The following is a 210662-nucleotide window of genomic DNA, read 5'->3' on the forward strand; positions in this document are numbered from 1 at the left end:
CTATAACGTTTTCGCTACAAAGTTTTAGAAGCTAAAAAAAAAACCCATTTGAGACGGAATCGGTCTAAACCTCGGGTCCGAATTTCAAATCTTGTCTCGCTACATTTTTGGAGATTTGATCTGAGGAAGTTATGGTTTTTGCAAGCTCCAAAATTCAATCTCAAACAGATCATCTTGGAATTTGCGCTATGATTTGTTTTCTTTGACGTTTCAAAAGCTAAACAAAAAAACCCGTTTCAGCATAAAGCCTTCTAAACCTTGGGTCCGAATTGCAGATATTGGTGCGCTATATTTTCGTAGATACAATCCAAGACTTTTAGGGTTTTGGTAGGCTCTCGAATTACATCCCAAATAGGTGACTTGGGGAAAATCGTCATAACTTTCTCTCTGAGCATCAGATTGAAATTGCGTAAGAAGTTACAGAAAGAGGACAGACTGCAGTTTTCTATGTATATTTTTCAGATTCGAAGGTTGAAACAGTGACACGTGGCACTTTGTACAAGTTCACTCTTTTCAAAAGGTATATAATCAGGTAATCTTGGGAGATTATGTTGGAAATATTGAGAGGGGGGTGAATCAATATTCCTTTTTCCGACTATTGTTTTACCTGGTAAAACATTTATATTCAGAACACAAGATGAACAACAAGAATAAATGCTTTTATTAATATAATCTTTGTAGTAAAATAGATAAAATATATAAGTGGTTGCAATCAGTTACCAAACACCAACTTGGACTTTTGTGAGGATCCAAACTCCAGAGCACCAACTCTATTTCGCCAAGGCACCAATCATGGACTTAGGAGCACCAACTCGCAAGGACTTTAATCCTTCCAGTTCCTGAGATACCAGTCCCAAGGAAACCTATCCTTCCTACCTCTGAGGCACCAATCCTAAGAACTCCAATCCTTCTTACTTCTGAGGCATCAGCCCCAAGGACTCCAATCCTTCTCACTTCTGAGGCACCAACCCCAAGGGTTCCAACCCAATATTGTAAAGGCATGTTTGATAGTAATGTTTTGCTCTCAGAACTCTTCTTTACTGAGTTCTGTCTGTTTATAGCTTCACTATAGTCTCCATGCTACAACATTAATGACAACTAGTCTTCTTATGAGGGAGTTTTTACAACTCTTCATACTATCCACATAGAGTCTCCAATAGCCTTCATGGCCTCTGATAATGTCTCCACATAGCTTTAGTGAGTCTATTATTAGCTGCACTAAGCTTTGCATAAGAACCAGCTTTCTGTTCAAGCATATGTTCTTACTGTCACAGTGAATGCTTCATCATGATTGCTTATCTACTGACTACTTCTCCCCTTCGACTGTCTCCTATCCTGTTGGTCCTTCAGCCCTGTTTCTGTTCTGCTGGACCCTCTGGCTGCCTCTGTTTCCTCCTGCTTATTTCAATAATATTCAACTTTGCTTGTTCTCTGTTTTTGTATCTTCCTGATCCCTCTAACCATTGGTTTCCTCTTTCTGCTGGCTTACCCTCCGACTTCCTAGCTTTTCGGTCACTGTAGCTTCCTCTGTCTCTCCAGATTAACCACTGCTTCACGGACATGTTAATACAGAGGAGCAGACCATATTACAAAGAAAATGATGCTTATTAACCGATATCAGAGAGAACCCTTTTTTTCAATGATAATAGGCATACATAGGACTTTTATTATTTAACGGACATGCCACGTCCCAATCGCAATCGCGCTCGGCTTTCATTCAGGCCTCCTGAACTATCGGAACTGTTATTTATGTATTTTTGGCCTTAAAACCCCGGGCAACACAAATACTGAAATACACAGGAAATATATGAAAATCTGACCGAAACTCTAAAGGGTGGACTTCAAATTTATTATTCCCGCATTTATAACTGCATCGGGTCCGCTGTGTAATCACAATCAGTATTCGCAGCTTTCGAAAGTCCTGTATAAGTCCGATGGCCGATGGACGATTCTCCTGTGGATGCGATATAGCATTAAGTAAAATTGTAATGTTGCATCGAGTCCACAACATATATCGCAATCGGCGCTTTCAGGAGTGACAACCCTTTGTATATTGTGATATGTGAGTACCGATAGGCAGATGTGATATATCAATAGACCATTGCATAATGTCGCAGCGGGTCCGCATGCTTTATTGTGGCAAGGCTTAGAGCCCGAATATATTAAATACACTAAAAAACCATCTTTGAAGCACTTACCTGGACTTCACCTGTTTATACACCCAGACATATATGTCGTCGGGTCCGCACATATATATCGCAATCGGGGGTTTTGCGGTGATGGCATATAACCGAACCGCCAATTATCATATCACTGATATATATACCCCGCCTCCGATAGTGTATATAGCCTATATATATGTGTTTGTGCCTCAAATAGTGTATTTTTTGGCATTCTTTGCCATACTTTGCTTCGATAGTGTATTTGCATATACATATATTATATACAGCTCCACTCCTTTTAACTCTTCTGCTCTTCTTTATGCTCCGCTCTTTTAACTCTTCCACATATATATGTATGTAGTCCGCTATGCTTTGGCTCTTTGGCATATATTCCCCGATCAGACTCCTCCTGAGCTTTAATAGCTCTGTCTGCTCTTTGCTCCTCCATTTGCTCTATTTGCTCCTCCGATATGTTCTTCTTTGGCATATATATATATATATATGAAATATATATATTGCTCCTCTTGCTTGGCAATGTCTTTCAAAGACCTCCTCTGATACCTTCATACCTTGATGGCTTCCGCCTTTTCCGATATGCCTCTCTTGCTCTGATATTCTACAATATGCTTTGATATGCCTCCTTTGTTAACTCCTCTGTTAACAGACTCTTGCTTATGGCTTGGCTATCCTGATGGCCTTGCTCCTGTCTCTTCATGGATCTACTCTACTTGCCCTTGGCTTCATATCATCATCTAGTATCTAGAATATTGCCATATTGACATCAATGACAACCTAGGTCAACAGATTGTGGATAACTCTTCGCTGCAGAATCCAATCTTGATCAGAATTTTGGGGTTAGAAAGAGGACTAACAGGGCTACTACAAAATGAGATTTTAGAACTTGGAGATCTGAAATTAAAGAGTTACAATCATTTCACAATTGAGCTCCTAAAACCAAGAAAAAGTGATATGAGTAAGTTTGATGGCAAGGATCTGGTAAATTGGATACTACATATGGAGCAATATTTTGATCTACATGAGGTGCAACTGTTACAAAAGGTATGTATCGAATCTTCATATTTATAACTGGATCAATTTTTATGGTATAAAAGCTTTGTTCTCGTAAACCACTTGTTACGTGGTCAATTTTCATGGAGGAAATGTTAGCACATTATGAGGATACAAAGAGCAACACCTTCTTTAGCAAATTGATCAATCTCAAACAAAAGTGCTCAATTAAAGAGCACATTGAGGACTTCCAAAAATTGAATATAAGGGTAAATGATATTCTAGAGAAGCAAAGGATTGATGTCTTCATAGGGACTTTAAAGGATAACATTCAACATGAGGTTTGTCTTTGGGATTCTGATTCATTGGAGAAGGCATTCAGGTTGGCAAGAAAAATTGAAAGTGGAATTATGGAAATAAGGAATCCCACCACTCAAAACTATAAATATGGAAATGTTTTTTCTCCTAGCCTTCTACAACCTACAAGGTTTACACAACGAAAATTGGAAGAAAAAAGAGAAAAAGGGTTTTGTTACATTTGTGATAGAAAATACATTAAAGGTCATAAGTGTGCTGAGAAGAAATTATTTTACATAGATTGTGAAGAGTAGGAAGAAAAAGGTTCAAGAAGTGAAAGATCACATCGAGAAATAAGAAATGAATTCGACCATATCTTGTAATGCATTGGCTAGAATTACCACTCCTCAAACTATCAATATAGAAGGACATATCAAGAAGTGAAAGATCACATGAAGCATCAAGAAATGAATCCGAGCATATCTTGTAATGCATTGGAAGAAATTACCACTCCTCAAACTATCAAGATAGAATGACATTCAAGAAGAAAAAGGTAATAGTGTTGATTGATTCAGGTAGTACCCATAATTTATTCATTGTAAGATAGCCAAGGAATTGAATTGCTTCCTATATCCAGCACCAGAGTTTCAAGTGATGGTTGCAAGTGGAGGAACCATAAATTGTTCTGGAAAGTGCCATAATATCAAGCTATACATGGGAGAATATGTATTGAATAGCCCAATTCTTTCCATTCTAATGGGTGGTGTTGATGTTTTACTAGGAGTCCAATGGCTACAATCTTTGGGTATGATAGCTTTTAATTTTCAAGAACTTTTCTTGAATTTTTTTTGGGAAGTAAAGGAAGTTGAATTGAGGGGTATCGAAGGGAAACCGTGAAAGATAATCAACTCAACATCATGACAAAGATTCTAAATATAGAACAACAGGGCGTAATTGCACAATTTTGTTCATTAAAGGATCCCACATCGAAATCATGTATTTCTCCAGATCTACAAAATGTTTTGGACAATCATTCCAAGGTATTTGAGACTCCCAAAGGCCTCCCACCTATTCGTGATCAATGTCATTCTATTCATTTGATTCCAGGAAGTGTTCCTCCAAACATCAGGCCTTACAGATATCCATATGCCCAAAGGAGTGCGAACTCATACAAAAGTTGCAGAAGATCCCAGTTCAAATAGTATTGTGAGAATTTGACAAGGAAGGATAAATCATATTGGAACCTGAAGCAGTCACAGAACCGAGAAATCGACAACTACGGAATAGATCAATTTCAAAGTATCTCATCAAATGGAAGAACTTACCCGCTGAAGATTACACATGGGAGGACAAGAATTAATTCAAAAGCATCAAGAACTACTCAAGGCCTGAGGACAACACTTTTTTAAGGAGAGGGGCATGTTAGGTCCCTATACTACTAGTGTAACCCTTTATTGTTATTAGTACAATCCCCTTATTATATTGTTGTGCTCATGTAGTCCCCATATTGTTATTATTGTGCCCCATAGAAGCCCACTATTGTTATTATTATGCCCTTACATTATTATTGTTATGTCGGCTCTGATTATATTATGACGCCTTAGACTCCTATATATAGAAAGGAGGTCTTGTCATTTGTATCATCGAAGAATTGTTCATTTGTGTAATGTAAAGGAGGTTGCCCCCTCGAAGAGGCTGAATTCTAAGGCGTTTATCTCTCTTTTCTATCCTTTTTTGAGCTGGTTTCATAATAGTATGGGTTAGATTTGCTGTGGATGACATGGAGTTGTGTGAGATCATATCGTGCGGCCATGTTTGTCCCAGGAGGTTTAAATCCACCCCAGCGGATGATATCCTTCCACCAGTCCTCATCTACCTCATAATTCGGTTCATACTACTCAGAAAGGAGCCAAATAATGGGAAATTTGAACCTTAGCCTATCCACCAGACTCCATAATGTCATATGCAGGTGATATAACGTGGAATTCTCTTCAATTCCCTGGAAAAATTCGGGGACCCAAAAGTTTCTCGCCTCCGAACTGCTGATGATGAAAACATCCAACGCTTTTGACAAGTGTCCTTGGCTTCCTCCTGACAGGTATAGATTTGCCTCATACACATGTCAACACACCATCCTTGTGTCTTCAACATCTGGTCTTTTCGTCCTTCCAGCTGAAGGAACCCTTGATGATGTCTGTTATAAATATCCATAGATTGACAGTGTTCCATTATGATCACAAGTGGTCAATTTGCTTGATTTTCTTTGAACATGTCGAAAGCCTTCTTCCACTTAACTTGATTAATTGTGAAGGATGTGAACACTCTCAGCTGAATGTCTCCCACATATGGTACTGGATTGAACGACTGATCATTTTCCAGGATGTAATTATGCATGTAGATTTCACACAACAAATGCTGGTTTAAGTGATTGTGAGTCCTCAAAATCCTCAGGAACTGCATGGAGTCTTCTATATCATGGCTTATCTCCTGGTGGGTGCTTTCCAGACATAAAAATAGATATTTTTCATGGAGGAACATGGCATAGAAATTAGCAAGGGGTCTACATGCCATTATCTGCTACGTCAGGGCAAACATCTAGTCCTTGTCTGTCTTTAATAACTAGACCTTCCCCTGCAATTCTTCAATATTCTTCTGTAGCTTTTCCTGTTGTTGCTTGGCCTTTTCCACCTAGATGATATGATCAACCACCACTATTGTTGATTGCTCCTGGATTTCCTTCACTCCCTTCTGGTGATCTTCTATGGGAATTGATCCTCGTTAAAGACTGGAAGTAGTGGCCTTCCATTTTTGAATCTCTGCCGTCAATAGGAACTCCCAAGCCTCTACCAAATGAATAAGTGACTCGATCTACGTAGATATTGAAGTCGTCTGGTTATCCTCTATTTACACTGTCACCAAAGTTGTTTTGTCGGTTCCGGGAGTTACGGTATCTTGAACAACATTTTTTTTATGTTTTATTTCCAGTCTTCACAACTGTATTACCCGTTTTTTTAATTTAGTAATTTCCATTTTCAACTAAATGTTTTCTTTGAACAACAATCAATACCGGCTCTGGATGGGGTCTTTCCTTTTCGCTCGCTCCTCGACAAATTCTTGTTTTATGACAACCTCCTCCATTTGTCTTGCGACCGATATCGAATTTGGTGGATTAGCTTCAACAAATTCGTCGACCGGTTCCTGCTTTACTATCACTTCCTCCACTTGTTTGACTATTGGTATTCATGGAGCGGCCTCAGCACCCCCTTCTTCATATTCTGGTATCGTCGGATTTCTTTCTGGTGACTAAAGAGCCAATATTTATTCCTGGAGAGTAGTACCATCAATATTTCCCTCCTATAGTTGTTATGCGGCCATAATTTCTTCTCCTACTTGCTCGGGAATTGATGTTGATTCCTGTAGGTCAGTATCAATGACCAATTCTCTTTCCCTTTGCTCAATGGTTGACACTAGTTCTTGTGGAACAATGTCAACAATAACTCTTTCTTTTATTTGTTCAACGGTTGACACTAATTCTTGTGGGACAGTGTCAACAACAATTTATCCTTCTATCTATTCAGAATTTGACTCTGGTTCTCGTGGAACAGTGTCAAGGGTGGCTTCTACCTCCATTTGTTCGACAATTGACACTAATTCTTGTGGGACAGTGCCAACAACAATTTCTCCTTCTATCTGCTCAGAATTTGACACTGGTTCTTATGGAACAGTGTCAAGGGTGGCTTCTACCTCCATTTGTTCAACAATTGACATTAGTTCTTGTGGAACAATGTCAAGGATGACTTCTACCTCCATTTGTTCAACAATTGACATTGGTTCTTGTGGGACAGTGTCAACAATAGTTTCTCCTTCTATTTGCTCAGAATTTGACACTGGTTCTTGTGGGACAGTGTCAAGGATGACTTCTTCCTCCATTTGTTCAACAAATGACACTGGTTCTTGTGGGACAGTGTCAAGGGTGGCCCTTTCCTCTGTAATTACTCCGACAAACCTCAATTCTGGAGGAAATATCTTTTCTTTTTTTGCTCGGGTAGGAGAACAAAATTTCCTTGCCCCTCTCAGTAGGGAGGCCAGGAGTGGAGAGTGAGGAGTAACATCCTCAATTTCCATTCTACTAACACCCTCTGCTGCAGTTCCCTCATCTCCACCTCCATTCCCCGAATCATCCAGCTGGTTTGTCATCTCTTCATCCCCCTCTTCTTCTGCTCCCTTCGATACTTGTCCCATCACTTCCTCCTCCAGTAATTATTCTTCGGCCCTTACTGGCATCATAGCTTCAACATCTTATTCTGCTAGCTCAACCAATTGTTTCTAGGTCATAGGGGTTTGTAACAAGGCATGTATCACCAATAGCCTGACAAATCCATGATTTGTGAGGACTACCAATGCTTGGCGCAATTGGCGCACAGACCATGCCATCAGTTGGAGATTGTTCCAAAGGAAGAACAAAATATCTAGGGGATGCACTTGATGAAATCTGAGACATGCTAAAATCTTAAAATGATACTTAAAAAGGGTAGGGAGCTGACCTTCAAAGGTGATGTACCACATTACGAGTTATGAAACCTTGGCCCATGGCTGTGATAGTGACTTTCAATCATATCCTTTCCCCTTTTGTACCACATTCTCCCTTGCCTACAGGAATAATTCTGGAAATTCTGGCATGGGTGTTTTCCGGGCAAACCACTTCTTCCCTCCTTGCTTAAATCCGCTGATTATTGAAATAACTTTTGATACCTGAATTTCCAATCTGCAGACTATGTAACGATTCCCTTCCAAATTCAATGCGAACTAAATTGTCACCCCTTCATTGAACCCCTGTAACCTTTCAAAGTAAATGTGCCATACTGCATCCTAAAAGATCTTCCATACATCTGTTTTATGTCGAACCTGCTTTGTGTTTTCTGGATCGTGTCTAATGGCTTGGCCACCAATTTTGTCAGTTGTTCTTTAATAGCACTCAGAGTAGCAACAAGTCGTTGAGGATGACTGTGAATTTAGCCAAAGTTTATGGCGAAATCGATGGTAAATATAGAATAGTTATAGTAATTATTCCAATGCATTGGAAAATACCACATTTTAATGTCGACCTACATATTCGTACATAATACAATTTCCAACGCGTGTGGATATATGTGAAGGGTACCGTGAGAATATAAAAAGATAGTGGAAATAATGAGCAGCTAAAGCAAGGTTTAATAATAATGATGAAATGGAATCATTATTATTAAATACGAGATCTCTCCCCAACTAGGGTATGGCTGTCCTTAGTCATGGTTGGTCATGTCATAAATGAAATATCAATCAAATCCACAAAGTTGTTCGAGAATGTACCTGGTGAGTTACCTTAGCGGAGTATCAACATCGGTGGAGTAACAACACCAGTGGAGTATCAACACCTGCAAGAAAAATAAAAGAGCATTATTGATGGAGTAACAACATAATTTTAACTTTATTTTGTATATATATATATATATATATATATATATATATATATATATATATATATATATATATATAATTCAATATGAGGTGCAGAGGAAGTATTTTCTGCACAAATGATTTCAAAACCAAAATTATCATAAATATGCTTAAAAAAGGATTCCCTAGAGGTCGGGCGGTGCTATAATCTTAGGCGATGTTTTTTTACAAATAAAGGAGTATGTGCCTCACCTATTGTTGTAAATTTAATAGTCCCATTGTCAAATATTGTGTCAACCTCATATGGTCCCACCCATCTAGTGCATGGCTTTCCCTTAAAGTCCTTGAATCGAGAGTCATAGAGCGTTATGAAACCAGCTCAAGAAAAGATAGAAAAGATAGATCAACACCTTAGAATTCAGCCTCTTCAAGGGGGCAACCTCCTTTACATTACATAAATGAACAATTTTTGGATGATACAAATGAAAGAACTCCTTTCTATATATAGAAGTCTAAGGGGTCATAACATAATCAGAGCTGACATAACAATAATAATGTAAGGGCACAATAATAACAATAGTGGGCTTCTATGGGGCACAATAGTAACAATATGGGCACTACATGGGTACATCGATATAGTAAGTGGGTTGTAATAATAAAAATAAGGGGTTACACTAGTAGTATAGGGGCCTAACATGCCCCTCTCCTTCAAAAAGCGTTGTCCTCAACGCTTGAGTAGTTCTTGATGCTTCTGTATAAAATTCTTGTCCTCCCATGTGGAATCTTCAGCGGGTAAGTTCTTCCACTTGATGAGATACTCTGAAATTGATCGATTTCGTAGCTGTTGGGTTCTTGTTTATGTGACTGCTCCAGGTTCCAATATGATTTTCCTTCCTCTTCAATTTCTGGCAATATTGTTTGAATTGGGATCTTTTGCAACTTTTGAATAAGTGGCCATACTTCTTCGTCCTTCTTCCATTCATCCCTTGCTTCATTTATCCAATCTCGTTGGATAATAGAAATAGTACAAAACAATGCTTCCACATCCTCATCCTTGAAGAGTCTTCCCATTCGGTAAGGTCGCCATTTTTAAGTGCATGTAGTATTGCCAACATTTATTTCTCATAAATAGCTTTCTTGAAATGTAGCAGTAAAAATACCCAATCACCTACATCAAAACATTTTTTACTACGATGTTGATCTACCTGTTGTTTCGTTTGATTTGGCATCGAAGTGGCATTATCCTTTAAAAGTTGGAGAACTTGTTATTGATGCTTGATGTGATCTTTCACTGCTTGAACCTTTTTCTTCTTGATATGTCCTTCTATCTCTAGAGTTTGAGGAGTGGAAATTTCTTCCAATCCTTTACAATATATGGTCGGATTCATTTCTTGATGCTCGATGTGATCTTTCACTTCTTGAACATTTTTCTTCTTGATATGTCCTTCTATCTTGATAGTTTGAGGAGTGGTAATTTCGACCAATGAATTACAAGATATGGTTGGATTTATTTCCTCTTTCTCGATGTGATCTTTCACTTATTGCACCTTTTTCTTCTTGATATGTCCTTCTATCTTGAGAGTTTGAGGAATGGCAATTCTTGCCAATGCCTTACAAGATATGGTTTGATTCATTTCTTCTTTCTCTGGGGTGGGGTCCTGGCGTATATCCTCTTCTTTTAATGTTTCTTGATCCTTTTCTTCCTCCTCTTCATATTCTATGTAAAATAATTTCTTCTCAGCACACTTATGACCTTTAGTGCATTTGCTATCACAATTGTAACAAAGCCCTTTTTCTCTTTTTTCTTCCAATTGTTGTGGTGTAACCCTTGTAGGTTGTGGAAGGCTAGGACAAACAACACTTCCATCTTTATAGTTGTGAGGGGTATGCTTCCTGGTTTCCATAATTTTGCTTTCCACTATGTCACAAAGCCCTTTTACTATTTCCAATTGTTGTGGTGTTGCTCTAAAGAAGGTGTTTCTCTTTGTATCCTCATAATGTGCTACCATTTCCTCCGTGAAAATTGACCACGTAACAAGTTGTTTACGAGAACAAAGCCCTTCATACCATAAAAATTGATCCGGTTCTAAATATGAAGATGCAATACATACCTTTTGTAACAGTGGTACACCATGTAGATCAAAATATTGCTCCATCTGAAGTATCCAATTTACCGGATCCTTGCCATCAAACTTCCTCATCTTTCTTTTTCTTGATTTTAGGAGCTCGATCATGAAACGACTGTAACTCTGTACTTTCAGATTTTTAAGTTCTAAAATTGTGATCTGCAGTATCCCTTTGTGTCCTCTTTCCAATGCCACCAGTCTGACCCAAATTGGATTCTCCAAGGAAGAGTTATTTGAAATCTCCCACAGTGACTTGATTATAGACTATTTCAGTAGAGCGAACTTTTACGACGTGCCATGAGTCACTGTTTCGACCTTTGGCTCTGAAAAATATCTACAAGAAACTACAGTCCGTCCTCTTTCTGTAACTTCTTACGAAATTTCAATCCAATGCTCAGAGAGAAAGTTATGAAGATTTTCCCCAGGTCACCTGTTTGGAATGTTATTCAGGAGTCTGCAAAAGGACCAACTTCCTCAGATCATATCTCCGCAAATATAGCGCAAAAAGTTCTGAAATTCGGACCCGAGGTTCAATACACTGTCTTCTCAAATGGGTTTTGTTTTTAGCTTCTGAAACATCGCAGAAAAAAAGTTATAGCGAAAATTCCATGATGACCTATTTGGAGCAACGAAACCCTAGAATCCAAAGCTCTGATACCAAATGTTATGAAACCAGCTCAAGAAAAGATAGAAAAGATAGATCAACACCTTAGAATTCAGGCTCTTCGAGGGGGAAACCTTCTTTACATTACATAAATGAACAATTTTTGGATGATACAAATGAAAAGACCTCCTTTCTATCTATTGAAGTCTAAGGGGTCATAACATAATCAGAGCCAACATAAAAATAATAATGTAAGGGCACAATAATAACAATAGTGGGCTTCTATGGGGTACAATAGTAACAATATGGGCACTACATGGGTACATCAATATAATAAGTGGGTTGTACTAATAACAATAAGGGGTTACACTAGTAGTATAGGGGCCTAACATAGAATAGCGCCCAATCACCTTTTTGAAACACCTTTTTCTTGATGAATTTGTCAGGCCACTTGGTTTGCTGCTGCTAGACTACAGCAGTATTCTGTACAACTATCAAACGAATTTCATCTAATTCATTGAGTTGTTCCAGCCGATGTTTCTGGGATGCAATAAGATCCAGGCATACTTCAAGAGATATCCTAAGCGTCTTAATTTTTAATTCCACCAGAAAAAAAAGGGGATTTTCCATACGCAAGCTCATATGGTGAAAACCCTGTTGTATTCCACCATGTAGTTCTATACGCCAGAAGTGCTTCAGGAAGTTTTACAACCCAATTTCAGTGATGGTTAGCTATGGTAGAAGGTTTTCCAATACCTTATTTGTGCTCTCTACTTAACCATTTTCCTGAGGATGATATGGAGATGTCACCCTATGTTTGATTCCATATTTTTCCATAAGCACTGCTATTAAATGTTATGTAAATTGTGCCCCTCCATCTGAAACTATTTCTTTAGGAGCCCCATACCGAGTGAGAATTTCTTCAAATAAAATTTCTGAGACAAATTGTTCAATGGCCTTTTTGACGGCTTTGGATTCTACCCCTTTTGTCACGTAATATGTGCATACGAGAATATGGAATTTTTGATGAGAAGGAGGATTAAACGACCCGACAAAATCGATAACCCACTTTTCAAAGGGCTCAAGGACTAATTGAGGTTGTAGTGGAATTTCATTTGATCGACCAGGTTGACCCATCCGTTGGCAACTGTCACACCCCCAGACATATTTCCTAGCATCACAGAAAATAGAGGGCCAATAGTATCCCATCTGCAACACCTTATGACCAGTTCGCTTGTCTGCAAAATGCCCTCCACAAGGGCCGTCATGGGTGGCTTTCAAAATATCACAAACCTTGTCATCCCCTACACAACACCGAATTTGCTGATCTGGTTTGGTGTAGAAGAGATATCCCTGTATCCATGTATAGAGGGAACTTTGCTAGATGACTTCCTTGTTCCCTGTATGACAAAAGATGAGGTACCTTTCATGTAGCAAGATAGTTAGCAATATTTGCATACCAAGGGGTGTGAGTAGCAATTGCAAAAATATGCTTTTCAAGAAAACTATCCTCTATAGGTGCATCTTCATCACTAATATTCAACATAAATAGGAAATATGCTACCACATTATCTTTTCCTAGTTTATCTACAATAGTAATATCAAATTCTTGTATCAATAAAAACCATCTTGTAATTCAACCTGAAGTTTTAGGTTTGTTCATTAGATACATGATGGCTGAATGGTTTGTGTGCACGAAAGTGGGGTACCCTGTAATATAATGATGAAATTTATTAATATCATAAATGACAGCCAAAAATTCTTTTTCAGTTACTGTATAATTGAGTTTAGCACGAGTTAAATTCTTACTGACATAGTAAATCACATACGGCTCCTTGTCCTCCTATTGTCCCAAAACCGCCCCTACTACTGTATGAGAAACATCCATGGAGATATGAAATGGGCGTTTCCAACCAAGGTTGCGTAATATTGGAGCTTTACAAACTAGTTTCTTGATTTCTGAAAAAGCTGCTTCACATGCATCAGTCCACACAAATTTTGCATCTTTAGGTAGTAATTGGAAAAGTGGAAATGCTATTTTATAATTTTTTTCTATAAAGCGTCAATAATACCCAGCATAACCAATAAAGCTATGTACTGCCATTGGTGTCTTTGGTGTAGGAAAATTTAAGATTACCTCAACCTTAGCAAGATCAACCCATATTCCTGCAGCTGAAAGTAAATGCCCTAGAACTATCCCTTCTTCCATCATCATATGACATTTTACTGTACTAAGAGAAACATGAGTCTGTTTACATCATTTAAGTACTTTTTCTAAATTCTCCAGACCTTCTTCGAAAGAATCTCCATATGGGGTAAAATCATCCATATAAATTTCAACACTGTCATTAACTAGATCAGAAAAAATTCCCAATATCGCCCGTTGGAAGGTAGCAGGTGCATTACAGAGGCCAAAAGGAAGGACTCGATATGTAAAAGTTCCCCAAGGGAAAGTAAAAATAGTTTTATCCTGATCTTCAGGAGCTATCTGGATCTAGTTATATCCACTAAATCCGTCCAAAAAAGAGAAGAACTTCTTCCCGGCTAGTCTGTCGAGGACCTTATCAATAAAAGGTAAGGGAAAGTGGTCTTATGGGGTTGCTTTATTCAATTCCATGTAATCAACAAAGATCCTCCACTTGCCATTTTTCTTTGGAACAATGACTAATGGGGATACCCATTGACTGTTCGAAATTGGATAAATAAACCCGACATCCAATAGCTTCTGCAATTCTTCCTTGACAATGTTTTTCAAAGCAAGATTCATCCTTCTTTGCGGTTGTTGAACAGGTCGACATTATTCTCTTATATATATATGATGGGTACATAGATCAACAGGGATTCCTTTCATATCTATATATTCCCAAGCAAAGGCTTCCTTATGATCCTGAAGAACTTTCAACAATTGTTTAGCCTGGGAAGGTGAAAGATTGGGATTAACGTTCAACATTTTCCTTGGATCGATTTCTACTGGAATACTGTTATGGGGTGCAGTGACATGAATATTTTCAATTTTTTTTCTAGTTCAATAGTTTCCTGAGTAGTGTAGCTCATAACAGACTCTAATAGTTGTCGGGTCGAACTAGAAACATAATTGGGACTACTAATAAATGTGCTAATAACATCATCTTTTGTTTCATCCTTAAAATAGAGAGCTTCACCAATGGTAAGAATTGGTCTAACATCTTCATTTCCAAGTTTAGGCTCATCCGTGGGTGGAGACTTTTGTGCTAAAGTAAATCTTGGTTTGACCGACGGACTTGGTTCTGCAGGTGGGTAAAGAAAAAGGTTCTTTGTGATTTCTCCATTGGATATTACCATATATCCTGATCGACACCCAATGTAAGCATCTGCGATAATAAACCAAGGCCTACCTAGAATCAAAGGATTCCCCCTCGGCTGGAGATTGAGTGTGCATTGCCAAAATATCAATAGGGTATTGCCGGGAATCTACATAGATGGTCACGTCTTCCAACTTCCCTACTGGTCTCACAATGGATCGGTCTGCAAGTTCTAGGACTGTAGGGGTTGGTTTAAGGTTGAGTAGGCCCAGCGTACATATGGTTGCCAATGTTATGAAATTAATTGCAACTCCCAGGTCTACCAGCACATTTGGGATATCAACTCCATTAATTTGCACCGTAAGAATAAGGTTTCCTGGATCACCATATTTGACGGGTGCTTTTTTTCCCAACATTATGTCTGATAATTTTTCCATGACATGAATAATGGGTGAATATTTCGGTTTTCTTCCAGGATTTTTAGAGAAAAAAACATTAATCGTTTTAGCATAGATTGGCACATCATTCATATCTTGAAGTAATGGGATTTTGACAAATAAGTTCTATAATTCCCTCAGAATGTCAAATTCAGGCTGAGGAATTTGTTTTCTCAAGGATAGCCTCTCAGGGTAAGGTGGGTCAGCGTGACATCCTCGAGTGACAAATTTTTTAGTGGGGGACTATTGTTCCATGGTAATCCGTATCAAATCACCCCTGGTCTTTCTAGAGGGGTTTCTAGGTTCTGGTTCTGAGACTTCATCATCAGTATGTTCAACAATTATCGGTGAATTCTTAGTATTTACCACTCGTCCGGATCGAAGATTCAATTCATTACATTCCACGGTAGCAATACTATATGCAGGAAGGTTGAGTGTCTCAACCTGTTGGGATCCACTATTATTTGGTTCTGGTTGGATTGAACAGGCAGTTGTGGATGAAGAGGAGGATTACTGGTGGAGGTATTAGATGGAAGCTGTAACTGTTGTGGTGGCATAGGCTGGGAAAATTGATTTGTAGGAAGAGGAGGTCCACGCCAGCTCTGGGACCACGAAGGGGTTGGACCAGGTTGGGGGGACCATGACTGCCAGGGCATTGGATACTGATAGTATTGCAACCACGAAGGTGGGAATGGTACAGGCTGAGACCCAAAATTCAAACTATTAAAATACTGAGAAGGATCTTGAGACATACCTTGATTCATATTCTGTGGCCACGGTTTCCATGGCTTCTTTGATCCCATGAAGTAAAGTTGATCTACTTCTTCATTTTCTTCTTGAAAGACTGCCTTTAGCCTAGGAAGAGATGGACACATGCTAGTAGAATGATTCTGGTGTTGATTGGACATTCCTTCAGCAGGTGGTTCTCCCTACATTGAGGGAAGAAAATGGCCATCTGCTTCTCGACTTCCATCTATTTCTGTGTTTCTTGTAGACCGTCAAGCTATGAGGACAATGTGCTTAGAATATCAGTCCTCAACTTATCCAGCAAGTTCCTAATTTCTTCTTTTATAACCCCACTACTGGATGTCTTGAGAGCTCGTATTCCTTTCTTATGCCTTGCAGCTCCACGTGAACATTTGATACACAACTCATAGATGGTGTCAAATTATTCCTTTGAGATATCTCCTTTTCCTACCACGTTCAAGAGTTCTAGGGATTCTTCCCTTAGTGCTCGAAGAAAGATTATCTTTAAAATATCCTTATCTAAGTCAGTATGGCCTGATATTTGTAGATTGTATTTAAGAATTCCACATAGTACTTCATGTTCTCATCCTCTTTCTGCATAATCTTAAAGATTTCCTCCTTAATGTCTCGAGACTTGCAATAGTCCTGATATTTTTCAAGGGAAATTTTCTTCATGTCATCCCATGTTGTAATAGATTTTCCCCCTAAACCCATAAACCATCTCAGAGTTGTTCCTTTTAGAGTAGCAGGGAATATCTTCAATTTTTGAGCATTAGAAATATAATTGTATCCTCGACAGACAACATCGAATTTGAAGAGGAATGTGTCTAGATCTTCGAAAGAGAGACCATGGAAATCAGGTAATGTTGTTAAAGGAATAGGCTTCATAGGTGCATCACTTCTCATATCTCCAATTGGAAACCTGATCGTAGAAGTTGTATTGGCCATGAATATATTCCAATATTCACTTGGGATCTCATCATGTTCTAGTTGTTCTATAATGTGTGGTTGAGTTTTTCTAACAACACTCCCTTGATCGAATGGAAGAGTTAATTCCCTTGAGTCTCCTTCCTCTTCTTCTGAACTTGCAATGTTGAATTCCTTAGATCCTCTGCTTCCTATTTCTTCTTCCCTGATTTTTTATTCTATTATTGGGGGAGGCTTTGGTTGTGAAATTGACTGTCCTCCAAATCTCGTATGAGATATAACCCTAACAACAGCTCGTGATGATTCTCTTGACTCAACTCTCGAAATGATCTCTTGGATATAGGTAATTCTGCCTTGATCTTTCTTCCCTCTTTTTGGGATCTTCCTCTGCCCCTTTTGTTTGTTTCTCTTTTCATACAATCTAAAAGTGAAGGAAAAACATCCAAGCAAATCTAAGGCTCAGGTCTTGGAACAAGGTAAAGAAAACTTGTCTGACCAGGACGACAGGATGACCCCTATAATTGACTGGAAAATAAACAATCCAACCTTGAGAAGAAATAAGTGAAAGAACAAGGAAAACTTAATCCATCTTTTCAATAAGGACAAAAGTTTCTAAGTAATCAATACATTCAACTTGTCCAAAACCTTTGGCAACATGGCTAGATTAGCTTATCCATGCTTCTATATGCTCAAAACTTGGCCATATAGACCCACTTGGAATGAACAATATTGTGGCCTTTAGGAAGAGGAACAAGATCCCAATTGTTCTTTGCAATAAGGAGCTCATTTATTCTGGTATAGCTTCCTCTTGTTCAATTAGACCACTTACTTTTTTAATAAGTCCCAATATATTTTGTTCAAATGTGCTAGGTCACAAGAGCTAAACCAACAACAAGGGAAAAAGTTTCTAAGTAATCAATACATTCAACTCGTGAGAGAAATTTTGGCTACATGGCTAGATGAACTTATCCATGCTTCGACATGCTGAAAACTTGGCCATATAGACCCACTTGGAATGAACAACCTTGTGTCCTTTAGGAATAGGAACAAGATCCCAACTGTTATTTGTGATAAGGAGTTCATTTCGTCTTGCATAGCTTCCTCTTGTTCAAGTAGACCACTTACATTTTTAAACCACTTAAATTTTTAATAAGTCCTAAGATCTTTTGTTCCAATGTGCTAGGTCATAAGAGCTAAACCAAAAATAAAAAACTAAGAGTTTGTATTGCAAAGATCTATTCGATCACTAATTAAAGTACTAGTAGATTCCCTTGTTTTTAGAACCCACTTCAAAAGTGTAGTAGTTGGAGGTGTAGGATCTACAAACTAAATTGTAGGAGGAGGTATTGAAATATTTCATTCATGCTTATTGTGTAAAGAAGAAGAATATGTATTTAAAAAAGATACAATTCCTATAAAAGTAGAAGAAAAGACAAGATAAGTAGAAAAGAAGAGAATGTAGGCACACATGCCACATAGAGTTTATCAAATTCAACATCTCAAACTACTCAAACAAATATCTCAAATGTCCCAAGTTTCCATTTCTCTTTCCCATTGCTCAATTTGTTTTCCCAAAGAATTTTTCCCGTTTTAACCATGCTTATTGCAGTGTGTTAAAGGATTAAATATGGAATTTTAGGTCTTATGAGATCAACATGCCAATAAGACCTCTTCCTTCATCATTATGACTTAACCATATTGCATGTCTCTTAGAAGCTCAATAGTTATTTGATATAGACCTTTACTCCTAAGTATATTTTTTATGTATGATTTTTGAAAATAATAATTTGAGCTAGTCTTAATGTGTAGCCATATTGCAAAATAAAAAAAAAAGCATAATGCAAAACTAAATAAAATAAGTTATACCATTTTGTAGATATCAAAAATTTATCTATATAAAAAAGAACAAGACTTAGAATCGAGTCCATATGAGGAAATATTCCATTGAAAAATTGCAAAAGAAAGGATGAAATTTGGCCAAGCAAAGGTAAGATATGCTAAAATAAAGACTACTGCTTTCATGTACTTAGATCTGGTCCTTGTGGATGATCTAATATAGCTTTAGGGATAATGATTAAGTTATGAAATTTAAGGCTACCATCTTTTGCCAAAGAAATTTGGCATTTAGTTCTTCATTCATTGAAACCATGATCACATGTTTTTGAGGTTCTACCATGTCTTTTTGTTCTTCTTTCCTTGATTTTTGAAATTTAGGGTCTGGTTCATGAGTAAAGGTATTTCCTATCTTTCATCTTCATATTTTCTTAACTCATTGTCTATGATAGGCCAAATATGCACATTTGTTACAATTTCCATGACCTACTCATTGTCTATGATAGGCCAAATATGCACATTTGTTACAATTTCCATGACCTTAGCTTTACATTTGACAATAGAGCATCCAACATCCATAGAAAAAGTTCTTTGATTTAAATCAAAGGATGAAAATAAGGAATACCACTAGATTTGATTGAGACTTTCCATTTTCAATCTTGGCTTTAACAATGGTTCTACAATCTAGGTTGGAGTTTAAATCTAACGAACATTTTATCCTCTACTTATGATGTCTTCATTTTTACCTTCTCTATTGGGAATATAGTCATTTTGATTTCTTTTTTAAATCTCCCCATGATCATCTTTATCATGAGTAGGTTCCAATTCAATGCATTCCTTTATTTATTAACTCATGGGTATAATCAATGAATTGGTTACTTAAGTCACCAAGAATGGTGGTTATAAATCTTGAATATGTATCAATGACATATCCACAAAATGGTGGTGGTCATGTTGACAATTTTAGTGTACAATGGTTTGACTCGAATTTTTTACTAGGTTGGATAATTAATAAATAAATAAATTTCTTAGGTCTAGTAAAAACATTTTACTTAGCCAAGTAAAAAGAAAATTTATACGAAGTCTAGTAAAAAGACATTATCGAGTCAGTAAATTTTTTTTACCAATCTAGTAAAAGAACCTTACTAAGTTGCCTAAAAAATTTCACTAGGTCTAGTAAATATATTTTTTGGGGTTTGGTATTTTTTTATGAAGTAGCACTATTACAAATGGAGTGTATAATGACCATTCTAGATAATTTCTTCTAACAATTCTGCTATACATATATAACGAATAAATAACCATTTACATTTGAAAGGGCTCTGACTATAAATAAAACCCAAAATAACAAACATTGTACAAAAATAACGAATAAATAACCATTTACATTTGAAAGGGCCCTGACTATATATATAACCTAAAATAACAAACATTGTACAAAAATATGGTATCAACAAGCCTAAAGAAATTGGTAACACTTGATCAACAAGAACTTTTGTATATTGTTAATTGGTCATTTAACTAACCGCCACTATTTACATCATAACCCATGAAGTTTCATGAGAATGGTGAACTATCTTAGAATTTATTGCACATTGATCTTATGCCACATGCTCTTTTAATACGTTAAACCACAAAAAAGTCTAATTTGGTTGAGAATTTTCATATTATGTTGTTTTAATACATTAAACCACAACCAAGTCTACCTCACTTGGGAATCATTCAAAGAGATCAAAAGAATCAAGTTGCCATTTGTTGGCTGCATGGGGCCTGGCCCAAGTTCAACGTTCGATATCCAAACAAATCCCTACACCACTGGCCCTTTCAGCATCAACCCGCAGAGTGCAGACCGAAGTCTCACCTGAAGCAGTATGGGGGGATGCTCGAACCAAGTTTCCACACCCTGAGATGGTCATGATGTCGGCTTATAACCTTTGTTCCTGCTTTCGCATAGGTCACTAAGTCTTTTAGTCTATCCCTTTACTCCGCCGTTCAATACCTCCGCGAAGGAGTACGATTGACCTTCGCGCAGCCCTAACCTGTGATTCAAGTACTTTCGCATTGCTATGACAACGTTTTGAACAGTTTTCCAAGTTATCTTGAGTGCTTTACTTATCTTATTAAACAATCACAGTTAGCGCCGTGTAATCTAATATTCTTATTTGCGTTCATTTACCCAAGATAATCACATACATTCGCGCATTACATAAACATTGTAAATTAAACCCAAAACACAATATAACTAGATGCATTAACAAGAAATAAATATACAGAATTTGTAGAATACTTCTCTTTATTGATATCTTCAGATGATTACAGACTCTATCCACCCTGCGCACACAGCTGCACGGGTCCATGCACTCAGCTGCAGACTTCCACCCTAGGCCTCTGCACACTCAGCTGCAGAGCCTCTACCAAAAACTTATCCTTTTCAAAAACTACTTAGAGCTTACTTACTTAGCTTTTTTATACACTCCCATGGTCCGTGGACCATGGGTAGATATTTATAATCGACTTTACACTTTACAAAATAAGGGTGGACAACCCTTTATGACTTATGACACCTTCACGCTCCACGACCATAAAATGCGGAGACTTTACAACTTTATTACAAAATTTGATCCAAACCATGGAATTTTAGCCCCAAAACTATCCTTGGGGGATCCCGTTCCCAACAGGCCCCCAACACAAACATCGTGACTCACCCTCAAGTCACTCTGTGGGTGCAGATATCTTAGCGCGAAGACCTCCCAACTCAACCTATATGATCGCAACCTTGACAATGCATTGTGCGGCCACCTACTTTGCTTCTTTGACCATCTGCTCGGTCATTGCTCCTGAACTGTTGGCCTGAAGCTTTTTATGAGTTGATTACAAAGTTGCAAGTTTTACTTCGATAGAGGCCGTAACCGCATAAGCCTCATCCAACTAGGGCTTCAGTGGCGCCTTCAACACTGCCTCCTTGTGCAGCGCTGCATCTACCTGGTCTTTCAACTGCTTGGCCTCCTTCTGCTTTTCCAGTCTCTGTGTGAGCGCGATGGTTCACGTTGTGCCTTTGACCTCGTCATAGCGTTGTTGTAGTTCTCGTGCTTCTGTCTCCAGTCATTGTACATTAGGGTCCTCCTGCAAGTTTGTCAGGACCTCGAATGACTGCTCAAAAAGTTGTGTGCAGTCTGCTACTGCGCTATCAACCACTGTTATTGCCTCTGTGACAGCAGTTGCACACTGCTTCGTTACTTCTAGCGGAGTTGAAGGCTGGGCCTTCAACAGTAATTTGGTGACCTGCAAGTTCAACTCTAGCTAAACCCTCGCCATATTCGTGCTAGCGTCGCGCACCCCTATAGCCAGCTTGCAGAGGCGTACCTTGACTGGTTCTTCCTCAGGAATGGCCAACTCCAGGACCATTCGGCATGCCTCCTCCATGACCTGAATTATTCTCTTGTTTTACGTGGTTACCTCGGTCACGGTGGTGATGGAAGAGTTCCACTGTAGGGCCATATGCTCATTATTAATCCTCTGCTTGTTGATCACCTGTAGGTCACGATGCTCACGGGCCCTCAGCTCTACAATCACTCCATCCTGTAATAGGTGGAGCGCCTCGCTAGGGAGCACTGCTAGATTCAATCCTACTCCCTTGAGGGCGCTGACAGTGGGCCTGTCAGCTTCATTTATCATGGTCAGTACTCCATCAGGCAGCACTATCGTGTTGGAGACCTTCGCGCGTAGCATCTCAGCAGCTTTTAAAGTGCCGATAGCGAGGCTGGTGGACATCATGCCAGCCTGTGATGCGTGGGTCTGCAGCTCCTGTAAACTTGTTAGGATGGCCCCCAATATTAGTTGTTGCTACTACTCAAACTATTGTAGGGCCTCCACAGTGACATCTCGCACTGTGTCCCCAATGTAATGCAAATCGCCCTCTATGAGGGTGATTGGGTCCAACGACGTCTTAGTGGCTTTGGCTTTCTTCCTCGACCCTCCTTTCTCTTGTTCCCTTGGATGCTTGATGTGGGCAGACATAGCCTGCAGGTCCACGTCGTGCTACTCTATTTATTCGTCCGTCTCTTCCTCTGTCTCGGGCGAAGGCGACCTCGCGCCTTTGTTAGATCCCTGCTCTATTCCACCTGTTTGCTTCTCCGTCTTCTAAGCGGCATCACATTCCACCTGGGCCTTGTCAGTGGCCTCCTTCTTTCTCTTTTCGGCCAACTGCGTCATCTTGAGATTGGCCTCCTCCTTCATGCACTGCGTGGTGGACTTGCTCGCTCCCACCGCCAAGTCTGCTGTAGTACGCCTTTTTATCGGCCAACGATCAAGCACTAAATCAATTGCATCATTTGTTGCTAAGTAAGGCAAGTCATACCATGTCTGCATAGGGTCCTTCCACACCCTGATGGACACATGGTGAAAATATTCTTTAAACTCTGCATATCCCTCCAGGTTGGCAAACACCGTAGGCGACAATCGCAATTTGCGATTGATGGCCATGTGGATGTTCATCTTCATCAAGATCCAGGAAATCTTATTGTCCTTGATGCGTTGCGCATCCTTGGTTGCCCACAACAAAGCATACTTCGCTGCTTCTGGTAGCTCTAGCGCGACCGAGGGGAATTGACTGTCCTCTGGAAGCTCCCATGCTACCAGCACAATCGACAACAAGAGCCACACGTAGTGGAAGATCTAGCTGAGCTCCTGTGCCTTGCGGTAGTTCACAAGGAACTCACTGCAGAGATAGTGCGCCCAATTGAACTGGACTCCTTTGGCGCACTAGGCTGCTAGCACGACGACAGGCGCCGACACCTCATCGGCGCGACACTTCCTCATCACCTTTCTGGCCAAAATCTGCATGGCCACCTTGATTGCAGGGTCACTGATACTTGATATGGCATATCCGCACGACTTCTTTACAAGCTTATATTTCCCCTTCATGGCCTCTGCAAGGGCCTGCTTGCCACATTTTCTGCCAAACATCATGGCCGGATTTTCTCCTATGATGGGTATTGGCTCATCCAGCCACAAACACCCATCATGCACTAAGCATAACAGTTGCTTGATGACCAAAACTGTAATCGGGGTGCGGTTGTAGTGCGACACCCATAGCAAGTTGAGCAGACCTGCCTTGTATACTCCTTTGATCCACTTCCGCGGGTACAATGCAGTTATCCCAGTGGTTGTATCAATAATGCGGTGTATTAGCTGCTCAGTCGCAAAGTGTGGGAACTTCTAATGGTCAGCTAAGTCCCAGTCTTCAAGCTTTAACAGAGGAATCCGCCCTAAGCGCAGTCCTTAAAAGATAATCTCATTCGATAGCAGAGGGGTTTGCAAGGAGACCTTGCTCTCATCGATATCTTTTGGCACCTTAGTCTTGCCCTTGCGCAGAGGGACGTACTCAGGCAACCAAGTAATAGGGTCATCACCCTAGACTTCCACTTCCTCCACATCTATCCCCAAGTCCTCATCATCCATCGGGATGTCTTCGATTTCTTCCTCCTCCGACTCCAGATTGATGGATTTTCCCTTTTCTTGTGTGGGGGGCTTGTCCTTCGGTGGATTTTTTCTTGGCAATGTGCGCACCGATATCGCAAGCTGCTTGCCCTTTTTATCCTTCGCGATCTCCTTGGTTGGGGTCGGCTTTGGTCTCAGCATCCGTGGTGATTTGGGGACTTTCGCTAATACTTCAGCAACCTCTGGAGAAGCTTCTTCTGATAATACTCCAGCACAGACTCCTCGGCTGTCACTGCTTCGTTGTCCATAGCTATTGCAGGTGTCAACATGACGCTATTCAATAGTACTCGTGTCGTCTCTGGTAATTTCTCAAACGCCAAACTCGCTATCAGAGCCTCAAAGAATTATCGGTTCATGTGCGCCTGAGAGCTCAACAAATCAATTCTCAAAATGCCAAGAGTTTTTTGTTGGGCAACCACCTGTAATTTATAGGGAATTTTGAATTCAAATCTGACCGTTCTCCCCACGCTCGGTTCATTAATGTCGGATTGGCTGCAGATTTTCAAGGATTTGATCCATAATTCTGTCTTAAATGTCGTCCGCCTGCTCCATTTGTCCACATTTCTACCGTCAAATCATGAACAGTGACTCTGACGATCACTTTCCATCTAACCTGCGTGATTTCTCCCTGAGTAGCACAACTCCCTACGCATTGTTGCGAACCCTGTGGCACTTCCTTGCTTGGAAAAATCCTCTGATCGCGCAGCTCCCCAACCTGGGCAGTGTAGTTTATTGTCCCACGCCTCCTTTCAACTACTTGGAGCGCTAATATTGTGCTACCCTCATATAGTCACATGGCCGAACCACCGATGTATGGCTTCAATGTGCTGCCATTCACCTTTCTTGGGAAGGGATCTCCATTCAACTTAACCAACTAAACTACTCCATTGTTGGTAATCTCCTTAATGACATAGAGCCCTAACTAGTGCATTCTAAACTTCCCTGGAAATTTATCAAACTTACTGTCATATAACAACACCAAATCATTTACCTTAAAGGTGTGAAACTTAATGTGCCGATCATGCCATTATTTTTCGTGCTGCTTTTGGACCTATTTGTGGAATCCAACTAGAAATCTCTCTTCCTCAAGCTCAGCTAGTTGTGTGAGCCTCTCTTCCAGGGCTCTACGATCCGTCATACCCATGAGTGTCGCTATGCGTAGACTAGGCACAATGTATTCCATGGGCATCACTACTTCAACACCATATACAAGCCTAAAGGGTGTCTGTCCAGTCAACTTTTTGCACGTTGTCCGATAGGCCCATAGTACTTCGGGTATGTGTAGGTCCCAATCACTTCACTGAGCGTTGCAAACCTTGGTCAGTGCGTTCTCCAGTACTTTATTGAATGCTTCCACCGTCCCATTAGCTTATGGGTGATAAGGTGTGCTGTTCTGGTGATATACCTAAAATTCTTCTGTTAGCGCGTTGATCGTTTCATTCAGAAAGTGCAAACCATGATCGCTCATCAGAATCTTTGGGCACCCAAATCGCTTCAGTACATACTCAAAGAGGAACTTCGTAGCATTCGCGCTTGTGCAATCTTTCACAGGCTGTGCCTCCGCCCATCGAGTCAAATACTCTGTCGCGGTGATAATGTACCGCGCTCCCATCTTCTTCCCTTGGGGCTGAATGGGTCCCACAAAATCTATCGCCCATTTCTCAAAGGGTTGTAACGTCATCTATGGATTCAGAGGCAGCTCATCCCTTCACGATGGCCTGCCCATCCTTTGACACACATCACATGCTTTGCAGTAAGCTTTTTAATCTTGACGGAGGGTTGGCCACCACAAACCTGCGTATAGAATCTTCTGCGCTGTCGCTCTCCCTGCATAATTGCCTCCCGCGGCGCACCCATGAGCCTCCGCGAGGATACTGCTCCTTTCAAACTCAGGTACATATCGTTGCAATATTTCATCAGACCCCATTTTGTACAGATGCCCAGCAATGACATAAAAGTTTTTCGCACACACCACCAACTCCTTCTTCCACAGGACATTGTAACCTTCCGGGGCAGTTCCTATCATTAGGAAGTGTATGATATCTTCAAATGATCATCCGCGATGCGCACTGCAAATTGCTGTGTGTCAAGCAATCCCTCCTCCAAATTGGTGGGCTCTTCCCTTGTTTTGATGCGCAACAGATGGTTTGGTCTGGTCCCACGTTCAGTCGTCCAGGCTTCACAATAACCTCAAAATAATACTCCTGGAACAATAACAACCATCTACAAATTATCCCCCCCAACACAGGCTTATTGACCAGGTATTTCAATGTGGAATGATCCTTATACATCTTAAAATGTCCACCCAGCAAATAGTGTCTAAACTTCTGGAGCACGTATACCATGGCTAACCGTTCGCACTTGGTGGTGGAATAGTTCTTCTCAGCCTTGGATAACCTTCTTCTTGCGAACACTATCGGATGGTCTAACTCTCCTCCGCCAGCCTCTGTCAGTACTGTTCCCAACGCTATACATGATGCGTCGACATGTACATGAAAATCCTTCTTCCAATCTGGGAAGACTAAAATCAACGCGGTGAGCATCTTTTGTTTCAACAAATCCAAGCTTTTCTTACATTCCTCGTTCCAACGGAACGTGACATCCTTTTTCAACAACTTTTCCATAGGCGCGGTGATCTGGGCATAACCCTTGATAAGTTTCCTGTAATACCCAATATGTCCTAAGGTTGCGCGCAACTGTTTCACACTCCTCGGTGCTTCCAAGTTAAGTATCACCACGATCTTCGCAGGATCTACCATCAGTCCCTGTCTGCAAACCACATGACCCAACAGGGTCCCAAGAGGAACACAAAACATGCACTTCTTTAGATTGAGCACGATCTGTTACCTTCGATGGTATCTAGAATCAAGTGCAAACTTGCGACATGGTGTTTCACCAACCCAAACATAGTCCAGTCATCAAAGTACACTTCTAGAAACTTATGAATAAATTCCTTGAATGCAGCAATGACTACCCGCAAAAAATTCACAGGCGCATTCTTCAATCCAAAAGGCATTATAGTGTACTGAAAACATCCCCACTCAGTCGCGAAGGTCGTCTTGCTTCTATCCTCTGGCGTGATTTTGATCTGATGGTACCCAAAGAACCCATCAGTGAAGGAATACGCTTCCTGGCCACCTACATTATCCAATACCTCATCAGTGAACGGAGTTGAGAAAGGATCATGTATGCAAGCGTCATTCAACTTCCTGAGATCTACGCATATTCTTATTTCATCCTTCTACTTCTTTTCCTGTACCACCATTGCACTTACCCAATCAGCTTCTTCTACAGGCTCAATGATACCTGCCGCGAACATCTTGTCTAGCTCTAAGCGGACCTTCTCCTTATACTTCGGATTGAGGTAGTAAGGTCTTTGCTTAACTGGCTTCGCATCGGGTTTTAACGTGATCTTCATAACACCCAAGTCTCCTATTATCCCTTTTAGCTCTGTAAACTTGGTAGGGAACAAATCCTGGTATTCACGGAGCAATTCAGTGACCTTATCCACCGTCGCGTCATCCTAGTAATCTCCAATCTTTGTGAATTTGGGCTCCGCCTCTGTACAAATATTTACCTGTTTCGTTTTTAGTGGCGTAGTTATATCAGGATTCTCAATCTGTGGTCCCTCAACCTTGCGATGACCCTCTGTTTCAGGGATGTTAATCTTTCGCGGATCCTCATCCTTTTCTTCAGTAGTCATGTTGTAGCATTCCAGCGCGTGGCTCAGCTGAGTAGTCCAATCGGGTTGAATCAGATCTAAAGGATCCTGCGGTATCCTAAAGATTGTTGCTTTCACTTCTTGTAGCACTTAGTCAATACAGTCAAACCCGTCCTCAAAACTGAATGTCATTATGAATCCTTCGTGCAGAATATCCCATTCCCCTATACAATGGTGGAGCTTTGTTTCCAAGCACCAGTTCATCTGCATGACATCCAAGGTATGATAGAACAAGTGCACCCACTCTGGTTGGGGCTTTGCTCCATAAGCCTGCGCCCATACTTGTCTATCATTCATACCTTCGGCTTCTGAGGCATGTTCTCATCATCCTCCTACAGTCGCACCAATCATCAAAGCTACCCTTGTGCATACCCCACCAACTTGCGGGCGTAGCGTGCAGTGCCTAGTCCAAAGCCTGGAAGCGCTGCTTCTCTTGTACCTCCCTCTCAAATGCATCCAAAAATATATCTACATCATTCATGCCATCATAGGTGGGCAGATTTCTTACCTTCGATGACATACAGCGCAACGACTGGGTCATCATGTTACAGCTCAATGTGGTTGCTTCATGTAATCGATTTTGTCAGCGCTCTAATTCTTCATCAGAGTCCGAGGTGCAGGAACTCTCGTGATCCCAGGTAATTCGTCCATCCACTGTTGGATTCACTCAATCTTGGTCTCGCATTGTTATCTTATATATACAGTGAAAATCGTCATCGCTCTCATAATCGCGGACTGGTTCAGTATAGCGCGATCCTTCAGCAGGATCTAGGGGTACTATTACGTGGAGCGATTTCTTCTCAAATATCATCTTTCGCTTCTTTAGGTTGATTACCCCGTTCATGTCAGTAGCCCAATCAATGCCCAGGAGCGCAAGGTAGGGGTTGCTGTCATCCACAATTTCTATTACTTCAAAATCATCCAACACGCTTGTGCCTTCAATAGCTACAATCACCCCTTGCACTCGCCCCATGGGGATGATCTTCTGCTGATTTTCCATCCTTAACTGAATCGGAGACCACTGCAGCGCGGGTCTTCCCATCCGCTCCCAAGTCTGCTTTGGTATAACGTTTGCGTCTAACCTCAGATCCAAAATAACCTGATCCATTTCATACTCTCATATCTGTGCAGTTAGTCTCATCTCTTGTCATGTCCTTGTTTTATGCTTACTATTTTTTCGTACCACGCGCAGTTCACCCGAAGTGATTCTGACGCATCTATTTATAAGTTCCCGTAAGCCCTTCACAGCCTTGCTATCGCGCATCAACTTCATGTAGGTCTCTAGAAAGGTTGTAAGCATAGAGGGGTCCATTTCCTGATCAGGCTTATCCTTGCTCCTTGAGGTAGAGGCCTCAACGAAGCTCTTCTTTGCTTCCATGAATGTTTCACATGCGTGCTCCAAATCAAATTCAACCTCTTTCACTGGGGCTTTGCGAACCCATGCGCTGTCTTCGGGCTATTTCCCCTTATCATCCCCTATTGCAATTCCACTTCGGAGCACTATATTCACATTCATATCCTCTTCGCGATGCTCAGACTTCTTCATCTGCAGGTTCTAAGTCAGCTAAGGTGGTAGTGCCCCTTTATCGCGTATCCTTGCTATCAACATAGGATAGTCCTCTGTTTCATGATCAAATAGAGTGCAATATTTGCATGAAGGACGCGTTGGGTTAGTGAAATTGCGGGCATAGTGTCCCGGTCCTCCATAATTGTAGCAGATTAGTTCTCCCTGACCTCTGCTAGGTCCTCAGCCTCGTCTGCGCCAATGAAAGATTTTTCACGCCATCCCTGTGCTCTGGTCAGGGGGCCACGTTTCTGCTTAAACCCTATAGCAGGACCCATGTGCTGTCTTCGGGTTGTTTCCCCTTATCATCCCCTATTGAAATTCCACTTTGGAGCACTATATTCACATTCGGATCCTCTTCGCGAGGCGCAGACCTCATCATCTATAGGTTCTGAGTTGGCTGAGGCGGTAGTGCCCCTTTATCGTGTATCCTCGCTATCAGCGTAGGCTAGTCCCCCGTTTCATGATCAAACAGAGTGCAATATTTGCACGATGGACATGTTGGGTTAGTGAAATCGCAGGCATAGTGTCCTAGTCCTTCACAATTGTAGCAGATTGGCCATCCCCGACTTCTACTAGGTCCTCCTCCACCTCAACCCCATCCGCGCCCCTGAAAGCTTGTTCGCGCCATCCCTGCGCTCTGGTCAAGGGGCCACGATTCTGCCTAAACCCTATAGGCGGGAGTTTTGTCCATCGTCAATTCATAACTTCTGCAGTTGCGCTCATCATGCCCTACCGACCTACAGAAGTTGCAGAACAGTTGTTGTGGTGTTTGTAAAAACTTCTGCAGCAAATGAAAGTTATCCATCGTATGTTTTCCTGCTGCCTGACATATAACGCACCACAATGCAGGCCCCGCGCTTGGTCCTGCTTGAGCTTCCAGCCTCAAAGGCATCAGTCCTCCTCTTGCAAGACAGCTCGCAAAGACTGGGCAATGGTCTTTTTCATGCCCTTGACCTTTACATTTCAAGTACCATACCTCTTCGCGCACCTCTGGTCGAACTGTTCTATCACGCGTCAAACTTTTCATTTCAAGGCAAAGATTTTGCAACTGCGCATGGATCTGCTAAAACCCATATTCGGATCTTGCATTGGTGTTTCATGCAATCTCATTGTAATCTCCAAGGCCTCTTCCTGAGTCGTAATCTTTTGCTGTGATAGCGCAACCCTTAGGTGTGGCAGGAGCGAAGCCACGAACCACTCGCAATGTTGTCCATTTGTTAAATTCATATTAGCTTCGCGGATTTTACACTTCAACCTCTGACCCAATTCCCAAGGTGTCTCTATTGGTTTCATCACGATTTCCATGAACCCCACAATCAACTGTGCCTCAGATTTAGGCCTACTGAACTATTTATTCAGCATGGTCTGGATGTCTACCACCCCAGCGTTTGGGTCATCATTAGAGTACTTAATGTACCAGGTTAGTGCGCGATCCTATAGAGCACTAACCAGTGTTTCCTTCTTCATGTGATCATCTGTGACGCCCTAAGCTTCCCATACAGCTTTCACAACGAAACAAAACTAGTTCGGGTCCTCGTTCCCCAGGCCTTCAAACAAAGGCAGCTTTACTGAATTTTCCATACTGAACCACGATGGAAGTGGTGGTGGTATGGGTGAAGTCACAGGTGATGGTGGTGAAGTTAGGGGTGGTGTGGGTGGAGGTGGCAGTCGCGGGAATCCTTGTCTTATCAATTGAATTACACTTCGCGGAGAAGCCTGCGCTACTCCCCCTTCGTCGCCCAATGGAGGTGAAATTAATGGACTATATTTAGGGCCCTTTCTTCCTTCATTCCTGTAAGTCTTTCCACTTCGTGTAGCTCCGAACATCAAGGTAGCCACATAACCCGTTTTTTCACAATAACATCTTAATCCAGGTATTCAAAGACTTCAAGTACTTACCTCGCGAACCTTTGAAAAAGCGTCACTCCACGCCCCTGTAGCTAATTGATATATCGACCGTGAATTCAGTCACAAATCCTCCTATGATGCGGTCTAGCCAATGATTGACAACATGGGCGATCTTATCCTCAGAGGCTTCCAGTCTTTGTACCAGCTTCGGGGTCCAGACGATAGGACTGTCAAGTTTCCACCTTCCTTGGCTATCCGCTAGCTTCGTGATCCACTCGTATAACTCTACTGGAAAGGAACGGAAAAAGATCTCCTGGATTTCTGTATATAAGTACCTGTTCAACCACTGTTCTTTTGTCAGTCATAGGATTTTGTTCTCCTACGCCACGAATTCGTGGATTTTCCTATCCAACCAGTCTTCAATTTCTTTCTTAGTTGGATTCCAATGATACGACATCACACATCTCTTATGCAAATTCTGGTCCCAGCAACGGAACAATTTGTTGGCTGCGTGGGGCCTGACCCAGGTTCAACGTTAGATAGCCAAACAAATCCCTACACTATTGGCCCTTTCGACATCAGCCCGTGGAGTGTGGACCAAAGTCTCACCCGAAGCAGTATGGGGGGATGCAGGAACCAAGTTTCCGCACCCTGAGATGGTCGTGATGTCGTTTATAACCTTTGTTCCTGCTTTCGCGTAGGTCACTAAGTCTTAGGGCTTTGTTACTCTAGCCCTTTACTCTGCCCTTCAGTACCTCCGCAAAGGAGTACGATTGACCTTCGCGCAGCCGTAACTTGCGGTTCAGGGACTTTCGCGCTGCTATGACAATGTTTTGAATAGGTTTCCAAGTTCTCTTGAGTGCTTTACTTATCTTATTAAACAATCACAGATAGCGTCACGTAATCTGATATTCTTATTTGTGTTCATTTACCCACGATAATCACATACATTCGCACATTACATAAACATTGTAAATTAAACCCAAAACACAATATAACCAGATGCATTAACAAGAAATAAATACATAGAATTTGCAGAATACTTCTCTTTATTGATATCTTTAGATGATTACAGACTCTATCTGCCCTACGCACACAGCTGTAAGGGTCTGTGCACTCTGTTGCGGACTTCCACCCTAGGCCTCTGCGCACTCAGCTACAAAGCCTCTACCTATGCTAAGACCCGAAACTTAGACTTCTCTACCAAGTCTCCCAACCTTATCTTCTCTACCAAAAACTTATCCTTTTCAAAAACTACTTAGATCTTACTTAGCTTTTTTTATACACTCCCATGGTCCGTAGACCATGGGTAGATCTTTACAGCGGACTTTACACTTTACAAAATAAGGGCGAACAATCTTTTATGACTTATGACACCTTCGCGTTCCGCGACCATAATATGCGGAGACTTTAAAACTTTATTACAAAATTTGACCCAAACCATGGGCTTTTAGCCCCAAAACTGCCCTTGGGGGATCCCGTTCCCAACACCATTGCTCTTGCTCATGCCTTACCTGACAACATTCAACAAGCCTCAAGATAGAAGTGGATTCCTCTAGGAATGTTATAAACACAATTTTGAGGCAACACTAAGGAACCATCACATAGATTTCTAAGACTTTATTAAACATTGTTCTAATTATCCAATTTATGATAGAAAGATATATACGTTGGTTCAAGTAATGAATTGTTTTCATCAACCATTCACAATGATTATAAACCTCTTTAGTTTCTCCATAGAAAATAAGATCAAGAATTCACACCACATGAAATCAATTACAAGTTTGCAACAATTTAGTATTGCGATTAATTATTAAAAAGGAAACCCAAAAAAAGTACATATCTACGATCATGATGGAAAAAAATGGATTGGCAATGTTTGTGCAATTTCAACTATTTTGGTTTCATATTTCCATAAAACCTTACATGTAATGTCTAAAATGTTAATGTTTTTGTAGTCCAAAAAAACTAAGTGATGGCAATGGTGGGATGAGTTCTTTAACGACTACCATGAATGTCGTATGTTGATATCTAACAATTACTTGTGTACAAGATTCTTGAGGATGAAGGGACAAAGTTAGGAATATGACATGTTATAATTCTTTGGTTCCTATGTGAAAATATGCTTAATTGTTCATCCACACTAGAGGTATGGCTAAGATGTATAATGGAAAAGTTAATAAAAATCCATCCCCTTAGTGTTATTGTTATTAATAAGATCACTAATATTGAGTGCATTTAAGATTGTTATATGTGAACTAATCCCTTAAGCTTGGAAGACCTATAATCTACTTTGTGTTTTTTCAACTCATCTAGAGTTATTGTGAGATATCACTAAGATGATTAGATTTCAAAGAATATAATATAGGTTGTGTCTCTATAAGTCTACATAACCCCCTCGTGCCACATGCTCTTTTAATACGTTAAATCACAACAAAGTATATTTTGGTGGAGAATTTTCATATTATGTTGTTTTAATGCATTAAACCACAACCAAGTCTACTTCACTTGGGAATCATTCAAAGAGATCAAAAGAATCAAGTTGCTATTGCTCTTGCTCATGCCTTACTTGACAACATTCAGCAAGCCTCAAGATAGAAGTGGATTCCTTTAGGAATGTTATAAACACAATTTTGATGCAGCACTAAAGAACCATCACATAGATTTCTAAGACTTTATTAGACATTGTTCTAATTATCCAATGTATGATTGAAAGATACATACATTGGTTCAACTAATGAATTGTTTTCATCAACCATTCACAATGATTATAAACCTCTTTAGTTTCTCCATAGAAAATAAGAACAAGAATTCACACCACATGAAATCAATTACAAGTTCACAACAATTTAGTATTGCAATTAATTATTAAAAAGGAAACCCAAAGAAAGTACATATTTACGATCATGATGGAAAAAATGGATTGGAAATGTTTGTGCAATTTCAACTATTTTGGTTTCATATTTCTATAGAAGCTTACATGCAATGTCTAAAATAATTTTTTTGTAGTCCAAAAAAACTAAGTGATGGCAATGGTGGGATGAGTTCTTTAATGACTACCATGAATTTCGTATGTTGATATCTTACAATTACATGTGTACAAGATTCTTGAGGACGAAGAGACAAAGTTAGGAATATGACATGTTATAATTCTTCGGTTTCTATGTGAAAATATGCTTAATTGTTCATCCACACTAGAGGTATGGCTAAGATGTATAATGGAAAAGTTAATAAAAATCCATCCCCTTAGTAAGGGTTATTGTTATTAATAAGATCACTAATATTGAGTGCATTTAAGATTGTTATATGTGAACTAATCCCTTAAGCTTGGAAGACGTATAATCTACTGTGTTTTTTCAACTCATCTAGAGTTATTATGAGATATCACTAAGATGATTAGATTTCAAAGAATATAATATAGGTTGTGTCTCTAGAAGTCTACATAACCCCCTCTCTAAAAAATCTTCCAAATGGCTGACGAATGCTTAGGAATTTTTAACATTATCAATGTCGCTTAAGTTTGGTTTGAATAACTTGAGCTCTTTCAATTGCATGCCTACCAATGAGGGTTATGAAAATTTGCTTACTGAACAATCCCCCACTTTGAGCTAATTAATGCAAGCTCAAAATTATGCTTCTTTAGCTCTCTTTTCACCTTCAATATTAGTTGTTTGCTTTAACTTTTTGCATTTCTTAATAGATTTTCATTAAAAGGGTAGCTTTTGTGTCACTACTTGGTAACCTCGAATACTTTGTAATTGTTACTTTTACATCTCTAACTTCTTATTCATCATAAAATCTCAAGAACAAATCCATTTAAAAAATAAATCCGTTCCACTGCCCATCTATCCAAATCTACTTGTTGGGAGATTAACATCCAAAATTTAATTTAAATTCACAAAAAACACAGGCTTTGAAATGTAAGACAAATTACACATGAAACTTGCTTTAGTCAACCAAAAGTGATCTCTCCCTAGATAATACCAAAATCAATTTGATGATGCTTAAAAGTTGTAGCCTCCCTAGTATCTTCACAAGACTATAAATCAAATATTGGTTGAAAACAAAAAAAATTGAGTAAGTGTGTCATCAAATCTAATAACTTTGGAAAGTAATCATGTTTTGTTTTAGAGTTAAATCAACCGAATAATTCTTTGTGCCACTAGTTTCTTCAATGAGTTGACTTATTATAGCTTTGTCCAAGATTTTAGATGGTAATGCGATTCGTTTCTCCCAATATACTAGTACATTGGAAAAAGCCTCTTTATTTCAAATGCTCAATAGCATTTATATATCAACAAACTGGCCAATAAGCATTAAGAAGGTTATTTTCCATTAAAAACCAAAGCTCTAAATTTTAAGCTTTGTTAGCAGCATAAATGTTGAATGGAATGCATAGTTCAAACTACAATATGAACTCCATTAGTACTAGGGTGGTCATCCTTCCTTACAACGCGTAGCTTCTAATGCTTTGAGGGAAGCTTCGATGATTTGTATCTCATGCACTGCATAATATTTAAATTATTTTTTAATAGTCTATTTTTTAATATTTCGTGATTTTTTATTTTTTTGTCTGTATGCTACAATAATATTTGTTGTTTTGTGATTTCCCTTGGAGATTAACCTTCAAACCTTTGGCACAGTAGTGGTCTTTACAATAATATTTGTTCTGCGATTTTCCTTGGGGATTAACCTTCAAACCTTTGGCATAGTAGTCGTCCTTGATACTCAAATGATTCAGGCAAGTGAAACAGGTCCATGGTAAAGGATTTGATCCCACACTTTCCAGACAAAAAAGACCGTGATGGGCATTTAACTCAAGCACGCACCATAAATATATATGAGAACTACATATCACATAAGAACAATATAATTTTGTAGGATATTGCCAAAAATTAGTTTTTTTGTTTTTGTTTTTGTTTTTGTTTTTTTTACACTGGAATCAACAACAGGGGCAGCCTCGCGACTCGCGTTACATGGGGTCGATTCTGACCGCTACCTCTATAACTACTGGGAGCTGCCCTCACCCCTCTATATAGCTCCAGGGTAAGTTCGGGGGATTTGAACTCGTGACCTTCAATACAGAGCCCGCCTTTCTAACGAACTTCACTGCATTGTGATTACCAACTTGCCTACCCCGTGGGGCTGCAAAAATTAAAATTTAAAAAAATAGATGAAAGATTGAATTAGAATTCCAAGGCCAAAAAATACAAGTCTAAAGTGACAAGAGAATTCAAGAAGATTCTTTTTCTTACTTCTATACTTATTAATTGTTAGAGATGTGAATAACAAGCATCATTCCTCCATTCTAGTGCGCTGTTTGATTGATTTGGTGGTGCATTCATAACTACTTTCATAAAAAACAAATCTTGATATGTCACACTTTTACGAAAACTTGCCACGTGGGTTACTACATCTACCAAAGGTATTTTTGGAAGGATATAAGAAACAAGGGATGCCCCAAATATGGAATAAGCTGTCAAACATATAAAAGATGAAAAGGAAACAATCATATGAATCCAAGTGTACCACAATTATTACATTTCAAAACAGAAGTGGAAATGGATATCAATGAACTCAGCAGTGTGCACTGGTTGTGCACCACCAGCCGAACCAATCTGAATCGGTTACGAACCAGCTGGTTGGTACTGAACTGGCCTCTCGGTGTGATTCAGTGTCTCATTAGGGGGCTGAGGGGTCTGGACTGGTCTCGACCAACCGGCCCTGATAACATAGGAGAGACATGTACCTTGTGATTTCATGGTCCATGGATTTCCTCATCAAAGGTGCTCCAAAGGCATTCCATATTTTATGTTTGACAAAAAATTCAGCACACATTTCCTAGTCCAGGAAGATCTTATAACACTCAATGAAAGAAACAACTTTTGAACTTGAAAGCTCCGTAAATACTGAAGAAATGATTAAATTCCAACTAAATCACAGATAAGATAATACAATCTCTCTAATTAAGCTTTTAAAGATAACACAACCTTTGCTCAACCAAAAAATTAGAGTTTTTCCATCTCATATTCTATTGGATAAGAATGGATGCATGAAACATATGTCGTATCACAAGTTATTCAATGAGAATTTTTTCTCCGTTTGCATCCATGTTTGTGTTAAGTGTCATTTTGATTCACATATCGTTATATGATATCTCATATTCTCATTGAAGAGTTGAGGACAAAACTGATTTTTCCCAAGTTGATTGCATAGAAACGAGTGTTTGAATATACAAACGAAAGCTGTGTGTTGACTCACAAAAGTTCTTTAGTTCACCTGTTTTTCCTTGCAACATATCCTTTCCAATGCTGCAGGGTGATATTAATAATAAAATAAGCAGCAATTGGGAGCTTATGTTTGTGTCAAAGCCAATGTCAGGTCATGATCCCCCTTCAAGGATTATGGACTACTTATGCCTTTTTTGATCTTTTAATGGTGGAGATTTCAAAGTCGTCGTCATCTTTGGTTTCATCTAGGTCTTCTGACTCATTATCACTACTAGATACACACACAAAAGCTCTCTTGGTTATCACTCTTTTCCCATCTCCAGCATTGTTACGATTCTTCTCATTCCCAGTCTGTTTTTGTTTTTTCGGTGAAACCCATTGTCCTGATGTGCTTTGAGGGCCCTGGGATATATACCGTTGAATACAATCGAGGATTTCCTTTCCATACTGCTCCGCTTTTCTTTTCCCTAGCACTTTCTCCACCTGCAGAGAAAATTAAATACGTCTCGTTCCTTCAAAAAAATAGCCTGCTATATCATAGGTGATTAAATTCAAATAACATCACTTATGAGGCAATAATTTACAACATACATACCTCTTCCATTGAGGTTGGTTGTTGAATACATAACATAGTAATATGTTGCGAGGACAACACAGCATGAGGGAATATGCCACCATGCTTTTGAGAAAGTTCCTTGCGGAGCTCATCAAGAATAAGTGCCAAGCCAGAATGCATATTCTTATTATCAAGAAATGCTCCCTTCTTAGCAGTTTGACTGTCAACCTTCGGTCCTTGAATCATCTCCAACTTCACCACCCTTTGTCCTGCAGGGAATCTAAATCAGATATGCACTACAATAAAGAAAAATTATTACAATATTTGGCAAAATTGACTTTTAAAAATCAAATCTCACAAAGTCAGTAGGACTCTGGTTTCATTCAATTGTATGTGTAGAAACTCTTTTAGTCTGAATTTACACAGTAAACCCCTACAATCCATTAAGAAACATCCCTACAGATGTGGCCATGTATGATGTAACTTGGTCTTGCAGAGCACAGCTTAGAAACATGCAAGCCATTATTTATTTTAACTTTTTAACAATAATAATACAAGTTTATCATTTTTTTATTTTTTTTTAATCTTTTTTCACATTGTGCAATTATCATGGTTAGGAGTATTATCTTTAATAAATATTTCAAGCAGTCCCTCATTGGTTGTGTATCCAACAAGCCTAGTTGTTTCAGCCCCACAGACTGTTTTTGGTCAATTGACCACTGTTACTGCAAAATCTAGCAGGCCTAGCGCAAACCCTGAAAAGGCAACCTAGGTCTTGTGGCAACAAGAGATCAGCCATCACTATCATCTCAGTGGCTACCCTGCAGTTGTTTAGTGGTCAAAATTAATCCCAAAAGGGAGGCTTCCGTATAGAAGATCACCAAAAGGTATTTCAATAAAGGAGCGCTCAATGATGATGCAAGTCTAATGATTGAAGGAAAGGTAACAAAAGAGCCTTGAAAAGGCTAAGATAATAGTTGCCTAAAGCAGTGCTCTAGGGGGATGCATCTCCCAGGGTGAGGTGCTCGCACCTCACACCCCACGCACCATGCGCAAGGGGACATTTAGGGAAACATTTCTCCAGGTCACCCTTTTGGGGGGGCGCAAGGGGGGCGTTTTCCTAGTGTGGGGGACGTGACTCCTCAAAAAGTGTGTTTTGGGCATCCACTCTTAGAAAGGGCTAGGCATCCCCCCTTAATTTTGCTTGAAAACAATAATTTATGGGTGAAAAAGCTTAATATTCAACCTTAGGGCCTACTAATGCTATGTAATTAATGGTAAAGTTAAATTCTTAAAGTAAAAATGGCATTCTCTATTTTTCATTTTCATCCTTTTATTTAAAATTTTAACATTACCATGAAATGACAAGATGTTTGAGAGTGGCTCCAACCTCATCAGACTTCATGTGGAGAAAATAGAATCTCATATTCCATTCAAAATTCAGTGGACTTAACAGTTTTCAGGATTTCAGGATTGGGGGAAAAGCAACGTTTCCATTGGATTCTAGTACGAGGGTTTGGAACTAGCATTCAATCAAGAACACCAAGCCCAAAGTCACCCCTTTCAAGGGGGAACATGTCCCCTTCAATTTTGTCTAATAACCCTTGAAATTTAAAAAACAACATAAAAAATTAAAATTAAAACTAAAAAGAAAAATACATATCCCTAACTCACTCATTCACTTACCAAACTTACCTTTGCTTGGTTAACCATGCAACGATCCCTGACTTACCAGTTAATTGTTGCCTCTCTTCCCCCATGACACTCCAATGGTCATCGTCCATTTTTAATTTTCAGTTTTAACTTTTGAGTCTTGATTCTAGATATTGATGACTTTAGACCGATTCTTTGACTTGTCACACTTTACTATTTTCGAGTTTGAGTTATATCAATTTACTATTCTAGTCTTCAGATTTCAGTATCTACTACATTCTATTTTGCTTATTACTCAATAGATTCTAGAGTTATGAATGATGAATTTAAATTTAAAATCAATTTAGAATCTAGAATGATGAATGAAGAATTTACTTTTTAAATCAATGTAGATTCTAGAATGATCAATATGGATCAATGTATTTCATTATTGAATTTGTTAATTTTAGTTAACAATGGCATGTTCTATTCTTGCAACAATTACTTCAATGTCTTTTAGATAGCCCAATGACAATTTCCAATTTAATTTTCAATAGCAATCACATTAATCATCACATTGACAATAACTGTAGATAGAACATGAATAATAAAAGCAGAAGACAAGCCAAGACAAGAGAACACCAGAATTTGGTGAATCCCAGGGAAAAACCCCAAGATGGGGAAAACCCTTTGATCAATTCTTCTTATTATTATATCAAATGTTCAGCAAAGAGAGAGTACAAAAAAGTAAAAATAGACTTGCCAGTAGATGATCAAAACCACAGTCCACAACAACCCTGTCAAATCTGCAATTCTGCCCTCAATCAATAGTACTCAAATCAACCCTAACTAGTAAGTCAACAACAGTCAAAGTCTAGTCAAACTTCCCCAAAACAACTCAGTCAAAGGAGAGAGGAACTTGGCCTCTCTTGCTGGTCAAAATCATCCCAAAACAGTCAACAAATATGCAATCAAATTCGGTCAACCTGAAGTCAACCCTGCAATCAAACAAGCATGTGGTCAATGCAGGTCAAAGTGCCCAGATCACCTAGATTTTTGTCCCAATAAATGCGGCTTGCTGTGTCAGAGATTTTCCTAGAAAAATTGAAGTCAAAAGCTGCCTAGAATTCAAAGTCAATGCTGGTCAAACTGCAAAAAAAAATCAAATCTTCAGCCCTGTAATTTTCTTCCTCCCTTTTGCCACGCGTCTGAGAAAAAACAGCTGCCTAATAGTTTACGAACCAATCAGATGAGGAGAAAGAAGGATGTGTGAGTTGATGAGGTGCCAAATGAGGTTTGAGGTCATCCTTATTTAAACAAGTCGTTGAGGGTCAAAAGACATGTTGCTTCGGTTTCATGAGCCTACATGATGATGTGGCCAACCTTGACAAATTACACGTGTGGGCTTGACTTCAAAAACACATTTCTCCTTGTTCGATTTGGGTGATCTTTAGGTCGATTTTGGTCCTCTCAAAAAGAGGAATTCAATGCAATAATTATCTCCATCAAATGAGTTGTCCAAAGTGGAATTTGGCCTTAGTTGCCATTTTTAACACTCCCTCTTAACTAGGGAGAATTCCACCTGCCAATATCAAACCATCGATCATCATGCCATCCTGTCATCATGTACCATCTCTGCATCTCGTCTCAACTTTGTTGAACACTGATATAGATAATGAAGAAGAATTGATCGAGAGTGAGTCACAAGACCTTGCCACTCTCCACTGACAAAAGTCAGTCCACATAACCAGGGGTAGAACCCTAATTGGACTTGATCCCAAATCAAGTTGTTGAACACCATGCATCCTAGACATAGGGAGTATGACAATACATGATGTGTCCATCTATAGTGCTATGGTCCCTATCCTCTTTTCCCAACTCATTGGCCAAATGAGAGGTACTTCCCAAGAGTCCCAGACTACATGGGTAGGATGTATGCTAGGGCATCCGCAGGAGAAAGTGAACCACTCATCCTGCTCATATGTCATAAGAGAAGGTGAACCACTCATCCTATGCATATATCATAAGCTATAGGGGAAGGTGAACCACTCACCCTTTTCTCTCATATATCAACATGGGGCATCATAGCGGAAGCTGAACCACTCACCCTGTAAACAATGTACCTATAGGGGAAGGTGAACCACTCACCCTATGCTCGCACATAGCTCCATGAGGTACCCTAAGCCCCTAGGAGCTCCTAGAGATCAATGTCCAACTCAAGCAGGACCCTCATGGTAGGGTCCTTCCACAATTCCAAGTCTCTCTTGGAAGGTTAAGAATTTGACCTTCCCCAAGGGCTTCATGAGGATGTCAGCAACCTGCTCATAAGTCCTGATGTGTTGGAGCCTTATTGCTCCCTGTTGTACCATATCTTGGATAAAGCGGTACATAATATCAATATGCTTGGCATGGTCGTGGAACACAGAATTCTCTGAAAGGCGAATCCCACTCTGTTTATCGTAATAGATCATGGTGGTATGTAGCATGTCCTCAAATAGCTCACTGAAGGGCTTCCTCAACAAAATAGCTTCACAGCAGGCTATACTAGCTGCAATGTATTCGACCTTAGCAGTGCTTAGAGCAACCAATTTCTACTCCCTGCTCGTCCAAGAAATTGAAGCAGATTCCAATGAGAAGCAACATCCTGACGTGCTCTTTCTATCCAGCACACTGCCAGCCTAGTTAGCATCAGAATATCCATGTAGCCTCAAATTATCGGTAGTAGCTAATAGTTGATTGTGCCATGGAGATATCTCAAGAGATTCTTAGCAGCAATCCAATGTATGTGATGAGGCTCAACCATAAATTGACCCAAAGTATTTACAGCGAAGCATATTTCTAGTTCTAAGTTTACCAAGAACATCAAGGTCCCCACAAGTTTTCTATATTCAGAAGGGTTTGCCAATTCGGGCCCAACAAAACTTCCACATAGCTTCTTGAAGTTGAGTTCCATCGAAGTAGACACAGACTTGCATTCCACCATCCCACATCTCTCTAGTAGCTTCACAATGTATTTTCCTTGAGAAAGGAAAATCTCGCCTGGCTTTTGCCAGACATCTTGGCCTAGGAAATAATGCATCAATGCTAGGTCCTTCATCTCGAAAACTCAAAAGTTAACTCCCTCTCAATGTTGCACGAAGCGGGGTCAAAGCGGAAGTGTTTTTTGGAAGCGGGGACGCGGAAACGTCATTTTCCAAAAATCTAGGAAGCGAAGCGTCTGCGGAAGTGTCTGCTATATATATATATATTTATATTTTTTTACATTTATACTCAAAACAAACATCCCAAATAGCAAATTAATTGTAGAAGACATGAAAACATGCATAGTTTTGCATAAATCAAGATAGATATAGCATCCATTGTACATTAATGATTAATTATTCGAGCATCAACCATTTAGATGCACCAACCATCTAGAATCTAGATTCTTCTCCTCTTGTCTAGCCTTTGTCTCTACCTCGATTGTCTAGGGATATTAGTCAACATTGCCCAATTTTGATCAAACTACCTAATTCAAGACTTAAAATATGGTAGAAAAAGCTTAACATGCTTGATCGATGATTTTGACTTGATTGAAAGGTAATTTTTTGCTAAGGGCGTGCCGCATGACAAAGGAGTTCAACAATTAACACCACCAACACTAGCGTACATATAGGGCTTGGTGCTCTTGATTAAATGCTAATCGCATACCTTCATATTTGATATAATCTAATGAAATGCCACAATCCCATTGATCCTGAATTCCTGAAAACTGTTAAGTCTGCTGAATTTTGAATAGGATATGAAATTCTATTTTCTCCATATGAAGTCCAATGAGGCTGGAACCACTCTCAAACATCCTGAGTCATTTCATGGTAATGTTAAAAATTTAAGTAAAAGGATGAAAATGAAAAATAAAGGAGAATGTCACTTTTACTTTAAGAATTTAACATTACCATGAGGGAGCATCTGCTATATTTATATTTTTTTTCCTTCATTCATCACCCTAACCCAAGGTGGACCCACCCCCAACAAGCAAACTCACTTAAAATTAAAAAAAAAAAATTTGAAAAAAAAAACGATTTTCTAAACGCTTTTCTGGAAGCGTACGCTTCCTCCTCTGAAGCGCCACGCTTCTGACGCCCGAAGCGCCATACGAAGCGTGCTTCGGCGCTTCCGTACCACGCTTCCGAATTTCCAGGAAGCGGCAAAAAAATCGGAAGCGCAATTCCGGCCAAGCTTCCTAGGCGCTTCAATACAGGACGCGCTTCGGGGCTTGGAACCGTGGGGAGGGGGAAGGGGGGGGCGCTGCGTGCAACATTTCTCCCTCTTGCATTTATAAATGAGGAGGCCTGCACCTGTCAGAAAGAGATCATCAACATAAAGGACATGTTACACACCATTTTGTGTGTCATATCGCTAGGACAAAATTTTTCTCCAAGATGGTCCTCAGTCGACAGCTAACAGCCCCTTGCAGCCACGAACTAGCTCGTTATGCCATTTCTCCGCCACCTGAGCCAGCCATGTGGTCCTCACCCATCTATCATGATTGTGTGTTTGAAGGTGGGCCTCCCGAACCCAAAGGGATACCTTGTCATTTGGTAATTGAGTGTTGTAATTTTCTTATTATGGATACTTTTGGGCATGGATTAATGGGGAGATTCGGCGGAAAGAGTGGACTAGGTCTATGCTCTTGTCCCTTGGACCTCTTTTCGATGTTAACCTTGGACCCTAGTTCAGTGGGATCTCTTTACTGACCTTTGGGCTTTAGGGATGGTACTGCATGGGAAATCTTGATTTTGGTTGCATGGTCCCGCTCCCTCATCCACATATATCACTCCCCTTCCACTCATTATAACCCATTTGTCATTTCTCCCACTTGGGTCCACATTCCTCCATTGGGTCCACATAGGGTTAGCCTTCCCCCTCCTCTTGCCCACACCTTGGGTCAGGCCTGGAATGATGCAGTTGAAAAGAAAAGTAAAAGCATAATTGGCCACATTCAACAGGAAAATGTACCACAAAATGCAAAAGATGGTCGGGACAAACACATTTAGCACGTGGGCAAAAGCCAGTACATGAGCTTTACCCCATCATCATGGCCATCACCCTGGTTCCTATAAGCCCTATATGAGCCTCCTTTATCATTCAAGAACCTATGATTTTCCCAGCCCTTGGTAGGCAATGAACCACCCTACCTTAAAGGGGGTATCCACTGCTATATCTTACACATCATGCTCTTATCTCTTGAGCTCCGAGCAGTTAATTAAATAAAAATCATAAAAGAAAAAAAACATATAAAGGGGTAGAAAAATCAAGGTTGGGGCACCTCATGTACCACAATTGCTCCCTCCTATACATTATATACCCAATTGTGGGCTTCCCTTTTACTAGCTACCCTTGTACCCCAACATGTGGCCCAGGGCTTCCCCTTTCACTCCCTACTCCATTCATCCCTTTATCACATCCCACCACCCTTTAAAGGATGTACCTTGGACATATTATCCCCTTTAAAAGTAGAAACCACCCAATAGGATACTTGCTTAACCCCATTTGTAGTTTAGAGACATTAGCACATACCAAAGCCCACAATGGAAGGGCATGCCATTATGAAGTGCCCACCTGTTGTCCATGGTTTGTAAGCTCTTTTACTCGATTTCCTTTGATGACTTTTTGTACTAGAAGGTTAGGACACGCATTAGATCTTATGCAGGATTGCAGATGGTCTTCATTTTGGCCTATACGGGGTCCTAACCCTCCAGAGGACTACATTGGCACATGTAAGGTGTGTGTTGATAGTCATGGGCCTCCACAGCAGTAGACAACACTCCATGGATCCCCAGAGATGTTCAGAGATTGCTCGAGATTCACCTATTGGACGAGAAAAATGCACCTGGTTCACCATGCCTAGCTAGCCCCACAGTTGTACCATGGCACCATGCACTTGACAGATGACCCAGGACTTGTATGCTGATGTGGCATCACTTCCACCGTCATCTGAGCCCTTATAGATGGTTTACAAGCATCTTTGACCTGCTTGGAGACCCATGAGGTTACTTGTGTGCCCTCACACCCATTGGAAGCACCACAGGTTTATTATTTGGAGAATAAGGGGCCAACCCCTTGTCCACTACTTTTGGGAGTCTTATTCATCATTGTGGCACTCATGGACTTCATAAAGCTCCTTAGAAGGCCCAACGACATCTATTGTTGATCATTCAACCTCTTGAGAGGCTTGTTCTTTTGTTTATAAGCTAGTTTGGAGGGCTTGTCACCAAAAGTTAGTTATTTTGCACATTATTTTATTTCAAGGGCTAATATAGGCCCAAATAGCTAAATCGAACTCATTAGAAGTGTATAAATAGAAGTGATGAGGATTCATTTTAGCATCATCACTTAGTTTGGACTTGTATCTCTTGTGAGAACATCACTATCCTTCTTGGAGGACGAAATTTTGGAGCATGGAATGATTTTTGATGTTTGGATCATTTTCTCTTGTCTTGAACTTCTTGATTGGCAAAATTTTGATGGTTGGATATACTCTAATACATGTAAGTGCAATTTTAATGCTATTCTTTTTCTATTTTTGTTACATACATTGTTGCTGGGATTTCGCTATACTAGGGCTAATTTGTTGCATCCATTATTGCGAAGTTGTGGGAATTTTGTTTCTAGATAGTGATGCTTCATGTATGGGCCATGTATGATGAGTGAATGTTCCTAGTTATGTTTTATTGTTGAAATTTATCTTGTGTAATGTCCCCATTTGTATTTTCCTCCATGATACAACCAGAGTGGATTTCCAGGGCAGGTGGTTGTCAAGTCAGGGGAGCAGGTTTATGTCATCAGGGGTCCCGATGGCATTTTGAGGAGTTTTTATGGGGTCCAATGGCATTTGCTTGGCATATTCATCATCATGCGCAGTTCCACACACCTTGTTTTTGGTTATGTGACTTTCTGATAATTCCTGTAAAATGCGGTTATTATTGGCATAACTTAATTAATTATGCTCGAGGTGGCATTCCGGGGATATAATTGATGGAGCACCTCAATGTAATAGCTCATTGGAACCGAAACGAGAAAATCTACAGGATGGGATGTTGAGAAGTGACTTCTAGTGGCCGAAGAGAGTATGGTGGGTGATTTACCATTTTCCTTAGGTAAAAATGACTTTAATTAAGGAAAAATAATTAACTAGAGAAAAAGGGGCCAAAAGTGACGTGAAATAAAATAAAATTAAAAGGTCATTTGATAATGTCAATGAAGGAGCTTCTAGAATAATAATAAAATAATAAAATAAGATGCTTCTAGAGGCTTGGAGGAGAAGGTCATTTGGAGACATCTTGGATCTTGGATTTGTGTTTATTTCTTGTGGAGAGGTTTGAGAACTCGGTTCTCTACTTCACCAGTAGCCCCATGACAAAAATCCTCGGGTGATTTAGTGAGAGTGGGCGAGCACCCATCTCTTGCCTTGGTGAATCCATTAAGAGTTCATAGGTTGCAGTGTATTGTATTTCAGTTCGTTTTGGAGGCCAATTTACGATATTATTGTAGATCTATTTGAGGCTCGTTTATCTGAGCTAAATGGGTTGTATGTGCATGTAAACCCCAGTTTATCTAATATAATAAAGCTGAGGATTTCTTGTTTAGTGTGTTATGGGATTGCATTGTTCTATTGGCTTAAATTTTACATGGAAATCTTCGGTTTATGAATAGAATTTTTATCTGAAGAAATTTTGAGTTAAAATTTGAAGAAATTTTTTTGCTTGTTCTAAATTTATTTAATTTGGGACATTACAGTGGTATTAGAGCATTAATCTTGGCTCAACCTTCGGGTTTTCAGTCTTTTAATTGCATATTATTCGAGGGTTTATATTGGAGGTGCTGAAAGAAAATTATTTTGAGATGAGGCAAGATTAAATTCTTCTATTGGTTGGAGCTGTAATTTTTGCCGCAGTAAAATATATTTTGCTGGGCCAAATTTATCTTGCAGGGCCAAAATTATTCTACTGTGTTGAATTTCTCTTGATGGGCCGAAATTATTTGTTGGGCTGAGTTTATCCGTTGGAGCCCAATTTATTTTCTTAATCCTAGTTTATTTTCCAGAGCCAAATTTATCTATTGGGGTTGAGTTTATTTGTTGGGCCCAAATTATCTGTCATAGTGCAGTTTATTTACCAAAGTTTTTTTGCGGGAGATTTCTCTCATTTGAGCTGATGATTATTGAGTGAATTTGCAGGATTGAGGAGTTGGAGCATTGTGATATTAATTTATAGCAGTGTGCAGCGCTGGGAAGACTGGGAAACTCCCACTAAATTGGGGCTTTTATAGATCAGTAACAAATATTTAGATTTATAATGAAGGGCATTTTATAATATGTGCCTTCGACCATATTTAAATATTTCACCTTTGCTTTAATTTTTATTTTGACAGTGGAGCTTGATCTTTAAACATTTAGTCAGCATTAGGTCAACTAATGAAATAATTTTTATTATTCTTGTACATTTGTCACATTTAATGTGATGAAGTAAAAAATAAATAATAAATGTTATTTAACTAGGATTTAACAATTTCTTATTTATAATTTTAATTATGCACTTTTAATCAATTAAATAATTATCTTAAAACAGATTACTTTAAACGTCAAGAATACCTGAGGTCTAGGCTACTATTAATAGTGTCCTCTTTCTTGACATAACTTAGGATAATTTGAAAATTGAATTACATTCACGTTTTGATTATGAAAACATTACTAATGTTATTGTAGTGTTTTATATAGGGCATGCATACCTATGGGTTAATTATAAAGGTGTTACTTATCAATTTTTTAGTTTTAAAGGTATTTGTATATACTATATCATTATGTTCAACATACTATGAGAAGAATTGATTTGAATGAAGAATTATTCTTGTTCAATTCATTAGTTTTTATATAGTTTTCTAATAATATTTTATGACATAGTTATGCATATCCTAGCTTTTATATATATATATATATATATATATATATATATATATATATTCATTGTTACACCGTACTTTCATCAGTTTTAAAATGCCTTAATGACTTTTGGTAATTAGACCTCTGGGAAAAATAAAATAATAAAAGGTCAATAATCCCTCCACAACCGCATTTAGGATTATAAAATGCTAGGCAAGTATTATGAAATAATACTATGGTCTACGAAGACCCATGCATTTGGCTAAGAATTATTACACATCAATATAAAACACCATGATTTAGGACAAGGAGGTGATGATACCACCCTCCTTGACCTCAATCCCAGTAAGACTTGCCTGCATGCAATAATAGCAAAAAAAAACTATACTTGTTTGCGAGCTTGAATTACAAAATTATATATATTAAATCTAAAAGTGTACCTCATATTTTCATAATTTTATTATATGTCCAGAAAAAGTTGTGATGGTAAATACATATCAACGATGACGCCGTCGAGTAGCATTGCCATCGTTAACGCCATCACCAGTGTCATCACCATCACCATCACCACCACCAAGACCATCATTAGTGCCAACCGCTTCAACACATGAGTTAACTGTTATAATGCACTCAATAGAAGCCATCTTGGAAACATTAAAAGCGCTGCCAATAGCTAATACCAAGGAAGAGCAACCTCAACTTGAGGAAAGAAACCCAAGGGAGCCCAAGGATTTTGATTATAAACAACCTAAGGAAGATATTTCTAGGGGGCTGCAAAAGATCAAACTCTCAAAATTTCCAGCGGGACGAGCTGGAGAACGTGCCAAAGCATGGCTAGAAGGAATGACTAGATGTTTTGCGAGAAGAGAATACTTTTCCATCTCCAAGACAAAGATTGCCATCTTTCAGTTAAGGGAAAGTGCCTTGATTTGGTGGAGAAAACTGGAAAAACAATTACACCTCACAGCGAATAATGATTCCTGGGAGTTGTTCGAGGAAAGATTCCGGTGTTATCCGAATTTCCGGATGTTTTTCCAAAGGAACTACCAGGATTACCTCTTGAAAGAGAGCTGGATCTCACAATAGAATTGAAACCTGGTACAAAACCAATCTCTAAAACACCTTACAGAATGACAGCTCCAGAACTTCAAGAATTACAAATTCAGTTGAAGGAACTATTGGATATAGGACACATTCAACCCAGTATTTCACCTTGGGGTGCTCCTGTAATTTTTGTCAAGAAGAAAGATGGTTCCTTGCAGTTATGCATAGACTACCGAGACTTAAATCGAGTTACAGTAAAGAATCAGTATCCAATGCCTTGAATTGATGACCTCTTCGACCAAATGAAAGGAGCTTCTATCTTTTCAAAAATTGATCTATGATTAGGCTATCATCAATTAAGAATTAAGGAAAGTGATATCTCTAAGACTACATTCCGAACATGCTTCAGGCATTATGAGTTCACTGTGGTACCATTTGGGTTGACCAATGCACTAACAATATTCATGAACCTTATGAACAATGTTTTTCGCAAATATCTCGATCAATTTGTATAAGTCTTCTTAGATGATATTCTCATCTACTACAAAAATAAGAAAGATCATGAAGAACATTTGTGGATAGTATTATTTTGCCTTAGAGAACACTAGTTATATGGAAAGTTATCCAAGTGTTCCTTCTTTCAGAAGAAGATTCATTACTTGGCTCATATCATATCTTGTGAAGGAATCTCAGTAGATCCTGAGAAGGTAAAGGCAATCATGGAATGGCCAATACCGAAAAATGCACATGAAGTGAAAAGCTTTATGGATTTAGCTGGCTACTATTGAAGGTTTGTAGAAGGATTCTCCAAAATTGCAAATCCTATCACAACTCTCCAGCGTAAAGGAGTTGGGTATGAATGGACTGAAGAATGTCATAGAGCATTCTCTGAACTTAAAATATTGTTGACTAGTACACCAATCTTGTGAGCACTTGATATGGACAAAGATTTCACTGTGTGTATAGATGCATTCAAACAAGGATTAGGTGCAGTATTAATGCAGGACAGAGGAGTAATAGCATGTGCCTCAAGGAAGTTAAAGTCTCATGAAGAACTCTACCCCACACACGATTTAGAGTTAGCCGCTGTAGTGCTAGCTTTAGATATATGGAGGCACTATCTAATAGGGAGAAGCTTTATGCTCAAAAGCGACCATCAAAGTCTACAATATTTGTTTACTCAAAGAGACTTGAATGCTAAGCAAAGACGATGGAGTGAATTCCTAAGTGAGTATGACTTTGGAATTTCATACATTAAAGGAAAAGATAATGTGGTAACAGATGCTTTAAGTAGAAGACCACAAATATTTTTTCTCATACCTATTAAGGCAGATTTGAGAAAGCAAGTACTAGAACATCTCTTGAGAAACAGTTAGTATTTAAAGGTAAGATCCGGGCTTGATAGTAAAAATCCAAAAGAACCTAAGATTGAGAGATATGAATTAGAAGATGATGGAATTTTGTGATTCCATGGAAGGATGTACATACCTGATAGTGGGGATCTCCAAAACACCATCCTTAAGGAAGCTCATAAAGCATTGTATTGTGCACATCCTGGTGTAAAGAAAATGTATGTTGATACAAAGAAACTCTTCTTTTGGGCAAGCATGAAACGTGATATTGTCCAATTCGTTGCAAAATGTCTTGAATGTCAGCAAGTGAAGGCTGACCATTGTCATCCAGCAAGTCTCCTACAACCTCACGACATTCCTATGACCAAATGGGAGATAATTTCTATGGATTTTATCGTCGAGTTACCTCTTACTCCACAAAGGCATAATGTCATTCTGGTTGTGGTGGATAAATTAACGAAAAGCGCCGATTTCATCCACGTAAGAGACACTTATGAAGTTGCTGATGTAGCTTGGGTATTTATAAATGAAATTATCAGCTTTCATGGAGTGCCTAAGAAAATCATATCAGATAGAGATTCACAATTTAATTCAAGATTATGGATTTGTATTCAGTGAGCCTTAGGATCTCAACTAAATTTAAGTACAACTTATCATCCTGAGACTGATGGACAAACAGAAAGGGTGAACCAAGTACTAAACGATATGCTGAGGATGTATGTTATGGACTAGCAGACAAACTGGCAAATGTACTTACCCTTAGTTGACTTTGCATACAATAAAAGTTACCACAGTTCAATCGGGATGCCTCCATTTGAAGCATTGCACAACAGACCTTGCAGGACACCGTTAAGTTGGGACAGGTTAGAAGATTAGGTGATAGTGGGGCCAAAATTAATTCAAGAGATGGAGGAACAGGTAAAACAAATTAGACAATGATTGAAAGAGGCACAAGATAGACAAAAAAATTATGTTGATGCTCACAAGACAGATAGGAATTATGAAGTAAGAGATCAAGTTTTCATTCGCATCAGACCCAACAAAAGCACCATCCGGTTTGGAAAAGGAACAAAGTTATCACCCCGATTTATTGGGCCATTCAAAGTTCTAGAAAAATGTTGGACCCGTCCCCTATCGTCTTGCACTGCCACCCCACTTGCATAAAGTTCATAATGTATTTCATGTATCTATACTAAGACATTACATCACTAACAAATCCCATAACTTTCAATGGAAGGAACCACAAATATTAGACGAGGGAACCATTTCGGTTGAACCATCACGTATACTGGAACGTAGGGTTTGACAGCTGAGGAATCGCCTGGTAGACCAAGTTAAAGTCTAGTGGGACAAGTATAGCCTGGATCGGCTACCTGGGAAGATACAAAGATCATATGTCAAAAATACCCCAACTTGTGTTGACTATGAGGAATTTAAAACCTTATTTTGTATATATTTACTTTATTTTTAAGTTGGATACTTAAGACTGTTATTTTGGATTACCACATAAAAATGAATTTTTATTTTGTTGGTACATGGTATATGTTATTTGCTTAACTCTGTTGATACATGGATACTAATAAGAAATATGTAATTCAATTAACATCGATGGAATATAGATACCAATATAGTATTTGATTAACCTTAATATGAAATCTAAATTATGAATTATGTTATGGATCAGATATCTATAATTTTATTTTATTCTTGCATATCAACATGATTGATGAGGTAGAAATAAATGAATGACTACATTTTAACATGAAAGCTAACTTACTGATATATGGACTGGACATGGCCAAGTATGTTATATCATAGACAACAACATATATGAATTATACAAAAATTGGTATTTAAATATAAATTGTTTTGAATATATTGATGCATATGTTATAATGTATTTACATTATAACAATGCAGATAGCATCATTACCAAATGACCACGTAATGACAAAAGCTCCAAGAACAATTAAAGCTCAATAAGATTCTATGATAGGGTGTTGACTCTGGTCCTGAAGGAGGGGTGGAGGTATTTTTCATCGTTTATCATCCAAAACCTAGAGTCATGGGAGGACTGTGCGAGTCACGCTCCCGTAGATGTGTGATGATGACTGCCAGATGCCTACTGGGAAATCAGGTCGATATAGTCGATGATGTCACCCTTAGAACTTATGAATCGTTAGATCAGTATCGCTGACACGATGGCATACTCCAGTAGAGGATAGATAGGATGGGATCAGAAGAGATTAGGAAAGATAGGGTGATTCTAAAATGGCTTGGGAACCCGATAGAGACAAGGTATGACTATTAAGCTTGTAAAACTATAAATGTTCAAAATTCAAATTTTAAGTACCTTCACATTAACAAAAAAATTCAATTATAAAACAAAATTCTTCCGTGATTAACCATTATACTAATCACTAAATAATTACACTTTGATATACTATATAAACCTTAACTTCAGGACAAAATTTTCTGAGTGGGGGTGTATGTAATGACCCACCTACAATTTACAAACAGAATGTGAAAATTATCATACATACGACACATGCATAAAATAACTACTTATGCATGTATCATATGTATTGCATTAGTGTATGTGCTAACCATTTATGAAAAGTCCAATGAATTAATTATTGACATACTAAGTAAATACCTAGACTCACCAGAATATAATAAGCATATTAAGGTGGATGACTTGCTATATATATACCACCATAATTAACATATTATTGAGAATAAAAGTAAATTCAGAGTATTTTACAAAATAAAAGGGTAACTATAATATTATTAATTATGTTAACTAAATATTGTATTAATTATTGATATTATTAATTATATTAATGAAATTTTATATTAAATAAAATTCAAAGGAATTAAAAGAAATAATTATTAATTAAAAGATAATAAAACATAAAAGGACCCTATGCAAACTTTACCAAAACCATATTATGAACACAATATAAGGCATGTAACATATATGGTCTATAAATATTATGAGAGTTTAAAAGAGAATGTTGTCAACCATAGACGCAGGTGGCGGATGCCTGTTCAACAGTAAGCCCAAGCTTATCATTTAACCCTTCGCTGGAGGAATTGGGAACAAAAAAATCACCGCCCTGAAACAGATGAGGGTCCTATATAAGAAAAGGGAGTTTGCTTTCGAAGGGGAGGTTGGCCTGGAGAACGCAATGCAGGAAGGAATAACTTACAGTGAAGAACTATAGTTAGAGCAACCTTAATTGTCCTTGAAGCTTTTGGGCACAAAGGCCAAATTACTTCATATTTGAAGTATTTTGGAGCTAGGTACTGCGATTTTGCCCACTTTGGCAGGGAGGTGTTGGTCTTTCGTAACAAGAGCGAATTTGGAGTGGCAACAGCCCAAAATTGACCTCAACAGCAAAAACAATTTCCAAATATTCTTCTGGAACATTTAAAATTCTAAACCCAATTACTGTATGCTTAAGAATTCCACAGTTAGGGTATTACAGGCATGTAGGGATGACGTGCCATCATCTAGGGCAAGCATTGGCAACAATATTGTTGAAATCCCGATGTACTATGCTATAACAATCACTTATTACAAACTTCTTTATGCTACAATATTAGATAAGCAATTGTAGATAGAACATAAATCAAATGCACAATAGAAGACAACCAAGAACAAAATGAGACACAAAGAATTTAAGTCTAATGACCAAGGCAAAAACCACAAGGGAAAAACCTAACCAAATTCTTCTTCTATTAGAAATCAATTGTTCAGCAGAGATACAATACAATGAAATATCAAGAGAATGAGTAAGCTCACCCAAATTTGAATAAGTTGTAGGTTGTACCATGAAGATCGCTAGTAGTGACAACAAATGCACACTGAAGCAACCTTCCCTTCAATTGAATCAACAATAAAACATTGAAGCACTAAATATACCTTAGCTCATCAAGTTCTGCTCTTACTCTCCAAGTCTCCCTCTCACAATCTTCTTCAACTCTCTCCATCTCTCTCTCAAGTTCGAATTCTTCTTTCACAATGCAAAAGTAGTAAGAAGAGAGGATGAGAGGCACACACACACATATAGGAGGAGCAAGGAGTTTGAATCATAAAGGAGTAACTCACATGCCTTGAGGGAGAGTTACATATGCCAATTAGGGAGTGTAACTCATGCCATTAAAGAGAGAAATGCATGCCTTAGTAACTTATGCCATAAAGGTGAGAATGTAACATATGCATTAAAGAGTGTGTAAGAGGAATCTTTTATGACAAGCTTTTATTGAGTGTAAGAGAGTGTAAAGGCATTACTGAGAGTGTAAGAGGACTACGTCATTCCAATAATGAGAGTGTGACAAAACATTATTGAGAGCCATGATTGAGTGACTTGAATTTCTTTTTAATAATAATATAATAGTATCATAATAATAATAATAATATTAATGATAATATTGATGATTAAGTCGAAATTAAACTATTAGGATTGATTGATGATTAGGAGGGATTTTCCATAAACAATACTTCATTACCAATTAAAGCAAGGTGATTTACTATTTTTGGAAAGTCATACTTGAGACTTTCTATTTTTAGAAATTCAACTCTGAGTTGCCAAATTTTCAACACCCCCTCTCAACAAGGGAGGAATTTCTTTCTACAACAAAAGATCTCTTCTTCCTTTGCTCATCTCTTCTTTGTATCATCGGGAACAATGATGTCTCACTCTAATGAAGAAGAATCATCATAGGGGAGCACTACCATCCTATATCCACAAACAATAGGGGAGATTAATCTACCGCCCTAAATATATTTCCTGTTGTCGCTCGAATTGTACACCCAATGCTACAACTCTTAGGGCAGGGGCTGTCACTTTGATACCTACCCTCTTTGTTCTAACTATCTCCTAGGCAAGCATAGGGGGTTAGTCCCTAGAGGAGAGAGATGAAGGGGAAACTTGTTGGGAGTCAACAAGTTCTAAGAGATGCATCCAATTATATTAATAAACTTGATTATAATTATTTAGCAAGTTTGAATAATAAGCATAGATTAGATTGGATTATTTCAGACACTTAAGATTAAATAGTGAGACCAGTGCCTTGCAACAATGCCCAATAAAATTATGAACTTGCACAACAAATGGAGATCATTCAAGTCATAAGATAACCAGTGTTGCAAGGGAATGTTAGTAAGATACAATGCACTTCTAAATCTGAGATGAAGTTGCAGATAATGATTAACTTGCTTCAATGAGATCCAATTACAGTTTCAATGCCCCATGATGAACATGTGAAAATTCTATTATTGCAACCACTGATTTATTTTACCTACTTATTTCCCGATAAGTTATTTATGAAGTTAAATTTTGCTGCAGATATCACATCATAATATAGAAACAAACACATGCACAAGAATTAACACATCGACACAAATATTTTGGACAATCAGTCCTTGGAAAAACCCAATGTAGGAAAACCAGTGCAACAGAGGAGGATTTATTATTCAACAATTCTTTAGTACAACTGGGTGCCAAACTGGCTTACCCAACAGAGAGAAAAATTCTTCAGCACTTCCCACAGTCTCAACGTCAGCCTGGCTGACCTCTGTGTAGCTCCCAGACCCTCTGCGCCAGCCCCTGCCTCTCTACATGAGCAATGGGCCTCTCTACGTCACCCACGTAGGCCCTCCAATGACTACACAGTCTGCAGCGTCTGCGTTTGCCTCTCCAAACTCTACATTGTTCCCCTGGTGATGTTCCCGACACTCTGTTACATACTTGCTGCTCTCTAGGCTACTAGTTCGAATTTCTCAACTAACCCAGCTCCAGAAATCGAACTTATTGGTCTCTCTCAGTGTGTTCTCTAACTGACCCTTAAGCCTTTTCTTATACTTTTCCTGTTGGTCCTTCAACGACCAAGATTAAATTTCTAATCAACAACTAAGATTAGATTTGGCTTGATCCATGACTTTTGGAACCTTCTAACCCAGTTTTATATTACTACCCATTAATATTTTATTTTTCCTAAGTTTAGACTTAGGAACTCCATTAAAAATATTAATTATTTTAATATCTCCCAAACCGGTTAGAATCTACCCAAACCATTTCTGAGTCTTGGAGATCTCATGTGCTTTAGCCTCTCCACCAAGTTTCCTGGCTAGAACACATCCGACACTACCCCAAATCAACAGAACAATTAAATCACTTGCAAATGAGATATCCAATATGTTACTAGAAGCTCAAAGAAACAATTTTTACAGTTAAGATGATTCAATGTGCTTATTTGAGTTCTCTTTTATACTTGTGATATGCAGCAACTAAGAATCAAGAGAGACCTCAACACTTCCAAGCACAATAAGGTTGCTAATAGCGATATGTAATGCAACAAATGCAACTAACTAACAATGAGAATGTAAGAGATGCAATGGTGCAAGGATGTAAGCAATTGTTGATTTGGGATAGCATCGGATGTGTTCTAGCCACGAAAATTGGTGGAGAGGCTAAGGCACATGAGATCTCCAATACCCAGAAAGGGTTTGGGCAGATTCTAAACAGTTGGGGAGATATTAAAATAATTAATATTTTTGATGGAGTCCCTAAGTCTAAGCTTAGGGAAATTAAAATATTAATGTGAATTAATATAAAACTGTGTTAGAATGGTCCAAAAGTCATGGATCAAGCGATACCTAATCTTAGCCGTTGATAAGGGACTTAATCTCGGTCGCTGATCTGTCAACGAGAAAAGTATAAGAGGAGGCTTGAGGGTCACTTGGAGAATACACCAAGAAATCAAGATTTCGACAGGGGCTGGGTTTGCTGAGAAAGTTGAGAGAGTGATCTGGAGTTGTCGCTGAGGGGCAATGAATACAGAAGTAGAGAGGCAGAGATAGTGCCGAGAGGATCAGCGCAACAACCAAGAACTGTCGGGAAAGTTGGCGCAGAGGGCAGAAGCCGGAACTGCTAGAACTGTTGGGAAAGCCGACGTAGAGGGCAGAAGCTGGGACTGTCGGGAACAACCGGAACTGCCGGAAAAGCTAATGCAGAGGGCAGAAGCCGGAACTGTCGGGAAAGCTGATGCAAAGGGCAGAAGAGGCTAGAGGCTGACGTTGGGATTTTTCGTGGGGCAGATTCGAGCTGAAGAGTTGTCGGAGTGTTTATCCGGGGTTTCAGCCGAAGCATCTATTTCTGAAGGAGAGGTACTACTGCCGAGATTTTTCTCTGTTGGGTGAGCCGGATTATGGCACCCATATTGTATTCTGAAACTGTTTAATAAATCAAACCCTCAGATAGCTGCACCGATTTTCCCACATTGGGTTTTTCCGGGGACATTAGTCCAAAAACAACAGTGTCACTTGTGTGCTTGTTTCTATTTCCTTCAGTTGATGATTTGTAATGTGTTGAGCATGTACTTGTATTTATTTCCAGTGTTTACATGGTAAATAATTTGTTAATTAACAGAACAAGTAGGTAGGAATAAATTAGTAAAGTACATAAAGGGTTTCTAACGTGTCAGACTTAGAAATTCCAATAGCAATGGGTATGCACAAAGAGAGAAACCAATGCACCAATGCTTTGATCATTCAATGAGCACTAAGAAGATGCGCCAGACTTCAATACTATTTGTGCCAATCAGATCAGCCCATTGCTGCTATGAAAACAATCCCAAAAAATCACTTAGAAGAATAATGATTAAGCACTTCATATTCTTTAATCTATTAGGCTTAGATAGATTAGTTTCAAGACTTCTTTGAAGATGATTACGATATAATTATATGACTACCAACAAATGATCAAATTGTTGTAGCCTATAGAAAAGCCATTGAAACTTCTAAATTAGATCTCAGAAATATATATCAGACCTCTGAATATTTATATCAGCCAATTGTTAACAGAGAGAGCAAGTTTATGACAAGATCTATTTACCCAAATGCATGAAAACAAAGCCAAAACACTTACAAATTTCTTCATATTAATGTGTGATGCTTTTATAGTATTTTGGGGCTTGTTTCTCTTTAAATTAGGGTCTGCAATAAAATGTTCAGACCTGATTTTTATAACAGTCTGGATTAAAGAGATGATGAGGAAAGAGCAAACCCTTTAGGCCTAGTGGCCTTGCTTCAGTGCCAAGTGTGCAACCTCGAGACACCAAAGATGGGTGATTTGGTAATAATTTAACTTTTAAACACCAATGTGGCTTCTCCAACACCTTCAACCACAACTTGTTAGCTCAAAGACTATGAATAGGCCTCCAAATGCTAGTGGCTAGGGTTTAGAGGCCCTCCAGGCCTAGCGTCTAGGGCTAAAAGCTTGGATAAGCCCACAAAATTACCTCAAAATTGTTGAAGAATCTAGGGCAATAAGAGTTAATGAGATTCTTCTTAGCATGATAATTATTTGTGAGATGTTTTAACTTTTTCTTCTTAGTACAATTTTTCCTTATTATTAGAGTGTGTCTGCTTAGTTCATCAAATAGTTACCAAAAAAAAAGAGACAAGAACACAAGATGTTGGCATTCTGCCAGGGCCAAAACCTCTCACTCTTTGAGAGGAAAACCTGCACAAATTCTTCTTATAGAGATTCCAATTGACAAATACCAAGACCATGACCCTTGACCTATTTAGCCACTCCAAGACTAAGACACCAATCCTCTTCTTTGTCACTGCTTGAGATCATCATCTTTGTTGCACCACTGAGGTCATCACTACTGCACCACCAAGATCTTCATTACTGTTGCAATACCATTGCTGCACCTTCACCGAGGTCTCATATACATGAATGAGAGTTGTACTGAGATCACTGTTGCATCATTGCTACACCACTGATATCTTCATTGGAACACCATCGAGACCATGATTGCATCTATGTTGGGATCATGACTGTGTCTAGAATGTAAGCTGAGATAGAGTGTATCATTGTGTGATTACAGAGATCCTTATCATCACAAATATACCAAGACTGTAACCAAGTTTAGTATGCTGAGACAGTTGTGACTGCGTTTATAATATATGCTGAGACAATGAGTGTTTACCGAGATCCTTCTTGAGACTATGACTGCGTCTTAGTATGCCGAGATAGTGAGTATTTAAGACAATGAGGAGACAGAGACATTACCTCTGTAATACCCATTCTAAAACACAAAGATCCTTCCTTATCCGAGAACCTGAACTCTTGTACTTCAACCGAAATTCCTGCACCACTGTACTTGCATGCGAAGATCTCACTGTACCTATCCAAAGTCCTGAAACACTGTAATTTCATCCGAAAATCTCAGATGAATTCGAGTTTTGTACACATCTTCTATGTAGACCTTAGCTGGGTATTTATAGTGGTTTCGTCTCCATAATAAGCTGACACGTGTTAGTGAATTGTTGCGTTTTCATTCCAAGCCATCGTGACAAAGAGGATGGTGCTTGTCATTTTGGAGGGCTTCTTCATGTATAACATGACTTTATAATTATTACAATGACTCTTATCCATTATGATAAATCCTAAAGACATTAAGAAGAAGTCTTTCACCTATGAATAATACTTCTTGCTCATGAAACCCATGATGCAAGGCAAAAATAATTTTATTCTTTTTATTTCATCGTTTACAAAGATCATTACATTATGAAGATCGAACCTAGTTACACTTCCTTAAACACAAATGAGTGTTAGACCTGCAAAACAAATGATTAGCCCTTAAAGTAACAATTTCAATGCCTCTATGGATCAAATATTTGCAAATAACACACTTTCAATGAGGAAAACCACTTCAAAACCTTAGCAAGAATTATTTTGATCCTACAAACACAAAGTATTAGTGCCAAAACTCATTAAGAGGTCCTTAATCTTCCTCTCAACCCCTGCGGCTAGGGTCTAAGGTCTCCTAAGCCTTGCGGCTGGGGAAAATTAGACCTTAAACCTTTGTGGCCAAGCTAGAAAAATCCTCAAGGGCCTATGGCTAAGCCTCACTGGCTCAAAAACCCCTGTGGCTACCCTTAAACAAACAAAAACAATCAATTTAAGCTACAAAAATTTGCTTGCAAAACGCTCAAAAGATAGATCTCTGTCAAAGTCCTAGTTTTGCAGCAAAATTAGCCCTCTAGGGCTAGTGACCTCCTTAATGCTTGCAATATTAGTCCCAAACACTAGCCTTTTATGCTGGGTGAGGGCTAGGGCCTTCGGAAAATCGATTTCTCCCTCGATTTGAAAATAACCACCTGCAAAAGTGGGCTCAGAACCTTATAGAAGTCTAGGGTTTTAAAGCCTCCAAATCTGAAGCTATCCTCTTGCAAATCCCAAAAAAAACTCTAGACATTTTGCATCTAAAATTTAATCTGTAAAACCCAAATGATTAGTATATACAAAAGGAAAACCAAAATATAAATACAAGGGTTAGCAGAAATAATTTACAAAATCATTTACGATATTTACAAATTTAAATTACAAGCTCTAATCAACGAATAAATTCGCTTTAGCCCAAATAAAAATTTGAGAATAAATGATGGAAATAATTTTTAATTCATATACTGGCCAAACCTTGCACCACAAATCGTTAGATAAGCTCAAAGACCAAACAAGATGTGATCACCCCAAAGTCCATGTACTTGGGGGTTGCCCAAGCACCGAGTCATCTGAAGATCTCTACACACTTCAAAAGATATATTATTAGTCTCAAAGGGGTTCGATTCACACAAATAAACCCCAAGATCTAGAGATACCTACCAAATATGTTGAAAATATCAATATTTCTTAACAATTGGTACTTAATTAATCTTTTCAGAGCATTAGTTAATCTTCAGCAGTATTACAATTATACAGTAAAGCAGTAAACAATAATCCAGAAAGATAGAGATAGTAGGCACAAGATTTTTAGGTGGAAAACCCCCTCCAGCTCAACAACCACCTAATGCTTTTCTAATAAATTCTTTAATCTTCAATGCCTACTAAAAGGAAAGCTACAACTTCCTAGAATTCTAGAAAATCATTCTTCTCCAGCACCCACAGAAAGGACGCCCCAACGCCCTGGGTTTATTAGCAGTCAGCTAGAAGGATGCCCCAACACCCAAGCGAGCCACAACTCGCCCTAGCACCACCCTACCATACTGAAGTGTTTAAAGGCCCCAACTTGAAGGTGAGTTCATTCACTTGCCTAGCACCACCCTATAAAGAAAAAAATTAAACACAAAGGTGTGGACTCCCGTACTAGGGACAATGATATTACGATTATTTTCTTTAACTAACTAACATACTAGGACCTAAACCCTTGTCCCGACAACCTAAGAACCCTTTTCCCAAAAACAAACCAAAATCCCTTTTCCAAAACAAATTTGCCTTCTTCAACTTGAGGAAATGGCACAACCTTTCTACATTTATAATGATGTACACAGGTTGACTCTAATTGACAAAAGGACTCTAGAACAAACTCTTTACAATGCTTACAAGACTTGATAACTACTGTTCAAACTATCCTTGTTGTTGATGGTGAACTTTGTTGTAGATGATGGACGATACTGTCTGCTTATTCTTGATGTTGCTCACTTGATATTCTGTTCTTTCTGCTTCAGTGTTTTTCCCTTAAAGATCTGCAATTCTGGAGTTGAACCAAGAGAAGCTTTACCTTTTGTTGTCCTACTTGATGTCACTACTTCCTGCCTTCTATTGCTCTTTTTCTCTTGATCCCTTTGCTCTGTTCCTTGAATGTAGTTCCTTGACTTGCTCTTCCTAAGGGTCTGTTGTCACTTTGGATATTTTGAGCCAATTGTACCAATACCCGAAAAAAAATATAAAGCATATAACCCCTCAACCACTTACCTTTGCTTGCAAAGAGGGTTAGTCAATAATAAAGTTGATTATATGATGTTGGAGTATAAACATACCATAGATCTTCTTACCACAATAAGAGACATACAAAGACTTCGATTCAACAATAAGAGAAGCACAATGATACTTGGATTTTGAATGATGCTACTAAGATTTTAATAGTGCACAAGACTTATCTTAGACCATGCTCTTCAGGGAATGATTCTCATCCTTTGTTGTCTATTCAACTTAATAATTATGCTAATTAATCCTGTGGTTGTTCCTTCAACTAATCTCCTTCACCTTTATCACATTCAAACCTTCGTTGGATGCCTTCCAATCCTTTAGTCATTTAGATGTCATCATAAAACTGATCTTCAGGAGATGATGTTATTATTATTATCCATGCATTGGCGGCTCTTCTAATCTCTGCACTAACCTTTTCTAGGGCTAAAAACTCATGTCATCATTTAGGATCATACCTGAACTTAATTCTTAAAACAAAGGTCTTCATAGCACTTGAATGAGAGCAATGTTTTAAGAATTTGCTCCGCCAAAATCAGACTTACACTCACTTCTTTCTGCAACACGAGCCCATCCAAAATCAATTAAACCCTAACCCTAAGATATCTGTGTTATCTCCATGAAATGGACTAAGCCGCAAAGAAAAGATTGGTCTGAGGAGAGACAAAATGCAAATATGGATGATATGTGCAACAATGAACAAGTTTCTTCATTCATCTTTGGGTTTCTTCTTGCAATTAGATAGAACGAACCCAAAATTTCACTCAAAATAACCCTCTCGTCTAATCTCACATGTTATCACAGGGTTGAAGATAATTCTAAGATTGATTAGTCAAAAGATCATCGTTTTGTGCTACCTTTGAGGAGGATAATAGGTCTTTATTTATAATCACGAATTTGAGCTATAAGGGTTTCAAAGGTTGAACGTTGGAGAGAACTAAGGAACTGAAAATTGTGTGTGTGTATGTCTTGTCATCCAAGCAAGGAACTGCAACATCCTTTTGGTGAAAGAATTTGACGTTTTGATGGATAATTTAACCATGATGCAAATATACTAATGATGCCCTACTTTAGGATGATCGTTGAAGAACATAGAAGGAGCTCCAATAATAACATTGGAGGCCTTAAAAATTGGAACATAATTTATTAAATTGTTACCTCAAACCTTAAGCAAGGATATCGTTGGCCATATGGAGAAGAAAATTGACTTTTAAAAGTGTGATTTCTTAAATACTAACAATACCATTTCTAAACATAAAGACAAGAAACCCTTATGCAAATGTTTAATGCCTAATACCCAATGAAGATATGCCAAAACATCACCCCTTGGGGTTTTAGTCCACTAACTGGGGTTTCTAAATTCAAATGTGAATAACTCTAAATATGTGAAGAACTATGTGGCGTGTCACATACCACGAGAAACATCTCGATGAGGAGAGTTCATCTAGGGCTATATGGAGGCGAGAATCAATGAATTGACATGTCATATTGGGCAACAAAATTCGGGGAAAAACCTGGTGCTACTTGGGTTGACATTAACAACAATTGGCGTTGCTTGGGTTGACATCAATGACAACCACCTATCAACAATCTCCCCCTTTGGCATTGATGGCAACACAAGTACTGCCCCTGCGATCATAATTCCCCTTGCAAACATGCTTCTAAGTTTCCTATCGCTTGCTCTCCCCTTTGACATGAATGGAAAAGGGTAACTCCCCCTGACAATCACCTCTCTTGTGGACCTATAGCCTGCGTCAACTACCCCTATCTACTAGACAAGATAAAAGAATAGTCAAATGAGAACCTGGGAGAATCCCAAGTAATGGCAAAGATACTCAAATGTCTCAGGCAATAGAGGTTTGGTAAAGACGTCAATGATTTGTTCTTTTGTTCCTGTTACCCACCATTTTGTGGGTAATATCCCTAGGAGAATTTATTTTCTCCAAGATGGTCCTCAGCCGGTAGCCAGCAGGCCTTTACAGCCCCCAACTAGCTTATTGTGCCATTTTCTCCGCCACTTGAGCTAGCCATGTGGTCCCTCGCCCATTGACCATGATCGTAAGTTTGAAGGTGGGCCTCCTGAATCTAAAGGTATGCCTTGTCATTTGGAAATTGAGTATTGTAGTTTGCTTATCATGGACACTTCTGAGCATGGATTAATGGAGAGATTCGGCGAAAAGAATCGGCTGGGCCTGTGCTTTTGTCCCCTAGACCCCTCTTAGGAATTAACCTTGGATTTTAGTTCAGTGCGATCTCTTTTACTGACCATTTGGTTCTAGGGATGGTATTTCATGGAGAACCCCGATTTTGGTTGTGTGGTCCCACTCCTTTATCTACTTATATTACCCTTGTTCCATTCATTATTACCCCATTCATCATTTCTCCCACTTGGGTCCACATTCCTCCATTAGGTCCACATAGGGTTAGCTTGCCCCTTCCCCTTGCCCACACATTGGGTCATGGCCAGGAATGAAGCCCGAAGGTTGATGCAGCTGAAAAGAAAGATAAAAGCATATATGTCCACATTCAACAAGAAAATGTACCACAAAATGCAAAAGATGGTCGAGAGAAATACATTTAGCACATGGGAAAAGGCCAATACATGAGCTCTACCCCATCATGGCCATCACCCTGGTTCCTACAGGTTCTATGAGCCTTCTTCACCATATAGGAACCCATGATTGTCCCAACCCCTAGTGGGCGATGAACCACCCCATCTTAAAAGGGGGAGTTGACTACTATATCTTATACATCATGCTCTAAACCCTCGAGCCTCGAGAAATTAATCAAATAAAATCATAAAAAGGAAAAAGGCATAAAAAGAAGGGCGGAAAAATCAAGGCTAGGGCACCTCATGTACCACAATTTCTCCCTCCTACATATTATGAATCTAAATGTGGGCTTCCCTCTTATTGACTACCCTTGTACCCCAGCATGTGACCCAGGGCTGCCCATTCTCATTCCCTACATCATTCACCTATCTGTCACATACCACCACATTTTAAAGGATGTACCTTGACTATATTATCCCCTTTAGAAGTAGAAACCACCTAATAGGATTATTGGTTAACCCCATTTGGAGTTTAGGAGACATTGGCACATCTCGAAGCCCATTATGGAAGGGCAAGCCATTATGAAGTGCCCACCTATGGTCCATGATTAGGTAAGCTCATTTAGTCGATTTCTCTAATGACTTACTGTATGGAAGGCTAGGGGACACATTAGATCTTATGCAGGATTCCAGATGGTTTACATCTTGGGTTTGGTCTCCCTATATGGGGTCCTAATCCTCTAGAAGGCTACATTGACACATGTAGGGTGAACGTTGAAAGCCATGGGCCTCCACAGCAGCAGATTGAACTCCATGGATCCCCATAGTCGTTTAGAGATTGCTCATGGTTCACTCATTGGACAAGGAGGATGCACATGATCCATCATGCCCAGCTTGCCCCAGATCTACACCAAACACTTGGCAAATGATCCAGGACTTGCACGATGATGTGGCATCACCTACACCATCATCCTAGCCCTTGTGGGAAATCTACAGGCATCTTCGATTTGTTTGGAGACCCATGAGGACACTTGTGTGCCCCCACATGTCATTTGGAGCACCACAGGTTATTACAAGGGCCAACCCCTTGTCCACTGCTTTTGAGGGTCCTATTCTTCATTGTGGCACCCATGGACCTCATTAGGCCTCTTAGAGGGCCCTACGACATGCATAGATTATTATTTGACCTCTTGGGAGACTTAATTTTTCATTTATGAGCTAGTTTGGTGGACTTGTTACCAAAAGTTGAATTACTAGAATATTATTTTATTTTTGGGGCTTATGTAGGCCAAGGAGGCTAATTCGAATTCCTAAGTTGTGTATAAATACAAGTGAGATGAGCTCATTTGTTCATCATCACTTAGGATTGGATCTCTTCTCTCTCTTGAGAATTTCACACTTTTTCTTAGTGGATGAGTTGGAGCTTTATGGATGAATTTTGATGTGTGGATATTGGTCTATCTTCTTTTGGAGCTTCTCTCTTGTCAATTGTGAATGGTTGAATATACTCTGTTACATGTAAGTACATGCTTTTTGATGTTATTCTTGTTTACTTTTGTCATATACATTGGACTGGGATTTTCATTAATCTAGGGCTAATTGCTGCATGCATTTATTCCTTAAATTTGTGGAATTTATCTCTATTATAGCTCTCTCAATGTGTGTGCCATGTAATATGAGCGAAATCTCCTAAGGGCAATTCTATCAAAGAATTTGACCCTAATAAGCCATTTCCTTTGCACATTGAAGTATAAAAGCTACAAGGTTGCTTCTTCTTGACCTAGAAGGCTAGTGAAGTGATCTTGAAGCCTCCTTGATTTGGAACCAAGAAATCCTACTCATATTCATCATAGACTCCATTCTCCCAAAGATTAAGGCACTGATCTACCAAGGGTGGTCACTAAAAATCATACTCTTTCGCCTCCTTCAAGGTCTAGCCAAGTTGGGGTGCCAAGGGCATCAATTTCCCAATAAGGTAGCCATAAAAAAAATCGATCTCCTAAGGTCTCCTGCATTGGCTTTTCCTCTAGCTCTCCTCCAATTTTGAAGCCATTTCGGCGGTGTAGTTGGGAGAAAAGCCAAGCTTTAGATCCAGGATCAAACTTGTTTTGCTATCCCCGAGGCTAGTACCTCGTAGGGTCAAAACAATATCTTCAAGTAAAATTCTTTCTTTTATCCTCTCCCCACCTTGTGTAGGGTATGAATATCATTGGTTGCTACATACCTTCCTCATAAACTAGACTGGGTCCACTTGGCCCCGTGTGGCCCTGCTCCTTTGAAAGATCATTCTCCAAGAACCATCAGGGATACCAATTACTATAAGGATTTTAGGGATTGGAAAGTTCCTGCATAAGTCATATCCCATAAACCTAACCCTTAAATCCTCCCTTCCTTTTCCTAGAAGATATTGTACCTTGCTTAGAAAGCAAGAAAGCCTTATCCTTCTAATTCTTCCAGGAAACGGATTATTAGGGACCAGGGTCACTCCACATCATTTCATTGACTTATCCTTCATCAGTGACTCCATAATATACCGAGTCTCCTCCCATCGGTGAAAGTTTGTAAATAGAAGGGAGCCTTACCTGAGGTGACAATGGGCTAAGTCTACATTTGTTGCCCTTGGCCTAACATTTGCCCTTTAGGTCCCCTCCTAGTTTGAGCGATAACAGTTCCAATGTACTCAACTTTGATAATCTTCTCTGCAACTTGTTCTCTAATGAAATGATACTTGATCAGGATTTGTTTCATTTTTGAATGCATCACAGGATTCTTGGAGATACTAATGGTGTTGGTATTATCACAGAAGATTGGAATGGGCTCATCAAACTTCACTTGAAGATCTTGCAAGGTTCGTTTCATCCAGAGGACTTACGTACAATGAGCTGCTACTGCGATGTATTTTTCTTCCGCTTTGGATAAGGAGATTGAAGATTGCTTCTTGCTCAACCATGAAACAAGACAACCACCTAGATAGAAGGTTGCTCCACTAGTGCTTTTGTGATCATCAATACTTCTTGCCCTATCAACATTTGTATAACTTGCAATGTTTAGCTCATTTCCTTTAGGATACGATAATCCATATTATGTTTTTCCCTTGAGATATCGAAAGATCCTTTTCATGGAAACAACATGGGATTCTTTTGGTGTTGCTTGGAATCGTGCTCCCTGTCCAACTGCACGCATCACATCTAGCCTGGAAGTTGTTACATACACAAGACTATCAATCATAGATCTATACATCCTTTGATCCACATCTTTAGATGAATCATCGATGCTTAACTTGCAACCTATCACCATTAGGGTGATAACTGGGTTGCGATCTTCCATCTGAAATCTCTTCAACATTTTTTTGATATATTTAGGTTGATAGATAAATATCCCTTTGTCTTGTTGAGATATTTGAAGTCACAAAAAGTATGTTAATTCACTAAGTAACAACATCTCGAACTCACTTAACATATCTTCTGCAAACTTTTTACTTAACCCATCGTCATCGCTTCCAAAGATTATATCATCCAAAATTACTTCAATAATTGTCAAGCTATCGTGTTCAACCCTTACATAAAGGTTGCTATCAACACTTCCTTTCTTGAATCCTTGTTTGTTGCAAGTACCTGTCAAGACATGCATGCCAAACTCTGGGTGCCTGTTTGAGACCATACAACGCCTTCTTTAACCTGCAAACATAATCTTTCTTGTCAGTGAGCAAAAATCCCTCATGTTTTTCTATGTATACTTCTAATTCTCCATTTAGAAATGTTGATTTTACATCCATTTGATAAACTTTGATCTTTCTTGAACATGCATAAGCCAAGAACATCTTGATAGCTTCCATTCTGGCAATGGGAGCAAATATCTCTTTGAAATCGATTCCTTCAACCTATACATATCTTTTGCAAACCAAACTTTCCTTATTCCTGGTAGCCTGCCCATTCTCATTCAGCGTGTTCCTGAAAACCCATTTTGTGCCATTGACATTTTTATCCTTTGGTCGTGGAACCAATTCCCAAGTATCATTCCTTTCAATGTGATCAAGTTCTTCGTTCATTACAACTACCTAATGTTCATCTTGACTGGCTTCTTCAAAGTTGTTTGGCTCAAATGTAGCTATGAAAGCAAGATGGGATTGTTGTGGTACACGAAGTTGTAGGTTTCTTCTAGTTCCTATGCCTTCATTAAGATCCCCAATGATTTGATTTGAAGGATGATTCTTTTGATACCATTATTTTGGGGTCTTTGAGGGTGCTTGTTGTTCAACTTACTATTCCTCTCTTGTCTCTTACTGGTTGGTAGTGATTTCGTTATTCGATTGTGCTTGTTGCAGGACTTCTTCTTTGATCCTTTTTTATTTTGTCTCTTGTATCTCAGATTTCTTTGTAGAAGACCTTCCTTGTTCAATTTTTGGGCCATAATCTTCATTGAATGTTACATTGATACTTTCAACTGATCGGTTAAGCCTTTGATTATAACATCTATAGGCTTTTATTTTGCGAGAATATCCAACAAAAATGCATTCAACAACCCGAGAATCAAATATTCATGTTTGATGATCTTCCCTTTTAATGTAGCCTTTGCTTCCAAATACCCTAAAATGTTTGACATTTGTTGGTCTACCTCTCTATAGTTCGTATGGAGTCATATCACAATTGCTTCTAAGAAAACCTCTGTTCAAAATATATATTGTTGTATCAACTGCCTGAACCCAAAATTTGTCATTTAATTTTGAGTCATTCAACATTGTTCTGGCCATTTCTTGTGCAGTCCTATTCTTTGTTTCGATGACTCCATTTTGTTGTGGTGTCCTGGCTGTTGAGAATTGTCCTTTTACTCCGTGTTCTTCACAGAAATGTTGAAACGTTTTGGAAGTAAATTCTCCATTGTTGTCGAATCTTAAGCATTTAATCTTCAAAGCTATTTCATTCCCAACCATTTCCTTGTAGATCTTGAAACATTTGAATGTTTCGGACTTTTTCTTGGAGAAGCTAATTGTCATCATCCTGGTAGAATCATCAATCATTAACAAAAAATACAATTCGCCATTCAGTGTTTAGTCTTCATTAGTCCACATAGATCAATATGTATCAATTCCAATGGTTTTGATGTGGAGTGTTCTTTCGTCTTGAATTCAACTTTTGTCTGTTTTCCATGCCTACAGTGTTCACATATAGTGCTGGTTGGTTTTGAAATCAGTGGCATTTCTTTCACAACTTCCTTTTTGTTGATTCTAACAAGGTTTTCAAAGTTATATGTCTCACTCATCTATGCCAGAGCCAACTCTCATCTTCTTTTGCCAAGAAACATCCTTTAACAACCTCATCCAAAGTGTATATGTCGTTTGGACTTCTAGTTGCAATAGCCACCAATTGGCTGGATTTTTCTCTTCTTATTTCACATTTCTTTGAGTCAAATAACATTGTATGTCCTTGGTCACACAGCTCAGTAGACTGTGATTCATATTTTCAACAAGAAGCACATCCTTGCTTCCAAGCTTGACAATGCTTGTTCCTATAACATTTCCAGATCCGTCATTTCCAAAAGATATTGTTCCATCTTTTCCTTCTTTCAAAGGTATAAATTATTTCTATCTCCTGTCATATGTGTTGAGCAACCACTATCGACATACCAAACATCCCTTTTGCTTTAAGCTTGTTACCCACCACGTATGGGTAGTGTACATAGGAGAAAATATTTCTCCTAGATGGTCCTCAGCTGGAAGCCAACAGCCCCTTACAGCCACTAGATAGCTCGATGTGCCATTATCTCTGGCACCTGAGCCAGCCATGTGGTCCCCCACCCACTTATTATGATTGTATGTTTGAACATGGATCTCCCGACCCCAAAGGTATGGCTTTTCATTGGTATAGTTGAGTAATTTTCCTTACTTGTCATGGGCACTTTTGGGCATGGATTGGTGGGGGGATTCAGCGGAAAGAGTTGGCTAAGTATGTACTCTCGTCTCCACTACTCGATTTCATGGTTAGCCTTGTATCCTAGTCCCATGGGATCTCCTTTATTGGATATTAGCTTTAGGGTTGGCACTGCATGGGAAATCCCAAATTTGGTTACGTGGTCCCATTTCCCGACACCATATACATCACTCCCTTCCACTCATTTTGGCCCCATTCATCTCTTTTCCCATCCAGGTCCACATATGTCCACTAGGTCCATATAGGGTTAGCCTACTCGTCCCCTTGTCCACACCTTCGGTCGGGGCTAGAACGATGCCCGAAGGTTGATGCAACTAAAAAGAAAAGAAAAAGCATAGTTTGGCCACTCTCAACAGGAAATGTACCACAAAATGCAAAAGATGGTCGGGACATACAAGTTTAGCATGTGGGGAGATCCACACATGAGCTCTACCCTTATCCATGGCCATCACCCTAGTTCCTATGGACCCTAGATGAGCCCCCTCCATCATTAAGGAACCCATGATTGTCCCAACCACTGGTGGGCAATGAACCGCCCCACCTTAAGGGGGCTAACCACTATTATATATTGTACAACATGCTCTCATTCCCTAGAGCCCCGATTAGTTATGAAGAAAAATCAATCAAAGGCAAAAGGCATATGAAGAAGGATGGAAAAACAAAGGTCACGGTAACTCATGTACCACGATTTGCTCCCTCCTACACTCATATACTCAGGTGTGGGCTTCCCTTATTATAGCTACCCTTGTACAATAACATGTGGTCTGGATTATTCCCTTGATCCCTGCTCCGTTCCATTAATTTATCATTTGACACCTACCACTTGAGGGATGTACCATGGTCATGTCACCCCCCTTTAAAGGATGAAACCACCTAATAGGATCCTTATTAACCCCCTTATTGAGCTTGGAGACACTTTTACATGCCAAATCCCGCTATGGAAGGGCATGCCACCATGAATTGACCCATTGATTCCATGACTTGTAAGCTTTTTTACTTGATTATTCTAATGATTTTTTGTATTGGAGGGCAAGGGGACGCATTGGATCTTATGCACAATTGCAGGTGGGTCTCCATTTGGGGCTTAGTTTCCCTATACGGGGTCCTAACCCTCCAAAGGGCCACATTGGCACTTGTAGGGTGAGCGTTGAGAGCCATGGGCCTCCACCATAGCAGAGAGTACTTCATGGATCCCCAGTACCACTCATTGATTGCTCGTGTTCCACCTTTGGGATGAGGATGATGCACCTGGTTCACCATGCCCAACTGGCTCCACACATGCACCACACACTTGGCAGATGATCCAGGGTCCAGATGAGGGCTTATGTCATTATCCGAGCCCTTACAGATGGTTTACAGGCACTTTCGATCCACTTGGAGACCCATGAGGATGTCCTTGTGCCCTCCACACCCACTTGGGGGCACCACAGGGATTTGCTTGGATAACAAGGGGCCAACCCCTTGTCCACTATGTTTGAGGTCCATTCTCACATCATGGCACACTCTAGACTTCATTAGGCCTCCTCAAAGGCCCAACGACTCACTTTATTGATCATTCGACCCTCTTGAGAGGCTTATTATTGTGTTATTGAGCTATCTTGGTGGGCTTGTCACCAAGGGATGTTGTTATTGCACATTATTTTATTATATGGGGTTCAATTAGGCCAAATTAGGCAAATCGAACTCCTTAGGCATTGTATAAATAGAAGTGAGATGACTCATTATGATCATCATCACTTGCATTGGATTAGTATCTCTTATGAGATTTTCGCACTTTTTTCTCGAATGAATTTTTGGAGCTCTTCTTGATGCATTATGATGTTTGGATTTCGCTATTGTCTTTGGAGCTTCTCTAATGCGAAGATGATAAATGGATATACTCTCTCTCATGTAAGTCTAAATTTTGATGCTATTTCTGTTATCTTACTAGTTAACTGCATGTATGTTGTTATCTTTATTCTTGTATGGTTAAATGTAACGCAAAATTCTTTTGGGACCCTAAATAAGTGATTAAATGCATGGGTTGACCTCTGAGGGATTCGGCAAATGTTCCTAGAGGCACCTCTTAGGTTAAAGACCTCAAAACTTTGTATCCTTCGCAAATTTGAAGTATAAATATCTATTGATCTAGTTGCTTCCCTTGGAGAGGCTAACAAAGATCAATTAGGGCTCCTTAGCTCATGAAATTTCATGATCTATGTGTACCTTGACTCCATTAAGCCCAAGCAATAAGGCATTGATCCTCGTATCCCTTTGGTGGTCAAAATAACATTTCTTTTATTCATTTCTTCCAATTTTAGGCCTAATCCCAAAACGTCTCCTAGGGCATCACATGAAATCATTTGTAGCCATCCAAAACCCTTGAAAATTGGTCCACTACTGTGTTGTAGTTTGCTTGAGGTCCTCCAAATTTCAAGCAATTCCGACGGTGGAATCCCAAGATATAGCAAGCCCTAGCCACAAGACCATTTCTTGCCCTAAGTTGATTTTTGGTTAGTGACCTCATTAGGATCATTGCATCCAAATCTTAAAAAGAAAACTTGTCCTTTGATCCTCTTCTCTTCCCTAATTAGGACAAGTCCCTCCTTGGTTGATCAATTCCATAACCTTGACGTAATTTTGGGTCCACTTGGTCCCATGTGGTCCCAGAACTTTACAACTCCAACTCCGCAAAGATCACATAAAGACCAAGTCTCCATAAGGATTTCTAGGCATAGGAATCATCTTTACAAGATACATTCCCAAACCCTAGCCTCGAGAATCCTCTTATCCCTTCCTAGAGAACCTATCACCTTGCTTTCCAAGCAAGAAAGCCACACAATTGCGTCTCTCTTGCGAATAGGCCTTGGGAATCACTCTTCATCCTCTCATTCACAGATCCATTATTATGATTCATTTTATGTCTCCTCCCATCAATGAAAGTCTGTAAAGAGCAAGGAGCTTTGGTTGAGGTGACAGTGGGCTATCGTTCCATTGTTGCCCTTGATCTAGTAGTTGCCCGATAGGATCCCCACCTAGGACCCCTGTTAGTTTGAGCAGTAATGGAGCTTTTAGGGTACAAGCACATCTTATAATTTTCTTCTCTCATACTTGATTATTTTGATTATGCTTTGGTTCTCTTAGGGGAGCAATAAACTTGCAATCTTTAGCCGAATGACCAAAATTGTTGCATTTATAGCATTCTACTTCATCTCTTAAATAATCAAATCTGTTGTAATTTTTCCTAAAAGTTTCTTGAGAAATTTTGGGATAACCATTCAAAGTTGCTTCCGTTCCAACCATAAGTATCACAATTTATATCTTTATGTCCAAGCTTTCCACATGAGTAACAAAAGCCATAAAAGGCGGGTTGATACCTAGGAGGGAACCTTCTTCGTGGAACCATTCTCCAAGGGCCTTCTTGCATATCTTGATTTTTTGGTTCTACTGGGAAGCTTCCTTGCTTGATAGGTCCTTTAACAGTTTCTGCATAGGTTTTTTGTCCATTTACCTTTTTTGTCATGGAGGAGCTTGAACCCTTTTCAAATGTTTCTTTATAGCCTAGACCAGTCTTATCACTATATGGCCTTTGATTGCTAATGAGCTCATCCAAGGTTCTAGAGCTATTTGCAAAATTCTGCAGAACATTTCCCCTTTTTGCTTCTTTTCGTAGAGAAACTATTTCGGCTTCTAGTTCTTCCCTTGCCTTGTCGCTTTCCTTTAACTCATTTCAAAGTGATTCTTCAATTCTTTTGGCTTCGTCTAACTGTACTCTGAGGCTGATGATTTCTTCTTCATTCCTTATGTTGAGGTTCTTGGCATGTTCTTTTACTTCCGTCAATTCGGCTTCAGGAGAATTGACATTTTTCCTTTCTGCTTTTAGTTTTTTTATAACTATGATAACTTCCTTTTGAAATTTGATTTCAGTCATTTCTTCTTCTTCTTCTTCATCAGGTGCTTCCTTCTTGTTATGCTCGGCCATAAATAATACTCTTTCTTTGTTTTCTTCATCACTGTCACTCTCTTCTTCAGATGAGGAGTTATCTTCCTTAAAGAATTATTTTTTCTTAAACCCTTTCTTCTTACCTTCTTTGTTGAAATTTCTTTAACACGTCTTTCCTTTCGCAAATGCTTCATTCTTATGAGGGCACTTGGCTGCAAAGTGACCAATCTCACCACAGTCGAAAAATACTAACAAAAGTTTTCCTTTGTACTTACTTGTTCCTCTTTTCATCTTCCTTGTAGTGTAGGCAAATTCTTCATTTGAAAGTTCTTCTTCTTCCTCTTCTTTGTAGCTACTAGATCTTGGTTTAGATGCTCGTTTGCTTTTCTCGGTCTTCTCGGATGTTGTGAATGCAGTATCTATATTAGATAAACCATTTTCTTCATCAATCCTCATTTCATAAGCAGTAAGTATCCCATGTAGCTCATCCATACTAAGGTGGCTGAAATCAAATCTATTTCTAAGACAAAAACCTTAGGATTAAATCTTGCTGGAAGAGTTTTGAGAACCTTTCAAACTATGACTTTCTGATCTACTGGTTCTCCTAATCCTTCCAAGGCATTTGTTACTTCATCTACACGTTGAAAGTAAGTTGTAATGTTCTCGTCTTCGTTCATCCTTAGTTGTTCAAATAGAGCTCTGCAAATTTGAAGATTTGCTTCCTTGCCCTTTGAGTCTCCTTCATATATGTTTTGAAGCTTGACCCATAGTTCCTTCGTAGTTTTACAACCCAATACCTTAACGTAGACAGATTGAATGAGTCCACTTATAATAAGATCCTTGGCTTTGGCATCATATATGACATTTTTCTTACCTTGTTCATTTGTTGTTGTTGTACAACCTTGTTCAAATATTTCCCAAACTTCATATCCTTGTGCAAGTAAATGAACCTCCATCCTTCCTCTCCATAGTGCATAGTGCTCTCCATTAAACAAAGGAACTCTATCCTTGGTGTACTCCATGATCTCCTTCTAGTTGTTAAACTGCTAGTGAAGGAATTTGGTTTGATACCAATTGTTGGAAATACTGAGAGAGGAGGTGGATCAATATTTCTTAGCAATTAGTACTTGATTAATCTTTTCAAAACATTAGTTATTCTTCAGAAGTGTTACAATTATTCAGTAAACTAGTAAACAACAATGTAGAAAGATAGAGATAGTAGGCACAAGATTTTTAGGTGGCAAACCCCCTCTGGGTCCAAAACCACCAAACGCTTTTCTAATAAATTCTTTAATCGTTAGCCACAAATGAAAAGAAAGCTACAACTTCCTACAATTCTAGAAAAATATTCTTCTGCAACTCCCATTGGAAGGACACCCAGAGGCCCTGGTTTTATCAGCAGTCAGTGAAAAGGATACCCCAACACCCTAGCGAGCCACAACTCGCCCTAGCACCACCCTACCACCAGAAGTGATTACAAGCCCCAACTTGAAGGTGACTTCATTCACCTGCCTAGCACCACCCTACCACCCTATAAAGACAAAAATTAAATACAAAGGTGTGGACTCCCGTACCAGGGACACTAATCCATGCTACAATGATTTTCTTTAACTAACTGACACACTAAGACCTAAACTCTTGTCTCGACAAACTAAGAACCCTTGTCCCAACAACAACCAAAGTCCTTTTCCCAAAACAAATTTGCCTTCTTCAACTCGAGGCAATGATACAACCCTTTTATAATTACAATGATGTACACAATTTGACTTCAATTGACAAAAAGGACTCTAGAACAAACTCTTTACAATGCTTACAAGACTTGAAAACTATTGTTCAAACTATCCTTGTTGCTGATGGTGAACTTTGTTGTAGAGGATGGACTGTACTGCCTACTTATTCTTGATGTTGCTCACTTGATATTATGCCCTTACTGCTTTAATGTTCTTCCCTTAAACATTTGCAATTCTGGAGTTGAACCAAGAGAAGCTTTACCTTGTCGTACTTGATGTCCTAATGCTCTTTTGCTCTGATCCCTTTACTTTGTTCCTTGATTGTAGTTCCTTGACTTGCTCTTCCTAAGGGTCTGCTGTCACTTTGGATGTCTTGGTCCAATTGTACGTGCAAGGAGGAGTAGTGCCAAGACAAATCCCAATATCCAAAAAAATATACTTACCTTTGCCTGCAAATGTTAGAGCCAAGATGCACATCAATAAAAAAACATATACACAACAAATAAATTGTGCACAGGAAACACAGAGGTTTAACGTGGTTCACCCAACCAATCTGGGCTACGTCCACCAAACATAGGCATCGACAATCTTTATTAATCAAACAAGAGATTACATAATTAATCAAATCCTCACAAACTCTCACCACTCTCAAACCATCTGTATGGATACCTGTTTTATAGCAAGGAGAATCTAACTGCCTCATAAATCCTCTCACATCAAATTTAGGATGCATTAACTCTCTCACAACAACCTGGAGCTAATCTAGCAACAAATTCCTATTGTTGTCACACACTGAGATTTTTGCCTATTTTATTTAAGACAGAAAATCTCAACAATCTCCACCTTGACAACAATTAGCCTGATGCCCTATTTGTTTATTATTTTATCTTTTCTGCAAGCCAAGAGAAGCCAAACACTAGCATAGCTTCTCTAACAAAACTGGTTTCGTGAACATGTTTGCACAATTCTCCTTTGTATGCACCTTTTCAAGAGAGACTCCCCTTTCAGTGATAACCTGTCTTACAAAATGGTACTTGATCGGTATATGCTTTGATTTACTATGATAGGCCGGATTCTTAGCCAAATTTATTGCACTTTGACTGTCACAAAATAACTTGATGTTGTCCCGCAACCTACCAAATTCACCTAACAAACCTTTCAACCAAATCGCTTCTTTGCAAGCATGAGAAGCAGCAATGTATTCTGCTTCAGTAGTGGATAAAGCAACAATGTTCTGCAACTTTGACATCCAACTAATTGCTCCACCTGCAAGAGTAAAGACATACCCTGATGTTGACCTTCTCTTATCCAAATCACCTACAAAATCAGAATCAACATACCCGCAAACAAATTCACTACTCTTATTGTAAGTGATACAATAACTACTTGTGCCTCTCAAATACCGAACTACCCATTTCACTGTTGACCAGTGTTCTTTACCCGGATTTGCCATATACCTGCTGACAACCCCAACTGCATGTGAAATATCTGGTCGCGTACACACCATCGCATACATTAAACACCCTACTACATTAGCATATGGAATTCGAGACATAAATTCCTTTTCTTCATCTGAATTAGGACATAAACTCAAAGAAAGCTTGAAATGGGAAGCGAGAGGGACTGACACAGGCTTCACGTTATTCATACCAAACCTCAAAAGTATTTTCTCAATATACTTCTGTTGTGATAGCCATAGCTTACCATTGCTCTTGTCTCTGAAAATCTCCATGCCCAAAATCTGTCTTGCTGCTCCTAGATCTTTCATATCAAATGTCCTTGCCATCTGAGCCTTCAACCTGTTGATTTCTTCTATGCTTTTGCTTGCTAAAAGCATATCGTCAACATACAATACTAAGATAATGAATATGCCATTTTTAAATTGCTTAAAATAAACACAATGATCATATTCACTTCTAACATATTTCTGACTCAACATGAAAGAATCAAACTTCTTATATCACTGCCGAGGCGACTGCTTCAGGCCATATAATGACTTCTTGAGCCTACAGACAAATTTCTCATTGCGATGCTGAACAAACCCTTCCGGTTGTTCCATATAAATTTCCTCATCTAAGTCTCCATGTAGAAATGCAGTCTTAACATCTAATTGTTGCAACTCTAAATCAAGCAAAGCCACTAATGCTAACACAATTCTAATTGAAACTATTTTAACCACTGGTGAAAAAATCTCATGAAAGTCAATGCCGGCTTTCTGAGAAAACCCTTTTGCAACCAGCCTTGCTTTGTACCTGTCTTCCGTATCATTCACACCCCGTTTCAGCTTGAAAACCCATTTACACCCCACAGTTTTCCTGTCTTTCGGAAGCTCAACCAGATCCCATGTGCCATTCTTACCTAAGGCCATCATTTCATCCTTCATGGTTGCTTTCCACTTGTCACTTTCCGAACCTTCTATTGCTTCCTGATAGCACAGAGGTTCATCGTCATTAGCAGTAAATGCAACAGAAGTGACATAATCATCATACCTTCTCGGTGGCCGTTTGATTCTTGTCGACCTCCTTAAGGATGTTTCTGGCGCTTCCTCGATTGGCTGACTACCATCTGTAGGAACTTATTTATGATCAGTATCTGAGACCTGTTCATGATCTATACCTAAACCCTGTTCATGTTCTGATTCTGAAACCTGTTCATGACTAGTATCTGAACTATGGTCATCATGACTATCATTAGAAATGCTATCAAACTAAAAGTGCTGAAAGTCAGATACATCATCCTGTTTCAATCTACTATCTACATCTAACTGTACAAGAGAGGATTCATTAAACTTTACATCTCCGTTGATGATGATTTTGCAGGTAGTAGGATCCCACAATCTATATCCCTTTGTTCCAACACCATACCCAACAAAGATATACCTTTTAGACTTTGGATCTAATTTAGTTCGCTGATGTTTAGGCACTAGAGCATATGCATCACAACCAAACACTCTGAGTTTAGAATAGTCACAAGGGTGTCCTTTCCATACCTCTTGCGGAATCTTGCAGCCTATCGTCGTCGATGGAGATCGGTTTATCACATAACAAGCTGTTGCCACCGCTTCCGTCCACAACTCCTTTTGCAACCCGGCGTTACTCAGCATACTCCTTGCTCTCTCTAGAAGAGTCCTATTCATGCGTTCAGCAACTCCATTTTGCTGAGGAGTATAAACCGTGGTCTTATGTCTCTCGATCCCTGCATCCTTGCAATAGCTGTCAAACTCCTTGGAAGTAAACTCACCACCATTGTCAGTTCTTAAACATTTTATTGTTCTACCAGTGCTGTTTTCTACCAATGCTCTAAACTGCTTGAAAACTGAAAAAACATCAGACTTCCTTTTCAACATGTAGACCCACACTTTCCTAGAAAAGTCATCAATAAATGATACAAAATAAGACGAGCCACCATATGAGGTTGTAGGGGCTGGTCCCCAAACATCTGAATGGATATAATCAAGTATGTCTTTACTAGTATGTTTGCTTGTTTTAAATTTTTTCTTACTTTGTTTTCCAAACAGACAATGCTTACAGAAATCTAACTTTCCAGACTTTAGATTTGGAAGTAACTTGCGATCAACCAAAATTTTTAACCCTCTTTCACTCATATGCCCCAATATTTGATGCCATAAGTGAATGGAACTATTGTCATGTTCAGACACCGTAGACACATAATCTGACCTTGTACTTCCTTCTAACTGAAATAGATTTCCTACCTTCTTAGCTTTCATAACTAGTAAAATACCTTTGTAAATTTTCATTACTCCACCTTGAACTACAGTTTTATATCCATTTGAATCAAGTGCTCCTAATGAAATCAAATTTTTCCTTAAATTTGGTACATGCCTCACATCAGTTAACATTTTAGTTGTCCCATCAAACATTTGCAGTTGTATACTCCCTATTCCCACAATATTACATGTTAGATCATTACCCATGTACACAACACCATCATCAATTGATTTATATGTCTTAAACCAGTCTTTATGAATACACATGTGGTTTGATGCACCGGAATCTAACAACCAATGTTTCCCATGATTTGACACATTAACTGATAATACTTCATCACTCATACCTGAACCAGATGTCGAACCTGTATCTGTCGTATTTGCCTCCTTCTTCTCTGTTGAAGAATCTGCTTTAGAAGTTTGTTGTTGTCGCTTCCAGCAGTCCTTCTTTAAATGCCCTGATTTGCCACAAAACCAACACTTTAGCTTACTCTTCTTCCCTTTCGACTTTGAACGTGAGTCGCTGGAGCGTCTTTCTTTCGAACGACCTCTAACCATCATAGCTTCTGATGTAGAGGTTTCTGAATGCGACCGTCTCCTTGTTTCTTCCAATAATAAGGATGCAACTACATCATCAAACTCAATAGTTTCTGATGAACTAAGACTTATAGAAGTAACAAAATGATCCCATGACTCGGGCAACGAGCACAATAAAGTAATAGCTTTATCCTCGGATTGAATTTTCTCTTTTATACTTTGTAATTGCACAAGAAGAGTATTAAAAGCATTTAAATGATCAGCAATCGATGTACCTTCCTTCATTCGCAAATTGTACAACTGTCGCTTCAGGAGAATCCTATTGGTTAAGGATTTAGTCATGTACAGTTTCTCCAGTTTCGTCCACAAACCAGCAGCTGTTGTCTCCGACACGATATTAAACAGGACATCATCAGCTAGACACAGTCGAATAGCACTGATTGCTCTTTCATCCATCTCGGCCCACTCATTATCTGTGATGTTGTAAGGCTGTTTGGATTTGCCCAACAACGCCTTTGCCACACCATGTTGGACAAGAAAATCGTACATCTTTACCTTCCAGATCTCAAAATTATTTTTGCCATTAAACTTCTCAATTTCAAACCGGGCACTCTGAGTTTTCGCCATCTTATATCAACCAAAAAATACAATAATCTCCAAAATCCAACTTTTAAAGATCAGAAATTAAAAAAACAGTGTATATCTTAATTTTAAGCAATACTCCAAAGTCGTGCTCCAACTGAACAATTTATCTCTGATCTTTAAATCACAGAAATTAATCTCAAAAAAAAAGAATGCCTATGCCAAACAAACAATTTTCATTTGCTGTTTGAATTGGAAATTACAATAAAAAACCGCGTAGCAAATGTTACCAATAAAATTGGCGCACTGCGTATTTGATCAAGCCTTATCTGCGCCTTGCAAATTGTCGGCGCCGCTGTATTCCAAATCCCGCGCCAAACCCAGAACACAAAATACGCACCAGGTATATATACTGGCCGAATCCTCTCGTCTCATGATCATATAAACTGTTTGCTAAAATGGCAAGCATATTGGGCTGTTGTCATGGATTTCTACCGCCCAATTCCCAGCACCTTGCTGCGCAAATCAGTTTACAGATACCCAATAGATATTCGATGCAGGAATTTCCGACTGCTTAACCTGCCTCATCATTCCAACCAGTTTAACGGGAAATTGCAGGCCTGGACCAAGAGTTCTGAGAACAATTTTCTTGCATACACGAGAATGTCTTCGCCAATTTCAGCAGCTGCCACGTCCGGCACAGACACTGTTGGAGGAGTAGAGGTTCCAGGTATATATATCACATACGCTACCGCCACTGACAATCAACTGCGCACCAGCAGGTAAGGGAGTATGCGCTCCACGCAGCAGTGTTTACCACGCACCAATGTACAGGCCTCCACGCAACAATGTACAGGCACCGCAAGCACCCTCACGTATTAACACGCAGGTATATAGCGTCTCGTGGCATCATTCAACCAGATACACACCTCCAGGCATGCTCATACAACGCCTTTAACATGCTCTAATACCACTTGTTAGAGCCAAGATGCACAGCAATAAAAAACATATACACAGCAAATAAATTATGCACAGGAAACACAGAGGTTTAACGTGGTTCACCCAACCAATCTAGGCTACGTCCACCAAACATAGGCATCGGCAATCTTTATTAATCAAACAGGAGATTACATAATTAATCAAATCCTCACAAACTCTCACCACTCTCAAACCATCCGTATGGATACCTGTTTTATAGCAAGGAGAATCTAACTGCCTCATAAATCCTCTCACATCAAATTTAGGATGCATTAACTCTCTCCCAACAACCTGGAGCTAATCTAGCAACAAATTTCTATTGTTGTCACACACTGAGATTTTTGCCTATTTTATTTAAAACAGAAAATCTCAACAGCAAAGAGGGTTAGTCAATAATAAAGTTGACTACATGAAGTTGCAATATAAACATACCAGAAATCTTTTTGACAGCAATAAAAGACATACAAAACTTGGATTCAACAATAAGAGAAGCACAATGATACTTGGATTTTGATTGATGCCACTGAGATTTTAATATTGCACAGGACTTATCTCAGACCATGCTCTTCAGGGACTAATTCTCATCTCTGTCCCTTTTTTTTGAGAAGTGTTTTCCTGGCCAAGTTTTCTTATGTTCTGAGGAAGAGGATCAAAGCCCAAGAACAAGGCCAAAGGCCTCAACCCAAAGTTGCAGGAAGGCTGAAAGGCCTCAAGCTAGTTGCAGGAAGGTCGAAAGGCCTCAAGATGAGAGCAGGAAGACTGAGAGGCCTCAAGATGGGAGCAGAGGAGACCAAAAAGCCTCAATTCAGTCGGTAGAAAAGGCTGAAGTGCCTCAGGCCTATGGAGGACCAACGAGGCAGTGAACAAGGTTGTTGTTCTATGTAAGAGGTCTGTTGAGTTCATATTTTGAAGTCAAGTTGATAAAAGAGGTCTGAACAGCATAGAGTTGACTGAAGGGAAGTATACACAATAAGCAGCTGATTATATAGGGTCTTGAAAGAAACCATTCCATGTAAGTTAAGGAGGCAAAGGTTTGACTGGTGTCTTTGACCTGATTTTGGTACAGATTCCTAGAATTATTTTAGTATTGTAATTATTGCTGAAGAACAATTTCTCCTAAGAAGAAAAGTTAAGAGGGTTTTTTCCCAAGGTTGGGTTTTCCCAGGGTAAATTTGTGTCTCTTTTGTGCTTGTTGTCTCTTTATGATCCTATTGTTATCATTGCACTACTATTGAGACTTTCTATGTAAAATTGCTTAATGATATATGTGACATAAGATCACTTCATTGGAAATCATTGGAAAATTAATTATCAGATTAGAAGATTAGTTTCTATAAGTTACAGAAAAATTCAACAACCAGTTGTCCTCTGCAGCCAACTGTTAATCTCCAATACCCTTCTTGTCCCTGTTGTAGCTCTTGTCCTTGGGCTGCTACAATCTTCCTTTTGTTCACAGTATGCTCCTTTAGACTTCTATTCAGCTTCCCTGTAGCCTAGACCAGCTCCCTTAGGCCTATGGCTACCTTGTAGGCTTTTGCCAATTCTTTTGCTCCTTGATCAACTATGAGAATTTTTGTTGTCACCTGTTGTAGGTCTCAACCTATGCTAGCAACCCTCATCTGACTTCTCTTGGACATGGCCTGCTACAGCAACCTCTATTCAACCACTGTCCAACACAGATCTGTGCATGACCTACTTTATTAGTCTTGCCCAACCCCCATGAAGTCCTTATCATGCCCTTGATCAGGTTGTGCTAGGTTGCAACCTGTCCTAGGCCTCCTTCACACCTACATCCAGACCCTCAGTTCCCTTTTTTAGCCATGCAGTCCTTATAAAACAACTGCAGTCAGCTCCTTTGGACTCTTGGCCTCCTCTGTTCTAGTATATAGCAACCCTAACTTACAGTAGATCCCTTGCTTAAAGTTACTTCCTGTTCCAGCAGATTGTAGCCTCCTCTCAGACTCAGCCCTCTGTACATAGCCTTTTCAACAGATCCTGAGGCCCTCGACCTGCTTCTCCTAGCCCTTCGCCCTTAGATCTAGGGCTCAACTCACTGTCACAGTAAACCCTTGGCTACAGATTCTAACCAGAACATAAATTTGGCCTCTTCCTTCCAGAAAAGCTTGACCCTCCTTCATGGATAGACCCTCATCCTCTTTGAAAAAAACTCAGCCTCCTCAAAAAACCATACATCTGCTCCTGGCTAGGCTCCTTGCTTCAGCTAACCTCCAAGGTCTAATATTCTTCACAAATGAAGTCCCATCGCACTTGTGCTCATAGCCAATGCTTTGGCCCATACTTATAGCACTTGTCTAAGTGTCTTGGGGGCCTTCTGTGTCCTTCATGAAATCCCACTTCACCACTCAATAACAAATTAGAATATAATATTAATCATCTTGGGTTCCAAGCCCACTCTTTTAGGTCAAAACCCTAAATTAGGGTACTTTGCCCACAAACTCACTTTTTGTGGGTTTTTTTCTCTCAAAAATACCTTCTGAGCTACCCAAATTTCAATTAATTTTTAATTTATTACAATGATTTGTGGGGACATGAATCCTCTGTAAGCACCAACTTACAAAAATTGCAAGCTACAACTTGTCAAGAAGATGAGGACACCAATCCTCACTAACGACCAAAATTGAAAATTGGCAGGCTCCAACCTATCAAGAGGATAAGGACACCAATACTCAGTGAGCTCCAACTCACAGCTTGCTCACTTATTCAAGAGTTACTCCTTATTCAAAGAAAGTTTGCCCTCCTTGCAACTATCCCTCTATCCTTCACATGAGAACACTGTTTTCTCAACAGATCCTGAACCCAACCTTCTTAGCAAAAGAACTTGAGATCAACACATGGGCCTAAACTCAGTCACCTTAAGAACATATCTTGAGCTCTTGAACTCGTCTTCCTTAGGAGTAGATCTTGACTAGAACAAGCCTCAAACCAAAATTAAAACAAACCTTTACAGCAGCAGAACTTGACATTGTAAATTGGCTCCTACAGGGCCATAACTTCGACCTTAAAGGAAGACTAAAAGACTCGGCCTTAAACCAAGACTTGGTCACCTCACTACTGTATCAAAACTTGGCCTCTAGGTCAGAATTCGACTTATGCCAGATCTCAGCCTCAACGGGTGTAAACTCGCCCTTAAGCAACCTTAACTCAACCTTCAAAGACATGCCTGAAATTGGCCCCTTAATGTACCATAACTTAGCCTCCATTGCCTCAATATTAGCTCTCAAACATGCATAAATTTGGTCCAGCAATTCCTCACCAGCATTCGGCATACACAAACTTCAAGGACACCTAAAACCAGCACCCAAACCTCCACCACTCTACTCTTAAACTGGACCTCAAAAACAAACTAGAACCCTTAAAAAATGTGGCAAAACCCTTCCCCAGAAAGTCTCTCCAAATCGGCTCTTCACTTATGGTTCATGAGGTATGAACCTCAAAACCCCCTCTTTTCCTTGCTTGCTTAGATAGATCTATGTTGGCTTGAGCAAATGCCTAAGTGTCTCCTCCTCATGCCTCTATAAAGTGTGATTGATCTCCACAAGCAGGGCGTACTTTCCCATGACTGTGCTGACTTGTGTTTGGCAAGGTAATAATATCAAAAACTCATATCTCCTCAACCATGAGTTAGAGGGTGTGCCATATATCATCAAAAAGGTCTTAGAATTTACTATTTGGCTATGTAACCTTCTCCTACATCGGACAACCTTTGACAACAATAACAACCATTTTCAACATGGGACTCAGCGCTGTAGACGGTCGATGATAGAGTAGTTGTTGTCAAATAGAGTTGGAGCTATGTAGGAAAGACAAGGGACATCCACGCAACACACAAGAGTAGTTCCAACCACGTGAGCAGTTGGAGTTGTTAGTAGTCGGCCCAAGGAAGAGTCGAACAGTAGCTGCCCAACTCAGCCGAGTCAACATGGACTGTGTTTCTAGTTAGAGCAATAGTCGTCGGTCAAGTGGTTGCAAAGAACAACCAACTCATCAACACCTAGTTGATAGACCATAGACCATTAAGGCCACTAGAATTGCTTGCAAATCACCAAACTGCAACAGTCGTTTGCAAATGTCACTCCTCAGAGGGAGAGACGAAAACCATACCAATCATATTTTTTCAGTTGATTTTGCAATTTCGATATGGCAACAATCGATCTAAGGTTCGAGGATAGGTTGAATGGCGCCTACAACTTCAGTCCATGGAAGAGAGGATAGTGTTGGTTCTGATGGAGAACGACCTATACGATTTTGTAAACACATAGGTTACAACTCCATATGCTACAGCTCTCGCCGCCCATAAATTAAATGATGTGAAAGCTCGACGTATCATCATGGATGGTGAGAAGGATCAAGTGATCCCTCATATGTCAAGAAAGAATAGTGACCATGAGATGTGAACCGCTCTGATAAACCCATAAAAGAGTGATATTCAAGAACTGAAAATTGGCGTTAAGAGAGAAGCTCAAGAACACCACGATGACTGAATCAAACATAGTGTCATCATACCTCACTAGGATTCAACAAGTTCGAGATGAACTTGGAGTTGTTGGGGAAGTTGTGCAAGAGGATGAGCTTGTAAGGACAGCCCTTAGCGAGTTCTCAAAACCTTGCGCTAGCTTTGTGATAGGCATTCTAGTACAAGAAAAGCTACCGGATTGGAACAAACAGTGGGATGACTTCACTCAAAAGGAGATCTAAGAGAAATCATTGTTTGAAGGACAACAAAAGAATGGAGATGATGAGAGTCTTGCTCTTGCTAGTCAAACAACGAGGACCAAAGGTACGAGTAGCAGGGGTGAGAAGTCCACTTCACCAACCAAAAAGGACTTGACTAAGGTCAAGTGCCTTTCATGTCATAAGATAGAACACTATGTTTCACAATGTCCAAAGATGAAGAAAGGGGGAAAGGCACGCAGTCAACTATAGCTATGTCAAAAGACGTTCAGGAGGTGTTTTCAAAGAAGTTTGAAATCAAGATCTCACACATTTCCTACCTTACCTTAGGCACATTACTAGTGGGTGCATGGTTGCGGGGGAGTGCCCCCCCTCGCCTTCGAATCGCTCTCCGAGCATGCTCCGAGTGAGAGAGAATCAGGAGCAACTTTGGAGCACACTCCCGCAAAAACAAAATCGCTCCCTAGTTTTTTCACAAAAAAATTGTCACAAAGATGTTCCAAACGGAAAAAATAAAAAAGTAAAATTCAAAGAAATAAGAGTTTTTGAGTAGTGCAGCCTAATATTCGAGCTTATGGCCCTGGTCTTGATATGCAATTCATGGTAATGTTAAATTCTTAAAATAAAAGTAACATTCTCCTTTAACTTTCATTTTCATCATTTTACTTAAATGTTTAACACTACCATGAAATGACTCAGGATGTTTGAGAGTGGTTTCCACATCATTGGATTTCATATGGAGAAAGTAGAATTTTAGATCTCACTCAAAATCCAGCAAACTTATCAGTTTTTCAAGGTTCCAAGATTGGGGGGATTTCAATGTTTCCATCGGATTTTGTCATGTGCTAGGGTATGGGACTCGTATTTAATCAAGAGCACCAAGCCCTCTATGTACCTTGATGTTAGTGACATCGGTTGTCAAACTTTTCTACTAAAAATGTACCCATCACTCAAACAAAATCTTTACTTGACATGCTACATTTTTTCTATCTTATGTTAATTGCTTAGAGGGTGATATTAATGACAAAGATCCCAAGATAGGCAATGATTTTGATGATATGTAGCTATTTGTTGTAGCATGATTTTTTTGGATGCTAAAGGCCATCTAGAGCCTATTTGTTGATGTATTTTCGATCCAAAGATGGATCACGCTCAATGCTATTTTGGTTATGTGCACCATTACATGCTATATAAATGAGAACTTGTAACTTGTGGATGTGGTTGATGAAGATAATAACTTCTAGATGATTGATGTTATATGGTTTAATCTATGTTTTGATGTTTTTTATATCTAATTCAGCATTCTACATGCTTTTGTTGACATATATAAATCAAAATATATAGAAATATATATTATATAAAAATTTGCTTTTGATTCGCTCCCTACCCAAGAGCTTTTGAAAATGTCGCTCCTTGCTCCTGCTCACAAGTAACCTTGGTTGCTAGACAATGGAGCCACACAACATATAATCGGGGCATGTGATTTCTTTGAGAATTTCATCAAGTAGGACTCAAAACTGCATGTAGAGTTTGGAGTTTGTTCCAAACATGCAGTGAAGGGGATTGGAACAGTGACATTCTAGCTTGAGTTAGGGGCAAGGTTTATTGGAAGCAGGAGAGGAAGCGGGAAGCGGGAGAGGAAGCGAGATCGGGGAGCGAAAAATTTTAGAAGCTTCTAGGTCGGGAACAAATTTATATCATATATATTTTGATGAATATATGTCAACAAAAGCATTTAGGATGATGAATTAGTTATAAAAAGCATAAAAGCATGGATTAAACAATATAATGTCAATCATCTAGTAGTTATAATCTTCATCAACAACAAGTCCACAAGTTACAACATCTCGATTCTCATCATGTTGGGTGTGGAGCCTGATTATCTTCTTGATTCAGACGCCAAAGGTCTTATTTCGGTTGTGTTTGGATCCCAATCCCTAACAAGGTGTGGAGGGGGCTTTTGTGAAGAAAAGAAAAGAAATATGCTTCTAACTCTTCTAAATGTATGGCTCCATCCTCCGAATTATCCTCTGCTAGAATGTTGTCCCAAGTGATATATGCTCTATCAAATCAAGCCTACTCACGATAATGTGTCAACAAATTCAAGTTGTAGTGTACATAAACCATGCTTTCTGTCTGATATTCACTGAGGTGGTTTCTTTTAACATTGTGGATGAAGCCATAGGTGCTCCAACACTAAGATGGGAGCGAATCTTTTTTGGCGACAGCACGTTCCCTAGGTCGCTCCCTAAGCGCTTCTGTTCGAAGCACGATTCGAGAGCAGTTGTAGGGGGGCACCCCCGCAACCCTGGTCAAGGGCTAAGCTAGAAGTAAAGGGCATGTTGTGGGTGCCAGAGCTCAGGTGGAGTTTGATCTCAATCTCTATGATGGAGAAAATGGGTTCTCTATAGCATTCCAAGATGGAAAAGAACTGATAAGACCCACAAGATCTAGCGACTTGTGGTGATAGTGATATTAATTTCCTTACCTTGGGTATTCCCTTTTAATATAATTAATCTACAATCTGCAATTGGAATACTTTTATAGGAAAATTTTGCTTCCTTTCCTTTTGAATTAGACTCCATTTGCCTTTTCCGAGATGAAATTAGGGTTTTTGAAGATAACCCCTTCTTAATCTCTGTAATAAAATATTATTAAATTCTTCTTTTATAATCTTGTACCATATGTACACATAATGATCAATTGTCACTCGTAAATCATTAGTTTCATATTCTTTTTTGCCAAAAATATTTGTTCTTTCTCCTATGTTTGACTCTGGAATTAATAGTTGAATTATCAGATTAACATTGATGTAATTTTCCTCGTGACTTGTGTTGATAGTGATATTAATCTCCTTACTTTGGGTATTCCCTTTTAATGTCATTAATCTACAATCTGCAATTGAAATACTTTTATCGGAAAATTTTGCTTCCTTTCCTTTTGAATTAGACTCCATTTGCCTTTTTCAAGATGAAATTAGGGTTTCTGAAGATAACCCTTCTTAATCTCTATAGTAAAATATTATTCTTTTCTCCTTTTATAATCTTGTACCATAGTACTCTTTTTCTTGGAGGAACCATTTTTTTATTATTATTGGTAATAAACCTTCAAACTTATTATTCCTTAAAACGTTAGCATTGAATCCTTAACAATTTCCCCTTTATCTTTCTTTAGTAAAATGTATAAACTTTATAACCCCTTATATATTATTTTCCTTGTATAATCTTTTATTTCTCTTATAAAAATATCCTTCTTGATTTATAAAATATATATATTTTTTCCCACTTTTAAAAAAATTAATATAACTCCACTATTTAAATAAACTGCTCCTTATATTTATTATAATGTTTTTAAAAAGTACCCTTCCTTTGTTATAACTTGTTATCCTCATGTCTCTTTATAGTGCTAGATTTAACCCTTTATCTACTTTAATATATGGATCTTTTAAGTAACGTTCTATAATAATACCTGCCTTTTACTTATATATATTTTCAATAATTTTATGACTTGAACTTTTCTTTAAAATACCCCTTTATAATATAAAACTTCTCTTTATATATCTTTTATTTATAATCTTTTCTTTTTCTTTCTGAAAAAGTTACAAACCTATTGAAATGTAGCTATTCATCTTTTTGGGGTATAATATAAAATATATGTCCACTTATGTTCCTTTGCCTTGGTTAATTTTCTCCACGTAAAAATAAAACTTACCATTCACATAGAGAGATTTTGTATTCCTTTTGTTCTTCTTTTACCTTGAAAATACCATGGGCAATTACCACGGGTTGCTAATACCACGAGCTTGTAAAACACTTAATGAAGAATCAAGATAATATTATCTACGCTTTCTCTTCTTACGTATAGTTTTAAAGATATTTGGAAAGATTCCCTTTTGACTTTATCATGCATTTTTTATCAATAATGTAGAACCTTTTTTTATATATATGAATGTTCTCCTTCAAAATTTACATCAAACTATGTTTGTTGTTTTTCTAATAATTTTTTTTTTTTTACTTTATATGTCAAATTTTGATTTTTTTTATTCTTTATTTCTTTTTGCTCTTTTTTTCTTTTATCAAATGGCCAAAGGCCTAAATGGCGATATGGAAAAACATCAAATTCTAGTAGCGAAATGCTTCAATGACAACGATGTTGACACATTTCGATGGCCAAGGACCTGGATTGAAAAGCGTGGCTTTGTGCAACGGTGAAAATGCTAGAGGATCGAACTGCTCTGATACCAAATGAAGCGAACAAAGTTCGTTCTTCTTGTTAAATACCCCATAAGACTTGGAATATAAAGATCTCCATTGAGGTACAAGAATATATATTAAAATGTATGAATGAGAATGATAATACAATTGAGAGTGAGAGGCTTGCTTATATACCAGCAAGTGTCCCTTTATGAATGGCCATGTCTCCTTAGACATGCCCCTTTGTTTAACTAATTATTACTTATTTACATATTATTATGTTTATTATTTATTATCTATATGTATTACTTTTTACATAATTATATTCGTAACAGTGATACTCTAGTCTGTTGAGTCCAAGGAAGTGTAGAAGGGGAACTTGGAGATCTAGATCAACCGAAAGGATCGATAACTGATCTAGGGATTGATTTGCTGGATCAAATCCAAGGTATATTGTAATCTATATTTCTTAGTTGGGCAATTATCCCAAGAAGAGAACACAAACAACATCTGAGTTTTTAATTAAGAGATGTTCATTGGGCAGACTTTGTGTCATTAAGATTGAGATTGGCTAATTTGAATTTTTGCTTCTACTAATTAAGAACTTAGTTGTGCTTTCATTCAGTAGATCTGTAATCTACTAGTTCAATGAATTTTCAGGTGCTAAGTTCATTGGATAATTAACATAGGGTGCCAATCACAATGACCAATGACAATCATCCCAAAGAATCGAGATGAATAATAGGGAAAAATGATTAAGTATGGATTACTAATGGACACACTATATGAATCAGCTCCCCCTAATAGTTCCATTCCTAAACCATAAGGATTTAGAGGAGGTCCCATTGAACTAGATTCAGAGGCTAACATCCAAAGTGAAGTGTGGAAACAAGGATACAATTAGGAGCAGTCAATCATCTAGTTTTCCCTGTGATTCATATTAATATGGCCTTAACATCAAATAAAAGCACATGATTGTTAGAATGGTTAGAGTACATGTTGATAGATGACCCACCTTCCCTCAATAAGAACGCTACATGGGCGAGAGCACTAACCAGAGCAATAGGCAGAGAACCATGGTATAAAGCTCTTTAAAGACCATCATGGGGATGCTGGCTGGCTGTCTGTCAAATGAGGTGAAAAAAATTCTCCCATGGGTCACCCACTTTTGGTGAGTAACAAGCACAGTAATAAATTTTCAATTTCTAGTCATAGAGCCATACAAGCAGCACCTAAACAGCTTAGAATATTGTTAATCATCCAAGTGAACATCTATAAGATAACATTGAAAAATCAAGTTTATATGGCATGAAAAGAAGTGCCATGTTTATATCTATTACACAAAATCCTTAATGATTATAAAATGTAATAGAGAGAAAATAAAACATCATCAATTCTTTTATATGGACAAACGTAACAGTAACAGTAACTTGCCTTGTAGCAACCCCTTTGATAATGGTCCACGTACAATGTATGCATTTGTGGCATATGCTGTATGTTGGAACTCTTCTTCCTACACATAGGAATGGATTAAAGTATCATTGTGTTCACATAAAGAAACAAAGTGCCAAATAATCAAATTCTATCAACTGAATATTTCAAGATTAAAAACGAAAAAGGTAAATGCTGAATAAGGGTTGATATGTCAAGATTTCTGAACTAACAGTCAAGTCCTTGCCGTAAAAAGAAGTTGGCACTTAATGAAACATTGCACAATAAGAAAGCTATTTTTCAGTATTTTCAGCCTCAGTAGATACTGAAAATTATTCAATTACCCAGCTAACCAGTACTTAGATTTCCAATCAGTTTAGAAGAACAAAACCCTATTGCTTATTTAAACAAGATGTATTATAGATGCAAGAACAGAGAGGTCACTGGAGGTGAAAACAAAGTTAATAAGCAAGGTTTATAACAGAATAAATAAATCAACAAAGTTATGATACACGATAACAATTGAGAAGTCACTACAGTGGAGTACAAGGCTAACAACAGGGCATATAATTGGCAATCAAATTGAGATCATGACCAAATGTTAAGGCACAATGGTATAGAAATTCAAGGAAGCATGTGAATAAGAAAACATCTTTGGAGAAAAATATTTCAAACATGCACGGGGATTAGGAAATGAATGTTAATTTGCTGCAGCAAGTCCCAACAATATCAAAAGTTTAACTATTGTCATAACAAGCATTTGTTATTTACCACTTCACTTAACAGAAATCCAATTTATATGTTAATGACTACATTATCAATTTGTAATGTGCAGAAACGCCCTTCATCACTTCTACGAAATGTTGCACTCAGCTATCTATATTACATCCGGAGAAATTATTTTGCAACAAACTCTGTAGAAATGCCAGATTCCCAGAAACAACCCAAGATTCCATGTTTAACAACCTGGCACGAGAGAAACCCAAAATGGGTATAAAAATATGTTGCATGAGTTTCTAGAATAGGAAAAACCAGGGATATGGGGATGGCTGGACAATCGCCAACATGTCTAGGGAACAATAAAAGAATATTTCTCAAAAAATATCCAAGATATACTCAAAACTCCCAATAAAAAAATTTACCTAGGAATTTCAGAAAGTAAGCATCATACAAAATAAATGCATTGTTGAAATTTGGGGCAGATATGGGATGAATTTCCCATGAGAAACCCATCTACCCCAAAAGAAGCCCATGTTGCTCCAAAGATGAATTCAAATTGGACAAAAGAAATATTATTATTATTGATGTGTTTGGCTATCCTCTTATTATTATTTGATGTGACAACTTTACTTGGGCAAGCCATCATCAAGATATTTGAAGATTATTAAGTGTAAATTGAAAAGTTTTTCTTCATGTCGGCTTCACTTAAGGGAGGGTCATTAGAGACCACTTGTCACCTCCAACACTTATATAAATAGACCAACTTGAAGCTCATTCAAATACACATTAACACATCTCATTCTCTTCTAATCTAAGGTTCGTATGATCTCAGGTAGTCACAGGCCTTCTATGCCCTAGGCGAGTTGGAGGAGTCTTGTATTGGTCTTCTTTTGTCATTTTGATCTGGATAGACTCAAGGAACAGATGTCCGAGTTTATGGGTTTTGTATTAATGCATATCTCCATGTTATCTTGACCACAGGAGGAGGGTCTCTTTGGAAAGGGCCAAGCCCCATTACTATTAACCAGAGAGGGCCGTATGGCATATTTTAGAGGGCTGAAATTTCAGGACTATCACTGGGTTAAGGTCGCATCTCTAGAGGAACAAATGCAAAGGTATTAAGGAAGATTGTCAGTTTGTGTACTATATTTAGAGGTCATTTCCACTGCTCAATACAGTCATATATATGGCAATGTCCTTGTGTGACAGTACCCTTATGATAGTGACATATGATTGTCTACTGCAGAGCTCAATCTAGCCCTAAAAATTAGCATGGTATCAGAGTTGGGTTGAAGAAAAGTCATTGAGATCACCCCTCCCATGTAGACACCTACAATGGATTTCTTGATCAAGCAGAGTGTAAGACAAGAAGATGTTGGAGACCTAAAAGAATATTAGGGTTTGAAGGAAACCCTAAGGAACACTTGTTCTTACAAATAGTTAAGGTTTGAGAGAAAACCCACAGAGTGGCCTTGGATACTCAAAAGGGCCTAGGTTCTATAGCACTAGAACCCTAGTGTGATTCAAAATGCCTTTATGATATGATATGATTAGTGAGAAGCCATTGAGTTACTTAAGTACATGTGATAGATTCAGAGCAACCCTAGATGTGCCTATCTCCCTAGAGGTGCTGGTGTGATGCAGGTCAAGTGGTCATTTTGTACATTGTTAGTTGGGCTTGGATGTCGATGAAGAAGACTAAGCATATAGATGGTGTTCAAGAGGAAGCATTACTTCTTTTTCAAATGACATCAACATATCGTCGATGGAGAGTGGTGCCTCATGGCTAAGGAGACAAGATCAAGAGGCAGTTGATAGGTTCCTATAATCCTCGTTGAAGGGAAAGCAAATCCATCTTATGGATCATCAAGATGCAAAGTAATGCAGAAAGAGTTAGCAACAAGTGGGAGTTGGCGTAGAAAAATGAATGAGCCACTTTCATATCTAGAGAAGAAAAACAATCCTACCCCATCATCAAGTACATTTTCATTATGTTTATATACTTCGCTATTAATGCTCTTGCTCTTGTTCTGGGGTCAACAGGGAAATCTGGTTAATGTGAGGACCAAGTCCTCTATATCAAGATTCAGGAGGATGTAGGGCCACCCCATGATTAGAATAGCAATGGACAAGAGCCCAGACCTTAGAGGAAGGACTACAGTCTCCCGAGTTGATGACAATCACTAAAAGAGGCTTCCCATTCGGAGGGGGTAGGTTATCATGTAATAGCAAATGAGATGTTCCGAAGATGTTGTGAGCAATATGTCCTTCATGCAACGGCCATTCTAGATGACAAAGATGTAGCAGTGTCAGTGAATTCAATAATGATATGCTCTCTGGGAAAGAAGACTATGATGAGATCCTAGCCCCTGTTGCCAGATGCACTATTATTAGATGTATGTGAAGTTTGCTTCCTCCATAATGTACTTACGGAAGAAGCATACTTGGAACTACCTTAGAGCTTCGAGGTGCATAAGAAAGAAACTCATGATTTCAAAATGAAGAAAGTCCCATATAGTCCTCTGGACTTGGCATGCTTGGATTGATGGAAACTTAATGTGGACTCCAACCTCTCTCCAGGGTTGAAGGTATGTCTTTGATATTTCGTTTCATATATGTTGACGATTTATTTCTGACAAGATCAAATTGTTGAAGAATGTACCTAGTGTCTGTCTTCATAATTGTACTTAAGTCATGATGTAATACATTTGTAAAAAGAAAGAAAAAGAAATTTATTATTAAAGAAATTGACTTATTAAAGCATGGGTTTCATGCTTGGGTCAATTGATTTTAGGCAATGTTGCACACATCGCGATCGGGATTTAATCGGCGCCGGGAAAAAATCGGAAAAATCGTTAAAATCGGGAAAAAATCGGGAAAAAATCGGAAAAAATCGTTTGGCACAAAAATATTCATTTTTTTTCATTTTTTTTCAATTTTTTTAATATCTAAACCATCTACAACATAAAATAAATACATTGACACATAAATATGATAAAAAAACTAATATATAAGATGTTCAATATCATTTCTAGCGCTAAAATCACACATAACATTGAATCATGTCCTGAATAGTAAGTCCTGAGTCCCAAGTCCAACTCAGCCTCAAAATATCAACAAAAAATATGATAATGTATCTCATCATGTCATAATGTCATATACAATAAAATGAAAGTCTAATCCTATTGATTTCCTCTGCCCCTCTTGCGAGAATATGGCACAGCTTTCTCTTTCCCTCTAGATGTAGAAGCTGGTGCCTGTGGTGGTGGAAATGGCAGTGGAGTCTGACGTGCTCTAGAAGCTGAAGAACTAGTAGTAGCAGCTACAAGAGGCTGAGGTGGACGGAGACCACGTCCTCTACTGGTGGTAGTGGTAGCCCGGGTAGCCCGGGTAGGCGGTGTCACCTCCTCCTCCTGCTCCTCCAACTCCTCCTCCTCCTGCTCCTGCTCCTGCTCCTCCTCCTCCTCCTCCTCCTCCTCCTCCCCCTCCTCCTCCCCCTCATCCTGCACTAACCAATCCTCAGTGGGATCCATGAGAGGCCTCTCGGTCTCAACCCTCCATTCAGCAGTGGTGTCAATCCCATCCAATGAGATGGCTTCCGTATCAGGTGTCTTCTCTAGTTGTTTCACCCACAATCGAAGATTGTAGTAGACATAGACCATGTCATTAAGTCTATGGGACTCCAACCTGTACAAAGTTCATGAAATAATAAATTAATAATTAATATTATAAAAAAAATATTGTTTAAAACTTTAATGAATTCAAAAATTTATTTGGAAATTTGCAATATTTTAAATGTTTAAGTGTTAACCTATTGCGCTTCTTGTTGTGTATTTTTTCAAATACACTCCAATTGCGCTCACATCCCGAGGAGCTGCATGTTTGGCTGAGGATGCGCACGGCAAGATTTTGCAAAAGGGGTACTCTGCCACCATACATCTTCCACCATGCGTCTACAACAAAATTACAAAGAAAATTTTAAATAAACATAAGAAAAAAATGGAATTTGAAGAAACAATGAAATTTGAAACAAAGTTACAAAGTACATACTACAAACTAAAAAATACCTGGGATTTTAACCGTCCTATCATTGATAGCCATCTCAAAGCCAAATGTGCCACCTGACAACTTATATTGCTCAATTTGTCTAGAGACCTCCATACGTTCTTCTGGAGTTTTCACCATCTTCTGGACACAGGTTAATAATCCTTCCACGACCTCAACATCAAAATTAAACCCACATGCATAAGAAAATGCAGGGTTCAGGAAAAGGCCAGCAGCATGAATGGGACGATGGAGTGTGTTGTTCCATCGCTCATCAATGACCTTCCATAGAAGGAGTTGTCTCTGGAACCCATCATCTCCCTTGTCATCATAGTAGGACCGAATGGCTTCTTTGGCCCTATCCATGGCTTCATACAAATAGCCCATTGCGGGCTTCTCACCATCTACCAACCGAAGAACCTTTACCAAAGGTTCTGTGACAGCGCACACCTCCTGCACTCCCGCCCAGAAGTCTTCTTGGTATGAAACAAGTCTGCAGACGGCCTCTCCTTCTGGTTTGCGGCTCATTGGCGAAGAACGCCACTCCTCTGAAACAAACATTCTCTTCAAATCCCACATAGAATTCAAGAGGGATTGAAGAGATATGAAACTCGTCGCAAACCGTGTAATGGCGGGGCGCACCAACTCTTTGTTGTTGGTGCATTTTCTCATCAAGCTAAGCACAGATGTGTGATTGTAAATAAATTTTGTGATGGTTTTTGATGAGTCAACAGCCTCTTTGACAAAGGGAATTTTCCCTATGTCCTCTAACATCAAATCAATACAATGGGCAGCACAAGGTGTCCAAAATAAAGTAGGATGCCTGTCCATAAGCAATCTACCAGCAGCAACATAATTTGCAGCGTTGTCCGTTATGACTTGGACAACATTTTCTGCACCCACCTCCAAAATAAACACATCCAGCAAATCACATAAATTTTTTGCATCTTTGATTTGATGAGTTGCATCAACAGATTTGATAAACATAGTCCCCAAGGGACAACTAACCAAGAAGTTTATAAGGGTTCTCCCCTTTTGGTCAGTCCAACCATCTGACATAACAGTGCATCCTGTTTGTGCCCATGATGCCCTAAAATCCTCCAATCTTTGGGTGCAGTCACGCTTTTCATCTTGAAGAAGCCGGCCTCTGAAATCATGAAGAGAAGGGAGTTTGTACCCCGGGCCAACACTGGCAACAGCATCAAGAGTAGGTTGGAAAAATGGATTATTCCTTATAATGCTGAAAGGAATATCACTCCAGAGGAGAAATTTTGTCATCAACTTGTCAGCTTTTTCTTTTTCAGTTCTTTTCATCATTGAACCGATAGTTGGTTGTGAACCAGGTGTGGTTCGAGGAACAAAATATGATGATGCAGCAAACGGATTGACTGACGCTGCAGTAGAACCTGTGCCACTTGGCCCACTTCCTTCAACTGACCTTCTTAGTTGCCTTTTGAGTTCTTCTTTGGCGTCTCTAGTGTGCTCTAATTCTCCCAATGCTCTCATGGCTTTTTGGATAATTTCAGCATTTGTCTTTAGACAGGGCCCCACATCACGTCCAGGGATTTGTGCAAGGTGGAACTTCAACCTGTACACCCCCCCGAATATTTCCTTTCCACACAACTTGCAAATCAAGTTTTGTCTATCATTCGGAGTTTTAGGGTCACCATATTCCCAGAAAGGATCCAATTTCCTTGGCATGTTTGTTTTTGAATTTTGAATTTGCAAACCTATGGAAAAATAAGGATTAGGAAATAGGAATTTAGGATTACATAAATGATAATAGTAAATACAAATTACAATTTAGCATTTGCAAAATTACAAGCTAATTATTTCCAAAATCCCAATTTCTAAACCCAAAAAACAATGAAAAATAAAAAAAAATAAACAATGTTTAAAGAAAATGAGAAAATAAAAAACAAAAATTGGTTCTCATAGTCATAACAAATAACCCATCCCAAATCAATGAAAAATTTCCAAAAATTCTTTAAAAACAATGAAAAACAAAGTTTTTAGAGAACCAAAACAAAAAAAAATTAATCTACATACCTGGTTTATGGACAAATTCGCGATCTTGGCTTGGATTCCTCCTAAAATCGGCTCCCACAAGCGACGGCAACCCTCTCCCTCCCTTCTTCTCCTTCTCCTCCTTCTCCTCCGCGGCGGACTGCTGAATGAATAAAATAAAAATCGAATTTCCATATAAAACGCCCGCTGCCCCCGTGCCCGGCGATTTTTTCCTTAAAAATCGCGATTTTTTCGAAAAAATCGCGATTTTTTAAAAAATCGCGATTTTTTCGATAAAAATCGTTAAAAAAAATTTCCGCCGATTTTTTGGATAAAAATCGCGATTCGAATCGTCATTTTGAAAAAATCGCGATTTTCCGATTTTATCGCGATTTAATCGCGATGTGTGCAACACTGATTTTAGGTCAAAGTCTCCATTGAAGACTTCTAAGGTTTATGTCAAGTGTCGTTGTCCATGTCACAATGTACGGAACCCTTCTTGGAAATTATTTGTCAAGAAAGAAAATTATTGTAATGTAAATTAGGTCAATTACACCTCATCCACCAAGTCGGCCTCAAGGGAAGAATTTGATCACCTAGAAAGATTATTTATAAGTAGGAACTCAACTCAGTTGAAGAAGAAGACGCACAAGTTCAAATTGCAGTAGTTGGAAGCAGTAAAAGTGTGAAATTCAAGAAGGAAGAAGGAAAGGGCTAGCAAAGGAGAAGGAGGTCGTTATTTTGCTAAGGAAGTCAAAATTCTCCCTCTCTTGTCTCACACGTGCGAAGGAATTGAAGTTGTTGGAGGGCTGAAATTGCAGTCTTTAAGTTGGGCCAAAATTTTGATGCAATAGGGTCTAAAATTCTATCCTTGATGCAGTATTGAAGCAGGGTTGATGCAGTATCGTTGCAATTGATCTTTGAAGGTTGGAAGAACAATTTAAGCGCTGACTTGGTGGAGGAGGAAGGTCAGTTGGTCTACGGTTTTGGTCTCGCTAATTTGAATTACTGAACGAAGAGTTCTTGACTAGGTTTTCCCCTATATAGGGTTTATCCCTGGCTATGCGCCTACATCTGCTGTCCTTGATCTTCGTGTTTTGGTTTTGGTAATTGCTTGATGAATTAAGATACAAGAAGAACAAAAGAAATCTAATAATAACTCAAGGAAATCACAAGTAATTATCAACAAGAGAAAATATTTCTTCCTTTTTGATTTTCGAACATGGTATCGGAGCTAAGGTGAAGAAGGAAGAAAAAGGCAGTCTGAAGATCTATTGAAGATAACGAGATTGAAGGAAGGTTATTAAAAGGAATCATATAAGGAGATAAGCCTACTATCCATAGTTACTATGTCAAAGTCAATGAAGGGAGAAAACAAATTAGAAGGAGCCTCCAACTATAGAGCCTAGAAAAAGAGAATAGATCTCATCCTCGAAAAGAACAAAGTTTTGGATCTAGTTCTAGGAAAAGTCAAGAAGCCTACAGATGAAGTAGAGAAAGCAAAGTTAAGAGAAACCGAAAGATTGGCCATGAACCTAATAGTGGAATGAGTAAAGGACAACCTGTTAAGATTAGGTATGTTCTATGCTTAGAACAATTTACTTATTTTTCTTATTATAATCCACAGATTTGCAATCACATGTACATTAACTAAAGTGTAGATAGAACATTAAATGATCGACAGAAAACAAGCCAAGACAAGAGACACAAGATGTGGCGGCTAGCCAGGGACAAACCCCAATTTGGGGAAACCCTTTGATCAACAAATCTTCTTTTATCTTCAATAATTCAGCAGAGAGAAATAGTACAAAAATCTGATTTACATAAGCAGCAGCAAACCCAAGATCAGCCCTAAACTAGGGCAGTCGATATCTGTCAAATCAGTGGTCGGATCACCTTGATTCCTTCACCAAAAAATGCGGCCTTCCAAGGAGTGTCAGTTTCACCTACTGCACAGTCCAGAGACAGAATGATGGTCAACATTGGTCAAAGTTCCAATCTGTAGTTGCAGCCCTAAAATCTGCGTCCTTCCTTCCATGTGTGAGAGAAGAGTCTTTTCTGCGGAGGAGAGAGAAGAGACTCTTTTCTGCGCAGGAGAGAGAGAGATCTGATGAGAAGTGAAGTGTCCTAATGAGGAGGAGACATCCTGTATTTATAGGCAAACGTTGGTGATGAATAGATGTGTCTGTTGGGCTTCTGAGCCTACATAAGTTGTTGGTCGACTTTCACAATTAGTCCATAATCAAAATAAATTCATATCTCAATAAATACTTATCGGAATCGGATGATCTTTAGATCAATCCTACACCTCTCGACGAGAGGGATCTAGATAAAATATTATCAGCCATGAATAGGGTGATCCTCATGGAGTTTGGCCCTAGTTGCCAATTTTAACACTCCCTCTCAACTAGGGAGAACTCCATCTGCAATTCGTCTGACCGTCACTACTATTCATCCATCAAATGCACTACCCTATACAGCTTAACCCCTGCTCTGCTCTGCCTTGCTATGCTCTGCTCTGCTTTGTTCTGCTCTGCTCGAATTATGAAGAAGAAGAAGAAGAAGTGATCAAGGATGTATCATACCATCCTCCACTGACCCGAAGTCAGTCTCAAAGTGTGTACCACTGGTCCCAGACCAGTCCTCTACTGACCCGAAGTCAGTGTCATAGTGGGTACCACTCTCACTGGTCCCAAACCAGTATCATTGATCCCAGATCAATGAAGGTCATCCTAGCATAGGGAGTACGATAGATACAATGATGCGTCCATCGGTACTACTATGGTCCCTATCCTGATTTCCCTGCTCATTGATCAAATGAGAGGTACTTCCCATGAGTCCCAGACTGCATGGGTAGGATCCCTCAACAGGAGAACTAATCATCTTGTCCACAAGAGAGCGAATCATCCTATCCAGTGGATGTCACGAAGAACTAATCATCCTGGCCTACAGGAGAACGAATCATCCTGTTCCACAACCGCCATGGAGAACACATCATCCAGGCCCACAGGAGAACTAATCATCCTGTTCCATAGATGCCACAGAGAACAAATCATCCTAGCCCACAGGAGAACTAATCATCTTGTTCCATAGTCGCCATGGGGTGTCACAGGGGAAGGTTGAACCTTTTACCCTGTACAAAGTGCACCAACAGGGGATAGTGAGTCACCCTATGGTCATATGTCACTCCAAGAAGTACCCCGCGCCCCCTGGAGCTCCCAAATATTAGTACATCATACTTGACCCTGATTAGAGGGTCTTTGAATGACACCAAGTCATTCTCGGAAAGTCAGGAATTTGACCTTTCCTAGGGGCTTTGTCAAAATGTCAGAGACCTATTCATCTATACCGGTATGTTGGAGCCTTATAGCTCCCCGCTGCACTATATCTCGAATATAGTGGTACTTGATATCGATATGCTTGGAGCAATCATGAAATATGGGATTCTTTGATAAACGAATCCCACTCTGGTTGTCACACAGGATCATGGTGGTATCCAATGTAAATCCAAACGTCTCACTGAAGAGCTTTCGGAACCGGACTGCCTCACAGGTGGCCATGCTAGTAGCAATGTACTCTGCCTCAGCGGTGCTCAAAGCCACCGACTTCTGCTTCCTGATCATCCCGGATATCGAAGCAGATCCCAAGGAGAAACAACACCCGGAAGTGCTCTTACGGTCGACCACATTGTCTGCCCAATTAGCATCAGTATATCCAAGTAGTCTCACATCTCTAGCAGTGTAGCTTAACCCATGAGTGATTGTGCCACGAAGGTATCTCAACAGATTCTTGGCACCAATCCAATGTATGTGGTGAGGTTCAACCATATGTTGACTTAACGTGTTGACTGCAAAGCATATATCTGGACAGGAATTCACTAAGAACATCAATGCTCCGACGAGTTGACGATACTCGGTGGCATTTCATAAGACAGGTCCAGTAGCACTACCACTTAACTTCTTGAAGTCAAGCTCCATTGGGGTAGTTACGGGCTTGTAGTCCACCATACCGAAACTTTCCAATATCTTCACCACATATTTTCCTTGAGATAGGAAAATTTCTCCTGGCTTCTGCCACACTTCAAGTCCTAGGAAATAGTGCATTAGTCCTGACTCCTAGGTCCTTCATTTCAAATTCAGAAGCCAACTCCCTCTTACATTTGTGAATGAGAGGGTCTACACCTATTAGAAAGAGGTCGCCAACATACAACACCAGCATGAGAGGTTTGTCATCTACAACCTTAAAGTAGAGGTTAGGGTTGGCTTCACTCCTAGTGAATCCTAGCTTCATCAAGTAGCTATCGATCCTTTCATACCATGCTCGGGGTGCTTGCTTCAGCCCATAAAGGGCCTTCGTTAACCTGCACACATGAGATTTTCAATCATAAATCTCAAATCCTTTGGGTTGTTCCACCTAGACTTCTTCTTTAATTGAACCATGCAAGAATGCGATCTTAACATCCATCTGATGTAGGTTCCATCCTTGTGTAGCAGCAAGGGCTATGATGGAGCGGATGGTGCTATATCAGGCAACAGGTGCAAATATCTCGTCATAGTCTATACCTTCCATCAGCTACATGATTTATCTTGTAAAGCCATTTAGAAGTGACAATTGTTTTGTCCTAGGGTCTGGGGACCACATCCCAGACATCGTTCTTCATTATAGACTCATATTCTTCGGTCATAGCATCCTTCCATACTTGATGCTTGACGGCATCTGTGAATGATGACGGCTCATTTTGGATGATCGTGCTCATGATGGTCAGGTATCCCTGATATCTATTCGGCTTCTTACTTTCACGGAAGGTTCCTCGGGGTGTGGTGTGTCATTCAGCATCATCAAGTGTCCCCCTAAGCCATGAAGGCCTATTCCTAGAAGAGGAAGGCTCAGGCGAAGGAGGATCAATAGGATCCATGGGTTCTTCCACATCGGGCATTGTCTCATCTTCCCTTTCTTTCAGTACCCTAGTGTCAACTTCTTGAGAGCTTCTTAAAGTAGGAAGATTGTCTACCTTGCTAAGGGCCATATCTTCGTCAAAGGTGACATCATGACTAATCACGACTTCCCTTTGACCGGCTACATAGATTTTATAGCCCTTAGTATTTTCACTATAACCCACGAAGATTCCTTTCTTTCCAGATGCACCCAATTTATTCCTTTTCTCTTTCGGCACATGAAAATATACAGGGCTTCCAAAAATTCTAAAATGAGAGACATCAGGTTTCTTACCGGTGAACATTTCTTCAGGAGTCTTGGAACCCAATGCTTGATGAGGGCATCGGTTTTGTACATATACGACGATGTTTGCAACTTCGGCCCATAGAAACTTCGGAAGTATTTGATCATGAAGCATAACACGAACAGCTTCCATGATCGTATAGTTCTTCCTTTCCACCACACCATTCTTCTCAGGAGTATATGGTGTAGTAGTCTCCCTCTTAATGCCAGCCTCTTTACAAAAAATATGAAACTCATTAGATTCATATTCAGTCCCATTATCAGTCCTTAAGATCTTGATCTTCTTTTCGGTTTGATTCTCGATCAAGGCTTTGAAGTGTCGAAACCAGGAGAATACGTCATAATTCTTTTTCAAGAAGTATATCCAAGTCTTGCGAGAATAGTCATCTGTAAAAGTGAGGTAATATGAATATCCTCCCAAGGAGTTCACAGGCATCATACCAGATATTTCTGAGTGAACCAACTGTAATATATCGGAGGTCTTGCTTTCGCTAGAGGGGAATAGTCCCCTTTTGAGCTTTCCTTTGGCACATCCCGGACATACACCTTCTTTCTCTACTCGGAATTCGGGCATCCCTGTCACCATTTGTCTTACATCGGGTAGAGCTTTATAATGAAGATGAGCAAACCTCTGATGCCATAGTTCGGACTGAAGAGATGTGTCACAAGACATGACACCTAGCGGACTTCCTCCGACCTGATATAATGAATCAACTCGAAACCCAAGAGTGAAGGCATCTTTAATATTGTTTTTCCATACACGTACCTTGCCATCGCTGAAGGTCACCTTGTAGCCTTTGTCTTCCATAGCCGAAATGGACACCAAGTTCTTTTTAAGATCAGGTACATATAATACATCCTGTAGGTGGATTGTATTACCTTGATTCAATTTAAGAGAGACATTTCCTACACCTTTCACGGGATATTTCATATTATCTCCAAGAACAATTTCCAGGTTGGTTTCTTTCTCTATCAAATTCTAAAGAACTTCTTTGTAACCAGTGAAGTGCCTTGAGGCACCACTATCAATAAGCCAATTTCCCAGCGAGTCTGGAGGAGCAGAGGTAGATAGAGCAACTGGTAGATAATATTCATCTTGCTTATTGTTAACGGTGTTAGATTCATACCTGGAATTTCTTGCCCTTTTGAATGGTTGTCCTCTTCCTTGATTTTCGGCACTTCTCTTGCCTTTGCTATTAGACCTGCCATTCCTTTGATTGCCATGAGAGGGATTTTGATCATCGTCCCGATGTGAGTCCTTCTATCAGGGCACTCCCTTGCGTAGTGACCTGCTTTATTGCATATATAACATCGTCCTTTCTTTCCACCCTTGGGTCTGGCCCAATGTTGCACGAAGCGGGAGCGAAGCGGAAGCGCGAAGCGCGGAAGCGTCATTTTCCAAAAATCTAGGGAGCGAAGCGTCCGCGGAAGCGTCTGCTATATATATATATATTTTTATATATTTTTTTGCATTTATACTCAAAACAAACATCCCAAATACCAAATTAATTGTAGAAGACATGAAAACATGCATATTTTTGCATAAATCAAGATAGATATGGCATCCATGATTCCATTGTAGTTACTAGTATGTACAACAATCATCTATATTCTAGCTATTACAAACATACATCAAATTTTTAAGCATATTATAAAACATAAAACATTTAAGCATATTATAAAACATAAAACATAGAGCATATTATGATTTATCTAGCAAGTGAGCAACTGTCAACATTTGTCATGTCCAAAATTCAAATAATAATGTTTACAAAATATGTCACTTGGTCACCGCCAAGCCAAAAAGGTTCAAAATTCAAATTCACAAGTCTACAAGTCTAATGAGTAATCTATAGACTATGACAAAAAGAAGTAGATTGTGAATATATCTACTAATCTCTCCTCCTTCCACCACGAATAGAACGTGATGGCGTGCCTCCACGTGGTGGCAATGAAGAAGATGGTCCCTGTGTAAGTCGTGGCACTGGAACTGATGAAGAAGAACCCCCTGCTGTTGGTGTTGAACCATGGAACCTAGGACCAGATGGGGGTGGGGGTGGTGGCATATCAACACGGTCATCATCATCCTAGAATCGCTCAAAAAATTCATGCAAAAAAAAAAAAACACTAGTTAACAAAAAAATTAAAAACATGAATTAGAGAAATGCTTTATAAGGGAAAATTGGAAAATTCATACCACAATGGACATACCAGGAGAGCATCCTCTAATTGCTCTAGTTGCAACACTCCATCCTCCAAATTGGGCTCCTCTGGATGCTTGTCCCAAGTCAACAAGTCTTTATTAGACTTTGCATCTTCACAGTAATGGGACAACAATCGCAAGTTGTAATGAACATAAACCAAGCTCTCTGCCCGGTCTAAACTCAACCTGTTCCTTTTAACACTGTGGATGAAAGAATAAGAGCTCCAACACCTCTCTGCAGAAGAAGTGTTTACCACCTGTGATAGCACCCGCAATGCCAAACTCTGTAGAAGTGGAGTAGGCCCTCCATGCATGTTCCACCACTCAAGAGCAGAAAAATGCTCTCGATCTTCAATTGAATGCATGCTCCCAAATGGACCAGTGTTGAGCGTATAGTTGCTCACCTGTCTCCGTACCAATGCAGCCTCCTCATTATCAGGGATTAATCTACTCAATGCAGCCATATATTTTTCGTGAACCTCTTTATCTTGGTGTGGTTTTTTCCTGCTTCCCCCCCCAGGTGCTGGTTTTGAAAGCCATGATGGATGATAGTACCTAGGTGTCAAAACATATGCTAATGCATGCAATGGAACATTTAGCATATCCCATCGCTTTTCCACCTCTTCACGAATATAATTGTACAAGGTGGTATCTCTAGGCTCAACAATGTCTTTAATCTGCCCCAACATGCTATCCATTTGCTCATACACCTCCCCAATTACTGGTCGATCTGAATCTGCAAACTTGATCATGTAATAAATTGGTTTGGTGAATTGCAAAACATATTTAACCTGTGACCAAAAGTAAGTGTCAAGAACAGTGTCCTTGACTACATTAGCAGTAGCACCATCTGTACACTGGTTAATTTCATCCCATGTTTCAGCACACACCAGATTAGTTAAAGCTTGTCTCACCTTCACTAGCCGCCTAAAGGTGAGGTAATAACTAGCAAATCTTGTCTTTGCAATTTTAAGCAATTGCAACTTGGAGTAAGTGCCATAGAAGTAGTTTACCCTTGTATGCCCTGTGATGAATTTAATGAGCTGCTTCCCTTTCCTGTAAACCTCAACAATCCACCCACATTCTTTGTGTTTCACAATATCATGCATCAAAAGGTTCAATGTGTGAACCAGGCACCCAGACCAAAAGATGTGTGGATGAGTACGCTCAATAATTTTTCCTGCTGCCTTACAATTTGCTGCATTATCTGTGATCACTTGAACCACATTATTCGGACCAACATCTTTGATTGATTTCAATAGGAGATCTGCAATGTTTTGTGCAGTTGCACTGATGGAGGAGGAGTCATGACATGCAATAAATACTGCACCCTTAGAAGAAACACCAAGAACATTTATCAAATGTTGGTTTCTAATATTTGTCCACCCATCTGATACAATGGATACCCCATAATCCACCCACTCATGTGTAAAACGTGTCAAAGCTCTTTGAACCTTAGCTTTTTCTCTTTCTAATAACACTGTTCTAGCTTTCTCATAGTTGGGGGCCTTGTATCCTTTTGGGGCTTCATTGATGGCCTTTACCATGTCATGCCAATAGGGAGAGCGAAGCACATTGAATGGTACACCGCAAGCACAAAGAAAACGGACTACCTTTCCATCCACATCATCCCTCCCAGTAACATTAAGGAAATCCCCTATTGTTTTTCTACCTCCAGAGGTTGCAGAAGTACCATAAGGAGATGGGCAACTACCAAATTTAGAGGTTGCACTTGATTCTGAATGAGTTTTTTGTTTCTTGTTTTTTTGTTGTGCAGCCATCTCTATTTTGATGTATTTTTGTCTTTGTTCACTTGAAATTTTTGGGCAAATGGCTACCCCCACAGAACCCTTTTTTTCATCACTCTCTAGCACCCCACAAAGATGCCTCCTCAGACGGGTATATGAACCCGTATATGGTTTTCCTCCATGACAATCATGAGGGCACATCCATTTGTAAGATCCACCACCCTTTCCCCCTTCAAGTTTGGTCACATAGTTCCACAAGGGATTTGATGTACCTTTCCCATCTTGTGCTTCAGTGTCCTCTTCAAGTTCATCCCCTTCCTCTTCAAACCCTTCCTCCTCATCATACATTGGGTCACTACTATTAGGACCAAGTTCATCCCCTTCCTCTTCCCCTCTATTCCTCACCCTTGCCATCATTAAAACCAAGAGTGGAATGATACATAGAAGCCAAAAGAACACCATCTTGGAATATGGATATAGGTGGTGGACAACCTGTAAATAAAGGAGCAAGTAGAAACAATGGGAAAGAGTAGGAGAGGGAGGAGAAAAATACAATTTTTTTTTCAAAAAAACAAGGGAGTTTGGGGTTTGAACTTACCTCTTTAGCTCTTGTAGATGAAGTCCTCCAAGCTCTTGCTCCAAGCTCCTCCTCCTTCTCCTAGCTCCTCCTTCTTCACTCCTCCAAGCTCTCCTCTCTTCTCCTCTCTTCTCCTCTCCTTTCCTCTCTTCTCTTCTCCTCTCCTCTCTTCTCTTCTCCAACTCTCATAAACTCAAAGTGAGAAAATGAGAAGAGAATGGGGGCTTTATTCTTTTCTAAACTCACCCTAAAGTGACCCTAACCCACCCCTAACCCACCCCCTCATGCTTAGTTAAGTTAGATTTTAAATGAAATTAAAAAAAAAAATTGATATGCGCGGGTTGCGTGCGGGTTGCGCCCGGGTGGCGTGCGCTTCCGGGCAGGTTGCGTGGCGCCACCCCATGCCCGAACCGCATGCCGAAGCGCGATTCCGGGGTGGCGCAACCTCATTTGGCAGGAATCGTGTTAAAATTGCGGAATCGCGCAACCTTAAAAACGGAATCACGATTCCTCTATGGATTCCGGAACGCTTCCGCACGGGTCGCGGTTCCGGGTTAGGATCCGAGGGGGGGGGGGCGATTCCTGCAACCCTGGTCTGGCCTTTCCTTTGAATTTAGCCCCGAAATTATTTCTTTTCTTAGCATGAGAAGAAAAGGCAACGAGAGGACCTTTAGGTATGGGCATTTCTTGCTCTTCCATCCTTGTTTCTTCTTGAATGCATCTTGCCATTAATTCCTCAAATCCAGGAATTACGTTATTGTTGAGAAGAGTAGTCCTGAACACGTACCATTCAGATGGTAATCCTCCAAGAGTTGTGAGTGCCATTTCCCTATCAGGAATTATTTCCCCAATAGATAGGAGATCGTTCTTGATCTCGGTGATCCTTAAGAAATATGCTTGCATACTTTCATCTTTGCCCTTCTTAATTTCCTTCAGCTTATTTCTAAGGAACAAAACTTGATTTGCATCATTAACTTTAAATAAACTCACCAGTCTATCGTAGATTTCCTTGGAGGTGTTCAGGTTGGAGATGTAGGCCACCAAATGTTTGTCGATAGAGTCCTGGATGATATTCTTAGCTTTTACTTCCCCCTTGGTCCATTTGTTCCTAGCAGTAACAGATGCATTTGATGGAGGTTCAACAATTCTGCCTCTCACATGGTCCAACACTTCCTGTTCTTCTAATGTTAGATCGAGAGACATCTTCCATCCGTGGTAGTCAAACTTCTCTCGGAGTTTGTCTTTAGCAAGGAAGTGTGTTGAGGACCCCATAGTTCTTTTAGGATAGCCTTGCCAATCTTCTCTTCGATGATTGCTCTTGCTCTTGCTCGGGCTTTGTCTTCACCTCGGCTCTGATACCATGTTAAGATTATGTATGTTCTATGCTTAGAGCAGTTTACTTAATTTTCTTATTATAATCCACAGATTTGCAATCACATGTACATTAAGTAAAGTGCAGATAGAACATTAAACGATCGACAGAAAACAAGCCAAGACAAGAGACACAAGATGTGGCAGCTAGCCAGGGACAAACCCCAATATGGGGAAACCCTTTGATCAAATCTTCTTTTATCTTCAATAATTCAGCAGAGAGAAATAGTACAAAAAATTGATTTTCATCAGCAGCAGCAAACCCTAGATCAGCCCTAAACTAGGTCAGTCAATATCTATCAAACTGGTGGTCGGATCACCTTGATTCCTTCACCAAAAAATGCGGCCTTCCAAGGAGAGTCAGTTTCACCTACTACGCAGTCCAGAGAGAGAATGATGGTCAACGCTGGTCAAAGTTCCGATCTGCAGTTGCAGCCCTAAAATCTGCGTCTTTTCTTCCACACGTGTGAGAGAAGAGTCTTTTCTGCGCAAGAGAGAGAGATGTGATAAGAAGTGAAGTGAAGTGTCCAAATGAGGAGGAGACATTCTGTATTTATATGCAAACGTTAGTGATGAATAGATGTGTCTGTTGGGCTTCTGAACCTACATAAGTTGCTGGTCAACTTTGACAATTAGTCCATAATGAAAATAAATTCATATCTCCATAAATACTTCTCGGAATCGGATGATCTTTAGATCAATCCTACACCTCTCGACGAGAGGAATCTAGATAAAATAGTATTAGCCATGAATAAGGTGATCCTCATGGAGTTTGGCCCTAGTTGCCAATTTTAAAACAATCGCATTCCATACATATCCAAAATAGATCCCACTCAAGAAATGCATGACGCTCTATCCAAATTATTCACAATCAAGAACATTGGTCACTTTGCAAGCCTCGAGAATGAATTAAGAACTACTAAGATGACCAAGGACGGTATTGTAACATTCTTCTTTATAAGGGATATCTAGAATCAGAGATGAACTTTAAGCAATAAATGAAATTGTACCAGAAAAAGAGCTCGTGATTATTACCCTTCTAGGACTACCAAAATTTTGGAGTGGCTTTGCATCAGGAATCAACAGTTGGAAGGATACTCCAACATTCGAACAAATGTGGAATGCATGCAGTCAAGAAGAAGCCAAAATATTGTTAGTAAGCAACAAGGAGGAGGATGAAGAGGAGAACATCTCAAATGCCTATTCTGCTCATCACAAGAAAAGGGAACCTTCAAGAAGTACAAAGGACCAAAGAAGAAAGTAGACCTATCAAAGATTGAATGTTACAATTGTCACAAGATGGGTCACTACAAAATTCATTGTCCAAAGAATCCAAGGAATAAGAAGAGAGAAAGAGAACATGCAAATGTTGTTGATGAAAGTCCACCAAAGAAGAACAAGACAGAGGAAAGACAGAGGAATTTGAAGTCATACACTTATTTGCTAGAGACTCTTGGGGACACTATCCCTTACATATCCTTCTACTTTAAGTTTTGCAATGTTCTTCTTTATGCTTTAATTTCTAGAATTTGTAGGTCTAACATGTCGTGTTAAGAACATTTTCGAATTATTTTGATAAGTTGTAGGTTGTTGATTTCTAGTAGCATCAGATGTGCTCTACGTCTGAAATTTTGGTGGGAGGCTTAGGCACATTTATTCCAAAGAATCCATAAAGCAATTTGGGAAATTCCACCTAGAAACATTTTTATTAAAATAATTCATTATTTTTAATGGGACCCTAAGTCTAAACTTAGGAAAATAAAATAATTAATGGGTATTAATCTAAGTTCTAACTGTGAGTGTAACTTCGAGAAGAAGACGAGGATCAAACAAAAATGATCTTAGCCATTGATTAGCTTCTAATCTGGAACATTGAATATCAACAAGGAAATTATTTAAGGAGACTTGAGGGTCATTTGGAAAGACACACAGAGAGTTAAGAAATTTGACTTTTTGAAGCAAAGCAGCTTGTTGATTGCTACGTGTCAACGACCCATAGCAATATGTTGAAGTTTCTAAGTCTAACAGTTAGAAACCCTCCATGTACTTTTTGATTTGTTCCTTCCTACTTGTTCTGATTAATTAACAAGTTATATACCATGTAAACACTAAAAATAAACACAAGTACATGTTCAACACATTATAGATCATCAACTAAAGCAAACAGAAGCAGCCACACAAATGACACCGTTATTTTTGGACTAATGTCCCCGGAAAAACCCAATTCGGGAAAAACAGTGTAGCTATTTGAGGGTTTGATTTATTAAGCAATTTCAGAATACAACTTGGGTGCGAAATCCGGCTCACCCATCAGAGAAAAATCTCGCCAGTAGTACCTCTCCTTCGGAGACAGATGCTCCGGCTGAAACCCCAGATAAACACTCTGGAAATTCCTCAGCGAATTTCTGCCCCACACAAAACCCCAACGTCAGCCTCTAGGTATTACGTTAGCCTCTTTTGCCCTCTGCGTCAGCTTTCTTGGCAGTTCCCAGTAGTTTCAGTTGTTCCCAACAGTTCTGGCTTCTGCCCTCTATGTCAGCTTTCCTAGCAGTTCCGACAGTTCTGGTTATTCCCGACAGTTCCAGCTATTCTCGGCAGTTCCGGCTTCTGCCCTCTGCATCAACTTTCTTGGCAGTTCCCGGCAGTTCCGACTTTTGCCCTCTGCGTCAACTTTCCCGGCTGTGCTGATCCTCATGGCACTATCTTTGCCTCTCTACTTCTGTATTCACTGCCCCTCAGCTACAACTCCAGATCACTCTCTCAACTTTCTCAGCAAACCCAGCCCCAGAAAGTCGAAATCTTGATCTCTTGGTGTATTCTCCAAGTGACCCTCAAGCTTCCTCTTATACTTTCTCATTGACAAATCAACGGCCGAGATTAAGTCCCTAATCAACGGCTAAAATTAGATCTGGCTTGATCCATGACTTTTGGACCATTCTAACACAGTTTTATATTAATTCACATTAATATTTTAATTTCTCTAAGTTTAGACTTAGGGACTCCATTAAAAATATTAATTATTTTAATATCTCCCAAACTGTTTAGAATCTACCCAAACCCTTTCTGGATATTAGAGATCTCATGTGCCTTAGCCTCTCCACCAAATTTCTTGGCTAGAGCACATCCGATGCTACCCCAAATCAACACTCCCTCTTAGCGAGGACTGTGCTCTAGCAATACTCCTTACTGAGTATTACTTTGATCATCCGACATCGGTCCCTGATGCTCGACCTGCTGCCCATCATCTGTACTGTTGCATCTCGTATTGTCACCCATGGCTTTGTCACTGGCACTGTTGCATCTGTACGACAGCTCACTCTGCATCCGTGCTACTGCCCATGGCCCTGCCACTGCCACTATTGCGTCTTCACTGCATCCCCTCTCATCATGCTGCATCGTGTTGCCCATAGCACTGCCACTGCTAACTGTTGCACTGCAACTCAATTACTGAGAAGTAAGTAACTGATCTCCCAACTCTGACATCTCTGTCAGGCTAGAGACACTCCTTATGCTGAAGCTCCCTATGTCGCTAACTAGTGCTCCCTCTCCGACCTCTGTGCTGCTGCAACAACTCCCTGCATCTATCACCGTTGCACACCTCTTTGTGCCATCCTGCACTGGTGCAACACTCTCGTGCCTCTCGCATAGTTGCAGCCTGCTAGCCTCGCTTTGTCCTGAGAATCCTGCACTGTAGCTCTCTCTTCCGCTCCATCCTCATCCGTCTCTACCGACATCCGCCAGTCCTGCTACTCCTCTTCGAGACTCCCGTAGCCAGGTATAATCCAAGAGGTTGGGTACCTCGAGGATCTTGCCCCTCATCTTCTATAGTCCTCTTGACTACAGCTCGATATCTCCCCACTTTCGCTGAAGTGGTGTGTGTGCACTCATGGCACAGCCATTGTCTGCCTCCACTTCCTTCTCTGCCCTTGCTGGCATTGCCTTAGTCTCGGAAGCCTCTCCCTTGCTCTTCTTCCTCGGACACTAGGTCGCATAATGACCCAACTCCCCACAATGGAAGCATTTGACCTTGGAGAGGTCCTTTTTCTTCTACTTTTCTTGCTTACCCTCAAATGTTAGGGCAGCATCCACCTCCTCCTCCTTCTTGATTCTAATCCCCTTGTTGCTGCTTCTTGTCTTGGTCACCCTCATGATCTCTTCTTGGCGAAGAGCCGCCCACATTTCCTCCCAATCTGGAAGGGTCACCCTGCCCAGTATGCTCTGGACAAACACCTCCCAGTCTTCTAAGACTGCATTCAGGGCTTTTCTCACCATCAACTTTGGATCTGGTGTGGCCCCTATAAAAGTCAGTTGATCTCGGATCTTCTTCAATCGACCGAGGAAGGTGTCGATCTATTCTCCCTTCTGCATGTGGTATGACTGCAGCTGATTTTCTAGGAGCATCTTCCTCTGCACGGAAGTATGCTGATATAACTTGGTCAGGGCCTCCCACATCTCCCATGTCGTATTCTTCTCAGCAATATGTAGTACTATATGATCCTTGACCCCGTCAAGAATGATACTCTTAGCACTCGCCATTGCTTCCTCATACCTGTCATTGTCAGCTGGGTCAACTGGGACCGATATCGTCTTCAAGGCGAAGTGCTTGACACGATTTCTGTCAAGTACGGATAAGATTCTGGCCTTCCAGACTATGAAGTTTGAGGCTTCGTCCAGTATGTCCTGGTCTCTTACTCCGTGTAGTGCCATTCCACTGCTCTTCTACTTCCCTCCTGGAAGTTCTCGATGTGACTCCCTCTAAGCCTCGATTTCCCTCCTAGAAATCCTTCTGCCAATGTCAAGATGCCCCCTACTCTGATCATTTGTGCAACCGCACCACTGATCCGGATTTCTCGGCTAGAAACCCTCGGTAGCAACTCCCTCCTCCTTGGCCTTGCCCTGTTAGGCACTGTTTTGACAACAATACCCCACCAGCTCCACTCTGCAACTTATCCATAGCCTCCTAAACTCCAACAACATGCAGGTGAGAGCTCCTAGGCTTTGCGCAGTCCCAGCACCAGAAAACTAGCTCCCTAAGCCAACTGCGTCAGCCCTCCTGGCCTTTGTGTGGCTCTGCGTGAGCCTGTCTTTGCCTCCCTCGACCTCTGCACAGCCTCTTCTTGGCCCGAACTTGATGACGCAGGCATTGCGTCACCCCTTTCTTGCTGTTTTGTTGCTAGGAACAACTTCTATCACTCGAGACAATTGTTTTCTGTTGCTGCTACTTTGCTTAGCTGATGTCCTCAGTTCTCCTGTGATCTGCAACCATGCTCTGATACCATGTTGAAGTTTCTAAGTCTAACAGTCAGAAACCCTCCATGTACTTTCTGATTTATTCCTTCCTACTTGTTCTAATTAATTAACAAGTTATTTACCATGTAAATACTGAAAATAAACACAAGTACATGCTCAACACATTACAAATCATCAACTGAAGGAAACGAAAACAACCACACAAATGATCCGGATTTAAACAGGAATGCAATAAAATACAGAGATAACCATAAAGACAGATATGCAGCAGAAATAATACTTCATTTCATTACTGTAAAATAATGAAATATGCTTACAAACAGAAATGGAAATAAACCAGCTAGGGTGATGGTAGCTTATCTCTGAGAAGAGATGTGGCGGCTACATGCCTCTGAACTGTTCTGAACTGTGTTACAATGAGGCTCGAAGGCCTATTTATTATTGAGAAACAATGGAAAACCCTTCACATCCCAAACCTAACCCTAGAAGATGAAACGCCAACTTGTGGGCCCCGTTTTGGGGTGAGTTGGACAGCCAACTTCCCGGAGTCGCGAATTGGTCGTATTATCTCCGTTTGACGCGCATGATAGCCCGTTGGAAAGATCTCTCCGAGGACTACGACGGAAAAGACTATTTTTGACAAAAAATTCATTGGCGGTAGATTTCCCAAAAAACGTCGTTTAGGGCCTCAAAACGGCTCCAGAAGTTTAGGACCCGAAAAATTGCTAAAAATAGTAAACTGTGCTACAATTTAGGAAACTGAAAAACTGAAAGAGACAGTTGTGAGGGTCCAAATGGGATAGGTGGGTGGCCACCAACATCCACCTGGATCAACAAATGACACTATTATTTTTGGACTAATGTCCCCGGAAAAAACCCAATGCAGGAAAACCGATGCAACTATCTGAGGGTTTGATTTATTAAGCAATTTCAAAATACAATCTAGGTGCCAAATCTGGCTCACCCAACAGAAAAAAATCTCGGCAGTAGTACCTATCCTTCGGAGACAGATGCTCTAGCTGAAACCTCGGATAAACACTGTGGAAACTCCTCAGCTTTAATCTACCCCACGAAAAACCCCAACGCCAGCCTCTAGGGACTGCGTCAACCTTTTCTGCCCTCTACGTCAACTTTCCTGGCAGTTCCAACAGTTCCTGGCAATTCCGGTTGTTCTCGGTAGTTCCAGCCTCTGCCCTCTGCGTCAGCTTTCTCGGCAGTTCCGGCTATTCCCGACAGTTCTGGCTTCTGCCCTCTGCGTCAGCTTTCCCGGCAGTTCCCGGCAGTTCCGACTGTTCCCAGTGGTTCAGACTTCTCCCCTCTATTTCAACTTTCCTCGCTGCTACGTTGATCCTCCTGGCACTATCTCTGCCTCTGCTTCTATATTCACTACCCTTCAGCTGCAACTCCAAATCACTCTCTCAACTTTCTCAGCAAACCCAGTGCCAAAAAATCAAAATCTTGATCTCTTCGTGTATTCTCCAAGTGACCCTCAAGCCTCTTCTTATACTTTTTCTAATGACATCTCAACAGCGGAGATTAAGTCCCTAATCAACGGCTAAGATTAGATCTGGCTTGATCCATGACTTTTGGACCATTCTAACACAGTTTTATATTAATTCATATTAATATTAATTTCCCTAAGTTTAGACTTAGGGACTCCATTAAAAATATTAATTATTTTAATATCTCCCAAACCCTTTCTGGGTATTGGAGATCTCATGTGCCTTAGCCTCTCCACCAAATTTCGTGGCTAGAGCACATTCGATGCTACCCCAAATCAACACAATACACCCCATTTTCTCGCAAAAGGGATAGCGCCTGATCGATGTGTCTGTGTCGTCCAGCTATCATCATCAACCTGACTTCCAAGATGTTATGTAAACGCATTATGCATGTGCATAATGTAAATAATCTCAACAGACCCGTGTCATGTATGTAATGACTTACGTAAACCTACCTTTCTAGTGACGGTCTCCATTTTAGGAGATATTTTCGCCTCACCAATTCATTTTCGAATAACCAACAAAGTTTTTCCCTCCAGTCTTACCCCAAAGCTGGAATGGATTTTGTCGCTAGGATCTTAGGTGAGTCCTAGTGTTCTAGATCGCGTCTATGTAAAAGTAATTTATGAATAATCCTAACTATTTGGTTAGATTATTTTATTACAAATTACTTGGTCTGCTAGATTATACTTGTGTTGCAGAAATGGGTAATTTGTGAGGGTTTCTTACAAATGGATTTTCCCCCTTATGATGTAAAAAATATGAAAATCATGATGTAAAGGGTCTTGAGGGTTGGAAAAATAATTTATCCCTTCGTAGGTTAATTAATTAAATTTTCTGGCCCAAATTTAATTAAAATCCTACGCCAAAAATTTAATTAATTCTAGGTCCTTGGTAAATTCAAATTCTCCAAAGGCAAAATTTATCAATCTCAAAAAATTAAATTTTAAGAGGTCCGGGGACTAAGGTAAATTAATTATTTTGATAAATTTTAAGCCTTTGATCCCTAGGGTTAAGTCAAAGTCAATTTTTTTGGGAAATTAACTCAAAAATTTAATTTTTAAGTTAATTAACATGCATTTAAATGAAAATTTCGAATTTCCTCAAAAACTAAATAATTTGACAGATGAGATTAAAATAAATCTATGTTGCGGGGGAGCGCCCCCACCCCCCGCTCTCGCTCCCAATCCGCGCTCCGAGCGGGAGCGACTCAGGAGCGGGTCGGGAGCGCGCTCCCTAAAAAAAATTTCGCTCCCTGCCTTTTCGGGAGCGTTTTGCCTTTCTTGCATTTTTTTTTTTTGTAGTAATGTTCGAAATGCAATTTTTTTTTAAAGAAACAAATAGTTTTTGAGCGGGGCAGCTTAATGATCAAGTCTAGGCCCTAGTATTGATATGCTATTCATGGTAATGTTAAATTCTTAAACTAAAAGGATGAAAATGAAGATTAAGGAGAATGTCACTTTTACTTAAATTTTTAACATTACCATGAAATGACTCAGGATGTTTGAGAGTGGTTTCGTCCTCATTGGGTTTCATATGGAGAAAGTAGAATTTTAGATTTCATTCAAAATCCAGCAGACTTATCACTTTTTCAGGATTTCAGGATTGGGGGATTGCAATGTTTCCATTGAATTTTGTCATGTATTAGGGTATGGAACTCATATTTAATCAAGAGCACCAATCCCTCTATGTACCTTGATGCTAGTGACATTGGTTGTCGAACTCCTCTATCATGACCCTCCTAAAAATGTACGCATCACTCAAACAAAATCTTGACTTGACATGCTATGCTTTTTCTATCTTATGTTAATGCTTAGAGGGTGATATTAATGACAAAGATCCCTATACAGATACAAAGGTAATGACAAAGATACCTCTGGATATTAATGCTTGGAGGGTGATATTAATGACAAAGATCCTGATTTTGCAACGACTAAAAAATTAGACATTTCTCGTGGTCGCAAGAGGCCCAAGCATAAGAAATAGATAATAGATTTACTTCTCTTTTCTAGTTTCTAGTAGCTTTTATAACTATTGACTCTTTCATATTTATTATGATATTTATTTAGACAATATATGACAATTTAAGTTTGAAGTTGGCAATTATAACTCATTAGTAATGAATTATGAATATGATGCTTCATGAAAGTTGAAAGTTGTTTCATTTAATTTCATTTTATAACATTTCATTTCATGTTAGATATTATTTGTTGTAATGGTTACACTTAGCTTACAAGTACAACTTTGGTGATCAATGATGATAAATGTTATATATTGAATTTTGAAAGCTTGAAACTTTAAGATTGATGAATCATGAAACTCAATATGTTGTATGTTACTATGTTACTAACTTGCGGACGTGGTTGATGAAGATTATAACTTCTAGATGATTGTCGTTATATGGTTCAATCTATTTTTTTTTATGTTTTTTATATCTAATTCATCATTCTACATGTTTTTGTTGACATATATGTATCAAAAATTAAAAAATATAAATATATATATCTATATCTATATATATATATATATATATATATATATATATATATATATTTAAAAAATCGCTCCGGGATTCGCTCCCAAACCGGGAGCTATTGAAAATGGTCGCTCCCGCTCTCGCTCCCAAGTAACATAGAAAGAAATTTTGATCTTCATCAATGGTCGAGATTAATTTGACGAGGATCACTCGATCTAGCCATTGGAGGATTTATCTTTAACTAAGAGGTCATTTGTCAGTCGATCCATCCGATATCGAAGTCGTGTGCTTAGCAAGAAACTCTGATGTAATATTTTTTCTAGATAATAAAGAAAGACATTGGGGTTAAGTTCTATTGGTGTTACTCTTCATGGGAATACTGTAAGATATTTTATTTCATGCATAATTTTTTCTAAAGCCATTGATGATAGCTTCTGAAAAGTGATTTGAATACAGTTATCTTGCTCAGTCACTGAGGTTTGAATAATAATTTAACTTTTGAACGTAATAGAAGGTATATCTATTTGTCTAAGTTTTATTATTATTTTCTTGCTCTATTCTTAATGGTTGGATCGAGTTTTGAAGGGAAATCTTGATTTAGAACATCAAGCGTTAGGGGAAGTTTTCAGTTGGACCAACTAACTCCCTATCTGTGTTTCCTGAAGAACCCAACTAAATTAGCTCCGAACTTATCATAAGATTTTCGTTTTGTGATGCATGAGGGTTTCAAGCTAGCACCTTCTTTGAAATTTAAAAAAAATAATTTATATGCAGCATAATAATAAATATGGCTTATTAGAGCCTTCAATTTGTAATTATTGTAATTATTTAACTGGCTTGTTAGGTTTTTTTTTTAATTTCATCATTGTATATATCGTTTGGGTGTTTTCTTTTTGCAGTTGCAGTTATGAAGGAGAATTTTTGTTTGAAGCCAGATCTAGGCCCTGTAGGGTAATATCCGGCCTCAATATCTCTTTGCAGGGATATTATTCAAAAAATTTAGAGTCCAAGGGTTTTAAAAATTTAGATCTAGGTTTTTCATATAAAATTTTTATTAAATTAATAAATTTTTGGGTAAAAATTTATGAATCAATTTTTTTTTAAATCTAAGGGACTAACCCCTTCTGAGGCCTCCAGCTTTTGTTTTCTGCGTTTTTTCCTTCTTTCCTCTCTGCCTTTGTTTTCTACTCCCTCCACGGCTCCCATTTTTTTGTGTTATTTCCTAAACCTCCTTTCCTAATGAGCTCCCCATTACCGTTACCCATCTACGTCCCTCAGCCCTGCGTCCTAGCCTCCTTCACTGCCTGTGCGCTGCTTCCATCTCTCCACGGCTCCTTCATTTCTCCTTCATTACCATCGGTCTCCCTCTACCCATGGCTCTCAATTTCTGTGCGCCCTTCTCCTTTCATTTCACTGCCCAAACTTGCTGCCATATCCATCCCTCCATCGACCTGCAACTCCCCTTGCTCGAAATCCTCCGTCATCACTGCCGCCAATCCAACCTACACACATACAAACAACAAGAAGTCGATTTCATTTTTTCTCCTTTGTTTTGTTCTAAGTTAGGGTTAGTTTTTTTTGTTTATTTCGATTTCTTTTTTTTAAATTTTGATTAAGTGTTTGGAGTTTAACTAACAAATTTGATTTTTTTTGTTTGCTTGCCTTTTTGATTTGTTTTATTTTTCAAATTTTTGTTTTGATTTTCTTTTTTTTACTTAAACTTAAAATATCTAAAAAAAATAAAATTTGTTTTCTTATGACTGATATTTTTTTCCTTCTTTATTTTGATTTTGTTTTAAAAGACATTTTAAAAACTAAAAAATTATAAAAATAAAAGTTTTCTAATTTTTTGTGACTTTGAAATTGCAAGTAAATTAAATCAAAGGACCTACGCTTTCACATTTAACGAATTAAATTTTTATGTGGCCTATGGCCCATTAAAAATTTTAATTTATTAAAGCCTTTTGATTTTTATTTTTTGTCACATTAAAAATTGAAGTTAAGCATTTACTGCATTAAAGTTTTTCATGAGCTTAACACATTAAAATATCACCTAAGGAATAATTAAATTGTTAACCTAAAATTCCTTCTTGGTATCTTTTCATATTAAAGTGTTTTGACATTGAAAATTAAAAAGGGGGAAAACTTTTGTGGTATTGATTCCTTTATTGTCAAGCGCGATTAATGTCTTAAAATCATATTTAAAGATTGACTATAGGAGAAAGATAATTTTTTTAGATCTAGGTCATTAAAGAGAATCATTTTAACTCTAGGATCGTATTGTTGATTAGGGGTAACATTGGATGTGCTCTAGCCATGAAAATTGGTGAAGAGGCTAAGGCACATGAGATCTCCAAGACCCATAAATCGTTTTGGAAAATTCCATCCGAGTGAGGAGTTATTAAAATAATTAACAGTTTTAATGAGTTCCTAAATCTAAACTTAGGAAAATAAAAATATTAATGGGTATTAATAAAGATAAGGATGTGAAGCTTCTAAGAGATAAGGATCAGGTCTATTTTAATCTTAGTCGTTGATTAGGGACTTAATCTCGGCCATTGATTCATAAACAAGAAAAGTATAAGAGAGGGTTTGAGGGTCAGTGGGAGACACACCAAGGGGAGACCAGCTAGTTCGATTTCTGGAGCGGGGTTTGTAAGAAATTCGAAATAGTGGTTTGGATTGCATTGAGAGGCAGCGAGTACATAGTAGAGAGGTAGAGATAGTGCCTAAGGACCAGCGCAAAGATCAGAGAGGCAGACGCAGAGGCAGTTGGATTGTTCAGTTACTGGAGGGTTTGCGTGTGTGACACAGAGAGGCCAAGTGGTGATGCAGTGAGGCAAACTACTAACACAGAGGGTCTGGGAGCTGCACAGAGGCAAGTTGGACTAACGTTGAGCCTAGGGGAAGCGCCAAAGGACTTTTGTGGTATTATTGTCGTGTGGTTATCTTTGTAGGGTAAGCCAATTTTCCACCCTAGCTGTACTCAAGAAAGTTGATTGATAAAATCATCCTCCATTGCACTAGTTTTCCCGCATTGGGTTTTTTCGGGGACAATTGTCCAAAAATAACTGTGTTGATGTGTTTGATTCTTGTGCATGTATTTGTTTCTGTATCATGGTGTGATATCCGCAGTAGAATTTATTATAATATTTACTTAAGGGATTTCGCAAATAACTTATTCGAAAATAAGTAGGTAAAATTAATCAGTTGTTGCAATAATAGAATTTCTGTATGGAAATTTTCACATGCTATCAGAGCAAAGAATCAGAGACAGGGAGGGAAAATCAATTATGGGTCAAGATTGTGAGAGAGGTATCTACATCAGGAGACTCATGCAAATTTTCAAAAAATTGCACAAGAGAGAAATATCGATTTCTCTATGCTAGCTTCTAGATTGGAAGAAGAAGTTGCTTGCGTAGCAAGCTCTGCATCATCAGGGGTATGCTATATAGACAGCGGAGTCTCCTGGCATATGACAAGAATCTGAGAATGTTTCTCAGATTATCAAGAGGAAAGAATGAATTTTCATATCACCATGGGGAATAAGGCAAGTGTGCTCTAGTAGGGAAGCGTACCATACCTTTTCAAACAGAAACAGGAGAGCGGTTCCGAGTTACCAATGTGCTGCATTTGCCAGGACTAGGGATGAACTTACTTTTCGTATCACAACTTCAAAGCAAGGGCTATGACGTTTTCTTCATTAAGGAGAAAGTATACGTCAAACAACCGAGTTGGAAAAATAAGTACAGATCAGAATCAGAAGTAACAGGTTGTACAGGTTGCAGCTAGAATCACCAATGGCATTGATAGGCAGTAATGGAGACAAGGATTTGAATGAATTATGGCACAGAAGGATGGGACATTTGCACCATGGCGCTTTGAGAATTCTCAGGAAAACTGTGACAAGAGTTCCAGATCTTAGTACAGAACAAGATGATGTATGCAGAGGATGTGCCCTGGGCAAGTATGCCAAAGAAGCGTTTCCTAGAAGTAAAAACAGGGCCAAGAGTGTACTAGGATTGATACACTCATATATCTGCGGACCAATGTCCACAAAAGCTCTTAGTGGTGCCAAATACTTCATCACCTTCAATGATGACCATTCCAGGAAAACTTGGATTTATTTTCTGAAAACCAAGGACGAGGATTTCTGTCGATTCAAAGAGTTCAAGGCTCTAGAGAAGAATTTGACAAGGAAGAAAATAAAAGTATTGCACTCAAACAATGGAGGAGAATATGTCGACAAGGAATTCACCGACTTTTGCGTTAGGGAGGGCATTAGAAGAGAGTGGACAACTCTTTACAATCCAAAGTAGAATGGAATAGCAGAAAGGAAGAATAGGACTATCGTGGAAGCAACTAGGGCTATGCTATATGATCAGGATATGCCAAAATTCATGTGGGCAAAAGCATGCAGCATGATAGTGTATGTCCAGAATAGAACTCCTAACTGGGCATTGGGCGAGATTACTCCATAGAAAGTCTTCACTAGGAAGACACCTGAAGTTAGTCATTTTAGGACATTTAGGAGTTTAGCATATTATTGTACACCGAGGAGAAGAGGAAGAAGTTAGATCAAACTGCAGAGAAAGGATATCTAGTGGAATATAGCGAGAACGCTAAGGCATATAGAATCTATCTTCCAAGAAGCAGGAAGGCAGTAGTTCGACGAGATGTGAAGTTCATGGAAGATAGGGCCTTTCGAAAATCTCGAGAAATGCCTTCCGAGCAGCAGTCAAAAGATGAGCCATTGGTCAAACCACTTCAACCAGCGGAAGCCAATACCAAGAATTCTCCTTCAAAGCAGGAGGAATCACAAGAAGAGGAAGAGCTAATAGATGCACCTACTAGCAGCGGAAGAACGAGCCAGGAACTCCGATAGATTCTACAGGATGTAGAAGATTCTGTCGATGCACCTAGGAACAATAAAAGGTAGCGAAGACAGTCAGATAGATATCAGGCCTTAGTAGCTTAGGATGGGGAACCTTCTAGTTTTTAGGAGGCAACTCAACATCAGGTTTGGATGGATGCGATGGTAGAGGAATACAACTCTATAATGGTGAATGATGTCTAGGAAGTAGTGCCTAGGCCTCAACACAGATCAATGGTAGGTTCGAGATGGATCTACAAGATTAAATACGTTGCAGATAGGAGTGTGGAAAAATACAAAGCCAAGTTTGTGGCTAAGGGGTATGCTCAAAAGGAAGGAATAGACTACGAAGAGACCTTCGCCCCATTAGCCAGGTATACATCTATTAGAACCATGATATCTCTTGCAGCACAGATGGGATGGGAGATTCATCAGATGGATGTCAAAACAACATTCTTGAACAGGGTGATAGAAGAGGAAGTATACATTGAACAACCAGAAGGCTTTGAGACATATGAGAAGAAATCTCATGATGCAGATTAAAGAAAGCCTTTTATGGGCTCAAACACGCCCCTAGAGCATGGTATGGTCAAATTGATGGCTACTTGCAGAAGATGGGGTTCATCAAGAATGATGCAAATCCCAATCTCTACTATCTGGTTGAAGATAATGAACCTCTAGTCCTAGTATTATATGTGGATGATCTCTTTTTGACAGGATCATCCAGGCTCATCGAGGACTGCAAGAAGAATCTAGCCACAAAGTTTGACATGAAGGATTTGGGACAGATGCATTATTTCCTGGGGTTGGAAGTTTGGCAACAGAAGGGTAAAATCTTCCTTGGACAAGGGAGATATGCTACAAAGATCCTGAAGAGATTCAGGATGCAGGACTGTAGGCCAATGGCTACTCCAATGATCACCAACTAGAAGAAAATTGATGCATCAGAAGACAAAGATGTTGATCCCACCTTATAGAAGCAGCTCATAGGGTCCCTGATGTATTTGGTCAATACAAAACCATACATTTGTTACGATGTCAACACCCTCGATCAGTTCATGGTGGAACCGAAGAGGGCTCATTGGGAAACAGCCAAACATGTTCTCAGATATATATAGGGAACAGTCGAGTATGGACTCTTGTACAAAGTTTTTTTGTCCTTGGTCCTCTCAATCTCTTCTCATCATTTGATCCTTTCATCTTCACCCATTCATCTTCATCTCATTTTCATCATATCATCTTCTGTGTCTAAGTTAGATTTATGTCCAGGTGGCGACTCCACTTCCTTCATCTTCTACAGGGGCGTGTACTAGGAGGAACCCAAGCAGCTTGGCTAATCCTGCTTTGGATCCTGAAAGGGCTCTCAGAGCTAGATTACACAAGCTCTCTTCTCGTACACTCCTTGACAATCTCGGCCAGGAAGCTCTCTGTGACATCCATTCACTCTTCTTGAATCCTCTCGTTCCAGACATCATGGATATCTATGAGCCTCTTAACTTTGCTAACATTCAGGGTTACCCCAATAACCTTCGTAATATTGGTATAGACAAGTTGCCCGCTTTCCAAGGAAATAATGCAATCACTATTAAAAACCATTTATATGATTTTCAGACTTGGTGGGCTAAATTCGCTAACGCTCATAATTACGAGGATGTGCAAATGAAATGCTTCGTCTTGACCCTTGAGCAGGATGTTATGGATTGGTTTAGGGATAGGCCTGATCATAACATTGATTCATTTGATTCCCTCCTTGATGCTTTTAGAGAGAAATTTGGAGATAAGAAAGAAGATCGATTTTTAGCAAAAGCCATTAACGTCATTAAAAAGAAAGAATATGAGACATGTGAAGAATTTAATAAAAGGTTTAATGGTATGCTTAAAGAGATATCTACTAATTACAAACCAACTAAGAAAATATTTCTAGAATATTATCTTGATGCTTTCAATCCTGACACTTTTTATGAGCTAAGAAGGTCCAAGCATGTTGACTACAAGGTTTGTCAACTCACAGCTCTGGAGCTGGAAAAAGATAAGAAGGCTTTTGGCAAATCTGAAATTCCTTGGTTTGATAGATATGTTGTTAAATTAAAAGAACCTAAAGGAAAATAAAAGGAATCTGAAGAAGAACTTACGCAAAAACTACTTAAGAAGTTGGAAATTATGGAGTTAAATCAAGCTAGGATGATTGTTGATCATGCTAAGAAAATAACTATATTATAGTCGAGGTTGATTCAAATCGAAAGAGCTCAATTGCAAAATCATCCACCTAGGGGTCAGAATAATAATAATAATCGAAATAATTGGCAAAAGAAAGGTTAGTCTAGTGAGTAGATGCCTCCTCACCCTCTTGAAACGAATAATCTTGTGGAGGAGACCCCGCCTTATTGTAGAGCATGTGATGAGCTTCATGAAGAAGCCACTTGTCCTATTATCAAGAGAATCATACATCATGGGATGCTTGGGACAAGTAATCAGATAAATGTGGTTGGTAAAGAATATCATCTATCGCAAGAGAATTAGGAAGAGGTCAAGGAACTGATGTCTTCGTTAAACATTTCAGTGAGGAGCCTCCACCTAAAAGAGTTCAGGAAATTGCTAAGGACAAGGGGCTAACCTATCAGAGAAGAAGTCAAAATGATAATCAAGTTAGTTCTCGACGTCTTAACCACGGGTCAGCTTCTGGGATGAATATTAATTTAGGAGGTTAGTTTAATGACTCTAAAGTTTTGGTTCCTGTCACCGAAATAGTGAAGATCCCCTCCCAAAAGGCCAAGTTACTAAGTGCTATTGGCAGTGCCCAGGTGAATGCAACTCAAGAGGAAACTCATGAGGCTTTCTACCAGGATGCTCCCGTGTATTTGCAAAGTATGGAATCCAATAACAAAGGGCATTCTCCTTTTTTCATTACTTTGCTTGTTAATAATTATCAATTATATAACTGCATGCTTGACTTCGATGCTTCTGCTTGTGTGATGACTAAGAGAGTCATGGAACAACTTAATTTAAGGATATCTAGGCCTTACTACAACATATGTGCCATGGATTCGAAGAAAATTGAAGTTCATGGGTTAATTAAGGACTTACAAGTCCATCTATCTGTGTACCCCGATATCATGATTGTCATGGACATAGTTGTGGTTGATGTGCCTGATGCTTGGGGTATGTTGTTGTCTAGGAAATGGGCCTCTGATTTAGGAGGAAGCATACAAATGAATTGGTCATATGCTACGATTCCTTCCCCTAATGGTCAAGGATTTCTTAAATTAAACAGAGAGCCCAAAAGGAGATTCCATGTCGAAGATCCTAAAAGTCCCCATAATGAGATAATATGTGAACAACCAGACCCTGGGAATCATGCTATTTTATCTAATTCAATCATTCTCGTAGAGGTCAAGGTTGATAAAAAAGAGGGTGACTTAAAAAATAAAGTTTGGCATTTGTACTTTGATGGTGCAGCATCTAGGCATGGTAAAGGTGCGGGAATTGTCTTGAAATCTCCCCTTGGTCATATTTTCAAATTTGCATATCGATTAGAATTTGAAGCAACCAACAATGTGGCTAAATATGAAGCCCTGTTGTGGGGTATTGAAATGGCAAAAACTTTGAAAGCTATGTTGCAGGAAACGTGGCATAGAGGTCCGTTTCCGTACGGAAACGGGTACGAAACGCGGAAACGCGTTTGGTACGGCCGTGAAACGCGTTTCCGGCCGTACTGCCACGTTTCCCGAAACGGAAACGTGGCCAGTACGGCCGTGAAACGCGTTTCCGGCCGTACTACCACGTTTCCCGAAACGGAAACGTGGCCAGTACGGCCGGAAACGCGTTTCAGGGCCGTACGACCCACGTTTCCTCATTAACTTGTGTTTTTTTAATTTTTTTTTTTAATTTACTTTTAGGGTATGTTAGTGATTTCTAGATGTGTGTCTAAAGTTATAAAAGTGAATTGCAGTTCATTAGGAAGTTTGAGGCATATGCAGTTCATGGTAATGTTAAATTCTTAAAGTAAAAGTGATATTCTCCTTTATTTTCCATTTTCATCCTTTTACTTAAATTTTTAACATTACCATGAAATGACTCAGGATGTTTGAGAGTGGTTTCGCCCTCATTGGATTTCATATGGAGAAAGTAGAATTTTAGATCTCACTCAAAATCCAGCAGACTTATTTGTTTTTCAGGATTTCATGATTGGGGGGATTGCAATGTTTCCATTGGATTTTATCATGTACTAAGGTATGGAACTTGTATTTAATCAAGAGAATCAAGCCCTCTATGCAGGGGAAACTCCCAATAATCAAGATCATGTAGGGTACTAGGGTATGAAACGTGTATTTAATCAAGAGCACTAAGGTCATTCTACTATGTAGGAGGAGACTCCCAATACAACAGTGGTTCTTCTAAAGAATGGGATGTGGATGCAGAAAATCCTAATTTGGATCTCTCTCTTGCAGCGTTATAGTCTTTATTGTACTTGCAGCCTCATATATTAATATAAATAAAGGCTGATTTTGAGATTTGGATATATAATAAACGTTGCTTTTGGATATTCCGATATTTTTATTTTCATTATGTGATCATTCATGAGTAAATGTGATGTAAATTAAATCTTAATGTTTAAGTGTAATAAATTATAATGTATCATTTATGCTTTATGATTGCACACACATATATATATATATCTATCTATATATATATATATATATTCGCATTTCCCCGTTTCCAAAATTTGGGGAGGTCGCGTTTCGTATCGCTTCCCATTTCGGAAACTCATACCCGTGTCCCCGTTTCGTGCAACTTAGTTTGAAAGTCAAATTGTTGAGTATCAAGGGTGATTCAGATTTAGTTATCATGCAAATAAAAAAAAATTACATGTAAAAATCAAAGATTAAGAAATTATAAAAATGTTGTGTGGGATACCATGGAGTATTTTGATGCCATCAATCTTGAAGCTATCCCAAGAGAGCAAAATTGCTTAGCTAATGACTTAGTTGTTGCTGCTTCTACCATGTAATTGTTTGATAAATTAATTGAAGAGTAAAACTAAGACGAATATCATTTTTAAACCTTCTATGCCAGATAAATCTGAAAATGGGCAGGCCTTTGATAATGAAACACATGTTATTCACTTTTTAAATAATTTGGATAAGTTTTACGGTTTTCGGGTAAATTATGCGGAAGACGGATCCAAACGGCTTAATTTTCAGAGAGGGAAGAGTCCTACCATATGCACGATTGAACATGGCACATCTGAAAACAAGCCTACAGATTTCCCTGAAAGCAGGCAAATGCACAGCATGCACTACATTGAACGTATCTGATGCTACGGGGGATCCTTTGTATTGTATTCCTAACTCTACACCCTTTTATTTCAGTATTTTATTTTGTAGATAGATTTATATTTTTCATGTTATTAGGATAGTTAATAAACGAGGAGCTTATATCTTTCCTATGCTTAATATTATATGATGATTTTTAGATGGAAGCTACTTATGTTATCTTGTGTGTTACGTGGATGCAGATTTTGGATTTCCACATTCCTCCTGTGTAGCAATGTGTCCCAAGTAGAGCCAGATGTTGACCACTATGTGTCAACGACCCATAGCAGTACAACCCATTTTTTGGCAAAACGGATAGCGCCTGATCGATGTGTCTATGTCATCCAACTATCATCAACAGCCTGACTTCCAAGATGTTATGTAAACCCATTATGCATGTGTATAATGTAAATAATCTCAACAAACCCGTGTCACGTATGTAACGCCTGGGTAAACCTATCTTTCTAGTGACAATCTCCATTCTAGGAGGTGTTTTCATCTCACCGATTCATTTTCGAATAATCGGCAGCGTTTTTCCCTCCAGTCTTAACCCCAAAGCTGGAATGGATTTTGTCGTTAGGATCTTCGGCTAGTCCTAGTGTTCTAGATTGAGTCCATGTAAAAAGTAATTTGGGAATAATCCTAACTATTTGGTTAGATTATTTTATTACAAATTACTTGGTCCGTTGGATTATATTTGTGTCGCAAAAATGGGTAATTTGTGAAGGTCTATTACAAATGGGTTTTCCTCCTTTTGATTTAAAAAATATGAAAATCATGATGTAAAGTGTCTTGAGGGTTGGAAAAATAATTTATCCTCACATAGGTTAATTAAATTTTCTAGCCCAAAATTAATTAAAATCCTAAGCCAAAAATTTAATTAATTCTAGGTCTTAGGTAAATTTAAATTCTCCAAAGGCAAAATTCGTCGGTCCTAAAAAATTAAATTTTAAGAGGTCCAGGGACTAAGGTAAATTAATTATTTTGATAAATTTTAAACCTTTGATCCCTAGGGTTAAGTCAAAGTCAAATTTTTTTGGGAAATTAACTCAAAAATTTAATTTTTGAGTTAATTAAAATGCATTTAAATGAAAATTTCGAATTTCCTCAAAAATTAAATATTTCGACGGATGAGATTAAAAGAAATTTTGATCTTCATCAACGGTCGAGATTACTTTGACGAGGATCACTCGAACTAGCCGTTGGAGGATTTATCTTTAAATAAGAGGTCATTTGTCAGTCGATCCATCTGATCTCTAAGTCGTGTGCTTAGCAAGAAGCTCTGATGTAATCTTTTTTCTAGATAATAAAAAAAGACTTTGGGGTTAAATTTTGTTGGTGTTACTCTTCATGGGAATACTGTAAGATATTTTATTTCATGCATAATTTTTTCTAAAGCCATTGATGATAGCTTCTGAAGAGTGATTTGAGTACAGGTATCTTGCTCAGTCGCTGGGGTTTGAAGAATAATTTAAATTTTGAACATAAAGGCGGTATCTTTATTTTTCTAAGTTTTATTATTATTTTCTCGCTCTATTTTTAACGGATTGATCGAGTTTTGCTGGGAAATCTTGATTTAGATCATCGGGCATTAGAGGAAGTTTTCAGTTGGACCACTACCTCTCGATCTGCGTTTTCTGAAGAGCCCAGCTAAATTAGCTTCGGGCTTATCATAAAATTTCCGTTTTGTGATGCATGAGGGTTTCAAGCTAACACTTCCTTTGAAATTTAAAAAAATTTAATTTATGTGCAGCATAATGATAGATCTGGCTTATTAGAGCCTTCAATTTGTAATTATTGTAATTATCTAACTGGGTTTTTGGGTTTTTATTTTTATTTTTATTACATCATTGTATATATCATGTGGGCGTTTTCTTTTTGCAGCTACGGATCTGAAGGAGATTTTTCGTTTGAAGCCAAATCTAGGCCCTAGAGGGTAAGATCTGGCCTCGATATCACTTTGCAAGGATATTATTCAAAAAAATTACAGTCCAAGGGTTTTAAAAATTTAAATCTGGGTTCCTCATATAAATTTTCTATTGAATCAAGAAATTTTTGGGTAAAAATTTCTAATTAATATTTTTTTAAATCTAAGGGACTAACCCCTTCTGAGGCCTCCAGCTTCTGCTGCATTTTTGTTTTTCACCTTTTGTTTTCTGCGTTTTATCCTCCTTTCCTCTTTGCTTTCCTTTCATGCTCCCTCCACGGCTCCCATTTTTCAGTGTTATTTCTTAGAACCCCTTTCCTAACAAGCTCCCCATTAACACTGCCCATTTGCGTCCCTCAGCCCTGCATCCTAGCTTCCTTTGTTGCCCATGTGTTGCTGCCATCTCTCCATGACTCCCTCATTTCTCCTTCACTGTCATCGGTCTCCCTCTGCCTATGGCCCCCAGTTTCAGTGTGCCCTTCTCGCTTCATTTCACTACCCAAATTCGCTGCCATATCCATCCCTCCATCAACCTACAACTCCCCTCACTCGAAATCCTCTACCATCGTTGCCACCAGTGCAACATACACACATACAAACAACAAGAAGTCGATTTCAATTTTTCTCCTTTGTTTTGTTCTGAGTTAGGGTTAATTTTTTTTGTTTAATTCGATTTCATTTTTTTTTAACTTTGATTAAGGGTTTGGTGTTTTACCAACAAATTCGATTTTTTTTGTTCTGCTTGCCTTTTCGGTTTGTTTTATTTTTCATATTTTTGTTTAAAATAAATTTTGTTTTCTTATGACTTTGATTTCTTTTTTTTTCATGTTTTGATTTCCTTTTTTATTTTGATTTTGTTTTAAAAAACATTTTAAAAACTAAAAAATTATAAAATAAAATTTTTCAAATTTTTTGTGACTTTGAAATTGCGAGTAAATTAAATCAAAGGACCTATGCTTTCACATTTAAAGAATTAAATTTTTATGTGGCCTATGGCCCATTAAAATTTTTAATTTATTAAAGTCTTTTGATTTTTATTTTTTGTCACATTAAAAATTGAAATTAAACATTTACTGCATTAAATTTTCTCATGAGCTTAACACATTAAAAGATCACCTAAGGAATAATTAAATTGTTAACCTAAAATTCCTTCTTGGTATCTTTTCGTATTAAAGTGTTTTGACTTTGAAAATTAAAAAAGGGGAAAATTTTGTGGTATTGATTTCTCTATTGTCAAGCGCGATTAATGTCTTAAAATCATATTTAAAGATTGACTGTAGGAGAAAGATAATTTTTTCTAGATCTGGGTCATTAAAGAGAATCATTTTAACTCTAGGATCGTATATTGTTTGGCATTTAAGTTTCATAGTTCTTCATGGTATTTAATTGCTAGAATATCTTTCATGTTAAAGTTTTGAGCATTTACATTTAATCGTTCATGATCGTCACTTTCATCACATTTATAAATTGCTCTGGATAACTTGTTTTCACTTGCTTTATGGTTAACTGAATATTAAGGCATTGGTCTAAAATCCATTTTATCTTGTGGTTGTATTTGTCTTAATTGTTAGATCTATCCATCTCGGTTAAGCTGGACTTGTTTTATATTCATCAAGTTGTTCATCCTTAAGTTCCCTAGAGCTTGTGTTCCACATGTTTCTCTCATTCATTCACCCTAGGGACTACCCCCCTTGACTTGTCTAGGAGAGTGTCTAAACAGAGTGAGTAAGGATTAGAGTGATAACCCTTACTCTGAGTGTTGTCGTGGAGCCTGGACACTTCGTGCGATAACACAGCTGTCGGGAGAATTTCGATAGTGAGTAGTTGCAATGAGGGGCAGGGATAGTATCTGAAGGGAAGTCTTTCCCGGTCAGAGGATACTCAGCAAGGAAGGCGAAGGGAGATCCAATAGTGGCAGCGCTGAGCTAGAAGGGTTGACGAAGAGCCAAGCAGAGGCAGCACAGAAGCCAAGAGGGAGTCCTAAATTTGTAGAGGGAATTCATGTTTCATAAGCCGGGAGCCGAGGTGTGAGACCAGGAGGCAGAAATCGAATCACTTGGGCAACAAATTGACTAGCCAGAGGATTGACACTGTCCCCAGTGAGCTTGACACTGGGCTGACACAGACACTATGCAGAGGAGGCCAGAAAAGTCGGGGACAATCTTTCTGCGGCTAGATCAGTCAGGATTCTTCTCTGTAATTGGATTGTTGGGAAGGCTTCCAGAGATGTATTCATATTTTACTACTGCATAATAATAAAACCCTTAGATTTGTTGCACCGGTTTTCCCGCATTGGGTTTTTCTAAGGATGTTTGTCCAGAAACAATTGTGTCACTTGTGATCTTTCTCTATTGTTCTATTTTTGTTTTGGGCAAATTAATTACTTAAGTGAAGGCTGCAGTTGTATTAGCTTCGATATTTGTTGTAGGAAGTAGTAAATAATTTGTTTTAGTAATTAACAAACAAGAATTAGTTGCTGCAGTGTTAGATTTGGGTGGGATTCTCGAAATTTCATATAGGTATCCCTCAAGGTTGGATTAAGACGGAGCCTCCACCAATTTACCAAAAGATAAGTATTTTGTTCTTTGTTGTTCATAGTTTCATGTTTTGGTTTCCTTCTCACATCAAGATTTTGTTTGTATTATGTGCTAATGACCTTTATATTTTCCTTGATTGGGAAAGCTTGCTAAATACTCTAAGATTATGGAGGAGACTTCAAAGGATAAACTTTTGGTTGCAAAGGAAGCCCTTCAAGAATTAATGTTCTACAAGGTTTGTAAGGAACAACTCAAGGTATGTCTTAGACTATAAGCTTTGTTCTCTTCATAATAAAGGTATGTTCATTCTCTTTTAAAATTTTCTTTACATTACTAACATCATTATGTCTAGGGTTTTGAATCACAAACATTCTTGTTAGGGTGATTAATCATTAGATTGAATCTACCCTCATTATATTATCATTCTTGTGGAACCCTAAAAGGTTCACTATAAAACCCAAACCGAAGAGTATATCAATATTTATGAAACCCTAGTCTACTTAGGGTTATTGATGAAGTCTAGAAATCTTATTATTTTTATGTTTAAGGTTTTGGTATTGTTATGATGCAAACCCTAGTCCTTTAGGGCTTGCGGGTAATGTCTATGTTATGTATTGAATCCCTAGACCTTAAGGTTTGATGAATTAGGGTTTATGAGCAAAACCCTTATAATATATATAGTAAGCTCCAAGGAATGAAACCCTAAGTGTATGTTCGATCGAAAGCATAGCCTAGAGAAAATTCATTGTATTTCTAACGTTGATGTTTGTGTCTCGTGTTTATTGATAGAAATGTTAATGCATGAAATCCTAGATATATATATGTGACTCGTGAGTATGCTAACCTAATTGTTGATGCTCAAAGTTTGTGAATTATAGGATTTGTAACAAAGCCCTAGTACAAGATTGATATTCTAGGATGTGATGATATTATTTTTGATATGATGATAAAATCTCGGGTTTGCAACAAACCCTGGTAGAATCTAACATGTATAGTAGAATTGTTATTTGATTAAATTACTGATATCTAAGGCTTTGGGACTCGAAGTTGGAATCTAGGGTTTGGAATAAATCATAGTAGAGTTTGTCATATCTCTAAAAGTAATATTGAGGTTCTAGATAGAATGAGATTGATTTCTTGATTAAGTTGCTTTAAGTCTTGATGATGTGATCTAGGGTTTAAGAATATATCCCTAGAAAGAAGTTGAAGTCTAAATGTGTCTTATATTGATTATGAACCTAACTAGGTTTAGTTGTTTGATGTCTAAAGTCTAATGCTTTTATTATTGTATCGACATGATTTTGATATAGTTAACTTCAGGTTTGTATTTGGTTGTACTTTCTATTAAAGTTTTGCAGGTACATAATCTTCAAGATGTTGGAGATATTTGTAATTGAAAAATAATGATGAGCATGATGAAGAAAGCTATAAGGATGAGGATGATCAAGATGACCTTGATGGAATTGTGAAGGTTGAAGCTTCTCCAATGTTATAGAAAAAGAAAATTGTTGATCTCTCTAAGATAAGAAGAAACATGGTTAGAAGAAAAGAGTACATCTCCCCAGTTAAGAGGGAGGGCATATTATGATTGTCATGATGGATATCTTGAAGAAATCGGAGAATGAATGAATGCACTACAATGTATTGAGGATGTCTTGGTGTTGCTGAAGAAATGAAAGAAGAAAAGCTTCCAACTAGTAGCATATGAATAACTTGATATAAGTGGCATCAGGATGATTAAGGACCCTGAAGGTTTGTGTTTACTTATATGTATTTGAAAGTTTATTACTAATTGGGGTTATGTTTGAACATCTAAATCTCTCCATAAAGAAGGACAAACACTTGGGAAGCATGCTTAGACAAATGGATATATCTAGTTTATTAGGGAGAGATGAAGCATCTAATGGTAGATGCTTGCGAAGACATCTGGCCAGCCTATCTATTGATGTCTAGATTCCAAAGGGGGAGGGTGGCATTGGTCTTGGAGCTTTGACCATGGATATGCACCTAGATCCCTAGGTTGATGGTTAGTTAGTGAGCTTAATGGTACCTAGACTGACTGAAAACTTTAGTCCATCTTTGTCCCACCTGGATAGATTACCCCAGTCAAGAATCTAGTTTGTAGCATTGAGTGTGCTAAACTCTTCGTAGTTCACTTTGAGATCTTCCATGTACCTCTATAGATATAGGTAATTATGAATACCTCCCTAGTTAAGAGGGAGTGTTGAAGAATGTAACTAGTGTCAGTCTTCATAATTGTATTTAAGTCATGATGTAATACATTTGTAAAAAGAAAGAAAAAGAAAATGACTTATTAAAGCATGGGTTTCATGCTTCGGTCAATTGTTTTTAGGTCAAAGTCTCCATTGAAGACTTCTAGGGTTTATGTCAAGTGTCCTTGTACATGTCACAACGCAAAGAACACTTTTTGGGAATTATTTGTCAAGAAAGAAAATTATTTTAATGTAAATTAGGTAAATTACGCCTCCTCCACCAAGTCAGACTCAAGGAAGGACAAGTCGGCCTCAAGGGAAGAATTCGATCACCTAGAAGGATTGTATATAAACATCAACTCGACTCATTTGAAGAAGAAGACACACAAGTTCGAATTGCAGTAGCTGGAAGTAGTAAAAGTGCAAAGGAGAAGGAAGTCATTATTTCATTAAGTCGAAATTCTCCCTCTCTTATCTCACAGGTGCGAAGGAATTGAAGCTGCTGGAGGACCGAAATTTTAGTCTTGAAGCTGAGCCGAAATTCAAGGGTCAAAAATTCTATCCTTGGTGTAGTATTGAAGCAGGATTGATGAAGTATTGAAGCAGGGTTGATGCAGTATCGTTGCAATTGATCTTTGAAGGTGGAACGAACAGTTTAAGGGCGGACTTGGTCGAGGAGGAAGGTTTGTTGGTCTAAGTTCTTGGTCTATCTAATTTGAATTACTAAAGGAACATTTCTTGACTAGGTTTTCCCCTGTATAGGCGTTTTGCCCTGGCTATGCGCATACATCTGGTGTCCTTGTTTTTTTTCGTTTTGGTAATTGCTTGATGCACTAAGATAAAAGAAGAACATAAAAAAGATAATAATAACTCAGAGAAATCACAATTAATTATCAACAAGCGAAAATCTTTCTTCCTTTCCGATTTTCCAACACAAATCATCTCAAAGTTCAGTGTCAAAAGGAGTTCACCTCTGAGCCCAGGTGATCAACATCTTGAGATTAGAAGTGTAACAAAGAGACGATGAGGAATTCCTTGTTAAGGAAAGTATGTTGTCAAAGACTTGGCATGATGGATTACACTGAAGCAGTTGAGAGAGACTCCTCTTCAGATTCAGTGTTGATGGATCCCATGATGAGCAGGAAACCAGATGGATCCTTGCTTTGCAGTGTGTTCCCTGAGCCAGATAGAGCCTGAACATGTATACTGGAAGTTGCAAAGCTAGTATTGTTATGAAACCAGTTCACAAAAATATAGAAAAGATAGATAAACGCCTTAGAAATAAGCCTCTTCGAGGGGGAAACCTCCTTTACATTACACAAATGAACAATTCTTGGATGATACAAATGACAATACCTCCTTTCTATATATAGAAGTCTAAGGTGTCATAATATAATCAGAGCTGACATAATAATAATAATGTAAGGGCACAATAATAACAATAGTGGGCTTCTATGGGGCACAATAATAACAATATGGGGACTACATGGGCACAACAATATAATAAGGGGGTTGTACTAATAACAATAAGGGGTTACACTAGTAGTATAGGGACCTAACATGCCCCTCTCCTTCAAAAAGCGTTGTCCTCAACGTTTGAGTAGTACTTGATGCTTCTATATAAAATTCTTGTCCTCCCATGCCAAATATTCAATGGGTAAGTTCTTCCACTTGATGACATACTCTAAAATTGATCAATTTCGTAGCTGTCGGGTTCTTGTTTCTGTGACTGCTCCAGGTTCTAATATGATTTTTCCTTCCTCGTCAAGTTCTGGCAATATTGTTTGAACTGGGATCTTCTGCAACTTTTGAATGAGTGGCCACACTTCTTCGTCCTTCTTCCATTCATCCCTTGCTTCGTTTATCTAATCTGGTTGGATAATAGAAATAGCACAAAACAATTCTGTTAGAAAATTATATATTACGGAGCAATGGAACACATAAAATATTGCAGAAATATAAAACACAGAAAACACATAAAACAAAAGAGACACAGATATACGCGGTTCACCCAGTTTGCGCTACATCCATGGAGAAACAACCAGTCCTTCCTTTTATATTATCCAACAAACTAAAGAGATACAACCTACAACAGATCTGTTGTAACACCCTCTTTGGTCTCAATCTCCTCTCTCTTCCTCACTCAGAATACAAAATCTACATAGATGCAATACAATTCCCTCATATATAGTGAGGGGTTGCCTTCTAGGGCAAAAAACCCTAAACTAAACATAACTTCTACCATCAGATCATCCGCCTAATGAACGGCCCAGATTGACTAGAAATTACTAGATTTTTACAAGGCAATTTTAAATCTATTTTTAGCTTCGGGGGCGCTACCCCTGAACCCCCACCGGGGGAACGCTGGCCCCTAGACCCCCCAGCTGGAAGGGATTAGTCCCCTCACACCCCCGGGGGGGGAGCAAGTCCCCCCCGTGTGGAGGGGTGTACAGTCTTCCTGGGGTATACATCTGGCTAAAACCTTTGAATACAGAAGATAATTAAGCTCCACACCCAACACTCTCCCACTTGGTAACTAATTATAGCAACTCCACCACTGCTTCATTTGCTAGACAATAAATCAACTTTGGACCTAGTTGTTTCTCATCTTCTTCATCATACTTGAAGACTAATTGAAACTGAGCAAATTCCCAGTTTCTCCCTAGTTACAACTTTTGTTAACATATCTGCAGGATTCTGGCTAGTGTATCTTTTCCAGCTTCAACTGTCCATCTTCCAATGCTGACCGTATGAAATGGTACTTGAGCTGTATATGTTTAGTCTTGGAATGAAATGCAGAGTTCTTTGCAAGATGTATGGCACTCTGGTTGTCACTATATAACATGCCCAACTCCTGCTTCTTGCCCTATTCATCCAGAAACCTTTGTAACCAAATCATTTATTTACTAGCCTCTGCAGCAGCAACATACTCTGCTTTTGTTGTTGAAAGTGCAACAACACTTTGGATTTTTGAAACCTAACTGACAGCTGTTCCACCTACAGTAAACACATACCATGTTGTGCTCCTCCTGTTATCTCTATCACCTGCCATATCTGCATCAACATATCCCTGTAGAGCAATGTTTGAACCACCAAAGCATAATGTTTGATTTGTGGTACCTCTCAAATACCTAAGAATCCACTTCACCGCCATCCAATGTTCTTTTCCTGGATTGTTCATGTACCTGCTTACAACTCCCACTACATGTGCAATATCAGTCCTTGTGCAGACCATTGCATACATTAAGCTTCCAACTGCTGCTGCATATGGAACTTTAGACATATGAGCCATTTCTTCTTGAGTCTTGGGACACACCTCTTTACTTAATTTGAAATGACTAGCCAAAGGTATACTAACTAGTTTTGCATTCTGCATATTAAACCTTTTCAACACCTTTTCTATGTACTCACTTTGAAACAATGTTAATTTGCGATTCTTCCTGTCTCTAGTTATTCTCATACCAAGGATTTGTTTTGCAGCACCTAAATCCTTCATTGCAAATGAGTTTGCCAATTTCCTTTTGTGCACATTTATTTCCTGCATGTTAGAACCTGCAACAAGCATGTCATCTACATACAATAACAATATAATATAGCTGCCATCATTTTTCCTTCTGAGATAAACACAATGATCAAAGTGACATCTAGTATAACCTTGTTTAGACATAAACCTGTCAAATTTTAGATACCACTGCCTTGGAGCCTGTTTTAAGCCATACAAGTTCTTCTTCAACCTGCACACTAGTTTCTCCTCCCCTTTTACCTCATATCCTTGTGGTTGCTGCATATATATCTCTCCCTCCAATTCCCCATGGAGAAAGGCTGCCTTTACATCTAATTGCTCAAGATGCAAACCTTCAGTTGCTACTAGACATAAAATAGTTCTGATTGAAGTCATTTTAACAACAAGATAAAATATTTTATCAAAATCAATACCTTTCTTCTGTGCAAACCCCTTCACCACAAGTCTAGCTTTGTACCTTTGTTTTCCTCCTTCTTCTTCCTTCAGCCTGTAAACCCATTTATTCTGCAATGTTGTTTTACCTGCAGGCAACCTGAGTAAGTCCCAAGTCTGGTTATGCGCTAAGAAGTCCATCTCTTCTTTCATGGCTTGCTCCCACTTCTTCCTGGTTTCTACCTACACTGCTTCTTCATAACATTCTGGTTCCCCAGAATCAATCAACAATACATAATATAATGAAGGAGAGTATCGGTCAAGGGGTTTACTTATCATGGTAGATCTTCTAACACCACTTTCAGGTGTTTGAAGTGCTTATTGCTGTTGTGGTTGTTGTTTTGGCTGTTGATCATTATGATTTTCAGGCACCATCACTTTTCCGGTGATATCGTCAAGCACTGTGTATTCTCTGTTTTCTTTTTCTTGTTTCTTTTCCTGCAACTGATTCTTATACAAGACCTTTTCATTGAATATTACATCTCTGCTCCTAAAGATTTTGTGATTTTCATAATTATATAAGTGATAACCAAAATCATTAACACCATATCCAATAAAGGTACATTTCTTTGATTTTGCCTCAAGCTTTGTTCTAGTTTCTTTGTTAATGTGGACAAAAGCTTCACAACCAAAAGTCTTTAAAAATGAGAAGTTTAACTTTTTACCTGTCCATGCCTTCTCTGGATACCACCATCCAAAGAACTTGAAGGCCCTCTGTTTATTAGATAAACAACAATATCTACAGCATCTGCCCAAAATTGTAAAGGCAATCCTGCATGCAATCTCATGCACCTTGCACGCTCCATGATTGTCCTGTTCATCCTTTCTGACACCATTTTCTTGTGGTGTTCCTAGAACTATCTTCTCTCTGCGAATTCCATTCTCTGAACAGTACCTATTAAACTCTTTGCTGCAATATTCACCTCCATTATCTGATCTGAGACACTTCAACCATTTCCTTGACTCATTTTCAACCAAAGTTTTCCATTTCTTAAAAGTATCAAATACATCAGTTTTATTTCGAACACAATAAATCCAAGTTTTTCTGGTTGCATCATCAATAAAAGTAACATAATAATGAAAGCCACCAAGAGATGATACCTGAGCAGGTCCCCATACATCTATATGCACAAGCTCTAATTTTTTTCTTTTCTTTTCTTTCCCAACTCTAAGGAATCTGACTCTCTTCTGTTTTCCATAAACACAATTCTCACAGAATTTTAAATCAACATGCTTCAAACCTAGTAACAAATTTCTTGAGTGAAGAATCTGCATCCACTTCTCACTCATGTGCCCGAGGCTATGATGCCACAATGCTGTATCTTCTCCTATAGAGGTTAAAGCATTAACAGAGTTAGAAATACCATTGCATAAATACAATGTACCAAACTTTTCTCCTTTCGCTATTACTAGGGATCCTTTAGTGACCTTCCAAGTTTTATCTGTGAAAGTAGTTGCGCAACCTTCACCTCCCAACTGCCCTATTGAAATCAGATTTTTCTTCAGATCTGGAACATGCCTTACCTTCTTCAATAGCCACTGATTTCCATTTTGTTGTTTTATGAAAACTGTACCCATTCTAACGATTTTACAGGGTTTATCATCACCCAATCGAACTTGTCCATAATCTCCTTGAACATAATCATGAAAATGTTTCTTATCAGGTGTGGCATGGAATGAGGCCCCTGAATCTATCACCCAGGCATCAATAATCTTTTCTAATGAAAGAATCAAAGCATCTTGCAACACATCACTTGTTACATTCGCTTCATGATTAGTTTCTTGTTGCACATCTCCTTCTTTTCCCTTCCAAGACTTGCAATCTTTCTTCAAGTGTCCTTTCTTCCCACATTTTCAGCACACTATCCCCGATCTAGACTTGGATCTGCCTTTTCTTGACTTAATGCGATATCCAGGGCTCTTTCCTCTTTCCCTTTTTCTTCCCCTAGTCTCTGCAGTCAAAGAATTACCTGATGTCTCACCAAAGCTTTTCCGTCGCATTTCCTCGCTAAGGATTGCACCAACAATATCATCAAACTTTAAAGTACTAGATCCAAAGACAGAGTTACTAACGGCCATAACTAAACCATTCCAACTTTCTGGCAATGAGCACAGAAATAATAAAGCCCTAACTTCATCATCAAAATTTACCCCTACAGAACTTAACTGACTTGTAACTATATTAAAAGCATTTAAATGATTTGCAACAAATCCATCTTCTGACATCTTCATATTAAATAAACGCTTCATAAGAAATACCTTATTTGAGGCCGAGGGTTTTTCATACAGTTTGGCCAATGCCGACATTAAACCCTATGTTTCATTTCCTTTGAAATATTAAATGCTACCGACACCACTAGGCATAGTGATATTGTTCCAAGTGCCTTTCTATCCAAAATATCCCATTCTGTGTCTGTCATACTCGTCAGCTTCTTTGTCTTTCCACTCAATGGTAGGTACAGATCTCTCTGATACAGATAATCTTCCATCTGTATCTTCCACAGCTGGTAGTTTTGGCCGTTGAATTTTTCGACCCTAAACCTACCATCTTTCGCCATTGCTCCCACTCGAACTAGGAACCCTTCTCTCCTGCGAGTTTATCAACCAAATAGACCTTTGGCTCTGATACCAGTTGTTAGAAAATTATATATTACAAAGCAATAGAACACATAAAATTTTGCAGAAATATAAACACAGAAAACGCATAAAACAAGAGAGACACAGATATACGTGGTTCACCCAGTTTGGGCTACATCCATGGAGAAACAACCAGTCTTTCCTTTTATATTATCCAGCAAACTGAAGAAATACAATTTACAACAGATCCGCTATAACACCCTCTTTGCTCTCAATCTCCTCTCTCTTCCTCACTCAGAATACAGATCTACATAGATGCAATACAATTCCCTCATATATAGTGAGGGGTTTCCTTCTAAGGCAAAAAACCCTAAACTAAACATAACTTCTACCGTTAGATCATCCACCCAATGAACGGCCCAAATTGACTAGAAATTACTAGACTTTTACAAGGCAATTTTACATCTATTTTTAGCTTCGCGGGTGTTGTCCCCAAACCCCCACCGGGGGACCGTTGGCCCCCGTACCCCCTAGCCGGGGGGGATTAGCCCCCCCGGACCCCCGCGAGGGGGACAAGTCCCCCCCGCACCCCCCCGCGTGGAGGGGTGTACAGTCTTCCTAGGGTATACATCCTGCTGAAACCTTTGAATACAGCAGATAATCAGGCTCCGCACCCAACAAATGCTTCCACATCCTCATCCTTTCTTGAGAGTGCATCTGCAACAAATGTTGCTTCCCTTTTTTGTAGATGATTTCAAAGTCATAACCCAACATATTTGTGACCCATTTTTTTTGTTCTTCTAAAGATAATCTTTGTTCTAAAAAGTATTTAAGGCTATCATGATCCATTTTTACCTTGAAGTGTCTTCCCATTAGGTAAGTTCGCCATTTCTTAAGTGCATGTAGTATTGCCAACTTTTCCTTCTCATAAATAGCTTGCTTGAGATATAGCTGTAAAAATACCCAATTGCCTACATCAAAACTTCTTTCACTACGATGTTGATATGCCTGTTGTTTCCTTCGATTCTGCACCAAAGTGGCATTATCCTTTAAAAGTTGGAGAACTTGTTGTTGATGTTCGATGAGATCTTTCACTGCTTGAATCTTTTTCTTCTTGATATGTCCTTCTATCTTGAGAGTTTGAGGAGTGGTAATTCCTTCCAATGCATTACAAGATATGGTCGGATTCATTTCTTGATGCTCGATGTGATCTTTCATTTCTTGAACATTCTTCTTCTTGATATGTCCTTCTATTTTGATAGTTTGAGGAGTGGTAATTCCGGCCAATGCATTACAAGATATGGTCGGATTCATTTATTCTTTCTCGATGTGATCTTTCACTTCTTGAACCTTTTTATTCTTGATATGTCCTTCTATCTTGAGAGTTTAAGGAGTGGTAATTCTTGCAAATGCTTTACAAGATATGGTCGGATTCATTTCTTCTTTATCTAGCGTTGGTTCCTAGTGTATATCCTCTTCTTTTGTTGTTTTTTGATCATTTTCTTCCTCCTTTTCATAATCTATGTAAAATAATTTCTTCTCAACACACTTATGACCTTTAGTGTATTTTCTATCACAATTGTAACAAAGCCCTTTTTCTCTTTTTTCTTCCAATTGTTGTGTTGTAAACCTTGTAGGTTGTGGAAGGCTAAGAGAAAAACACTTCCATAATTATAGTCGTGAGTGGTGGGATTCCTTGTTTCCATAATTTCACTTTCAACTTTTCTTGCCAACCTGAATGTCTTCTCCAATGAATCAGGTTCCCAAAGACGAACCTCATGTTGAATGTTATCCTTTAAACTCCCTATGAAGACATCAATCATTTTCTTCTCTGGAATATCATTTACCCTTATATTCAATTTTTGAAAGTCCTCAATGTGCTCTGCCATTGAACACTTTTGTTTGTGATTTATCAATTGGTTAAAGAAGGTGTTTCTCTTTGTATCCTCATAATGTGTTATCATTTCCTCCGTGAAAATTGAGCATGTAACAAGTGGTTTACGAGAACAAAGCCCTTCATACCATAAAAATTGATTCGGTTCTAAATATAAAGATGCAATACGTACCTTTTGTAATAGTTGCACCTCATGTAGATCAAAATGTTGCTCAATCTGTAGTATCATATTTAACGGATCCTTGCCATCAAACTTCTTCATATCGCCTTTTCTTGATTTTAGGAGCTCGATCTTGAAACGACTATAACTCTGTAATTTCAGATCTCCAAGTTCTAAAATTTCAACCTGCAGTAGCCCTCTGAGTCCTCTTTCTAACCCCGCAAGTCTGATCAGAATTTGATTGTCCAAGAAAGAGTTATGCCCAATCTCCTAAGATGACCTGATAATATAATGTTTCAGTGTAGCAAACTTGTACGACGTGCCACGTGTCACTATTTCGACCTTCAGATCTGAAAAATATACACAGAAAACTACAGTGTGTCCTATTTCTGTAACTTGTGAAATTTAAATTTGTTGCTCAGAAAGAAAGTTATGATGATTTTCCCAAGGTCACCTGTTTAGAATGTAATTCGGGAGTCTGCAAAAACCCTAACTTCCTCAGATTATATCTCCGAAAATATAGCGAGAAAATATCTGAGATTCGGACCCGAGCTTCACCAAGATTTCAGCTCAAATGGGTTTTAATTTCAGAGTCTAAACCTTTGTAGAAACAATATTATAGCGAAAATTCCACGATGACCTGTTTGAGATGAAATTCTGGAGCTTGTAAAAACCCTAACTTCCTCAGATCATATCTCCGAAAATATAGTGAGACAAGATCTGAAATTCGGACCTGAAGTTCAGACCGATCTCTTCTCAAATGGGTTTTTTTTAGCTTCTGAAACTTCGTAGAGAAAACGTTATAGCGAAAATTCCACGATGACCCATTTGGAGCAGCGAAACCCTAGAATCCAAAGCTCTGATGCCAAACATTATGAAACTAGCGCACAAAAAGATAGAAAATATAGATAAACACCTTAAAAATAAGCCTCTTCGAGGGGGAAACCTCCTTTACATTACACAAATGAACAATTCTTGGATGATACAAATGACAATACCTCCTTTCTATATATAAGAGTCTAAGGGATCATAATATAATCAGAGTTGACATAACAATAATAATGCAAGGGCACAATAATAGCAATAGTGGGCTTCTATGGGGCACAATATTAACAATATGGGGACTACATGAGCACAACAATATAATAAGGGGGTTCTACTAATAACAATAAGGGATTACACTAGTAGTATAGAGACCTAAAAGGTATTGACAAGGATTGAGACAATATTGTGAACGAAAAGAAATGCCAATGCTGACTGTGCTAGAAATGTTGTCGAAAAGAGCACATCTAGGTACTTCTTTAGCTTGGGTTTTGCAATGATTTCCTAGATGAGTCAGAAGCAGAGGTTTGTTGCTTTGAGTACAGCAAAGGCAGAGTACATCACTGCTAGTATGGCTAGCTGAGAGGTAGTGTAGTTGAGAAAGATCTTTGGAGATTTGTTTGAGCATGTGTTGGACACGACTGTGATATATTATGATAATAAAAGTAGGATCTGTATTAAAGCACATTGAGATTAGATATCACTATATAGGGGATATAGTGTAAAAGCGGAGCAGTGAAGCTCCAACACATCTTGATTGATGAGTAGGCTACTGACATTCTCTCCAAGCCAATCATATTCTTCAGAGAGCAGCTTGGATTGGTGGATGTGACCCTTCTGAACAACTACACTCAGCTATGCTCTTCGTCCCTGTCTTTTGACTTCCATTAATTTGGAGAGGGGGGTAGGGGAGGGGAGAGGAGGGGGGAGAGGAGGGGGGCGGGGAGGGGGAATGGAGTCGAGGAGCTCCTAGGGTTGAGGGTGCTCCTTGCGAGTCATGGACAATAGGATGTGTCTAGACTCTGAACCTTTTTAGGAATGGTAAGTGGTATCTCCTCTATTGTCAAGGTAGGAAGTGTCTGATCCTTAACAAGAATGGTAAGCGGTATCTCCCTTACTATTGAATATTACACTAGTATGCATCCTACCCACAATTCGGCTTTGCTGGGATTGCCACCCATTTGGCCAATGAGCGAGGAGACTTAGGACGTGTCTAATCCCTACCACTTGTGGTAAGAGGTATCTCCCCCAAGTTATTGGATGCAGGTGGGTTAGTTTTTGTAGCATCGGGCAAGTGTTCTAGTCTTGATTTGTGTCAAAGAGGCAAAGAACACGAGATCTTCAAAACCCAGAAAAGGTTTTGCGAGATAAGCTTGTGAAACATCTTAATTAAATTAATTAGCCATCATTTAAAATTTTCTTAAGTCTAACTTAGGAAAACTGGTTAATTAATAGCAATTGATTTAAGAAAAGGTGAGAAAGCACTAGAAACTCACACGAATTGAGTTTAAGATGATCTTTGCCATTCATGGGAATCTAATCATGGTTGTTGGTGTTAAGTTATGGTATGTTCTATGCTTATAACAGTTTACTTCTTTTCCTTATTATATTCCACAAATTAGCAATCACATGTACATAAAGTAAAGTGCAGATAGAACATTAAACGATCAACAGAAAACAAGCCAAGACAAGAGACACAAGATGTGGTGGCTAGCCAGGGACAAACCGCACAATGTGTGGGGAAACCCTTTGATCAAATCTTCTTTTATCTTCAATAATTCAGCAGAGAGAAATAGTACAATAAATCTGATTCATATCAGCAGTAGAAAACCCTAGATCAGCATCATCAACATTAGCGGCTTCATTATAAAACTAGGGAAAACGATATCTCACAAACCGACTGTCGGATCGGCTTGATTCCACCACCAAAAGTTGCAGCTTTAAGAGGAGGTTCAGATGAACCTACAGCGCAGTTCAGATGAGGAGATTTTCTAGTCCACGCAGGTTAATCTTTACTTCTGCAGTTGCAGCTTCAGTTTCAGCAATTTCTGGCTTCAAACTAGGGTAGTCGATATCTTGCAGACCGTTCGTCGGATTGACTTCATTCCACCACCAAAAGTTGTGTCTTTCAAAGGAGATCCAAATGGACCTACAGCGCAGTTCTAAAGAGGAAATCTTCTAGGCGACGCAAGTCAATCTTTACTTCTGCAGTTGCAGCTTCAGTTTCAGCAGTTTCCGGCTTCACATGTGTCAGAGAGAGACCTTTTTCTGCGCAGTAGATAGAGAGATGTGTGATGAGATGAGTGAGTTCAAATGAGGAAAAGTCCTCTTATATTTATACACAACGTTGGTGGGTGAATAGATGTGATTGTTGGGCTTCTGAGCCTACATGAGTTGTAGGTCGGCTTGCTAATAATTCCATAATCAAAATAAATTCATATCTCCATGAATACTTATCGGAATCGGATGATCTTTATATCAATCGTACATCTCTCGACGAGAGGAATCTAATAAAAATATTATCAGCCATGAATAAGATGACCCACATGAAGTTTTGCCCTGGTTGCCAATTTTAACACTCCCTCTCAACCAAGGAGAACTTCATCTGCAATCTGTTTATCGGTCATTACTATTCATCCATCAAATGTACTGCCCTGTACAGCCTCACCCTTGCCCTGCTCTGCTCTATTCTGCCTGTTCTGCTTTGTCTTGTTCTACCCTGTACTGATCGGTATTACTTTGCTCTGTTCAGCTCTGCTCTTGCATTGTTCTTGTTCTGCTCTGCTTTTGTCCGAATTATGAAGCATAGTTTTTAAAACCGGAACCGGTGACCGAACCGGTCCACCTAATGAACCGGTTTACTGACCGAAACCGGTCTAACTGAGACTGGTTTGGTCTAAACGAACCGGTTTTAGAAAAATACATTAAATAATTATTTTTTAATGAAAAAAACGATTTTTAAGATTTAAAACCATGATTCCAAGCCAATAGAGACAAAATATGCAAAGATTGCTCATTTATATACCATGCAAAGGTGAATATATCAAAATGGCACCGAGTGCAATACATATCATCGACAAAATACATAAGCAATGAGGCTCTAAATGGCCTCTAGAGTGCAAAAACAAAGCCTACAAACTATGGGGCCAGTGGCCTACTACAAGACCCCAGTCTATACTCTACATAAATGATAATAGTAATACTATAATAGTGATCAACATTATCACTTGAAGTTGAAACTTCTCATGAGTCTCAGTCATCATGATCAAACTCAGTTGGTTGAGTCTTGACTCCCAAACTTTGCAGTCACAAACTTCTCTATTGGTTCAGTGACTTGAGTCTCAAACTTTTGAAGGTATTCTGCCCTAATATGCCCTATTATTTCATTTGGTGCTTCACATGGCTTTACACGACCTCCTATCCCAGCCAAGTGTTGCTTGAACCTGTTAATACCCCCTCCTTGAATGGATTTTTGGCAATATTTGCAGATCATTTTGCCATCAATCATATCACAATGAGCCCAGGTAGTATCTCTGGCTTTTGGAGGCATGATGACTACCTGGATGGTAGATCATAGAAGTGAGAAGTTTATAACACATAAAAAAAATTAATTCATGGACAACAGTCAAATGAGGAATTTTTTAGTGCAAATCCTTACCTGGAAATGCAAACTAGCTTCCTTAGCCTCCTCTTGAAGATGGCAACTCCACTGATAGCTACAAACTATCTCCAAAATAGCTCAAACTCCAACTCCAAGATGACTACTTCAGCAAAAACTCAACACTCTCCAAGCTCACAAACACTCACAAATACTCCAAAACAGTTGTGTGAGACAAATGAGAGTGAGAGGGGCCTCTTAAAGGCTTGGAGAGGGTGTTTTTGGAGGGAAAACACCCTTAGTTTCCCCCCAAAACCCCTAAAACACAGTCCGCATTACACTTTTTGCATTACACGGTGAGTGTGCCTCTAACTGGCCGGTTTGATACAAAACCGGCCGGTTCCGTCCTAAACCGGTCGGTTTGATACAAAACCGGCCGGTTAGCACCAGTTTAGGGCAAATTTTGGCGAAATGGACGATTGAACCGGGTTTTTTGGCCAATTTAGACCGGCGGCCTTGCTAACCGATCGGTTAGACCGGTAACCGGTTTTTAAAAACGGTTTTAAAAACTATGTTATGAAGAAGAAGAAATGATCGAAGATGTATCATACTAACTCAAAAGTTAGTCTCAGAGTATGTACCACTGGTCCCAGACCAGTCTCAACCAACCCGAAGTCAGCGTCATAGTGAGTACAACTCCACTGGTCCTAGACCAGTATCATCCTCCATTGACTCAAAATCAGTCTCAGAGTGCGTACCACTGGTCCCAGACCAGTCTCAGCCGACCCGAAGTCAGCTTCATAGTAAGTACCACTCCTACCACTGGTCCCGGACCAGTATCGCAGTCTCAGAGAGTGTACCACTGGTCCCAGACCAGTCTCAACTGATTCGAAGTCAGCGTCATAGTATGTACCACTCTCACTGGTCCCAGACCAGTACTGCACTGACACGAAGTCAGTCTCGGAGTATGTACCACTGGTCCCACACCAGTCTCAACTGACCCGAAGTTAGCGTCATAGTATGGTACAACTCCTACCACTGGTCCCAGACCAGTATCGTTGATCCCAAATCAATGGAGGTCATCCTAGCGTAGGGAGTACGGTAGATACAACGATGCGTCCATCGATACTACTATGGTCCCTAACTTCATTTCCCTGCTCATTGATCAGATGAGAGGTACTTCCCATGAGTCCCAAACTGCATGGGTAGGATGCCTCGACAGGAGAACTAATCAATCCTGTCCTCACAGGAGAACACATCAATCCTGCTACAATCGCCATGGAGAACACATCAATCCAGGCCGCTATGGAGAACACATCAATCCAGGCCTCACAGGAGAACTAATCATCCTGCTACACAGGAGTGCGAATCATCCTGTTCCACAAGAGAGCGAATCATCCTGTTCCACAAGAGAGCGAATCATCTTGTTCCAGTGCGCACCACCAGGGGAGGGTGAGTCACCCTGTGGTCATATGTTGCTCCAATAATAACCGCAAGCCCTCAGAGCTCCCAGAGCTCAATGTAGGACCCTTGTGTTAGTGTCAGTCTTTCCAGCCTTCCTCCAGTGATCAAATATGCTCTTACAAAGTGATTTTGAAGTGTCAAGGTCAAATTTTGTCATTTCAAAGAGTTTTCAAGCAAAATTTGGTCACTAGGCATTAGGTCTAGGGTTTGCTTTAACTCCTTCTAAAGTTGTCCAAATGTCGGTCCGTGTCACCATTCAGCTGAGTCTATCATCATTCATAGGGTTGTCATTATCATCTCAGTGTCTAATGAGTCATTTTACACTTTGTCCATGCTTCAGTTGCGCCTAGGCAGGGTCATTTCCCACTCCTAGGGTTTTGAAAGCTAATTTCTCTTGGATGGTCAAATCACTAGCAAAACTTGTATCCAGATGTTCATACACCTTCCCCTATCTTTCATGTACCTTATCCAACACTTCCCATCACTGAGATCCCCCAAATTCCTCATTTTTGCACAAACCCTAGTTTCTAGCTACAACCTGGCAATTTTCTAGGTTTGGCCTGTGTTTTGCCCTTTTGGACCCCTTCCCCTCGCTCAATCTATGAAATTCCACTTTCCCCTGCTTCCTTACATCCCTCCCCACTCCCAAAAATTTCCCCAAGAATTTAGAAGCCCCCTATCCTCTTCATTTCACTCCATTTCGACAAAATTCCTTGTTTCACACATCGGGGCAAGTCGCACTCAAATGATGTTCCAGAGCAATAAAAGATGAATTTTGGAAAACTGAGAGAGGTTTTTGTCCATAACATGCCAAAGAAGAAAAACCTCCTTCACTTTTTGCACAGGTGTCATGGTTTTAGAGAAATGTCAAAATTGCAATCGCCAGATCCAAGGAGGTTGGCCAAGGCACAAAAAAGGAGAAAAAGGCCCGATCCCCTCCACATCTTGGCCGAGGCTTCCTTGAAGGACCAAGGCACTAAATAGCCTAGCCACAACACAAATCCCAAGAAATTTTGAGCATTTTGGGTAAATTTTGGTTTTTTTCAGGCAATTTACAGGTTTTCTCCATTAACGGGTCTCACCCCCCGCGCGACCCTTCATCTTGGCAACTCCATTTTGCAAAAACTCAGCATTTCCAGATTTGTCATGAGAAGTTACATATGCTCATCCATGGACAAGAGATTTTATGAAGTTTTGGGCCTCCAGAAAGTCAAAAAACAAGCAAAAAATGACTTTCTGCCACATTTTTGAGACACAGAAAGCAGTCTTGGGAGATTGCACTTTTGGAGGGGCAAATGACCACCAAATTCAGAAATTCCAGTTGGGTTGGAAAGTAGACTCACAGACCTTTCCAACAAGCCTACTCTTGCTCAATTTGGACACCTGGAAGTGCCCCAAAAGTGGTCCCAAAGGCGCGCGACCCGTCAGGCAAATTTCTCCAAATTTCAGTGTACAGCTCAGAAAAACGCAGTTTGACCCTGTTTGACTTTTTGGGGTAGATTATTATGCTCTTTGATGTAATTAATGTACTTTTATGACACTTTTACACTTATGTACCTCTTCTAGAAGATTCATTCATGAAAAAGGTGAAAATTAAATGAATGAATTGGTTTCCTAGCTTATAGAGGCAAGTTGTTTTGACTGCCTAGTTTTCAGTGCTTAGTTTAGAAGTGGTTGAAACAACTCCTAGGATAGTGAGCTCGACCCATGGAGGCAGGGAAAGAGGTTAGATGATCTATATTATGTACTTTCTTGCTCATTTTCATGGTTGGACTCTTGAGGGAGAAGCTATCATTGTATTATTCACCTGCAATTTTTGACAAAGGAAGACCAGGGTTTTGCAGTCCTTTTTGGGATTCTTGTGGTTACATGTATTGATGGTGTGTTTCTCTATGTACTTGTAAGTGTGTTATGTGAATCATTTCCATTCTTTTCCTTCTGCACATTAAACAAATGAAGTGTTAAAGTAGAATTCATGACTGTCATGCTCTGCTTTTAAGTTTGTTTAATTTCAATGTTTTCTACTGTTTAAGGAGAATTCAAAGTTATTGTTTGCTCTCCTTAGCTCCTCACCTGTCTTTCTCATCCATTCACCTCAATCTAAGGCATCAATATTGTATCCTATCTCGCCCCAAAGAACCCCCTGCAGAAACTGTGTCCTATCCCCGCACCCAAAATTGCTACTCCTCAATTTGCCACCAAAAACCCTAAAAATCCCAAATCAACCCTTTTGATCAGTTTACTAGCCTAAAATCAGTGTTACGCTATTGGTTATCTCGCCCATTGAAGATCTTTATCGAGATAGACCGGAGAGAGCCCTCTCCCGCCCCGTAGGGCTAGCTACGAGGTTAAGTGGTTTGATGTTGCCTTGAGGTTTACCTTTCTCAGCCTGAGGTGAAATTTCAAGCGCTAACACCTTGTACAAGGGTTTCTTGACTACTCCAAATCGTTTGGGAAAATCACAGATTAGATCTTTCCTCGGGGCGTTGACAAGGTGTATCGACCTGTACATCATCTTAATGCGATGGAGCCTCCTTGCTCATCGACTTACCATATCCCAGATGATGTCTATCTGCTATAGCAATCGACGAATACGGGATTCCTCAATAATCAAATCCCACCTCTGGTTGTTACAGAGAATCACAGTGGTATCCAATGTAAATCCAAACAGCTCACTGAAGAGCTTTCGCAACCAGACTGCCTCACACGAGGTCATGCTAGCAGCAATATATTCTGCTTCGGTGGTGCTCAAAGCCACCGACTTCTGCTTCCTGCTCATCCAGGATATCGAAGCAAATCCCAAGGTGAAACAGCACCCGGAAGTGCTCTTACGGTCCATCACACTGCCTGCCCAATCATCATCAGTATATCCAAGTAGTCTTATATCTCCGGTAGTGTATCTTAACCCATTGTACCACGAAGATTTCTCAGAAGATTCTTGGCATCAATCCAGTGAGGCTCAACCAAATATGAGCTCACAATGCTAACTGCAAAACACATGTTCGGATGGAGGTTCACCAAGAACATCAATGCGAATGAGTTTATGAAACTCAGAGGCATTTCCCAAATCTGGTCCGACATCACTACCATATAACTTCTAGCAGTTAAGATCCTCGAGGTAGTCACAGGCTTGCAGTCCATCATACCAAATCTTTCCAATATCTTTACCACATATTTTCCTTGAGATAGGAAAATTTCCCTTGGCTTCTGCCACACTTCAAGTCCTTGGTCCTTCATTTCAAATTCAGAAGCAAACTCCCTCTTAAATTTTTGAATGAGAGGGTGTGCACCTGTTAGAAAGAGGTCATCCACATACAACACCAGTATGAGAGGTTTATCATCTTCAACCTTAAAGTAAAGGTTAGGATCGGCTTCACTCCTAGTGAATCCCAGCTTCATCAAGTAGCTATCGATCCTCTCATACCATGCTCGGGGTGCTTACTTCAGCCCATGGAGAGCCTTCTTCAACTTGCATACATGATATTTTCAATCATAAATCTCAAATCCCTCGGGTTGCTCCACATAGACCTCTTCTTTCATCGAACCATGCAAGACACGGTCTTGACATCCATCTGATGTAGGTTCCATCCTGGTGAAGCGGCAAGGGCTATGATCAAGCAGATGGTCGTATATCTGGCAACAGGTGCAAATATCACATCACAGTCTATACCTTCCTTCTGGGAGAAACCACAAGCAACAAAACGATCCTTATACTTTTCCGTACTTCCATCTGCTGCATGCTTTATCTTCTAAAGCCATTCGGAAGTAACAACTGTCTTGTCGTGGGGTCTGGGAACTACTTCCCAAACATCATTCTTCATGATAGACTCATATTCTTCGGTCATAGCATCCTTCCATACTTGATGCTTGACGGCATCTAAGAATGACGAACGCTCATTTTGTATGATCGTGCTCATGATGGTCAGGTATCCCTGATACCTATTAGGTTTCTTACTTTCACGAAAGGTTCCTCGGGGTGCAGCATGTCCTTCAGCATCATCAAGTAGCTCCCTAAGCCATGAAGGCCTCTTCCTAGAAGAGGAAGGTTCATGTGGAGGAGGATCAATCAGATCCATGGGTTCTTCTACATCAGGCATTGATTCATCATCCGTTTCTTTCGATTCCCTGGTGTCAGCTTCTTGAGAGCTCCTCAAAGTCGGAAGATTGTTCACCTTGCTGAGAGCCATATCTTCGTCAAAGGTGACATCATTACTAATTACGACTTCCCTTTGACCGGCTACATAGATTCTATAGCCTTTAGTATTTTCACCATAGCCCACAAAAATTCCCTTCTTTCCAGATGCACCCAATTTATTTCTTTTCTCTTTCGACACATGAAAATATACAGGGCTTCCAAAAATTCTAAAATGAGAAACATCAGGTTTCTTAGCGGTGAACTTTTCTTCAGGAGTCTTGGAACCCAATGCTTGATGAGGACATCGATTTTGTACATATACGGCAGTGTTTGTAGTTTCAGCCCATAGAAACTTCGAAAGTCTTTGATCATGTAGCAGGACCCGGACAGCTTCCACAATCGTGCGGTTCTTGCCAAACCATTCTGCTCAGGAGCATGTGGTGTAGTAGTCTCCCTCTTAATGCCAGCCTCAGATATGCCTGAGTGAACCAACTGTAATATATCGGAGGTCTTGCTTTGGCTTGAAGGGAATGGTCCATTTTTGAGCTTTCCTTCGGCACATCCCGAACATACACCTTCATTCTCTTCTTGGAATTTGGGCATCCCTGTTACCATCTGTCTTACATCGGGTAGAGCTTTGTAATGAAAGTGGGCAAACCTCCGATGCCAAAGTTCGGACTGAAGAGATGTGTCATAAGACATGACACCTAGCGAACTTCCATCGACCTGATATAATGAATCAACACTAAACCCAAGAGTAAAGGCATCTTTAACATTATTTTTCCATATACGTACCTTGCCATCGCTGAAGGTTACCTTGTAGCCTTTGTTTTCCATTGCCGAGATGGACGCTAGGTTCTTTTTGAGGTCAGGTGCATTTAATACATCCTGGACTTTCTAGCCTTCTTGAATGGTTGTCCTCTTCCTCGATTCCCAGCTCTCCTCTTATCTTTGCTATTGAATTTTCCATCCCTTTGATTACCATGAGAGGGATTTTGATCATCGTCCCGGTGTGAGTCCTTCTTATCAGGGCACTCCCTTGCATAGTAGCCTTCTTTATCGCAGATGTAACATCATCATTTTCTTCCAGCGTTAGGTCCAGCCTTTCCTTTTGATTTAGTCCCGGAATTATTTCTTTTCTTAGCATGAGAAGAAAAGGCAGCAAGAGGACCTTTAGGCATGGGCATTTCTTGCTCTTCTTCCCTTGTTTCTTCTTGAATGCATCTAGCCATTAATTCCTCGAAACCAGGAATTACATTATAGTTCAGAAGAGTAGTCCTGAACACGTACCATTCGGATGGTAATCCTCCAAGAGTCGTGAGTGCCATTTCCCAGTCTATCGTAGATTTCCTTGGAGGTGTCCAGTTCAGAGATGTAGGACACCAAGTGCTTGTCGATAGAGTCCCGGATGATCTTCTATTTTGACTTCTTCGATTTTCCATTTGTTCCATGCAGCAGCGGATGCATTTGATGGAGGCTCAACAATATTTCCTCTTACATGGTCCAGCACTCCTTGATCTTCTAGGGTTAGATCGATAGACATCTTCCATGCATGATAGTCATCTTTCTCACGGAGCTTGTCCTCAGCAGGAAAGAGTGTTGAGGACCCCATAGTTCTTTTAGGATATCCTTGCCAATGTTTTCTTCGGTGATTGCTATTGCTCTTGCTTGGGCTTTGTCTTCACCTCAGCTCTGATACCATGTTAAGTTATGGTATGTTCTATGCTTATAATAGTTTACTTCTTTTCCTTATTATATTCCACAGATTAGCAATCACATGTACATAAAGTAAAGTGCAGATAGAACATTAAACGATCGACAAAAAACAAGCCAAAACAAGAGACACAAGATGTGGCAGCTTGCCACGGACAAACCCCACAATGTGTGGGAAAACCCTTTGATCAAATCTTCTTTTATCTTCAATAATTCAGCAGAGAGAAATAGTACAATAAATCTGATTCATATCAGCAGTAGCAAACCCTAGATCAGCAGCATCAACATTAGCGGCTTCATTATCACACTAGGGCAAACGATATCTCACAAACCGACTGTCGGATCGGCGCTATTCTACCACCAAATGTTGCAGCTTCAAGACGAGGTTCAGATGAACCTACAGCGTAGTTCAGATGAGGAGATCTTCTAGTCCACACAGGTCAATCTTTACTTCTACAGTTGCAGCTTCAGTTTCAGCAGTTTCCAGCTTCAAACTAGGGCAGTCGATATCTTGCAAACCGTTCGTCGGATTGACTTCATTCCACCACCAAAAGTTGCGTCTTTCAGAGGAGATCCAGATGGACCTACAACGCAGTTCTAAAGAGGAGATCTTCTAGGCCACGCAAGTCAATCTTTACTTCTGCAGTTGCAGCTTCAGTTCCAACAGTTTCCGGCTTCACATGTGTCAGAGAGAGACCTTTTTCTGCGCAGTAGAGAAGAGACTCATTTCTGCGCAGTAGATAGAGAGAGATGTGATGAGATGAGTGAGTTCAAATGAGGAAAAGTCCTCTAATATTTATACACAATGTTGGTGGGTGAATAGATGCGACTGTTGGGCTTCTGAGCCTACATGAGTTGTAGGTCGGCTTGATAATAATTCCACAATCAAAATAAATTCATATCTCCATGAATACTTATTGGAATCGGATGATCTTTATATCAATCCTACACCTCTCGACGAGAGGAATCTAATAAAAATATTATCAGCCATCAATAAGATGACCCACATGAAGTTTTGCCCTGGTTGCCAATTTTAACAATTGGTGAGCCAATGGATGAGAGCAAGATGATGGGGATGGAGATAGACACATTGAGTGAAAAGGAGAGTGAGTTTTTCTTGAAGAAAGTGTAACTAGGTTCAGTCTTCATAATGACATGATCTTTGTAGATGATGTAATAAAAGAGAATAAATTATTTTTGTATGCCTTGCTACATGGGTTTCAGGAGCAAGAAGTGTCATCGGTCAAAAAAATTCTCCTTGATGTCTTTAGGATTTATTAATATGTCAAAGAATCATGTCATGTAAAAAGAAGCTCTTCATGAGCTTATGTAAATGTATACAAGTCCACAAAAGTGTGTAGCAGCCCTCCAAAGACCAAGATCAATCCTCCATTAGCAAGCCCAAGAAGTCTGCAAGCAAATCGATAAGGAATTCATCATGTCGGCTTCAATATTGAATTAAATATATATTCAAATGTCATGTCGGCTCAAATAATAGACATGTTGGTTCATGTATTCAAGTCGGCTCAATATAGGAGGCACAAACCACTATAAATACCCGTCTAGGGTATCCGCAAATGGAAGACACAGAACTCACATTCTCCTCTGAAATTTCGATGGGTATGAGGTGCAGGCAGGACAGATTTTGGATGGGTACAATAGGGCGTAAGAAGTTGGATTCTTCTCTGCTATTTCAAATGGTACAGCAAGGACAAATTCTCGGATTCCTTTGAGTCTTCGGATGGCACAATGAGCAACAGTCATGGTTACAATGACAGTGAAGCCCTCGCACATATCTCTGCAGTCTCGACATGGTTACAACAAGTTAAGTCTCAAAGGATATCACTATAAAGGGTTTGGATGTATCTCTAGTAACCTCTGCATACTATCTAAGCACTGCTATAGTCTCAACATACTGATAATGAAGATGATCTAAGTGATATCTCTGTAGTAGTCTCCTTATAATGAGAAGGAGACTTAATGACAATGACAAGGCTTACAGTTTCAACATAATGAGAAGCAGTGATAAGAATTAATATCTTGGCATAATAAGAAAAGGTGACAAGGATCATCACAGTCTCGGAATACACTCTCGACATGGTCACAATCAATGTGATGATGATCTCAGCAAGAATGCAGTGATGATCTAAGTACAAATGAAGATATGGTGCAACAGTCATCATGATGATTGTCATAGAATCAAGGTCACAATGAAGATCTCAATGAAGACAAGAGACCTCGTTGACATGATGAAGAAGCAGTAATGAAGATCTCAGTGATGTAGTAATGATGGCCTCAATGGTGCAACAATGAGGATGATCTCAGCAGTGACACAGGAGAGGATTGGTATCTTGGTCTTGGAGTGGCAGAATGGATCAAGGGTCATGGTCTTGGTATTCGTCAGAGGAGAGGATTGGTATCTTGGTCTTGGAGTGGCAAAATGGGTCAAGGGTCATGGTCTTGGTATTCGTCAATTGGAATTTCTATAAGAAGAATTTTGTGCGGGTTTTCCTCTCCAAGAGGGAGAGGTTTTGGCCCTGGCAGAAAGCCAAATATCTTGTGTTCTTGTCTCTTTGTTTTGATAGCAGTTTGATGAAGTAAACACACACTAATAATACAAAGAAGATCAAGCTAAGATAAATTGTAAAAACACTTCACAAATTGTTATCATGTTAAGAAGAATCACTTTAATTCTGAATGCCCTAGATTCTTCAACATGGTATTAGAGGGAGTGGTTGCAGTCTAATCAAGGATAGATAAGAGACAATTCAAGGATCAAGTTTTAAGCAAAGCATTCAAAGATCAAACCCTAGATCAAGGAAACAGTTTACAATAGTTGTCTACAATAGCAAGGGCTTTGGAGATCAACAGTCTAAATATCAAACATTCAGATCTCAAGATATATGGCAACAGCTTTGGAAACTCCCACAGTTTTGGTCTATGTCATATCAGCAGGAGGACCTTTAGGCATGGGCATTTCTTGCACTTCTTCCCTTGTTTCTTCTTGAATGCATCTAGCCATTAATTCCTCGAAACCAGGAATTACATTATAGTTCAAAAGAGTAGTCCTGAACACATACCATTCAAATGACAATCCTCCAAGAGTTGTGAGTGCCATTTCTCTGTCAGTAATAGTTTCCCCAATAGATAGGAGATCGTTCTTGATCTCTGTGATTCTTAAGAAGTATGCTTGCATACTTTCATCTTTACCCTTCTTGATTTCCCTCAGCTTATTTCTAAGAAACAAAACTTGATTTGCATCATTAACTTTAAATAAACTCACCAGTCTATCGTAGATTTCCTTGGAGGTGTCCACTTCAGAGATGTAGGCCACCAAGTGCTTGTCGATAGAGTCCCGGATGATCTTCTATTGTTTTCACTTCTCCATTTTTTCATTTGTTCTAGGCAACAGCGGATGCATTTGATGGAGGCTCAACAATATTGCCTCTCACATGATCCAACACTCCTTGATTCTCCAAGGTTAGATCGATAGACATCTTCCATCCGTGATAGTCAGCTTTCTCACGGAGCTTGTCTTCAGCAGGAAAGAGTGTTGAGGACCCCATAGTTCTTTTAAGATAGCCTTACCAATATTCTCTTCGATGATTGCTCTTGCTCTTGCTCGGGCTTTGTCTTCACCTCAGCTCTGATACCATGTTAAGTTATGGTATGTTCTATGCTTATAACAGTTTATTTCTTTTTCTTATTATATTCCACCGATTAGCAATCACATGTACATAAAGTAAAGTGCAGATAGAACATTAAACGATAGATAGAAAACAAGCCAAGACAAGAGACACAAGATGTGGCGGCTAGCCAGGGACAAACCCCACAATGTGTGGGGAAACCCTTTGATCAAATCTTCTTCTATCTTCAATAATTCAGCAGAGAGAAATAGTAAAATAAATCTAATTCATATCAGCAGTATCAAACCCTAGATCAGCAGCATCAGCATTAGCAGCTTCATTATCAAACTAGGGCAGATCATATCTCACAAAACGGCCGTCGGATTGACTTCATTCCACCACCAAAAGTTTCGGCTTCTAGAGGAGGTTCAGATGAACCTACAGCGCAGTTTAGATGAGGAGATCTTCTAGGCCACGCAAGTCAATCTTTACTTCCGCAGTTGCAGCTTCAGTTTCAGCAGTTTCCAGCTTCAAACTAGGGCAGTCGATATCTTGCAAACCGTTCATCGGATTGACTTCATTCCACCACCAAAAGTTGCGGCTTTCAGAGGAGGTTCAGATGAACCTACAGCGCAGTTCCAAAGAGGAGATCTTCTAGGCCACGCAAGTCAATCTTTACTTCTGCAGTTGCAGCTTCAGTTTCAGCAGTTTCCGGCTTCAAACTAGGGCAGTCGATATCTTGCAAACCGTTCATCGGATTGACTTCATTCCACCACCAAAAGTTGCGGCTTTCAGAGGAAGTTTAGATGAACCTACAGCGCAATTCCAAAGAGGAGATCTTCTAGGCCACGCAAGTCAATCTTTACTTCTGCAGTTGCAGCTTCAAATTCAGCAGTTTCCGGCTTCAAACTAGGGCAGTCGATATCTTGCAAACCGTTCATCGGATTGACTTCATTCCACCACCAAAAGTTGCGGCTTTCAGAGGAGGTTCAGATGAAGCTACAGCGCAGTTCCAAAGAGGAGATCTTCTAGGCCACGCAAGTCAATCTTTACTTCTGCAGTTGCAGCTTCAAATTCAACAGCTTCTGGCTTCACATGTGTGAGAGAGAGACCCATTTCAGCGTAGTAGAGAACAGACTCATTTCTGCGTAGTAGAGAGAGAGATGTGATGAGATGAGTGAGTCCAAATGAGGAAAATTCTTCTTATATTTATACACAACGTTGGTGGGTGAATAGATGCCACTGTTGGGCTTCTGAGCCTACATGAGTTGTAGGTCGGCTTGATAATAATTCCATAATCAAAATAAATTCATATCTCCATGAATACTTATCGGAATCGGATGATCTTTATATCAATCCTACACCTCTCGATGAAAGGAATCTAATAAAAATATTATCAGCCATGAATAAGATGACCCACATGAAGTTTTGCCCTCGTTGCCAATTTTAACACTCCCTCTCAACAATGGAGAACTTCATCTGCAATCTGTCTATAGGTCGTTACTATTCATCCATCAAATGCACTGCCCTCTACAGCCTGACCCTTTCCCTGCTCTGCTCTATTCCGCCTGTTCTGCTTTGTCTTGTTCTGCCCTGCACTGATCTGTACTGTTTTGCTCTGTTCTGCTCTGCTCTTGTATTGTTCTGTTCTGCTCTACTTTTGTCCGAATTATGAAGAAGAAGAAATGATCGAGGATGTATCATACTAACTCAAAGTCAGTCTCAGAGTATGTACCATTGGTCCCAGACCAGTCTCAACCAACCCGAAGTCAGCGTCATAGTGAGTACAACTCCACTAGTCCTAGACCAGTATCATCCTCCACTGACTCAAAGTCAGTCTCAGAGTGCGTACCACTGGTCCCAGACCAGTCTTCGCCGACCCGAAGTCAGCTTGATAGTAAGTACCACTCCTACCACTGGTCCCTGACCAGTATCGCAGTCTCAGAGAGTGTACCACTGGACCCAGACCAGTCTCAACCGACCCGAAGTCAGCATCATAGTATGTACCACTCTCGCTGGTCCCATACCAGTACTGCACTGACACAAAGTCAGTCTCGGAGTATGTACCACTGGTCCCACACCAATCTCAACCAACCCGAAGTCAACGTCATAGTATGGTACAACTCCTACCACTGGTCCCAGACCAGTATCATTGATCCCAGATCAATGGAGGTCATCCTAGTGTAGGGAGTACGGTAGATACAACGATGCGTCCATCAGTACTACTATGGTCCCTAACTTCATTTCCCTGCTCATTGATCAGATGAGAGGTACTTCACATGAGTCCCAGACTGCATGGGTAGGATGCCTCGACAGGAGAACTAATCAATCCTGTCCTCACAAGAGAACACATCAATCTTGCTACAATCGCCGTGGAGAACACATCAATCCAGGCTGCCATGGAGAACACATCAATCCAGGCCTCACAGGAGAACTAATCATCCCGCTACACAGGAGAGCGAATCATCATGTTCCACAAGAGAGCGAATCATCTTGTTCCAGTGTGCACCACCAGGGGAGGGTGAGTCACCCTGTGGTCATATGTTGCTCCAGTAGGAACTGCAAGCCCTCAGAGCTCCCAGAGCTCAATGTATGCAACATGCAGGACCCTTGTACAAGGGTTTCTTGCCGACTCCAAATCGTTTGGGAAAATCACAGATTAGATCTTTCCTCGGGGCTTTGACAAGGTGTATCAACCTGTACATCATCTTAATGTGATGGAGCTTCCTTGCTCATCAACTTACCATATCCCAGATGATGTCTATCTGCTGGAGCAGTTGACGAATACGGGATTCCTCAATAATCGAATCCCACCTCTGGTTGTTACAGAGAATCCCAGTGGTATCCAATGTAAATCCAAACAGCTCACTGAAGAGCTTTCGCAACCAGACTGCCTCACACGAGGTTATGCTAGCAACAATATATCCTGCTTCGGCGGTGCTCAAAGCCACCGACTTCTGCTTCCTGGTCATCCAGGATATCGAAGCAGATCCCAAGGTGAAACAGTACCCGGAAGTGCTCTTACGGTCCACCACACTGCCTGCCCAATTAACATCAGTATATCCAAGTAGTCTCACATCTCCGGCAGTGTATCTTAATCCATGAGAGATTGTGTCCTGAAGACATCTCAGAAGATTCCTGGCATCAATCCAGTGAGGCTCAACCAAATATGAGCTCATAATGCTAAATGCAAAACATATGTTCGAACGGAGGTTCACCAAGAACATCAATGTGAATGAGTTTTTTGAAACTCAGAGGCATTTCCAAGGTCTGGTCAGACATCACTACCATATAACTTCTAAAAGTTAAGATCCTCGAGGTAGTCACAGGCTTGCAGTCCATCATACCGAATCTTTCCAATATATTTACCACATATTTTCCTTGAGATAGGAAAATTTCCCTTGGCTTCTGCCACACTTCAAGTCCTTGGTCCTTCATTTCAAATTCAGAAGCCATCTCCCTTTTACATTTGTGAATGAGAGGGTTTACACCTGTTAGAAAGAGGTCATCCACATACAACACCAGTATGAGAGGCTTGTCATCTTCAACCTTAAAGTAAAGGTTAGGATCAGCTTCACTCCTAGTGAATCCCAGCTTCATCAAGTAGTTATCGATCCTCTCATACCATGCTCGGGGTGCTTGCTTCAGCCCATAGAGAGCCTTCTTCAACCTGCATACATGAGATTTTCAATCATAAATCTCAAATCCTTCAGGTTGCTCCACATAGACCTCTTCTTTGATAGAACCATGCAAGAACGCGTTCTTAACATCCATCTGATGTAGGTTCCATCCTTGTGAAGCCACAAGGGCTATGATCAAGTGGATGGTCGTATCTCTGGCAACAGGTGCAAATATCATAGTCTATACCTCCCTTCTGGGATAAACCACGGGCAACAAAATGAACCTTATACTTTTCCATACTTCCATTTGTTGCATGCTTTATCTTGTAAAGCCATTTTGAAGTAACAATTGTCTTGTCCAGGGTCTGGGAACTACTTCCCAGACATCATTCTCCATAATAGACTCATATTCTATGGTCATAGCATCCTTCCATAGTTAATGCTTGATGACATCTGAGAATGATGAAGGTTCATTTTGTATGATCGTGCTCATGATGGTCAGGTATCCCTGATACCTGTTAAGTTTCTTACTTTGATGGAAGGTTCCTCAGGGTGCAGCATGTCCTTCAACGTCATCAAGTATCCCCCTAAGCCATGAAGGCCTCTTCCTAGAAGAGGAAGGCTCATGTGGATGAGGATCAATCGGATCCATGGGTTCTTCTACATCAGGCATTGATTCATCATCCTTTTCTTTCGGTTCCCTGGTGTCGGCTTCTTGAGAGCTACTCAAAGTCAGCAAATTGTCCACCTTGCTGAGAGCCATATCTTTGTCAAAGGTGACATCATGACTAATCACGACTTCCCTTTGACCGGTGGTGAACATTTCTTCAGGAGTTTAGGAACCTAATGCTTGATGAGGGCATCGATTTTGTACATATACGGCGGTGATCGTAGTTTCAGCCCATAGAAACTTTGGAAGTCTTTGATCATGTAGCATGGCCTGGACAGCTTCCATCATCGTGTGGTTCTTCCTTCCCACCACACCATTCTGCTCAGGAGTATGTGGTGTAGCAGTCTCCCTCTTAATGCCAACCTCAGGTATGCCTCAGTAAACCAATTGTAATATATCGGAGGTCTTGCTTTGGCTTGAGGGGAATGGTCCCCTTTTGAGCTTTCCTTTGGCACATCCCGGACATACACCTTCTTTCTCTACTTGGAATTCGGGCATCCCTGTTACCATCTGTCTTACATCGAGTAGAGCTTTGTAATGAAGGTGGGCAAACCTCCGATGCCAAAGTTCGGACTAAAGAGTTGTGTCACAGACATGACACTTAGCGGACTTCCATCGACCTGATATAATGAATCAACACTAAACCCAAGAGTAAAGGCATCTTTAACATTATTTTTCCATATACATACCTTGCCATTGCTGAAGGTTACCTTGTAGCCTCTGTCTTCCATTGCCAAGATGGACACTAGGTTCCTTTTGAGGTCAGGTGCATTTAATACATCCTAGAATTTCTAGCCTTCTTGAATGCTTGTCCTCTTCCTTGATTCCCAGCTCTCCTCTTACCTTTGTTGTTGAATTTGTCATTCCTTTGATTGCCATCAGAGGGATTTTGAGTTGCACCACTGCATACTGTACCATGCTTCTCTAATCATGATTATCATCATGCTGCCCATGTCCATGATTTTATCCATCATATGCTGCTCAAACTAGTGTGCATCATCATCATGCTATCTTATATGTCCATGATCTCACGTTGCCCTTTATCTCCATGATCTCATTCATCATGATGCTCATGATCTCATACATAGTGACTTGCTTTATCGCAAATGTAACATCGTCATTTTCTTCTAGCCTTAGGTCCAGCCTTTCCTTTTGATTTAGTCCCGGAATTATTTCTTTTCTTTGCATGAGAAGAAAAGGCAGCAGGAGGACCTTTAGGCATGGGCATTTCTTGCACTTCTTCCCTTGTTTCTTCTTGAATGCATCTAGCCATTAATTCCTCGAAACCAAGAATTACATTATAGTTCAAAAGAGTAGTCATGAACACGTACCATTCAAATGACAATCCTCCAAGAGTTGTGAGTGCCATTTCTCTGTCAGTAATAGTTTCCCCAATAGATAGGAGATCGTTCTTAATCTCGGTGATTCTTAAGAAGGATGCTTGCATACTTTCATCTTTAACCTTCTTGATTTCCCTCAGCTTATTTCTAAGAAACAAAACTTGATTTGCATCATTAACTTTAAATAAACTCACCAGTCTATCGTAGATTTCCTTGGAGGTGTCCAGTTCAGAGATGTAGGCCACCAAGTGCTTGTCGATAGAGTCCCGGATGATCTTCTATTGTTTTGACTTCTCCATTTTTTCATTTGTTCCAGGCAACAGCGAATGCATTTGATGGAGGCTCAACAATATTGCCTCTCACATGATCCAACACTCCTTGATTCTCAAGGGTTAGATCGATAAACATCTTCCATCCGTGATAGTCAACTTTCTCACGGAGCTTGTCTTCAGCAGGAAAGAGTGTTGAGGACCCCATAGTTCTTTTAGGATAGCCTTGCCAATATTCTCTTCGATGATTGCTCTTGCTCTTGCTCGGGCTTTGTCTTCACCTCAGCTCTGATACCATGTTAAGTTATGGTATGTTCTATGCTTATAACAGTTTACTTCTTTTTCTTCTTATATTCCACCGATTAGCAATCACATGTACATAAAGTAAAATGCAGATAGAACATTAAACGATCGACAGAAAACAAGCCAAGACAAGAGACACAAGATGTGGCGACTAGCCAGGGACAAACCCCACAATGTGTGGGGAAACCCTTTGATCAAATCTTATTTTATCTTCAATAATTCAACAGAGAGAAATAGTACAATAAATTTGATTCATATCAGCAGTAGCAAACCCTAGATCAGCAGCATCAGCATTAGCAGCTTCATTATCAAACTAGGGCAGACCATATCTCACAAACCGACCGTCGGATTGACTTCATTCCACCACCAAAAGTTTCGGCTTCCAGAGGAGGTTTAGATGAACCTACAGCGCAGTTCAGATGAGGAGATCTTCTAGGCCACGCAAGTCAATCTTTACTTCTGCAGTTGCAGCTTCAGTTTCATCAGTTTCCGGCTTCAAAGTAGGGCAGTCGATATCTTGCAAACCGTTCATCGGATTGACTTCATTCCACCACCAAAAGTTGCAGCTTTCAGAGGAGGTTCAGATGAACCTACAGCGCAGTTCCAAAGAGGAGATCTTCTGGGCCACGCAAGTCAATCTTTACTTCTGCAGTTGCAGCTTCAGTTTCAGCAGTTTCCAGCTTCAAACTAAGGCAATCGATATCTTGAAAACTGTTCATCGGATTGACTTCATTCCACCACCAAAAGTTGTGGCTTTCAGAGGAGGTTCAGATGAACCTACAGCGCAATTCCAAAGAGGAGATATTCTAGGCCACGCAAGTCAATCTTTACTTCTGCAGTTGCAGCTTCAAATTCAGCAGTTTCCGGCTTCAAACTAGGGCAGTCGATATCTTGCAAACCGTTCATCAGATTGACTTCATTCCACCACCAAAAGTTGCGGCTTTCAGAGGAGGTTCAATGAACCTACAGCGTAGTTCCAAAGAGGAGATCTTCTAGGCCACGCAAGTCAATTTTTACTTCTGCAGTTGCAGCTTCAAATTCAACAGCTTCCGGCTTCACATGTGTGGAGAGACCCATTTCAACGCAGTAGAGAAGAGACTCATTTCTGCGTAGTAGAGAGAGAGAGATGTGATGAGATGAGTGAGTCCAAATGAGGAAAATTCCTCTTATATTTATACACAACGTTGGTGGGTGAATAGATGCCACTGTTGGGCTTCTGAGCCTACATGAGTTGTAGGTCGGCTTGATAATAATTCCATAATCAAAATAAATTCATATCTCCATGAATACTTATCAGAATCGGATGATCTTTATATCAATCCTACACCTCTCGATGAGAGGAATCTAATAAAAATATTATCAGCCACGAATAAGATGACCCACATGAAGTTTTGCCCTGGTTGCCAATTTTAACATTTCATGATGGCATGATCTCAACATACCAATGATTGAATCCCTTCTATAAAGAGAACAGTCTTGACATCTCGGATTCCCAAAAGCGTGATCATACATACTCAAAAGGCACACAGAAGTAGATCATCTACAGCATAGTGTTCAAGAATGGGTCTCACTACACCTCAGTCATAGTTTGTATGGACAGTACTCGATGTAGAATGAAGGTGCTCGTTGACACAACCATAATAACACTAACTGATGGGTGTCCAGCAACCTCAAGTCAATGTTGCATACTACAAGGTTCCTTATGTAGCCCAGTTATATCAGCAGTCTGTTGATATATAAATCAAGATAGCTCGAAGGCAAAGAAGGCAATCTTCCTATCAAAGATCTCAGTCGGAGGAAGCATCAATACATCTACTCCAACTATTACCAGCATGATCAAGGTGAAGATTTCATCTTCACATCTCAAGTAAGTATTTTCATTAATCATTTTTGGTCAAATAACTTCATGATTGCAAGAATATCTATAGGTTAGATAGGTCATCAAAGGTTCTTGCATAAAACAAGAATGATTGTCATGATCCTTATGAAGAAGAGAAGTCAGTGAACATATCAGAGGTCTCCTTTGAATTCATAAGAGGAACTCTTAAGGTCCTCTCTTTCCTATGTAGCAAGTAAGGAGACATAAAAGAGATATATGAAATACTAGAACATATACTCTCTGAAATGCAGTGAAGTAGGTCATATCACTTAGACCGGATTGAAGGTATCAAAGAGAGAAGGAATATCTTCATGAGATCTCAATTGCGAGATCTAGGAAAAATGATGAGAAGATAATCATCATTGATATCGATATTGATAAGCAAGGTAACAAATGTCCATGAACAAGAAGGTTACCTCAATCAACAATTTATGGTCTCTATGCCAGATAGAGAAAGACAAGTTGAAAGAACTCAAATATGTGCAGAAAGGAAAGGGAAGGTTGACAAGACAGAACAGTACTATGGAAAGATTATGGAGAAGAGCTCATATCGCCAAAAGGGTGGAGGAAGCTGAAGAAAAGGACCAAGGAAAGAGGGAGTAGCAGACCTCTACTTTGAGTGAGATGGTGTCCATCACAAAAGGATCCTATCATAAGCTCCAAAATTCTTTGCAGATATGACCATGATAATAAGATGCATTGTGGCATCATGGAAGCATTAGAAACAAGAGCTTGTGATATCACCATGGAAATCATGAAGGACAAAATCCATGGCAGTCGAACGTGAAGAATATAGCTCTTGGGAACCGCATTAGATATTAAATGAAAGGAAGAAGTCATCCAGGACAAGGCTCATCAGGGAAACATTTGCCAGGAAATCCAACTTTTGGAATTCATGAGATGATGGTCCAATGACATGAGAAATAAAGCAAATCAAGGGATTGAAGATCTTTTCAATCAAGGAAGTTGTTGGAAGAAGCCTAGATAACCTAAAGGAAAAATGAGGTATGTATGCTTGTGTTTAATTATTGTAATGTCATGTCATATGGTTGCAGGTAACATGGACCAAGCATGATCAAGAGGAAAAGGATCTCCTCCTCTGAAAGGATACAGAAAGACATAAGTCACACTAGATGAAATCAACATAATATGTCTTCATATGAAGTATGAGGTGGTTGACTACAATTAAAGAAACTCTTATTGAAGGCTCCTAGACATGGAAGGTGTGAGGACAGAAGCGATCGTGAGATATGCAAACATAATGAAGGCAATCAACATCCAAAGGATCAAGAAGATTTGACTAGGAAATCTCCCGGAAAGATATCGAGACTAATGGAAGTCTGAAAAGATGAAGACCCTTGACAACAAATATCTTTCGGAGATGTGTCAACATGTATGCAAGGGTGTTGATACCTACAAGAAGATGTCACTAGAAAAGGCCATCACCAAAAAGGTAATATGTGATTTTTTTTGGTTTCTGACCTCTTGATGAAAGTCTAGGTATGTGTGAAAGGCTAAGGTAAGGAGAGTTGATGTCACAACTATGTCCCTTGTGTTCTAGAGCAATCACCATTGAAGGAAAAGTGAAGATGGATGGCCCTATGAAGGAAGCCCCAGATGAAAAGCCAAGGAGAATACTTTCCGAGAAAGAAGGAATGACATGATGAAGGAAAGTGATGGATGGCTAAACCCTACATATGAAGAAATTGATGACATCGAGGTCTTGGATGATCAGTCGACTAGAAAAGCCTATAAAGTACTAATGATAGAGTCCCTATTTAAGAGGGGACTCTGGGAGGTTCCTATGAGTAATGGAACTCGAATAAGTTTCTAAGTAAAGAGAAACTTGGAACTCATCCCTAGCGAAGACGGAGAGCTAGACACGACATTCTTGTCTTCAGGTTGCAAGAAAGAATGGAGGATTGTGTGATCATCTGGAATCCGACACTCTTTGAGGATGTGGTCTGGAATCCAAGACAAGTGGACAGGACCGATATTCTTGAGGGCTGGGAACCCAAAATGAGAATAGTCCTAGTAGGGCATACTTGGACATCACCGGGTGAGTCTGACCCTAAGAGAGACAATGATGATGTGTGTCTATCAATCATTGTTCTCACCAACATTGTGTGCTCTAATCTAAGTAAGAGATAGAGTTGTTACTCCAGGCCTTGCTAAATGAAAACAATGTTGGTTGAAATGATGCTATAACAGATGGATTGCAAATCCGATTCTTCTTATGAGAAATTCTTCAGATTGAGAATGACCAAGTACCATTATGAATACCTCCCTAGCTAAGAGGGAGTGTTGAAGAAAGTGTAACTAGGTTCGGTCTTCATAATGACATGATCTTTGTAAATGATGTAATAAAAGAAAATAAATTATTTTTGTATGCCTTGCTACATGGGTTTCTTTAGCAAGAAGTGTCATAGGTCAAAAGACTTCTTGATGTCTTTATGATTATTAAAATGTCAAAGAGTCGTGTCATGTAAAACGAAGCTCTTCATGAGTTTATGTAAATGTATACAAGTCCACAAAAGTGTGTAGCAACGCTCCAAAGACCAAGATAAATCCTCCATTCGCAAGCCCAAGAAGTCTGCAAGCAAATCGATAAGGAATTCATCATGTTGGCTTCAATATTGAATTAAATATATATTCAAATGTCATGTCGGCTTAAATAATAGGCATGTTGGTTCATGTATTCAAGTCAGCGCAATATAGGAGGCACAAACCATTATAAATACCCGTCTAGGGTATCCGCAAATGGAAGACACAGAACTCGCATTCTCCTCTGAAATTTCGATGGGTATGAGGTGCAGGCAGGACAAATTTTGGATGGGTACAGTAGGGTGCAAGAAGTCGGATTCTTCTCTGCTATTTCGGATGGTACAACAAGGACAAATTCTCGGATTCCTTTGAGTCTTCGGATGGCACAATGAGCAGCAGTCATGGTTACAATGACAGTGAAGCCCTCGCACATATCTCTGCAGTCTCAGCATGGTTACAACAAGTTAAGTCTCGGAGGATATCACTGTAAAGGGTTCGGATCTATCTCTAGTAACCTCCGCATACTGTCTAAGCACTGCTATAGTCTCAGCATACTGATAATGAAGAAGATCCAAGTGATATCTCTGTAGTAGTCTCGGTATAATGAGAAGGAGACTTAATGACAGTGACAAGGGTTACAGTTTCAACATAATGAGAAGCAGTGATAAGAATTATTGTCTCGGCATAATAAGAAAAGGTGACAAGGATCATCACAGTCTCAGAATACACTCTCGACATGGTCACAGTCAATGTGATGATGATCTCAGCAAGAATGCAGTGATGATCTAAGTACAAATGAAGATATGGTGCAACAGTTATCATGATGATTGTCATAGAATCAAGGTCACAGTGAAGATCTCAATGAAGACAAGGGACCTCGTTGACTTGATGAAGAAGCAGTAATGAAGATCTCAGTGATGCAATAGTGATGGCCTCAATGGTGCAGCAATGAGGATGATCTCAATAGTGACAGAGGAGAGGATTGGTATCTTGGTCTTGGAGTGGCAGAATGGGTCAAGGGTCATGGTCTTTGTATTCGTCAATTGGAATTTCTATAAGTAGAATTTTGTGCGGGTTTTCCTCTCCAATAAGGAGAGGTTTTGGCCCTGGCAGAAAGCCAAATATCTTGTGTTCTTGTCTCTTTCTTTTGATAGCAGCTTGATGAAGTAAACACACGCTAATAATATAGAGAAGATCAAGCTAAGATAACTTGTAAAAACACTTCACAAAGATAGACTGCTTAGGAGAGAAGTCCGAAGTTATGTCCTCCTATAGTGCAAGTTGTAGGGACTTGTTTTACTCTCTCTGCTCTTCATTCGAGGCCTAGTCTGCCTGCACCTAATACCCATATGAGGTGCAATCGAACCCTTAAATATTTGCCTTCCTATAATGTGGATCTGCTCCTTCATCCATGCGAAATTCAGAGAGAAAATGTGAGTTCTGTGTCTCAGATTTACAGATACCCTAGACGGGTATTTATAGTGGTTTGTGCTCCAAAATAAGCCGACTTGAATACATGACCCAACATGTCTATTAATTGAGCCAACATGACATTTAAATATATATTTAATTCAATTTTTTGAAGCCGACATGATGATCTCCTTCTTGTTTTTCTTGCAGTCTTCTTGTGCTTGCTAATGGAGGATTGTTCTTGGTCTTGGAGGGTTGCTTCAGCTTGAATACATTTTACATGACTTGACTCTTTAACATATTAATAAATCCTAAAGACATCAAGAAGAAGTCTTTTGACCTAGTGACACTTCTTGCTCATGAAACCCATGCAACAAGGCATACAAAATAAATTTATTCTCTTTTATTACATCATTTACAAAGATCATGTCATTATTAAGACCGAACATAGTTACACTTTCTTCAACAGTTTTGTGGTAGCATGATAGACTAGCATCGGATGGTGCTGAGGAGTGTCAGAGAGATAGATGCAGTGACTAGGAGCGCCAGAGACTGAACAGCGCAGAGCAGAGTCGGCAACAATGCAGATGGCATAGAGCGGAAGTCAACAGCAGCACAGAAGATTCATAGGGTCAACGCAGAGACTAGCAGCAGTCAGGCCCCAGCATTCACATGGTATCATACCAAACACAGTTAGTTCAGTAATTTTGGATGGTTTCCTGCCGTTGATGTAGTAGCAACAGCAGTTTTCAGTGCAGAGTTAGTTGGTAGTGGTAGTGCCAGCAGCAGCACAGATGTAGAAATTTATAAGGGAGTTGCAGTGCGGATGCAGTGATGACAGTGGTAGGGTCAACAGCAGTACAGATGCCGCATTTGCACAGTAGTTAATGGACAGCAAGTCAGACATCAACAGTGCGAAGGACGATGTTATGAAGTTAGAGTGATGCTTCAGCAAGTTGCATTGCTAGAGCACATTCCTCGCTAAAAGGCTGTGTTGATTTCTGGTAGCATCGAATGTGCTCTAAGTCTCAAACTTTGCATAGAGGCTTAAGCACATGTATTCCAAAGAACCTAGAAAGCATTTCGGGAAATTCCACCCAAAAACAGTTGTATTAAAATAATTAATTATTTTTAAAGGGACTCTAAGTCTAAACTTAGGAAAATAAAATAATTAAAGGGTATGAATCTAACTATAGGTGTAACTTCTAGAAGAAGACGAGGATCAAGTAGAAATGATCTTAGCCCTTGCTTAGCTTCTAATCTAGGTCGTTGAATGTCAACGAGGAGATTATTTAAGGAGGCTTGAGGGCCATTTGGAAAGACACAGAGAGTTCAGAAGTTCGATTTTCTGAAGCAGAGCAACTGCCGGGAGAATTTCGATAGTGAGCTTGTGTAGTGAGGGGCAGGGATAATTTGGTTGGAGAATCTTCTCCTGAGCCAGAATACGCAACAAAGAGGCAGAGAGACACCAGGAGGAGGCAGCCCAGGACCCAGGAGGGGTTGATGCTAAGCCAGAAGGGCTAACGCAGAGGCAACGCAGTCCTCCCAGCAGAAGTCCAAAATTTACAGGAGGGTTCGACGTCTGAGCCGGGAGGGTTGACGTCAGAGCTCCGAGAGAGCAAATAGACCTAGCACAGAGCTGACACAAAGCCTAGAGGCTGACGCAGGGCCCACACTGGGGCAACGCAGAGATAGTCGAGGACACGTTGGCTCAACTGTTGGATCAGCCGGAACTTTCCAGGAAGAGTGAGGTAATCTCACTAAGTTTCTCTGCCAATTTATTTCTCTGTAACAGGATTGTCGAGAGGGCATCCAGAGTTGTATTCAGAGAATTACTACATAATAATAGAAACCCTTAGAGTTGTTGCACCGGTTTTCCTACATTGAGTTTTTCCAAGGACATTTGTCCTTAAAAATATTGTCACTTATGCGTATCTTTCTCTATTGTTTTGTTCTTGTTTTGGACAAATTAATTAATTAAGTGAAGGCTACAGTTGTATTAGCTTCGATCTTTGCTGTAGGAAACAGCGAATAATGTGTTTCAGTAATTAACAAATAGGAGAAGTTTAATCAGTTGTTGCAGTAATTGATTTGGGTGGGATTCTCGAATTTTCACAGTTAGATAATTCGAGCTCCTAATGTGTGTATAAAAAGGAGAGATATGAATTCATTTGTATCATCACGTGGATTGCATCATATATTCTTGTGATATCTTCCTTATCTTTTGAGGATGAGACTTTTTGGATGAATGAATGAATTTCGATGTTTGGTTATTCTTCTTTGTCTTGGAGCTTCTATGATTGGCATATCTTGGTGACTGGATATATTTTTTTTACATGTAAGCACTATGTTAATGTTTCTTTTTTTTATTCTTTATTTTGATGCATTCATGATATTGGGATTTTCGCTATTATAGGGTTAATTTGTTGCTTTTCTTGGAACGAAATTGTGGAAATTAAATCTCTAAATAGTGTTGTATCATGATTGGGCCATGTTTGAATGAATGAATGTTCCTAGAGATATCCTTGTCTTGAAAAGCCCCCAAATATTGTTGAACGAAGTATAAATGACCTTGAAATTACTTCCATTAAGCCCTAGTGCCCAACGAAGTCATCTTTTAGGCCTCCTTGACAAGTGGGAATCAATCCAAAATCTAAATATTCCATGGCTCCATCTCTCCCAAAGGACAAAGCATTGGTCCTCCTCTGGTGATCACTTTAAAGCTTATTTCTTTCACATTCCCCTCTTTTTCCAAGTCTAGCCTACATAGGTCACATAGGGCATCAATTATCTCACTATCTAGCCATCCAAATACTTCAATTTTTGGTCAACGATTGCACTAGTGTGTCGTCAAGAAGCCCTTCAAATTTCATGAGATTCTGACAGTGGGATCTTGAGATATCGCAAGCCCTAGCTCGAAGACTAATTCTTGCCCTTGGTTTCCCTTAAGCTAGAAACCTCACTGGGATCCTTGCATTGCCTTTCATTGAAAATTCATTCCTGATCCCTATCCCCTCCCTAATTAGGTCAAGTATATCATGTTGAAGAATCTAGGTCAAGGTAGTGTGATGTGATTCTTCGTTACTTGATAACAATTTGTGAAGTCTTTTTATTTTTCTTGTTAGCTTATGCCTCTTCTTCTTCTTATTAGTGCATATGTGTGTACTTCATCAAACTGCGATCAAAGCAGAAAAACAAGAAAACAAGATGTTGGCTCTCTGCTAGGGCCAAAACCTCTCTACTCTTGAAAGGAAACCCTTTAGAAAATTTCTCTTATTGAAGCTTCTATTGATCAATGCCAAACCCTAGACCCCTAACAAGGAGATCCTCCAAGCACAAGTCAAGCCTTCACTCCTTTCTGCACCATATACTCTGACACTTCTTCCAGCACTTCTTCTAGTACTTCGTCCTCCTTCCTCTGGCATTTCATTCTTCTTTCAAATTGTTAGTAACCTTGTTGCTCTTGCTCTAGAGAAGATGCTATTGATGAGACCCTTCTTCTTATGATGGTTCCTTTCTTCTATCCACAAATCAACTAATTTGGATAACTGTAATGTAGGGTTGTTATCACTGCGTAAAGGGATATGATTCTCGCACGTGTGACTATTTTCTACCCTAGAAAACACTCACTTCAACTTTGGTCTTGTCCCTTCTTCCTTCGTTTGTGAGGGCTTCTCCTTCGCTCTTAGAGGGAGGCCTTGTAGACCTCAACTTTTAACCCAAACAGTGATAAGGATTGAACTGAAGTATTACTATTGTTGTAGCCGCAGATAGACCTTCTTCCTTCGCACGTGTGGTTGTATATGACCCTAAGAACAGCCTTCCAATCTTCGATTTTGTCTTCCCTTCCTCGCTGCACTAGAGGCTCCCTTACCTTCTTTCTCGGCTTGTCTTCTTCGCTTATTTCAGAGCTTGCATTGTCTTCGTTATGAGGGAGTGGACAGCCTCTATATATAGAGCACTGTCCCTCCTCTAGGACGACATGTAGGCCGACTAGTTGACTATTTTGCAAGCCAACTGGAAGAGTAGATTTCGGATAGTTTCATGGTGGTGCAGCGTGCTTGAAGGAGCTTCTTGATGGTGCCATGATGTTGCCTTAGCTTAGGAGGAGACTTGACTTTGCTTGGAGGTATTCTCTTGACTAATACATATTTATACAAGGTGTAACGTGCTTTTAAGGTCTTCAACCTTTTTCTTTTGACTATCTGACTTTCCTATAGCACTTTAAATAGTGCTAGACCTATTTCAATGAGCAAGAAACTCATTGACATATATTATAAAAATAATATTTCTTTTCTTGAATAAATACAAATATCAAAAGTACATTTATGAGGACCGAACCTAGTTACATTTCCTTCAACATATCAATGGTTGCTAAACCCTATCCTCTTCACCTAACCTCAGGTCCACTTGGTCCCCTGTGGTCCCATGCACTATCAAGGTTAATTCTTCAAATATCACCTGGAATCCAAGTTTCCTCAAGAATTCTAGGGCTTAGGGATCTTCTTTATACTACACATTTTCAAAACCTAACCCTTAAAATTTTCCCCAAGCCCTTCCTAGAGAGCTTTCCATCTTGTCTTCCAAGACAAGCAAGCCACAATCTTGAGCCTCTCTTGCAAAAAGCTTCTAGGATCACCCTTCATCCTATCTTTGGTCTATTCATCTTTGTGATCCTTATCATACCAAGTCTCCTCCCATCAGTGAAAGTCCATAAAGAGTAGGGAGCTTTAGCTGAGGTGATAGTGGGCTATTGCTCCATTGTTGCCCTTGACCTAGCAATTGTCCCTTTAGGATTCCCTCCTATGACCCCTACTATTTTGAGCAGTAACACAACCCAAAACCACAAATTATAAACCATGTTCAAACAAAACAATACAAATACAAAATCTACATCCAACTAAGGCTATCATTCCATACTAGGTGACCATTAATTCCAAGACTCTTCTCATCTTGATCCATAACTACTCATCAAATTCCCCTTAATAAAACCTCAAAAAATTGTACTTCTGTGATTTTGGATTAAAATTTTGTCAAATGTATTTTAATGCTCTAAGAATATTTGTTGTATGAAACACAATACAAGAGATCAGTAATTGAACCAGTGGTCAGCCCAAAACCACAAGCAATAAGCCATGTGAACACAAAACAATACAAATAATCAAATCTACATCCCACTCAAGCTACAATGCCCATATTAGGCAGCCAATTATTTCCAGCATACTTTTCATCTCAATCCACATCCACTCATATCAAATTCCAAGTGATAAAAGCTACAAAATTTGCATTTAGGTTAAAAAAAATTCAAATGTATTTTAATTCTTCAAGGGCATTTATTTTTGTTGCAATGAACGTGAAGGATGCAATTTTAACTACATGTGGGAACTAACATCAAATTCAACTTGGGCAAAGTGCTGAAAACTAAAACTAGAATTCGTAAGAATAACATGGGAGGAAACTTTGGATTACAAAATTGCCTACTTCAAATGCATGCATGTCGTGTGCCGCCATGAGTATGGGTGTGTAGCAAATGCTTATCAAAAACCATTTGAATATTCATCTGTTTACAATGTAAAGGGGAGAAGATCCACTTTGAAAAGAGAACTCCATCTTTACAAGAACCTAGTAGTAGATACTCCAAAGAAAAGAAATTTAATAAAAGTCTACAAGGACTTAGGAAGGAATGAATGCAAAAATAATAAAAACAAGAAAACAGAAGAGTATAATCAATGATATGATCAAGAAAATAATTTGACAAACGTGGAGGGATAGAAAGTAGTTGAAGTAGGTCTTGAAATGGAGGTACCCTCCTTTTACTCCAGCACTAAAGAATAGGAGGAATCTATTGATCTCCTTCTAGAAGCCCTATTGATACAAAATAAAAATGAAAAAGTAATGTTAGTTGAAATCCAAAAAGTCTCTATTTCTAGATGGTAAACCCTATGACACTCACCTTGTCTACTTTAAAAGAGTGGCTGTATACAGGTTTTCATGTAAACTGTCTTAATCAGTAAATGGCTAACCATGTATCTTCATTTTGATTTAAACGGGAAATCTGTCTTATTAATTCTTAACAAAACACTAAGGAAGAAAATAGAAACAACACCTTATATGAATTTATATGGTGATAAATTTAGAATTTCACATCTTTAATAAGACAAATTTAAGTACAGCTTCGTCCATTGGTCATTGTACATGTAATTCATATGATGAACAACCATGGTTTTAAACTAGAAACGGATACAACCCCAGGCAGAGTTTGTCCTATCTAGACAAGGAAGAAAAAATTGGAAACGAATAAACAATTTCAACAATTATAATTCAATACTTAGGGACTTTTAGGTAAAGCTTATACCAACATTCCATTTAATATAAGCTGGACGATCAATTGCTCTACATCCTCTTTCTTCATATCTTTGGCGAGATCTTTTGTAGATGCATTTGTCCCTAGACCACAATAAGCATATACAATAAGTCTCTCCATCAAACATTTGATAATAATAATATCTTATAGCAAGCTTCCAAGGTTTCAAAAATGCATAGGTTGTAATCATGCATTTAAAATTACAAAATCAGAACATTCCAATTGCTATTTTTCAAATATTTTCCAAGAGGAATAAATAGCACATAATAGGACAACTACCACCATAAGCAAAACAAAGAATACAATTCTACGAGTGCTAGTAGAAAACCCCCTAGTAGATAAGCAATGGGCATACTACTAAGAATTGACACGAGTGAGACAAGACAAGCAAAGTGGGGGAAAAGACCTTATGACATATTCTACTTATTGTAATGATCTCAATATATGAATTTATAATACATCAATTGGACCATTCTAGATCTACATCTCACTAACAACTCTTCAATGGATCATGACAATACCACATCAAGGATAAGGTTTACAACTCATTTCTATGTGGACTCAGACTTTGTGATTGTCTAGGGACTCAGTTTAACATTCCCCCCCCCCCCCCCCACTATTGGACCATTCTAGATCTACATCTCACTAACAACTCTTCAATGGATCATGACAATACCACATCAAGGATAAGGTTTACAACTCATTTCTATGTGGACTCAGACTTTGTGATTGTCTAGGGACTCAGTCTAACATTCACCCCCCCCCCACTTTCAATCACAAGTTTGAATAATTGTACCAATAACTTTTGTTATCCTCAATCTGAATTGTTGAGCTGAGCTTTGATGAAGATATGCCTTAAAAACTGCTGTTATCTAGAAGTGAACAATTACTATGTCCGAACATTACCAATGAATAACTAAAATGATTGTTGTTGAAGAAACTAGTTGCTATGTTTGAATTCCCAAATGCTGACAAATTTACTTCAAATCTTGAACCCTAATATCTGATATTCCCCCTTGTCAGATGCAAGCTGAGAAGCTTTTCAATTGTTCATTCTGGAAAGGATCCAAGCTAGGGCTTTTGATTCTTTAGGTCATGATTTTGTTGGTTGACCACTAACCATCTTCACTTTGGTATATTTTTGGTTTACCACAAACCATCTTCCATGGATACTGGTGGTCTATGGTTTAGCACTAACCAATCTACTTTGAATAATGTGGTGGTTTCTGGATGACTACTAACCAATCTTCTTTGAATAATGTGGTGGTTTTTGGATGACCACTAACCAATCTAATTTGAATAATATGATTGTTTTTGGTTTCCCACAAACCGTCTTCACTACATCAATTTACTACCCCCTATAAAGGTGTAAGAAAGTTTCTTTTATCACCCTTTGAGGTGTGGAGAGCACCATCTTTGACTCTAGAGGATATATAGAATCATAGTTAGGTCATGACCAAAATCATCTAGAATACTTTCTTGATAGCTTTTTGTTTTTCCCATCTCTTCCTTCCTATGTGTCTTTACATCTGTCTTGACTAGATGGTAAGACTAATGCAAATTCATTACTTGTAGATTCCATCTCCAAGAATTTATCTATCCATAATTATCTGTGTTTTTAGCTTGCTTCTGCACTCGACATTTTTTTTGATAAGTGATTTGTCTTCCCCCAATAAAGGCAATGATGGAGATCAAAACACTAACTCTCCATGTGACCAAATCTTTGACAATGTTGGCATTTGTGTTAACGATTCTGGACATCTTCAAGAAATCCTATGCTCACAAACTACACTGTTCGGAGTACTCTGGAATATGCAAGCTATTTCTTTTTGTCATGCCCCAAGCCATGTTGATTTCTATTGAATGATATATCTTACTAAGGTCGGACAAACAACTCAAAAAGCACTTCATGTTGTTCTATTTCTTCTTCACATTTTCTTTTGCCACTATTGTTGCCATCATGTTGTGCTTGTGACTCATCTTCATTCATTATTTCATTGCATGATTCCATCACGTCTTCTATATCTCAATGAGCATCAACTATTTGCAAGATTTCATTTGTTTCACATGTTGTATCAAACTTTTCAATGAGATCTTATGTATGACATGTTTCCTCAATCTTCTCTAGTGGATCCCCTATGTCACAACTTGCATCAGCATTTTGGATAACTTCATCTGTATCACAAATTGCATTAGCATTTTTGTATGAGGACCTTTGTATCAATCATAGCTATAGATGTCACATCAAGCATATCATCAAGTTGATCTTGTTTTTCTCCTAATTTTATCTGAGGTGCATCAATAAATTGATCCTTTATATCCAAATCACCTTGAAGTCATTTCCCAACTAGAGGGTATCATAATCAACCATGTGACCCAACGGTGTCTTGTTTTTGTTGTAAGTCCCACTCAAGTTCTTCAATTTGATTTTTGCAATTCATGGTTGTACTCTTGCAAATCCTTGATTTCTGGAGATGAATTTTGGAAATGCTTTCCTCCTATACCCATTTTACTCATGCTCGTCTATACTTCCTTGCCTGATTATATGCTTATGTGTCACATTAACTTGATTTTATGTCACCTTAGGGTGTCAGGTACTACCAACCATGCACCCTAAACTGTGATTTTCACAATGATTGACTCACTTCAATTGACCTCCTTATTCAATTGTAGGTAGACAGCGATTGATTTTTGACATGAAAAACACTATTGGCTTGAAAGGGTTTACAAATTTACTCTCAACAATATATCCTTCAACCTTTTCTCAATGCCTCAAAAGACAATTGTCCTTATCATTTTGAAAATCCTCACCAAGAATCGTACACAACCACAAATGTTCTTGGATCCCTTTATTCAAATAGCTATTTTTTTTTCTTTTTCTTTTTTGTTACTATTCATGATACAACTCACTCAAAATAAAGAGCGACCTCTCTTTTCAAAGTGATTTCAGCTTTTGTCTTTAAATCAATATACCATAAGAAAGAGGTAAATAATCCTTCAACAATGACCCTTAAATAAACTTAAGCTCTTGCCAATCCAATCAACAATTTGGCTTCTTCTCTTTTGCCAAAGATTCATTTTCCTTGCTACAAAGTTTGCAAATGCCTTCTTATATCTCTTTCTGTAACGTCCTCTACAAATTGAGGAAAAATGGGATGAACTAGCCTATCAATCCGCGTAGGCTATAGTCCTCCATAAAGGGGAAAAACCCCAAAAATTCCCACTGTTGGCCAAGTTGGGGGGAAGAAACCCAAAATTTAGGGCTTGGAATAAAATTTACTCAATCATTTTAGAAGAAGAGATCCCTCTAGGAAATCTATAAATATGAGGGATGAATTCATTTTGCAACATCAAGTGTGGATCATCTAATTAGTTCTTGAGCATTAGCTCTGAGGGTTTTAAGACCACAATCTCTATTGTCCATTTCGGTGGTGAAAGATTCCACCCTAGTTGACACATCTTCCATTCACTCTCTCTGTTTTGGAACAGGAAAGTATTTGGAAAGACAATGAATTTTCTCTTCTGGTCTGGAGTTTGGTTTGGGCACAGGAAAACTTCTAAAGGGGAAGTGAAACTCTTGGATTGGTTTTTCGTTTTGAGCACAGGGTTACTATCAGATGGCGAAATTATGTTGGATAGGGTATTTAGTATGGCATAAGAACACAGCACTATTATCCTTTATTCTTACCGCAGAAGTTATCTTAAAGCCAGTGAGTTTCTTGATTAGCCTTGTCCTCGCAACGAGGACCTATTCACGTTGATTTGTGAGGAGGGTTCAAGGTTGTAGGAGCTTAATGTTTGACTTTGGCTAGAATCGTCGATTCAAGACCCTGTTCATATGCGACCTTTTTAAAGAAGCCCTAAACAGGTTAGCAAGAGTACACTCTATAATTTAGTGATTGTTCTGCAGTGCAGATTCTTCAACAGAAGAAAGGAAGTTGGGCAGAAGAAGTAGGATTGTGGTGGTTTGAACAACAAGAAGCCTGAGATTATAGCAGGTCAGAATTTACATCGTAGATCGCATAAAGCCCAAGAAGTATAGGAGACGGAACTTATTTACAAATTTGTGTTCCCTGGTTAGGGTACTTAATATTGTGGAATCTAGGTTTATAATTCTAATTGATGTGGAACTCGAATTGTTGAATTAGATTTCATGTTGTGACATTTGTTTTATCTGTTATTAAGTAGTATATTGCAAAGACTACTATATTGTCCATTCAAATCTGCTACATATTATCTTGTTTAATGTACTACTAAAGACAAAATAGCAGTTCTGAATAAAATTTTGGTTATTATAATAGCAAAGAAAGGTTAAAACCACAGGAAACCCTAGGGCAATGTTACCACTCAATCTAGCAGGTGTTGATTTGGGATAGCATCGGATGTGTTCTAGCCATGACAATTGGTGGAGAGGCTAAAGCACATGAGATCTCCAAGTCCCAGAAAGGGTTTGGGTAGATTCTAACGGGTTTGGGAGATATTAAAATAATTAATATTTTTAATGGAGTTCCTAAGTCTAAACTTAGGAAAAATAAAATATTAATGGGTATTAATATAAAAATGGGTTAGAATGTTCCAAAAGACATGGATCAAGCCAAATCTAATCTCAGTAGTTGATTAGAGATTTAATCTCGGTCGTTGAAGGACCAACGAGAAAAGTATAAAAGGAGGCTTGAGGGTCAGTTGGAGAATACACCAAGATTGATCAGTCAGTTCAATTTTCTAGAGCAGGGTTTGCTGAGAGAAATCGAACAAGTGATCTGAGTTGCACAAGGGGTAATGAATACATAGCAAAGGGGCAGAGTTAGTACCAGAGAGACAACACAGAGCTTGGAGAGGTTGATGCAGAGGCAACTAAGTGTTATGCAAAGGCAGTTGGGAGTTGCGTAGAGCGAGAAGAGGCCAACGTGGATGACGCAGAAGCTTCAGTAGTTGTGTAGAGGCTAGCAATGCTGACGTAGGGCCAAGGGGCAGCACTAGGAGGATTTTCGTGGGGCAGACTAGGTGCTGGTGAGCCGGGAGGGGTAACGCAGTCCCTGCAGAGTGACGCAGAGCAGTGGAAGCTACAATTGTCATTGTGGGATTGTTCATCTGGTGATTAATCAGCCAGAATATCTATCTCTGAGGAGAGGTACTACTGCCAAGGGCATTCTCTGTTGGGTAATCCATTTCTGGCACCCAAGTTGTATTCTGAAACTTCATAATAATAAAACCCTCCGAATCGCTGCACCAGTTTTCCCGCATTGGATTTTTCCGGGGACATTGGTCCAAAAATAACGATATCACTTGTATGTTTGTTTTCTTTCAGTTGATGATCTGTAGATGTTGATATTGTACTTGTGTTTATTTTCAGTATTTACATGGTAAATAATTAGTTAAGTAATTAAACAAGTAGGTGAAATAAACCAAATAGTACAGGAAGAATTTCTAACGAGTTGAACTTAGAAATTACAACATCGTATCAGAGCGTGGTTGCAAATCACAAGATAACTGAAGGCATCAACTAGCAAAGCAATAGAAGCAGATTCAGCGGTCGTGAGTGACAGAGCTGATCCGTGCAGAAGGCAACAGAGGAAAGAGTGATGCAGAGGGATTGTGTCATCAGTCTGGGCCAAAGAGAGGTCAACACAGAGGCTAAGGGAGGCAGAATCAAGCTCACGTAGAGGCCGGGAAGGTTGACGCAGTTGGCTGAGGTAGTTGATTTGTCGATGCCGGGATTGCGCGGAGCCAAGTGGCTCAATCGTTTAGTTGTTGGGGCATAGGAGGTTGTGGGGAGTTTGCGGAGCGAAGCTAGTTGGGTATTGTGGTCAGAACAGTACCTAACAAGTCAAGACCAAGCTGGAGGGAGTTGTTGCCGAGGCGTATTTCTAGACAAGGAATCTTGATCAGTGTCAGACGATCGGAGTGGGGAACCTTGACGTTGACAGAAGGATTTCCAGAAGGGAAATCGAGACTCGGAGGGAGTTGAACCGAGAACTTCCAAACGGGAAGTTGAGAGACTCAGCAGGAGTCGAACAGAGAACTTCCAGGAGGGAAGTAGAGAGACTCGGAGGAGTTGAAAGAAGAGAAGCATAATGGTCATGAATGGGCTAAGATATCAAGATAGGCTGGATGGAGCGTCCAACTTTGTGGTCTAAAAGGCCAAGGTCTTATCCATTCTAGACAGATATCGCATCAACGACTTTGCCTTGAAAGTGATGGCGATCCCAGTTGACCCAGCTGAAAATGAGAAGTACGAGGAGGCAATGTCCAGGGCGAAGTGCATCATCCTTGATGGGGTCAAGGATCATGTGGTACCGCATATTGTCGAGAAGGATACGGCAAATGAGATGTGGGAGGCCCTGAAGAAATTGTTCCAGCATACTTCCATGGGAGGAAGATGTTACTTGAGAATCAACTACGGTCATACCAGATGCAGAAGGGAGAGCAAATAGATGTCTTCCTCGGTCGATAGAAGGTCATAAAACTTAGCACATTAAAAATTGCCTAAGAAATAATTATATAAGAAATAATTATATTTTCAATCTAGAATTCCTTCTTGGGTTTTTATTTGTGTTTGGTGTTTTTTGGACTTTAAAATTTAAAAGGAAAATTTTGTGGTGTTAAAATTTTTAATTTCTCTATCGTCAAACACGTTTAGATATTTTTAAAATCGTCTCTAAAGATTGACTATAGGAGAACGACAATTTTTTCTAGATTTGAGTCACTAAAGAACAATCATTTTAATTCTGGAATTGTTTAAAATTGCTTAGCATTTAAATTTCATAGTTCTTCATGGTAATTAAATTTTCGAAATTTAATTGCTAGAATATTTTGCATGCTAAGGTTTTTTCTCTTCTTGACATCTATTGATATCGTTCGTTGTTGAATTGACTCTAAACATGATATAATTACTTGAATTATTTAATGTTTGTTGCAAGTTAAATATTTGTGAATATTTTGCGTAATTATTAAAGTACTCTGTCATGGAATTGTGATAAATTGAATATCTTTGGTTTGATAAGCTGAGTATTGTTTGAGCATTTGATATTAAATTATGAAGAAGCTTTTGTTCCCTTTGAGCTATAATTGTATCAAAAAGATTTGAAGTAAGCTTGTGCATAAATTGTGATATTTTAAGGGGTTTATCTTTAAATCTTTGTCTAGTGAAGTGAAAATTTCATTTTCGTGATTAAAGGGCTTTTGTGACGTAAATGTTTTTGACCCTCAAATCTAGCTCCATCTCCTCATCCCGTGCATTGGCATATCAAGTTAGTTTTGCATAATTAAAATTTACTTCCAAGCAAAAGCTTGGTCGATAGAGAAATAGGTATCCATCCATCTTTGCTTGAGAAGCATGTTTTTAATAGTACTTAAAACAGTGACATTGCAGTCGTCAGAGCCACAGCTATCTATAGCGCCAGAGGCACCGCGTATGTTAGATTTTCAGGAGAGGTATCGTTAAGCACACCTTAGTGTGCATCACCTTCTCTTCTCTCTGTCAATTACTACGAAATCGGCACAATATAGAAAGAATTGAAGGGTTTAAACTTAGATAGGCATTTAACTAAAATTAACCAAGATTCTTACATCTCACATTAGTTTTGGGATCTGCATTTCATATTAGATAGTTATTCATCCAAGTAGCAATTGCTAATCAATTACTTGGTCTTCATTTCCCTGGCAAGATTGTTGACTCCATAAGGCACTCGTATTAATCGTTTAAATTTAATCAAATCCTATAAGACTTGCTAAATCTTAATCAAGTACTTGGTCACTTCACTGTGTCTCCATAACTGGTTGGTTCCCAACTAGTTCTTTTTCATGCCATTTCTGTAGGGTCTACCTGTAATGACCAAAAGTCGTATACTTAGCGGAAATATTAAAATACTTCATAGACGAAGACATCCATCATAAGAAATTAATTGTAAAATGTATATTGTATTAAAGAATTGATATATGATGATTACAAATGAGAATGAGGGTCCGCTTATATACCCTAGGCAGGTGCCCTTTCACGAATGGCCATGTCTCTCAGACATGCCTCTTCATTACTAACTAACTAATCATTAGTCAATTAATTATCATTTTTTTATTATTATTATATTTATATTTATATTTACTATTTTATTATGAACTATATTCATAACAAAGCCTTCCCCTTCAAAAAGCTTTGTCCTCAAAGCTTACTGATGAAAGACTTGATCTCTTTTTCTGTTTCAAATGTCTTCTCATCTTGGCATTGTCATCTTCGTTGATACTAGTTGATATGATCCTCTAAGTGACAAACAAAACTGTCGCACTGAGAAGGGATCAAACCATCCTAGATTGATCTTCTGTGGAATCAAATTTTGTGATGAATAGTTATCATAGGACTGCATTCTGCAAACTTTAGCATCCTTGGGAACATAATTTTGTTGTTTATTTTCTGAGCAATATTGGTGCGTAGCTTGATTGGAAACTCCGCTTTTGTGATTTGGATGTCGATACATAGCTCCTTTTGTTTGGCTTTCCTCTATCATATTAGTGGTTGTTGCCTGATTGTTTTTAGGGGTTGTTTTTGTTAACTTGGCGACTAAATCATCTTTTGGAATGTCCATTGTTTGGATTGCAGCTTCTGCATATGTTTTAACTTCTCTAGATTCCTCTTCTCCCTTACTTGTGATATTGACCGGATCAATATTTATTCCCTTATCTTCAACTTGGACTGAAACACCTGACGACTTCAATACTTCACCTTGAAGTCATTCTAGCCTGTCATTCAGCGATTTCTTGTCATTATAAGTTCTTTTATTTGCGTAAGTAGGGTTTGGTTATGAATCCTTAAATGTACAAGTTCATCCGTTTCTGAATTGTTGACTTGTTTCTTAGTAGCTTCATCATCTTTTCAACTTTTGATTTGTTCTAATAATGTTTGATTAAGGCTCTTAAAACATAAATTTTCTTCTTCTTGTTCTAATAAACGCTTCTTGAGTTCCTTCTTTGTGGCATTGGCTTTCTTGACTTGGTCGAGTAGTTTTTCATCATGATCTCTGAGGCGCAAAATTATTTTGTCTTTACTACAGATGGCTTCTTCAAGCTCTTTTTGCTAATTTTTTTGTTATCTAGAAACATCAAGTCTGAGACATCCTTAAATTCTTCTTCTGAAGATGCTATTGATTTTGATTTACTTGTTATGTCTCGAAATGTGACATTTTTCCCCTTATAAGGAAATGTCAAAACTTGTTTTTCTATGTTTAACATGAATGTACCCAAATTCTTAAACCAAGGTTGACTGAGTATGATGTCAACATCCATCTTTACAACATGAAATTAAGATATGTACTCATAATGACCTACTGTCACTTGTAAATCACTAATGTTATACTATTTTTGTTCAAAAATATTTTTCCTTACACCAATGTTTGGCTCTAAAATTAATAGTTGATTTGCCAAGTTAACGTTGATGTAATTTTTATCGTTGCTTGTGTTGATAGCAATTTTAATTTATCTTCCTTGGATACTTCATTTTAATGTAATTATTTTGTGATCCATAACTAAAAAACCTTTATAGGAAAATCGTCCTTCCTTCATCATTTTCCAATTAGGCTCCATTTTGTTTATCGATAATTTTTCATCAGCGACACTGATATGTTCTTCAAAAATGGACTTATTTTGTGTTCGTCAAAGAGCTTAGGGTTTAATGATAATCATTTTTTTAATAACTTATTTAATTAAATTAATCAATTAATTCTTTTTAATTTAATTAGTTATTATTATTTTATAATATATATAATCAAATTAATAGAATTAATTAATAATGATTATATATATATATATATTATTAATTGTGACTTTAGTGAATAGTCCTGACTTTGATGCTCATGTGTTAATATCTTCAACAGCCAAGATGTTTAACGAAAATGGAGGGGACATGAGACAGTGAGCACTTTGAGCAACAGATGTGATATAGGGTGCAAACGGTGTTGGGCAGTGGATGGTGTGGACTGGTCGAGTGGCGCAAAGTCACAACAGATAGGATCCGCAAGATCACAGAGTGGTCGGAGAGAGCGAAAGGTGCCTCGATGAAGTAATGCAAGGGAGGAATGGGGCAGGTTCAACATCTGCAGGGAAGGGACTAGTCTAGAGGGGACTGTCGGGAGTAGACAGGGTGACGATAAACAGGTGACGCAGTGCGGGGAGCAGCGGTGGAGTCGTGCGGACAGAAGAGATGGAGTCAAGCAGAATTGTGGTGTTTGAGGGACAGAGGAAATGGAGTCGAGCAGAATTGTAGTGTTTGACGGGGTCAACAGCTACGCGGACAGGGGAGAGATTGATTCGCAGGGAAAGGGTCGATGTTATGAACTTAAAGTCATAACAATTAAAAAAAATATTATTTAAATAAATAAATTATTAATTATAATCAATTAATTAGAAAATAATTAGTTTAATGAAGAGACATCAGTCCCCAAGGGACATGTTTCTCTGATTAAGCATGGCCAGTCAACACCTACTTAAGGAGCAGCGCCTCAGCCTTGTAACCATCATCAAAAATTTTATCAATTAATAATAACTATATTACATTCAGCAATCTGATGCATTATTACAGTCTACAGCAATTTAGTTTTTAAATTCTAACAGTGGCATCAGAGTCAGCCTTAGATTGGTGACACCCACGACATCCTGCTGGTCGGCAGGCCCTAATGGGCTCCCATCCGTGGCCTGCTCTGCGGTTTTGTTGTTGCATACATTGGAACAGTAGTGCGCTTTGCTCTGTGACTACAAGGCGGCTGCTCTCCAAACAGTTGTGCGGTTCCGTGTGGTCAGCATACCGTGGTGGAATTTGCGTGGTGGAATCAGCGTGGGTGAATTCAGCAAGGACGTTTGTGTGGGTGAGTGTGCGTGGGTGAGTCTGCAAGAACGTCTGCGAGTTGCCACCGTGTTTCGATCAAGGTTCGCTAGTAAACAAATCTCGTAGCCACGGTATTTCTACACAGAGAATACGGGTCGGACCAAGGTCAACAGACGTGACAGGAGGGCAATGTCCACTCACTTTAAAAAAAAAAATTGATTCGTATATCATTTAAAACTTTATAATATAAGAATTTTATTTTAATTAATTAGTTAATTAATTAAAAAAACTTATTATTAGTATTAAAAAAAAATTGGGTCTTCAAGAAAAAAATAGAATAAATGGCGGCTAACAACAATGACGATATGAAAAAGGTTCAAGAGGACATCAGCAAGTTGAATAAACGCCTAGATAATGTCAAGAAGTCAGTTAGAAAGCAAGACCAGATGGCCAACAATATATCTTACTTAAAAAACTTGAAGAACTGACGCTTCGGAGAGACTGATCCACCTTCAGCTACACAGAGTCCCAAGACTCCAGAAGGGGAGACTTCTCTAGAGCATGACTTCCTGAGGCATGAGAAGCAACAAATACCCCAAATTCACTTCGAAGGAAGCCAATATTATACTCAATCTTCCAGAAGGAACCATCTTAAAATCAAAAATGAATTACCGAAGTATGATGGTAAGAACTTTAAAAGCACTGTCATATGAGTAAATAAGATGGATACAACTTTTTTAGCAAACCCTCCGCTCGTCGAACAATAAAAATTCGTGACTGCATCCAACTACTTAGAAGCAAAAGCGTATGATTGGTTTTTGTGGTGGTCATCTAAATGCACAGGTTGCTCGTTCAATTGGCAAAACCTTAAAAACGCTCTGTTAACAAGGTTTCATGAAGGATCAGAGATTCGTTCACCTAAAGCAAAAAGGATCAGTAATTGAATACACTGACGAATGGGAAGTATTAGTAGTAAGGCAAAGAGGGTTTTCAGATAAGGAGCTACTAAAAATGTATCATTGTGGCCTTAAAGATTACATTCGCGAAGAATTAAAATTGCATAAACCAAAAACTATTGAGGAGGCCAGACACGCAGCCATATATATCAAGCAAAAATATAAACTTCACAAAGCACCATATGCCAGTAACGACAGGACTAACAGTTATTCCAAGGGTGTTAAAATTGGCAACTAGGGCCAAACTCCATGTGGGTCATCTTATTTATGGCAACTGATATTTTTCTTGGATCCCTCTCATCGAGAGGTGTAGGATTGATCTAAAGATCATCCGATTCCAATAAGTATTTATGAAGATATGAATTTATTTTGGTTATGGACAAATTGTCAAGTCGGCCAGCAACTTATTTAGGCTCAGAAGCCCAACAATCATGTCTCTTCAACCTCTACATTTTTAGTACAAATATAAGAGGACTTGAAGTCATTTGACACACATACTCTTCATGTGATCTCCTCCTCTCCATGTCTTTGGGTTTTGGTGAAGGAGAGACACTAAGAGCATACGCTGGCCTAAAGATGATGCCCTAGCTGCAGTGATGCCCTAGCTGCAGTAATGCCCTAGCCGCAGTAAGCCGCAGGCTTATGAGGAGATCTACACGCAGAAAAGAGGAGACTTATGTGCAGCATAAATAAGCCCCTATACGTTGTCTCAAGAGGCTCAATCCGCAGATGAGAGGAGGGCTAATATAGGCCCTAAATGAAGGCCTGAATCCACTGTCTATTGACCCTATACGTAGCAAGAAAGAGACTCTTTATCCGCAGTCAGAAAGAGGATCTATACACAGTCCTAGAGGAGATGATTTAGCTGTTGTTCTAGCAAGGAGACTTAGCCATAGCTTAGCCGTAGTCATGAAGAAGGAAGCCCTTGCAGCTGACTTATGAGGAGGACCTATTCGCTGTCCAAGGGAGCTTCATACGCAACCCTAATCTGCAGTCAAAGAAGATCCTCTAAACATTGTTAAAGGAGACCTTATTCCACTGTCTTGAAAGGCTCCTATCCACAGCCCTAAGAGCCCTATTCTGTTGTCTAAAAGGAGTCACCTAATTCGTTGTCTATTGAGATATCAAGCCGCAACAAGGAGGCCCAAAGAGGCCCTTATCTCAGACATGAAGATGACCTCATACGCTGTCACATCTAGCCATAGCTACAGCTATCTCACTGCTGGTCAAAAGCATGGATGAGATACGTTTAGGAGCAGCTGTCATCAGATTAGAAGTCAGAGGGCTAAGCTGCTACCTTGGGTCTAGTTTGGGTCTGCTTGAAGGAATCTGGAACTATAGCCTAGCTGCTTTGCTAGGCTGCAAGCCATAGCAAGCAGCTAAGGCTGATATACATATGGCAGCATGATGAAGCAACAGAAGTATAGCAGCAGCATGATGTAAGTATTGCAGCATGATGACGATGATGTATTGAGTTTGCCTTATTGGGTGAAACACAGTGTAGCATAGCTGTCATTGAGTGCTGATCAGCGATGAGTACAACATTAGATGCAGATCCGTGATAAGAGCAGCTCAATGATTGGAGCAGCAAAGTGACAAGTGTAGCAACATGAAGAGCAGCATGGTGCATCATGGTGAGGTGCAGCATATGGACAAGATGCAACACAATGATAAGTGAAGCAGTCACCTTCGATAATCAGTTGAAGCAGCATGTCTTCAACCGATCTCATAAACAGATGATCTAGTCCCTTATCTAGAAAGTCAAAGTGTTAACTTCTGTTGTAAATGTACTCTCTCTCTCTCTCTCTCTCTCTCTCTCTGCTGAACTATTGAAGAACATAAAAGAAGAATTGATCAAGGGTTCCCCACATTGGGGTTTGTCCCTGGCTAGTGCCACATCTTGTGTCCTCTTGTCTTGACTTGTCTTCTGCGATTTATGTTTATGTTCTATCTGTAGTTTACTTTAATGCTGATGTGATTGCTAATCTAGAAAAGATATGGAGCTAACTGTGAAAATTGAAATAAATTGCTCTAAGCATAGAACATATCTAAAATTAACATGGTTTCAAAATTGAGGTGAAGAAAATGCCCAAGCTAGAGTGAAAGAGCAATCACCGAAGACATTTGCGTAAGGACAAAAGGATCAGTGGATTCCTTTTCCCTCTTCAAATTCACCAAGGGTGAAGTCGAAGCAGATAATATTATCAAAATGGCACAGCGGAATATGGCCTACCTAAAGATCACTTCATTGGAAGACCAGAAGACCGGATCTCAGGGTGGAAGGAAAGGTAGATAGCTAATTCGGACATTATGCGAAGGAGTGTCCGAATGGAAGAGACACATCACTTGATGATGATAACAACAGGGACATGATCAAAGGAATGACAGGTAATGCAGGTCATCAAGGAAATGGCCGACTCTTCATAAAAAGCAAGGAACCCCGGGTATGAAGAATCAAATGTTGTTCTTTTGATGAGATAAAGAAGCATTATCTTGTATTGGGCCTCTCCTTCAGATTCTTTGGGAATCTAGCTTATTGATTGTAGTGTTTCAAGGCACTTCCTCAGATAGAAGGGTGCACTCTCTAATTTCATATAGATGGAAACATTCGGGGGATTATACTTAGAGCCAATGCCACCTATCCCAGAAAGGGTGTAGGGAATGTTACCCCTCGATTGAATGGGGGTAACTCGATTCATTTACAGAATCTCTTTTATGTACCTGATCGCGAGGTGTAGGATTGATCTAAAGATCATTCGATTCCAATAAGTATTTATGAAGATATGAATTTATTTTGATTATGGACAAATTGTCAAGTCGGCCAGCAACTTATGTAGGCTCAGAAGCCCAACAATCATGTCTATTCAACCTCTACGTTTTTAGTATAAATAGAAGAGGACTTGAAGTCATTTGACACACAAACTCTTCATGTGATCTCCTCCTCTCCATGTCTTTGGGTTTTGGTGAAGGAGAGACACTAAGAGTATACGCTGGCCTAAAGATGATGCCCTTGCCGCATATGATGCCCTAGCCGCAGTAAGCCGCAGGCTTATGAGGAGATCTACATGCAGAAAAGAGGAGACTTATGTGCAGCATAAATAACCCCTATACGTTGTCTCAAGAGGCTCTATCCGCAGATAAGAGGAGGGCTAATATAGGCCCTAAATGAAGCCCTGAATCCGCTATCTATTGACCCTATATGCAATAAGAAAGAGACTCTTTATCCGCAGACAAAAAGAGGATCTATACACAGTCCTAGAGGAGATGATTTAGTTGTTATTCTAGCAACGAGACTTAGCCATAGCTTCGCCGCAGTCATGAAGAAGGAAGCCCTTGCAGCTGACTTATGAGGAGGACCTATTCGTTGTCCAAGGGAGCTTCTTACGCAGCCCTTATCCACAATCAAAGAAGATCCTCTAAACACTGTTAAAGGAGACCTTATTCCGCTATCTTGAAAGGCTCCTATCCACAGCCCTCAGAGCCCTATTATACTGTCTAAAAGGAGTCACCTAATTCGTTGTCTATTGAGATATCAAGCCACAGCAAGGAGGCCCAAAGAGGCCCTTATCTCAAACATGAAGATGACCTCATACGCTATCACATCTAGCCATAGCTACAGCTATCTCACTGCTGGTCAAAAGCATGGATGAGATACGTTTTAGGAGTAGTGGTCATCAGATTAGAAGTCAAAGGGCTAAGTTGCCCCCTTGGGTCTAGTTTGGGTCTGCTTGAAGGAATCTGGAACTATAGCCTAGCTGCTTTGCTAGGCTGCAAGCCATAGCAAGCAGCTAAGGCTGATATACATATGGCAGCATGATGAAGCAACAGAAGTATAGCAGCAGCATGATGTAAGTATTGCAACATGATGATGATGATGTATTGAGTTTGCCTTATTGGGTGAAACACAGTGTAGCATCGCAGTCATTGAGTGTTGATCAGCGTGTTGATCAGCGATGAGTACAACTTTAGATGCAGATCCGTGATAAGAGCAGCTCAATGATTGGAGCAGCAAAGTGACAAGTGTAGCAACATGAAGAGCAGCATGGTGCATCATGGTGAGGTGCAGCATATGGACAAGATGCAGCACAATGATAGGTGAAGGAGTCACCTTGGATAATCAGTTGAAGCAGCATGTCTTCAACCGATCTCATGAAGAGATGATCTAGTCTCTTATCTAGAAAGTCAAAGTGTTGACTTCTGTTGTAAATGTACTTCCTCTCTCTCTCTCTCTGCTAAACTATTGAAGAACATAAAAGAAGAATTGATCAAGGGTTTCCCCACATTGGGGTTTGTTCCTGGCTAGCGCCACATCTTGTGTCCTCTTGTCTTGGCTTGTCTTCTGCGATTTATGTTTATGTTCTATCTGCAGTTTACTTTAAAGCTGATGTGATTGCTAATCTGAAAAGATATGGAGCTAACTGTGAAAATTGAAATAAATTGCTCTAAGCATAGAACATACCTAAAATTAACAAAGGGGAAGGCAGGTAAACCCTCGTCAGAAAATACTAGTAAGTACATTCCACCACCATTACGAAATGAAGGAAAACAACAATCTAATGTCGAAAGGAAAAAGGATGGCAAATGTTGGAAGTGCGGAGACAAGTATTACACAGGACACAAGTGTGCAACACAAAAATTGTACAACTGTGAAGCTGAACAAGGAGAGGAATCTTCAGAAGACAGCTCTGATGAAGAGGACAATGAAGAAAATGCAAACCCTAGCCCAAAATCAGAAGACGATATGCCATGAATTTCCATAGCAGTCATCACAGGGATAGCTCAACCACAGACATTGAAGCTTAAAGGTCACATCAAGAAGCAAAGCGTTATTGTTCTAGTGGACTCAGGTAGTACGCACAACTTTGTAGATGTCAATGTTGCAAAAAGACTGAACATCTTTGCTTACCCGATAGCAGACTTAAAAGTTATGGTCGCAGATGGAAAATGTATAGATGGAGTGGGCAAGTGCCATAAGGTTAAGTTGCAATTAAGCAACTATGCAATGGAGTCCAGTTTTTATATGGTTCCCCTAGGAGGAGTAGACATTGTTTTGGGGGTAAAAAGGTTAAGAACACTAGGCACATATTCAGCAAACCACATAAAACAGTTCATTAGATTTAAATGGGATAGAAGGAAATATCAGTGGTTCAGGTTTTACGCACCACCTACGCAAGTCATCTCCGCTCAACAAATGAAGAAGCTTATTCGCAAGGGAGCACCAGCACTTGTTGCACAATGTCAGCACTTACAATTGTTATCAACAGAAGGGGCTCATCAACCATCAAAAATCCCATCCTTGATCCAGAGATACAAGAAGATTTTCCAAGATCTACAAATGAAGTTACCACCGGAAAGGCAAATTGAACACATTATCGAAGTCAAACTAGACTCAACTCCAGTTAATGTTAACCATATCGCTATCCCCATCACCACAAGACAGAAATAGAATGCCTAATACAAGACCTACTGAAGCATGGAATCATTACAAAGAGTAGAAGTCCATACATTGCACCCGTAGTATTGGTCAAAAGAAAGGACGGATCTTTCCAATTATGTATAGATTATAGAGGTTTAAACAAAATCACTATTAAGCATAAGTTTCTGATTTCATTCATTGATGAAATGTTATATGAATTACACAGTGCAAAATATTCTTCCAAGCTAGATCTAAGGCTACTACAAAATACGAGTAAGGTTATAAGACGTCGAAAAAACAGCATTCAGGACTCATGAAGGGCATTACGAGTCCAAGGTCGTGCCATTTGGATTAACAAATGCACCAGCCACCTTCCAAGCAACCATAAATGAGTTCTTTCACCCTTATCTTAGGAAGTTTGTATTAGTTTTCTTCGATGATATTCTAGTCTACAGTAAGACGTGGAAAGAACATCTTAAACATCCAGAAGAAGTGTTGTCTATGTTGGAAAAGAACCAGTTTTACACCAAGCTATCTGTTAGCGCTTGAAATTTCACCTCAGGCTGAGAAAGGGTAAACCTCAAGGCAACATCAAACCACTTAGCCTCATAGCTAGCCCTATGGGGCTGGAGAGGGCTCTCTCCGGTCTATCTCGGTGAAATCTTCAATGGATGAGATGACCAATAGGGTAACACTGATTTTAGGCTAGTAAACTGATCAAAAAGGTTGATTTGGGGATTTTAGGGTTTTTTGGTGGCAAATTGAGGGGATGGCAATTTTGGGTGCGGGGATTGGACACAGTTTCTGCAGGGGGTTCTTTGGGGCGAGGTAGGAGACAGTATTGATGCCTTTGATTGAGGTGGATGATCAGGAATGACAGGTGAGGAGCTAAGGAGAGCAAACAATAACTTTGAATTCTCCTTAAACAGTAGAAAACATTGAAATTAAACAAACTTAAAAGCAGAGCATGACAGTCATGAATTCTTACTTTAACACTTCGTTTGTTTAATGTGCAGAAGGAAAAGAAAGGAAATGATTCACATAACACACTTACAGGTACATAGAGAAACACACCAACAATACATGTAACCACAAGAATCCCAAAAAGGACTGCAAAACCCTGGTCTTCCTTAGCCAAAAATTGCAGAGATACAGTGAATAATACAATGATAGCTTCTCCCTCAAGAGTCCAACCATGAAAATGAGCAAGAAAGTACATAATATAGATGATCTAACCTCTTTCCCTACCTCCATGGGTCGAGCTCACTATCCTAGGAGCTGTTTCAACCACTTCTAAACTAAGCACTACAAACTAGGCAGTCAAAACAACTTGCCTCTATAAGCTCGGAAACCAATTCATTCATTTAATTTTCACCTTTTTCATGAATGAATCTTCTAGAAGAGGTACATAAGAGTAAAAGTGTCAATAAAGTACATTAATTACATCAAATAGGATAATAATCCACCCCAAAAAGTCAAACAGGGTCAAAGTGCGTTTTTCTGAGCTGTACACTGAAATCTGGAGAAGTTTGCCTGACGGGTCGCGCGCCTCTGCCTGACGGGTCACGCGCCTTTGGGACAACATTTGGGGCACTTCCAGGTGGCCAAATTGAGCAAGAGTAGGCTTGTTGGAAAGGTCTGTGAGTCTACTTTCCAACCCAACTGGAATTTCTGAATTTGGTGGTCATTTGCCCCTCCAAAATTGCAATCTCCCAAGACTGCTTTCTGTGTCTCAAAAATGTGGCAGAAAGTCATTTTTTGCTTGCTTTTTGACTTTCTGGAGGCACAAAACTTCATAAAATCTCGTCCATTAATGAGCATATGTAACTTCTCATGACAAATCTGGAAATGCTGAGTTTTTGCAAAATGGAGTTGCCAAGATGAAGGGTCGCGCGGGGGCTGAGACTCGTTAATGGACAAAACCTGTAAATTGCCTGAAAAATCAAAATTGACCCAAAATGTTCAAAATTTCTTGGGATTTGTGCTGTGGCTGGGCTATTTAGTGCCTTGGTCCTTCAGTGAAGCCTCGGCCAAGATATGGAGGGGATCGGGCCTCTTTCTCCTTTTTTGTGCCTTGGCCAACCGCCTTTGGAACATCTTCATCTTTGCCTTGCACACGTGCATTCTCGCCCAATAATGGTTCTTCATGTTCCTCAGCAATTTCTTCTCTTGGTTGGCCTTAGCCAACAGCCTCTCCAAGTGTGCATTTACCCGGATGAGCATGGACTCTCGGTCAGTGGGCAATAGATCACCGGGTCTTCTCCGGTTCAAATTGCGATCACTACGAATCCTCCACAACTCATCAAGAGTTTGTTCATCCTCCAACTGTTTGTTGCGCTGCTCCAGGTATGAGATTGTCCATTGTGCCCCCTATAATCTCCTCTGCAAGGCATCATTTTCAGCTCTAAGGTGCTGAATGATCTCCTTTGCCTCTCGGCTAGGAGAACAAACATCAAGATCAATAAGCTCTATATCCGGAACACCTGATGGTCCCTCATCAATCTTGGGCTGTTTGCCCTTCCCTAGAACCTGTGCTGCTGAAGAAAGCGAGGCCCCTTCCACCTGATGTGGAGATAACACTCGCTGAGCCGATGAAGAAGGCGAGACCCCTTCCACATGCTGTGGAGAAAGTACTCGCCGAGCTGCTGCAAATAAGGCCCTCTGTCCTCTCTGATAAGTAACCAAAGGTGAGGAGCTGACATGTCTCGTGACGGGGATGTCATGCTGCTGTGATGGTCCTCCCTCCTCGTGAATAACCTCAGGATGTGGCGGTGATGGTGCTGTGAAAAGCTCACGAGAGATGAACTCCTCCCATGAGATGCCCTGCTGAACCAACTGATGTAACACCACAAGCTGAATCAAACCATAATGGTAAAGGCTCCTATACTGTTGTGCCGGGCTCTTCCTCTACATCATGGACACCATCCTCTCAATGTTCTGATAGAAGAAAACAGGGATGTTCATCATCCGTACCCGTGTGAAGTGCATCAATAGGCGAATATGGTACGAATATACCTGTGAAAATCTGCCCTCACAGGTAAAATAGAGCATGATGAGCCTCATCATGGGAGCATACTCACTGCTGAGAAATCTGAAGGGAAACACTCCTGTCAAGTGTCTCATGAGTGCTGGTCTAACGAAAGGCTCAAAATGAACATTGTCCAACACCTTGCACTTATTCCATACCTCTCCGACATTAGGTATCCCTGTGGCCTGTGCAATCATCTCGGGTGTCAATGTAAAGTCCACCCCGGCAAGGTTGACATGTCCATCATGCAAGTGTAAAACAAATAGGCGAGCCAACTCTCTGTGGTGCTGAATCCGAGAGATCCTCTCGCAAAACTCATAGCAAGACATGTACTGGAAACATGAGACTGCCATAGGACAAGCTTGTAAATCTGTCAAAGAGGTGGGCTCCTCTCGCCTATGATGACCGCCCTTTCCACCCTTATGAGGCCTCCTCTGTACTTCAATCTCTGAAGCTGATGCCTGGTCATCACTCAGCTCATAGGTTTCTGTTTCTGACATTGTTTAAGGAGCAGAGTGGCCAAAATGTACTGCTGTTTCTACCTTGTAAAATGTTGATTTATATGCTGTTTCAAGGGGACAAGGAGCACGAGGGGAATGTTAGGGGAGGGACACCTTTAAAGGGAAAATGGGAATAAATATATAAAACAGGGATTTAAGGGAAAAAACATTGCAAAAATCATTGCATATGCATCATTATATACATTGTTTACATGGGTATAATGAGAGGTAGGGTTAGGGCTTGATTCTTCATTTTTTAGGGAAAAGGGGTAGGGTTTAGGTTTTCTTTACAAATTTAAAAGGGAAATTTATATAGAAAGACAAGGAAAATGACATGGGAAATGGGAAAAATGATTTACAAGGGAAAAACCTTAAAACAGCATAAAACCCTAGGCATATTTTACAATTTTAAACCACAGCCATATAGAGCTTTTTCTCTTGCACAATGAGATCTTTAAAACATGCATTCATGATGTCTTTAACCATAACAAGCAGCAATTTGTAAGTTGGAGGGCCTACCTTAGGCAATTTAGCAATTTTGTTGGCTCCTTGGATGAATTTGCAGGTGATTTGGTAAGGAGGGCGCTGACCCAACGGGTCGCACGCCACTAACGGGTCGCACGCCACTGACGGGTCGCGCCCGTTAGAAAATAACACTGCTGGAAGGCGCTTGACGGGTCGCGCGCCTGGTCTGACGGGTCGCGCGCCTGGTCTGCTCACAATTTCGCTCCAACCCTCGCCCAATCTCTCTTGCAAGTGAGTTAGATGCACAATGAGGGTAAATGGAGGGAGATTGGGCTTTTATAACTTTGATTTGAAATAATTTCATGCCCAAACCCACTTTATAATGTTTTTCTTTGACACTTTATAAAATTGACCATTTTGGTTTCCTTTGTCCTGAAATTGACTGATTTGATGCTTTTCTTTGATGCTTTTTGGAGGGATAGCATCTGAGGGATCTTGGCAAGGGAGCCAGGGTTACATGCTCTCCTTTGAAGCCTTTTGAAATTTTACCATTTTTACAAAATTTTGAAAAATGACCTTGGCTTTAAAAACAGGGTTTTTAAATCCAAGGTGAAAATTAACTGTACAAGATGAAATTTTTCGAAGAAACACTTTGAAAATCATCCCTCTGGCTTGCTAGGCACTTATTGACCTTCAGAGACATGACCTTGTAAACAAACTTGACCAAAACCCTAGACCTAGGAATTTGACCTCAAGACAAGACAAGACAAGCCTGAAAGAGATTAAGGACTGAAATGAATTTGATCCAGCAATGCCAAGAGGGGGACAAAGACACCAGCTCCTCCATCAGGGTTATGGCATGCCTAATGGGATGCAAAAATTGACACTGATGAGACACCTACTTATGCAAATGCAAAGAGCTTTGATCGCTGATGGAGGGCGACAAGACCAACTCTAACATTGGCTCCAATGGGGATGGTAGCTCCTTGGAGGTACCAAGAACCTTAGACCTCTGGGAGAGCAGACCAGTGCCTTATCATCATTGGGCAATGGAGTCAATATTTATACATGTGACCCAAAGTTGGACAACTTTATTGACTTTGACAATTGACTGAAATTTAAATTAACTTTGACACAAACCGACTCACTTTATGCAGAAAAAAGACTGATTAAAACAACTTGAAAAACTCACACCAACTAATCACCATCTTCAGAAATATAGCCTTCACTGCGGGCCCCAGACTAAAGATGGAAGATCAGTTCACACTCGCTACAGAATGAAAGTAAAATGGTAAATTACAATGAGAGTGATTAGAGCAGAAAATGCTCAAGCATGATACCTTTTGAGCAGCCGGCCATTCACCGACCCACCGAGACATTCATCACCGTTCATTTCTTTGAGAAGAAAAGCATTTGGACCACGGTATGCTGCAATTTTGTAGGGACCTTTCCACAAGTTGTCGAATTTTCCATGTTTCCCTTTGTCTTCGTTTCGGGCATCCCATCTCAAAACAACATCATCTATCTGAAAATCATCTGGTTTGGCCTTTTTGTCATAGATTTTCTTTATGCGCTCCTGCAACTTAAGGGAATTTTGATGAACCTCCTCTCGTGTCTGCTGTAAATGAATCATTTGACTAATCCGCCGTTGCATAGGATCCTCCTCGCCACCAGCCTCTTGAAGCAACTTTGCCACTGGAACACTAAGTGAAGTAGGAAACACTGCATCTACCCCATAAACCATTTCAAAGGGTGACATACCAATTGACTTCTTTTGACTTACCCGATCAGCCCATAATGCATTTACTAACTTTTTGTGCCAGCTCTTCTTATTTATTTCCAGCAATTTCTTTATGATGTTCACTAGAGATTTGTTCGAAGATTCGGCCAGCCCATTTCCTTGCGGATGGTAGGCAGTCGAATGCCCCAAGCTGATATTATATTTGTAGCAAAAATCAACCATTTTCTTTGACTTAAAGGCTGCTGCATTATCTGTGATCAACTTATGTGGACAGCCGAAACGTGACAATATGTTATTCTCAAGAAAAGAAATAATTACCGAGTCCGTGGCCTGCCGAGTGGGAATGGCTTCAATCCACTTCGTAATCTGTGGCAGTCAAGATCCATCGATGCTGCCCGGAAGATGCTGGGTGGATTTCGCCAATAAAATCCAAGCCCCATTGCTGAAATGGTGCGCTGATCTCAATGGGCTTGAGAGGCAACGGCCGTAATTTCTGCTTTCCTTGAAAAATTTGACATTCATGACAACTCTTAACTGCTATATATACATCAGAAAATAAGGAAGGCCAATAGAAACCAGCTCTCAAGATCTTATTAGCCGTGGTCTTCCAAAACAAGTGACCCCCACAGTCACCTTTATGAAAATCCTCTACAGCTGTCTTAGCTTCTTCTTCGACTAAACAATTCAGCAATATGCCACCGGGGTCTTTCCAATAAAGTGCAGATTTGATAATGCAAAATTTGGCAGCCTTTAACTTCAATGTTCTAGCTTTGTTTCTAGGCATCCCAGGGGGTGAAGACAAATTTTGAAGCACATATACAATATCAGCATACCAAGGAGAAGAAACAAAGATATCTGATACCTGTAGAGCTGAATTCTCTTCGTCTTCATCGGACAAGGCAGCAATCAAATTGATGTCAAGGACATGAAGATTTGTTTCAGCCATCAACTTAGCAAGACCTTGACCTTTAATCAACTTGGTAGGCTTAATTTCCACATCATACTCTAATAGTGCAGCAATCCACTTACCCCTTCTTCCTTCCGGTTCCGTTTGTACTAAAACATCCTTAACAGCTGCATTGGGAACATATGCCAAAATATGAGAATTCAGTATGTACACCCGGAAATCTTTCAAAGCTTTCACCAATGCCAATGCTTGCTTTTCAATGATATTATAATTCAGCGCTCCGTCCCTTATGATACGGCTGAAAAAAGCTACGGGCTTCTCGACTCCATCTCTCTTTTCCATCAACACGGCTGCCAACGTATGCTCAGAAGCAAATGAAAATAAAATAAAATCTTGTGTATAATCTGGACTGATCAAAGTTGGGGCTGAAGATAAAATTAATTTTATCAAGTTGAAAGACTTTACCGCCTCTTCGGTCCATTTGAGCTCGCTGTCCCTTTTGAGCATGTTGGTTATTTCTCTAAGATGTTCGGCAAGATTGGGAATGAAGCGACGCAGAAAATTCAGTTTGCCATTGAAAGACTGAATCTCTTTCTTGCTTCGGGGCTGCTCTAATTGCTGAATTGCTTCCACCCGTGCAGGATCGATACGAATGCCATCTTTAGAAATAATATGGCCCAGCAGCTTGCCTTCGCTCATAGCAAAAAGGCTCTTCTTCGGATTCAACGAGATACCATACTTTCTGCACTTTTGAAACACCTTAGTCAAATGAAACAAAAGCTCTTCATCAGATTTAGAAAACACGGTCAGATCATCAAGATAAACAACCAAAAAGACATCTTTCTCATTAGCAAAGGCCATATCCATTGCCCGTTGAAATGTGGCACCCGCGTTCTTCAATCCAAACGGCATCTTGGCATAATGAAATGTACCCCATGGAGTGGTAAATGATGTCTTGTCACAGTGATCTTCATGTACCAAAATCTGATTATACCCGGAATAACCATCAAGCAATGACATCCTTGATGCCCCAACTACCCGCTGCAATATATGATCCATTTTGGGCAGCGGATAATTGTCCTTCAGCGACACCTTGTTCAGATTTCTGAAGTCTATACACAAGCGAATCTCACCGGTCTTCTTTCTCACGGGCACCAAGTTGGAAATCCAATCAGAAAATCGGATTGGCACTATGATTCCAGACTTATATAACCTGTTGACCTCCTTCTCGATCAATGGCAGCAACTTAGGATTAATTCTTCTCAACTTTTGTCGGAAAGGCTTTTGATTTGGCTTTATGGGAATGGTATGCTGAATGATACTTGTGTCATAAGTTTTCAAATCTGAATAGTCCCATGCAAAAACATTAGAAAACGAAGACAACAATCTGATATACTCTTTCTTTACTTTGGGCGACAATGCTTTCGAGAGCTTCACCATCTTTGGATTTTCGGCTGTTCCGAGATTCACATCTTCGACACCTTCTTTCGTTGGCCTCAAAGTTGGTTTGCGGGCCACATCATCTTGTTCGAACAATTCTTCTAAAGGAATTAATCCTTTAGGAATGTAATTGTCCTTGAGCTGCAACACATCCATCTGATTTACTCCTTCAGCTTCCGTGTCTATTGAGATGTCTTCGAATTTACCCTCAATTTGCAGAAAATCTTTGATTTCTTCGTCATCTTGGAAAACTTGCCAACACCTTTGATTATCTGGAACTGTAGGACGATGCTTCACATATATCTCAAACTTATTGCTGGAATTCATGGGTATTTTCAGATTACTTGCTGCCTTAGCCAATGCATCCGCAACACCATTTTGAATCCGGGGCACACATGTCAAAGTATGTTCTGAAAACAGTTTTAAGATATCTAGGACAGCATTCCGATATGCTCGCATACGAGGATGTTTGGCCTGAAATTCACCTTTCACTTGCTTAATAACCAACTCGGAGTCGCCATATACCGCTATCTTCTTTGCCTTCAACTTCCGAAGGATTTTCAGACCAGCAATAAGAGCCTCGTATTCCGCCTCATTATTTGAACAATCAAATGCCAATTTATATGAACATACCCGTACCTTGCTTGGAACTTGGTTTTGAACTGAAAATGGGCTTCGAATCCACACACCTATACCAGCACCATCGCTGCCCACCGCACCATCAAAATCCATGGTCCAAAGACCATCTTCATCGTCTTCTAAGTGCTGAAAATGTGATGTCGATGCATTCTCTGTTTGCTGCCCATTTATTTCAGCTGTTGGCTTTATGACAGCAGACCTTTCTTCACTTTCCTTTCTCAAAACTTCTCTGAAATTTTCTGAAATGTTTGGTATATCTTCTGCTTGAACTAACTGACTATCTATCTCATTGAAATTATCCGCAAACAAAACAAAAGATTCTAAATCTGTTTGTACATAATTTACAGGATGATTGACGGGCTTTTCCTTACTAGTGATCATGTATTTCATCTTTTGCTCCCGATATAACTTCCTCATCTGACCAAAAACTGGAATTGTAGCATAGGAAAAATCGAGCTGAAGTGTACCTTTGAGCTTGGCTCCCCATGATCTCGAAAGCAACATGCCAAATCGCAGAGGAATATCCGCCACTACCACGTCCATCAAAACATTCTTTGCTAGAATTTGATCTAGACTCACCACCAAGTCCTTGATCAAACCAATACATTTCACCCGGCTGGAATCAAACGAATACAAATCATGATACTTCCTTGTGATGTCAAGTCTCAACTTCTCCATAATCGCTTTGGGCATCAAATTATGTGAAGCTCCCGAATCAAACATGGCAATGTGTAGCACGTACTCATGTAGTCGCAAACTGATATAGAACGGAGGAACATCACTCTCGGGAGACTCACCATCTAAAGCGGGCCCAAAAATCAGCTCAGGCCGATCATCTTCCACATTCACCGTGTCTAGCATTGGATCGAAATTCAGCAACTTGGAAATTTGGCCTCGGTAAGTGCTGTTCTTCATGATTTCCATCAAGGGAATAGATACCTTCAACTTTGCAATCTCATTCTCCAAACTGAAAGCTGAAACTTTCTCACTTTCTTTGGCCGGATTATCTCGTTTTTCACCTCTATCTCTTGGTGCATTTGATGGCTGGTCTATTTTGCTTGCTGATAATGATTGGCCTGCTGGAGGATCGATTATTTCTTTCCCTTTTTTCTGCGGGACAGCAGAACCATTCTTTGCCGAAGCTTCTGTTCTCTTCTGGATGGGATTTATGGGAACAGCTCGGTTTCTCAATTGCCTTTGCTGACCTTGTTGCGCTGATAAAGCATGCAAATACCCTCTTTGATACTCTTCGGATTCTTCTTGAAGTGCTGCATCATTTGACAGAATATAATGCTCATCTTGGGGAATGATGGAATTACTCACCAACTCTTCCTCTTCTGTAATATAAGTAGGCATATCATCAGGAGTGAAGAAGTGATTTTCCTCTCCAACATTATCACCTTCATCCTCTGATTCTTGGCTAACGAAATTCTGCTGAAAAGGAGGTTTCATTTGTTGCTGAACTGCTGCCTCTTGTGCCTTTGTTTCCCGCTGCTTGATTCTATATTGTGGCTGATGTGCACCTCTGAAATTAGGATTACGGATCTGCGGTTCCGGCTTGTCAAGACGAACATTTTCAAGTGCCCTCTTTATCTGTTCAACATCACAAAGTAGCTGATTTGAGGTGGATGCTTCCTCTTTGATTGTGACTCGCTTTTCTGCCTTCATCCTTGCTCTTTTATCATTCAAATTCGCTTCAACACTAACAGCAATTTTCTGCATATCCTCCAAGGTAGGTGGATCTCTGTCTCTCAATGAGTAGGCCATCTCCGGATCAAAACCATCCGGGAACTTAAGAAGTGCTGATTTTCTAGATGGCCTCAAATCATCAGGAATAGCATTATAAACTGTATTGAATCTGATTATGTAATCTTGAACAGACTCACCCGGATTACGCTTGAGGTTGTTGTATTCGGCATTAATCTAAAGCGGATCTTTTCTGATTTCCCATCGATCTAAAAACTGATTCTGAAGTGCTTCCAAGGTGGCAATGCTGTTAGCTGTCAACCCTCTGAACCATTTTCTAACCTCCCCTCCAAATGTTTGCACAAACAACCACATAGTAACATCTTCTTCAACTATCTCATATAGATCGAAGAAAGTTGTCATTTTGTCAATATGTTGCTGAGAAGAAATACTTTGTGGAGTACCATCAAACATAGGGATTTTACTTTGATAATCGGCTGGCATATCATGAAGATTTTGGGGAAGAGCAAGTGGGGCAAACCGGGCAGCCATTGCTTTAGGAGGGGGAGTAGGATGAGTATGAGGAGGAGGAGCTGTGATAGCAGGGACTATAATAAGAGGAGCTATAGTTTGTGGAGTTGGAGGAGTCGGAGAGGTAGGAGAAGTAGGAGGGGTATGGGGTGTAGAAGGAGAACCGACTGTGGATTCGGGATAGGTGATTATAGGCGAAACTGAAACATAAAGAGGATAAGATTCTTCGTGAGCCATGATAGTGGATCCAATATGATCAGAGATATTCTCAACAAAATCAGCAAGGGTAGTAGCTTGAATATGTGTCTGGAGATGTCTCAAGATGAAATTTTCGACCAATTTGTTATGTCTCTCAAATTCAATAGCAGCTGCAAAATCAGGGTCAAGGACTAGAGAATCGAGCGCACTTTCAGACTTGGCTTTAAACAGAGACAACTCAAAGCTTTCGTCAAAATCAATATCTTCGAGATAATCAAAAATAGTTGGGCATGAATGAGTTTTGAAAATGGGTCTAGGATCTGTAGCCAGCTTGTTTTTCTCAAAAAGACTAGGAAAGAAAAACCATTCAGCCTGTGAAAACTCTCAACCTATCATCAACGGCTCAGAGTTAACAATTATACTGGGATAAAGTGTCAATGAAGCGCTACGTTCACAAGCTCACGGAGATTGACTGAAGCAGCGTTTATCTACTAACGCTGATGTAAAACAAGAGCGTTTTCGAAGGCTACCTGGCGTAACTTCAGGCTCCATCTAAGACTTATGAAATAACACGTCAATGAGAAAACGATTGGTTTGTTCTCCCCAGTATGGTCGCCAGTATGTTAGCGCTTGAAATTTCACCTCAGGCTGAGAAAGGGTAAACCTCAAGGCAACATCAAACCACTTAGCCTCGTAGCTAGCCCTACGGGGCTGGAGAGGGCTCTCTCCGGTGTATCTCGGTGAAATCTTCAATGGATGAGATGACCAATAGGGTAACACTGATTTTAGGCTAGTAAACTGATCAAAAAGGTTGATTTGGGGTTTTTAGGGCTTTTGGTGGCAAATTGAGGGTATGGCAATTTTGGGTGTGGGGATTGGACACAGTTTCTGCAGGGGGTTCTTTGGGGCGAGGTAGGAGACAGTATTGATGCCTTTGATTGAGGTGGATGATCAGGAATGACAGGTGAGGAGCTAAGGAGAGCAAACAATAACTTTGAATTCTCCTTAAACAGTAGAAAACATTGAAATTAAACAAACTTAAAAGCAGAGCATGACAGTCATGAATTCTTACTTTAACACTTCGTTTGTTTAATGCGCAGAAGGAAAAGAAAGGAAATGATTCACATAACACACTTACAGGTACATAGAGAAACACACCATCAATACATGTAACCACAAGAATCCCAAAAAGGACTGCAAAACCCTGGTCTTCCTTAGCCAAAAATTGCAGAGATACAGTGAATAATACAATGATAGCTTCTCCCTCAAGAGTCCAACCATGAAAATGAGCAAGAAAGTACATAATATAGATGATCTAACCTCTTTCCCTGCCTCCAGGGGTCGAGCTCACTATCCTAGGAGCTGTTTCAACCACTTCTAAACTAAGCACTACAAACTAGGCAGTCAAAACAACTTCCCTCTATAAGCTAGGAAACCAATTCATTCATTTAATTTTCACCTTTTTCTTGAATGAATCTTCTAGAAGACGTACATAAGAGTAAAAGTGTCAATAAAGTACATTAATTACATCAAATAGGAGAATAATCCACCCCAAAAAGTCAAACAGGGTCAAAGTGCGTTTTTCTGAGCTGTACACTGAAATCTAGAGAAGTTTGCTTGACGGGTCGCACGCCTCTGTCTGACGGGTCGCGCGCCTTCAGGACCACATTTGGGGCACTTCCAGGTGGCCAAATTGAGCAAGAGTAGGCTTGTCGGAAAGCTCTATGAGTCTACTTTCCAACCCAACTAGAATTTCTGAATTTGGTGGTCATTTGCCCCTCCAAAATTGCAATCTCCCAAGACTGCTTTCTGTGTCTCAAAAATGTGGCAGAAAGTCATTTTTTGCTTGTTTTTTGACTTTCTGGAGGCCCAAAACTTCATAAAATCTCTTGTCCATTAATGAGCATATGTAACTTCTCATGACAAATCTGGAAATGCTGAGTTTTTGCAAAATGGAGTTGCCAGGATGAAGGGTCGCGCGGGGGGTGAGACCCGTTAATGGACAAAACCTGTAAATTGCCTGAAAAATCAAAATTGACCCAAAATGTTCAAAATTTCTTGGGATTTGTGCTGTGGCTGGGCTATTTAGTGCCTTGGTCCTTCAGTGAAGCCTCGGCCAAGATATGGAGGGGATCGGGCCTCTTTCTCCTTTTTTGTGCCTTGGCCAACCGCCTTTGGAACATCTTCATCTTTGCCTTGCACACGTGCATTCTCGCCCAATAATGGTTCTTCATGTTCCTCAGCAATTTCTTCTCTTGGTTGGCCTTAGCCAACAGCCTCTCCAAGTGTGCATTTACCCGGATGAGCATGGACTCTCGGTCAGCGGGCAATAGATCACCGGGTCTTCTCCGGTTCAAATTGCGGTCACTACGAATCCTCCACAACTCATCAAGAGCTTGTTCATCCTCCAACTGTTTGTTGCGCTGCTCCAGGTATGAGATTGTCCATTGTGCCCCCTCTAATCTCCTCTGCAAGGCATTATTTTCAGCTCTAAGGTGCTGAATGATCTCCTTTGCCTCTCGGCTAGGAGAACTGACATCAAGATCAATAAGCTCTATATCCGGAACACCTGATGGTCCTCATCAATCTTGGGCTGTTTGCCCTTCCCTGGTACCTGTGCTGCTGAAAGAAAGCGAGGCCCTTCCACCTGATGTGGAGATAACACTCGCTGAGCCGATGAAGAAGGCGAGACCTTCCACATGCTATCGAGAAAGTACTCGC

The 210662-nt window shown here is 39.5% G+C and overlaps 2 protein-coding genes across 2 annotated transcripts; both read right to left on the reverse strand.

Moving 5' to 3' along the window:
* Positions 1 to 37686: 37686 nt before the first annotated feature.
* On the reverse strand, positions 37687 to 179703 carry LOC149255257 (ATP-dependent DNA helicase Q-like 2). The gene is made up of 4 exons (XM_089460412.1): positions 179616 to 179703; positions 93287 to 93365; positions 38319 to 38548; positions 37687 to 38206 (listed from the first exon to the last, which is right to left on the reverse strand). The coding sequence occupies exons 1-4, from the start codon at positions 179670 to 179672 to the stop codon at positions 37907 to 37909; spliced, it is 666 nt and encodes a 221-aa protein (XP_089316538.1). The 5' UTR covers positions 179673 to 179703; the 3' UTR covers positions 37687 to 37906.
* LOC149255258 (uncharacterized) lies at positions 96996 to 121903 on the reverse strand. Its single transcript, XM_089460922.1, has 4 exons — positions 121843 to 121903; positions 98071 to 98940; positions 97815 to 97956; positions 96996 to 97690 (listed from the first exon to the last, which is right to left on the reverse strand). The coding sequence occupies exons 1-4, from the start codon at positions 121901 to 121903 to the stop codon at positions 97186 to 97188; spliced, it is 1578 nt and encodes a 525-aa protein (XP_089317048.1). The 3' UTR covers positions 96996 to 97185.
* Positions 179704 to 210662: the final 30959 nt, after the last annotated feature.

This window comes from Pinus tabuliformis, chromosome 7 (genome assembly GCF_031772625.1).
Source record: "Pinus tabuliformis cultivar Carrire ecotype Pingquan chromosome 7, CPIR1, whole genome shotgun sequence".
In the NCBI taxonomy this organism is placed as follows: Eukaryota; Viridiplantae; Streptophyta; class Pinopsida; order Pinales; family Pinaceae; genus Pinus; species Pinus tabuliformis.

Coding starts and splice junctions, on each gene's coding strand:
- LOC149255258 (XM_089460922.1), bottom strand. CDS start 121,903: ATGACGGAGGATTTCGAGCAAGGGGAGTTGCAGGTCGATGGAGGGATG. Junction 97,957..98,070: donor TAGGACGGTTAAAATCCCAG/GTATTTTTTAGT, acceptor ATTTTGTTGTAG/ACGCATGGTGGAAGATGTAT. Junction 97,691..97,814: donor CACAACAAGAAGCGCAATAG/GTTAACACTTAA, acceptor AACTTTGTACAG/GTTGGAGTCCCATAGACTTA.
- LOC149255257 (XM_089460412.1), bottom strand. CDS start 179,672: ATGAAGAAAGAGGATGTAGAGCAATTGATCGTCCAGCTTATATTAAAT. Junction 38,549..93,286: donor ATCAAAGGGGTTGCTACAAG/GCAAGTTACTGT, acceptor GATTCCCTGCAG/GACAAAGGGTGGTGAAGTTG. Junction 38,207..38,318: donor AACCAACCTCAATGGAAGAG/GTATGTATGTTG, acceptor TTTTCTCTGCAG/GTGGAGAAAGTGCTAGGGAA.